At 41.9% G+C, this 234,447-nt stretch overlaps 6 protein-coding genes across 13 annotated transcripts; 3 read left to right on the forward strand and 3 right to left on the reverse strand.

Moving 5' to 3' along the window:
* The first annotated feature begins 15,053 nt into the window (after nt 1–15,053).
* On the forward strand, nt 15,054–22,790 carry GNPNAT1 (glucosamine-phosphate N-acetyltransferase 1). Of its 2 annotated transcripts, none has more exons than XM_081944495.1 (6): nt 15,054–15,277; nt 19,224–19,400; nt 19,979–20,041; nt 20,565–20,692; nt 20,774–20,835; nt 21,202–22,790. In XM_081944495.1, exons 2-6 carry the CDS (start codon nt 19,229–19,231, stop codon nt 21,347–21,349), a joined length of 573 nt encoding a protein of 190 aa, XP_081800621.1. In that variant the 5' UTR covers nt 15,054–15,277; nt 19,224–19,228; the 3' UTR covers nt 21,350–22,790. The 2 variants fall into 2 exon arrangements, with proteins under 2 accessions (XP_081800621.1, XP_081800620.1); XM_081944494.1 differs by lacking the exon at nt 15,054–15,277 and adding an exon at nt 15,382–15,732.
* A 1,474-nt stretch (nt 22,791–24,264) lies between these two features.
* On the reverse strand, nt 24,265–41,803 carry STYX (serine/threonine/tyrosine interacting protein). Of its 3 annotated transcripts, none has more exons than XM_081944474.1 (11): nt 41,580–41,803; nt 37,000–37,032; nt 34,810–34,863; nt 34,132–34,229; nt 31,945–32,005; nt 30,110–30,146; nt 28,497–28,536; nt 28,364–28,414; nt 27,727–27,799; nt 26,831–26,915; nt 24,265–24,665 (listed from the first exon to the last, which is right to left on the reverse strand). In XM_081944474.1, the coding sequence occupies exons 2-11, from the start codon at nt 37,015–37,017 to the stop codon at nt 24,598–24,600; spliced, it is 585 nt and encodes a 194-aa protein (XP_081800600.1). In that variant the 5' UTR covers nt 37,018–37,032; nt 41,580–41,803; the 3' UTR covers nt 24,265–24,597. The 3 variants fall into 3 exon arrangements, with proteins under 3 accessions (XP_081800600.1, XP_081800598.1, XP_081800599.1); XM_081944472.1 differs by lacking the exon at nt 41,580–41,803 and adding an exon at nt 41,179–41,567; XM_081944473.1 differs by lacking the exon at nt 41,580–41,803 and adding an exon at nt 41,179–41,567 and having other exon boundaries at nt 37,000–37,096.
* A 5,330-nt stretch (nt 41,804–47,133) lies between these two features.
* PSMC6 (proteasome 26S subunit, ATPase 6) lies at nt 47,134–62,157 on the reverse strand. Its single transcript, XM_081968903.1, has 14 exons — nt 61,992–62,157; nt 57,207–57,286; nt 56,490–56,529; nt 56,227–56,279; nt 54,935–55,002; nt 54,471–54,585; nt 53,610–53,697; nt 52,269–52,330; nt 52,062–52,185; nt 50,316–50,377; nt 49,530–49,650; nt 49,355–49,435; nt 48,687–48,758; nt 47,134–47,859 (listed from the first exon to the last, which is right to left on the reverse strand). The coding sequence occupies exons 1-14, from the start codon at nt 62,074–62,076 to the stop codon at nt 47,741–47,743; spliced, it is 1,170 nt and encodes a 389-aa protein (XP_081825029.1). The 5' UTR covers nt 62,077–62,157; the 3' UTR covers nt 47,134–47,740.
* A 14,705-nt stretch (nt 62,158–76,862) lies between these two features.
* Nucleotides 76,863–110,505, forward strand: ERO1A (endoplasmic reticulum oxidoreductase 1 alpha). The gene is made up of 16 exons (XM_081936340.1): nt 76,863–77,101; nt 82,073–82,192; nt 85,035–85,118; nt 87,855–87,893; nt 88,344–88,426; nt 90,190–90,263; nt 92,653–92,773; nt 94,882–94,928; nt 95,397–95,414; nt 96,381–96,407; nt 96,539–96,631; nt 102,023–102,269; nt 104,702–104,771; nt 104,967–105,053; nt 106,665–106,798; nt 106,959–110,505. The coding sequence occupies exons 1-16, from the start codon at nt 76,982–76,984 to the stop codon at nt 107,017–107,019; spliced, it is 1,425 nt and encodes a 474-aa protein (XP_081792466.1). The 5' UTR covers nt 76,863–76,981; the 3' UTR covers nt 107,020–110,505.
* A 7,454-nt stretch (nt 110,506–117,959) lies between these two features.
* On the reverse strand, nt 117,960–144,690 carry GPR137C (G protein-coupled receptor 137C). 2 transcript variants are annotated; one of them, XM_081939869.1, is made up of 7 exons: nt 144,088–144,690; nt 135,819–135,862; nt 134,992–135,220; nt 127,311–127,460; nt 126,085–126,210; nt 123,256–123,365; nt 117,960–121,988 (listed from the first exon to the last, which is right to left on the reverse strand). In XM_081939869.1, exons 1-7 carry the CDS (start codon nt 144,448–144,450, stop codon nt 121,817–121,819), a joined length of 1,194 nt encoding a protein of 397 aa, XP_081795995.1. In that variant the 5' UTR covers nt 144,451–144,690; the 3' UTR covers nt 117,960–121,816. The 2 variants fall into 2 exon arrangements, with proteins under 2 accessions (XP_081795995.1, XP_081795996.1); XM_081939870.1 differs by lacking the exon at nt 127,311–127,460.
* Nucleotides 144,691–145,060: 370 nt separating this feature from the next.
* Nucleotides 145,061–211,165, forward strand: TXNDC16 (thioredoxin domain containing 16). Of its 4 annotated transcripts, none has more exons than XM_081935739.1 (21): nt 145,061–145,896; nt 151,476–151,694; nt 153,614–153,696; nt 155,152–155,225; nt 158,641–158,715; nt 163,413–163,534; nt 165,599–165,686; nt 166,307–166,463; nt 170,988–171,154; nt 172,657–172,717; nt 173,879–174,038; nt 176,176–176,322; nt 179,262–179,321; nt 182,339–182,507; nt 183,408–183,532; nt 186,820–186,904; nt 188,497–188,635; nt 189,753–189,913; nt 191,231–191,424; nt 194,880–195,170; nt 210,263–211,165. In XM_081935739.1, exons 2-20 carry the CDS (start codon nt 151,514–151,516, stop codon nt 195,167–195,169), a joined length of 2,538 nt encoding a protein of 845 aa, XP_081791865.1. In that variant the 5' UTR covers nt 145,061–145,896; nt 151,476–151,513; the 3' UTR covers nt 195,170; nt 210,263–211,165. The 4 variants fall into 4 exon arrangements, with proteins under 4 accessions (XP_081791865.1, XP_081791866.1, XP_081791867.1 ...); XM_081935740.1 differs by lacking the exon at nt 210,263–211,165 and adding an exon at nt 210,095–210,236; XM_081935741.1 differs by lacking the exon at nt 210,263–211,165 and adding an exon at nt 148,407–148,499 and having other exon boundaries at nt 194,880–201,773.
* Nucleotides 211,166–234,447: the final 23,282 nt, after the last annotated feature.

Genomic DNA, 234,447 nt, shown 5'->3' on the forward strand with positions numbered 1-234,447 from the left:
CAAAAGTCCCAACAGCGGTTTGTGATCTGTGATCAGTTCAAAATCACGTCCATAGAGGTATTCGTGGAAACGCTTTACTCCCGCGACGGCAGCCAGCGCTTCCCTGTCCATTTGGCTGTAATTCCTTTCGGCCGATGAAAGAGTCCTGGAGTAGAACGCGATGGGTGCTTCTTTTCCGTCGGGCATCCTGTGGCTGAGGGCTGCTCCAACTCCGAAAGGTGATGCGTCGCAGGTCAATACCAGCGGTAGGGTCTGGCTGTATTGAACAAGCAGTGAGTCAGTGGTGAGCAGGCGCTTTACCCCGGCGAAAGCTGCAGCTTCTGATCGTCCCCATTTCCATGGTGCGTTCCTCTGGAGTAGACGGTGTAGTGGCTCAGCAACGGTCGCTTTCTGCCTCAGAAAAACGCTGTAGAAGTTAAGTAATCCGAGGAAAGCCTGCAACTCGGTCTGATTTCGTGGTGTGGGGGCGTCCTGGATCGCCTTAATTTTCTTTGAAGTGGGGTGTATTCCCTGACCATCGATTCTATAACCCAGGAATTCTACGCTAGGCACGTTAATTTGGCATTTTTCTTTTTTAAGGCGGAGACCCTTTTCTCTGATTCTGGCCAAAACAGATCTGACTCTTTTGTTTAATTGCTCCTCGTTTGCAGCTGACACCAAGATGTCGTCAAAATAGGGGACGACTCCTGGTATCCCTTGCAACAGTCGTTCCATGACGCTCTGGAACAGTCCTGGGGCAATGCTTACGCCAAATTGTAGCCGGTTGCATTTGAATGCTCCTCTATGCGTCACTATAGTTTGGGCCTCCGCTGTGGCGCTATCAACTGGCAGTTGCTGGTAAGCTTGTGCCATGTCTAACTTTGCAAATACCTTTCCTGGTCCCAACGAGTGCAATAAGTGCTGTACTACTGGCACAGGATATGCGCTCTGTTGTAGCGCGACATTAATTGTACACTTATAGTCCGCGCAGATGCGGACTGATCCGTCTGGCTTGACTGGGGTCACGATGGGCGTTTCCCAGCGCGCGTGATCTACCGGCTCAAGGATTCCTTGCTCCACTAACTTATCTATCTCTTTGTCTATTTTAGGGCGGAGTGCAAAAGGCACTCGTCTTGGTTTAAGTCGGATTGGCGCCACTTTAGGGTCTAAATTGAATGATATTGGTTTACCCACATACTTACCAAGACCGGGGCTGAACACATCCTCGAATTCCTTAAAAATCTGTTCAGCGCTGCTGTTTCTTATGGCGTTGATCCCGGTGACTTCTAACCCCAGGGCTTCAAACCAATCAAGCCCCAGAAGGTTCTGCAATGGCGCGCTGGCGATGGTCACGGGCAGCTGGGCTTCGATGTCCTTGAAACGGATGTGGAATGTGCCTTGGCCCACGATGGGGACTTGGTTCCCCTGGTAGTCTCGTAGCAGGACGTCTGGGGCGTGTAGTTGGCTCTTTCTGAGGCTAGGGATAGCCTGTTTCATGGATGCCCATGAAATGATCGTCAGGGTTGATCCTGTGTCAACTTCTAGCTCGCAGGGTGAGCCCTCCAAGAGGACTGTGACTCTCAGCCTTTTTGGTCGCTTAGGGCGGACCTGATGTATTGTGGTGAGATACGTTCGCAACTCCTCTCTCTGGGTCAACTCTATCTCACCGTCAACATCCTGAAAATACTCTCGTTGAGCGTCTTGATAGAACGCTCTTTCAGCTCTTTGTGTGTATTCTCTCTGGGGATACGCTCGCTCACTTTCTTGTGAGTAATCTCTCTGGGAATACGCTCGTTCAGCTCTTTGGAAATTTTCTCTCTGGGTAAACACTTGTGGATTTCTCTCTGGGCGCCCTTTTTGGTTTCGCCAAGCCCCTGGGTTGGGCTTCTGTTGGCGGTACATGGGTGGCTGCCGTGAGGCAGGGACTCCGCTCCGGCACACTCGTGCGATGTGCCCAAGTTTGTTGCAGTGCGAACAAACAACGTTCCTGAACCTGCAAGTAGACCTGGGGTGATTCCCTCCGCAGCTTGCGCAGGGCGGCAAACGGGATCCGGGTCTCCCCCCAGGCCTCAAGTGACTGCTCTGCATCAGGTGACTGTCCTCGAACTCGGGATTCTCGTAGTCGGGGCTTGTGTCCTCATAGTGAACTCTGGTTTGTCTCGGTGCTGGCTGGTATGCGCTGGCCCCTCGTTGTATGGTCACCGCTGATTTCTCCGCTGATTCTGACGCTCTTGCTTCGTTTAACGCTGCCTGTAGGGTTAAATTCGGGTTTGCCAACATCTTCTTTTGCAACGAAATGTCTCTTACCCCACAGATGAGCCGCTCTAAGATGTGCTCTTCCAAATCTCTGTATTCGCAGTGAGCTGCTGCTTTTCGTAGGGCTGCAACATATTGATTGATTGATTCTCCCGCCTTCTGAGTCCTCATGTTGAATTCCTTGCGGCAGACATGGCGGGAAGGTTTTGGCGCGTAATGAGTTTGCAGAGTTTGTTGCAACGTCGTCCACGATACTGCCTGTATTGGAGTAGGCGCAGTGAGGTCTCTGGCCGTATTGAAGACTTCCTTTCCGCAGTAGCCGAGGAAGATGTTTTTCTTCCTCGCATCGGTGATCCCCGTGTATTCGTTTGCTTCGAGGAAACACTCGAAACGAATCATGAAAGCTTCCCATTCGTCGTTTTCTGGGTCGAAAGGAGCGGGGGGAGCATGCATCGCCATCTTCTCAGTTTGAATTTGCGGCGCTGCGGTGATCTGAGATGGCTGTCGGAATTGCTGCCGAATTCCTGGGCTGGATCAAATCCGGAGATTCTGGAGTAGCGCTCTTCGTCCTATCTGTCTCTCAATCCCACCTTCGTCGCCAATGTTAGATCTGGACAACGAGAGACAGACTGCGGACACGAAGTGACTTAACAGCTCTTTATTAGTAATAGTAGTGATCCAGCTTGTTCGGTAGTCGGAGGGTTCCCCTTTTATAGGGATTGGGTACGCCCCTCGACCAATCAGAGGGATACCTGTTTCCCGCTGTAGGAGCGGACCAGAGGGAAGACTTTCCCCGATATATGTTAATATCTAACAATAATTTACAAGAATTGCACCAGAAATAATGTCAACATTGCCATTCCTGTCCAGAGATAGCGTATCTTGGAATGTGAGATGTTGATAATAAATGGAGGTGGGACTGTTGTTTACATATGTATGCTTCCTATATGAATATCCCCTAGGATTAGAAGTGGAAAAATTCTGGCCAAGTAAGATCCTTTGATAGAACCACTTGGGGGTTGGGGAAGAAGATTTGTGATTGGCTCACGAGGAAACCGAGAATGGACAAGAGAGGATGAGATTTTGCTGGCCTTTGTTTTCTTGAAAGCAGACATCTGGATTCCGGAGCATGAAAAACTCAGAAAAAAACATCTGCTGACAAAGCTCAAGACTGATATAGACAGAAGATACTCAATGTTTTTATGACTGTATTCCTTCAGTCTATGCTGGCCAAAAAGTATGCCAGTATTGTAGGAAGTTAAAACCCACCCCTCTCCTAGAAAACTGAAATATCCTGGGAAATATTGAAAAGGCAGATTATTATATTTCCCTGGATCAGAATTGGAGAAACATGTTTTTAGGCAGAAAACAGACTCACTCTTAGTAACCCCCACCTTTGTCAATGGGCCATTAAAAAAGCCTGGATCAGTCTGTTCTACATAACAAAGATCTCCCCACTTCAGCTCCAGGGTGATAGGATTAAGGCATGATAGTATTAGCCCTTTACCCATCTCACCACAGGGCACCTGGAAGAAGCAATGCTCAACCCAACATGGACTCACAACCTACAGAGTTGCCCCTCCATGGCCCTATGGGAGTCTGACAACCAATCAGAATACAAGCTCAAGATCAAAGGTCAGAGAGGGCATAAAACCAGGAACTTTCAGCATCTCACTCTCTTTTCTTCTTTACCCAACATCTGGAAGCATGTGATCCCTTTTTTCTGTTCAGGAGCTCAAGCCATGCGGTCCTGTTCATCATTAAACCATCTTTCCAAGCAGCCTCCATGTTTCCAGTGTCTTTTTCCCCACTTGGAACTGAACCTAGAAGGATATTTCTTCCAACAGGATAAACTGTGTTCCCCACTTCTTTCTACCATAGTCGTAAGACTGGGTGTCATATCGAGCATATATGATAATTACTTTTTCTTGAAGTAAGCTAGCTTACCACTTTAATTGTATCCACGCCACATAGAGTCTTTCTTTACTAATGATAAAGGCAAGGATCATCAAATCTGGAACATTTTGTCCTGCATGCCACAAGCACAGCCAAATCCCAATGGTTCTCCAAAAATGTTTATAATGTTCTATGTGAGGCAGGATCTGTAATCTGGAGATTCTCTTGCAAGCTTTGTTGCTACTATCTTGGAGATACAAGCAGTGCACTGGCACAGTCAGCCTATTTAGTTATTCCTGACGCAGCGTGCTATTTTAAATGGGTCTACTTAAAAGAAAATCCCGCTATGTTAACTTCATTTAGTGTTGTTAAGAAGTTTAGATGGAGTCTCAGAGAGTTGCTTTTTAGGCTGGTGCATTTATTGACAATTGGGCTAAAGTGAGCATCCTGTATTTTTCTTGTCAGAAGCAATCTATGAAACATCCCTAGATATATGAGGACTCCCAACTTTCAGAACTCCCAAATTTTGGAAGCAATAGTCCCAGCACTCTTGGAGGACTCCAGATCAGGGAAGAATGCTGGAGAATGTCAGATGGCCGTTATCACTATAATATGAACTGCACCAACTCATTTCGTTGCATAAATACAATTATAAAGCTTTTCTAATTTAACTAGAGAAACACTGGAATAGACAAGATAAACACATCAAATTGGGATGAAAGACATTTCACTTATGAATTTTGGTCCCTAAATGCTTTTAAACAGGAAGTTCGTTCAACCTCCTAAGCTTTAACACAATTTATTTTATTTTGTTATAATGCATTATATGAATCCAGCTACTTGCAACACATTGACAAACCACAATGAAGCAAGACTGCAGTGAGTAATAAGGAGTTATAAAATTATCCCAGTGAGCTGTTTTTGAGGTCTTGCATTCATGTTTCATTCTGGGTATCTGTTTACAATGGAATAATTGAACAGTTGTTACTTATTGTGTGGAATTGGGAAATTTCTAATTGGGAATGTAAAAATTTCCCCAGCATTCAAAACCACGGTGTAGTTGTTTTTTGGGAATGCAAAATTCTTTCTCCATTTAAACATTTAATCTTTGTACTGCATGAAGTTAGCATCCACCCCCTCCCTTTCCTAGAAAAATGAAATATTTTAGGAAACATTAAAAAGGCAGATCATTATATTTCCCTGGATGAGAAAAGTAGAAACATGTTTTTAAAGACAAAGCAGCTCCCTGCAGTTTCCTCCCCCTCCCACCTTTGTCAATGGGCCATTAAGGCCTGAGCCAGTCTAGTCTACATAACAGGTAGGATTAACCCTCTACCCATCTCACCACATGGCACTTGGGAAGATTACATCAGTCAGCAAGGCAAACAAGCTTGGGTCTCAGGACAGCCTACAAAGTTAGCTAAGACACACACCCCGGGCCCTGGGAGTCTGACAACCAGTCAGAATACACCTCTTACACAGGGACAGGAACAGGAAGTGGGGCCCAGGAGAGGGTATAAAACTCAGGGACTCTCAGCATCTCAGCCCTTTTTCTTCTTCACTCAACATCTTGAAGCATGTGATCCCTCTTTTCTAAGGTGACCAACTTTTTTACAATGAAAAGGAGGACAAAACACTTTCTATTGTCCAAAATGCTAAGGTGACCAACTTTTTTACAATGAAAAGGAGGACAAAACACGTTCTATTGTCCAAAATTCACCCAGGAGCCCCAAGGCATGTGATCCTGTCCACCATTAAACCATCTTTCCAAACAGCCTCCATAGTTCCCGTGTCTTTTCCCCCACTTGGAACCGCACCCACAAGGACATTTTTTTCCAACAGTACTTTGGAATGTTTCTGCTTGGGTCACTATCATAGGCACTTCATATCCTGGATATATCCTGGATGGTGGGAGAACGGGTACTTAAGGGTTTTTTACCACAGAGGAACAGTGCAGTCTTCCAGGGATGATCCTCTGAATGCAGTAATTAGCTGGCTCCCAGCATTCAGAATCATAAACTGCAGTGGTCGGTCAATGATATTTGTTGTCCCAGAATTAAAGGTAGACAACATGTCAATCAAATATGCTTTCTTTCTAGATTACCTTTTCCTTCCTCTCCCCACTGCTTTTCCTGTTGAACTAAGACTCATCCACAGTGAGAAGTTAGGTATGCTTCACGAAACTGCCACAGAAATGTGCCCATCTTCTACCAAAATTCTTGCCTGAACATTAAACCCTTAACAATTCATGTAGAATTAGAACAGACAATTTCCCTTTAGCTTCTTCAAGTGATGCAAGATATTAAAAAAAAGTTTTTGCCGTTCAATTATACTTAATATCCAAGGAATGATAAATGTAGCAATAGATGCCTGGTGCATAAAGACAGTGTAGATTAAGCTTATCTCAAATTCCTCCCTTATGGAATCTCATGGTATTTCCTGTTCCCCCCCGCACCCCTTTGCTTCCCCAATCCCACTCTAGTAGGATCAGAAAGTTTATTTGTTCCTAAGGGAATCTTGTCTTGGGAAAAATTCAGGAAGTCAAATTCCATTTTGAATTACGGTATTTACAGAGCATGTTGGCTGATTTCACACAGCCCTTTACATCACAACCAAAGAAACCATATGATTTACCGTAGTGTCTAAAATCAATCCCAGGTTTAGCATGATATTTGAACTTTTATTTAACATTTGCAATATAATTGTGTAAAAAGTAAGGACGCAATGCTCATCATTCTTCCTATAGAAATAACTAAGCTGTTTCAGTTATGGTTTTTCTAACTTGGACCAAACCTATGTTTTCCAACTACAGGAATGTCCAGGTATGTCAATCGATTTCCAGAATTCTCAATGAGGGCCATGTTGGCTATGGAATTCTGGGATTTAAAGTCCACACAGTTGGAAATTGCCAAGTTTGGGGAACAGTGTACTAGGTAAGAACAGTGTACTAGGTAATTAAGAGAAAGAAGGACTAGGGGAGACATGATAGCAGTTTTCCAATATCTCAGGGGTTGCCACAAAGAAGAGGGAGTCAAACTATTCTCCAAGGCACCTGAGGGCAGAACAAGAAGCAATGGGTGGAAACTAATCAAGGAGAGAAGGAACTTAGAACTGAGGAGAAACTTCCTGACCGTTAGAACAAATAATCAGTGGAACAGCTTGCCTCCTGAAGTTGTGAATGCCCCAACACTGGAAGTCTTTAAGAAGATGTTGGATAGCCATTTGTCTGAAATGGTATAGGGTTTCCTGCCTAGGCAGGAGGTTGGACTAGAAGACCTCAAAGGTCCCTTCCAACTCTACTATTGTATTGTATTGTATCGTTAAGGAACTTTAGAAATGTATGTTTCTGTGACTCCACCCTACATTTCTTTGGATATGTCCTTTCACAAAGCCCCTATTACAAAAATTCTATCCTTAAGAAAAATTTAGCAGGGATGAGTTAGGGCTGGAGATCTTCCTATTAAGACATTCATTGAAATAGGAGGTATGTTTTAAAATGTCAGCTATTCCAGAAGATAGGCAAATTTTTCATCTAAAACAAACCAACCAGCACATTTGATTTCTGTGGATAATTTTCAAAGACACTTACAAATATTTCCCACCGGAGGGAATATATTTGAGAATTAAAACATGAAACAAAGATGTACGGTAGGCTTTCTTACCCTAACTTTTGAAATTACAAATTCTATTAATCCCCACAATGTGGTGGTCATACTTCATGAGGCGGATGGAAATTTTAACTCCAAAAATCTGTGAGACATTAAGTTGTGGGAAAATGTCACACAGAATCTGCAGTCCAGAAATCAGTATCCATAGCAAAAGATAAATATATTGTATGGGTGTTACTTTTTCCCTCTTACGAAATTGGGCGAGTTTCATAAAAATCTGATGTCACAAAATAGATTTCAGTCCATGGGATCCTCCTAGGATTTCTTTTAAGTTTGAATTGAATGTCCTGAAATCTAGTTTGCTCTAATGATTATGCTCTAATTTCTCTTTCAGTAATATTCTGAGCTCCATAATAATACACTCACTTCCCCCAAGGTTGCAACTGTCTTTATTTCTTCAACTAACTCTTCTCTATTGGTTAGACTTGAATCCGGCAAATCCTCTTGTTTGTTCTTCAGCTTTCTAGAAAATGAAACGATCAGCAAGATCAATGAGATATTTTGGAAACCCTGCCATCTTCACTTTTCCTAACAACATCTGAATCTCTCATTATCACTAGGTTTCACTATAGAACACAAATGTTCTATAATATGGTCCATGAGACCTTCTGTCTGGTTTGATAAATCTATAGCAACCTCACCAGAGGTGGGTTCCGGCAGCCACTATTGCTGGTTCATTTATGGGTGCACAGCGTGCGCATGCGCAGTACAATAAAAATTATTCTGCGCATGCACAGAACTGAAAAACAAGATGGCGGCACCTATGGTGCCGCCTGGAGAACAAGTTCAGGGATGTGGCAAGCCTGGGTTGTTGCCAGTTCCAACAACCCAAGCTGCCAAACCATTACTAGTTCGACCGAACTGGGTCCAAACCAGTAGGAACCCACCACTGAACCTCACCTTACCAATACTCACAATATTTTCCCCTTTCTTTCTTATATTCTTATCCAAACAATCTCAACTGCACCCTCATGTTCAAATTAATCAAGAATAGAAAATAGAATAGAAATAGAAATAGAATAGGAATAAGAATAGAACCGAACCTGATGGAAATCCCAGAACTTCTGGAGGCAAGCTATTCCACATATTAACTGTTCTCATTGTCGGGAAATTAAGGCCACTCTTGTTTCACTGGCCTCTGGTGTGTTTCCCTTTAGAATGTCTTGTATCCTTCAATCTTTGGATTCTACTAATGAGTTTCATCCTTTACAGGATCCTGTTTGATAATTTATGGAGGCTGGGAATGATAGGAAATGTAGTCCATTATAACTGGAAAGTATCAAGCAAAGAAGGCTAGTTTACTGTTGCCATAGAGTTTACAAATAATATTTGAACTCTGAAAGACAAAGAGCAGGGATCTTTTGGGTGTGCCTAGTCCAAAAATGAATATTTGGGTTACGTTGATGGATTGTCTAGCTCAAAAGATGAATCATTTTGGATGTTTCCATAGTAATAGGTGATTCATGAGAATGAAGAAATAGTACAAGATGAAAGACGCAGAAAGGATGTAAGGAAGAAATCCATCATGGAACTTCTAAGCTGTTGTGTACATTTATTCATGCCTCTGTATGCCAGCTAAGATAAGGAACTGTAACTCACAGGTAGGTTATATGCTTGTCCCAGGTTTCAGATTAAAATAATAAAAAGGTAAAGATGCTATAGTACTCAGCTTCAGCTTGATTTATTCATTTTATTTATTTGAAGATTTTATATGGACACCCATCTCAGATGTAACTCTGGGCTGTAATAAGTTAACATATCAGCAATCATGAAGGTAAATAACAATAATGATCAGTAGTATACATGACAATGGTTTTGAGGTCTGAATACAAAAACCCATAAATGTTATGAGACTGCAACTCTGCAATTGTTTTGGCAACCTTACAGAAGTGATTTGCTATTGCTTTCCTTTCAGTCTCTGGATTTCCAACCTGGGATTCCTAGATTGTCCCCATCTAAATATTAAGCAATGATGCCTTTGCTTAATAATCCAATAAAATAACAAGACATTTATAAGCTAAGGAGATTAGGATAAGAAAATCCTGTTGATGATTGTTAGATATTAACATATATCGTAGCAAGTCTCCTCTCTGGTCCGCTGCTACAGCGGGAAACAGGTATCGTTCTGATTGGTCGAGAGGCGTACCCGATTCCTATAAAAGGGGAACCCTCCAGCCACAGAGCAAGCTGGATCACTACTACTACTAATAAAGAGCTGTTAAGTCACTTCGTGTCCGCAGTCTGTCCTCTCGTTGCCCAGATCTAACATTGGCGACGAGGATGGGATTGAGAGACAGATAGGACGAAGAACGCTACTTCAGAATCTCCGGATTTGATCCAGCCCAGGAATTCGGCAGAAATTCCGGCAGCCATCTCAGGACACCGCAGCACGGCAAATTCAAACGAAAGAAGATGGCGATGCACACTCCCCCCGCTCCATTCGACCCAGCGAACGACGAATGGGAGGCATTCATGATTCGTTTCGAGTGTTTTCTCGAAGCGAACGATTACACGGGGATAACCGACGCCCGAAAGAAAAACATCTTCCTCGGCTACTGTGGAAAAGAAGTCTTCAACACGGCCAGAGACCTCACCGCGCCTACTCCGATACAAGCGGTATCATGGACGGCGTTGCAACAGACTCTACAGACTCATTACGCGCCGAAACCTTCCCGCCACGTTTGCCGTCAGGAAATCAACACGCGGAACCAGAAGGCGGGAGAATCAATCAACCAATATGTTGCAGCCCTACGAAAAGCAGCAACTCATTGCGAGTTCAGGGATCTGGACGAGCATATCCTGGCACAATTTGTTTGTGGGTTAAGAGACATTTCGTTACAAAAAAAGCTGTTGGCAAACCCAAATTTAACCCTACAGATAGCACTAAACGAAGCAAGGGCATCCGAGTCAGCGGAGAGATCATCGGTAACCATACAACACGGTTTCAACGTAAGCCAGCCAGCACCCAGGCACACCAGAGTCCACTACGAGGACACCAACCCCGACTACGAGGATCCCGAGTTCGATGACAGTCACCTGATGCGGAGCAGTCACATGAGGCCTGGGGGGAGACCCGGATTCCGTTTGCCGCCCTGCGCAAGCTGCGGAGGGAATCACCCCCGGTCTACCTGCAGGTTCAGGAACGTTGTTTGTTCACACTGCAACAAACTTGGGCACATCGCACGAGTGTGCCGGAGCGAAGTCCCTGCCTCACGGCAGCCACCTACGTACCGCCAACAGAAGCCCAACCCAGGGGCTTGGCGAAATCAAAAAGGGCGCCCAGAGAGAAATCCACAAGTGTTTACCCAGAGAGAAAATCCCCAAAGAGCTGAGCGAGCGTATTCCCAGAGAGATTATACACAAAGAGCTGAGACAGCGTTCTATCAAGACGCTCAATGAGAGTATTTTCAGGATACAGATGCTGAGATAGAGTTGACCCAGAGAGAGGAATTGCGAACGTATCTCACCACAATTCGTCAGGTCCGCACCAAGCGGCCTAAAAAGCTGAAAGTCACAGTCCTCTTGGAGGGCTCACCTTGCGAGCTGGAAGTTGACACAGGATCGTCCCTGACGATCATTTCATGGGCATCCATGAAACAGGCTATCCCTAGCCTCAAAAAGAGCCAACTACGCACTCCAGACATCCTGCTACGAGACTACCAGGGGAACCGAGTCCCCATCGTGGGCCAAGGCACATTCCAGATCCGCTTCAAGGACATCATAGCCCAGCTGCCCGTGACCATCGCCAGCGCGCCATTACAGAACCTTCTAGGACTAGATTGGTTTGAAGCCTTGGGGCTAGAAGTCACCGGGATCAACACCGTGGAGAACAGCAGCGCTGAGCAGATTTTTAAGGAGTTCGAGGATGTGTTCAGCCCCGGTCTTGGTAAGTATGTGGGTAAACCAATCTCATTCAATTTAGACCCCAAAGTGGCGCCAATCCGACTTAAACCAAGACGAGTGCCTTTTGCACTCTGCCCAAAAATAGATAAGGAGATAGATAAGTTAGTGGAGCAAGGAATCCTTGAGTCGGTGGATCACACGCGCTGGGAAACTCCCATTGTGACCCCAGTCAAGCCAGACGGGTCAGTCCGCATCTGCGCGGACTATAAATGCACAATTAACGTCGCGCTACAACAAAGCGCATATCCTGTGCCAGTAGTACAACACTTATTGCACTCGTTGGGGCCAGGAAAGATATTCGCTAAATTAGACATGGCACAAGCTTACCAGCAGTTGCCCGTAGATAGCGCCACAGCGGAGGCCCAAACTATAGTGACGCATAGAGGGGCATTCAAATGCAACCGGCTACAATTCGGTGTGAGCATTGCTCCAGGTCTGTTCCAGAGCGTCATGGAACGGCTTTTGCAAGGGATACCGGGAGTCGTCCCCTATTTCAACGACATCTTGGTGTCCGCTGCAAATGAGGAGCAATTATTAAAAAGAGTCAGAACTGTTTTGGCCAGAATCAGAGAAAAGGGTCTCCGCCTCAAAAAGGAAAAATGCCAAATTAACGTGCCTAGCGTAGAATTCCTGGGTTATAGAATCGATGGTCAGGGAATACACCCCACTTCAAAGAAAATTAAGGCGATCCAGGACGCCCCCACACCGCGAAATCAGACCGAGTTGCAGGCCTTCCTCGGACTACTTAACTTCTACAGCGTTTTCCTGAGACAGAAGGCGACCGTTGCTGAACCATTACATCGACTACTCCAGAGAAACGCAACATGGAGATGGGGACGATCCGAAGCAGCAGCTTTCAACGCAGTAAAGCGCCTACTCACAACCGACTCGCTACTAGTTCAATACAGCCAGACGCTTCCACTGGTATTGACCTGCGATGCATCCCCATTCGGTGTCGGCGCAGTCCTCAGCCACAGAATGCCAAACGGCAACGAAGCACCCATTGCCTTCTACTCCAGGACTCTTTCATCGGCCGAGAGGAACTACAGCCAGATGGACAGGGAAGCATTAGCCGCTGTCACTGGAGTTAAACGTTTTCATGAATACCTCTATGGGCGCGACTTCGAACTGATTACGGATCACAAACCGCTGTTGGGACTCTTGGCGGGAAACCGCCCCACACCAGTCTCCCTTTCTCCACACATGACCAGGTGGACTGTTTTCCTGGCTGCATATTCATACAAGCTGATACATCGACCGGGCTCCACTCTAGGACACGCAGACGCACTCAGCCGTTGCCCACTACCGGACCTTTTGCCAGACCCCACTCCCAAAGTACCGGTGCTGCTCATTGACTGTTTGGACTCAGGACCGGTTTCTTCCTGCGACGTTGCAAGGTTCTCTTCTAAAGACAATATAATAAAGCAAGTTCAAACTTGGGTTTGGAGGGGGTGGCCGAAGGGAAACGTGGGCCCGGAATTCAAAATGTTTTGGTCAAAACGGGATGAACTCTCAGTGTTACAAGGTTGTTTATTGTGGGGGGATCGAGTTGTTATTCCTTATGCATTACGTAGAAATGTATTAGATGCATTACATGTTGGTCATCCGGGGATTGTTAGGATGAAGGCGTTAGCAAGAAGTTACGTTTGGTGGCCAAACATGGACAAAGAGATAGAGGAATGGGTGGCCACTTGCGATCCATGCCAAGAATCGAGACCAGCACCCCCGGAAGCGCCCGCCACAGAATGGGAAAAGCCCAAAGCACCCTGGTCGAGAATACACATCGACTTCACAGGGCCAGTTCAGGATCAGACTTTCCTTATAGTTGTGGATGCATACTCCAAATGACTAGAAGTAGTCCTAATGACTTCAACCACGGCAGAGGCAGTCATTAAGGTTCTACGGCGACTTTTCCCCACTCATGGCCTGCCCGACCTCCTGGTCTCCGATAACGGGCCCCAGTTCACGGCCATGCAATTTGAAACGTACTTAGCAGGTCAGGGAATTTGGCATGCCCTCGTCGCGCCATTCCATCCGGCATCAAACGGACAGGCGGAGAGAATGGTGCGATCCGCAAAAGAGGCCCTCGCTAGGATGGGTCCAGGTGATTGGCAAACACGCATTGACCATTACCTATTAATCCAACACATTACCCCCAGCGCAACGACGGGTAGGAGCCCCGCTGAGCTACTCATGGGACGCCGTCTATGGTCTCACCTGGACCGTCTTCACCCAAATTACTCTGCCACAGCACCCCCAGACTCCACAAGCAAAATTCGGAGTTTTAGCATAGGGGATTCAGTATACGCCCACAACTATGCAGGGGGGACATTGTGGATGCCGGCAACGGTCATTGGCATCACGGGTCCACGATCGTATCTGCTAGAACTGGAAGACGGGCGGAACTGGAAAAGGCACATCGATCAACTACGAGGTCGCCTGGCGCACTCAGACCTACGAACCGAGAACGAGAGCTACCTGCCAATGCAAAGTCAGCCACTCGAGAGCCCCAACACAGAGAACTACGACACCTGCGAGCCCAGGACAGAACAAGAGGTCGAGCGTGAAACGGAACAACCCCCAAGCAACGAAAGCGAGCAGACCCCCGAACGCCAAAGCAACGAAAGCCTGCAAACTCCCGAACACGAAACAGAGAAAGCAACCGATCCTGCAACTACTTCTGACCAACCCGAATTGCGACGCTCCACCCGAGTAAGGCAAACACCAATGTACCTTAAGGACTATATAACTAACCGCAATGTTCCGTCTAAGAGGGGAGGGGTGTTAGATATTAACATATATCGTAGCAAGTCTCCTCTCTGGTCCGCTGCTACAGCGGGAAACAGGTATCGTTCTGATTGGTCGAGAGGCGTACCCGATTCCTATAAAAGGGGAACCCTCCAGCCACAGAGCAAGCTGGATCACTACTACTACTAATAAAGAGCTGTTAAGTCACTTCGTGTCCGCAGTCTGTCCTCTCGTTGCCCAGATCTAACAATGATGTTATCTACTCTTGTAACGAAACGTTCAGAAACTAAACTGAAACAAGCTTGGAGATCAAACCACTGCCAAAATAATGGGTGTTACATATTTCAGTACATCTGAATGTCACCAAGTTGGGGAGAGTTCTGTTCAGTTGCGCACATCCTATGAATCTAGTACGAGCTGTGCGGATGCACAACTATCATACCATGCCAAATCTGAGGTGCAAATATCCGGGTAATCGCTACAAATAGAAGGCAAAGGCATACAACGAACTCTGGCTCTTTGCTGCCATCTAGTGGTCATTGAGATTTTTCATCACCGACCAGGCCCACAGCTCCCAGAATCCTTTGCCTGCGTGAACCACGACAAGGCGGAACAGGAATTATGGGAGTTGAAGTCCAATAACCTTACAGGCTTAACTTCGGCGTAAATCAGCCCAAACCATTTTATAGTGGTATAATTTAAAACGGCTAAGAAAAACCTTGTTAAGGAAACTGCAGGCACTCTCCGAGACTCGGAAACGACTGAATTGGGGGGGAGGGGCGAATGCTACACCCGCCGAAAGTGTCTGCATCATCTGTGGCGAAGCGGTATGTATTTCCAGAGACCACTTTATATGAAGGGAAAATAAACGCCAACCCCCTCCCCCCCAAATAGTGATCAGGACGATGTGTGCCTGTTTAAAAAAAAACTCTATAAAAGGGAGAAAAGAAACCGCCGGGGAAACAACATGCCAAGCCAAAAAAAAGACAACCAAACCCAATGCCACGCATGCGCGCCCCCGAGTGGACGGGCATATAGCACTTTCCCACCTCGCGAGGGTACGAAGTGAGGCGCTGCTACGATGGTGTTTTGTGATTGGCCGCTTTTACCACCCTGAAAGGAGAAGCCTCGCCCCGCCCTCCCGGAGTTGCCACGTCGGTTGAGTTGCGCCTGCGCGCTGAGAGGTTAGTGAGCCGGAGCTTGCCTGGAAGCCGGTATCGTTGGGGGAGCGGGAGAGTGCGCGCGACGGAGGAGAAGCGCGAGCGAGAGAGTCCGTTAGGGGGTGAGTGACTGACGTGCGCGCGCGGTGGTTCGGTAGTGGGGGAGGGATATGGGGGGGGGGGAAGAGGGAGCTCTCGCGGGCGACGCTCCTAGCCCCGTTATCTGCTTTCCCAACGGAAGGTGCGCTCGCCAGTTAACAAGAACGCCTCTGACCATGTGCAGAGCGCCTTCCCTTCCTCGGGTCTGACCTTGTCCTCACTAGCGCCTCGTATCGTTCCTCCTGATTGTGTGAGGGGGGAAAGTTTCCACTGAGCGGCCACGCAAACGCCGCAGTTCGACTTTCTCTGGGATTCCTGCGGGGTCGGAGCCGAGCTTCGGTGAGGAGGAGTCCTAAGAGGGTCTCTAGCCTTTCGGGTGGCCTTTGGTGGACCCGAGAGGTCGATCCAGGTTGCTTGAGATGCTCGATAACACCGCCATCCCCTTTTTCGGCATCCTGGAAGAGCCTGGCACGTTATTTAAATTTATTCTCATATTAAATATTTAAATTATCCTCAAAAGCTATAATGGCAAGGGTCGCTTGCTGCTTTCTCTCTCTCTTGAGAGAGGTTTAAGGATCGAAGGGCATTCGGGCTTTTAAATGTTCACCTTCTGGTCTTTCAGTAATGCTAGTGTGTACAGATGGGTTACATAATGCGAGCCCAGGAAAAGCAGTTTTCTCTGTCGTTTATAATTAGTTTGTACATAAATAGTTCATTCTCAAAGTAATTGACAAATAATAATGCAGAATTGTGGCCGTCTATTTCCTTGTTTGCTTTCTCCACCTTTTCCATTGCTTGTGCATATCAGATGCACAGAATACTTGTAGCTCAGGATTGAACTGTGGCTCTTAGTGCTCTCTGAGCTTGGCTGTTTGCTTTCATACTAACATTCATACCATCAGTGCTAGTAGGGAGGGGAGTTTATTCTTTTTTATATATTAGTGGCTTGTCCTGCTAGTATTGGGGGGAGTGGTCTTAATGGTTCCTTAGCTGGAACCCAGCTCAGAGAGCATCAAGGACCGTTCCGTGTGCTGTAATAAAGGTGTTACAAGATTATTCTTTTATCTTGTGCTGGAAAAATGTCCAGAGTCGCTTCTCAGAATGAAATAGGTGGCATATAAATTTGATAAATATCCTCAACATTTTTTTTCAGAATAGAGATTTTTTTAAAAAAAATCATATAATTTTTTTTTAAATCCTGCCATGACACATCATAAGCCACTTTTAAAAGAGTACTTGGTTTCAAAAGTTGCATGGAAATGCAGTAATTAAACACAGGCCAAGAAATAGCTTTTGTGGTCTTTCAATCCTTGTCTTTGCATGTGGCATTCTGTAATTAAGAGAAGCTGTTCATTCATGGACCATATTGACTTGCTTGTAGTCTTCTGGGACTTCATTTGTGTTTGTTCTCCATTCTGTAGTTGGTTAGATGCCTCTCCCAACCTCTTCTGCCTTGTTGTACATAAGATGCGTAATTAAAGAGTTGCTAAGAATAAACATAAATTAGTTTGTTAATTCAAGTTCAGTTTGAAAGGTTGTCTGAATGTCAAGCCTTTGTGCTTTATCTGTGGTGATCAAATGACTGATGGTCATCTTACCTACTTCATCCATCCTCTGAATGGAGATGGCACTGCGCTGAGATATTGCATGCCATGGGGCTACATTGGGATTTTATTTTATTAATTTCTTTTCTCTCATGAACCTTTTTTGAATTCAGTCTTTCTTCCTTTGGTATCTCCTACCATAAAATGTTGTCCTACACTGTTTACAGAGGTGGGTAGTCCTGATTTCTCTTATGTAATATCTTTTCAACATCCTGTTTCATTGGAATGAAGATATAGTCTTGGGTAGAAGTAATTCCAAGTTGGTTCAAATAGATTTATTCCAAAACGGGGGAGGAATAAAACTAAATTCTGCCACTCTTTTAATGCCTTCAAGTCATTATTGACTCTTGCTAAGTGCAACTTTCCTGGCAAAATTTTTGAAAGTGGTTTGCCCTTGCCTTCTTACTGGAGCTGAATGAGTGACTGGTCCAACGTCATCGAGTTGGCTTTCTGCCTAATAAAGGACTAGAAATGTACGTACATACATACATACATACATACATACATACATACATGTTGTATTTGTGCTGATAAATAAAGGGAGATTAGTATAGATCCATTTCGAGCTATACTAGTCCCCCTTTATTTATTTATCAGCACAAATACAACACAAATCTAAAAAGGCAACATTAAAAATAAAAATATGGTTTTCTGCCTGGATGGTTTTCTATGATGAGCCGAAGGACAGAAGGAGGGAGTAGTATGTATGTATGTATGTATGTATGTATGTATGTATGTATGTATGCATGTATGCATGCATGCCAGGGGCATACCAGGGGTTGTAACACAAATACATACCTATTTCCCTGGCTCAACTGATAAGGAGGAGAGCCTGTGGCTTAGTGGCTAAGACTCCTGCCTAAGATATAATACAGCCCAGGTTCAAATCCCAGTAAGGGTATGGCTAGCTGATGAGAGCTAATTAGCTCGAAATAGATCTATACTAGTCTCCCTTTATTTATTTATCAGTACAAATACAACATGTATGTATGTATGTATGTATGTATGTATGTATGTATGTATGTATATGCTGGTTTTGTTGTATTCGGGTCTTCTCCCGTGTAGGATTGAGATTGTCTTTGCAACGTTTCAGCGAGATCGCACTCGCCATCTTCAGGCTGTGGTCTTAAAATGTGACCGGAGCTGCCGTTGCAAAGACAATCTCAATCCTACACGGAAGAAGACCCGTGTGTGTGTGTGTGTGTGTGTGTGTGTGTGTGTGTGTGTGTGTATATATATATATATATATATATATATATATATATATATATATATATATATATATATATATATATATATATATATATAATGTATCTTCGTTATAAAATATACAATTTTGCTTCAGAAGGAAAAATACACACATGGGTATGTATGTGTGTGTGTATATGTGTACATAGGTGTATGTGTATATATGCAATGCTTGAAATGTTTAAATCTGAGATCCTGTTATATTTTAGTTCAACAAATATATCTAATGACAAGTAAATATTGCATTAATATTTACTTTCTGTTGCATCATAGCCATTCTTGTCCAGCTATTGGGTGGAATGCATCAGTTTAATATTTTAATTTGAACTAAAGGCAAAATGATCTAGCTAGTCTAAGGGAAGTCCCAAGTCTATTTTTTTCTCTGCACATACTAATTCAAATGATCCTGTATGTATTCTAGTACAAATATCATGTTTCTTAGCCAGAAACTGGATGCTAATTTGAAAAGATTTTGCACAAGGTAAAGTGATCAGTGGAGATATACTGAAGATGAATCGAAAAGTATTTGTGAATTATTGTGAATTGCAATGTGTTAAAAATGAATTAAATTATAGGAATCCCTATCATAGGATTTTTACAATATTGGCAAATGTGTGAATTAAGGTGTAATTCACTTTCTATGGTTCTTGCTTCCATTTCAGTTGCCATGATGCCTGCTGCAATAAAAAAACTCGAGAGTACACCAATGTATGATCCTCACCTTCTTAAAGAACTTGATTGGACCCAAAATACTGTGACATTTTCTCCTGATATTTCTCCTGAGGATCCAGGAGAGGGTTTAGTTCTAAGACCTCTTTGCAGTGCTGACATCAACAGAGGTATTTACTTACTTTGTTTTATGGTTGAATTACATAGGAACAATTGTGTGAAATTACAAGTTTATTGACATAAACCTTAGAATTACTAGATTCTATGAGCAGAGTAAAGGGAATAAGCTTCAAAGCACTTGTTCTTTTAATTTAGAGAAAATTCAGAAACAATTCAGATGATAATGACTTTCCAGTGGAGAACAGTAACCTTTTGCATCTGAGAATATGCAGCATTAAAAAAAAAACCTTTTTATGACCCTGTGGCCCCTATTAAAAGATATAACAGAGCTGAATATTTTGATTTTCTTACAAATGCTTTCCTAATTCCTTTTACAATATGTTGACATAATTCTTAAAACAATTGAGCATGAAGTGTAGTGGGTACAGGCACTGCTGCTGCAGAACTTCAATGCATTTGAAGATTAGTTGCTGTTTGGAAGATTTTGGAATGAAGCATTTAAGTGTATTCTCTGCATCTTTAAATATTTTTGGGGGAATTTATATTATTTGCTGAGTTTTATTTTCATTCTATACTCTATTATGGCTTTGTCTTACGACATCCTAAAATATGAAAACATTTTTTTAAGGCTTTTTAAAAGTTCTAAGTCAACTGACTGAAATTGGAACTGTTAACGCCCAGCAATTCCTTGGTGAGTATCTCTTTATTTTTTTGCTATTTGGAAAAATGGAAAAGGAAAGTCAGATTCAGTGACAGAAATATTGTAGTGATTAACTCCTTAAGATACCCCTTTTAAAAGTTTGGGAAAATAGTTTATCACTCAAGGCTTCATGTATTTTGATTGTGGTTTGGAAGAGGATCAAACACCTATTTTGCCCAGAACCCACCCCTAAAAAAATGGCCATTTTTTATTCTCTCTGTTGCAGGCGGATTGTGGGAGTGAGGGATCAATTGGCTCTAGGCTCCATAGCTCTGGCTTAGATAGCAACTGAAGTAATTAGTTTGTGGGCAGTTTGCCAGTTTGACCATGCTGTCAATGCACATGCTTGCCTTTCCCATAGAATCCTCTCACAATCCTATTCATCTGCTTGTCCCAGTTCAGGTGCAGTGCATCCTGAGCTAGCAAACATGACAGAGCTGCAAGAAAGCCTGATACTGAGGAACTGTTGAATCCATTACCAATAGTATTCGTATTCCTGCCTACATTTCCACAGAAAATTTCGAACACATGCGGAGTTCTGGGGACTACTATGTTACAGTTGTGGAAGATACTAAGCTAGGAGCGATTGTAGCTACTGCAACCTTAGTCATAGAACATAAGTTCACTCACTCATGCGCAAAGGTATGTACACTGAAGAAAAAGTACGCATTCTGGATACATTTTGGAACTTGACCTTTTTAAATGGTATTAACTTATTTTCAGAGGGGCAGAATAGAAGATGTTGTTGTAAGTGGAGATTGCAGAGGAAAACAGCTTGGGAAACTGTAAGTCATTCATAATTGTGATCACTTATAATTAGGAACTTATAAAGGATGTCTAGATGCTTCTTAAATGGGGACAAAATTCTGTGAGCAAACACATTCTACATGCCAAACTTCTGGTATTCACCAGGCATATAGGTAGCATTTTGCAGGTAATTCAAAACTAGTTTCATTCTAGCCAGCTGCGTCCCTTTGGGAAAGCAAGTGTCCCATCATCTAAAGTTTGCCCAGCAATGTCATTGTAGCTATTGTTTTATAGTAATAGTAGTAAGTGTAAATAGACATGCCCCCTTACTAGATGCAATCTCAAATAGTTGTCCTCACATCCTGCAAAATTAATCTTATTTCTTTTTATTGTCTCTTTTAAAGATTGATGTCAACTCTTACATTGCTAAGCAAGAGACTAAATTGCTACAAAATTACTCTTGAGTGTCTGCCGAAAAATGTAGCTTTTTATACAAAGTTTGGATACTCCGTATCTGAAGAAAACTATATGTATCAAAGGTTCTTCAATTAAAGAATTTCCTGCTGTCATCTCTTTTAATCAACTATTGGTGGAGGAGCTTGTACTACTGACTTCTCTTTTTGGAAAGCAAATTCCCTGCAAATAAATAATGACTAGATATGAGACTACTATGCTGCAGACTTTGATTTTAGGTTCCCTTGTTACCAAGGTAACCTATTATAAGAAGTTTCCTATTCAACCAGTACATTGTTTTTGATAGCTAGGACATGAGCCATCTTTGCAAGGTAAGGATGGTTTGTAGCCCAAAGTACATTTTAATTTGATGGGTTTTGTTTCCTTACCTTCCGTTTTTCTGTAATGTGCTGCTTTTTGTTGGCAGCTAAACAGTGACTAGTATGCTGGAAATGTTTTTGTAATTTTTTGTCCCAAGGAAAAAACTTGCAAGTTTTATCTTTTATGTTGACCTTTAATGCACTTCAAAATGGATAATCCCTAGTATAGTTGTGTAGCTTGGTTTTATTGGTTCTATTGCACTCACAATGGAGATAAGTTATTACAAGTGGCATTCTATACTTGGGCTGATACATTGAAATACCTCATCTTTGCCTTTCCCAACTTGGTGCCCTTTAGATATGTTCAACCAAAGGTTTTACCATCCCTAGTAAGTACTGTTTCCCAAAACATTGGCTGTTTTGAACCATTTCACAAATTGAAGCAAAACTTGGATATGCAACATTTATCAATTTTTAAATATATGCTTTCTGTAAAATATATAGTTTCACAGAGATATTTTGTGCTTAAAATCTTATTTGCGTTAAGTATAATTACTGTCTGTTAACGTACTCAGTAGATCCTACAAAAACTTTTCATTATGCTTTCATTTTAGTTTTAGAAGAAATAATTTAGCACTTGTTTCATTATACAGATACCATGTTGGCTCACCCACCCTCTAAAAGTAATCAGAGCTATGTCTAAAGTGGGCTTTGTTTCTGCAGAAGAGTTTTAAAAGACAGTTTCTGAAATACAAGGTATCCATATGCCCCTAAAACTCTTCTAAAATGCAAAATTCTAGCTGAACAATGAGAACTTCTAAAGGAATGCAGATAGGCCAGAAGAATACTTTTAGCACCCCTACATATTATTGGATGGTAACAAGAACAACTTCCCATTTCCCTGTAATTTTGAAGGAAATAACTATAATGGGCATTATAAATGAGGTTATGTGGTAAAGTCTTATATGATTAGCTTCAAAAATTGAATCATAGAGAGCTATGGAAAATAGGGATAGTTATTCCATTTCATATTTTAAGGTACTCTTAATTCTAAAGGTATTTGAGTATTATTTATTCAATATTTTACAAACAAATATTGCAAAACTTAAATAAATAGGGTTTGTGATTATTTTGATGTATTGGTTTTCTTCTTGGTGCCAGATATTTTATATCTTATGATTTGGGAAATGTTATTAAAGTGATCTGTTTTAAACGAATAACATTGGATAGAGAATATTATATTACTTCTCAAACTAGAAGGAGCATTCTCTCTGAAGAATCATAAATTGAACTGTACACCTAAACTTGAGTTCATTGTCTTGCTGCAGAATCATTGTCATGAAAATTGCTGATTCAGTTTCACATATGAAAGGAGCAAAGGGTACATTTGGGTGTGTGTGTATGTGTATGTATTTCCACCTGCCAAGAATATCAATTTATTTGGGGCAATCTACAAGATCTAGTACATTTTACAGCTTTTCCATGCTTTTCTAAATTCTGCTGTTATTGGATGAATAAGCACATATTCCATAAATATGACTATTCTTTCACCATCCCCATCCTAAGCAGAACAATCTATTTCAAATTCTGATTAAAATAAAATGCTTCTGAAACTTGGGTATGTTATCCCAAACTGGGTAAAGTTGGCTTTTCTTTGGGTAACAACACATGAACCCATCACAAGGACATTTAAATTGGCCTCTAGATTATTACATGTACTAAAATATATATGAAAGTCTCCTAAAGTATTCTTATGAAGATGAAAATTGAAAATGCCAATGGTAATTTGTTGAAATGATATGTCATCATTGTCCTTGTTTTTATAATACAGGTAGTTCACAAGTTACCTTTCTTTCAATGCCGTTTGAAGTTACAGTAGCACTGAAGGAAAGGGCTTACATCCAATCAGTCCTTGAAGACTTTGATAAGTGATTTTGGGTAATGAAAGAAAATGGGAAGCATTCTTTTAAGGGTTTTTTCCCCTGCAAATTTCTGCAACTCATTTGCTAAACAGACAGAAAAGGGAAAGCAATACTAGCCTTTTTAAATCTTCAAACAGCACATCTAAAGATTTCAGTTTGGGCTGAATAGATATACTGTAGATATATGCTCCATTGATTTCCTTAAAGGTTGTATGGAATCAAAGTGTAAATTAACAGACATTGGATGTTTTTTTCTAAAAGCCCACTGCTTTCAATTGTATCTAAAAATATTGTTGATTACTTGATTCAGATCTTTGCAGTTTGGCATTCATCTAGCGAATTTTGAAGGATATTTCACTAGCAGCAAGAATAATGACTGAGATATTATTAGGGATGAAAAACAGAACAAACTACTGAAAACAAGATATATGTAACTGATTATGTCTAGCTTGAAGGGTCAATGATCATATATCGATATTTGCCTGCTTGAATATTTTGTCGATTCCTACTTGCCTTTGTCTTGAAGCCAAGTGTAAACAAAAATATAATATTTTCTTCATTTGAAAGAAAATATTCATTTTCTATTTTAATTTATCATTGATGATCCCTACTATGTTTTTATTTCAAGATACTCACAGCAGTTTAATCTATTTTCTTCTGCCTGAAGCCTAAATTTGAAAAATGGAAAATACAATCCGTGGTTAATTTAAGTATTTTTTCTTTTCTTATAAATTACATAAAATGATATAAATAATAATCTCCCAACACATAGTTTGCTTAAGTAATAATTTTATCAATACAAATAAATTTCAAGTATGAAAAGTGCATTATTGCAATAATACCTCTTTGCAAGTCCAAAACTTTGGGGTAAGGGTAAAACTATAAAGTGTAAAAAAAAAAAAAACAATAAAACAATCAGTGCCTTCTAGTCAGTCAAGGAATCTAATACCTTAAAAACGTTGCCTTGTATGCTACTGAAGGAACAGGTTTGCATAAGGAAGTTAGAATCATCTTCCGTTTATAAATTCATATCTGGTTGTTCATCTTGCCAAGATTATAAGCTGCTATAAAACTCCCAATAATCAAGTCCAGGTATCTTCAGCTGTCAACCATTCTGAGCTGCTGCTTGTACGCTGCTTTCTTCCTCCTCTTCATGTGTTCGTTTCAGACTTCCTATGAAGCAGGCAGTAAAATTCAAGAGATTAGGCAGTAAGAAAGATGTTTTCTAGGGAAAAAATAGTTTGATAAGAATCAGACATTTTAAGTATTTTATTTTATCTGGCACATTAAAAATTCCTTCAGAATTTGTTAAAATGGGAAACAATTTTATATAAAAATATCCATGTTGAGCATACATATTAGTTGAAATAGTTTAAAAGCAGATATTCTCATTGCTGTGCAAAACTCATTTTACATTTCACACACATCTCCTTGAAAGTCATTTCTCTCCCCCCCACCCCCCCACTTCTCAGAACCTCAATCAGAAAGTCTCTCTTTATTGGTTACCTTAATTCATAGCATAACCACTTTTTACATTTTCCTTTTGCTTTTTTAAACATATTTATTTTGTTTTAAATATGTCTGTGGCAGCAGTTATAACTAGAATTCACCTCGATCCAGGAAACACTAAAACTGGCAGATAATATGCCCAACTTGGCTGTGGCTTCCATTTTTCCTTTGAAGCAAGCAGCTTTATGCAAAAACCTCCAACTTGCAGGCCAGCTTTCTTTGGGAAAATGCAAACCTATTTAGAGTTGATCTGTTGACTGAATTTACTTCAAAGTCTGCTGCCATGTGTTTTAATAGAATTAAGTCTAAGCTTTTTTCTTCTTATCCAACATATAGCAGTCTCTAGGCATTTGATCACTATCTGGCCCTAAAGATAAGACTGAAGATAAGGTTCATTTATTTCATTTTCATTTAGCAGACTTTTTACCCCACCTTTATTACTTTATAAATAACTCAAGGCAGCAAACATAATACTCCTTCCTCCTCCTTTTCACAACCCTGTGAAATGGGTTGGGATGAGACACAGTAACTGACCCAAAATCACCCAACTAGCTTTCATGCCTAAACGGACTAGACCTCAGTGTTTCCTGGTTTCTAGGCAAACATCTTAACCACTACACCAAATTGACTCTATATAATGAAGGATCATCAGCATACCTAAGATAGTTCACCTTATGCCAGCATATGACCTTTCCTAGCTGGCTTGTGTAAATGTTAAATAGCCACAACAGAGCCCTTCAGGGTCTCAATGAAGCTACAAAGAGCTTAGTTTCTCCCCATTCATCATCAGTTATTGGAAATGACCACTCAGAAAGACAGCATTCTCCCACTCCCAACCCAAAATACCATGGGAAATTGGTATTAAAGGACACTGAAAAGTCCAGCATAATCAGAGGAGTCAGTCATCCCAATCCAAGAGCGAATATAGTTTCAGTCCAACAGTCAGTTCCAAACGGCACAGATAAACTTCCAAGTGCTTCAATGACCAGCTAAAAAGATGCAAATGATCAGCTGTCTGCAAGGAGTATAAATCCTTCCATTCCCCACTATGCTGTCCTTCAGAGCTGAAGAAGCTTCTTGGGCTGAGAAGAAAGATGTCTTCAAAGAAAAAACAAAGTCCAGTTGCCTCCTGAAAAAAAGCACCTTTGGGACAACCCTGACCTGGATGACTGAGAATCTCTACAGACTCAGTTCCAAAATCAGGGTAAAAAAGGTCCAGATAAACTAATTCATCTAATAGTGACTGTAATCCAACCACTCTCCCTAGAAAGGAAATGTTTTATTTTATTATATTATATACTGCCCATCTCAATATCTAAAGTGACTCTTGGTGGCTTACAATGCAATATGTGAGATGTTGACAGTTACAGTTGAGAGTCAGCTAGATTAAGAATTGTTTTATTGAGGAGGGAACACACTGCTGTCCTGATCAAGGAAGGAGGCACCACCCTCTTCCCTCAAAAACAGCAACTTGGCTGCTTCCAGCAACTAGATAGGATAGGAATCTAATTCACAGATGGTAGAGATAACAGCAGTAGATGACTTAGTCTACTTCTACTGATCCAGCTTGTTTTCCCAATAGGATTAATTACTTTGAACAATGTTGTTAGGTGGCTATCTGCAGATGCAGCAACAGTAGAAAAGCAAGCTTGCTTCAGAGCTCTTACTATTATGGTATAAACTCAATGACAAACCCTTTCGATGTTTAATCATTGTCACATCACCTTTGTTTCTAGAAGGTAATTCCCTCATAGATTAACAGTGAATATCCTAAGAACATACAGCCTACATGAAAAAGCTATAACTATACACCTGTATTAAGATCTCACCTGTAGTAACTGAGAGTGATCGCTCCAGCTGCCTAGGTGACATCATCTGGATAGTTAACTTTGCTAGATAGATGGCTTCATATTCCTAAAACAAGAAGACTTGAAGAATTATACAACACTTGCAGGAATCTGTGTCAAGACCTTAAGACAAAAAGCAACCACTGGAAAAACCAACAAGAGCATATAAATATTATGATTCAGGGAACATGAAATATTTCAGGAAACTGAGAAATAGATTTGGATGAGAGAAGGGAGATAAGCAATTTATTTCCACTTGATTAAATTAAATCTAGACTTGGGGGGGGGGGAATCACTGTAGCTTCTTCTCTGGAGGAAGACTTGACTCTCTGTATCTCTTTACCGGAATATTTCAATGAAAGGAGAACAAGTAGCCAAGTAGAAGCTGATTGCACATACATAGATAGCACACAGCTCAAGCAATCACCAATATGCTATCTGAACCTGAATCAGTATTTGAACATGGGATGTAAAAGAATGAAAGCTGTGGTTTAAAGAAAACCTGCAGCCATTGAAGATGACAGTTCATTGATGGTTACTCCAAAATTTTAACTATCTCTGCCATATATTTTAGAAATTCTATTAATGATCATAAAATTCCTTTTAATATTTAAGTAATATACAGTTTACATGTTTGGCTTATCCGCTCACATTTTCAAACATTTAAATTTCACATTCAAAAAACCATAATTTCAATGTCCAGGTTAATATATTTGAATAAAAATAACCCACTACACTGGAAAATATAACCAACATCCAAAAAAGATGAATACCTTTCTTTCAAATCTGAACATAAATACATTTTAGACAATTAAGATATTACTACCTACAGAATTAGTAATAAAATCTACATTATCAACCGGAACAAATATTTTTACCTGAAGTTGATGAACAAATCCAGCATTGGGATTAATACAAAACCTTCTTTCTTGCACATATGTAAATGCATCCCTAGAAAAAAGAAATTATACATTCATGCCCATTTCATTTGGTTTCTAATTTACTTAAATAGTTTCCTTTATTTTTATTTGTTGTTTATTTGCTGTTTATTATTATCTCCACTTTTGGATCTTAGAATATATTAGAATCTCTGTGCTAGTGTTCGCCAAGCCTACATTTGCAAAAAGGAATATGTTCAACATGTATCAGACTTTCATACTTAACTTCCCAAAATATTCTTTATATTGAAATTGCATACCAAATTCTTAATACATATAATATAATGACATATCTTGGGCAAATTTACTCCTGCTTTCAAATGTCCCATGACAGATATAAATAAATAGCATTTTGTTTTATGCTATATCTGATATGGGACATTTCAAAGCAATATTGGTGGTATAACGTATTAAACAAACATGGTTTAAACAAAGTTCACAAAAGTTGAATTTTAAAAAGAGGATTAATTTCTGTGAAAAATCCAAAAAATTGCTTTGAAGATAATTAAAAACATCTTAATTATTTTACAAATCCCCTATCCTGAAATTCAACAGGCTATTTAGTAAATGTTCTTACCTGTACTTCACACCAAATGTTTCCATAATATATGCAATAACTAAGGCAGCACTGAAAACAGACAAATAAACAAGGTAAGATATGTTGGACATGCCTTATCAATGTTTTTTTTTTAAATGTGAATTTTTGTTACCTTCTAGAAATCCCCGCGTTCCCATGCACAAGAACTTTTCCTGAGAATGAAGAAAGTTACTTTACACTGGCTATATAGCATTTCCTCCTCTTGTATTATATTATTTACATTACAGTACACAGTGCACTTATCTGCAAGATTAACAAGAGTATTTATTAAGGTTAAACATAATATCAAAGAATTCTTGGAAATTGCAACCCCCATACCTCAGTAAGATTAGCATGGCAAGTGGGAAATATGCTTGGCCCATCTGTGAAATAGTAGCAACGTGTTTACTTATCCCGTTTGTGACAAAATGAACACTTGCTTCCAGCTGCCAATTGCCCTGGAGCTGCAAGTAGAAGGGAAGCATAAACACAGCCTCTGCTTGGATACAGAAAGCTAACACTGGAGGTTTTTAACCAGAAACTGGACAGCCACTTGTCTAAAATGGTATAGAATCTCCTGCTTGAGCTGGGGTTTAGACTAGAAACCTCCAAGGTCCCTTCCAACTGTTGCTCTACATTCGATTGTGTGAACATACATATACATAATAGTATGAGCTATCTTGTAGATCAGCTGATAAATAAAGCACTATAGAAATTAAATCAGGGATTTATAAAAGTTTTCAGAGACAGAATCTGTTCATTAAAAAAGACACCAGCTCTTGATCTGCAAAATTGCAGCCATAATTTGTTTTCATGGGAAAACAAGATCAGTTCATTTCACTATGTTTTGAAAAATTGCTATCCCAGCTGCATTCCAATGGCTTCACCCTTAATCTCCCATGGAACCCCATCACATTCTTATAGGATTCCATGGACACAGCTTGAAAAACCCTGATCTAAATCACAAATCAAGATCGACTAAATGCATAAGTTAAGAAACTTTATTATCTTTGATTGGTAACTGAAGGCTACAGGATTGTGTCATGTAGTCATCTGTTCAAATTAGCCTCTAAGGCAAAGATTGGCAAATATTAAATCACTGGGAAAAACAACTTAGCCTTTCTAGAGAACTGAAGGAGAGCATCCAGTGACACTACTGAAAAGGGCACGGCTGTCAATTTTACTGTGGGAAGGGCAGGTTAAAAATGGAAATAAGAACACTAGGTCATATTCCTATCCTTACAGAAACATGCCTTCTTTGAAAGACTCTAATATTGTGCCATCTAACAATGTCAAAATAGAAGTTGGAGACATCTGCTACCCAAGAAAACATCCATGCACAAACATAAAGGGCAGGGGGAGGAGGGAACAAGCTGTGTTACCACAAAGCATGCATTGTGTCATTAAAATTCAACAATACCATGGGGCTACAAATGGGCAGGGTGCATATATGGGTGGGGAAGGCCCTGTACAGTTCATGCACTGCCCATCTTTGCTTTAAGGCATCATGACAGTAAAAGTTAATGCACCCTTATATAATGGCAAGAACCAATTTGTTCCCAAAAGTTTTTTTTAAAAAAATATTCTAGGTATCAAAGTTATCAAAGTTGTAAAAAGAGAAAAACATAACATAAGCTGGCCATTCTATGACAAAGTATTCTCTCATATACCTTGTATCTCTATATATTTAATATGAAAAGAAGCTACAATCTGTCAATTTTCAGGCAAACAATTTAAGATACATACCTCCAGTTTGTAAACTCTCATCAATAAACTCCTTAGTCTAAAGGGGAAAAAAATACCATTCTTTTTCCATTTTATTAAACTTGCTTACAGATAGAATCACTCAGTTTTATTATATCACATTGAAGTAACTTCTGCACAAAAAGTTAATATTCACAAAATGTAATGTAATTATTTACAAAAATAATGTAAAGTTAGCAATTGCCTATCTTCTTTATATTTTATTTAAGATGATTCTTGACGGTATAATACACAAAATAAATGCTTTATCAAAATGCATTAAATGATTACTTTCAATAATAATCCAACTCACCTATAGTACATAGATTAAGTTGTCATAAAAACTCAGTTTTTTTTTAAAAAAAACCACAAATGTTACTACAGAATGCAATAAAGTCTGTAGGGAACTCAAATTACCTCCATTCTCTAAAAATTGTTGGAAATGCAATAACAGATGAGATCAACAACATACTTTACATAGATGTGCTTAAATTGAAAAAAAAAAGCACATTTAATTATAGGGGCTTGAGGAGGGAAATAAAATGAATACAACTTCACTGTGGCAATGCATGCAGCATGTATAAAAGGAGCAGTTTGCATTGCATCATACTGATAAAATTACTGGATCATGCAAACACCTGTTTTTTTATTTTAAATGCAATGCTACAGAGAGTTAAAAGAAGATGCATCTTACAGATATCAGCATAGAATCCAATAAAATCTGTGGGCACTTCCAAGCTCCTCCAAATGGAATTTAGATTTATGATTGTGATAGTTTTTCTTATATGTACCAATTTTATCATTAACTCAGTTATGCACGTTACAGACTACAAAGAATGGAAAAATAGCATTGCTATAATTGGACTTAAAGTTGACCATCATCTTTAATTTTGTTTGCTTTTTAAAGCATTTTATTGTTGCTTGTTAAGAGTACTGCTAATTGTTTGCTTTTATTATAATATGGTGTTACAATGCAGGACAGTATTCTGCAATTTCTATGGCCTCTGCATTTTCCTCTACTACTGGATCATGCCAGGAGCAAAATTCAGAGGAAAACTGCTCAATAACATTGCTATGATTCCCTACCAATTTTAAGAACTTAAGGGAAAACAGGTGGATTAATTTTTTAGTATGCTTAATGCATATTAAAATCCCCTACTCCATTTTAAAAAATTCTGATTTGCTTACTCCAGAACAATATAATTACTGGGGAGATCAATATAAAAATAAGTGCATAATGAACATCAATTGTATCAGGGAACCCAAAATCTGGACATTTCTAAATCACATGCTTCACAGTAAAATAACCGCTGAGAATGATATCAATTACAGAATGCATGTGATTGAAAAAAACTCAAATTCCACTATATTTTCACAATGTAAGTGTGAATAATTTTACTTTAATCTTTTTGCTATTCAACAAAATAAACCAACAAAAATGTAAAAGGAGAGAATTGAAACCACAGAACAAAATGTTCACATTTGGATAAAACAGCCACGTATAGCTAGCTATATTTGATGTTTCATTTATTGATCTGAAAAGGTTCTATATGAAGGAATGATATTGAAAAGATAACATTTTCTTCATTTGCCCTGTAATATAAATTGCAGAATGGAAAACAAAGTTCATGTTTACCAAGAAAGTCACAATATGTCATGCTTATCAATGCATTACAGTATTTCATGTAATATGGTTAGTCATTGCAACTCTAATCAAAGATAGTTTATTTACCTGAATCATTTCAATTACAGATACTTGGTCACTCCTTTAGCATTACCCCTTCAGATCTAAAATGTATGCTTATGAAATAATTTAACTCATGATGATGGACACTTACCATTGGGAAAAACCTTATAATATTTTCAATGGGATTATCAGCAATATCCAAGACCAAATACCTACAATTAAAATAAGTGTGTTAAGTAAATAGTCAGGACCATTCATTTTCTAGAGTGTTAAACAGCCATAAAACATTAAATCAAGGAGCTCATTGAGAAAGTGGGAGTAGGTTTACTCCCTACTCCCAGTTTAATCTCTCAAAGATTAAACTTTTTACACTGCCACTGCATATTCTGATGATCTCTCCTCTGCTAAATAGTCTAAATATTCTAGACATAGACTTCTATAGAGCAAAGTAAAATTAAATGAGAATTTCAGAAATCATGAGGAATGCAATGAGGATTAATATTTTTCGATTCTACATTGCTTCAAAACAGCTCTCAAGTTCTATTCCTACCACCTCCAAATAGTCTTTGGTAGAATTTTGGCTGAAATATTGAGGAATTAGTGTCAGCCAATAGATAACATGGAAGTAGAAAGATAAAATATAGGAAGTCTTCAACCTATGACCACAATTGAGCCAAAATTTTCTGTTGCCAAGAGACAGTGGTTAAGTGATTTTTGCCATTTTACAACCTATCTTGCCACAGTTGTTAAGTGAATCAGTGCAGTTGTTAAATTAGTAACACGGTTGTTAAATGAATCTGGCTTCCCCCATTTACTTTGCTTGTCAGAAGATTACAAAGTGATCACATGACCCTGTTGTAAATATTAGTCAGTTGGCAAGCATCTGAAATTTGATTATGTCACCATGAAGATGCTGTAGCAGTCATGTGAAAAACGGTCACTTTTTCCAGTGTTGTGGTAACTTTGAATGGTCACTAAAGAAACTGACATAAGTCGAGGACTACCTATAGTCTGCATTGTTATAAATCAGGTATTTATGTTTGACTCATTGTAGTGTAGCACATTTGATCCAGCTAACGGTTTATAATTGTTCAAAGTCTCTAACACAGGGGTATCAAATTGAAGGCCCGGGGGCCATATCTGGCCTGCAGAGTGCATAGATCTAGCCAGCGGAGCTGACCTGGAAACAGAGAAGGACTGAAAATGGGAGCCCATTTTCACTGGCAGAGTGCTCGAATCACCAAAGGCGCCCCCAAGACGTGTGATGTCAAGCTGGCCGCACACACCCCAGCCCCCCCTCCTGAGGTCAAACACAACCCTGATGTGGTCCTCAATGAAATGGCGTTTGACACCCGTGCTCTAGCAGAAGAAAACATTGTTAGCAATGTTGGCGTTTCCAGCTTCACGTTTGCAAAAAACACAGAAGGCATTACGGAATGTTCTTTATGAAGTAAAAGAATTACCATTAATTCTATCATCTGTAATGAAAAGTATTTATATATTACTGAATGAGATTTCTTATTAAACCACTGTAGCTAATATTTGAATTAAGCAACTGAACAGTAACTGAAACCCAACTGATTTAGGAAGTTAGCAAAATTCTGTGTATCAAGTTCTAAAGAAAGAATAGATGCCTCACGTTCCTTATAAAGCTACATCAAAATTTATTCCAATGACTGCATCTAAAGCCCTAGAGCAGGGGTCCCTAACCCATGGCCCATGGACTAGGCTGCGGCATGCCAGAAACCAGGTCATGCAAACGAGCGAAGCCCCATCCATGGGATGAAGGCAGCACGTGGAACCATGTCCTCTGGTTTGCAGAAAAACTTTTCTCCACAGAATCGGTCCCTGGTGCCCAAAGGTTGGGGGCTACTGCCCTAGAGATATAAAATAATACTATAAATAGGACTGACCTACTCACTTCATATGAAACATTTGAACATTTGGAATAAAGACTAATAAGTCACCTGGATACCTTTTTGGAATTATGAGAACTAAAAATGTTTACTGTAAAAAAATATCAAATTTTTGACAAATTTGATAGAACATGAAGTACATTACTACAACATATACAACATTTCAAGATTTTATCTAATTTTTCCTCTGCATCATTCTCATCTTAGGTAAGGAAGAAAATAGATAATCTTACACATCTCTTTCCAAGACTTTTATCTATTAACACATGTTACTGTATTGGAAAAAGATGTATCATTACTGTGAAGTATAAATACACTTAGAGTGTAGAAATGATATAGCATATACGATCCTAAAAAGTACATATTGTACGACGTTTCATGATCACTGTTTTCAAAGCAGAATTTATTTAAGATTTTCTTACCTAAATAACTGCTGGAAGTTTGGTTTAATAAAGTTTGCTTCAATGTTTTGTCTTATGCATATTACATGAGTGATCCCATGTTTTTGAAGTGTAGGTAGCTACAAAACAAAATTATGAACAAGTGAAAAATTCAATGTATGCCTGATACCAAGCCAGAAGGAAAATTTAAAACAATAAAACTGCATTTTAGTAGCTAATAGTTAAGTAATTAATAGTTATATATGAGATGGCCAATAAACAATTTTAATAAATACATAATAAAAATATTACACTAAAATAGCAATATAGAATATGTCTCTTTCCTCTCCCCCATCCCCAAATATATCTGAATTAAACAGTGCATCTGCAGGAAGTATAAATATCTCTAAAGTCAATCAATCCTGCAACAATGTTTTTATTTTTGTTGAACTGTTTCCTATACCCCTTTCCCCAGGCAGAAATCAGAGATACTCAGCAAAAAATCAAAATGCTACAACAATATTTAAACGGTATATTGAACAGCATGGTAAATATATCTTCTAACAATTAAGGTGCATTGCATATTGATACAAAATCAAAAATGTTTTCTTAAAAAGAGAGGTTTTCAATGCATGACAGAAATCCACAATGAAGTGGGGGAAAGCATCTAGATAATTTACACATAAACTACTCAGCGTAAAAAGGTTATAGGCAATCTACCTTGCTTTTCATAGCTGAAGAGTATGGGCCTAAGAATAAGCCAGGTAAAATTTCCTAAAAAAAGAGATAAAGAACGAATAGTGGGTAAGTGGATTGGTGGAGTAAAACAAACACACATACAAAATTTACAAGGTGCAACATTAATGTGTAATAAGAATTATATTATTGCAATATCAAGATTAGTCTTGAGAAAAACACAAGCCAATAGGTGATTTATAAAGGCCAGGTTTATTTTCTTGTAAATCAGCACAGAGCTAAACGAAAATATTTCACAGCCTAACTACATGTTATATCACAAGAGAAACTTCTTGATCTCCGTGGCCAAAGACCACGCCAGAATTCAAATAACAACCTCATGTTTGGTCAAGCTTAATGAACTCAGGCAGAGTATAATAATTGTTTTATAAATTTTATGAATTTGCTCTTTTTGCTGGGAAGTTACTTGGTACATTTTTCTTGGAAAAAGAAAAAGAAAGGAACATGAATAAGTATGATTGCAACCCTGACTAAAATGCCAAGAACTGTTTGCTTTTGTGCTAGAATATCTTGTGCTTCTTTTCCTCCTCAAACTCATTCTGGAGTAATCCTGTAATCCATAGAAGAAATTCAAAACCTTAAAAAATTTGAAGGGAGAAAAATATACACATCCAGACTGTCCCTATATATATATATATAACTGGATTTTTCAGTCTCAATTTTCATTACATATTTAACCCAAGTCCAATTTTCACTTTTATTTTTCCTGTTCATGTCAATATCACCTTATTTTCCTCTGAACTTGGTAATTTATAACTTCTATTACACTGTTGTGTACCATTTCTCAAAACACTTTTTCTGGTGATGCTCCTGTTGACAAGGAAAATTCAATAGGCCAAACTTTTCTTCCTGGCATCTTTAAGTAAGAAAATGAGTTTCTGCCTGCTATGCAACAGTTAAAGGCAAAACAACCTAGACAACCCATATTCTGTGTTCTTTAATTTAATGCTTATGTCTCCTTAAGTGCCCACTAGGTCCTTTAGCTATTTTTAAGCTACAAAATATTAACAGTGAAACTTTCATGCTAAGAATGGAGTGTAGTCTAGAAAAATGTATTTCATTTCAAAAAAGTTAATAGAGAACCCTGAGCTTTAGCCAGAATTGTGCCCAACTAACCAGAAAAAAAGAACATTTATATTTAGTGCAGCATTTGAACTTGGCAGTTTGAAGATGAATGGATCTCAACTCGCTGTATTTCCCAGATAGCTATGCTGGCTTGAAAATTCTGGTGACTGAAATCTACACTTCTTCAAGTTGCTAAGGTTAAAAAAATACCAATTTAGAGAGTGGGCACAAAGCATCCGCAAAGGACTACAGATTTTCTGAGAGGCTAGGAATGAAATGAAGATTAAATGGATATTTTGCCTATGATGGGAAATGGAGAATGTGTATATCTATTAGACTTCAGCCTTTATCTCTGCTTTTCATTTAGTTTCTGGTAGCAGTTAAGTATCTTACTCAACTTGCCTTTTGTGAAATGGCAATAAAAAAGAAAGGGTTCAAAAAAATAGACTTAAGGTTTTAATTAAAACCTCACCTGTTGACTTGATTAGAATTCCTGAACAAGTTTTTTTTTATTATGATAACTTCACATCTGTTCTGTTTTGAGAAATTTTTGCAAATAGTTGTGGTAACTATTTTGAGACAATTCATTCTTAATAACAAGGCTTGAGTACCTAGCTATATTCCAGTCCTCTGAATTCAGAGAATAGAGTGACAGAAATGTGTACAGAATATATAATGCTCAGGACTGGCAGAAGTAGTGATTATTGGAATAGCCTAGATTAGCAACTATCTGTAGAGCTCAGAAGAAAGGGCCAGATTAGGGACTCTGTAGCTCTTTCAAATGGGTATATTTCAAAAGGATAATAATATATTGTCATCCTTTGCCACCCTGAACTTCTTGGTTACAAATCTATGGTAATAAGCTATGTTTTAGGACAATTTCCCAGACATTTTATAGGCACCATCCTTCCTTAGTGTTGCTGGGCTTTCCCCCACCCCTTTATTTATGGTTTGCAATATGTAACAAACATGAAATGAATTTTCCACATCAATTTCTTCATTGCCTAATGTTAGATGTCAGCATACATGTTCATGAAGTTGCTAAAGCCCTGCAGCAGCCCAAATGCCTGGTAAATAAAACTTTCATACCTGCATCTCTCTTCTCATTGGATATGTCCAATCCTAAGTGGAAGAAATAAAACACATTTTCTCATTTGAATATAAGACCAGTCAAAATAGTGAGGTTCTGGAAAAAAATGCAAGATGAAAATGACAGGTTAAACAAGCTAGCAAAGCTATAGGTTTGATCTTATAATTTTTCATTACTAAAGTTTTCCTGGAAAATATTTTATACATTTATGAGGACTGTAATGGCGTAAAAATTCCTAATCTCACCCAAAGTGAGATTTCTCATTTGTACATGAAGCAAAATACAACCTGGACACTGAATCCCAGCTAAACTTCAACATTATATACCATTACCAAAAGAAAAAAAAAACCCTGTTGAAATATTAGTGGTTCAGAACTGCTATGGGAAGAAAAGAAATGTGTAAATAACCCTTGAAAATGTTTTAAAGAGGAAATGCAATGTTAAGAATGTTAAGACTATGTGTTGCTAATTGAAAGATTTCCAGAAATCTAATTTCCTAAATATAATCAGTCACATCTCCCACTATCTACCTAATCACTTTCTCTACAAGTCAAGGCCTTGAGTGAAATATTACTAGTAACGGGGCTAATGCACATTTTGTGCTAAACCATCATTATTATGCATCACTTTATCATAACTGACTAAAATCATATTAACAAATTAAATAAACCTTACTTTATAAGTCTCAGCATCAACATGTAACACAATAAGCTACAAATAAGCCACACATATTTTAGAGCAATGTTTAAATCCAGTTATGCCTCTCTAGCTTAAATAATCCATTTCTTAAGTTAGCAAATAAAGAATGTTAAAAGAAAACAAACAAAATGTTGTGACATATAGGAACTTTTCCCTTATTTTGAATTGGTTCACTTTGTATATCAATTTGCTGCCCATATACATGCTCAGTGAAGGCCAATATAGAGATTCTACACCAGAACAGCATTTAAGCATTACGCTAAATTAAATACTACAAAACAGGTAGCAATTGAAAAAGAGCACTGATTCCCCCCAAACTGCAAATGTCTGGCCAATATACAAATATTTGTGCTAATCAAAAGCCTACATTACTCTATAATAGTTTATCTGATATTACTTTTAGTGAACAAAACTGCATAGAAATTTAATAAGTAAATAAATCTTAAGATTCTCTGTCATTACAGTGGAGAGCAGTATTGCAATATAAATATTTTGAAATGCTTAATATAAGAGCGAACAGCAAATTATATGTTTTAGTAATAAAAACAGAGATGAAAATGTAAAGCATAGTCTTGCGGAGCATTTATTTGAGACACAAGTAGAAGGCATTTAAATATACAGCCAAGCTGATGAAATACAGTTATTAAAAAGCAACAGCAGAAAAAGCAGACTACCATGTCCACTATAACCATTACTTTGCAAGACCTGGCTGGAATATGAATTATGAACAAAATGACATATGTCCTTCTTCCTAGAGTGAGAAATTCAGACAAAGAAATAGATAATATTCTCCTACAGACTATCACAAAGAGAATCACATTAATCAGAAAGCAATAGACTAAAGCCTTAATTTGGATCCTCAATATGACTTAATTCTTGCAAAAAAACCAACTAATTTATCATAAAATATCATCCTGAGAATTGGTTTGAGATGCACACTCTAAGCTGCCCAAGTCTTAATGGATACTAGTTGCCTCTAAAACAGATCCCCACAATTCCATAGAAACTAACATCTATTTGAAAACCCTAATGCAAAATGTTTCAAATTTGAAATGGTTTAAACTCTAAACTTAAAAGGCCATTTTCAGTTTGCCACAATGCTAACCATTCTGCAAATACAGGATTTTGAGCTTGAAACAGAAATATTAAACTTCATCCAGAGTATTTTAAATATATGAAATTCAGCTGTAGCATGGCGTTGAAAGAAGCTAGAGTAGAAATTAATTTTATAGTATCACTGATTAAAAAATAGAAACAGAAACCTGCTTTTAATAACAAATATGGTGTTCTTGTGAGAACACAATAACCATCTGAAATTGGCTAAAATGTTAAGCCTCAATTTAAAGGCTAGCAGTTTAACAGAGGAACTACATTAGATCTAAGGCAATGCCTTAATTTCAGGCAAGACTTTGCTCTAAATAATGGACAAAGTCCACAGTGAAAAATCCAATCTGTGTTGCCTCTTCTCAAAAGTTACTACTCACTAAAATAGTAAGATTAAATATAGGTCTTATATAGGTTTCACTGCATGTGTGTGTTGCAAAGTCCTATTTCCTATTGCAAATATACATTAGACTTTCATCTAATATGCAGAAAATGCTAATTATGGATTTACATTAGATATATTGCATGAACTGCCAATATTAGAATAATGGTAAATTAGTACCCTCTACTGTTCCAAAATCCCTTGCTGACTTAGTTCATAAATACCGTATCTAGTCCAATATCTGGAGTGAATAGTCTATGGAGCTATCAGATGAACAGTCATACCAAGGTACAGAAAATTGGTTACATTAAAAAAAAATCCCATGCACATTCTATCTTCTAACCAATTGCCATTTAGGCCCAAATCTTGCAGAACCATATTTATCATATATTTTTTAGCAGTCTCCATCAAAAGGTAGAGAGAAAAAGCAGTCAGTCAGGCCTATTTCTACCAATTTAACTGAGTTCAACTGCTTGCTTGTTAAATTTGACTTAATTGAAAATTATGCCTCTTGGCTATTATAACATTTACCCAAAATCCACAGTTGGACAATATCATAATTAGGGCCAATCTAAATAGCAGAAAAGAGCATGCAAGCTCTGAGTTCTTCACCATTAAATGGCATGGAAAACAATTCTGGCTGGTCCCAATAAAGGAATTAACAATCTACATTTGGATTCCACCACCCCTTCCTGTGGACCAATGCAGGTTTTTACACTATAATTTTGATCAGCGGATTGCAATATTCTATGCTATATTTTTTAAATGTAAATTTATAAAGATTTAGTTCCCACAGTTCTGGTAATTAAAGAAAGTTTGTGTAATCACCTATGCCACTATAATGGTTTTTTTAAAAAAAATTGTACAATTGTTTTTTAAAAATTTGTACAACTGTTACAAAATTATGCATTTCAAAACAATCTGGAAAGAAATGAATAGTCGTACCAATCTTATCTGCAAGACCAAAACATCTTATATGCTATTCCAGTTCCTTGAGTATGAAAGTTAAGCAGTTAACAATATTTAAAGTGATTAGAAAGTTCACAGCTTCTTCAAGATTAGTCAGACTACTGTGCTACCCCCTGCTGTGATAGCATTCAATATAGAGATAGATATAAAGGGAAGCATAGAAATGCGAGCAGGAGCAATGTAACATACTCAAGCATGTCAAAAGGATGGGCAACCTTTGAGTGACTATGGTAGCAGACACGCTTCACAATGCAATTCTGGCATGTTTCCTATCTCAAAAGTGGCAAGGAACTGTAGTATCAATTTTCAACTAATTAATTAAAATAAGATTTGGGGGCACAACTGGATCATTTTATATTGTCAGAAGATGTTAAAAGGAATGGGGGGGGGGATACCTGCATAACGATAACCCCTTCCAAACTGCTTTAAGCAAATTCCGTAATAATAGGGGTTTTCTCATAGAACAACTCTAGATGGTAGTAGCGCTGTGTGCCTGCATGCCATTAAATGGGTGTGCGGGTTCCTGGAAGATACTACATGGCACCAATGTGATTCTCATCTACGCCGAAAGGTTAAACTAAGAGACTTCACCTCTTTAGTCTATGGTCTGTCGCGTTGAGAAACATGCTGAAGGGGGGGGGGGGGAGGATCAAACCATGCAGGGATAACAGACGCGTCCTGTTGACCGAGGCTCCCTTCCTGTCACTCCTCCTCTTACAGGCAACAGGATATTTAAAAGGCAGGAGGACGGGCTCTCCAAACAAACCCTGTGACCCGCGAGGGAATGTTTAAGGCAGCCGAGCAAATACAAGGCGATTCTGCTTCTCGCCACCTGCCTAGCAAGTGAAACACCTGTGCGCGTTGGGGCTTTGAAATAGAGCTGCGGGCGGGCGCGGAAGAGCGCGCGAACGAAAGCGCCTTCCCCAGTTTTCAGCCGGGGAGGGGATTCGAGAGGTTTTAGCCCAACGGGCGACAAGGGCTGCGCTCCAAGGTGCCGCCTTCTGGGCGAATGGCTCTCGCTCACCTCGGAGTCCTCTTTGGGCTGCGGCAGCGCGGGGAAAACCGGCTTGGCGAGCTCCATGGCCGAGATGGGCCGGGTAGGGCGAGGCTTCTTTCCTTCCTTCCCCTGTGCCTCTTTTCTTTCCCCTCTTCGGTCAGTCAGCGGGGCAGAGGGAGAAGGAGGTCGGTGGGCCTCGACGCTCGAGCGGCGGTGGCCAAGGGGCTGGCAGGGAACCGAGGAAGATGATGACGAGGAGGAGGAGGCGGAGGCGGCGGGGGCTCGCGCCCAGCCGCCATGCTGTTCGCAGGCTACCCCTCCCCCTCAAAGGCTGGCAGGCGGTCGGTCGGTCACTCCTGGCTCCGCTCGCGGACGCCGTCGCACGCGCGCTCCGCTCGACGCCTTTCTCTCCCCCCCCCCTCCTTTACCCTCGCGCTGCCCTCCTGGGCTTTCTCCAACCGTCACTTGCTGCCCAGGCCAGTCGGGATGGGTGGGGAAGCCGAGGGGCGTGACATTGGAACGAGCCGTGGGTGTGGTGTTGACGAGGGAGGAGCCGCCCCTGCTCGGGTCACAGGCGGGAGGGGGCGTGGCCGAGCGCCAAGGTCCCGAAGGGGTGTGTGACTGGAGTTTTGAGAGGAAGGGGCGTGTCGGAGAACTGAGAGGACGCGCTTGTCCTCCTTTTGCCCATGGTGACGCGCATGCGTGATGGAAGGAGAGCAGCTGTCGCTGCCTCGGGCATGGATGCGGGCCGGCTCCCTTGCTCTCGCGCGACAGCAGCCCGCTCCTGAAGGGGGTTTTCTTCCAAACCCGATTCTTTCCAAAAAGGGTCCTTTTTATAACTCATTTAATGTGCCTTTACTCAACCTGCCTTGCCAACACGGCCATAGGATGGTTTTAATCACCTTTATTCTGCCTATGTGAGAAGCCGTCGATGTTCCAGTTTATAATAAAAGATTTGCATAATTTCATTGTGCATCTTCTTTAGCCACATAAATAACTGGGACAGTTCCCGTATCCGACGATGCAACTCCAAATTTTAGTTCTAAAATCTTATTATTTTGCTTTGGACAGATGAACATAGAACTCCATCTCTATGTCGGGTATCGCCCGCTTTAATTCTGCTGTTCTGTGAAATCAGCTGCATTAGTTTATGTAGTTTTTCAAACCACTCAATGTATGTCAAAAATGGTATTAAAAACCAACAAAGGCAACTTGAGAGAAACAATGAACAACTCTGATTCATAAGAATGCAAAGTTCAGAGCTCTGTATTTACTCTAACAAAGAAGACTTATAGAGGTTTCCCCCCCCCCCCCAGACAATAACTTGCTGCAATAAAAGAATACAGGATTAAACTGATTTTTGGATTAATCCAGCAGGTATCTTTAAACGTTCACCCTGTTTATTCCTAGAGGAAGTAGAATTACTTCCACATTCCTTGTGCAAGTAATGAATTCTAAACAAAACAATACTCATATTAGGATTCCCTACCTGCCCTGACATTTTTAATTTAGTGTATGCATATATTGCCCCCCTCTTCTCATATCCTGTTCTGCTGCTTAATTGTGGCTGGGGTGTATGTAAAGGGTATTTCTGGGGGGGATGAGTGAAGCATGTTGAAGTGTGTACCAAGAAATTTCTAGGAGGGTCAGATGCGATCATCATCCCATCAAATATATATTAAATAGTTCAATAGTTCCTGACCGACTCAAAATTGACAGCCTTCCTACAATGTAGAATAGAGAACTATAAAGGCTAAACATGAAAGCAGATACAGAAAGCTGTATAATTACTTTATAGTTATGTGTGTTTTGTTTTTTCTTGTGTTTTGCTTTCTGTTTTTAAAGATTAAAATGTTCAATAAAAACTATTTTAAAAAAAGACAGCCTTCTAGCCTTCCAAGATCAGTAAAATGAGGACCCAAATTTTGTGGGCAATATTCTGACTCTTTAAATCACTTAGAAAGGGCTATAAAGCACTGTGGTGGTACATAAGCCTAAATGCTATTGCTATTGTGCTGCAGTGATATAGGAAGATGCAAAACATACGATCACTTTCAATTCATATGTGTGGGAAAAGGCTATGGTAAACCATGTCTGTATTTTTATGAAGAAAACCATGTTGATAAGAGAATATAAATATCCATGTTTATACTCCAACCACTGATGCATAGTCTGCTGATATATGAAATCAACAGAATGTGTGAACTAGTTATGCTGCTTGTGACTGGAACACTGAGGTTGGAAACATGAAAGATAATGTAATCTGACTATATGGCTTAGGAAACTGAAATGAAGACTGATTTATCAATTTCTGCCACTACAATTATACTTAAAGCTCAGACTGTCTTCAAACAACCAAAACATCTTTGTACGCAGACATTAGTAGAATGAATGCATAGAAATTAAATTCACTAGGCATTCATTGATGTTGATTGTGGTAATCTGGCAAGGAAAATTGCAAATCATGATTACACAACCATGGGATTCTGCAACTGTCAAGTGAAATGGTTGCCAAGTGCCCAGATCATGTTTATGTGGTCACGGGGGTGTTGGGACATCTGGAGCTTTGACTGATTGTAACCACTGTTGTATTTTCAAGTCACTGAATTAATGGAGAACTATGTGTACTCTCTCTATAAAAGATTCAAGTATTTCCTTCCTCCAAACTGCTCTTGAACTTTTGGGCAAAGCTGCTGGGGAATACGAAGCAGACCTTCCAAATCGCCTTGGAAAGCAGCTTATAGACACAGCCATCAGTTCTGGGTTTGACCAACCAAAGATCAGACATAATATAAAGACCATAAGTTTATAAATATCTTCTTTGGCACAAATCAAATGGAATTCCCCCTCCTTTACTCAGACAAAAGCAGACACATGGTGTCAGTTTTGAAATTCTACAAAATGTGGTTTTCAGTAGCTTTGCAGTAACATAATAGGGAAGCGGGAACTATATATAGTACTGAATTTTCTCTCCAGATTTACTTGCCTGCATCTATATATAAGGCCCACAGCAACTTGCCATAGAAGAACATTCACATTAAAATCATTGGAACAGTGGATATATGTGTTAAAAGCATGTTTTAATTAACATATTTGAATTAAATTTCTTTGCTTGCATGTGAGATATGGTTTCCATTTCTATTAAGTGTTCAGTGTACTGTAATCCAAGACCCTGCTCATACTGCCAACAAATGAATATACAAGAACCACTTCCATATCAGTTCACTTCTCCTTTGAAGGCTCAGAGATACACTATATTGCCAAAAGCATTCGCTCACAACTGAGTCTGATTATGTGGATGGGTGAGCGAATACTTTTGGCAATATAGTGTGACTGGCTTCTTACAGAAATTGACTAATACAGTGAATACTGTAGCCATTTTAATGTAAGGACAATTAAGATGAATCTTCAACTATATATTATCAAACAAAGGGATTCTTTCTCTTAAACAGAGCTTGCATTCAATTTGTTGGAAAAGATGGAAATTGATCTATGAAACAGGAAATTCACAATCCAGATCTTGTGCCAAGACTGTCTGTATTAACATTCTGAAAACAATTAATTCTGTAATGACTTCAGTATCCACCAAGTCAGAATATGTAGGCTGCTGTATTGGAAAGGGTTATTGTCTAACTTCAGCCCAAATTCCCCTTTCCAGCAGAGTTAATGCTGTACTCTTAGCTGATGTGTAAAGATTTCTTGGCATGGTTCCAACTTTGTGAAATTAAGCAGGACCACTATCTCAGATACTTAGGTAGGGAGATGTTGAGCAAAAGGACAGCATGTCCTCTTGTTCTCCATTTTGACAAGCTTAGCTTAAAATCAATATTGCCTGGCTTGTGAATTTTCACTAGAGTAGTCAATCTTTTGTGTAGCGTCCTCTTCTAAATTGTCTGCTGTTTTATTCCTTTGTCCATTGACAAACTCAATGGCCTATATTTATATGTCAGTTTACTTCCAGATTCCAGCAATCAGCCCTTCAAATACAGGCCCTTCAAATCCATGATCACATGATTCATCATACTTTTCTGGAGTAAAATTTAAAAAGCACTTCATTATCAAGCCTACATTACTGCTAGCACTAAAGGTTCATTGGAAAACTATTGTGATTGGAAAACTAGTTTTCTGAAACTGGAAAATATAATTTTGAATACATATTCATATAGTTGAGGACTACCGGTACCTATAAGGTCAAAGTAGTAGGAATGTCCAGAATAACAGCATTTTGCAGTTATTTGGATAATTTTTAAAAAATGGTTACAGAAATGCTTCCTAGCCATCTTCTTATTTTGCCATATGTTCATACAATTTGCTAGGCCAAAGATACCTACCACGTATTGCAATATAACAGGCAGTATGAACTCAGCTATTATAGTTTATAAACTATGGTTTATTATTCAGTATGTGGTATGAATCTGGCTAATTGCAGTTTATTCAATAGACACAACCTATGATGTAGCACAAATATCAAGCTCTTCTTTCAGCCTTCACATCTGTTCAAAACCTCATGAAGATACCAAATTAGGAAAAGAAAGCCAATGTATATATTTATTATGGATTTGCTCTTAGGCAATAGGTCCTCAAGTATGATCTTTGAAATCACAGACTCAACTATTTCATAATAATTCATAGCATGTCAAGATTAGATGTATGGCTCGTCGCATATATTAACAATGGGTAGGACTTATATAATACCTTAAGACACAGTGTGGTTTCTTCCTGTCTTATTATGTCATGTGAGCCGTTCCATTAAGTTTCAGGTGAAAATGCTAGGAAAGATCAGGTGGCAGTATTTTGTGGGTATATCTTATTATCTGAAATATTCCCTTCTTATCTGAACTATAGATTCCCCTGACTTTGGAAATGAGAATAGATGTTTGCAGAATAGTTCAGAAGAAGAATACATGGACATTCTGTTTGTATCTCATCAAAGACTAGCCACCTACTCCTAAATGGAAAGATAGCTAGAAAGTACGCATTAAATAAGGAGGGCTCTATCCAGAAGTGGTAGTCAGTCAGTTCTGACAGGTTCTGGAGAACTGGTAGCAGAAATTTTGAGTAGTTTGGAGAATCGGCAAATAGGTTGGCCCCACCCCCTGCTGCCTCCCAGCCAATCTTCTTTTGTTGCCCTGAAGAGAGAACGGAGCTGGAATTAAGGTTAGTGGGGTGGGGAAGGAATGGGGTTTTTGCACTAACTTTCCCCCAAGAGTGGGGAGGGAATGGGAATTTTGCAGTATCCTTCCTTGGCCATGCCCACCAAGCCATACCATGCCCAAGCCACGCCCACAGAACCGGTAGTAAAAAAATCTAAATCCCACCACTGGCTATCTTAATTTACTTACTGACAAAAAGAGGGCTAAAGTATATACATGTTCTGTAACCTAACCTCTTACAATAAACCTGGGTGTAACTCTGGGAGAATCCAACTTTTTTATTGCTTGCGGCCATTTTTATATTCAGTGCAATATACCTGGTTCTAGTTTCTTAAATGCTTTAAACCAATTTTGTAGATGTGTTCATTTATGTTTTGAATGATTATGAAATAGCTCTTGTATGTTTGCTGAGAGAGATTTGCTTTGGGAATAAGTAATGATAACGGGGAAGGCAGAATACAGAAGCTCTAATTAAATATTTTGCTTTGCTTCTTTGGTCTAGACAGCAATCAGGGTACAAGAGTAACCATAGTAGGCTATTCTGTATTTCCATTTATTTGTTATTATAAGAAGCCAAATTTAGGAGAGGCAGTTCTGCCATGAATCCAAAATTAAACTTTTTTTTTGGGGGGGGGCTTTCATTATTTTGAGCATTCTCAAAGCTGATTTTTTTGGGGTGGTGGTGATACAATGCAGTTGTGAAGCTAAGAGATCCTGATATGTGCTGGGAATGTGTCCTAGGCCTACGTCACCAGTTCTTAACTTCATCTTAGACTGGCTCTTAAAGAAAACTAGAAGTCAACTAGGATATTTAAACAGAAGAACACGCTATGTTTTTAAAATTTATTCATCCCAATGTGTGAAAGATTTAAGCTGGCATATATCAAAAATAAATTGAGAAAAAGTATAACTTCTTCTAATTTTTAAATGCTTTTAGCTTCTCGATTAAAAACACTGTTCTATGAAAAGCAGGGTTGCTTAGGATTTAGACAAGATACCAAAAACTTATCATGGTCCAACATCAGATGATGTTCCTTCTAATTTATAGGATGCTGAGGAACCAATTAACAAACTTGATTTAAACAAGGTGTATTTTACTGTTTCAAAGAGAAAATAATAAATGATATAAAACAAGCATGCCACCTTCAAATCTGCCAGATGAAATCAATATAGTACATTTGATAAAGTCATTATCTGAAAGCAGATTTTATATTCTGCACATATGTGGGGTTGAAAAGCCATCTTGTTTTCAGAGGGCCACAAAACTTGCTGCAGCCAACTCCTACCTAATATTAACCAATGGCTAACTGCCATCATTAATACACAGACTCGAAATAATAACACAATCAAGGAATAGTCTGTTTCTCATTTTACCTAGGAAGCCCCCACATTTCCCATGCAGCAGTCACTGTCAGCCATTAACCATGTAGCAGCACTTAGACTGGTTTGTAATCCAATTTAGATTCCAGCTTCTTGGAATCAGCAACTTTCCTAACTGCCTTCATGAAGTCTTCCTGAACTACAAAGTCATGATCAGCACGAATAGCAAACATGCCTGCAAAAAGACAGTGTGGAAAAACATATATTTATTGGAAACAGCAGGGACTCAAACCAGACTCTGCACAGTAGGTAAGATTTCTTTTGTGAACCACAGGAGATGGAGATACAATAACTGCATAGAACTGCTCCTCATTCCGGGCTACTACATTACAGTGCCAAATTTTACAACCTTTTATGCGGCCGTCTTAAATGAACCTGTGCAGCTGTTAAGCAAACACAGCAGTTGTTAAGTATCTTATTGTCCGCAAAGGGTGTTTTTTTGAAATCAGAAATTAGAAGTAAATGCTAGTTCCTGACAAAATTATCAGATATTATGATCATGTGACCGCAGGATGCTGCAAATGGCCGTAAATGTGGGCTGGTGGTTGTGCACCCAAACTGTGATCCCACGACTGCAGGGGTGGCGGTAACCATTGGCTCTTCAGACCTGGGAGGTCTGCCAGAACTTTGAATGGTCACTAAGCAATTGATCATAAGTTGAGTACTACTGTAAAGTTTATTTTAAATTATTACACATCTTTGATTTAGCTCACACACCAGGTTTGGCATGGCAAGTTGAGGACTTCATTCCACAAGTGCTGGGACTAAACCCACCTTGAGAGAGGCTTTCAAGAGTTTGAAAGAGTTCAACCTGCAGTTTTAAATATCTACTTTTAGCCCTTAAACCACTGAAGCCAAAGAAATACAAAAAAATCTCACCCACCAGGTGTGCATGCACTGGCAGCCACACAAGAGAGAATCGGATGCCACAAGTAGTCCCTGGACACTTTTATGTGCCCTATGTTAAACTAAGAACTAAGGAAAATAGAAAGAATTCATTACCTGCTTCAGTACAGACATTTCTTAGGTCAGCACCATTAAATCCATCGGAAAGCTTCACAATTGCTTCATAGTCTAATAGTAAGAGTCAAATTGCTAGGTTAATCAGAACTGTGACCCAAAAATACTAAAGAATCTCTGGATCTTTTCACTATCAAGCTTCAGTGGAGTGAGCAAGCAAATCAAGGCTTCTGATGCTGACTGGAGTACTGCAGTTTTAGAGCTATACAATAAACTGGGAACGCTATCTTGAACAAGTTGAAGATTCTTCAAACCTCCCCTTGCAAGATCATATTTACAATAGGGTGTTTTGAAGTGTACTAGACAATTTCCAAAAGTAAGATGAATACAATTCTGGAAGCAGGGGCAACCCATGGAGCATTTCTAAATTGCTAAGCCTCACCCCAAGTAGGGCCTACTTTATAGATTATGCTGTTCTAAACCTCCAGGCAGAAAAGGAAATTATATAAATAAATAAATAAATAAATAAATACAGTACATAAATTTCACAATAAAATAAAGGATTATATTTGAAAAAACTATTGCATGACTGACAATTTCTGCCCCAAACAATCTAAAAATGTACAATGAATTGCATTAAATATTTATGTACTGAACAGGAACGGTATAAAACAATGTCTTAAGAAGCAAACGTGGTCTTGGGAACTTACCTATTTCTCCATGTTTAGTTATAGGCCCAGCATGGATTTTCAGGATGTCTAACCTAGCTTGTTCATTTGGCAAATCAATATCTAGGTGAAAAGAGTGGTTTTTTTTCCAATTACCAATTTTGCTTGCATACCAAACAAAGCCAAAGGCTTATGCTGGTATACTGAGTCTACTCACGAATCTTCCTGTCCAATCTTCCAGGTCGCAGCAATGCTGGATCTAGAGTATCTGGTCTGTTTGTAGCCATTATCATTTTGACTCTGTGTAAAGTATCAAATCCATCCATCTGATTCAATAACTGAAAAATATTGCAAGGAAGCATAGGCTTTAGTGAATGTTGGCATTTTTCCACCAAGAAGTTGATTCCAACAAAATAATTAAGAAAAATGTATTGACAGTTGTTGTTTTGAACAGCATTTGTCACATTTGAGAAACACAGGACTTGGGATACCAAGACACAACCTTGGAATCCACAAGAATTTAAATTCTCGGTTAGAAAGAATTGACTGTACACCGCCCCGAGTCCTCTCCGGGAGAGGGGGCGGTCTATAAGTGTGAATAATAAATAAATAAATATAAATAAATAAAGAAAGAGCATTTATGAAAGTTGTAATTTTTGCAAAAATAAAAATGTGAGCTTGTTCCTCTGGCCAGAGGAGTTGTCAATAGGAACTTTATATAAAGGCCATTTAATTTAGGAAGGTTTGATTTACCAAGTGAAAGAAAAGTTTCTCTGTTGTAAGATACAAAGCTCGGATACATAGTAATTTTTAAAAGTTACTTAATCATATCTCCATTTATATAACTGGACAATATAAAGCCACCATTTTATTCAAAATAAAAAATAACAGTACACCCACTACAGTATAAAAAAATTCAAACCAATCTCAATATTTCACTTTTGGGTTGACTACCTAAAACTAATGTTTGAAAGATACCAGACTTAACATATATATGTTTTACCTCCATTAAAGTTCTTTGGATCTCTCTGTCAGCTGAAGTTCCCTCAGAAAAACGGCGACCACCTCAAGAAACGAGCATGGAAGAGTAGTTAGTATCTCACCAAGCAGAACTTTCGACAAAGGTTTTAATTAGAATATAGCCAAATATAAAATAATATCCAGTATTTCCAAAAATGTCTGATGATAGCTGACTTACATAGGCATTAAGATTTAAAAGGTATTTGCCCAAAGAATAAACCAGTTTTAATTGCAGCTCCCTTCCCTCCTTTGCCATGAAAGCTTGATGGGACCTTTGTCTCAGCCCAACCCACCTCACAGAGTTGTTGTCTCAAATAGAGGAGAAGGGAGAATTAGATATGTTGGCTGTCTTGAGCTATTTATAAAAATAATAAATGCAGGTTAAAAATAAAATAAATAGTATCATGGAATTTTTGCTGAAGAAAGAAGCTCAATGCTATGAGGAGAAATAATCGAAATTTATTGGGTGCCAGTTTTCCAAGACAGAGAGAGAGAGAGAGAGGGATAGGCACGGAGCAACAATAGAAAGATTGTTATACACTTTGTGGATCAGAGGTGGGAAATCCAAAGGATTTGATTCATAGGCAGTTTTTTTGAGGAAGTGAGGCAGGTGTTAGACAGGGGTGCAAAGGCTGTTCTATTGTAAAACTAAAATCACACCTCTGTGACAAATGGAATTTTGAGACAGCCGGGCGCCCATTTGTGGTTATGACAGGCTCCATCATTAGATGAGCCTTTGTGGGGATGGGTGAGAGCTTTCTTCCCATATGCAAATAAGGGCAGCAGGAACAGCAAAGAGAAAGTGCTTGCAACAGGAGATAGAGGGGGGGGGGGCGGGAACGGGGAGGACAGAAAGAAAAGACAAAGAAAAAAGTGGCGGGAGAGTTTGGAGAAGTGTTTGCAGCTTTACTGTTTTTCCATCACAATGGATTCCAATCAGTTATGTTGCAGAATGGATGCTGATAGCATACTGTAGTACCATATTGGACTTTAAGGGTCACAGATCTTTGGTATAGTGCAGTGATAGTTAACCTTTTTGTCATTGCGTGCCGAAACCGTGTGCACGCGTGCAACAGCGCATACCATTCATAATGCAATGTGGACGTGACACCCATGTCCCATCCCCTGCACATGCATGTGCGCCCCAACACGTAGGTGCGTGTGACACCCCCCCCCCCCCCCGGTATCCCATTTTGGGCCTAGCAGGCCTCCCTGAAGCCTCCTGGGACCAAAAACAAGGCACCGGGGGGGGGAATCGCTGCACCAACCCGCCTCCCGTTTTGTGCCTAGCAGGCCTCCCTGAAGCCTCCTGGGACCAAAAATGGAGCGCAGGGGTGCACTGCATCCCCACACTCCCCCCCGTGCGTGGCTCCCACTCCCGCACATGCACGCATGTCTCCCATATGTGCCCCGCCCCCAGGCATGCACAGAGACCCAAAAATCAGCTGGCCGATGGGAGATGTGTGTGCATGCGTGGTGGAGCTGAGCTGGGGTGACGGCTCACATCCCCACAGAGAGGGCTCCGCACGCCACCTGTGGCACACATGCCATAGGTTCGCTATCACTCATATAGTGAGATGAGTAGTTACATTGTTGACATTTTTCACTTTCAACTCCTGCTAAGTTCACTTTCCTGTTCCAGTTTTGAAATTGCAGGAACACAGCAGTTCTTTGAGCAGCTAATTAAAAAAAAAACAGTCCTCAGATTTTAAGAAGCCTGCATCCTTACCAATAGCATCAATTTCATCCATGAAGATGATACAGGGCTGATGATCCCTGGCATAGTTGAACATTTCTCTGATCAGCCGAGCGCTTTCCCCAATGTATTTGTCTACAATGGAACTAGACACAACCTGTGAAAAAATTATCAATGTGTGATGCTTGAAAGTCAAACAAATCTGGGCTAAGGATTCAGGAAAAAAAACCATTATTTTACCTTTAGGAAATTGCAGTCTAGCTGACTGGCAACAGCTCTAGCCAGGAGAGTCTTCCCTGTTCCTAAAGTGACAATATACCAAAGATGATTCAAGAAGTAAAGAATCAACACGACAGACATATAGTTGAAGTTACATGGTGAAGCACTACTGTGCACAGACCTTCAAAGGCCTGCCTTCATCCTTTGGTGGCATGTTGGGGTTGAACTCGTAAAGTGGATAAAACCATTTTAATTACCCATAATTAATCTGATTATTCAACCGATTTGTTTTTAACAATTTTCCCCTTTAACTCAATTAAAATTTACAAGCCAGCAATTTCTGCTAGGGATGGCACTCTTACTGAAATGAAATATGGGCCTGGGACAAGAAAATCCACCAATCTACCAATCATGATACAACCACACAATCAATCATTCCACTTACTGAAACAAAGCCAGGACTCCACACACACACACACACACACCAAGATTTATAGAAAGACAGCAGCTCCAATCACACTTTAAGCCCAAACCCAGCCTGAACATGGCGAATGAGACCTCGCTGAAACGTTGCCAAGACAATCTCAATCTTACAGGGGAAAAGACCCGAATACAACAAGACCAGCATACCTACCCATGAAAATCTACGAAAATCTTGATAAGATTTGGAAAACCTGGAGTGCCCTTTAACCAAAAAGTGCATTTCTAACTGCCTTTCTCATGAGACAGGAGTATGATATTAAATCTCATAAAAGAAATTACAAAAGAAAACCATTCTTCCAAAAAGGATTTTAAAAGCTCTAAATAAAATACACAAATGTATAGGACTGGAACAATCCTAAGTACCCAAATATCCAAAATAAAATCCTTCCAACAAAAAGCTTCAGTATTCAATCAGCTCTACTTCAATCTTTTTTTCCTTCTGGCCTCTGCCCTAAGTCTATTTTATTTTTTTACTCCTAATTCAGAATAAAAGGGATAAGGCCATATGCTCGAAATAAGCAGACCATGGGGCTTCCAGATAGAATAATACCCCTCACAGTTTGCATTTGGTACATTCTGAACCAAATCGGATTATATATTTCTTTGTGAAATTGCCTACAATATGTAGAGGGAGGGGGATGATAGTTCAGCATTTATGCCGAAGACTCTGAAGACACATTAACTTAATTCTGTCTTTATCGTCGAGGATCTTCTCAGAATTTGTAATCTTACACTTGGACTTGACAGCATAGAAAACATCTATTTGCGCATGAAGTAAGAATGTGCAATTGAGCTGGTCTGAAAATAAATACCCCACATGATCTACCTCTTTGCTTAGGCATAGGAGATAGCCATACAAACTTATTAAAGTGAACCTACCTGGTGGGCCATACAGCAAGCAGCCTTTGGGAGGTATAATCCCCACACGTTGGAATAATTCTGGATTTGTCAGGGGTAACTCTATAACCTGCAAAGATGAAAATCTGTTTTGTGCTCCCGATTCAATGTGGCACCAGAAGTCACAAACTTTGTGTCATTTATACAATCAGTCTTCTAAAACTCTCAAAACAGTCTGTAGTCTTCTACACTTAGATAGATTTCTTTGAAACAAACTCACTGCATTGTGAAGTTTGTTAAAACTTCTAACATTTAAACCTAAGCAGTTCTACTTATGTATTTTTCTGATGTTCTGCAATGGGTATCTAATTGACACCGCAGCGTCAAAAATATTTTCCTCTTACAAAGATGTGGAGACTCTAGAAAGAGTGCAGAGAAGGGCAACAAAGATGATTAGGGAACAGGAGGCTAAAACATATGAAGAGTGGTTTCAGGAATTGGCTATGTCTAGTTTAATGAAAAGAAACATGATAGCAGTGTTCCAGGGGCTGCCACAAAGAAGAGAGTCAAGCTATTCTCCAAAGCACTTGAGGGTAGGACAAGAAGCAATGGGTGGAAACTAATCAAGGAGAGAAGCAACTTAGAACTAAGCAGAAATTTCCTGACAGTTAGAACAATTAATCAGTGGAACAACTTGCCTCCAGAAGTTGTGAATACTCCAATACTGGAAGTTTTTAAGAAGATATTAGATAACCATTTGTCTGAAGTGGTGTAGGGTTTCCTGCCTAAGCAGGGACTTGTACTAGAAGACCTTCAAGGTCCCTTCCAACTCTGTTATTCTAGAAGATATGGATAGCTTAGCCATAACTAATATACAAGCTGGTATAAGAAAGGGACATGTACCTCTCTTAGTTCCCTGATTTGTTCTGACAATCCACCAATCTCAGAATAAGATACATCTCCAGGATCTTCATGAGACATGTTGTAAACAAGTGGATCAACCTCTCTTGGCAAATATCTAAATAAGTGAAGCAATTCCAGTTAGCAATTCCAGAAGCAATTCCAATTCCAATCAGATGATTCTGCACCAGTGGATTTTTTTTTTAATTTCCAAATAATATTTTCCCCACCCAATTAAGACAAATAAGTTACTAAGTTCTATAATGGTCTCCCAGAAGGTTTGTTAAGAAGCCACATAAAACGTAAGTGTAAGTGCTACTTGCACAAAAAGGAAGAATCCTAAGCAAAGCCTTTGGCTCATATTTCCTCCACCCCCTTACTTCCTGTATAATGAAGAAAGGGATGTTGCTTTCCATCCTTTTGATTTCTCTCACCTCCAATCTAAATATATGAAGGCAAGATTTTACCTCATAATTGTTAAGGTGGTCATATCCAACGCAACTCTTGTCCCAGGTTTTAATTTGCTTTTATCAAGCTGGAGGCAAAAAAGGCAATTATTAAATTTGCAGCAGCATTATGCCAAAGATATGTTCAACCAGGAAATATTCACTTTGTATTACTATACTGTTTTGGGGGGCAGGAGGGAGGACCCAAAAATATATTCAAAGGAGTATGTATGATAATGAATAAAAGCACAACAAAGCCCATTCAAATAATAGCAAACAACAATCAAAGTTGAAAATGTGCTGCTCATACAAGGTCGATGACTCTTTTTCCACAGCAGGTGGATGTATTGTAGGCTGGACAATTTTCACACATCCATCCTATGCCTGCAAAAATAAATTAGGCATTGGGAGTTGCTTAAGTAGGACACCAAGCCACAACTTAGTGGCTACAACTTTAAATTCTATTTTGAGAAACCAACTCATAAATAAAGATCTAAGTAGTCCTCAGTTTACAACCCTATTTATAAAACCGGCAACTCTACCACTAAGCAAAGCAGTCGCTAAATGCGACCACACTTGTGTTTTTCAACTGGAAAGAGACAGGACTAGTCAGTTTCACACTTTTGGCTTTTGTTTGCCTTCTAACCACTCCTCCACTCCTTGGAATGCTGGAGCCCATGCTTATTATCTTGTACATGTTGAAAGCAATGTAATCATGCTAGCAGTCCAAAGTTGGGAGCCATGGGTGTGATACACAAACATCTTACTCTCTTGAAATCCCTCTCAACAATCTGTCTGTGATGTAGGGGAGAAGGGTCAGGCAAAGGAGAAATTGACTATAGAAATCATTTGCTTGCTTTCTCCTCCCTCACCCTCCCAAGAAAGTGGAGAAAAGTATTTTCAAGAAAGTGTTTACTTTTTCAAAAGCAATGCGATCACGCCAGCTATGGGAAAAGGTCAGAGAAAGGAGAGTCATACAGAAATTTATTTATTTTTCTCCACCACCACCCCCGCCTCCCAATAGAGCAGAGATTGGAGAGAGGGAGATTTCAAGAGAGTACTATTTGCAAAAACATGCCTATGGCCCCCAGCTCTAGATTGCCAGCACGATTGCATTGTTTTCAATGTATAGAAGAGTAAAACTGCTAGGGGGAAAAGAAAAAACATAGCTCAAGCACAGGACTAATTGTAATGATGATCATGGGACTGAGGACACTATGAAGATCAAATGGGTTGTAAAGTCATTTTGTGAGCACTATTGCAACATCAGTCACTGAACAAATGTTCAGTAAGCAACTACTACTCGTACTCACCTGACGACGACAGCCAACTACATATCTTGGTCCATTTGTTGCTTTGACGATGACTAGGGATAGCAAAGAAAAGCAGGTGAGTGCATATTATTCAACCATGATTTGAATAATAAAAATAATAAAGCCAAATAAAAACTAAAACCCCCAATCAGAAATTTTAAAATAACAGTTACGTGCCGTTATAATTATGCTACTCATGCTTTGAATCCAAGTTATTTTAATTTTGACAGAAAAGTAATAAAATGGTATGACCGTGTACTTACATTTCTCTTCTGTTAATTGTTTAAGAACCTCACCAACAATCTGTTTTTAAAGGAAATGGAAAAATGTACTGTTACTATAATCTCTCTGTCTGCCTGTTTGAATTTCTGAAATGCGTAAGATCACTTGACCTTGATATAAAGTCAGGATGCCATTGGTGACCATCATACACAATTAGGACTACTATTCAAAGGGAATGAGATGGCTGCCTCAAGCAGCAGCTCTCAAGTCTTGTGAAAAGGCAACAAAGTTTCAGTTGGAACAGGATATCATTCCTTGCTGGATTTAAGGAAGTAACATTTCTGGAGAATGTATGAGTACTTCAGATCTTCAACGAACAGCTAAGGAATCCTCCCCGAATCCGGGGGGGACGGGGACGACGACGACCCATTTAAAGCACACAATGTTGACATTTGTTCCTTGACAAAGAGCCAATCACAATTCTCAGAAAATCTGCTTTCTTACAGCGGTCCCCAACCTTTGCGCCTTGGCAGCCCTGCTTGGGGGAAGGGGGAACTGGGCCGTGCCAGTGGTGACCCAGTGCACATCTGTGTGCATCTCAACTTGCGCAAGCTGAGCTGCGCACTCAGGCATACCGCTCGCACAGCCCAGTTTCGAATAGGCCGTGGGCCGGTAATGGGCCGCAGCCCAGGGGTTTAGGGACCCCTGCATTAAACAACAGTTTATTCACTGAACATTGTGACTGCATGATCACTCACCTGTCCAACACTTTGTAGAGCTTTGAGGTCATTTTCTGATTTCTCGTACTGCTTGGTAAGTTCCTTCAGTTGTTCCCTTACTAAGATAGAAGAACACAGCTTTCAGGTAAAATTCATACAATGAGTGCTAATAGTTGATACTGTCTGTTTTTCCATTTCAATCCTTAGAGGGGGGGAAATTAAGATGCAAAACTTTATTGTGGACCATTGTATAGTACATTAAAAGTGTCTTCCCTATGTTTCTTCCTATTATATTTTCCTCAAATTCATTTGTTTTAAACCCATTTTAAAGGAATTATTTAACTCATACTTGGAGATACTTAAGGAGGGGAGAATTAGGAACGAAGGAATAACATTCTTTTTATTTACTGTGCAAATTCATTTTTGTGTCAATAAATTACATTCTGCTCATGTCTTTAGCAGGAGGTTGCTGCATAGGCATTGGGAGTTCAGCAGCATACAAACTGTGACAATCAATAAATTAAATTTAAAAGTTTAACATTTTCTAGACAACTGAGGAAGAGACAAAGGAATTGGCTCTCCCGTGTTTGACTCTAATAAATGTATATGAGTTTGTTGAAGAGGTAAAACTGTAGGAAATACAGGAGGCAGTAGCTATGGAATCTTAAATTCATACTGCAGAATAAACATTGAGGGTATAGTCATATAAAGATGCTAGATTTCAGGAATCCCATTAGAAATAGAAATTAATAAATAGAATATTATTAGAAAATAATTTAATTTCAACAAGCTTTGAAAGATACTACTAGGTGAGAGCCCATGGGAAACTTTCCTCTGATCCAAGGGAGCACAAGAGTTAAGAATTTCTCAAAAATAAAATACTGAATGTGTAATTGGACACAACTTCAATGAGAAGGAAAAAAATGGGAAGCAGCTTTGGAAACTGCTTGGAAAGATCCACTAGCCAAAGAACCACTGTTGGAAATGGAAGATCACCAGGGGGGGGGGGGGGTTAGATTCACAAGAGAAGTTGAAAGCAACAAAAAGGGCTGTTTTTTTATAGCACTGATAAAAGAGAAAATAGTAAAAACAAACAACAAAAAGAAAGCGGAACTCAACTTCTACTTCATTTTCTCTTCATAAAAACCTAAGGAGAATAACTGACTGAAGACAAGAGTAACCCCAAGGTCGGTTAAGGGATGTTTAGGGAACACCTGCATGCCATAATTGAATGTCTCAAAAGCCAGTTGTTTCCAAAAATCTTGAAGTTCACAGAAGTTCCTTTCTGTGATCTTTGAGAAATCATGGAGGATGGACAGAGGGCCCCAAGAGTTAGAAAAAGGCACTGTCCCATCTTTTTAAAGCTTTTTTTAGCCTAGCTTCAGTGTCTGAATACTATAAGGGTCTGGATGGGGAAAAACAGGCTGAAACTCACCTTTTAGAGCAGTGGTTCTCAACTGTGGGTCGGGACCCCTTTGGGGGTCGAACAACCCTTTCACAGGGGTCGCCTAAGATATTTTCGATGTCTTAGGAACCGAGACACCAATTTTATGGTTGGGAGTCACCACAACACGTGGAACTGTATTAAAGGGTCGCAGCATTGGGAAGGTTGAGAACCACTGCTTTAGAGCATATTTCCTGTGAGGAGAACCAATGTGGTGTGATAAGAGGAGACATGGAGATCAGGCTTCTCTGCCAGAGCTTTTTCTGGTGGAATATTGTCCCATCAGAAATCCTCATTCCTATAGCACTCAGGAAATTTAAAATATGAATATGTTTGGTGAGTGAGTAAAAAATGGGATTTGATTGAGTTGAGATGATTCTGGCTGCTTTCATGTTTTTATGATTAAACTGAATTTGTATTAGCATTTATTATTTGTTTGTATGTAAGTATATATGTGGGGAGGCACAGCGGCTCATCGGTTAAGACGCTGGGCTTGTCAGCTGAAAAGCTGACAGCCCAGATTCGAAACCAGAGCGTTACTCAAGTGGTTAGGCTTCCATCCTTGCCCCAGCTCTTGTCCAACTATATCAGTTTGGAAGCACGCAAATGCAAGTAGATAAATAGGTACCACTTCGGTGGGAAGGTAACAGTAGTTGTGATGTCATGTCTTTGGACAGCACTGAACTGAGTGGCCTTGAAACGGAAATGAGCACTGCTCCCCAGAGTCGGCAATAACGAAAGGAGTAAAACCTACAGGGACTCCTTTTATTTTTAACATAGTTGTTTTTAAAAATTGTATACACACACGCACACAATTTTACATTTTAAAACGATTATGTATTGTTTTGTATTCTTTGTTATAAATCTTTTTATAGTTAAGTGACTGAAGTGGCATAAAAGCATTTGTAATAATAGAAAAAAATATGACAATCTGGGCAAAACTCTGGAACAAATTATTAAGCATTTGCCTTGTGACCATTTAGAAAAAAAAATCTCTTGATTGACAGAAACCAAGCATAGAGTTATCGAGAATAAATCACGCCAAGTCAACATTATGGGTTTTCTTTTTGATACAGCAGGTAGCTGTAGTTGACCACAGGGAAGCAGTGGACATAGTATATTCAATTTCCAAAATAGTTCAACAAAGTCCCTCATGAAATTCTAGCAAAGATGACAAAGAGAGAGCAGAACCTACCATTTGATCACTATAGGCTGGTTCAATAACGATAGACAAAAAGAGTACATGAATGGCTCCATGTCAAAATAAAAGAAAGTATTCAGTGATATAGGTCCTGTACAGTGCAACATAGTTAAAAATGATTTGGATGAAGATTAGGAAATCATCACATTTTCTAACAACACAAATATAGGGAGACAGCAAACACCTCAAATGACAATATCAAGATTCAGGAAGAACTTCACAAACAAGAATAATGGACAGTAGCCAGCAAGATGTAAATGTAAAATTCTACATCAAAAAAAGAAAACTCAAAGCATGAATATAGAATGGGAGGACCACAGTGCACATGTGAAAGGGATCTTGGTTTCTTGGTGGATTACACGCCCGGACACGAGCCAACAGCAATATACAGCTGCAAAGAAAGCAAATGTAATATTTGGCGGTATCAATAAAAGTACAGTACATTGTCAAGATCAAGAATATCATTTGCTCTTTTTTAGAATATTGTATCCAATTCTGAGCACTGCACTTTAGGAATGGAAAGAGTGTATTCAGAAGACAATAACCAAGATGAATAAGGAACTGAAAAGAAAAACATATAAGGAATAATGATATTAGGCACATTTAGCCTGAGAAAGAGAAGACTAAAGAGAGAATTGATAGCTATATTCAAATATCTGAAGGACTACAGTATCACATAAAAAGACAGAATTATTCAGTTGTTCCAGAAAACAGAGATAGGATAATTGGATGATAATACTTGATTCCTGTACTGGACAAAGGGGAACAAAGTGATCTCCAAGGTATCTTCTAATTCTTACATTCTATAATTGTGAATGATTTTATATCTTGCAGCTCACCTGACCATCTCATTTTTTTCAAATTTTGACACATCTCAACTTTTTCCTACATAAAATATGCACGAGGGTCTGGGTTGCTGGAGGTTGGTGGAGGCCTACTGGAACCTGCTGCAAGACACCTCCTCTCAGTCTGTTTTCTTCTGCACAGCAAGCCCACACACATTTCCATATGCTTAATATATATATTTTTAGATACTTGGTATAGGTTTTAAAATTTTTATTTGGCTTTTTTATTTTGATGGGGTTTCTATTTTTCATTCCATTTAGTTTCTTTTAACTCATTAACTCTGTTTAGTATTTCACTGCTTAGTTACCTTTTGTAATGTATGTTATTTATTTTTGTAATCTTTGTTAGCATTTTTCAAAGCAGTTGTCTCAATCTATTGCATATTACATGAAAATCTGAAGGAAATGTGTGCAGAATATGGAAGTCTAAGGAATAAGGTAATTTGTTTTTGTTCCACACATAAATCTGTTATCCCTCTTCTACCCTCTTTTTATCTTTGTCATTTTTCAGATGTTTCTTTAAGATTAATGAAACAAAACTAGACCTTTATTTTTGTTTGTTTGATTTATTATTTTTAAATAAACCTGTTACAGCTGGGTTCATATATTACATATCATATATTACAAACTCAGGGTTCAATAATGGTTTGTTGAATAAACCACAATTCTTTGGATTCACAAATCTATTAAACTATGAACCATAATTTTCAAGCTATTAGGACTACAGAACTTACTATACTAAAACCCAACCGATATTTCTCATCCATATGAATTTTGTGCTGAAATAGGATTCGTTCTCAGCCATGGAAGCTCACAAAACCTGTCAGTCCATCAAGTTGTCATCTTAACCCACTTCACAGGACTGTTGCTACTGGGAGAAAAATGGAAGAAAGAACGCTACATATTCTAATGTGGGCATCGGAAGGAGTGATGTGGCAGGATATAAATGCCATAATTAAAATGAAATTATTTATTTTATCAAGTGTAGAACAGCCCATCTCACTCACAGAGCGATTCCAAAGTGCCCTCCCAATCATTCATGTCTGTCTGTCTGTCTGTATCTTTCTATATAATGAGGGTCAATTGCACTGACCGTAGTGTGCAAATCTCCCTAAGGAAACATGCACAGGATCTGAGTGGAGGGGGAAAAACTGAATATTATATGGAAAAATAAAGACTTTTCGCTCCAAGGCGTCTTCCCCACCCTGTTTGATAGGAGATCATTATTATCATTATAAAGAAATCTGGTTCTTTGGGGATCCCGAGAGTGGGGTGAAATCAGGGAAAAGCACAGAGACCGGGCTTCCTTCTCCGTCAACCGAGCAGCCACTCACGCTCTTTGAGGCGCCCATCGATCTCCTTGTGCTCCAGCAATTTCTTGCGGTAGTCTTGCAGCGCCTTGTCTCGCGGCTCCGCCATGATGATGAGACGAAAGCCGAGCTATGCCGGTGGTAATGCGCAAAGGACGCCGGGAATGACGGCCCAAACCGGGTGAGCTGCTTCCTCCTTAGGATTTCCTCTTTCCGGAATTGCTGGAATTGCTTGCTTCGGCCAGAGCGCCCCCTGCTGACCTGGAGGGGAAACGCTTAGAAAAAAGAAAAGGGAAAACGACACGTATGCACCTTGAGCGTGATAAACAGAATTAGCCAATGTTCATGTAATGAGATCCCGATAAATCATTTAAGACTATTCACTATTATTGGGGGGGGGGGTGTAGGAAACTGATATAGATTAATGGATGTAGGCCATATGTATAAATAATTATCCATTCGGTATTCCTGGCCTGGGCTACCAACCTGCCTTCCATTGAGGGCCTGTATACTGCTCGAGTCAAAAAGAGGGCTGTAAAAATATCTACAGACCCCTCACATCCTGGACATGAATTGGGGGGGAGCGCAGGGGGGGGGGTCGTGTGTGGGCGTGCCACATCCCATAATGCAATGCGCGACCCCCCCAGTGTGCATATGTGCATTATAGGTGCGAACCCCCCCCCATTTTTTGCATGCTTTTTTGCCCTCCCCAGGCTCCAGAAGCTTTATAGGAGCATGGGGAGGGCGAAAACAGCCTCCCCCGCCCTGCCGGAAGCCCTCCAGAGACTTCAGGGACCTTCAGGAGGCTGAAGCCTGACCTTCCCTGAAGTCTCCGGAGCAGTCAAAACGACCCTCCAAGCAAATCGGAAGTCCAGTTTGCTTGGAGGGTCGTTTTAAGTGCTCCAAAGGCTTCAGGGACCTTCAGGAGGCTTCCCTGAAGACTCCGGAGCAGTCAAAACGACCCTCCGAGCAAACCGGAAGTCCATTCCTGAACTTCCGGTTTGCACATAGGGCTGTTTTTTTGCACTCCGGAGGCTTCAGGGAAGCTCATGAAGCCTCTGGAGGGCCTACGGGGGGGAGGCGGGGGAGGCTCTTTTTGCTCTTCCCATGCTCCTAAAAAGCCTCTGGAGCCTGGGGAGGGCGAAAAATGGCTTTAAAAAAGGGTGAACGTGCCTCGCGTGCCCTGACAAATGGCTCCGTGTGCCACCTGTGGCACACGTGCCATAGGTTCGCCATCCCGGCTAGAGGGCATTGCACACCAGAACAACTACACACACAAGACAGTTTTCCCCCAAAGCCATCACTCTGCTAAACAACTAATTCCCACAACACTGTCAAACTAAGGCTGCATTACTCTCATCTTTCCTATTGCCTATCTCCTTTTCTACTTATGACTATAACTTTGTTGCTTGTATCTTAACGATTTATATTGTTTTATTTAGTTTCCTTATATGATTTATGTTGATGGTTTATCCTATGTTTATCACTAGGTGTTGTATCTTATGATTTATGATGAATGTATTTTCATGATGACTATGATCATGATTTAACACTTATAGCTTTTTTGTGCACTGAGAGCTTATACATCTAAGACAAATTTCTTGTGTGTCCAATCATTCTTGATCAATAAAGAATTCTATTCTATTTTTGCAAATTCAGAGGTTTATACACCATGGTAGTATTGATAGAGAATGCATGGCTTTATTATCAATCTCATTTTTTTAAAAAAACTTTGAATATTGTTTATGTTTATTGTCCCATTACTTTCCAAATTATGGGCATATAAAACAAAACAATATAGACAACTGCAACAAGGCAAAAGTAACTTTGTGCCTTGTTCCTTTGTAGCAAAAACAATATGTAAATTGAATTCTGCCCCCAAAGGAACCATTATGGCACTTGTCCCCACTTGCATTTTGAGTGCCATATCCAACATAAAGCTGAAACCATCCGTTTTTTAAAAATAAAATATGCATAGTTACTCAAGATGCAAAACAAATCATCAAACTGAGTGTTGAATTAATTGTAACTTTATAGAATAACATTGATTGTTGATTAATCATGTATGTGTGTGTTAACTCTTCGCCCTCTGTTTCCATTCTGGTTTTCGGATGTAGTAATGTATCCATTGCTACTGCATTTGAGCCCATCTACCTTGTTGCTATTTATTCTTGTCTTTTCTTTCATTGCAGTTTTTCCATCATAGTACACTCTTCAAGACAACTAGCTAGAATTAAAGTTCCCAAAATATGATTTTATGAGCCTGATTATATATGCCTCTAGCGAGAACTCAGGATTGATTGATTCTGTGAATTGTCAGTCATGGTCTATTGATCTGGTCTTCATAAAATCCAGGAGTGGTTTTGTTAGATATTAACATATATCGTAGTAAGTCTCCTCTCTGGTCCGCTGCTACCGCGGGAAACAGGTATCGCTCTGATTGGTCGAGAGGCGTACCCGATTCCTATAAAAGGGGAACCTTCTGGCCACAGAGCAAGCTGGATCACTATTACTACAAATAAAGAGCTGTTAAGTCACTTCGTGTCCGCAGTCTGTTCTCTCGTTGCCCAGATCTAACATTGGCGACGAAGGTGGGATCGAGAGACAGATAGGACGAAGAACGCTACTTCAGAATCTCCGGATTTGATACAGCCTAGGAATTCGGCAGAAATTCCGGCAGCCATCTCAGGACACCGCAGCGCGGCAAATTCAAACTAGAGAAGATGGCGATGCACACTCCCCCCGCTCCGTTCGACCCAGCGAACGACGAATGGGAGGCATTCATGATTCGTTTCGATTGCTTTCTCGAAGCAAACGAATACACGGGGATAACCGACGCCCGAAAGAAAAACATCTTCCTCGGCTACTGTGGAAAAGAGGTCTTCAACACGGCCAGAGACCTAACCGCGCCTACTCCGATACAAGCGGTATCATGGACGGCGTTGCAACAGGCGCTGCAGACTCATTACGTGCCAAAACCTTCCCGCCATGTTTGCCGCCAGGAATTCAACACGCGGAACCAGAAGGCGGGAGAATCAATCAACCAATATGTTGCAGCCCTGTGTAAAGCAGCAACTCACTGCGAGTTCAGGGATCTGGACGAGCATATCCTGGCACAATTTGTTTGTGGGTTAAGAGACATTTCACTACAAAAGAAGCTGTTGGCAAACCCAAATTTAACCCTACAGATAGCACTCAACGAAGCAAGGGCATCAGAGTCAGCGGAGAAATCATCGGTGACCATACAATGCGGGTTCAGCGCAAGCCAGCCAGCACCCAGGCACACCAGAGTTCATTACGAGGACACCAACCCCGACTACGAGGATCCCGAGTTCGAGGACAGTCACCTGATGCGGAGCAGTCACATGAGGCCTGGGGGGAGACCCGGACTCCGTTTGCCGCCCTGCGCAAGCTGCGGAGGGAATCACCCCCGGTCTACCTGTAGGTTCAGGAACGTTGTTTGTTCGCACTGCAACAAACTTGGGCACATCGCACGAGTGTGCCGGAGCGAAGTCCCTGCCTCACGGCAGCCACCAATGTACCGCCAACAGAAGCCCAACCCAGGGGCTTGGCGAAGTCAAAAAGGGCGCCCAGAGAGAAATCCACAAGTGTTTACCCAGAGAGAAAATCCCCAAAGAGCTGAGCGAGCGTATTCCCAGAGAGATTACACACAAAGAGCTGAGAGAGCGTTCTATCAAGACGCTCAACGAGAGTATTTTCAGGATACAGATGCTGAGATAGAGTTGACCCAGAGAGAGGAATTGCGAACGTATCTCACCACAATAAGTCAGGTCCGCACCAAGCGGCCAAAAAAGCTGAAAGTCACAGTCCTCTTGGAGGGCTCACCTTGCGAGCTGGAAGTTGACACAGGATCGTCCCTGACGATCATTTCATGGGCATCCATGAAACAGGCTATCCCTAGCCTCAAAAAGAGCCAACTACGCGTTCCAGACATCCTGCTTCGAGACTACCAGGGGAACCGAGTCCCCATCGTGGGCCAAGGCACGTTCCAGATCCGTTTCAAGGACATCGTAGCCCAGCTGCCCGTGACCATCGCCAGCGCACCGTTACAGAACCTTCTAGGACTAGATTGGTTTGAAGCCTTGGGGCTAGAAGTCACCGGAATCAACACCGTGGAGAACAGCAGCGCTGAGCAGATCTTTAAGGAGTTCAAGGATGTGTTCAGCCCCGGTCTTGGTAAGTATGTGGGTAAACCAATCTCATTCAATTTAGACCCCAAAGTTGCTCCAATCCGACTTAAACCGAGACGAGTGCCTTTTGCACTCCGCCCAAAAATAGACAAAGAGATAGATAAGCTAGTGGAGCAAGGAATCCTTGAGCCGGTGGATCACGCGCGCTGGGAAACTCCCATCGTGACCCCAGTCAAGCCAGACGGGTCAGTCCGCATCTGCGTGGACTATAAATGCACAATTAATGTCGCGCTACAACAAAGCGCATATCCTGTGCCAGTAGTACAGCACTTATTGCACTCGTTGGGGCCAGGAAAGATATTTGCTAAATTAGAATGGCACAAGCTTACCAGCAGCTGCCCGTGGATAGCGCCACAGCGGAGGCCCAAACTATAGTGACGCATAGAGGGGCATTCAAATGCAACCGGCTACAATTCGGTGTGAGCATTGCTCCAGGTTTGTTCCAGAGCATCATGGAACGACTTTTGCAAGGGATACCGGGAGTCGTCCCCTATTTCGACGGCATCTTGGTGTCCGCTGCAAACGAGGAGCAATTAAATAAAAGAGTCAGAACTGTTTTGGCCAGAATCAGAGAGAAGGGTCTCCGCCTAAAAAGAGAAAAATGCCAAATAAACGTGCCTAGCGTAGAATTCCTGGGATATAGAATCGATGGTCAGGGAATACACCCCACTTCAAAGAAAATTAAGGCAATCCAGGACGCCCCCACACCACGTAATCAGACCGAGCTGCAGGCCTTCCTCGGACTCACTGCTAGTCCAATACAGCCAGACGCTCCCGCTGGTATTGACCTGCGACGCATCACCATTTGGAGTTGGCGCAGTCCTCAGCCACAGGATGCCAAACGGAAACGAAGCACCCATCGCATTCTACTCCAGGACTCTTTCATCGGCCGAGAGGAATTACAGCCAGATGGACAGGGAAGCGTTAGCTGCTGTAGCTGGAGTAAAACGTTTCCACGAATACCTCTACGGCCGCGATTTTGAACTGATTACAGATCACAAGCCGCTGTTGGGACTTTTGGCGGGAAACCGCCCCACTCCAGTCTCCCTTTCTCCACGCATGACCAGGTGGACTGTTTTCCTGGCCGCGTACTCATACAAGCTGATACATCGACCGGGCTCCACTCTAGGACACGCAGACGCACTCAGCCGTTGCCCACTACCGGACCTTTTGCCAGACCCCACTCCCGAAGTACCGGTGTTGCTCATTGACTGTTTGGACTCAGGACCGGTTTCTTCCTGCGACGTTGCAAGGTTCTCCTCTAAAGACAATATAATAAAGCAAGTTCAAACTTGGGTTTGGAGGGGGTGGCCGAAGGGAAACGTGGGCCCGGAATTCAAAGTGTTTTGGTCGAAACGGGACGAACTCTCAGTGTTACAGGGTTGTTTATTGTGGGGGGATCGAGTCGTTATTCCTTATGCTTTACGTAGGAATGTGTTAGATGCGTTACATGTTGGGCATCCGGGGATCGTTAGGATGAAGGCTTTAGCGAGAAGTTACGTTTGGTGGCCAAACATGGACAAAGAGATAGAGGAGTGGGTGGCCACTTGCGATCCATGCCAAGAATCGAGACCAGCACCCCCGGAAGCGCCCGCCACCGAATGGGAAAAGCCGAAAGCACCCTGGTCGAGAATACACATCGACTTCGCAGGGCCAGTTCAAGGTCAGACTTTCCTTATAGTTGTGGATGCATACTCCAAATGGCTAGAAGTAGTCCTAATGACTTCAACCACGGCAGAGGCAGTCATTAAGGTTCTACGGCGACTTTTCGCCACTCATGGCCTGCCCGACCTCCTGGTATCCGATAACGGGCCCCAATTCACGGCCATGCAATTCGAAACGTATTTAGCAGGTCAGGGAATTCGGCATGCCCTCGTCGCGCCATTCCATCCGGCATCAAATGGACAGGCGGAGAGAATGGTGCGATCCGCAAAAGAGGCCCTCGCTAGGATGGGTCCAGGTGATTGGCAAACACGCATTGACCATTACCTCCTCATTCAGCACATTACCCCCAGCGCAACGACGGGTAGGAGCCCCGCTGAAATGCTCATGGGCCGCCGTCTACAGTCTCACCTGGACCGTCTTCACCCCAATTACTCTGCCACAACACCCCCAGACTCCACAAGCAAAATTCGGAGTTTTAGCATAGGGGATTCGGTATACGCCCACAACTATGCAGGGGGAACATTGTGGATGCCGGCAAAGGTCATTGGCATCACGGGTCCACGATCGTATCTGTTAGAACTGGAAGATGGGCGGAACTGGAAAAGACACATCGATCAACTTCGGGGTCGCCTGGCGCACTCAGACCTACGAGCCGAGAACGAGAGCTACCTACCAATGCAAAGTCAGCCACTCGAGAGCCCCAACACAGAGAACTACGACACCTGCGAGCCCAGGACAGAACAAGAGGTCGAGCGCGAAACGGAACAACCCCCAAGCAACGTAAGCGAGCAGACCCCTGAACGCCCAAGCAACGAAAGCCTGCAGACCCCAGAACGCGAAGAAAAGAAAGCAACTGATCCTGCAACTACTTCTGACCAACCCGAACTGCGACGCTCCTCCCGAGTAAGGCAAACGCCAACATACCTTAAGGACTACATAACTAACCGCAATGTTCCGTCTAAGAGGGGAGGGGTGTTAGATATTAACATATATCGTAGTAAGTCTCCTCTCTGGTCCGCTGCTACCGCGGGAAGCAGGTATCGCTCTGATTGGTCGAGAGGCGTACCCGATTCCTATAAAAGGGGAACCTTCTGGCCACAGAGCAAGCTGGATCACTATTACTACAAATAAAGAGCTGTTAAGTCACTTTGTGTCCGCAGTCTGTTCTCTCGTTGCCCAGATCTAACAGGTTTATTTTGATTTCATACCTGCATAGTATGAAGTAATGCCTTTGCCATTGTGACTAAAATAATCATTTCCCCTCCACATCTTCCTACATTGCTGCACCAATGATGGGTTGCCAGTTTTTTATTACTGATTCGGGCGCGCTTGTGCGTGCACATGAACAACACTTCTGCACAAGCGCAGAAGCATTTGGGTAGGTGGGTGGGCGGAGCTTCCCGCCACCGCTACTACTGGGTCGACCAATCCAGGCCGAACCGGGAGTAACCCACCTCTCTGCTGCACCCTAATATAGGTGATTGCTTGTTTTAGCTGGGATAGTCTTCATGCCTTGTGTGATCCTGCTGGAATTATATACTGTTAGTATGCACTTAGTAAAGGAAACGGTGGCTCAGGGACTAAGACGCTGAGCTTGTTGATCAGAAAGGTTGGCAATTCAGCGGTTCAAATCCCTAGTGCCATGTAACGGAGTGAGCTCCTGTTACTTGTCCCAGCTTCTGCCAACCTAGCAGTTTGAAAGCATGTAAAAATGAAAATAGAAAATTAGGGACCACCTTTGGTGAGAAGATAACAGCACTCCATGCGCCTTCAGCATTTAGTCATGCCGGCCACATGACCATGGAGACGTCTTCGGACAGTGCTGGCTCTTCGGCTTTGAAACGGAGATGAGCACCGCCCCCTAGAGTCGGGAACGACTAGCACATATGTGCGAAGGGGACCTTTACCTTTACCTTAGTATTCACACCTGGTGTTCTTCACTCATCCCGCCCTGGAACAGCACCACAAGCTATCCAGAGTTGACATGGATGGCATATAAATTTAACAAAGGAAGAAAGAAATAAAATGATGAGGCAGCATAGTAGGACTTGAGAGGGCCAAAATAACATACATGTCAAAGTGGTCTTCATCAGCTTTCATATACTGAACATTCCAATTACTTCTCCCAATTACTTCTCCTCCCAAGAAGGACGTTATCCACAGTGACAGAAAGTGCCTTTTTCATCAACAAGGTTAAACAGACCCCAGATCCTTCCATCCAAGGATTCTGCACCCTTTCAAAAGCAACTTAATTCTTGGTGGTCTTTGAGCTTGGTTGTTTTCTTGCGGACTTTTCATTTCCCAAACTAAGTAACATCATTTCAACCTTGAGCTACAAATATTCTCCTTTATTGACAATTCAGTCCTGCCAGTTAACATAATTCTGCAGCTAGCCCAATCTACTCCCAGCTCAAACTTGCTATAAACTAAACCCCGCCCTCAATTTAATAGGTGAAAATGTGTAGAGTTTTTGGACAGCCCATTTCACCATTGGAGGGAATTATTACTTTTCTCTTACTCATCCTTGTCATTTCTGAGCTTCAGCTGATTTGACAGCTCTTCTAAACAAGCAAGGCATTAGAGCAGTGATGGCTAACCTTTTCTGGGCCAAGTACCTAAAGCGACCGAACCCCCCAAATGCAATACGCATATGGCCCCTGCACATGTGCCCCACACCCACACATGCCCCCCCATATGTGCCCTGTCCCCCATGCATGCGTGTGGGCCCCTCTCACATGCCCTGCTCCCCGTGCATGGACGGCAGAGACCCAAAGACTGGCTGGCTGGTAGGAGGCATTTGCACATGCGCAGTGCAGCTAAACTGGGCCGATGGCTCGCGTGCTTGCAGAGAGGACTCTGCATGCCACCTCTGGCATGTGTGCCATAAGCTCACCATCACGGCATTAGAAGCTGCTTAGCACATTTCTGTCTGATTTTGAAAAAGCTAAGTTGCATGGGACCACTTATTTGAATGGGAGCCACCAAGAAATCCCACTCTAGTATTAAAAACAAACAAAATGGCAACTGCAATTTATTGCTATAACACTTCCAGAACAACTACATGAATTAAGTTATTAATTTATTAAGTCATTAGGAACTGAGCTCAGTTTGAGTTCACCTCCTAATGACTTACCTTTCCCTTACCTTGTTCTTCTACAGGCTTCTCTTGTTGAGAAAGTGGAAGGAAAGTACTGATTGGCTTATGGTATTCTGAGTGTCATCTGAGGTCAGCAGAAATCAAGACAATTTAGCAAGTCTACTTTCCGTTTTAAAGGGCTGGGGAAGAAGGGTCTAGAAAGAACGTTACGTGGAAGTGCCCCAAATGCTAACGCTACTAATAAATTGTAACAATAGATTTTCCTCTTCCATCTAAAATAAATGGCAACGTCAATGCAACTCGGGCATTAGTTCAAAGTAGATACTTGGAAATCTAGTTTAAAATTGACATTCAGAAATCAAGTTTAAAATTGATATTAAGGCTGTGCCAGGGGTGGGTTCCGGCATGCGAGAAGCAAAAAACAAGATGGCAGAGCCTATGACGGTTCAGGGGATGGCAGGCTTGGGTCGCTGCCGGTTCCGGTGACCCAAGCCGCCAAACCACTACCGGTTCGGCCGAACCGGGCCAAATCGGTAGGAACCCACCACTGGGCTGTGCCCCGTTTCAACCAAATATGCAGAGTAAGTGTTGGATAAAATAGGTGGAACTGATTTTAAAAAAAAACCTCTGCTGTTGTCTTACATGCCACTGATTCTTCTTTACAGGAAATTTGAATGCAATATGAAAGTATACACATTTGGGTAGAGGCTAAATACTTGTTCAGTGGCTAATACAGCAATATTTTTGTCAATCTCCAAGTATTTCTGAAACCACTATTACATTCCAAACACAGATGATTCAAGAGTCACAGGAAGCTTCATAGGGGTGTGTCTCTAATCATTCAGCTTGGGAGCTTGATGGGGATGTTACACAGAGCAGTAGATATTGGTCTGTGTACACCCCTGCAATCTTTTGGGTATGACCCAATAGCACTGTTATTAAAATGTTTACAGCCAGTCATTCTGCTTTCTCCCTAGCATGTGTGTAAGGCAGCTGACATCATAAACATGATTAAACTAATAACATAATGGAGGACAAGATAAATAAAATAACAAAAATCAAACAAGCCAGAGGGACAACTCATGAAGACTGTTAACTTGATGGAATAAAAAAAAAAATTTCAAAGGATATTTAAATGAATAAAAAAACCAACCGCATTTGAGATTCCACAATGCTTATGCTCCCACAACACATCGAATCATTGACTAGCTAAGCCAATTTTACAATAACATGCTCTGCAAACTATGCTAGTTTGGAGTTCAGTTTTATCACAGAAAGCCAGAAAATTGGGTGGAGTATAATAGAATTACAATACATTAATAATGAGTGTATCATGCACTCATTACAATAATTAAGGTATTATATTGTGGGCCAGTCAGGTCCATCTATCAAAGCATAGGCAGATGTGCAAAACACTCCCCATTTCACCCCCATCATTTCAGCATCTAGGATTTTACATAATTAGTCCTGAAACAAGAAAAAAACACCCTGGGCCAAAAACAATTGAACACCTGTCCTCAGTTCAACATCCCTTGAACCAAGAGCAACTAAGGGAAACTAATCAAGGAGAGAAGCAACCTAGAACTAAGGAGAAATTTCCTGACAGTTAGAACAATTAATCAGTGGAACGAATTGCCTCCAGATGTTGTGGGTGCTTCAACACTGGAAGTCTTTAAGAAGAGATTGGACAACCATTTATCTGAAATGGTATAGGGTTTTCTGCCTGATCAGGTGGTTGGACTAGAAGATCTTTAAGGTCCCTTCCAACTCTGTTAATCAGTTATTCTGTTAAGAGTATTTTCATCTGATTTCAAGTCGTAAAGAACTGGCATGCTGTCCGTATGTTAGAATAAAACATTTATAATTCAGAGTATTCATATTTTGAATGCCATGGAATTATGTCCTCTTAATAAGTAATATAATTATATGGAAAGAAATTAAGATAAGAATATGTCAGAATATCTTAGCTATGTATTAACTTATATGTGAACTTTATATAATCATATACAACCATGCTAACCAATAGATCATCCATCAGTTTGTTAATGTACTGTCACTATTGTCATTATGCAATGCAAACCATTATGCAGCGTTATAGCGTGGTGATAATGCATTCTTTTATACTGTATACTGCATTATAGGTAGATGGGCGGATGGATGTTGCATGAAAATGAATTAGAAAATGAATTAGAATTAAAGCAAACCATAAAGGGGGTTTGCTCAGGAAGATGTCAGGTTACATAATCCACTGACAACCACTAGAGCAAAAATCTCAAAGAAAAAACACAACAAGATATGGTTTTTCAATGAAATGTACTTCCAAAAATAACAAACGGTTTCCATGTGAAGTTACATCACACATTAAAACTAAAAGTGTGGAGATTTGAGATAAATAAAAGCAAATACTATGGACCAGACACATGGTTAAACAAGAGAATGCATGATCCGATGCGCAACATGACCATCTCTAGAGGGTCTTAAGCGGGGAGTAGATAAGTAATATCAATGCTGAGTGAGGTTAGAATTTGGCATTTTGCTAAACTGCAGCAATGCAGCTTCTCTTACCATGTTGTCTATCCCTACTTTATTCTGTATGGATTATTTGATATTTTTGCTTTATATATTTTTGTTCTTTTTTTGCATTTCTGTACATTTGCTATTAATTTCTCCCTTCTCAGGGAGGAAGCATATTGGAGGTGGGTTGGGATGGAATTACTACTGTCAAAACAAACAATATTTTTTTTAAAAAATTCCCCCAGAATTGGATAAAACTCATTAGAAGCCAGCCTTAAATGTCTTATTTCCTTCGCTTGACGGCAGAAGACAAATTCTGCTTATAGCTATAGGCTGATCATTTCTGTCTTTCTTTCTTTTTTTAAAAAAAGGCCCAATCTAATTATTATTATTTTTGTGCCTTTGAGTCAGTGTTGACACTTGTGACTGCCTGGACCAGTTTTCTTGGCAAGATTTCAGAAGTCATTTGCCTGTTTCCTAGGATAAGAAAATACAAACTAGCCCAAGGTCACGCAGCTGGCTCTGTGCTAAGGCAGGCTGGCTGTTTATGCCTGGTGCCACCAAACTGGCCCTTAAGTGAATGTGCAAATATGAAGAACATCTATAATTTTGACATATTTGCTTTCTTCCTGTCCTTCAGAATTAATTGGCTCAATAAAACTTACAATCTCCCCTTGATCTTTTCGATACAGCTTGATTCTCAAACCTCAATAATGTTCCCTCACTCAAGTTTATTGATATCTTTTTCCAAATCCAACAGATAACACCAGCAAGATGCAAGCCAAAATCAGACTGAATTAGAACCAAACTGGAGAGCCATTTCTCTTTCCCACTGAGGTGCTGTCCTCTTGAATTGTTTATACCATTCTCTGTAAGTTTTAATGTTTATAGTTCTCTATAACTTTATTTGTTTTCTTCAAGATTAGTCAGTTTTCCAAACATTTTATATTATTATCAATCCCCCCCCCCCCCCAATATTGATGCAAACACATCTAAACTTTCAGTTATCTTCTACATGCCAGTGACGGAATTTTGAATTTGCTGCAGTCAAAAATGACTTATATGGTGTTGAGGTATTTCTTCTATTTTTTGCTCCCGGAACATTTATGGAGATGAGTGTTATGGAGCAGTTTCTTACGTTACCACCTAAAACAATGCTGATTCACAAATTGCAATATTGTACTTCGGGGTGCGGCTAACAATCAAGTGTGCATCCACCTGATGGTATTTCTTGGTTATGCACATTTTCCCATCTATTAACACCACAGTTTGCTTTAGGGAACCAAGTCATACATTACACTGTTCTCCTGTTGATCAGATACATCCAGATGCATCAGCATGATGCCCCACCCATACTACATACAGTAACAGCTGACACACACTCATAGTGTTTACCCAGCATGTACACCTAGGCATCACAACAAATATGGAGTGTTTGCTGTTCAGATTCTAGACATCATAACTTAGATCACAGGCCAAACTGCATGTACCTTAAATAGGGGGAATCTATCCTTAAATATATCCCAGGGAACTGATTCTGGATTTATCTGATAGCTTGACTTTCAACAAAAAGAAAACAAAATTCCTGCATTGGCAACTTTATTAAAATCTTAACAGCACTTTTCAGACACTGCACAAATCAAACAATAATCTTGGCATGTCAGCCCTGGAGCAATCTCTATTTCCCCATCTGATCTCTCCCATAGAAGTGTTCCAAGAAACAGTGTGAAGGCGTTATGGTCTAGCGCAGTGTTTCTCAACCTTGGCAACTTGAAGATGTCTGGACTGGGAGTTGAAGTCTGGACATCTTCAAGTTGCCAAGGTTGAGAAGCACTGGTCTAGCGGCTAATGTACCAGGCTAGAAATCAGGACATTGTGAGTTTTAGTCCCACTTTAGGTATGAATGGTGGCTGGGTGACTTTTGGCCAGTCAATCTCCCTCAGCCCAATTCACTTCTCAGGGTGGTTGTTGTGGGGGTAACAGGAAGAAGATGACATATTAGATATGTTCACTGCTTTGTGTTATTTAGAAAAATAATAAAGGCAGGATAAATGTCTATGGAGATTCTCAGTCATCCAGGTCATGGTGCTTTTTCAAGAGGCAACTGGACTTTCTGGTTTTTCTTTGAAGACATTTCACTTCTCATCCAAGAAGCTTCTTCAGCTCTGAGAATCTCCTGCCTTTGGGACAACAGGCATGATAAAAAAAATCAAAATCATAAATAAGAATAAATGATCCGAAAGTCTTAAAAGCTCAGGATTTTCCGTGGGTAGCTCTCCTATGTCTTCTGCAAAATAACTCACCTAGCACCCACCTTGATGTAATTTCTGTGCAGGGCCATAGCTAACCTAAGAATTTGAGGCAAGGGTGGGCCGGAGATATTTAAAAAGTGTATAAAAGAGCACCTGCAACTTCTGTTGCAGAAGCTGTTTCTATTAAGGTGGAGAATATATTGCGATTATTAGAATCTACTTGTAATCTTCCCTTTAATTATTTGTCATTGCTGCTTCCTCGTATAAATTACTTCTTGTCCGCTGTTCACTATTTTAGTGCTTGTTTCCAGTGAAAATCTTATTTTATGTTATTTTGCAACCTGATTAAGATTTGGGAGGGTTGAGGTTACTAAACTGGAAAAATCTGGGAAGTTCTCCTTTTATAAAAGGAAATAAATCCAGGCAGGCAGGCAGGCGGGCGGGCGGGCGGGCGGGCGGGCGGGCAGGCAGGCAGGCAGGCAGGCAGGCAGGCAGGCAGGCAGGCACCTTAATCAGGAACCAAAAAGATCTGAGGTGTGTATCAAAGGTGTTTTTTCTTCAAAGGGGAATTAAAGGGAAAAAAAGTTGCCTTCTGAAGCACCTTCGAGACAACTATGACTTGGGTGACTGAGAATCTCTGCACACTTCTAAGGTGTGTGTCTGCCCTGCGGACAAGACCGTCCCAACCCCGTCTGCCAGTCCCCGCGTGAAAAAAGAAACGAAGGCGGAGTAGGAAGAGATGCCACCCAGGTCAAAGTCTTTTCTTCATGCCGATTTGCACGTCCAGACCGATCCCCAGAGAGCGACTGGTGTGGTGAGCTCAGTACCTCGAGGAGGTACTGATGAGATGGCTCAGTGCCTGACTAGGTGGCTCAGTGGCTAAGATGCTGAGCTGGGTGGATCAGAAAGACCGGCAGTTCGGCGGTTTGAATCCCTAGTATAGGTCTCCTGTGTGAGCTGTGTTGGACTAGATGCCCTCCAAGGTCCCTTCAACTCTGTTACTGGAAGGAAGGAAGGTTGGGGCTGATGGACGCAGGACAGGGAGGTTCCCCCAGCACGGCGAGGTTAAGCAAGGGACGGGGCTCTCCCCAACGGGCCCCTCCCAGCGCAGGATGGGCAAAGCCGCGACGCCTCTGGTTGTGTGCGGGCCGCGCCGCACGTCCCCTAGATGTGAAAGATGACGCTCCGGCAGGAGGAAGGCGGGAGGCGTGTCTGACCGGCGGAGCTGAAGAATCTCCAGCCCAGGCTCGCTTCAGTTGCGGCAGCAGAGGCGACATGTCGCGGGTGGTGCCTTCTCGTCGCCTGTGCCGGGCGCTGCTGATCCTCTTCCTCGCCTCGCTATCCAGAGGCGCTTCCCCCGAAGCCCCGTCGGCGGAGCAGCGCTGCTTTTGTCAGGTGAGCCGGGCCGGCAGGTAAACGGGTGCCTCCTCCGCCCATCCCTTAGGGCTCACTCAGCCCGGGGGCAGATCCGGGATATATGTGCTGCGGGAGGGGAGCCACTCTTCCCCGCGTGGCTCCCGGCTTTGCTGGGGGAGCCTCTCTACAAGCAGGGGTCTCCAACCTGGGCAACTTGAAGCCTGGAGGACTTCAACTCCCAGAATTCCCCAGCCAGCAAAGCTTGAAGCCTGGAGCAAATCTGGCTGGGGAATTCTGGGAGTTGAAGTCCTCCAGGCTTCAAGTTGCCCAGGTTGGAGATCCCTGCTTTACACCGGTTCGGATCCAGGCTCTGGGCTCCGGGAGTTGTCGGAATGGGGGGCGCGCATCCTTCTTTGAGCCCCCCCCCCCGCTCTGAAAAGAGAAGGGCTCCTCCCTGGAGATTTGGTGGGAGAGTTACGGTACTGTAAATGCCAGGACGGGCGGCCGGCTGGCTTTTCGGAGCTCTAACCCTCGCTAGGTAGCCCCAAGGCTCAGGCTTGCTCTGTAATTCAAACCGGAATCGTAAAAGTCGAAGGGCCATTAGCGCTACGGGAGCCCGGATCCTGCTGCCTTTCTGGAGGAACTCGTTCCCACGGGCTATCTGGTTCGGTGAGGAGAAATTATGGCCTTTGGTAAGACTCGGAGGGTTGGAAGAAAGACGCTTTCTGATGTTCAAAGGGGTTATTTATACGGCCATCCTAGCGTGTTGCAGCATCTTTATTGTACCCACGATGATGTATTAAATTATGATTGGCAGTTTCTTGATGTTAGCTGAGGCTACATTCTTTAAAAAGTTTTATGGATTTCAGCTTGGCTCTCTTCTGTGTTAAATAAATGGTTGAAAGGAAGTTGGATAGAGGGGCATCCTTTCCCAGGCTGGTACCTTCCAGATGTGTTGGAAGCTGTTGGGAGTTTTGCAGTTTGAATTGGGCTTAATTACAGGGACTCAGATGCTCGGTTTGTTCCTTAAGATCTGTGGCTATCTTGGTAATTTGCCTTAAAAAAAACTTTTGAGAAATTCATAATAATGAATGGGAGGCTACTGTATTGTAAAGCAAGCAAGCACCAACTTCAAACGCTCTTATGTAGTATTTCTAACTATACCCTTAGGCTACACAAAGAGTGATAGCTGTGTTTTGTTTCCTGTCTGATCTATGGGGATTTTGTGATTGGTCACATCCACTGTGGTAGCCATTTGATATGGAATCAACATGTTTTTGAAATTCACTAGTCTAAAATGTTGATAACCCCTGGCTTAACATATATAGCCATTGTAAATTATAAACCACATAAACCATAACAGGGAACTCTGAACCTAGCAAGGTGTAATTTAGTGAATTATTTGAACCAGGCCTGAGAATTTCAATCCCAAAATAGTGAGTCTGAAACTTTATATACTTGCATAGCAGTAGACCTCATCTGATTTATTATAACTTCTGAGTAGACATGGAGAGTAAAACAACAAAAAATTGTTTCTAGTGATACGGCCCCTGGTGGTGTGGACCAATCTCTCATCTGAAACTAACATGTCAAACCTAAACCAAGGCTTGATAAAGACAAGAGCTCTTTGAAAGAGTTTTTGATATTGATTAGAAGATGCTGTCTGTGAGTGGGATGGGTGATTGTTTTTAATGTGTTGGTTTATTTCGATGATTTATTCCAATGGACAGTTTCACTTAACATAAGTTTAGTGTGGATGATTCATTGCACTGTATTATGTTGTGTAATTGGAGGAGTCATTATACAATATGACAGTATACAAGAATACGTTTTTGAACTGCTACCAACCTGAAAGGGTCCTTTAACTTTCACAATGGTTTTCTTAATCTACAAAATGAGGGTGGTGATTATATAGCCCAAGTTGTATTAAATTTGATACATTGTAAAACCTATTTCCTCTAAATTTAGTACATTGAGGATGCAGCCTTCATGTCTTTGGCAATAATAATAATAATAATAATAATAATAATAATAATAATAATAATAATAATAATAATAATACTTGAGCTGTTGAGCTACCAACTAGCCCCAAAGGCTGTGAATCTCACCAAAGATTAACATAATAATAATAATAACAACAACAACAACAACAACAACTGTGGAAAAAGAAATCAAGTGTTGCCCCAATTGTAATTGGAGCCCATGGAGCAATACCTAAAGGGCTACTTCGCTATTTGGAAATTCTAAATTTATGGGACTTGAACATTCTGACTCTACAAAAAAACCACCCTACTTGGAACAGCTTATATCCTCCAATGTTACCTTAACAGTTCCTAGGGCCTTGGTTAGGACTCGAGCTGTTGAGCTATCAACCAGCCCCAAAGGCTGTAAATCTTACCAAAGATTAACCAAATAATAATAATATCATCCAAGTTTTCTTGTGGCTTCTCAGAAACTCATTACTGTTGTCTCTGGGGGTGGGTTGTGCTAAGTATTCTGCAACTACTTAAAGATGGTCTATTTTTATTTTTTATTGTTAATTATCATGTCTATGATAAGAATAAGCACCAGTAGAAAAAAAAAGTTTGTAGCTCAGGGTTGAGCTGTGGGGTCCTTGGTGATCTCTGAGCTGGGTTTTCTTGCAGATGTTTCATTACCAAACGAGGTAACATCATCCGCTTGTTAAAAATCATCCCCACATAGCTGCTCTCATCTGCTAGCACTGATGATGTTACCTAGTTTGGTAATGAAATGGCTGTAGGAAAACCACCGAGCTCAGAGAGCACCAAGGAACCCAGTAAGAATAAGTAACCTGATGATCTCCAGCTATTTAGAAATTACAATGCCATTAATTCTAACCTTCATTGCTCATGTCAAGGGATGGAATCCAAAGAGATTTTGCTGATTTGTGCGCTGCTTCAGATTTAGGCCTCATTTTTATTAATAGGGATGCATGTATTTGAGGGATGTGGTGGCTCAGTGGCTAAGACACTGAGCTTGTCGATCAGAAAGGTTGGCAGTTCGGTGGTTTGAATCCCTAGTGCTGTATAACAGAGTGAGCTCCTGTTACTTGTTCCAGCTTCTGCCAACCTAGCAGTTCGAAAGCATGCAAAAATTCAAGTAGAAAAATAGGAACCACCTTTGGTGGGAAGGTAACAGCGTTCCGTGAACCTTTGGCATTTAGTCATGCTTGCCACATGACCACGGAGACTTCTTCGGACAGCGTTGGCTCTTCGGCTTTGAAACGGAGATGAGCACCGCTTCCTAGAATTGGGAACGACTAGCACATAATTGTGAGAGGAACCTTTACCTTTACTTATGTGTTTGAGGTGATACACATGATTGAGATCTGAATTAACTTTTTTTAAAAAAGATATGCTCCAATGAACTTCATCACTTTTTCCAAGATCCCTATTTACAGTATTTTCTTTCATATACTTGCAGTAGGCTAAGCTGTAATGTAGCCTTGTTCATGGTTTATTATCTTATAAAAAGTTAGCCAATTATGATATGTTCAGTAAGTAACCTGTGGTTAAGAAAATTATAGTTTGTTATGTTGTACAGAGATAGCCGAACTTGTTCAAGGCCTCATTGCATACATCTCCAAACTGAGGTATGTTGAGTTGGAGTATCAGGCCACATGGAGAGCATTGTTCCAGAAAGGATGCTTTAAAGACATAACTAGCAGAAACTTGTTCCAGAATCACTGTGGATTAAGATTGCAGGGTTTTCTCTAATCCTAACCTGCTTCAATTATCTTTCCTGAAATCGGCATTGCAAGAACAGCATAGTCTCATTTTGCAATACCCTTCATTTGCCTATGTTGGTATATTGATTGCTTCAGACAAAATATAATATAAATGAATTTTAAGAGGTACCTGTTTGTTTCAAAAGAAGTGATAAGGCACATTCATTCTTAAATTAATAGACATCCCTAATGACTGAAAAGGAGCTCAGTCAAATTCTTACTGTCTGAGTTTTATATTCAGTGCTTTCATCTATAGGTATATTGCCCCCTATTCTTTATCAAGGAAAGAGTTTATTGCTAGAAGAATAATTTTTTCTAGTGTGGTTTGAGCATCTTTTAAGCTAAAGGCTGTATCCCATTTTGTAGGATTGAATTCTAGAATATATACACAATATATAATGATTGTGCTTAAGGTGTATTTCTATCTGGCCTTTATGAAGTCCTTAATGGCTGGTTCCATTGATGATGTTAGTTTTTTTAGTAGAAAGCATACATTGATAAACATACAATGATTAAAAATAATTGTATGCATTTGCAAAGCTTGCCAGTCAAACCAACTCTCTCTGGATCATACAAGGAAGTGAGACATTGCTACCAACTGTAGGATTTTGTCAACAAATTGTGTTAGCACTTCAGTGTAAAGCTTTTAAATGTGACTAATAACTTGTAGTAGGTAGAAGTCAAACGGGTAGCTTGTAGGAATCTCTCTCTCTCTCTCTCTCTGCAACTTCCTTGTAAGGCCATGTGCTATAAATCTCCCTTCCCCGGAAATTACTCTTTTCTAAGCTGCTTGTCAAAGTTTTGTCTCGCATTTGGCTTCTGAAGCAAACAATCACACAACTAAAACGACAACTGAATCACTGAGTAACTTGAATATATTTGTTTTAAATAATAGGTTACTGAATGGATCTCTTCTTCCTCCCCTAAAGCATAGATGAGGATGATTAAATTAATTTAAGCAAGTGCTGTATAGTTGATTCAGTAAGAATGCTAGCTTATTTAAAACAAAAAAGTTAGGATTCATAAACCAGAAACAAGTCCTAATAGTACTATGGGGCAAAGCCATAACTACTGGTTTGAGTTACACTAAATTAAGCAAAATAACCTTTCCCCTCAAAAAGGAAGTGCAAAAATGTGAGGCAATAGGAGAAGGTGGAGTGAATGCCTCGTCTCCCCTTCTAGTTTCAAGAATATTTGGATGCATTGATACAGGAATTATTTTGGTCTTTTAAAAATATCTAATCCTCTTTTTTTCTCATTAGGTCACTGGTCATTTAGACGACTGCACTTGTGATGTCGAGACTATTGATACCTTCAACAATTATAACCTTTTCCCCCAGTTGCAAGAACTTCTGCAAAGTGATTATTTCAGATATTACAAGGTAGCTGTTTACTTTTCTTATGCATATATGCCCATATTCATTGTGACATTCCCTTTTTGGGAAAAGCAATGTCCTACATAGTGGATTAAGAAACACTAGGCCAAAGAAATTAAAAACAAATAGTAAGAAAAAAAGAGTAAAAATTTATGCTTATAATAGCAATAGCACTTAGACTTATATACCGCTTTACAATGCTTTACTGTAAACCCTCTAAGCAGTTTACAGTGTCAGCATATTGCTTCCAACAATCTAGGTCCTCCTTTTACCTTACTTGGAAGGATGGAAGGCTGAGGTAACCTTGAGTCTGGTGGGATTTGAACTGCCAAACTGCAGGCAGACAGCAGTCAGCAGAGGTAGCCGGCAGTACTGCATTCTAACCACTGCACCACTGTGGCTCTTATTACTTGCTATAACCATCTTACTACTTCCATGCCCACTTACTAAGCTACCTCCTTTAAACTTATCATCTCTCTTGTTCGAGGATTTCACCAGCTCTATCCAACCAAAACCTTCTAAAACTTTCTGGCTGAGAAAGTCTGATAAATTGAAGTCCATATATCTTAAAATTGCCATGTTTGAAAAACACTGTTGTAAATGGTGAACCTGCCTCACTTATTTTGTACTGATCACTTCTGTATTTTACCCACAGTCATTCTGTGCTTATTTATTTTTGACCTTATCAAGGAAATCACAAATCTTCTCTTCTTACCTGCCCAGAGTTGAACTAATTTCTAAGCTATCCACATATTTTCATGCTCATTTTACTTGTACTACATACAGCTGTTAACACATATGCCAACTAATTTACAACTTCTCATTCAGACAAAACAGTCTGTAATTCAGGCTTATTTTTATTTTCATGATATGTTTTTTCTAAGTCCAAAAATGTACAAAATATTTCTCCAGATAAAACAATTGCATCTGTTACATTTTTAATGTTCTCAGAGTAGTTTAGAATTCATTTTATCATCTTTTTCCTTGGAGATGAACACAACATTTATAGCATTCATTTAGGCTACACTCTTTCAGGTAAGACTCTTACCCCAAAATAAGCCTCTGAATTACTCTTTCCAACATTCTCTCACTATCATTTCATTCCAAATCATTTCATCATTTTGATTTGTAAAAATAGTTTTTCATTCCACTGCTATAATTCCACAAACATCCGTCATATCCCAAATCTCTTACACTTCACATTGCTACAAGAGGCTGCCATGTTCTATTTCCCCTTTCATTCATTTAGATTACAGTCATTTAACTTCTGATTATTTTTCATACTCTTCAGAACCAACTATAAAATAGTCCTGCATTTTCTATTTTTTTTAAAAAAAGTGCTTATTTTTTGCAAATGCTTATTGCACATATGTAGGTATGTTTACTTTTTTAAAGAAACAAATCTGAGACAAAGGTCTCAGTATTACTTTTCAAATTCTTAAAAAAATATATGCATAAAGAAGAAGAAAAGTTGTTTATGTGGTATATACAATACAATACAATACAATAGCAGAGTTGGAAGGGACCTTGGAGGTCTTCTAGTCCAACCCCCTGCCTAGGTAGGAAACCCTATACCGCTTCAGACACATGGCTATCCAACATCTTCTTAAAGACTTCCAGTGTTGGGGCATTCACAACTTCTGGAGGCAAGCTGTTCCACTGATTAATTGTTTTAACTGTCAGGAAGTTTCTCCTTTAGTTCTAAGTTGCTTCTCTCCTTGATTAGTTTCCACCCATTGCTTCTTGTTCTACCCTCAGGTGCCTTGGAGAATAGTTTGAATCCCTCTTCTTTGTGGCAACCCCTGAGATATTGGAATACTGCTATCATACAGTTTGGTGAAAAGTAATGGTTTAAGGCGCCAGCTTAAAAACCAGAAAACCAATAAGTGACCAGTTTTAATTGTAATTCTAGTGCTGCCTTAGTCATGAAAACCAGCTGGGTGACTTTGGGACAGTCTCTCTCTCTCAAAGCCCAACTCTCCTCTCAGGGTTGTTGTTATGGGGAAAATAGGAGGAGGAAGAAGTTATTAGATATGCTAGCCACCTTGAGTTATTCATCAAAATAATAGAGGCCAGAAGGCAATAATTAAAAATACGCTTTAATGGGTAGCCAAAAATATATTGCATTAAATTTCAACAGCTACTACTACACAATTCAGCCCATTTTTCACTTTCATGACTTAGCCTTGGTTAAAATATGTAGTGTTTTGATTTATTTAGACTCACAGAAGATGGTATAGAACAGGGTGTCAAACTCAATTTCATTGAGGGCTGCATCAGGGTTGTGTTTGACCTGGGGGGGGGCAGATGGGTGTGGCCAGCTCGACGTCACTCCTGCAGCTCTCTGCCAGCGAAAACAGAGTTGGGGAGGGGGGACATGCACAGCTCCCCCAGGCTCCATTTTTGGCCACAACAGCCTCCTACAGCCCTCTCCTAGCAAAAATGGAGCCGGGGAGACTGTGTGCACCCCCTGAGTTCCATTTTCACCCACAACGGCCTCCTACAGCACTCTGCCAGCAAAAATGGAGCTGGGGAGGCCGTGTGTAGCCCTCCTGGGCTCTGTTTTCGCTAGCAGAAGGCTGCAGGAGGCTGTCAGAGCCAAAAATTGAGTCTGGGAGGACTATATATGGCCCTCGCAAGCTCTGTTTTTCCTGGCAGAGGGACTGCGGGCTGGTGCTTCATTGTTCCCAGGGCGGCCCTGTAGGCCAGATCTAAGCATCTCGTGGGCCTTGAGTTTGACACCCATGGTATAGATGAGAGCATTAGAAGTGAGTGACCAGACTTTTATTTCATTCTTGGTTTGTGAATAATTTAAACACAGTGTTCATTCTTTTCTCCTCTTTTCCAGGTTAACCTGAAGAAGCCTTGTCCTTTCTGGAGTGATGGCAGTCAGTGTGGAATTAGACACTGTGCTGTTAATCCATGCCCATCTGTAAGTGCCAGGAAACAAAACAAAGCCCTTTTCTATTTTCCCAATCCAGATATATTTTAATACATTTTATTTAGTCTGCTGTATGGAAAATACAAAAGCCAAATCTTGGCAATATCCCAGCGTGCATCTTGGTTTTACAGGTGGTCCTCGACTAACGACCACAATTGAACCCAAACTTTTTGTTAATATGTGAGACATTTATTAAATGAGTTTTACCCCATTTTACGACCCTGCTTTCCACACTTGTTAAGTGAACAACTGAGTTACGTTTGTACTAATCTGGCTTCCCCATTGACTTGGCTTGTCAAAAGGTTACAAAAGGTGATCACATGACCCCGGGCCATTGCAACCGTCATAAATATGAGTCAGTTGCCAAGCATCTGGATTTTTTTTTTTTATAACAAAGTTTTATTGGTTTTTTAATATTTTACAAAGGAAAAAGGTAGGGGATAGGTTACAAATTTTGGCAACTGCAGTGTGCTCCATACTCATAGTATACATTTGCACATAGTTCATTATTAGGTAGTAACATAATAACATATAGTCGGCATGTAAGTTCAGTTAATAATTTCGATCAGTTTATGTCAGGTGTATTTTCTTACTCATTTTTGTGATCTGAGCTTTCTCGATGTTGCCCCATCTCCCCCCGCCGACAGAGCTCCGGCCCCTCCCGTGTCCTGTGTATCTGGTGGAGGATCATCAGGTTTTTCTAGGAGTAGTTTGTTTTTTTCCATAAAGGCCTGGGCCTCTATGGGTGTATTAATTCTAACTCTTGTCTCCTCCCAGAATATTAGCATACCTTCAGGCATCAACCATCTAAACCACACCCCCTTCTGGTATAATTTATTCGCTAATTGCAAATAGCTTTTTCTTTTTTCTCTTATTTTCTTGGGGATCTGTTTCAGAATGGTTATCTCCTTATCTTTGTATGTCAGGGCTTGCCCCCTTTGTGTGCTCAGAATCTCATCTCTTGTGCTTTTTCCTTAGAAAAAAAAGCCAAGCACCTGGATTTTGATCACATGACCACGGGGATTCTGCAATAGTCATAAGTTTGAAAAACGGTCCTAAGTCACTTTTTCAGTGCCATTGTAACTTTGAACAGCCACTAAATGAACTGTTTTAAGTTGAGGACTACCTGTATTTTGTTCTGAAAAAATACGATAGGAAATCTGTTTCTTCCATCGGTTCTTTTACAAGAACTGTCTGGTTTCTGTTTATTTTGTTGATAATCTGACTCCCTGTACATGCTCAGGGAACACATTTAGACCAGGGGTCTAAAACTCGATTTCATTGAGGGATGCATGAGAGTTGCGTTTGACCTTGGGGGGCTGGAGTCGGGGTGGCCAGGGTGGGTGTGCCCAGCTTGACATCACTCATGCCAGGGGTGCCTATGGTGGCCCAAATGCTCTGCCAACAAAAACAGGCTCCCGAGCTCCGTTTTCAGCTGCAATGGCTTCCTGCAACCCTCTGCCAGCAAAAATGGAGCTCGGGAGGGCCGCACACAGCCCTCCTGAGCTGCGTTTTCACTGGCAGAAGCACTGCGTGCCAGTCCTTCCCTGTTTCCAGGACGTTCCCGTGGGGCAGATATAACCACCCTGAGGGTCGGATCCTGCCCCGGGCCGTGAGTTTGACACCCCTGACATAAGCTCTCCTTGCCTGTTCATCGAGCTCTGCCAGCCGTCCTTCTCCAGACGAGGGTCATCAGATGTTTCTTTAGAATTTCATCCGAGGGAAATATGATTCCAGCAATGGAGAGAAGTCTAGCTTTTGTAGCCCCTTGTTCCATCTGCAATCCCTTTAACACATTGAAAGTGGGTGCCCGTATATAAATATCATATGTTCAATCAACATGGAGTTCACAATATATCGAAAGTACTGTATGATACACTGTTTGTAGCAGCTTTTTCAACCTGGAACTTGCTAGATTGTCAAAAGTGAATTGATAGTTTATGGAAAATAAAAATATTGTATGATTAAAACCAGGAAGCTGAAGGACCACTATGCCCTCGTGTCTCTTTAAGATCTTTTGGTGGATCTATTTTCTTGCCCACCTTCTGGTTTGAAGGAAATTGAAGATCTCTCAAAACAATATTGGTGTCTTGTTCTGGAATGTCTTTTCCAATTCCTGTATTTTGTACTTTTTTAGATCAATGATAAGAATTAGTTTTACTGGGTTACTTTTTTAAATATCCTTTTTTTAAAAAAATAATAATGATGGCCCGTTTTTGTTTTTTTATGGGTTTATTATCACATTTCTGATGTTTCTAATTTAGTTCCCCTTTTGATATTATTCTGCTATGATAGATTATTGGATGATCTTTGTGATGTTTTCTCTGTTGGTTAATTTCTGGTTTGGAAATAATGTCAGTTGAAGGAGAATTAAATATGTCTTACTTATTTTGTGATAGCAGTAATAAAAATTAAAAGATTAAAAAAAGGATGGTCCTTCTTTAAAAAAAAAACACTAGTTTTTATATAGAGTGTTCCAATCCATGAGCTTGCCGATTCTGGATTGTAAACATGATAGCTTATCTAAGAAAGCATAGTTAAAACAAATCATGGGTTTGTGTGATCCTTGAAATCAGATATGACAATCCTTGGTTTATACTTCCTGTTCAAATTGCTTCTCCAGCAAAAAATTCGTAGTGAACCCAAAAGTTAAAACACTGTTGTGTTACATTGGCCTGTGAAATAAATAAATGCATCAAACATAACCTCAGTATCTCTTGTTTTCAGGAAGCGGTTCCTTGTGGAATTAGATCAGAGACTAATAAGGTAAGTAACAAACAGGTCCAGTCAGAACTCACTGGATCCAGGATAACGGTCCTGTCCTCTATGTGTATTTGAAGAGAGAAACATTGGTGGTTTTTTTTCTTAAAGTAATGATATCTTTATTTATGAGTTGTTGTGATAACCATCAACCGACTTGGCTAGGCCTGTGATTCCAACTTCAAATAGGTATTGTGCATTTAAAATCCCAAGAAAAATACACCCCTGAAAAGCTCTTAGGTTTGTCTGGTAACTTAGATGAATGGTTTAGCTAGAATAGAGACAAAAAAGAGGATTTTTAAAAATCGATCACAAGGAAAGAGGGTGAGGGATCCTGAGTGACCCATGGCCCATGTGGCGGACAGGCAAGAGTTGATCTGAGGATTGCTGCTTGCTAACTCACAGCAGTGAATCCATTTGAATCAGTTGCACATCTCCTGTCATCTTGTTTTACAGTATTCAGAAGCAGCTGCTGTCACTCCCTTGGCTGAAAGCTGTGGAAAAGCAGAAAACCTTGGAGCTGTTGACAAATCTTTGAGGTATAATTTGTTTTTCTGGATAAACATGGTGGTGGGGTGTTTGCTGATCGCATGCATTTTCTTCTTCCCCTAGCCTAGAACTTAGTTTACTTATTTGATTTTTATCCCATCTTTATGAATAACTCAAGGCAGTGAACATACCTGATACCTTTTCCTCCCCTTATTTTCCCTGCAACAACAACTCTGTGAGATGACTTGGGCCAAGAGAGTGGCTGGCCCAAAGTCACCCAGCTGGCTTTCATAGAGTAGAGTAGAGTAGAGTAGAGTAGAGTAGAGTAGAGTAGAGTAGAATAGAATAGAATAATAGAATAGAATAGAATAGAATAGAATAGAATAGAATAGAATAGAATAGAAGAATAGAATAGAATAGAATAGAATAGAATAGAATAGAATAGAATAGAATAGAACAGAACAGAACAGAACAGAACAGAACAGAACAGAACAGAATAGAATAGAATTCTTTATTGGCCAAGTGGATTGGACACATAAGGAATTTGTCTTTGGTGCATTTGCTCTCAGTGCACATAAAGAAAAATAAAATATATTCGTCAAGAATCATAAGATACAACACTTAGTGATAGTCATAGGATACTAATAAGCAATCAAATCATACTAGGAAACAATAAAAACAATACAAGTTGTAAAGATACAAGCAACATGGATATAACCATAAGTGGGAAGAGGTGAGAAGAATAATAGTAATGCAGTCTTAGTAGATAATTTGACAGTGTTGTAGGAATTAATTGTTTAGCAGATTGATGGCATTTGGTGGGAAACTGTACTTGTGTCTTGTTGTTCTGATGTGCAGTGCTCTAAGGTTGTTTTGAGGATAGGAGTTGAAACAATTCATGTCCAAGATGTGAGGGGTCTGTAGATTTTTTCGCAGCCCTCTTTTTGACTCATGCAGTATACAGGTCCTCGATCGAAGGCAGGTTGGTAACAATTGTTTTTTCTGCAGTTCTAATTGTTGAAGTCTGTGTCCGTCTCGTTTGGTTGCAGAGCCAAACCAGACAGTTATGATGGTGCAATGACAGAGTCAATAATTCCTCTGTAGAACTGAATCAGCAGCTCTTTGGGCAGTTTGAGCTTCCTGAGTTGGTGCAGAAAGAACATTCCTTGTTGTGCTTTTTTGATGATGGTTTTGATGTTAGGTGTCCATTTTTTTAAAAAAGGAAAATTTTTCTAGTTTGGCAACATCTGTTGCTATTATTTTAGTCAGTTGCAATAGCACTTAGACTTATAGCAATAGCATTTAGACTTACATACCACTTCATAGTACTTTACAGCCCTCTCTAAGTGGTTTACAGAGTCAGCCTATTGCCCCCAACAATCCGGGTCCTCATTTTAACGACTTCAGAAGATGGAAGGCTGAATCAGATATAGGTGGCTTAGGCAGCACAATGTGTTTAGCCATAGTTTCTTTAATTAAAGTACATTGTATGAACTATTAAGCTGTGTTTGCATATCACATTAAGTTATAAAATGAGGTTTACAAACCACAGTTGTTGGGTTCATATTAACATAAATCAAAACCATAACTTTATTATGTTTTGTGCAAGTAGTGTTTCAGTTATATGTTTAGCCCATGTTGAAGTGCTAAATTCAGGGTGCCTTCCAGCCCTCTTAACTGTTGCCTACCAATGTTTTCGGGCATGCTGATATTACGTGTGACACTTTCACACCTCCCATAGTAATTTTACCCAGGTTCCTGTATTTATGTAGAACCATTTCCATGCATAAACATTTTCTCACTTATTTTGCAGTGAGGAAACTGCACGGGCTATGATTCAATGGACTCAGCATGACGATTCTTCAGAAAACTTTTGTGAAGCTGATGGTACTGTTGGTGTCTCCATTGCCTGTGTTTCTATTATGGTTTCTCAGGTGGTTGCAAGGAGAACAATAACAGAATCTTGGAGATCTTCTAGTCCAGCGATGGCGAACCTTTTTTGGCTTGCGTGCCATAAGTGGGGGGAGCGCAGGGGGGTCATGTGTGGGCATGCCGCACCCATAATGCAATGCGTGAGCCCCCCAGTGTGCATGCGTGCATTACAGGTGCTCCCCCCCATTTTTACATGCTTTTTTCGCTCTCCCCAGGCTCCAGAGGCTTTATAGGAGACTGGGGAGGGCGAAAACAGCCTCCCCTGCCCCTCCAGATGCCCTCAGGAGGCGTCAGGGAAGCTTCCGGACGGTCCCTGAAGCCTTCGGAGTGCTCAAAACGATCCTCTGAGCAAACAGGAAGTGACTTCCAGTTTGCTCAGAGGCTCGTTTTGAGCGCTCCAAAGGCGTCAGGGAAGCTTATGAAGCCTCCGGAGGGCCTCCGGGGGGGGGAGGCTCTTTTCGCCCTCCCCAGGCTCCTATAAAGCCTCTGGAACCTGGGGAGGGCGAAAAATGGCTTTAAAAAAAGGGTAAACCTCACGTGCCCTGACAAATGGCTCCGTGTGCCACTTGTGGCATGGTGCCATAGGTTCGCCATCACTGTTCTGGTCCAACTTTCTGCTCAAGCAGAGAAATGCTATACCACTGGTTGCCCAATCTTTTCTTAAAAATCCATAGTGCCCGCAACATCTGAAGGATTTAAAGAAAGCTTGCATATGTATTTGAGATATACAGACACATGTCTGTTATCTTGACGGTCACCGTCTTACTCTTATGTAAAATTTAAATTCCTCTAAACTACCTGAAGTGGGAGGAGAAGATAAAGGAACATAATAGAAAGCTATGGTCCAAATCAGAGGTCCCCAACCTTTACGGCTTGGTGGCCCAGTGTGTGGGGGAGAGGGTAACTGGCTTGCTGCTTGTGCAAGTCCAACTGTGCATGCGTGGGCTGACTAATTCATGTGGCCTGGTTCCAAACCGACCGCAACCCGGTAGTAGGCTATGGCTTGGAGCTTGGGGACTCCTGGTCCAAATTATAATGCTTGACATTTATTTCGTTATATGATGAAAACAGAAAATATCCCTGGGCATTGTTCAGATGTTTGGGGAATAGCTGTATGTATTCACAAGGGGACATCTTTGGAGAGCATTCAATGGCATCAAAATGCCAGGTATGACCAGGTGATGAAGGCCATTCTTTTTTACATGTGTAGGTTGGGTGCATTGCATATCAGAAAGGGACAGAGTTGCCTAGTCATGCCCATCATTTTGATATCGCAAGTCTGCCCTGTTTATATAAAAACGACACAAGGAATTTTTAACACCGAGTTCATTGCCAAAAGAGATAATGGGGAAAATGTTGGGAGCAGCTGCAATTCTCAAATCTGAAATGGTACCCGCTTCTGGACCAGCACCATACAGCCTCATGGCAGATCAGCTGCTTCTTCCCAAAGGGATCTTCAAAACAAATGGCCTGAATCATGATGTGGGGGAGGGGGAGACAGGGGTAGGACACGCGTGGTGGGAAGCCCAGATGGGTGGGAAGTGGGTAGCTCAGGTTTGGGGGGGGGCTGGGAGGCCACACGTGGGCTGGGGAGGTGCTGCAGTGTGGTCCTGGTCCTGTGGTGGTTCTCTCCCCCATATCCTGAGACACTCTGTGCTCTGCTTAATGCCTGCAAAGATTGTGGTTGTTAAGCAAGATGATCATGTGGCTGCCTTGCTTAACAACCACTATAACACATGACTGTAATGGACATGCTCCATTGCGTTCATAAGTCAGGGACTACCTGTAGCACTTCCAATGTTGGTAGAATGAAATGATTCCAAACTATCATGGAAACCTTTGCTAGTTTTGTCAGATTCTTGCTTGATTAAATGAGGAGGAGTGTGCCTTGCACAGCATGAATCCACAACAGTGGTGGGTTTCTAATTTTTTTACTACTGGTTCGCTCGTACTGGCGTGTGCACTCATGTGTACGCGTACCACTTCTGTGCATGCGCAGAAGCATCCAGGTGGGTGGGCGGAGCCTCTCACCACCGCTACTATCAGTTTGCCCAATCCGGGCCGAACCAGGAGCAACCCACCTCTAGTCCACAACAGAGAAAGTTGTGGGTTTTTTTCCTCATCTGTTTCATGTTGGAAAAAAATGGAACACTCTGAGGTAAAAACTACAAAAGCAATTGGCAAGATGCATCCTCAGATACATTCTTATTCTCTTTATCTCTCTTTTTAATGCAGTTACAATACAATACAATACAATAGCAGAGTTGGAAGGGACCTTAGAGGTCTTCTAGTCCAACCCCCTGCCTAGTCAGGAAACCCTATACTGTTTCTTTTTCCTTTCCAGATATCCATTCTCCTGAAGCAGAGTATGTAGATTTGCTTCTGAATCCAGAACGTTACACTGGCTACAAAGGTCCTGAAGCCTGGAAGATTTGGAACAGTATTTATGAAGAAAACTGTTTTAAGTATGTTTATTTGGCCAGGCTTTAAAATTTTAAGATTTTTTCCCCCAAAAGATCCTCATCTATTTTTCTCCTGGCTAAATTTCCTAATGATTTCTAAGATAGTAATGTTTATTTATATTTTTAACATCTTTACATCCTGCTTTTCAATCTACCATATTTTTCAGAGTATATGATGCACCGGAGTATAAGACGCACTGGAGTATAAGACGCACCAAGGTTTTGAAGAGGCAAATTTTTAAAAAAAGTTTTTGCACTTTGCAGACCTCCCCAAAAAGGACATGCATAGCCTTTAGGAGCTTTCAGAGTGCTCCTGAGGGCTGGGAAGGGCAAAAAACGGCCCATTTTTGCTCATTTCTGCCCTTTCCAGTCTCCAGGAGCACTCTGCAAGCCTCCTAAAGGCTATGCACGCCCATTTTTGCAAAGGGGGCGGGGTTTCAGGAGGCAAACGTGTTTAAGATGCACCCAGATTTTCAGCCTCTTTTTTGAGGGAAAAAGGTTGTCTTATACTCCGAAAAATACGGTAGTTGCTGAAGTAATTTCAAAAACAGCAAAATAATAGCATTCTTTCACTCTCAGTCCATGGAAAAGATGTTTGTAAATGTCTTTAAAAGATGAAAAAGTAACAGCATTTTAAATACGCACAGAGACTGACTGGCATGCTGTGCTAACTCAGTTAAGAATGGCTTATTAAAAAAAATCTGGAGTTGGCTGGCATCACACAACCAGATCCATGCCCTGCAAACACAGTGAATGTATTTTCCCAACTTGCTGAGCTAAAACATGCCATTTAATAAAAGAACAGGGCTATGTTGTGGCTTATCTTGGGCATCTCAGCTATGCACAGACATGTCCTCAGTACAAATCTCAGCTCTGCCACAAATTCCTATGGTGTCCTTTGACAAAGTGCTTTTTTCAGCCTTTGTTTCCTGTACCACTAGTACAGACAGGGTATTACATCACAGTTATACTTTCACTACCGGTATACCTATTAAATAAAGAGAGCATGTTAGAGAAATCGTGGCTGTATGACTTGAATAATATAAAGAAGCAGCCTGTGTTCCCACAACTTCTTGGAGTTATTAATTGGAAAGACTTGGCACAGAGTCTCTGAGATTCACGGACAGATCTTCACACTCCTGAAACGAATGAATGAATTATTTTGTGCAAAAGCCCAATCCCTTTTTATTTCCTATGGGAGGAGCCATTCTCCATCTGCTTGTGGCTTTACTCCTGTCTACTCTGATTTCTGAGCTGTTCTTTTTTTCTGGCAGCTCTGCACATGCGCACACTGGGAACAGGTTCCAGCTGTTCCTCTGCCTCACTGCTGTCTAACTCCGAAGGTAGCTCAGAACTGCCAGATGGCCTTGGCACCATCTCTGCCTCCGATGCAGAGCCCTCGTCTGAGCCTTCCCAGCCTCCAGGACTGGCCCATGTTCCTCCCCAACCTCCTCACTGTCCGACTCTGCTACCAGCTCCGTTGCAGGCCTCAGTACTCTAAGACAAGAACTAAAACTCAAATTTCCCCAGTCCTAATTCAGTGTTTTAATCACCAGACCAAACTGGTTAACATCTGCATGTCACTAATTAGATATTGAAAGAATTATAGCAATGTGAAAATCTTTATTATAGAGTCTTCCCAAGTTTAAGAGAGTTGATTAAAGTTTTCCCCATCCAGAAACTCTGTTACATTATAGCTTCCACCATCCCCTGCAATCCCAATTGCATGGAATTACTAGTCCAATATATTTAGAAGGTGCCAGGTTAGGATAAATAAAGAAAGATAAATCAATGCATCCTTGAAAGAAGTCTGAAAGTTTGCCTTTCCCATGTAAACTTTTCCATTCAGCAATTAAGATGATATCTTCAAATAATTTTTTTCATCCTTTTGAAATTAGTAACTATGGTAAGTTCAAATGCTTCTCTCTAAATATTGGTCTAGTTCACTCCCTTTAGCCTTTGGACCTAAGTTAAAAGCGATTTTATTTGCTAGAAATTGCAATGAAAATAATTCAGTTCTATGGTGGTCAATTGCTTTTAGTTATACATTTAACCAATATTATTTGTTCATGGTTTTAACTATAAATAATTAAAATACGTTTATCTTATAGGCCTCGCTCAGTAAAAAGGCCTTTAAATCCATTGGCTTCTGGCAGAGGTAAGCTTATCTTTCCATTATTTTAAAGAGAAAGTTGATATTGTTAGTGGACAGAGTTGACATGTGTTTTCAAGTATTAGGGTTATTGATAAAATAAGAGGGGCAAAATTCAAATTGGATTAACATTTTTCAGTGTGTATTAATGTCACATTTCATGCTGCTACACTATTAAAAAAATCTCTAAACATGGGAGGGCAATCAAAAGAGAAAATGGCAAATAAGAATGGAATGGAGTCAAAAATAGGAAGAAAGCAAATAGAAGTCTTTGGAGTACAACTCCCATAATCCTTTACTATTGGCTTTACTGTCTGAGGTTGATGGGAAAGGAAACTCAGAGCTTTCAGAGGCAAATATTTTCTATTTTATCAAAGTGCTCATGCCCACTGAAGTAGTCTAAAAATAACTTAAGACATTTCATCTGATTGAAATGTAATCTCTTCCTTTTCTATTTTTAATTTGCTTTTACAGGAGTAAGAGAAAATGAAGGTGAGTGCATTCCCATCAATAACCAAGAGGATAGATATATTGATGGATGTTAGTTATTTGGTCCTGGGGGGGGGGGATGTCGGTATTTAGCAAAATGCACACTGACTGCCATTTCTTCTTCCCTTCTTTACACTTCATACTCACTCTTCCAAAATTAGCTGTCCTCCAAATGTGTGAGGACTTGGCTATGTCAGCTGGAAGGTGCCAGGTTCATAAACACTATGCTGGATGAGGACCGAGTTGAATTCATCCTTCTTAACAGTCCTTTATTCTGCTGTTGGAGAAATATGTTGCCAACGTGTACCAATGTATTAGCTCAGGGGTGTCAAACTCAAGGCCCGTGGGCTGGATTTGGCCCATGGGCTGCTTAAATCTGGCCCACGGGAGCAGCCTGGAAATAGCAAAGGACTGGTCCATGGTGTCTCTGGCAGCCAAAAGGGGCCATTGGGAGGCTGCATGCACCACCACCCCCGTGCCCCATTTTGGCCAACAGTGCTGCAGGAGGCCGTCCAGGCCAAAAAGAGGGCACGGGGAGGATGCGCATGGCCCCCCTGTGCCTTATTTTGGCCGCCAGGGTGCTGCAGGAGGCAGCTATACTGTCACACACACACACACACAATCACACACACACACACACACACACACACACGGCTGGCCTTCGGAGACCTACAATGCTGATTCGTCCCTCGAAGATATTCAGTTTGACACCCCTGTATTAGCTGATATGGCTGGAGCTAAGAAGTGGAAGGATTAAGACCATTTTACTAATGTGTGCAGCAGGAGGAGATGGGTGTACCTACTTCAGGGTTATGACATGCAGTGTTGAGATGGGACCCTGCTTTTGGAAAAATTCTTCATATACTCTAGTAATCAACTTCGGCATTAGATGCAACAAATGAAGCTATCATAGATACATTTCTGTTGTGAGAAATCCTTTGTGATGGCTCTCTCTCTCTCTCTTTCCAGGGAATATGTTTTACAGCTGGTTGCAAGGTAACTGATTTTTTTTAAACCACTTTAACTAACGCACTCTGGATTGCATTGCAGATGCAATGTTGATTACACTGCAGAATTAAATTTCTACCCTTCCAATTGCCATACTTTTCTCTCAATGTTTCTTACAGATCTCTGTGTGGAGAAGAGAGCTTTCTACAAGCTTATTTCTGGCCTTCACGCAAGCATCAACATTCATCTCAGTGCCAGATACCTTTTGCAAGGTTAGTGGTCTCCTTTTCTCCTTAATGCTCTAGACGGGGGAAAGGGGAAGATCACGTGGCCATTTCTCCTGCTGCATTGCCACAGTGGCAGTCGTGAACTCTTGAGACCACACTTCACTTCCTTTGACAACCAAAATATCCCTTTGTGATTCCTTGCAAAACCTTGTATCCTAATAAAGCTGTGTAAAAGACTCAAATATAGAAAGAAAGTGAAAAGATCGCAACGTACATGCTTGGGCAGCCCATCACTGAAATGCACTTGTCTCTTCTACCTGCTTCATTTGGAGGAATTCTGTGGATGATGTTGGATATAACTTTGCATGTATGAGAAAAGCAACATCCATCAAATATGGAACCCTAACCCTCAATTTATTTAGGATTCTGAAGCACAGCACAAGTAGTCCTCAACTTACAACAGCTCATCTAGTGACCGTTCACTGTCACTGAAAAAAGTGTGACTTATGAGCGTTTTTCACAGTTACGACTTTTGCAACATCCCCATGATCATGTGATCAAAATTCAAATGCTTGGCAATTGTTTCATATTTATGACGATTGCAGTGTCCCGGGGTCATGCCCTTCTGCATCCTTCTGACAAGCAAAGTCAGTGAGGAAGCCAGATTCACTTAACAACAGGATTAGTAGCTTAACAACTGCAGTGATTCGCTTAACGATTGTGGCAAGAAAGATCATAAAAGGGGGCAACATTCGCTTAACAAAGGTCTCACTTAACAACAGAAATTTTGGGCTCACTTGTGCTCATAGGTCAAGGATGACCTGTACTGCTACATGGCATATGGCCAAATTACTTGTGGGTTTGCCTCTCCTGGAAGTATCTGTTCCTTGTATTACCATATTTTTCGGACTATAAAAGGAGTATAAGACACACCATGATTTTGAAGAGGTAAATTTAAATGAAAAAGTTTTTGCACTCTGCAGGCCTCCCAGATCCTCTGCATGCAGAGCTTTGGGAGGCTTGTAGAGTGCTCCTGGGGGCTGCGGGGGCAAAAACGGGCCATTTTTGCTCGTTTTTGCCCCCCCTTAGCCCCCAGGAGCACTTTGCAAGCCTCCCAAACCTTCTGCACGTCAATTTTTGCAAAGGGAGCAGGGTTGCTGGAGGCCAAAGATGCTATATTCAGTGTACAAGACGCACCCAGATTTTCACTCTCTTTTTTGGGGGGGAAAGGTCCGTCTTATACTCCGATAAATATGGTAGGTTAAATATGGTGGGTGCACTCTAAGCCCCCCCCCCTTGAATGTTGCCAATTGTACCTTGGAGGAGCATCTTCTTAGTGGCTGCCCAGTCCTTTGGAATAGCCTCCCATCTGAGATCTTAGGACTGTTTGCTTAACGATCGTTTGAAGTTTATGCCAGTATTGGGAAAAATCATCACCTGTATTTGCACTTATGACCATTGCAAACCATCGCACCACCCCTGCGATCACATGATCACAATTTGGATGCTTGGCCACCCGCTCACATTTACAATGGGTTGTAAGTGTCCTGCAGTCCCATGATTGTGAATTGCAATTGTTTTTTTTTTTTTTTGCATGATTCCAATATATAAAATGGCAAAAAAATCCCATTGGGAAAACTGGATTAACTTACCATATTTTTCGGAGTTTAAGATGCACCTTTTCCACCCAAAAGAGAGGGTGAAAATCTGGGTGCGTCTTATACACTGAATACAGCATTTGTGGCCCACTGAAACCCCACCTCCTTTGCAAAAAATGGACATGCAGAGGGTTTGGGAAGCATGCAAAGGGCTCCTGGGGGCTGGGGAGGGCCGTTTTTGCTCTTTTTTGCCTCCCCAGCCCCCAGGAGCACTATACAAACCTCCCAAAGCTCTGCATGCCTCCCCCATCTTTTGCACAAAATGAGTTGTGCAGAGGGTTTGGGAATCCTGCAAAGTGCAAAAAACATTTTTTTTAAAAAAATTACCTCTTCAAAACCATGGTGTGTCTTATACTCCGGTTCTTATAGTCCGAAAAATACGGTAATTTCACTGAGTCACTTTATAACTATTGTACAAGTGGTTGTAAAATTGGATCTAATCATATGGCGACTTGACTTAAAACCTTAACGGTTTGTGATGGAAATTCCTTATGATGGAAATTCCGGTCCCAATTGTGGTCACAAGTCAAGGAGTACCTGTAATGCAATATATTAACACAGTGAACCTGAGACTGGAATAGTTATACCATCTGAACTGTCATTAAAAGAATCTAAATTTTTTAAAAAAGTATGAACTGAATTTGAACCTTTAGCAGAAAGCACAACTGATTTATCAGGAAACTGTGGGGCCTCCCTTTCAGGCATATAGGATGTTACTTAATAACTATCAGTTTGGTTAGTTTTAATCTTGATTTCTTTCACTGGTTGTGCAAACCCAAACGATTTGTTAGGTTTATGATTTAGTATTATGTGAAGTCAGAACATGTGTTCATTCGGTAACCAGATTAAGTGTGTTATGTGCATTGAACATAACACATTTGGTTAAACCGTTTTGATTGTGTGTGTATAGAAAGACTCTAGTGCTGTGATGGCGAACCTATGGCACGTGTGCCACAGGTGGCATGCGGAGCCATTTGTCAGGGCACGCGAGGCGATGCCCTGTCAGCTGGCCAGCACCCATGCGCTTGCTGGCCAGCTGACCGGCCTTCTCTTGAGGCCATTTATCGCCCCCCCCCAGAGGCTTCCCTGAAGCCTCCAAAGAGTGAAAAACCGGCCCTACGGGCAAACCGGAAGTTTGGGAACTGACTTCTGGTTTGCTCATAGGTCCGGGTTTTTTGCCCTCTGGAGCCTTCAGGGAAGCCTCCTGAAGGCCCCTGAAGGCTCTGGAGGTCAAAAATCGGCCCTAAGGGGAAACAGGAAGTACGGGAATGGTGACTTCCGGTTTGTCTGTAGGGCTGATTTTCGACCTCCAGAATCTTCAGGGGGCTTCCCTGAAGGCTCCGGAGGTTGAAAATCGGCCTTACGGACAAACCAGAAGTCACCATCCCCGAACTTCCGGTTTCCCCTTAGGGCCGATTTTTGTCCTCCGGAGGCTTCAGGGAAGCTCCTGAGGCTTCTGGAAGGCATCTCGGGGGGGGGGGAGAGGCTGTTTTCGCCCTCCCCAGGCTCCTAGAAAGCCTCTGGAGCCTGGGGAAGGCAAAAAAACTGCTGCAAAAGTGGTGTATGTGTGTGTGTCACTGATCGCGCGTATGCACGCGTACTTGGGAATGCGCACACATAGCATTATGGATGTGGCACGCCAGTGCACGACCCCCCTGTGCTTCCCCCACTTTTGGCACAGCAGCCAAAAAAAGTTTGCCATCACTGCTCTAGTATCTGAGGCAGGGAAGTGAAGTTTATGGCAGAAGATCTTTGGCTTCAGGGCCAGAAAGAAAACGAGGTTTGTCCGGTTTTATTATGACTGTTCACAAATTTTTTTCATCCTCAATATTGATTTAATCAAATGACTGAGCAAAACAGAAAATAGAAAACAGAAGTTTTACAAGAAGTTCTGAGGCAATATAATGCAGGATGAAAGAGCCAAACCACACATAAAATAGGAAGTATGAGATCACTGAATGAGAGAACGCCTTGAATTGTGTTTCACCTTTCAGCAGGATCAAAATTTAATTGCGTCAGCCATACTGGCAAAAAAGCTTCTTTAATATTTTATTTATGTGTTGTTTTCCCTGATCTGGATGGTTTGCTTTTTCATATGCTATCAAGAGGTCCCTAGCTGAGTAGCTGAGTCTTCTGTTTACCCTTATCAGTGAATTTAAGGCACGTGGGAACAAATAAAAGTGTGTCTTTGAAGATACAGCGGGGGGGGGGGACACCCTCCCTGCAGTGACTGAAAGATGGCAAATATATGAACCAGAAATAGGTTTGATTGATTTGATTTATAAGATTGCTCAAATCCAAACCAAAGATATCCAGAAGGAGAAAGATCATTCATTCTAAAAACAATATAACACACAAGGTTGGATTAGATTAGGTTTTTTTTTTTAAATCCTGCCTCTATTGTTTTTATAAATAACTCAATGCAGCAAACCTATCTAATTCTCCTTCCTCCTCCTAATTTCCCCTAACAACAACCCTGTGAGGGGAGTTGGGCTGAGAGAGAGGGACTGGCCCAAATTCACCCAGCTGGCTTTCATGCCTAAAATAGGACTAGAACTCACAACCCCCTGGTTCCTAACCTGGTGCCTCCTTACTTGGAGGAGCAACCTGTTTTTACGGGACCTTCTAAATATAGAAGTTGGCAATGCTTTAAATCTCATCCATTTGATGGGACTTACAAAATGTGCTTTGTCTGTATGTTCCTACCTTCTGAAATAATATTCCCTAAGATCTGCTTGAGAGGTAAGTGGCCATACAAAGAAAGAATGAAAGAGTCAATCAGTCAGCATATTAATCAATACCATTAGGTTTTTTTTTACAATATGATTGAAGTTGTCCATCTACATATATATTGTAGATAAAAGAAGGATTGTGAGATGAATGGGTACTTCTTAAATGTTAAAAAACATTTTGGCCACAGAATGGTGTTCTGATGTGATGATGTCACTTAGCAAGTGCAACCTCTTCCTCCTATAGCTGTGATGGCGAACCTATGGCACATCTGCCACAGGTAGCATGTGGAGCTATTTGTTAGGGCACATGAGGTGTTGCCCTGTCAGCTCCAGCGCGCATGTGTGTGCTGGCCAGCTGACTTTGGCCTTCTTTTAAGGCTGTTTTTTGCCCTCGGGAGGCTTCCCTGAAGTTCAGGAACAGACTTCCAGTTTGCCCGTAGGGGCATTTTTTGCACCCCAGAGGCTTCAGGGAAGCCTTCTGAAGGCTCCAGAGGGTGAAAAATGGCTCTACTGCCAAACCGGAAGTCTGTTCTTGAAATTCCAGTTTGCCCGTAGGGCCATTTTTCACGCTGTGGAGGCTTCAGGAAAGCCTTGGGGGGGGGAGGTTGTTTTCACCCTGCCCAGGCTCCTAGAAAGCCTCTGGAGCCTGGGGAGGATGAAAAACGGGTCCATCATGTTCCGAAAGTGGGGGGGGGGGGGGTTGCACGCACATGCACAAAGGGGGGGGGGTCGCACACATATCATTATGGGTGTGGGCATGCCCACACATGACTCCCCTCCGCTCCCCTTGCTTTTGGCACGAGATGGGAAAAAGGTTACCCATCACTGTCCTATAGCTTTGATTTGTTCTACAAGTCAGAATAATAATAATAAATACAACCGTCATGATATATCTATTTTGACCCTTCTACCCTTGGCTGAATTTTAGCATCCAGTCTAGGGGGTCTACAGGTTGTATGCTTAGGATGAGATGTTTGAGGCTTGCCATGAATGGTTCTTCAGTCATACCTTCAATATTACTTTAGTCCTTTCTTTTCTTTTGAAAGACACATGGGCAGAGAAGAGATGGGGGCACAATGTTACAGAGTTCCAGCTGCGCTTTGATGAGATCTTGACACAAGGCGAAGGTCCCAGGAGGCTGAAGAACCTGTATTTCATCTATCTAATTGAGTTACGGGCTCTCTCAAAAATCTTGCCCTTTTTTGAGCGCCCTGATTTCCAGCTTTTCACAGGGGACGAGGATCAAGATGTAAAAACCAAGAACCGCCTCCTGGAAGTTCTTCATTTAATTAAGTAAGTGCAATCCATTTCAATGTGCTTCTTTGGTCACCCCAAGTTTGGGGTGCTGTTTGTAATCATTCTTGCTTGTCAGTGGTTATTTTCAATGGATTGTTATGGTTATGGTTAGGGTCAGAGTTGGATGCTGGGTGGGCATAAATTGAATACATAAATAAAATAAAATAAACAAAGTCCTTGGGTTGATGGGATGATTGTGCTGCAAAGAGTAGGTTCTTAATTCACTTTACTGGTATAAAGTAACCAGTTCAAACAAAATTGTAAGGTAGTTCAGTGATTTATTTTAAGGTATTATTGGAAGTCACTAAAAAGCATTATAAATAATTTCTGAATGTTTGAACAATATTGGGAAAATGCTAAATGATATTATAAATCTATTCATCTTTTGAGTGTATATTTAAAGCATTTGAAAATCACAGCCTTTTCTTCATCCTAACCACTGGTTGATGAAAAGATTTTATTAATTTCTCATCTTCATTATTTTGATAAATAACACAAGGCAACTAACATACCTAATACTCCTTCCTCCTCCTATTTCTCCCACAACAACAACCCTGTGAGGAGAGTTGGATCGAGTGACAGGGATTAGCCAACGGTTACCCAGCTGGCCTTCATTCCTAAAGTGGGACTAGAACTCACAGTCTCCTGGCAATTGACCCAAAGTCATCAACTTGGTTTTCATATCTATAGTGGAACTAGAACTCAGAGTTTTCTGGCTTGTAGCCTAATGCCTTAATCTTTACACCAAATATGAAGAACCAAGAGCCCATTTATTTGTTAATATGCATAATGATACATTCATTGCACACTGTGTAATAGAGCCAAACAAATAACATTCCAGATGGATTCTGTAATTGAATTGGGCATAGAAATCAGGCATTCCAAAATGCAACCCACTCAGGAAAGGTTTCCTTGCTCAAAACGAAATGGGGCGCTTCTTATTATACAATACAATACAATAGCAGAGTTGGAAGGGACCTTGGAGGTCTTCTAGTCCAACCCCCTGCCTAGGCAGGAAACCCTATACCGTTTCAGACAAATGGCTATCCAACATCTTCTTAAAGACTTCCAGTGTTGGGACATTCACAACTTCTGGAGGCAAGCTGTTCCACTGATTAATTGTTCTAACTGTCAGGAAATTTCTGCTTAGTTCTAAGTTGCTTCTCTCCTTGATTAGTTTCCACCCATTGCTTCTTGTCCTACCCTCAGGTGCTTTGGAGAATAGCTTGACTCCCTCTTCTTTGTGGCAGCCCCTGGAGCACTGCTATCATGTCTCCCCTAGTCCTTTTCATTAAACTAGACATAGCCAATTCCTGAAACCATTCTTCATACGTTTTAGCCTCCTGTTCCCTAATCATCTTTGTTGCCCTTCTCTGCACTCTTTCTAGAGTCTCAACATCTTTGTAAGAGGAAAATATTTTTGACACTGCGATGTCAACTAGATACCCATTGCAGAACATCAGAAAAATACATAAGTAGAACTGCTTAGGTTTAAATGTTAGAAGTTTTAACCAAACTTCACAATGCAGTGAGTTTGTTTCAAAGAAATCTATCAAGTGTAGAAGACTACAGACTGCTTTGAGAGTTTTAGAAGGCTGATTCAATGTAGGAAACCTCTGTTTCATTTGGCTGTTGTGCACTATAGGTAGTTCTAGATTTATGACTGCAATTAAACCCGTAATTAAACCATCATTAAACCTGGAATCATTTAATGACCATTAAGTCATACTTGTTAAGTGAGTCAGCCCAATTTTATTACCTTTTTGAAGTAGTAATTAACAAATGCAGTGGTCATTAATCAAACCCATTGTTTGCAATCGATGTTTTTTTGCTAACCAGAAGTTGGTAACACTCTTTGCTAGCATTTAATTGTCTGGATTTTTGTTGCCATGATTTAGCAGTCCTAATATCAGTAAAATATCTCAATTTTGGGTGGGTGATAGTAACTTTTTAAAATAGATATTGTTTTATCCTCTAAGTAAACATTGCTTTTATGCTATTTCTAATCCTACTTAAACTTATCTGCATTCTAACTGCAATTAAGGGCTAAAAGATAAACATGCTGGTCTCTCTTGATTAGTGCCTCAATGGCGTTTGGGGAGCATAAATCAAAGGTGTATTTAATTTATGGTTGTCATCTCTAGTACAATTGCTGAAGGCAATCAGCTTTCAACAAGGTTCACTGTAATGAATTGCAAACTTTGTGAAATACAAGGTGTAGCCCTGAAGGCAAATGACAATAGTACAATAGTACACGGATCTCAAAATGTCACTAGAATCTTAAGATTCTAGTAGTTACAGCAGAAACCAACACAAAAAAATCTTAAAAGAACTACTGAAATTAATAACTGCTGATGAATGGAATTCTTTTTCATTCTCTTCTGCAATGACAGACCTTCATTATTAATAGTGTTTGTCTTCTGCCTCAGATCTTTTCCTTTGCACTTCGATGAAAATTCACTTTTTGCTGGAAACCAAAAAGAAGCTGCCAAGTTAAAGGTAAAATTAAGCCACTTTCCCGGGGGAAAATACTTTTTGTAAGCTCAAACACAACCCTGATGTGGTCCTCCATGAAATTGAGTTTGACATCCCTGAGCTCAGTTATCAAATGGGAGAAATGCTGCAGATTCAAATCAAAGATAATGAGTGAATTTTTAAATCATTAATTCATTAGTTCCTTTTATTCTTTCTCAGGAGGAATTTCGGTTCCATTTTAAGAACATTTCAAGGATCATGGATTGTGTAGAGTGCCTAAAATGTCGCCTTTGGGGGAAACTGCAAGTAAGTTACTCCCTTCCCCTACCCCCCTTTTCCTGTTTCTTCAGCTTCTTTGCATTGGTGGCCTTTGTTCAGGAGTGGGTTCCAGCTTCTGTTACTACTGGTTCGCTCAGGGGTGCACTTGAGGCACGCTATGCGCACTTGCACAGTAGTAAAAAAAATCACTTCTGCATGCAGAAGCAAAAAACAAGATGCTGCCAATAGAACCAATATGGAAGCGTGTCCGGTCGAGTTACTACCTTCTCAGCCGAACTGGTTTGAACCGGTAGGAACCCACTTCTGCCTTTGTTTTCTGTTGCTGTCTTCTCGATTCTGGCTTTGTACTAGAGGTGGATTTCTGCCGGTTTGCCCGTAGTAGCGGCGGCGAAGGTTCCATCCACTCACCCGGATTCTTCTGCACATGTGCACAAGCGAACCAGAAGTAAAATAAATTGAAACCCACCATTGCTTTGTATGCATTTGTGGTTGATCTTATGCATCCAGAATTAGTCATTTGTCTTTCTTCAACTTTCCTGCTCTCAGCCATTGTCAAGTATTATATTATTATACTTTTATTCCCCTCCCCTTTTTATATATAGTTCAACGTGGTGAACATGCTTAGTTCTCCTGCCTCCTATTTTCTCCTCATCAACCCTATGAAGTGGGTTGGCTTTAGCAATCGCAATAGCACCTAGACTTATATACCGCTTCACTGTTCTTTACAGCCTTCTCTAAGCGGTTTCAGAGTCAGCATATTGGCCCCAACAATCTGGGTCCTCATTTTGCCAATCTCGGAAGGATGGGAGGCTGAGTCAACTTTGAGATGATGAGAATCGAACTTCTGAAATGCTGGCAGTTGGCGGTCAGCAGAATTAGCACATTCTAACCAATGCGCCACCACAGCTCTTAGAGAGAATGACTGGTCACCCAGATGGATTTCATGAATTCACATTTTCCTGGTTTTTGGCCAGCACCTTCAGTACTACATAACATTGGCTCTCTTTAAATCTTTTCCCTTCTCCACTCTGCACCAATTAGAGTCTCATTAGGGTAATGACGATGATGGTTTTTTAAAGGAACTGTAGCTAATACAAATACTGAATTACCAAGATATATTACTAGTCAATACCATCACAGCAAAAATATTCTTATTTTTTTGATGCACAATTTAAAATTCGTCTTCTAAGGTCAAGTTTGACATTCAGCACATATGTTTGTATGTTTGTTGCAGTTGAAGACCAGTACAAAATAAAACTCAATAGTAGAAAAAACATGTTACTTATAAAAAAGAAGAAATTATAAAATTGATTGGACCTTCCAATTGGTGCACTTTGTGTATCAATACACAAAGCAGATATAGCAGAATGTAACTATATTTAGGGCATCTGTCTATGTCTGTGTGTCTGTGTAATTTTAAAATAAGGAAGTTCTATTTCCTTCTTTACTTTTACATTAAAATTGTTTAGCTAATGTAACATTTGCATGTTTGATCAGATAGGATGTTTGGAGGACCACCCATTTATTTAATACTTTATTTAAATTGCCCAGTTTTTACTTTTAAAAAAAGCTGATAGTGATCACAATTTCACTTCCTGGTGTGATCTTTAGTTGAGATCTTGTTCCCACTGTGTACAGACTCAGGGCTTGGGAACAGCGCTGAAGATCCTATTTTCTGAAAAACTGATAGAAAACATACCAGAAAAAGGTCCTTCACATGGATTTCATCTAACGAGACAGGAGATTGTGTCCCTCTTCAATGCTTTTGGACGGTGAGTTTTGACACTTTCTATTTGAAAGATGAAATCAGTACAACGTATTCTCCAATTATGTTTCTCCTCCTTTCCACAGTCTCTTCCAGATTAGCTAAATAGGGATGCCATGCTACACTTACATCCAAATAATAATATTTTTTTTCATTGTCTGATGCAGGATTTCAACAAGCGTTAAAGAATTAGAAAACTTCAAGGAGCTCTTACGCCCTCTTCAGTGAATTCACCCTGATGGAGACCAACTTCCTTGTTTTATGCAGATTGGTCTCAGAGTTTATTCCTGATGGTGTCATGCCAGTATGATCCTATTCTTGGCAAGAAGGGCTAAGTCAACATGATTGTAAAAAAAATGGTCACATTCTCTAGCTTACAAGTTTATATTTGGCTCTGGGGTAGCTGAAATATTCATGAAAGACTCTTCTTCCAGAGCAGGATATATATCAGATATTGGCCTTATGCATTCTGATTTTTTAACACACACACACACACACACCATGAGGGTGGGAGAATTGTATCCTTCCTAATAATTGCTGAACTATGACTCCTGGCAGCCTTTATCGGCATGACCATTAGTGAGAGATGCCAGGAGTTGTATTTCACCCAATATGTGAAGGACTTCAGGTTCCTTACCCCTTGTTTACAAGGTTTCTTCCAGCCTGAAGGATCTTTTCTGCTACTAATGAAAAGGCGCAGTGCAGCTATTCTATATATTTTTCTATTTGTGGAAGGAAAAGGCTAGTTAAAAAAAAAAACACCATGGTTACAAATGAGACTTGATGACATCACCTGGGTTCCCTGCAAAGCAACTGCATGATAAAATGCCTCATTTAGACACACGATTAGAATCTTTTCATCTTACATAACAGTGTCTCTTAACAACAATTACTCTCTGCTTCAGTGTCCTTAAATAATCTTGTGTAAAATGCCTGAATCAATCTAGTCTCACATATTTGAGTGGAATCCCAATCCACTTGGGGTAGGTCCACTTGCCTGTTCAATATAGGAGCTGAAATGAAGGCATTGCCAGCAAGATGGCTCCCTCCTCTCATATGGTTTGCGTGTCATCTTTTGAAGCTGATTGGAGGTGGAACTCCAGACTTAATATTTCCAGTCAGCTCCCGTTTATCATTGAGTTGTATGAGATGGGTCTATGACAATTTGCTGTAGCCAGCTTTCCTCAGTCAACTTGTCATGGCCAACCTGCTATGGCCAACTTGTCATAGGCAACTGACCACGGGACAACTCGGCCACAGTGAACTCACTGCAGGGCTACTCGCTGCAGGACAGGAGTTACACTAATATCAAAGAAATAGTGTATCATTACATCACATCATGTAATGCTGCCGTGACGATGTGAGTTTGACACACCAAGTTGGCTGTGGTGATTTGTCCCATGGTGAATCCCATTATGAGATGCCCTCTTTATTCTTCAAAAATAAAAGCCAAGCTCTGAGTCCAAAGCAACTGGTCTCTAACCAAACTCTCTCCAGAGATTCCATTATATATCTCTTCATTCCCAGCTGAAATAGCCATTAGCTGTATTGACTGGGAATGATGGAATTGAGACTACGTTGCTGGATTTTGGTACAATAATTATTCATCATCTAGTGCCTACTAGATAGTTCAGAGAATGCCGCAGAAGAACTTCAAGAACTGTTTGAAACAGATCTGTCTTTTCCTGGGACTGCCTGGTTATCTCTGCAGCTCCTGAGTGATTGCACAAAAATGCAGGTTTGGTTTAAGGAGTTGCAGAAAAATGATTCAGGAGTCCTTCCCCTTCTTCCCTCAAATTCAGAAGCACCTTTGCAACCCTTTTAGTAGTGGTGGATTCCGGCTTCTTCTACTGCCGGTTTTGCTCAGGGACGTGCTTTGGTCATGCGTGCACTTGATGTGCGCTACGCATGCATGCACAGTAGGTAAAAAATGCCTCTGCGCATGCGCAGAAGAAAAAACAAGATGGCGCTGCCTACGGTGCCGCTAATAGAACCAGTTTGGGGGTGTGGCTGGCTGAGTTGCTACCTACTCGGCCGAAACGGTAGGAACCCACCTCTGCCTATTAGGATCCTTTTTCCCCCCTCACTCTCTTTAGTCGTCCATTCCATGGAGTATGCTTACTCCACACAATCTTTTGTTGATTAAAGGAAAGATTAGAATGTTATACTGGTCATAAAACAAGATACTTAAAACAAATCTTTAACAGTGGAAGATATAACACAAGGTTTTGAATTTTATAGCTGTTGTGTTCCATTTTACAGAGTTGTAGATTATGAACTTTTTGCAAGTTTTAATAATAATAATAATAGTATCCAGAGCAAACCAAGGAAGATGCCAGGGTTGAAGAAAATAATTTTATATCTGTATTATGATCCCATCTCATCTTGCTTCTTAGTGGGCTTGATGCAATTTTGACACTAGATTGCAACATTTTACATCCTGGTGTGAGAAGTTTCACTTTCCCTTCTTCCGAAAAGTTTCATGAAAAGAACAGTCCACATTTGCCATATTTGTTGCTTTGGGCCAGACTTACCCAACTTGAGGATGGTATTCCCCAGAATTCTTAGCAACAAGTAGCTGCAAGTATTGTATTGCTTGGGGAATTCCGGGAATTGAATCCATGGGCATTTCCCCTCCCACATTGGGAAATTTTTTTCCTGTTCCAAGATAAATATTTGCATAACATTGGGGGGGGGGGGCTGTAATAAAACCCTAGGGAATTTCTTCCATTGAGCTAGATAGATTTGTAACTTATGTTTATAATAGCCTAAAGGACGGGCTTGTTTTTTTAAAATTTCCTGGAAAATAAGAGCTACTCAGGGAGCTACAGTTAGAAGATCCCACACTTGGGCTTTCCAATTCCCTACTATTGCACAAAAGAGGGTCCTTCAGCAGAAACTGAATGCTTCAGATCAAGCAAGTCTTGTATTTCGGTAATCCTACCATTAGCTTTGAAACCTCTACAGGACATATGCTATTGTAAATTGGCCTAAGGCAGGGGTGTCAAACTCGATTTCATTGAGAGCCACATCAGGGTTGTGTTTGACCACAGAGGACTGGGGTGGGTGTGGCCAGGGTGGGCATGGCCAGCTCAACGTCACTCCTGTCGGGGGGCACTTGAGTTGATCTGAGCGCTCTGCCAGCGAAAATGGGCTCACAAACTGGTTTTTGCTGCCAAGGCCTCCTGCTACCCCCTGCCAGTGAAAACTGTGTTCGGGAGGGCTGCGTGTGACCCTCCCAAGCTCTGTTTTCATTGGCAGAGGGTAGCAGGAGGCCGTGGCAGACGAAAACGAAGCTCGGGAGCCTGTTTCTGCTGGCAGAAGCACCGCAGGTCAGTCCTTTGCTGTTTCTGGCCTGTTTCCACAGGCCAGATCTAAGTACCCCGCGGGCCAGTTCCGGCTCCCAGGCCTTGAGTTTGACACCACTGGCCTAAGGGGAAGGGCAACCTTAATTTAGGCCTACCCTTGAGATCACAAGCTGGTGAGATGGGAACTGGGCATTTCAAGCTTAAAGTAAAAAAATAAAAATAAGTCTTTTTGGCCTTCACTACTGAATGTAATACTTTGGAGCTGCCTCTATATGTTTAATTTCTTCATATTTGTTTAGTAAAATGATGCTTCTTTGATTGCTGTCCTATTTTCAAGGAAAGCACAGAAATAATTTTGTCCTGTACTTGAATTGCTCTTTACTGTGAAGATTAAAGTAAGACTTCCAAACCACCCCCGTTTCCTTCTTTTTAATTAAATCACCATAGCGATGACTTCTAAGAGCATAATGCAAACTTTGCTAACTAGCCTCGAGGTTTGGGAGCTGAGGTGGACAGTACTGGAACTTACATGGAAGTACAAAACTTGGATATGACAGCTGAGTACACATGTTATTTACTTCTCTTTCTTTTGATGTTTCCAAAATGAGGCCAAGAAGCTTTGGGGAATTTGTAGGAATTGTTGTTGAAGGTGTTAACAATTTCACTGTGGTGTTGGCATTCTTTAAAGGACTAGTAGTACAGTATACTATTGCAACAAATAATTAATGTCGAACAAAGAGAAAATACTTTTTTGGGGGCATATATGTTTTATTTGCAGTTTGCCTTTAACAACATTTTTTTGTGGACTGGGTAATGACTGGGTAAACATATTTTTCACACAGTGCTCCCAATACTAATACAGTTACATATACAGAATTTTTGTCTTCCAACTTCTAACCTTAATGTGCTCATTATAATATATTCTTTTGTATTATATTTTTTGCATCCTGTTCATCGTAATACCTTTAGATCTACCTAGTCCTAGTCTTCCACCTCCTAATCTTAATATATTTATGTTTATAATAATTTCTATTATATATTTATATATGTGCTACTGTTTTCCCAATTTAAACTTACCACTTATTATTATTATTTATTATTTATTTATTATTCATATTTATAGACCGCCCCCTCTCCCGAAAGGGACTCGGGGCGGTGTACAGTCACTAAAATGCGTTATAAAATACATACATAAAACAGTTAAATAATTAAATACGTAGGTGGAGGAGGTTGCAAGACTGTATATAGAATAATAAATATAGTACATTAAAAGCTTATTAAAACCCCAAACCCAATTAAAATATCCCCGGGAGGTAAAACTAAGAAAGTGCCAGGCCAGCTGATTGAAATAGGTGAGTCTTTAACTTTTGCCGGAAGGAACGGAGGTCGGTGGTAGTTCGAATGTCTGGGGGGAGGTCATTCCAGAGGGTTGGGCCCATCACAGAGAAGGATCTACTCCTAGGTGTCGCCCGCTGGCATTGCCTAGCAGACGGCACCAGGAGGAGCCCCTCTCTGTGTGAGCGGATAGGTCGCAGGGACGTGTGTGGTAGGATGCGATCCTGCAGATACCTAGGTCCTATGCCATGGAGCGCTTTAAAGATGGTAATCAATACCTTGAAATGCACCCGAAAGGCCACAGGTAGCCAGTGCAGCTCGCGCAGGAGAGGTGTTACGTGGGAGTAACGAGTACTTCCCATAATAACCCGCGCGGCTGCGTTCTGAACTAGCTGCAGTCTCCGGATGCGTCCCAAGGGAAGCCCCATGTAGAGGGCATTGCAGTAGTCCAGGCGAGACGTCACCAGCGCATGAGTGACCGTGCGCAGGGCACTCCGGTCCAGTAGGGGGCGCAATTGGCGCACCAGGCGAATCTGGTGGAACGCCCCCCTTGCCACGGCTGCCACATGGTCCTCCATTGACAGCCGGGCATCGAGGAGGATGCCCAAATTGCGCGCCCGCTCCACAGGGGACAGCTGTTCGCCCCCTATGGCCAGCGATGGGGTCAGCTGGCTGAACCGAGGCGCCGGTACCCACAGCCACTCGGTCTTGGAGGGGTTGAGTTTGAGTCTGTTGTCCCCCATCCAGACCCCGACGGCTTCCAAACACCGGGACATCACTTCGACAGCCTTGTTGGGGTGGTTTGGGGTTGAAATATACAGCTGAGTATCATCAGCGTAGAGGTGGTACTCAACCCCAAAACCACGGATGATCTCGCCCAGCGGCTTCACATATGCATTGAACAGGAGAGGCGAGAGGACCGACCCCTGTGGCACCCCACAAGTGAGTGGCCTCAGGGACGACCTCTGCCCCCCTGTCAACACACATTGCTTCCGGTCGGAGAGGTAGGAGCCGAACCACCGCAAAATGATGCCGCCGACTCCCATCCCCTCCAACCGGTGCAATAGGATACCATGGTCGATGGTATCAAAAGCCGCCGAGAGATCTAATAGGACCAGGATAGAGGAACAACCCCTATCTCTGGCCCTCCAGAGATCATCAACCAACGCGACCAAAGCTGTCTCAGTGCTGTGCCCGGGTCGGAAGCCGGACTGGCGTGGGTCTAGATAGTCGGATTCGTCTAGGTGTCGTGGAAATTGCTGCGCCACCACATTCTCAACAACCTTCGCCACGAAGGGGAGGTTGGAGACTGGACGATAATTAGCTAGCTCCATTGGGTCGAGCGAAGGTCTCTTGAGCAAGGGTCTCACCACCGCCTCTTTCAAGGCGGTAGGTAAGTATCCCTCACCCAATGAGGCGTTCACCAGGCCCAGGAGCCAGCCTCGTGTCACCTCCCAGGCTGCCAGTACCAGCCAGGAGGGGCACGGGTCCGTTAAACATGTAGTAGGTCGCAGCCGTCCACGCAACCTGTCCAAATCCTCGGGGGCAACAGAGTCAAACTCCTCCCAGAATGGTCTCTCAAGACTCGCTGTTGGCAGCTCGTCTGGTCCACTGACGGAGGCCCACCCGCTCCGGATCTGATCGATTTTGTCCTGAAGATATTCTCCAAACTCCTCTGCTCTACCCTGTAAGGGTGTCTCCCGCGCCCCCTGCAACAAAAGGGAGCGGGTCACCCTAAACAGGGCGGCAGGGCGGTTATCCGCGGACGCAATAAGAGCAGCACAATGTCTACGTTTGGCCGCTCTTATTGCCACAAGGTAAGTCCGCAAATAGGCTCTTACCTGTGTTCGGTCAGATTCGGAGCGTGAGGACCTCCACCTGCTCTCTAGACGTCTCCTGTGGCACTTCATCACCCTAAGCTCCTCAGTAAACCAAGGAGCCCGGGTGGGTCGATGCCGCAGGAGAGGTCGCAAAGGCGCCACCCGGTCCAAGGCCCCAGTCGTCACCCTATTCCAGGCGGTCACCAGGTCCTCGGAGCGGGAGCGGGACAAGGCTACAGGAAGTGGCCCAAGCTCTGTCTGGAATCTATCAGATTCCATCAGGTGCCTGGGGCGGTACCAGTTTATAGAGTCTGGTTCCACCTCCTCGCGGTGGGGGATAGCGCCAGGGAAGTCCAGCCGGAGGGATGAGTGGTCTGACCATGACAGGGGCGTGATGACTAAATCCCCTATTCCCAGATCACTCGTCCACTGTTCAGATACAAAAATGAGGTCCAGTGTGTGGCCCCCTTCGTGAGTGGGGCCCTGCACTAATTGGGTCAGGTCCATGGCCGTCATGGAAGCCATGAACTCCCGAGCCACCTCGGAAGCCGCTCCCGTTGACGGCAAGTTGAAGTCCCCCATGACCAAAAGTCTGGGAGTCTCAACTGCCGTCGCTGAGATTAGCTCGAGGAGCTCGGGCAGGGCTGCTGATGCATAGCGAGGAGCCAAGTATACAATCAGCAAGCCCCACTGCCTCCCTGGGCCCCAGTTCACACCAAGGGACTCACACCCGGGTATCTGAGGGACAGTGAACTCCCTCGGCTCTAAACATTCCCGCATAACCACCGCCACCCCTCCACCCTTACCCAGGGCCCGAGGCTGATGGAATGCACGGAAACCCGGTGGGCACATTTCCACGAGGGGTAAACCACCCTCGTGGCCCAACCAGGTCTCCGTTATCCCTGCAAGGTCTAGCTCCCCCTCTGAGATCAACTCATTAATGAGGGGGGCCTTGTTGATGACAGACCTTGCGTTGCAAAGCATCAGCCGCAGGCCCTGGCTCTGTAGGACCTGTCCACCTAGACTGCAGGGGTTGGTACAAGCGACCGGGCGTAACCAACAGCCGCGGTCTCCCAACCGACCTTGGGATCTTATCCTGTCCTCGCATCCCCTCCTCCCCGCGACCGTTGTAATAGGACAACCCTCTGCTTTAGTGACCTTTATATTCCCCCCCTCCACCGCATCCCCGTCCTTCCTGGACTCACCTGTCTGTCCGGCTCTGGCCCTCCTCCCGGTCTGATTAACCCTCCCCCCCACCCTGGGACCCCCTAAAAAAGATAAAAAACATTTTACTAAAAATCCCCTTAGCTTCCGGTTCCTGCACCTCTCGGGGTCCACGAACCCGTCCTCGAGGCGGGCCCTTGAAAGAGCCAAGGGCCAAGCCTGCGAGAGAGGGGCCTCCCGCAGGCGGAGCAAGTCTAACCTCGAATACGTTATTAAAAGTCCCAATAGGGTAAGGTACTGATAAAACGAAGTTGATAGGTCATAGCCGGCAGGGCTAGGGTCTCAATGAAGGACCAGAGTCTTAAAGTCTAGATGGTAAATAATAGTAAGTAATGTCTGGATGGTAACTTCAGAGGAAGATGGTAAGTAATAGGTGGTAAATAGATGGTAAATAATGTCTAGATGGTAACTAGATGGTAACTTCAGAGGGAGGGGGGGAAATGGGAGGTAGTCAAGTGTCGCAAATGGTGGGGAGAGGCAAAGATGGTAAATGGGAGAAAGATGGTTCAAATGGCCCCAGGTGAATAAAAATTCCTTAATGGGTGGGGGGGGCCTTCTTGTCCTGATTGTTTTAGGCTGGGCAGCTGCTCAGACCTGTCCATGGCTCCAAGTGCCTGCTCAAGCTGCTCAAGCCTGTCCATATCCCCAAGCCATGATCTCCAGTGGCCTCCAGGCTCAAGCCATGATCTCCAGTGGCCTCCAGGCTCCAAATCATCCCCAGCCATAATTCCAGAGCCTCACCGATGTCTTTGGTGCCTCTCCGGTGCTCTCCGGCACTCCGTTGCTCTTTCCTTGTTCCTCCCTGTGCCCCCGATGCTGGTAATAACCCTCCGGTGCCTCCGGTAACTCTCTGGGGGCTCTCCGGGGTTCCTTCCCTTTGTTCCTTTCTCTTTTTACTTTTCGGCTTTTCGGCTTTTTTAAATTTGCCGGCGTCAGCGCTGCCCGCGCAGCCGCACTGCGCCGTCGCCATGTTCACAGGCTTCTTCCCAGCCGATTGCCGCTTACGATCTTCAACTCCTTCCTGCTCTCCGATCTTCACCGACCACCCTGGAAGGCCAAAACTGGCCCAAAACAAGCCAGGGTGGTCGGGCTATCAACTCTCAGCCCCCTCTGATGTCATAGGGCCGGTTGCAGTCCTTACCCGGTCGGGCGCTCCATAGTTCAACTCCGGAGCTCAGGAGGAGACCGCCATCGTTGGAAGCTCCTCCTCCCAGAACTTATTTCTTTTGGTTTTCAATATAATTACTATATTGCAAAATATTATATCTCTATCCATCATCTCTCAGCCTTTTTAGAATTTCATCATTTATTGATTTTTGGTGATTCTTTTATGTTTTTTTCTTGAAATCCTATATGTCTCTAACATTGTTCCCTCTGCATTGCCCTTTATCTCCTTCTGCTCCACCTTTTGAATATCCATCCATAACTCTTTCATTATTTTTGAAAGATCTTCTCCCCACCTCCTCTATTCTATTGTAAGATCTTAAGGGATTATCTATTGAATTTTTAGTATTTATTATTACTGTCTTTTCAGTGTTTTTATTTGCCTTTAATTTATTTTTATCTTTTTGTAGTTTATTTTGCTTTGGCCCCTCTACCACTCCTTCTAATTTCTCAACTGTCTTCTGTGTATTATATTCATCTTTTCCCACCATTTGTTGAGAGCCTTCTACTTTCATGTCTTTATCTTTAAATATTCTCATCAACTTCTTACAATTCTTTGTCACCATTTCTAACATTTCTTCATAAAACTTTGTCTCCTGCTGGGTCATTTTGTAATAAGTTAATATACCTCCAATATTCCAGTATCCCAATATGTAAAAACTCTAGAAAGAAGCAATTGTTAATAAAATTTGGTCAATCCCAAAGTTATTACTCCAAGTCCCCTAAATTTATAATCCTTAGATGCTATACATTTATGATTTTCAGTCTTTGTAATTTCCAATTTACACCTTCCCAAGTGTCCAAATTTTAAAGTCTTATTTATCTTTTCTTCTTTTTCTCCCCCCCTTCTGTCACTTTTTTTCTTCTGCTTCGTAAAATTATCTGTCATGTAATGTTGATAACCTAAATTCAATTTAGCCCATCGGGTTTCTTCAAATCTGCTTTTCAGTGTACAGTTCTAATAAAGTTTATGTTTAATTTAATTTGCCTTATGAGATAGAATTTACAAAAGCAATATATTCCAATAATCACTTTTCACTATGTTGTTCGGCTTTTCCAAGCTTTCTATGTTTTAAATCAACCTTTTTATTTTACTTCTAGATCTTTAATCTTCATCTTTAGTTTTTAATCTTTCTCCATAAATCCAATTGCCACTTTTTAAACATTTGGTGATCATTTTTTGGAACTTTTAACTTAAATTTGTAAGGTAACTGTTGGAAATTTTATCACCCAGTTTCACTGCTCTGTCCACACACCACTCCAGCACAAGGTCTTAGTGTCCCAGTGTCTCAGCTTGTGACTGACCAAGAATGGCCGTTGTCCCTGCTGCTGTTCAAGAGAGCTTTCTTCAGATCAACAAGGAGATTGTGATTTCCTCGCAATTGACGAAGCACCTCTCCTTTCTTCACTCCCCCAGGGCAGCTTAACCCCATAGGGTCTCCCAGCAAGCAGTTGCCAACCCAGCAGAGATCTGCTATTTTCTAGCCGTTTTCGCTGCAACGTCAACCGGAAGTCCCAACAAAGAAAAATTTTAATAGGTGATGTTCCTACAACATGCTTCCAAGTGCAGTTTATTACATCTTGAGCACATGTTGAGGGTAGCCTAACACACTTTTTTTTTGTAAGCTGTATCTGTTAGAACAGCCAGAATGTCCCCTTCAAGCATGTAAATTCTGATTTGTTACAGCTATTTGGAAAGTCACAAATTAAAATAGAAGCTCTTCCAAAGAATATTTGTGGAAGTGCAATTTCACATACTTCAGAATTGTGATCTAGGAATATACAGTATGGATGGGGGGGGGGGTGTTTAACAACTTTCCCTAACCTATCTCCTTGTTTGGTTGAAGATATAAAGACACGTTTTAAAATAGTAGTGATTGACATCCTATTTTACTGGAGAACATCTAAAAGCCTCTTTCGGTTTCTGTTCTTTTAGGAGGTATGTACAAGTTGTTCAAACCGTTGGAGTTATAAGGATGCAGCCTTTGCCACACTTGTAGCCTATTTGAAAGTCTGTAGGCATTTGTACTTATCCATCCAGTCTCAATTGTCAGTACCTTTCCTTCCATCCCACCCCCACCCCACCACGATGACTGATGAGACTTCTTGGATGAGAAGTGAAATGTTTTCTTCTTCTTCCTCAAGGAAAAAAAACACAGTCCAGTTGCCTTTTGAAAAAGCTTCTTTGAGAGACCTTATCCAAGTTCTTTTTTCCCCCCCAAAGCTTATTTTTCTGGCAGCAGACCAGAAAAGTAATATTCTGGCAATTGGAAGATGTCAAAAATAACCGAAGAAGTAAAATGCAGTCTTTTCACAAGATAAAAACAAGCCTCTTTATTTTAAAATGTAACATTACAATTCAAGAGAAGGAAATGAACGTGGTAGAGCCAGGGTTGCCTCTTTTAGCCTCTCCAATGATGGGAGAGAAAAAGGCAAATAGTGCCAAACAAAACATACCTAAAATACCCCATTCTTGATAAAGGCTTAGTTTCTTGATTATATATAAAAAGTAGTAACCGATATAAATAAAACACAAGACTGGCCCTCTTCAATGCAGCCAGAATTTCAAGAGCCATGTGAATAAAATGGACTCAAATGCTTTAATAAAGAAACTCAGCTTATGACTGGAAGGAACAGCCATCTTCATTCAATGCAATTCAGTGCAAAGACAGTGTGTGTGTCCCTTGGCCTTAATGCAATAGCTTTCCCTCCCAAGAAACAAACTTAAAGTGCTCCAAGTGCATTATAAAACTGATAAAGGAGAAAGTCAAGGTATTGGGGGCAGAGAAAGGAGTAGCTCAACTAGTCTTTGGTTGCTTGTTGAAAAAAAGGGCAGACAATTCAAGTCTTGGCTAAATTTTTGCTACAAGTCAAGGACCAGTTAAGCAGGGAGGGAAGGAGAGAGGTCTTAAGAGCAGAGCCTTATAGTAATATGCTCAAGGAATGTTTGAAATAACTCAAGTTTCATGTGTCAATACTGAAAAAATTACCTCTCTTCTTCCTACCCCAAATTTTGAACATTGTGCAGCAAATAGTTCTCCCAGCACTTAAAATGCTGACTGCTGTGCACATGTGATTAATTCCTGAAGCTATACCTAGTACATCCAGGGAAGTCAACTCAGTGGGTTCAGCTTAACTCACGAGGAACAAAAAGGGCCCTGCAGCTGTTAACTGCAGAACATACAATCTACTTACATTGCAGCTGAAGTGAAACAGCTGTGAAACAGTTTGAGATTTGAACAACGAAGCACCTCAAATTCCTCCCAACAGTTTTGCAGCCATCTCTTAAGAGTTTATGCCAGTCTTCTCCCAAACGTATGGAGACTCTCAACTCCTAGATTTCCTCGATTATGACCCCTGGCAGCTGCAGTGCCAATCTACTTACACCTAGTGGAGATGGATGTTTTACACATACCAGCACTCTTCTTGCCGTAGTTCAGTTTCTCTTGTCTTGGTCACTTTAAGGTGTGTGGACTTCAACCCCCAGAAGTCCCTAGCCAGCCATGGGAGGGATTTCTGGGAGTTGAAGCCCACACCTCTTAAAGCGGTCAAGGTTGAGAAACACTCTTCTTCTTTGATAATCAGTCTTTGCTCCAGATGGATAGTGCTCCTAATCATAATCCCACATCAGGAAATCCATCTAATTATGCAGAGAGGATCTCCACATCATCTTGAGTTTATGTGCCTTGTAGTGAGGAAGATGGAAGAACTGACAGCCTTCCCAGTGCAGCCATCTTTACACAGACTTAGTATTGATTAGAAAGCAGCTATGGGAATTCAAGTACTTCAAAAGTATCCCACAGCTACTCTTTGGCCAAGGAGTGAGTTGTAATACATGTTAGCAGTAACAGAGGGAGAAATGATTAGAAACAAAAACCATTTCGTTTGGAATCATTCACCTCCAGTTGATAACTTCAATTCAGTTTTAAAATCCTCATTGAAGCAAAATGCTAAACATACTGTACAGTCCAAGAAATTATTTTCCAGACTTTTTTTAATATCTTCAAGTCAGTCTTGACTCCCATACACTGCCTGTACAAGACCCTGCATTTTGGCAAGGTTTTCAGAAATGGATTGCCACTGTCTCCTCCTTATGTGTGAGAGGAAGGTACTGGCCCAAAGTCACCCAGCTGGTTTTATGCCTAAAATGGGATTAGAATTGTCTCCTAGTTTCTAACCAGATGCATTGCCACTATACCAAATTGGCTCACTCTTACACTTAAGGATGGTTAAGCAATAGCTCCTTGTAATCTTTGTGGGCTATATCACTGGAGATGCTAGGGTTGTTAATTCACTTCTTGAAGGCAATAGGTTCATTTGTCCCCATTAGGGTAGTGTTTTAAGTTTCTTTTCAACTAGTAGCGTGCGGGATCCAATGGTTCTATTCAATATAGGCACATGTACTCTTTTCACAAGGGAATAAAATGCATTTGGTCCCACCATATAGAGATTCATCAAAAACGTGTTCAGGAAACTTGGAAGTTACCAAGAGTTCCACCAGGCTAAGATTCATACAATACTTTTAGGGAAAGGTCCTTTCAATTCTAAGACTTTGGGATTTCTTTTGCTCTAACCAGTTGTAAGGAAAAGGTTAATCCCAAAGCTTCAAGACAACACAGTTATCAGAAGCCATTTGTGAAATTATGGCCGTTAACACTAGCAGAAGAGATACAGTAGTTCTAATTCCAGTTAAAAATGGATGTACTTCAGTTTTCCACATTCTTCCAAGTTTCTCCATCCTTAAATCTTCCAGATGCATTAGGGGCTGTGTCTCCGTAATTCCCAAGCAGCAAGAAGATCCTGGAAGTTGATGCTACGCATCTAAAGGTCATCAAGTTGAGAACAGCAAATCTAAAAAAATACCTCTATAAGCCTCTGCTGCCTGGAGTATAAATAGGAATCGCACACTTCTGAGTGGGGGCAGATATAATTAACACTTTCTATTAGACTGGCTCTAACTGCAAATCTTTCAGGAGATGCATCCATGGCTACAGTTGCCCTTATCTTCCCCTGCTTGCCTCATCTCTTGCTGATCTCATTGCCTACTACTGTTTCCTCGGTAGGTGGAAGAAAATAAAAAGACTTTGCTTCACATTCCAAACAGTAGTTTTCTCAGTACCAGATGATGATGCTCTTGGGTGGTGGTTAAGCAATCCAGGAGCAATTTACATCTCTGTGGTTGCAAAGAAATCAGTCTTGCTTTCATTCCATTGTGGAACATCAAAGCAGTTGCCAGACAAAGCAGTGAAGGACATCTGTGCCAGTTGGCTATGCATCATCCCGAACAAGCCCACAACTCTCATAGGTCCATCCTAACTGTGACCCACTCTGAATCTGCTTTTCCAGTATAAAATAAATTACTGTTATTTAAAATGAAGTTATTACTGTAATGCTAGAAATAGGCCAAAACAACACAAGGACGCCGCAGGGAATATAACAACACATGCAACAATGGGACTTGCTCTAGCAATCTCAGTAATGATTGATGGCCAAACGTAACCACGAGCTACGTTAGCCTTGTGAGACTGGCACTTGTGCCATACTTGTAAAAATGCTCTCCAATAATTTAAAAGCAAAAGAGGTTCTTCATCCCACCCCACTTTCAAAAGTTTTCCATTGTTAAATATGTAGAGTTGTTTGTCACCATAGGAAGACAGAACAAGTTTCCCAATCAGAGATGTGCAATTTAAAAGTGTTGTCTGGAGCAGACATTTCATGCCATTGGAGAAGAAAGTTTGGGAGGAAAGAGAACTATCCCTTGGAAATGGTTGTTTAAAAGTGCAAATATCCATCTGGACAACAGTCATGGTCTGCTGGCCAATAAAATAGAATGCTTTCAGAATATGCTCTCCTTTGGCTTCTGTTATTTCCAGTACCACATAGCAACAATTTGTCTCTCCAGTCCAAAGTGCAGAGCTATGAGCCAATATTGTTCCATTCCCATATTAGAAGATCATTGGAAAATACTATATGCATTAGGGGGAACCTGGAGGTCACTGGGAATTCCTCCAGGCCTGAGATTCACCACACCTTCAGGGCAATGTCCTTTCAATCCTAGGATTTTAGGATTTCTCTTGCTCTAACCAGGTTGCAGTTATCAATTGTAAGGAAAAGACTGGTCCTAAAGGGTTCTTCACACCTCACAGGAACCCTTCCCCCAAAGCTACTCTATGATTAATTTGGTGGCTTTGGATGTGAACCGTGATGACTTCTGGATTCCAAGCTTTCATGGCTGAAGAGCAGCGGAGCAACATCCATTGGGGGTGCAACCAAAGGTGGAATCATGATGCAGCTGTCGCTCCCTGTCAGAGAGCCATACCACCCAGAATTCTGAGGAGTAGCCAAGCTGAAAAATACAAAATGGAAATTTGGGAGAGTAAGACATAGAAAGATCATATTAGTAAACAGCAGCATCAGAAATCAGGATTACACAACCTTCCCCCAACCTAAGCATCCTCCAAATGTAGACTTCACTTCTCCAAATTCCCACAAACAGCATGGATATTGGGGAAGATGTTTGAACATTACAATTCATGGCTATCTGCCAATTGTAGTTGGTGGGGGGAGGAGCTACAATTAAAGAACATATTTTTTCAGCAAAGGTGCCTAATTGTGGAATGCTTTGTACTGTATATGTGTGTGTGTGTGTGTGTGTGTAGAGCTTTCTGACTTCTCCTTTGTGAATGGCCAGACGGTGATTACTCCCAGGTTTGAAGTTACAAAGCTTTCATGTGTTGCTTTTGAGTTTCCAGATGTCTCATCTGGTTGATCCCCAGAAGAAATGAGATGTTGATTGGGCAGAGCCTTTCTCATGTTTATTCATTGTTTTTAATTTTTATTATCCCAGAATGGATATTTTTTTATTATCTATGCAGAACATACAGAATCTTTATGCAGATATTACAATAGGGCTTAGGCCAAGAACATTGGCAGGGTAAACACCTAAAATATCATGATATCCAAAAACGAGCAATTAAACCTGGGGTTCAAACTTTTCAGTGGTCTTCTGCCTGTAAAATAAATAACTATTGCTTCTGTCCCAAATCTGCACACAGTGATAGTACTGGCTTATATTAGAGAATAACTGCAGATATGCAGATCACTAGAACTCTTGCTTTGCATTCAACTAAATTTTTAACTGATTATGTAATCCTAGCAGCACAAAATCGCACCCCATCATACTGCTGAAATGAGGAATTATGGCTGGGAGTGAAACAAGTTGTTCGGCTCCAATGGTCAAACTGCATTTCAGAATCTTACATCCCAAGTGCTTTACATGAGTTGTGGTGGCGCACTGGTTAGAATGCAGCATTGCAGGCTAATTCTGCCGGCTGCCAGCAGTTCAATTCTCATCGACTTAAGGTTGACTCAGCCTTCCATTCTTCTGAGGTCAGTAAAATGAGGACCCAGATTGTTGGAGGCAATATGCTGACTCTGTAACCTGCTTAGAGAAGGCCGTAAAGCACTGCGGAAGGGGTATGTAAGTGTTATTGCTGTGGCTACATCAGGTTCCAACTAATGAATCTTCAGCTGAAATAGATGTTCCACAATCATCAAATTTGCCAGACTTTACTCTAAACTGTATTTCCCACCTCTTAGTAAAATCAAGTTACCTTCCTCCACCAAGCCTTGGGAGGTCATCATCACTGTCATATCTTCTTGGATTGTCAAAGAAATAGGCTCGTGAACTGTAACTGTGGCTGTTGATCATTCCAGCAGGTGCCTTTCAGGTTAAGAGGGATATTGGGGGGTGGAGGGAGGGAAGTTAAGAACAAAAGAAAACATTTGCCTTAGAGATCTGGAAGGAAAAATATGCCAGTTCTTTGCTTTTCCAAAATCAAGACATGCAGATATATACTATGTAATGTGATGTAATTTTTACTGCTCCTCTATAGTAGTTACAGAGTCTTCATAATAGGTGAGGGGAGGCAAAGTGAAAGGAAGCTGTTGAAAACAACTACTAGCGCATGAAACAATCTTGCGCAAGCCAATTAAGCAAAATACGACACATGACGGCAGCACATGCTACTGCTAAGTAACGAACAAAATTCAATTACAGTCTTCAGATCAAGTAACTGAAATAGTTGCCATTCCCTTTTGCAGACTGCGTTCTCCAGGGGCCTGCAAAAGCTACAGTGGAATTATACATTTTAAAATGTGAGAGAGCGGGGAAGTTATTAAATAAACAGCAATCATCTAAAATAATGCAATTCAAATCAACTAAAATTTTACTATATCTTAACATAGTTTTTTCCCCCTGATCCTGTTCATTTTTGAAATATGCCCTCCAACTTGCCATTCAAAAGTTTTAAAACAAAAGCTGTTATATAACAGCATTTTTCAATCTCAGCAACTTTTAAGACGTAGAATTTCAACTCTCAGAATTCCCCACCCAGCCTACATCTTGAGGAACATTTTTATACAGAGAGAAGAGTCTGTGAACCCTCAGAAGTACTCAGAATGCTGTAGTACTGTGACCAGCAATAAGCCCAATTTATGATGAGAATTTCTGAAACAGCAACATACAAAACACTATGGTTTCTGTTGTCCTTATTGAATGTACTGAGCCAACGTTTACTGACTATTGGGAAAAGTGTGTGAATTTGAGATACAGTAATCGGTGGTACTTCCTTAACCGTAATGACCTCAACCAAATATTTTTCTTGCTTGATCAGTCCCATACACAACTTTAAAATTATTTGGCCCAGATCTTTTTTGCAGAACTAATTCAAAGCAATGATTGAAGTTTTGACTTGAGCATTGGCTGTAAAGCTTCTGCTTTGGCTATTCTGTTGCAGACTCACTTTTGTGTTCAGAATTACTGCCTTGGCTGAATAACTCACATTTTCTTAGGAATAGATCTCTTGGCATTCTCCTACAAAATTTGTGTTTGTGAATCTGCCTTCAAATCATCCCCGACTCTTGAGGGCTCCATAAACAAATTCATGCCGTTTTCTTGGCAATTTTTTTTCCAGTAATAGTTTGATAGTACCTTCTTTCTAGTGGGGAGGAAGTGTGGGAGAGGGGGAGAGAGCGAGAGAGAAAGAGAGAGAGAGCAGTCACCCAGCTGGCTTCATGCCTAAGGCAGAATTAGAATTCCCAGCTCCACTTTCTAATTGGGTGGCTTTAACTACTATACCAAATCAGCTATGTAGAATTTGCTGGTAAATATAATTTGCTGCTAGATCTAAATGATTGCAATCTGCTTGGGTCCTGATGCTGCAAAGGAGTCTCAAACATGATACCTTCATCATTACGCTTCTACTTCACAATTGGGATAAGGGTCTTTTGCTAGCATGCTGCTGGCTTATTATTTTCTCCAGAAAAAAAAAAGTTTAATAAATATGGGTTGGGTAGCAATGTGTTTTCTTGACAGTCATCACTTCCTCCTTGGTATTTTTCTATTCATAGCATCCTTGCTTAGGGTGAACTCATGAACTGCAATAAGAGATAATGTAGGAACAGTCTCCAAATCCTTTGTCATTTCACTGGGACGCTTTGCAATCTCCCAGAGTATTATACTCTAAGAACCTGGGATGATATTCATTCACTGATTAGTTTGGAAAGAATAATAATGGAGTTGTGTTTTCTCTACTGTACACTATCTGTCTGACCATGGACTGATGAAGGTCAAAGTCTGTATCAATTGTTTTGTAGAACTTTCAATCATCACAAATATCAACAGTCCTTTTTCAAAGGTTCACAGAACTCTTTTGATCACAGCATGATTCATTTCCACCGATCTCTTATGAAAGCAGAATCTGATGGTAGCTGACAATGTATGTTTTTTTAAAAAAAGGAGGTAACCCTTCAAGTTTACATCTGATTGAAACCTCTGACTCAGCCTATCCCCTTATCAATTGCTGATTGTTTTAGGGCTTCATATAGTTTCCCAACAAAGGCAGGAAAAGTTGGATTAAAAAAAGGCATGACACAGTACATTGTTTTGGGTGTTATTTATCAAAGTGCTTTTTATTAATAGACCTACATGAAGCTCAGATCTCACAGATAACAAGTGAGATTAAAGGTAATCCTAAAGGGTTCACAAATTTTCTCTCAGCACTCTGTGGGATGCAATAGTCCCAATTCTTTTTTGTTTTGTTTTAATGATAGAGTACAAGGTTCCTTATGTGATATTTTTTCTTCCAATATCACATCATAATCCCGCTGTTCGTAACATACCAACTCTGTGACAAATCACCCCTATGAAGCCAGAAAGATGGCACAGTCCCCATTCCCGCCAAGGAGCAAAATCCTTGTACAGAGTTTGATACAAAGTGGTTTTCTATTCAAGCTTCAACTTGGGATGTCCTCTTTTGTCCCCAAAGAAACATTTTCATCGTGTTCTAAAAGCCTTTGCATGCTTTCCCTCCACAGTGTTCAGCATTCGTTTATTTTGAAGAAATAATTGAAAAAGAGTAACAGTTGATCCCAATCCATACCAAATTTTGGGCCAATCTTTGTGCTCGGAAGAAGAGTACCACAAATATGGTTGGCACGAACTCCCAGAGGAAAAGCACCACACCAAAGACTACGTATTCCTCACCGTTAACTTCTTTTCCTTGAAGCTGTAGGAACAGGACACGGACACACATTCAGAGGAAAATAACAAAAGTGCTTTGATGAGCTCTCTATGGAACAGCACTCAAAGATTGCAGATGGAACAACACAGCCTACCTCCCACCACGAACTATTTTTTTTAAAACAAAAGCTGCATACAACCACTACATATCCATATATATGTGTGCGTGTGTGTGTGTAAAATATATTAAAAAACAAATGAAAGTGGCAAGCCTTATAAATTCTCATATTCTGAACAGAATACTATAACTTACAGACAAGTCAAGTATTTTAGTTTCCCGTTGAGTTTCATGGTTGGTTCAAAGGACTGGATCTAATCTTAACTCCCAAGACACGTATTATTAAATTGGCTCCATTTTTTCCTCATTACAGGATCTTTCAATTGAGCCCCTTCCTTCCATTCTAGGAATAGCTTCACAATCCACAACAAAGGGTAGCTATCTCTTGGAATCCAGAGAAACCAAGAAAGAATGCTTGGGGATCTTTCATATCCTCTTGTTAGCCATAACATGGTTGGTTGGTTTTTGGACTGGTACAATATGTGAATCCAAGCCACTATGGTTTATAAACCATAATTCATGCCTTAGTATTGTGGAAAATCAAATGCTATGGCTTAGTCTCATATGTGAAACATGTCACAGAATAATAGCAGCAGTACTGGACTGCAACTGATGTTGGTTAATCAAATCATCATCAAAAAGCTCCAAAGCAGGATATTTTCAGTTCCCAATAACTGATACACAAATGCAAATTGTCTTTTATCATATACATGTACTCATATGTACATGTGTGGACAGATGGATTGACACGTGCATATCACATACTGTATCAATTTTGACCTGTAGCCTTTGACAGCCTAATCCTTTTGGATGAATTAGCCAGTTCTGGATAAGGCAGCTTCATTAGCTCATCTCAAGTTGCTTTCCAACATATACAGATCTCATTGTTGCTCTTCTCAACTGCCTCCCACCATGGTGCCTCCTTCCAATTACTATTCATTGGAGACACCGTGAAGGAAACAGGGGGGCAATATTAGTGTTCCAACTTAGATGTGATCTTTCTATAGAAGTGTGAAAAGCTTGATTACCTTATCTGAAAGATTATCCCAACCATAGTTGAATGGACTAGGTGCATGGTCTGGAGTGATCACTACCGCCACCAAATTATAAAAAGCTCTTGAAGAGTGTAAGAGGATGACAACAGAACCCACAAGGAGAGCTTGGCAGAGAGATGTGCCCTAGTTAAAAAATAATACATAAAGAGGTATTAAATACAGTAAGTTAACAAAGAGATATTTAAGAGACTCTATTAAGTGAACACCATCTAAAGAAAGCCTTGAGTATTTTTAAAAAGTAAAGTAAATCCTGAATGATAAATCTGACCCAATACAGCTATGTGGAACTAGATGTGATATAAAAGTTACCTCTTCCTTCATTAGCTTTAAGAACCCAAACACATAGTTGTTAGTAAAAGGAAGGACAGACCCTGAAACCTATTAGCTCAATTGATGAGTAATCCAATACAAAAGAAACCATTATAACTATCCTGAATAAGGAACAAAGAATAGGAGGAATACCACATGTACTAGATGATCTTCTTGTCCTATCTTTTAACACTTCAAAGAGAAATATAACGGTTAAGGTGTAAGACCATATTCAACTATGGAGCTCACTCGGAAATTTGGGCAGTCACCACCAAGAAAATGCGAGACAAAATAAGTAAAAAGCCCATGTGTACCACCTGAAGCTTCTAGAGCCGTGATGGCGAACATATGGCACACGTGCCTGAAGTGGCAAGCGGAACCATGTCGCTTGTCACACAGGACACCACCCGTTCCTTTTTCGGGTTTCTGCCGCATGCGTGCATGATGATCAGCTGGCCTTTGTGTGTTTGACAGTGCTGGAAACTGAAAGAGCTGGTCCTCCGTTTTCCAGCATGAGCATGAGCGCTGGCCAGCTGATTGTCATGCACGCATGCACACCAGAAACCAGAAGACTAGTTTGCTGGTGCTCATGAATGCGCTGGAAACCAGAAGTTCATTTTCCGCCACGCACATGCCCCCTGGGCAGCACCTCTTCCAGGTTTTGGCTCAGATGAGCGCGCCTGTGCACTTTTTGGCACTCAAGTGCTGAAAAGGTTAATCATCACTGTTCTAGAGGATAACTAATGCATAATAGTAATAAATTACATCCATGTTTAATGGATGTTATTTTTCTAATTCTAACATCTCTTTCTTCTTCTAATGTTCTTTCCTTAAACGTTTTGAGCATTGTCACTCATTGGTCGTCATGACACAATTGAGATGTTTCCAGTCTTCCACCAAACTCTTCTCTTCTGTAAGGCCCTGATTTAACTGGGATCCTCCTTTCCAACTAAGCTTTTTAAAATAGGGAAACAAACTATTCTCCAAGGCACCTGAGGGTAGAACAAGAAGCAGTGGGTGGAAACTAATCAAGGAGAGAAGCAACTTAGAACTGAGGAGAAACTTCCTGACAGTTAGAACAATTGAATCAGTAGAACAGCTTGCCTCCAGAAGTTGTGAATGCCCCAACACTGGAAGTCTTTAAGAAGATGTTGGATAGCCATCTGTCTGAAACGGTATAGGGTTTCCTGCCTAGGCAGGAGGTTGGACTAGAAGACCTCCAAGGTCCCTTCCAACTCTGTTATTGTATTGTATTGTAAATATATATTTTGTCATTTTTTGTTAATAAACATAAAAAAAAACTCAATATCTATGTGAACAATTCATTTTGAATAACAAAAAAAACCCACAATAAACAATAGTCATAAGATGCATATCATTAATAATAGTCACATACTATTATTGGCATTAGCTTATCCATACTAGAAAACTTTTCCTATATAATTATTCAGCCTCTTAATCTTTTTAGTTTCTAATCTATTTCTGTTAGTTACCCATTGGTAAAACAAATCACATGTTAAGAAATATTCTGTTTCTTCCTTTTAATGTTAATCTATCCATTTCTGCACATTCTAATATTTTTTTTATAACACTTCCATCTGAAGGGAATCTCTTCATTTTTCCACTGTTGTGCCAAAACAATTCTTGCTGCTGTTAACACATGTAGGATTACGTAGATATGTATTCCCTTTATTATACAGTTCTGGTAAAATACCCAACAGGAATAATTCTGGTCTAAAGTCAATATGCTGCTTTATGATTTTTTTCTAACCATGTATGTATTTTGCCTTTTGGGCATGTCCACCAGATATAATACGAACCCGGTATCTGATTACATTTCCAACATTTGGGAGACATGTTTTCAAACATCTCTGCCAGTCTTGCTGGTGGTATATAAAACCTTTTATATATATTTTCCTTATATGCAGTTGACATTGTTAATTTATAATTTATATCCCATAGTTTCTGCCATTTGTCTAACTCTACAGTATATCAAAAGTTTTTGGCCCATTACTATTATTATCATTTCTTTCACTTGTTCTTCCTCCATTTTGACACTCAATTAATAGCTGTATGTTTTTTTAAATTAGTTTTTCATCTGTCCCTAATAGTATCTGTTGTTTCTTTACAAAAAACATAAATGTTTACATCTTTCTCATACCTTGATTGTATTTGCATGTGTGGCCACCATGCTAAATCAATCCCTTGATTCAGTAGTGGGTCCCTACTGGTTCGGCCGAACCGGTAGTAGTTTGGCGGCCTGGGTCGCTGAAACTGACAGTGACCCAGGCCTGCTACGCCTGCCACGTCCCTGAAGTGAGCGTGCGGGCGCAAAATTGCACTTGCACCAAACCGGCAGCAATGCCAGCAGCAACCCATCCCTAACTTTATTACTCAGCTCTTGCTTAAAGTTTTCCTTTTTCATTCAAGATAACTTATAATTTTTTCCAAATTAACCACATTCAGATGTATCAGTGCTTCCATTGTGGACAGCCAGACTGGTATTTTCATATAATGTGTTCCTCTGATTTTTCCCATTACTAACAGTAAAGCATTTCTAACATAGTGTCTTTGGAAATATCCATGTATTTTATTTTTCACATAGAACAAAAATGTGTGCCACCCCAATTGCAAATCATGTCCTTCCAAAATTAATAATCTTTTATGCCTCAGGTTTATCCATTCTTTCACCCATGTAAGTGCAGAAGTCTGGTGGTATAGCTCACAATCAGGCAACCGAACCCCACCCCCACCTTATTTTTAGAGTCTTGTAGCATTTTTATTCTTGCTCCCCCTCCCCCCGCCAGATGTATTTTAATATCATTTTATTTAGCTCCTCAAAGTATTTTTTCCCCCAACTTTATCAGAATTGTTTGAAACAAAAATAATAATCTTGGTAGGATGTTCATTTTTATTGTAGCTATTCTTCCTAACACCGATAGATGCACATTTTTCCATTTCTCCAAGTTTCTGTCTGCGTTTCATGCTTATTTATCTGTATAGCATCTGCCAACAATTCTGTCATTATATCAGGAAGGTCTTCCTCCTTTTCCTCTTCAATATTTTGGACTCTCAGGAAGAAAGCGGCCTTTTTCATTTCCAATGATATCAGAGTTTTCTTTAGCTCCTTATTTTCCTGTGTTAGTCTTTGGTTTATCTACTTTTTTCTCTGCCTCTTCTGATTTCTTTCGGTCTAAGAGTCACACTGATTCAGAAATCCCTGTACATTTTGCTCTTCTTATCACCTCTTGCAGTACTTAGAATGTACTTCCTTTAAAGTAAAGGAAGAGGTCTCCTGCTCAGTCTTACATATGCTTGCTAGACCATGCCATATTTTCAACAACCATTTCACTGATTTTGTATCAGTGACATGCTTCTTCTACAATCAGAACTCAAGTCTGAAAGCAAATTACATAGCTATGATGCTATGTAACAGGCAAATTATTTTGCAGATGGGAGCATATCAGATACAGAAGTTTTTGATCAAAACACCCGACTAAAAAGAAAAGATTAGCTCTTGTTGTACTATTAGGCACCAGGATTCATGTTCACAGCCCCGTTTGGCCATTATCCTCTCCCTTGGCACACGTTCCTCCAGACCATTTCTTAACTACAAAATGGGAATCACTGCAATGAGATGAAAATAAGGCTATAAAATCATTCTGTTCATTAAAGAATAAAGTGGACTAATATCACTGAAAAAATTGCAATAATTCCCTACTGTGGAAATGGGTGCTTAGAACAGACACATTGAAAAATCTATGTCTTTACAGGAGATGTGGCAAAATGTAAATATATGGATTACCATTCTTCCTTTTCCTCCAAAGAAAAAATGTAAAGCTAGCTACATTTTCAATACAGTTGCAATGAAGCTCCAGAAACTAACTAGCATATTCTCGATGGGAATGTATTTCCTCTGCAACAGCATCTTGAAATTTAGGAGTGCTACCTAACCTTTCTGGATTTTCAGATGGCAACGGTGACAAAGAATGCATTTGCATTCACCATATCCAGCATGCCAGCTGTAGGTATTTCCAAGATGTTTGGACTTGGAACTGGATACATCTCAATTTGACTAATGCAACGAATTCTACTTAGGGTCACTGTTCATGAGCATCCGCAGGTTTGCAGTAATGCAAAACTAAATTGTTAATTGATGCAAAACTGGATTGTTAATTGATGCGTGATACCAGAAGCATATCATTTTCATTCTGAAGATTTGATTATCAGTTTTCTGCAGAACTAGTTTAAAGGTTTTACATGGCTGTAACTGCCAATCTCAGTATGAATATTTCTGGGCATTAAGGTCAATAGGAGAGGCCTTTACTTTTTTGAAACTATTTGCCAGGGACACAGGAGAGGATATTCATCTACACTGTTCAATAGTTAGAAGGCACTTCCTCGAGAGAGGTAGGACTCTCTCCTGAGTCAACTTCATGTTTGATTCCAGCTGCAGGGATTCCTTTTCTAACACAGGGCTGGTAATACTGTATGATATTCTACTATCACTGATCCAATCTGGAACTATCCTCTTAACTAGAATAAACTGCTATTGCTCATTAGACTTCAGCAGAAGACTGAATAATTCCAGACACCAATCATTGGTTTACCGAGAACCAGGTTCTTAATCCAAGATGTTGAGATTCTAGAAAGAGTGCAGAGAAGAGCAACAAAGATGATAAGGGGACTGGAGGCTAAAACAAAAAGAACAGTTGCAGGAATTGGGTATGTCTAGTTTAATGAAAAGAAGGACTAGGGGAGACATGATAGCAGTGTTCCAGTGGTGGGTTCCGGATCCTGTCTCAACCGGTACACTGCGATGGGGCTGGACATCCACCTTGGGCACCACCCTACGATGCTCCAGCTGCCCGGTGAGGTTGCGCAGGGGCGTGTGCGCAATTGGCCCGTTTCCCTCAAAAAGAGGTAAGGAATGCGGGCGGGTGGTTGGGCCCACCAAAACATGGTTCTGGTACGGTGGCCACTGCTCCCAGCTGCCACCAGTATGCCTGTACTGGGCCATACTGCCCGGAACCCACCACTGCAGTATTCCAATATCTCAGGGGTTGCCACAAAGAAGAGGGAGTCAAGCTATTCTCCAAGGCACCTGAGGACAGAACAAGAAGCAATGGGTGGAAACTAATCAAGGAGAGAAGCAACTTAGAACTGAGGAGAAATTTCCTGACAGTTAGAACGGTTAATCAGTGGAACAGCTTGCCTCCAGAAATTGTGAATGTCCCAACACTGGAAGTCTTTAAGAAGATGTTGGATAACCATGAAGTGGAATAGGCTTTCCTGCCTAAGCAGGGGTTTGAACTAAAAGACCTCCAAGGTCCTTTCCATCTTTATTATTCTGTTCTATTCCATAATATGAAGATGCTAAGAATCAGGACAATGCTTGTTTTCAAAACACTTTCCTGCTTAGCAGCCTTAATTCATACTTCGCTGATGGCTTCTGATTGTAAAAAGACTTGCATCAGCATTGTTTGCCACTTTGTATTTATGCAAATGAAATAGTTATTTCCAAACAAGCAGAATTTGCAGTTGTTATGTGGATTGCCTGCATGTTATAGTGAAATAGATATCTGACAATTCAAAGGAGCTTTTTCAGAGGGAACTGGGCTTTCTTGTTTTTTCTTTGAAGACATTTTGCTTCTCATCCAAGAAGCTTCTTCAGCTCTGATAGGATAGTGGGGAATGGAAGGATCTTGTCAGAGCTGAAGAAGCTTCTTGGATGAGAAGTGAAATGCCTTCGAAGAAAAAAACAAGAAAGTCCGTTTGCCTCCTGAAAAAGCACCTTTGGGACACCCATGTAAAGCCAGGTTTCTCAATCTTTGTCACTTTAAGATAGGTGGACAGCAATTCCCAGAATTCCCAAGCCAGCATGGCTGGCTGGAGAATTCTGGGACTTGAAGTCCACCCATCTTAAAGTGACCACGGTAGAGAAACACTGGTGTGAAGAGACAATAGGAAGCAAGGAGCAAGAATGTTGCACCAACAATAGTTAAAAGATATTGAAGGCAAAACTAAGTAACTGCAGAAAAGTAAGTATAACAGTTTTGTAACTAATGTATATTTTCCCAGAAAGCTCCATTTTGCTTCCCACTAGAGCAGTAATGGCGAACCTAAGGCACGTGTGCCGGAAGTGGTTCACAGAGCCATCTCTCCAGGCATGCCAGCCGTTGCCTGTTGCTCTTCCGGGATCCTTGTCTTCGCACAAGTGGGAGCACCGGAAACCGGAAAAACAGTTCCCTGGCACGCATGCACACGCTGGGAAGCTGAGCTTCTGGGTTGCAGTGTGCACATGCATGCCGGCCAGTTGCTCTCCGCGGGTGCATGCACACAAGAAACTGGAGGACCAGGTGATCAGTGCCCATGCGCACACCGCAAACCGGAAGCCCAGCTTCCGGTTTCCGGATGCACATATGCACTGGGAAACTGATCTTCCGGTTTCGGGTGCTTCCCCGCGTGCGTGCATGCACTCCCATTTTGGCACTCAGTGCTGAAAAGGTTCACCAACACTGCACTAGACTATCTTTTTCGCTTTTCATCACTAAGTGAGCACAGGGTAGCTTAAGTCTCTCCCTTACACTTCATTGGAATAGTCTCTCCCATTCCCCAGGGTCACAAACATCAAGATGGATGCTTCAACCATGCAATAAAAGCCCTGCATGGACACGCAAACAGAAACACAGCCCTTCATTAAGACTTCTTTCATCATTCCTTTGAGTTGGCTTTGGCTTTGCTCCTAAGCCAATTGTGCATTAGGAGTGAGCATTCTTCAAAAACTATTCCACACTTTAAAAAAAAGCCTATTAACTTTAAAGTATATTAATCCCTTGCCACTTTCTAGGAACTTCCTTACCTAATCATTAAACAAAAAGCTGCCCCAAGGCATAAAGCAAGCAGAGAATTTCTTTCAGAGGTTTTTAAAAGCAATAGGGAAAAACAGTAATTTGAGCTTCCATTGAAAGCAGCAGATATTATAGTTTAACCCAGCTGTTACTAATCTTTTAGGCTACTAGGATTTTTAAAAGAATTTTAAAAAAAGTAGGCCAACTCTCCAATCCATCTTGAAAATGGAATGCAACATCTTTGTACATGTCCCCTGAAAACAATTTTATTCCGTGTCTGAAATACAGATCATCTCCATACACCAGGGGTGTCCAAACTTGAGAACTTTAAGACTTGTGGACTTCAACTCCCAGAATTCCCCAGCCAGCCATGCTGGCTGGGGAATTCTGGGAATTGAAGTCCACAAGTCTTAAAGTTCCCAAGTTTGGACACCCCTGCCATACATAAAACCTGACAGGTTGTAATAGAGAAGGATGTGTTGCTTTTTCCTTACCTTGGACTCGAGGTAAACATTGGCTGAAGACACTTTGGAAAGTTTGCACATGCAGCAAGCTAACAAGATGGCCGAAAGAATGAAGAGACTGTCATTGATTAAGGCCCGGGCAAAAACCGTCCACCTTAGCTGATCCTCTGGAACATTATCTTGTGCCAATAATGCACATGTCAGGTTCACAAAGATGAAGAGGAGGCTTATAAATACAGATCCCATGTACAAGAAAGTCCTGGAAAGAAAAGAAAAAGGACAGTTGGTGTCCAGCACAGCTTTCTTTCTGATCCATTCTCCTAATCTTTGCTTTCTTCTCTTGGATTAATGATCATAGCTGAATAATGCTGCCTTTATACAAACAATGAACATGTTCGAGATACATTTATATATAGTGTAAGACACATCTCTTCCCATTCCAACATGTATCCCCATCAATCTGCAGGTGGACACCATCTGCTTAATCTGTTCCATAGCCCAGTCCTACTATTAGAAGTAAACCCACAGCGTATTTGCTCTGAAAGCCGTGTTCTTTGTCAAAGTGATATAATCAGATTTTTAAAAAAATCCTATTTTATACAAGCAACTTTTTGAGCTATTGTAGAATGTTATAAAGCAGTTAGGATTACTAGGTTCCATGGAAAAGTTACGCTTTGCTATTCATTAATTTGAACCATCAAACCTTCAACATTTGGCTTGGTGCAAGAATGCAAATTAAAAGACAGATGGCGATGCAGCTTCCGCTCCAGCACACTGGGCTCTTCAATTCACTAAAGACAACTTGAAAATATGTTGATTAATCGGCCACAATATCTACAGATTAAGGTGAAACTTACTTGTATTTGTTGAACTCAGCTGCACACTTGACTTTGAAAATAACCTAAAAAAAGAAAGAAAATGCTTTATTTAAGAAATTTGTGTGTGTGTGTGTGTGCAGGTTCAAGAATCACAGTGGACCAAAAACATTCTAATAATATGCAAGCACAAATACATAATTTTTCTATTGCAAGCATAAAAAGGAGTGTGAATGGAAAAGATGCCATGGTTTGCAGCCAATTAGCTATTAGTGGGAATTCAGAACTCAGAGCTCTCCCTAATGTTTGACCTCATTATGGTTCATTTATTTATCTATCCAGAACATCCACGTACTATATCTAAATGATGTTTCTATGGCAGTTTTCAAAAATGTCAAAATGCATAAATAAATGGAATATTTATTTATTCAGCTTAGAAGGCTGTCCAATTCTCAGCAGAATATAATATGAAAAGCATATTAAGAACAAATAGCCAGAAATGATAATGGTAGAGAAGAACCAAAATATCTCTGCAAAGACAAGAGTACTCTAAGGGACCCCATCATTCAAATCACATAGGATAATTTTTAAAGATTTTTTTTTAAATAAGGCACAATGTAAAATATTGACATGCGTGCATACATCCATTTATACATTATCTGTAAACAGTACAATCGTATCAAGTTCAGTGACCTACACAGAATCAAGTAGAGTTAGCTCTAAGTACACATGAATAGGTTTGAGTAATAATGCTGTTCTATTCCTATCTATACTGTCATAAACTCCAATATAAAAACACAGCCTAAAACATGGAGAATATACATGATTCTTTACTTGTTCCTACAATTTAAGGCTGTATCTACAAGCCAGCCCTGGGGAAGTGGGATTCCATTCAGTGAACCATCTCCAAATCTAGATGTTACAACTGACAGTGATATATACTTGCAATTAACAGGAATAAAAAACAAAAAAATCTCACTCCTTTTATATTAGAATCTTTTAGAATAGAATGAGCTGGAAGGGACTTTTGAGGTCTTCTAGTCCAGCCCCCTGCTTAAGCAGGAGAACCTATGCCCTTTTAGTACTATCTGGACTCTTCTTAAAAACATTCAGTGATGGAGCACCCAAGATTTCTGAAGGCAAGCTATTCCACTGGTTAATTGTTCTCACTATTAGAAAGTTTCTCCTTAATTTCAGGTTGCTTCTCTCTTTGATTAGTTTCCAACCATGTTTCTTGTCCTGCCCTCTGGTGCTTTGGGGAATAATTTGACCCCCTCTTCTTTGTGTAATATAAATATTACCAATTTATTAAACGTTCACAGAAAAAAAATGCTGACCAATTCATAATGAGCAGTTTCTGGTTTCTAAATTAAGATACAATACAATACAATAGCAGAGTTGGAAGGGACCTTGGAGGTCTTCTAGTCCAACCCCCTGCCTAGGCAGGAAACCCTATACCGTTTCAGACAAATCGTTATCCAACATCTTCTTAAAGACTTCCAGTGTTGGGGCATTCACAACTTCTGGAGGCAAGATCTTAAAATATTTTTTCCTCTATGACTTTATTTCAAGCATTGATTTCCATTATACGCAACCTTTCAAAGGGATCAACAGATGAAACAATATAAAGGATCCCAATTAAAACTACTGTAGATCAACAAGTACAAATGTATTGCTTGTATGCATCTAGCAGGTCTGCTCCATTAAGTCCTCTGGAGCACTACATTGTTGAAAGCCATGATTTCAATGTGAACATTTGGGGTGAAAAATTGTAACTGAAATAGAATGGCTAGCTTTTATTCTATTACTCTCCATGTTGAGATTCTCAGAAGTCAAGACAATTTGAGAGAATTCCAGTTCTGCATTGGTATTTTTTCATACAGATAGTCTTTGATTCACGACGCGTCACTTAGATATGACAGACCTGAAAAAGGGAACTTACAACCTGGATCTGAAGTTCCAATACACATTCCCCCCCCCTCACATGATCACACTTCAGGCACTTGGCAACATGAATGCATTTATGTTCATTTGCAGCATCTCAGAGTTATGTGACCATGTTTTATGATGGTTTTGCTGAAAACAAGCCGTTCTGGTTTTGGGCAACACCATGCTATAGTGAATAGTGGGTTTGCTTAACCATCACCACAAAAAAGGTTGTAAAATTGGATCAGTCATGTGATTGACCCATTTTATGACCATTATGACTTATAACTGTAATAGCTAGGCTGTGTTACTGTTGTAACTTGGGGACTATCTGCAACATTTTCTTAACTACCTGCATTATAGCTTTGATGCAATGCTTCCCATATTGTGGAACTATTTCCAGAACAATCCTTGGGTAGAAGATAAATATCATGGTTTTCTACTGTAAAACAGATGATGATCATCCCATGTCCTAATATATTGCTTGGCTCCATTCTATAAAATGCAGAAGGGATTTGGCACAACTATCTCTGACCTCTGATTCCAGGTTTTAGCCTTGGGAGCCATATCAGGAAATATGCTGGGCCAAGATCTGGCAAAAGAAGGAAAACAGGATGACCTCTAACCCCGATAGCTAAGGTACTTTGGTGGGAAAAAATGGTTTAAAATCAGAGTGCACAAATACACATTTTTATTTGGATACAGCTATCTATTTAATTGAACAATGTAAAAAGCCCTTACCAGATTGTGGTAAAAATGGTCTTTTGGAGTAGATAGGAAGGAAGACAATACAAACTTTTATTTAATTGTGGTAAACACAGTTGAGTAGAATGTATATACTGATAGAGTGATTATATGCTATCATGTTGGAAGCAACTTAGTGATCATATAGATTATCTCCATAATGATCTGTCCCTAAACCTGTTATTTTAGATCTTCCAATGGTGCACACATTGCCACTTTAACTGGCTCCTTCTATCTTGCTGCTGGTTGTCCTTTAGATATACTTTTAAGAGGAAACATATAGAACTTAAACACATGCATACTTGCAAGAGGAAACTATGAACTTCCCAACTTTTAACCGTTAACTCCCTTAAGTTTTCAATTACTGGAAAAGGAACTCATCAGAATCTAGTTACTGGTGGGCTCACATATCCTTTTCTCCATTAGCCATAGTTTGTTAAATAAAAGAGAAGCAAATCTCTTTACCTGATAAAGATGTAACTCCCACAACACCCAGATAATAGCGGGGCTTCAATATTATATGATTATATCTCCCCAAGTTGACAGACTTGGAATCCCTTTTTATTACCCCACACTTTACTAGAGAGATGGCATTTAATGACCTATTGTACAGAAGATTCAATTTTTTTTAAAAAAAGGTTCTGAAGATATTGTAAATACTGCTTTCTTGCTGTTGGGTTTACATTAAGCTTACTTCAAGTTAAACATCTGTAAGAATTAGGTCCATTCTGGCTCTTTGTCAGACAGAGCAACAATCTGTAAATGTGTGGGCTCAGAGGAGGCAAGAAGGTGGCAGAGAAAGCAGATCTGCAAGCAGAATTTTAGTCTGCAAGGAAATGCCACCTGGCTGACTTCAGTCTATCAATGTGAAGGCTTCTTTCTTATCTTTGTTTTCCTGTTGGCAGGTCCTACGTTCCATGAAAAGTTGGTAGTAGCACTCAAGCCGATTCTCTGATTGACATTCCGAATTCAAGGACCATTGCAGGTTCAAAAAATGTCAAGTCTTATTTGGGAAGTTCTCAATTCATTCCACCCTCCACAGGATGAGAGCAAGCTATTAAAACAGCCCCTACTTGATAATCTTGTCCACGTATAAGGTTCTACATCGTATTTCTAACCTAATGAAGGCTCTCCACTTCAGATGGATCCCTCAAGATGTGACTAATGTGTTTCCTCAAAAATACGACCTACTCAGAAAGTAAGCCCTAGCTTGATTTTTACACATACACACAATATAAGCCCCAATTAAGATCCTGGCCACTCCAGTGTGCAGAGGTAAAACTTAAGCTAAGTGGGGATGGAGCTGCCCTACTACTTACCTTCGGACAGTTGCAGCCAGGCCTCGTACACCTCGGCCTATTTCTTTTGCTGCAGCCAGCAAGGCTTTCCTGAAGGCCTCTGTAGCCAATAACAGAGCTCTGGATGTATCACGAAAGCCTTGATGGCTGCAGAAGAAATGGGTTGAGGTGTGTGAGTCTTGGCTGCAACTGTCCGAACCCGAAGAAGTTCCTGAAGGCCTCTGAGAGCAAAAGGAAGGCCAGGGGTGATGCACGCAAGTGAGGTGAGTCAGTGGATGAAATCCACCTAGAAAATAAGACCTGGTGCCTTTTTTTGGTTGCAAGGCAGGGTCTTATTTTTGGAGAAACAGAGGTACTGAGCTGAGCACATGGGTGGGAACTGACATCTACCCCATCTATCTACTGTTCTTAATTGCAAAAAGAGATATACTGAGTGACTGAAAACCTGCACCGAATCCTCACATGTACCAGAGTGTAGCTTGTATACAAATGAATTAAATGTAAGCAGGCAAAATTAACTTTCTAGGCCAAGCAGAAGGACCGCAAACACCGAAACATTTTTGGTCAATATTTTTTCCTAAGAAAAAGAAATCTTAGCTTTGATCATTTGTACAAAAGAAAGGACCAATGCTGTCTCTATTATCAGGAAGGCATTCATCTTGTGGGTAATCCAGAGAGCCATTTCCAGTTCTAACTGGGAGAACAAAATATTGATTTGTGGGGGGTCCACATTTCTCTGGGTTTGTTGAACTCAGTTCCAGCAATACCTTCATTGGCCAGGCACTGTCATCTTTAAGGTTGCAGGCTAGAAAATGTTCCACTTCAGGTATTTTCACATAGGAGTAGTAGCACATTAGGTAGTTTCAAAGTTGTATGAGGCCTGATTGCCCATGTTCCCAATATTCCCATAAAAATAATTTTTCCTACACATCAGAAAATTTAGTTTCTTTGAATACTCTATTCAAACCTTATCTAATAAGCTAATTTTGCCCCCTACACACTCAAGTAACGTAGCCCATATACTTATACAGACACTAGATACTGAATAAAGTATTTCGAATCATATTTCTCTACACAGGATTGTTTTTGTTTAATTCAAAATATTTCAAAAACTCACATCTCTGCTTAAATATATAGAAAATTTCCCTCCTCTTTGCCCCATTTATATCAGGACTCTCCCTTACTCTGTTACAGGGTCTGCGCATTGTCATTGGGGCTGTCTGGCTAAAGAAAGTAAATGAAAACAAGACGTCATAGCTTAACATGATGTGTGAACCCAACCTTTTCTAAAACACTCCTTTCCTTTGTATTTAAAAACATTTCCTGCCATACACACATAAGAGCTCATATACAGTATTTTATATCTCAGAGAAGTATAATACGTAGCACATGTATTTTAGAAAAGGTGGCAGGAGAGATGATTTCTGAACTCAGCAAAGCTTTCTGCACCACTCTCTCTTCCCATCTGTGATATTCTATTTAAATATGTATATTTAGTTCAAGTGGTGACTTTTATTTAATTCTCCAGCAAAGGCACTGCCTTTTCTACCTGAGACATTTTTGAGCTTGGCATCTCTAATCTGTAAAATTAATATTTTTAAAGTCCTGCATCTTCATGCCCAGTTCCCAACTACACTTTATTTGCACGAAAGAAACTTACCAGAGATAAAGTTGTTCATTTTGTGTACATTTAATCTGGATGGAATGGCAGTATTGCTTGAATTGGGGGCCAAATGTAAATGGTTCAGAGGGCACTGAAATAAGCTGTCTCGATTCTGTTGAACTTGATTTGTGGCCAACCAGGTTGGCTGCGGATTAATCTCACCCAATCTTCCATATCCTGCAAATTGCAATGTTATTGGCTATGTGCTATTAGGTATTTCCCTTAATAATTCAATAATTCTAGTAATAATTCAAGAGTGAATTTACTTTTATAGGCAAAATATATGCTCAAGGAGATGGGTATAAAGTCCACAATGGCAAATTTTGCTCAAGGACTTGATCTTAGTCCCTACTCTTCTGGATTACAGATCTTTCAAATCGGAATCATTTTCTTCAGCATTGGCAAAATTAAGAATGTTTATTTATTCAACTTAGATGCTGCCTATCTCGTCTGGAGGCGACGTCATTCATTTATCCTAAATTATTGCTCAGCCTCTGTTCCACTGATTTAGTCAGCTCCCATTCTACCCAGAATTCTTGGGATTCATGTTACATTGGGATTTATCAAACATTTATCGTGGATTGTTACTATCTCTTCATAATACCTGCTCACACTCTTAAACCTTAACAAGATGGATACAGTTCCTAGTTGAAGTGCAGTCATTCCCCAGCCTTCTCCAATTTGGTCTCCAGCACAACAGATGAATCACAAATCCCATCAAGTTCCCCTATTTCTTAATAGGAAACAAATTTAGGTTTCCATTTTTTTTTCTAAAAGAAAATGACACAAATTACCTCCCTTGAAGGAAAGAGGAACAAACTGTGTTGCATTATTGGTTTTCTTTAAGCAATCAACCAACACCAGAGATCTGACTCCATATTACAGCTGGTTATACTACTCACATATTTTGTCTGTTCATTGCAATGGGTTATTTTAAAAATGGGCCAATACAGTAGAAGTGCTGCAGATTTCAGAAGCTATTTGCCTCATTGCGTTCCTTTCACACAGTTAATCACCTTAAGAGTTAGGGTAGGTGGCCCGTTTCCCTTTTTGTGACTTTTGGAACTGTCGTTTATCACGCTCACTGAATACTGACTGCAGAGTTCACAGTTTTCCCGTGTTTGTTAGTGCAAAACAGCACCAAGCCTTGAAATGCCCAGTTTAAAAACAACCACCTTCTCCATTCCAATTCCACCCACGTGTGAGATGTCAGCCAGTTTGAGCTCCCTGTCCTCCCAAAAATGTTAAGGCTTGCTCACAAAACAAACATTTTCATTTTCATGGCAAGAACAGCAGCTCTCTTGTGCTCATCATGTGAACAGCCCTGAGTTTCTCAGAGAATGAAGTCATTGTCGAGACCGCCTCCTAAGTGACAATACAGTTTTGCAGTGGGAGGGAAAGGATGGTCTGCAGGTTTGTCCGAGAAGTAACCATTTCCCCATAATAACGGGAGGAAGTGGAACATAAAGATGATACATGCCGTTGGTAGAAAAAGTTTGCTTAGATTGCTCACCAGGCATGCATAATTGAAACCAAACAAGCTGTAATTTCAGGTACTTTGCTTGAAAGTAAACCATCCATCTTATAAGGGAAGATGCAGCTAAGAGAATAGATGGTATTATGGCACAGGCACTATTATCTTTTCCAAGTGTCAAAAAATTCTTTGTTGTTTAGGCATAAGATTGCAATGTAGGACCCTAAAAGGCCATCCAAACCTTGCTGCAGCTGTAAGGATTTGGCCATTGGCTTTATTTCAATAGATGAGGAGTTCACAGGAAGCTAAAAAGCAAAGATGACACTAAGGATTTGAAAACAGCTGATCAGCAAGCCTCGAGGAGTGGGTGGGGGGAAGGCTTGGAAATGAACCCAGTAGCCACACAAAGATCATATCAACATTTTAGATGTGACCCGGTCAGATTAAAAAACAAAATTAAGCCCAAACTACCATATACTGCAAGATGCTGTCTTCTGCAGCAAAAAAAAAAAAAAAGGAAAAAGAGGGGTTAGGGAGAAAGAGCCAAGTCTCCCCCCAGAAAAAATAGTATTTTAAGAAAGGCAGCAACAATAGGAGGTGGAGAAGAAAGCCCAAAGCAATGACGTAATGGCTGTCAGCCGTCCCTATCCCAGCTGAGCAACCGAGGCTGTTGCTTATTCGCTTCACTCTTAAAGAAATAGCAATCTACGCTTTCCAAAGAAGTCGCCGCATTAAAACTGTGCTGCATCCAGAACCAAGGGGGATTTTAAAAATTATTATTATTTTGGAGTGCACTTTAAAGGGCAACATTTGTCACACCGCAAGCCTCCCGGTCCAGCTCTACTGTATGCCACCCCCGGGGAGGGCGCTTTTTTTTTTTTGCATCGGAGCGCCGTTTGGCTCGCCTGGTTAACGCGCTCGACCAGGGGCTCCCCGAAGCTTGTTTGTTCGTTGAGAGACAGTAGTAGGCGGAGGGAGGGCAAGTAAACCACCGAAAGGCGCTTTTTTTTTTTTTTTTTTGCAGATGCACCAGAATGTGGTAAACATGAGACAAACGGCGGAGAAAAAAGCAACACGCAGGAGGGAGGGGAGGCGTGCCCGGCTGGCCGCCTCTCCTTGTGCCCCCCCTTCTCTTCTTTACGGGCAACCCCCGTTGCAAATAGTTCAGGGCCGGCGCCGGCCAAGCTGAGCTGACCACTTACTTACCTCGGCGAAGTAGAGGTTGAGGAGGCAATTGGTGGCGAAGAGCAGGCAGACCGGGAAGCAAAAGAGCAACCAGTGTGGGAAAGGCTGGAGCCGGAGCTCCACGGCTCGGGTGGACGTCTGCAGGTAGAAAGAGAAGAGGACGGTGCGCAACGCTGCCCAGAGCAGGCAAAGGAAGAGGCACACGGTGCGGTAGCTCAGCCGCTTCTCCCGGTAGTAGAAGAGCAGCCAAAGCTGCAGGTAAGTGAAGAGGAAGAGGCCGGCGTAGAGGAGCGTGTACAGGACGCTCAGCCCCAACTCCAGAGCGGGGAAGGGGGGAGCAAGAGGGTCGGACCCGACGAGCCCCATCGCTCCCGGCCCTACCATAACCGGAGGGGGGGGAGAGAGAAGGCGGAGCGAGTGTGCAAAAAATAAAACAAAATGAGATTAAAGTGCAATTTCAGGGCCGCGAGGAGGAGAGGGAGGGGGAGGGGGGTTGCCGTCCCGCTTCGCTCTTTGCAGGACGAATCAGAGAGCCATGCAAGTCGCCCGGAGAGTGGGGGGAAACAGCCCCGCCGCCCTCCCTTTGTCCTCTGCCCGCCCGCCCGCCTCTCTCTCTCTCTCTCTCTCTCTCTCTCTCTCTCTCTCTCTCTCTCTCTCTCTCTCTCTCTCTCTCTCTCTGCAGCGCCGGCTCCCTTTTGCCGAACCAACTCTTGCTCCCGGAGAAACAATCAGCTGAAAGCCCAGAGGATTTGAGGCGTTCGCTCCGGGCCACGCGCCGCTTCCCATTGGCCAGCGCATGGCTCCGCCCGCTGGGCGTCCAACCGCCGAGCCCGTTGGCTGCGCCTCCGAGTCATTCAGCAGAGAAGGCTCCGCCTCTTTCTCGCTCCCTCTTCCCTCCCCCCCACCCGCTTTCTCCCCCCCCCCCCACTTTTTTTTGTTGCTCCGCCGGATTTTCTAATCAGTGGGTGTTTTGTTTTATGGGTGTTGTGCCCGCCCGTGCGGCGCGCTGCCTCCCCCCCCCCGTAAAAAATCCGTTTCGCTTCTTTTAATGCCTTTCGCTTTCGCTTCTCTTTGCATTTGGCTGCTGGCGGGATCGGTGGTGCGGGAGGCCTACGCCTGAGTCAATGCTCGCCGGAGACGATTTTGTAATAATACTTAACCGTTTTCCTAACTGCGTTCCCCGCTTCTCCTTGGATGGGTGGCCTGCAGCGTGGTTGCTTGAGGCGCTTTGCAAATGCGATCGCTTCCCCCCCCCCTCCTTCGGTTCCTTCGTCTCTGTCCAGCGGAGCGGGATTATTGCGAACCGACCGCCAGTTCTCACCCGGTGCCTCGTCTCCGAAATGCATTGGTCTGACCGATGCTTCTCTCCCTGCTTTCTTAGACGGCTGTGATTTTCTTTAATTGCATCTTTGCCATGAAACTAGTGCAGCTCAGATTGGGAAAGAATGGAAGTTGAGTAACTAACATATATTTCCCACCAAACCCCTTTTGCTGTTGCTTGATAATGTTCCAAAAAGTGGTTTCCGACTCATAAAACATCAGTATTTAAGAAAATGTAGTCTTCTTCTAAAGTTACGGAATCCCTGGAGCGCTCCTGTATCACACACTTCAGAAAGTTGCAACCGTCTAGAAGAAAGTCGATGGGAATCTGAAGTCTAGGTTGACAAGACACATCCCTAATCTGGATCCTGGGACAGCGGAAAGGGAGCTCTCAAAAAAAACAACAACAAGGGCATCGGGGGAGTTTGGCGGTGGGGGAATTCCCCAGGAACATTGAGTGGTGGCAGAGAGCTTGGACTGCGCTCCAGACACACAAGAGTGAAATGTCAGGTGAGTTACTTCTTTTGATGGCTGTTTTGTTGTGATAGTTCTGATTAGTAGTATCTACTGATATGCAGTTCAGTGGTTCAAATCCCTAGTGCCGCATAGTTACTTGTCCCAGCTTCTGCCAACCTAGCAGTTCGAAAGCGCGTAAAAAATGCAAGTAGAAAAATAGGAACCACCTTTGGTGGGAAGGTAACAGTGTTCCGTGTGCCTTTGGCATTTAGTCATGCCGGCCATATGACCACAGAGACGTCTTTGGACATCGCTGGCTCTTCGGCTTTGAAATGGAGATGAGCACCGCCCCCTAGAGTCAGGAACGACTAGCACGCATATGCAGGGAAACCTTTACCTTACTATATACATACATATACAAACATACATACATACATACCGTGTTTCCCTGAAAATAAGACAGGGTCTTATTTTCTTTTGCCCCATGAAATATGGCCTTGGGCTTATTATAGGGGAGGGCTTATTGTTTTCTGGGACAGGTGAGAAGCGAAGCGCGCCTTTTACCTTTCCAGCTCCATCGCGTTCCTTGCCATTGTGTTCAGGGAAGCCACTGGTAAAAAAAAAACCCTTCTCGCGAGTTCAATCAAACTTCTTGAAGTCGCGAAAAGGGTTTTTTTAAACCAGGGGCTTCCCTGGACACAATGGCAACGAACGCGATGGGCCTAGAAAGGTAAGAGGCGTGCCTCGTGGCCCAATACCGCCCACTTTGCCCCAATGGTTCCCTTCCCCGCCGTCCCTTTAGCGAGGGGTGGCAGGTGGGGGGGTGGGAGAAGCGAGGCGCGCCTCTTACCTTTCCAGGTCTGTTGCGTTCCTCGCCCTTTCGTCCAGTGAATCCCCTTGTAAAAAAAAACCTCATGAGTTCAACTCGCGAGGTTTTTTTTTTACAAGGGGCTTCAATGGACGAAAGGGCAAGGACCGCAGCGGAGCTGTCAGTCTCTGGTAGGACGGGCTTCTCCCACCCCACCCCCACCTGCAACCCCTAGCTAAAGGGACGGCGGGGAAGGGAACCAGGCAGGCTGCCTTTACCATTGGGGCAAGGTGGGGGGTATTGGGCCGCGAGGCGCGCCTCTTACCTTTCCAGCTCCGTTGAATTCTTCGCCCTTTCATCCAGTGAAGACCCTTGTAAAAAAAAAACTAGCGAGTTGAACTCAAGAGGTTTTTTTACAAGGGGATTCACTGGACAAAAGGGCGAGGAACACGACGGAGCTGGAAAGGTAAAAAGCAGGCCTCGCTTCTCACCTGCCCCAGAAAATAATAAGCCCTCTCCTATAAGAAGGCCAAGGCCATATTTTGTGGGACAAAAGAAAATAAGACCCTTATTCGTGGGGCAAAAGAAAACAGACCGGCATCTATTTATGATAGTTGCAACATTCTGGAGTCATGCGATCGCCATTGGCGACTTTCCCACCGGCTTCCAACAAGCAAAGTCAATGGGGAAGCTGTCAGGGAAGGTTCCAAATTGGGATCTTGTGATACCTTGCAAAATGACTGTGGCAAAAAAAAGGTTGTAAAATTGGATGCAATCATAGGATGCCTCACTTATCATGCTGCTTAACAATGCATTTTCTTACCCTCAATTGTGGTTGTAAGTCGAGGATTACTTGTAACATTGATCAAAGATAAAGGTAAAAATAAGCATGTGTGCTAGGAGATAAGTGATGTGATGTTTGGGGGAGTGAATATAAATTAGATGTTTTTTCTAACTGTCAGGGTGACAAAATTCCTCAAAGATTGTGGACATCTAAGAGTTTTGAGATTGAATGTCTTAAGTAGTTTTAGGGACTACTTCAAGAGCATGTCAAGGGCTTTTCACAAAATGATTGCCTCTCCATTACACACACACACACACACACACACACACACCTTAGCTCCCCGGATGCATGCTAACGCCATCCAATTTACTGTATTTTTTGGAATATAAGACACATCTTTTTCCCTCTTAAAATAGGGTGAAAATTTGGCTGCGTCTTATACACCGAATGTAGCCCTGCTCACCCACTGACCCACACCGTTTGGCCTCTGCCTCCCAGCAATTTACCTCCTTGTAGCAAACGGGAAAATGGGGCTTGCGGAGGTGGCAATAGGCTATGGCCATGGTGGCGAACCTAGAAAGCCTCTGGAGCCTGGGGAGGGCGAAAAAACTGCGCCAAAAGTGAGGTGTGTGTGTGTGTCACACGCATAGCATTATGGGTGTGACACGCCCGCATACCACCCCTCCCTGTGCTCCCCCCACTTTTGGCACAGGAGCCAAAAAAGGTTAGCCATCACTGGGCTATGGCAATCCCTGCAGCCTGAAACAGCTGTGCTGAAACTGAAATTGAAAGTGAAACTTGCTGTTTGCTGCAAGGAGGCAAAAAGGCAGAGGCAGATTTTTTTCCCCTTCTAATCAGGCTGAATTGAAACAGGCTGTTTGCTGCAAGGAGGTAAGTCAATAACTATAAATGCCTATAGAATGTTCAAATTATTAGACTTATTTTTTAAAGACTGATTTATTGTTGTTCTAGACAACTTAACAAAATGAAGAAACTTTTAAAATAAATGCTTGATCTGAAGAGGCCCAGTGCTATTGTATCTTCTTTTAAATAGCAGAAAATAATGTATACTTCCAGAAAGCCACATCAATTTTCACAGCATCTGTACAAGTATAGTCTGAAATGTAACACCATAGTGTATATCATAGTGTATGTGTACTGCTTGCTGTTTGCTGCAAGGAGGCAAATTGTTGGGAGGCAGAGGCAGATTTCCCCCCCTTGTTTTCCTTCCCAAAAGCTAGCACTGTCTTATACTTCAGAGGGCCTTATACTCTGAAAAATACAATCTTTTTCCCCTCCAAACAGTTGGTCCAACATCATAGCTCAGGGCTACAAAAATCTGCCATGCTTTGTGTGTTTTCCCACTTATTTACAATAAGAAATGAAAGGAAACATGTCTGTTAGTTTCTTTTATAGCAGCTGGCTTTTCACAGAAAATTAAGGTTTTCTCATACCTATTAATTTGATGCTGAAAGCATCCAAAATGAATATCTGCAATGATGCAATGAATTCTGCAATGGTGAAGATGCCTCCTGTGTCAATGAGTTCTCCTTGCATTAGCCCAAAGGGAATAACAGAATAACAGAGTTAGAAGGAACCTTGGAGGTCTTCTAGTTCAACCCCCTGCCCATTTTAGCCACATTTGTTCCTGAGCTAAGGGAGCAAGCGTAGGTGTGCATGCAAATATCCTGAAGTCTATGCAATGATACTGTGTTACTGCCAGTATTACAAATCATCGGTCTTGAACTGTGCCCTATCTGGTTCGGAAGGAAATGGGTGGATGATATGGTGCATGGCCCCAGAGGCTTTGTAAAAGGATATTTACAGCATGAGAAGTTGCATTTGAAAGGGACCATGGTGTAATGGTTAGAGTTGTTAGTTGCAAAGTCGTGTCCGATCCATTGCGACATCATGGACAATGTTCCTCCAGGCCTTCCTGTCCTCTACCATCCCCCAGAGTCCACTTATGCTCGGGCTGACTGCTTTAGTGACTCCACCCAGCCACCTCATTCTCTGTCGTCCCCTTCTTCTTTTGCCCCCAATCTTTCCCAGCATTAGGCTCTTCTCCAGTGAGTCCTTCCTTCTCATTAGGTGGCCAAAGTATTTGAGTTTCATGGTTAGATTAGGGATCCCCAAACCCTTTAGTTTGTCAACCCCTTTGTGAAATTTCAGATTGTTCAAATATTTATAATTGGAAATAATTTAATACAGGTAGTCCTCAATTAAATGAGGTGATTGCAGCAATGTTCAGAGAGACTCTACTTACAAAGGAGCATGGGTGGGCATGGAGTGTTAACAAGTATACCACATGATTAAAGAAGAAAAAAAGGGCATTGGACGGATATTTGAAGGACAGTGAAAAAGATGTACTGAAGGCTTACTAAATAAAGCAGAGAAAAGAGATATGGCAAGGGAAGGTATTACATGGCCAGCCACACACACAAACACACATTAGACAAAGCACATAAGAACAATATCTGGCAAAGGCTAAGAGGAGAGAAGTTTGAAAAAAGACACTGGGGGCTAATTCTAGCTGCACAAGACCAAATCTTAAGAATAAATGCATACAAAGCCAGAATTGAGAAGACAGCAACAGAAAACAAATTCCACCATTGTAAAGAAGCTGAAGAAACAGTGGAGGACCTAGTTAGCTGCTGCATAAAAGTTGTAAAGACTGACTATATACAACAGCATGACAAAGTAACAATGGTGCACTGGAATATCTGTAAGAAATACCATTTGCCTGCAAGTAAGAACTGGTTAGACCATAAAATAGACAAAGTAATAGAAAATGAAGAAGCTGAAGTGCTCTGGGATTTTAAAATTCAAGCTGACAAGCACCTGTCACATAACATCCAGATATAACAATTGTTGATAAGGAAGACAAAAAAATCTGGATAATGGATGTTATCTGGAGACAGCAGGATAGAGGAAAACTAGAGAAAATCACAAAATACAAAGATCTGCAAATAGAAGTTGAACAACAGTAGCAAAAGAATGCAACAATAGTACAAACATTAATAGGCGCCCTGGATGCAATTCTGGAGCACCACTTGAACATTGAGCATTGAGCCATGGTGGTGTAGTGGTTAGAATGCAGTACTGCAGGCCTAACTCACTGCTCACTCCAGGAGTTCAATCCTGATGAGCGAAAGATTGACTCAGCCTTCCATCCTTCCGAGGTCAGTAAAATGAGGGACCAGATTGTTGGGGGAAATAGGCTGACTCTGTAAGCTGCTTAGACAGGACTGTAAAGCACTACGAAGCAGTATATAAGTCTTTTTTGCTATTGCTATTAACACATTTACCATCAGTCAATTGCAAAAGGCAGTGTTATTTGGAAAGGTTATATCTTGTAAAGACACCTTCAACAGCATCAAACAACACATTTGCCTATCCCAAATCCTGAGATGGACTTGCTAGGTCAGGTGTGTCAAACTCAGGTTCTCACGGCAGCATCGTGTGACGTATCTGGAGTTTTCCCCCCTATGCTAAACCGGGTGGGGGTGTAGCCAGCATGTGATGAATCCGGCCTGCAGGCTGGGAGTGTGACAGCCCTGAAAGGTGAATAAAAATGCCAAATCCAATCTAAATATCTGGCTGACTACGTAATCATCCACATTTTTTTTCTTTTTATGACCCTGTAACCTCTTGATTTGGGGTAGAGTTGGGGCAACTGAATGGAGCTGACCATTTACTGACCGTGAGCATTTACTGGCCAGATGCCCTTCCTGACACCTATATGGAGTTTGCAGCAGATATTTTCTCTTTGCACCCTGATAGAAACATCTCTTGTTGCCTAGGATTAACTCTCAGCCTTCGGAGTGGGAGGCGAGCATTTTCACCTCTAAGCCATGGCTCCACTCATTGCAACCAACCACAATAATACAAACAATAATGGATAATTCTATCCACTCTTAGGGGTCAAAATTGACCACCTTGGAAGGGAACCCTGGATTAAAATGTTGAACTTACATTTTATCTGTACATAGCAACTTTGTATTTTATTTATTTTTCCTTTTCACCCAATATATCTTTAAGGTTGAATTCTCCTGAGACAACTTTGAGCAGCTGGAGACATGTCATCACCACAAATGACTCAACGGACTGACTTCTTTTTCCTGCTCATATGGGTTTCTTGCATCTCAGTGACAAGCAGTGTCAAAAACGTGATTCCAGAGTTAACTCCCCAGGAATATTTCAGCAGCTTGCAAGCATCGAAAGTATCTAAAGCATCTTTGGTTTATTTTCAGAAGGATGGTGAGTATTTTCATCAGATTCCTTGAGAAAATTGGTTAGGAAAGAAAGAAAACTTATATGACTGGGTTTAGGAACCAAGTTGTAGCATGCATAAAATATATGTTCTGATTATTCCCTCCTAATGACAATGAGCTTTTCATTCTACAGCGTTTGTCCCTTCTGCTCATTCATGGAAATGTCTTTAGTCAGACATGACTCGTAGCGGAAACCCCAATTCAAATAATCTTTCAAAAAGTCAGGTGGGGTGGGTGGTAAGGAAGATACCCATGCTGATCAGATTCTCTCAGGCATTTGTTCCTTCCACCTGTCTAATTTGATGAAGAATTCTGCAGAAAGTGAAAGGTTATATATGACGTTGTGACATTTTGGTTGGCGTAATGATTTCTTACCTAGCTATGGTTCAGAATTTTTTTTTTCATGCCCCCAGAAATGGTTTTGTTGTAATTTATTTTTATGACCGCCCCGAGTCCCTTCTGGGAGAGGGGGCGGTCTAGAAGCACAAATAAATAAATAAATAAATAAATGACCGCGTTTTGTTTTATTTATTTTTATGACCCTTTCTATACTGGAATAGGCTGTGTCCTGTCCTTAGGAAGGTGACTTTGCCTGGCTGTTTAAACCCTGATTTGATTTAATGTCTGAGGAAGAGTGGTCACAACAAAGCCATCAATATTTATGGTCACCTTCTGGAGCTTTTGATATTGACATTGGCATTGATACATTTATCTCAGGGGTGTCCAAACTTGGGAACTTTAAGACTTGTGGACTTCAATTCCCAGAATTCCCCAGCCAGCCATGCTTGGACACCCCTGATTTATCTCACTTGTTTTACATGTAGGTTAACTTTGAACTCGGCTTAATTTTCTTGTTATGGCTTGCTTAATTTCCCCCTTGGGCACATCAGCTTTTAATCTTCAGTATGCCATTTAGTAGTAGGTATAGGCCTCAGCCTCAAGAGAGCTTCCTCACCGTAAACTTTCCTCACCGTGTGAGAGGAATTTCTGCAAGATTTCATTGGAAGGAATCCCACAATTTACATGCCATTCCAGGGAAGGCCGTGTCTTTCCGCCAGCCCTTCAGGCTAGACCAATCTAAAAACCAATGCCATATAAGTCAGTACAGGTCATCTTTGACTTACAACAGTTTGTTTAGTGACATTTGAAGTTACGTTGCCTGAAAAAGCGACTTATGCCCATAAGCGTAAGCATGAGCATCTCCATGTCACATGACCAAAATTTGGATTCATATTTATGATGGTTGCCATGTCCTGAGGTTACATGTTACCCTTTTGTGGTATTTGTGTAACAAATGCCTCACTTAGCAACAGAAATATTGGGCCCAATTGTGGGATTCCTTCCAATGAAATCTTGCAGAACTTCCTCTCACACGGTATCCCAATATCAAGGGCTACCAATATTGCTATTAACATACAAGTTTAGCACTGAAATCATATAAATCTGAATGCCTCCTTCCTTCCTCCTCTTTATCTTCATATGAATTAGGGAGGGGTTTGTTTGAAACATTTGCTTAAATTATTATCTTAGCCTAGACCCAAACCCTTCTTATCTGATCATTGCCTTGGTAGTAGCTCTTCCTTCTGTCCTTCAAGGCCATTTCCTGTGCCCTTCAAGCTTTCCTATTTCTGTCATGGGGACAGAACAGAGATAAAAGGGGGGAGGGGGGAAAGCAGGTTAATAAAAATGACTTTAAATTGGGACAAAGATTTCACAAAAGATTTCACTATAGAGACAGTGATGTGTTTATTCCTTTTGTTAAATTCAATATATGCTTGGTACGCCCCCCCCCATTTCTGTAAAAAAAATGAAATGAAAATGAAACAATGTTTTAGAAATATTAAAAATATCTCTGCGATTGTCATTATGATGCCAGTGAAGGTCTTGATTTTTTTTTAATTCCAGTTTCACCATCTAGTGAGGTGTTCTTGGAGCAGCTAGAGAATTCCAAAGAAGCTCTCCAAGATTATGGGATTTTTATCTTGAAGGTATAATTGTTTTCTGCTATATAATTCTTAGGGAAGCATGACCTTTTTGGAATTTCAAGACAATCCATCCGAATTCTACCACAATGTACAGTAAATGATAAATTGCTCATCGGCTTTTGACTGCAGAGAAAAATAGTTCATTGTTTTCAACAAAACATAATCCTACTGTGTGAAATTATTCTCCATCTATCTAGTGTAATCTGCTTGACTGCTAAGTCCCGAGGTAACCCTTTTTTCCATTAACGTTTTCTTTTTGTGCGGCCCAACTCAATAGAAAATTGGAAAAGAAATTAAGTAAAGCAATTGAGACTCTATGCCTCTGTCTGTCAGCATGGTAAATCTCTGAATACTGAACAGAAAGGAACCACATTTGAAGTGCAGGGAGAAAGAATGTGGTAAAAAAAATGGCCAGGATCAGTCTGTGGGGCTATGAGAAAGGACATTCTTCCAGCTGTGGGAAGGGCTCAAAACATTGGCAACTGCTCTGTTCCAGTCATGAGATCCAGAGCAAAATCATATGTAGCCTGTCCTGTGCCTCCCAGTATATACATATGCATGAATTTAGGGCCACTCTGGAAGGGGTTGGAAAGAATTTCAGAAGTCCTGCTCTGTATGCTTTCCTTAGCGTGTAAATTAGCATTTCTAGGACTTAGTTCTATCACTGAACTGCTGTCTTCTAGCACAATATGAAGAGAGGGAACGTAGAAGGAGAACATCAGAGACCTGGGAATAACAAAAGAAGAGAGGTTTTTTTTCTGATTTAATATGGATCCATGTCCATGACAATTCATTAAAACCATGGTCTTATATAACATGTCTTTATTTATAATAATAGGCGTTACTATTTGACAATTGAGTTCTCTCCCAGAGCAAAAAACAGCTTTGGAAGTTAGGATTTTTAACAGGTTTGTGATGCAGAGACATAAAAAACGCAATTCTGTATGCCTCAGTCTTAATCCTGATGTTTCCCCAAAGCCATTTTCAAAAAATAAGCAAATTCAGACACCTAAAATTTGTATTTGATGCAACATTCAGTTTGTCTTAATTTGTTGATGTGGAAGATGAGAGGAAGGTTTTTGTATAAGTGTTTCCAAATGAATTAAAGCCTCTGCAGGTGATTTGAGCTAATCTGGAAAGCTAAGCAGGTTTGGGCTTGATTTAATTCTAGATGAGAGCAATCGATTCACTGCTGTATAATTGAGCTGGTTGAAGATTTCATAACAATTTCACTTATACATCGCTTCATAGTGCCTTTCAGACTTCTCTAAGCAGTTTACAGAATTAGCAACAATCTGGTTCCCCATTTTACTGATGGAAGGTTGAGTCAACCTTTGGGCCTGTCAGGATTGAGCTCCTGACAGTGAGTTAGCCTGCAATACTGCATTCCAACCACTGTGCCACCATGGCTCTTGCAATAATACCCCAATAAAGATTTTAGTTTTTTTCCCCCCATAGATTAACTGCCAAAGAGGAGAAGCATCCAGCTACTGCAGAGGAGATAACTCCTTGGGAAAAGTATATCTATTCAGGTAAACAGTTCATCTCATTGCGAATAAATTAATTACAGTGATTGAGCTTGCACGAATGTTCTTGGGGTTACAACAGGCATTGGACCAGAATTTCTGTCGCTTTGCAATGCAGTTGTAAAGTGAGATGTCACATGATGCCATCATTTAGTGATAACTATCCTGGCAATCCTCATTGCTGTGCTAATCCCAGGACAGTGCAGGTGTTAATCAAGGATCTTGCGTGACCACAATGTTAGTAAAGATGAGAGTCCCAGGCAAGTGGGACAGCAAGGGAGAATTATGGGTGGGCAGTGGGTGTAGAGCAGGGGTCTCCAACCAGGGCAACTTTAAGCCTTGGCGGACTTCAACTCCCAGAATTCCATGAGCCAGCTTTGCTGGCTGGAAAATTCTGGGAGTTGAAGTCCACCAGGTTTAAAGTTGCCATGGTTGGAGACCTCTGCTGTAGAGCATTGGCAAGTACTGCAGTGGCGTTATGGTGTTCAGGTAGATGAAGAGGCAGTGTGAGAGATTGACAAACTTATGACGGCTTCCTCACTGATTTTGTTTGTGGGAAGCCAGCAGGGGAGATCTCAAATACTGTTCACGTAACCGCAGGACACTAGAACTGTCTTACATGTGAGCTGATTGCCAAGTGTCTGAATCACAATCTGAATCACAATCGTGTGCCTGTGGGGATGTTGCAATGGCCAAAGGTTTATTGTAAGTCTCCCTCATCCAGCAACATTGTTAGCTTGAATGGTTGCTGAAAGAGTGGTCATAACCTGACTATCTCTATAGCTCGACATTGAGATCAGAGTGAGATCTGTGCTCTCTCTCAGTCTGTGTCCTTCCCCAGCTTCTTTTTTCCTGGCCATTCCAGCCAAAGAGTTTCGACAAAACAGCATTTGGAGGGTAGCTGAGTATATTGGTTTGTTTAGGAAAACTTATGTGGGCCTGTGGCACTGCTGAGGTTAACCTATTAATCACAGTGAAGCAAAAGAGAGAAGGCTGAGTTTCGTCTGCCCTGAAACAAAATGGATAAATTCTTTATCCATGCTTTGAACTGAAAATGCATTCTTTTTTTGCTGAAATACCCTATTTCCGGGATGGTGAACCTATGGCACGTGTGCCACAGGTGGCACGCGGAGCTATTTGTCAGGGCACACGAGGCGTTGCCCTGTCAGCTGGCCAGCATGCGCATGCACGCACTGGCCAGCTGATTTCAGCCTTTTTTTGAGGCCAGTTTTTGCCCTCCCCAGACTCCAGAGGCTTTATAGTTGCCTGGGGTCTGTGTGAAAACAGCCTCCCCTGCCCCCCCGGAGGCCCTTGGGAGGTTTCAGGAGCTTCCCTGAAGCCTCCGGAGTGCAGAAAACTGGCCTTACGGGCAAACTGGAAGTTCAGTAAATGGAACTTCTGGTTTGCTCGTAGGGTCCTTTTTCGTCCTCTGGAGCCTTCGGGGAAGCCTCCTGAAGGCTTACACCTTATGTAAGATTATGGCTTACAGCTCATGAAAACCCCAAATCCACAATATCAGAAAATTAGAATATTGTGAAAAGGTGCAATATTCTAGGCTCAAAGTGTCCCACTCTAATCAGCTAATTAAGCCATAACACCTGCAAAGGGTTCCTGAGCCTTTAAATGGTCTCTCAGTCTGGTTCAGTAGGAATCACAATCATGGGAAAGACTGCTGACCTGACAGTTGTGCAGAAAACTATCATTGACACCCTCCATAAGGAGGGAAAGCCTCAAAAGGTAATTGCAAAAGAAATTGGATGTTCCCAATGTGTTGTATCAAAGCACATTAATAGAAAGTTATGTGGAAGGGAAAAGTGTGGAAGAAAAAGGTGCACAAGCAGCAGGGATGAAGGCAGCCTGGAGAGGATTGTCAGGAAAAGGCCATTCAAAAGTGTTGTGGACTTTCACAAGGAGTGGACTGAGGCTGGAGTCAGTGCATCAAGAGCCACCACACACAGATGGATCCTGGACATTGGCTTCAAATGTCGTATTCCTCTTGTCAAGCTGCTCCTGAACAAACAATGTCAGAAGCGTCTTACCTGGGCTAAAGAAAAGCAGACCTGGTCTGTTGCTCAGTGGTCCAAAGTCCTTTTCTGATGAGAGCAACTTTTGCATCTCATTTGGAAACCAAGGACTCAGAGTATGGAAGAAGAATGGAGAGGCACACACTGCAAGATGCTTGAAGTCCAGTGTGGTTTCCACAGTCTGTGTTGATTTGGGGAGCCATGTCATCTGCTGGTGTTGGTCCACTGAGCTTCATTAAGTCCAGGGTCAATGCAGCCATCTACCAGGAGATTTTGGAACACTTCATGCTTCCTTCTGCAGACAAGCTTTATGGGGATGCTGACTTCATTTTCCAGCAGGACTTGGCACCTGCCCACACTGCCAAAAGCACCAAAACCTTGTTCAATGACCATGGGATTACTGTGCTGGATTGGCCAGCAAGTTCACCTGAACTGAACCCCATAGAGAATCTATGGGGCATTGCCAACAGAAAGATGAGAGACATGAGACCGAACAATGCAGAAGAGCTGAAGGCCGCTATTGAAGCATCCTGGTCTTCCATAACACCTCAGCAGTGCCACAGGCTGATAGCTTCCATGCCACGCCGCATTGACGCAGCAATTGCTGCAAAAGGGGCCCAAACCAAGTACTGAGTACATATGTATGCTTATACTTTTCAGAGATCTGATATTGTTCTATGTACAATCCTTGTTTTATTGATTGCATGTAATATACTAATTTTCTGAGATGGTGGATTTGGTGTTTTCATGACAAATCACAGCTTGAACTATCTTGCTTTGCATGTAATGAGTCTATTTGTTTCACCTTTTAAGTTGCATTACTGAAATAAATGAACTTTTGCACGATATTCTAATTTTTCGAGTTTCACCTGTAGGTAGTATCATATCCTTCCTCCTCTGTTGAGAGAGGGCTGTTCAGTCTCAACATAGATGGTCTCTTTGACCTCTCTTTCAAACCAGGGGTTCTCTCTGTCCAGAATGTGAACTTCTAGAAAAGCACCTTTGGGACAGCCATAACCTGGATGATTGAGAATCTCCATAGGCATTCAGCCTTCAGACATGTGAATCTATAGCAGGTCAGATCAACTTTTCTCAACCATTTGAGAAAAGGGCTGGTTCTGAGGGTTCTTGAAAGATCAGGGGTCACATCTTCGTCTGGACAGCTTTGATACAATTGCTCCAGGCAACAGAAACACACGTTGAGATGGCACTGAGTAGCTTTGCTTCTATTTTGCATGTTACTGGGCATATTGAAGACTCAACTGTCACCCCTCGGTGGAAACTAAAGAAGTCTGACTCCCACCATCCCAAAGATGCAGCATGTGACAGAGTAGACAGTGTTTACTGTCCTTGCAGAAGCTCCCAGCTGGCTTTTAAGCGTTTATCTTGTTTTCCAGGGACCGTGTGCTGGTTCGTGAACTTGCCATAGATGCCTTGTTCAGCTTGGATGCCATTGTGGCCAATGTACTTTTGTAAGTTCTCTGTCCTTTATTTACTCAATATACACCCTGTCTGCAAATAACAATAGTTGGGGCTGCCAGAAGAACAAGAATATCTCCCTCAACAACCTGAAATAGTAAAAGGAGAAAGAGAAGAGGAGGAGGAGAAGGAGAAGACATCCTTCCTTTATTCAAGGCAGCAAACAAAGCTAAATACAAATACAATTTTAAAAATAATTAAAACTTTTAGTGATGGGGGATTTTAACCTGCCGTCGATGGGAGAAGCGTATGAGGGGGTTCGGGAGTTCATGGCTTCCACGACAGCCATGGACCTGACCCAATTAATTCAGGGCCCTAGTCACGAGGGAGGCCACACGCTGGACCTTGTCTTTGTCTCTGGCCAGTGGACGAGTGATCTGGGAATAGGGGATTCAACTATTATTCCCCTGTCATGGTCAGATCACTCACTTCTCCGACTTGACTTCCCTGGTGCTACCCCCCGCTGCGGGGAGGCGGAACCGGAAGGTATTAGATGGTTCCGCCCCAAGCGCCTGATGGAACCAGATAAGTTCCAGACGGAGCTTGGGCCACCTCCTGTAGACCTGACCCGCCCCCGGGTGGAGGACCTGGTAGACGCATGGAATAGTGCGACTGCCGGGGCCCTAGACCGAGTGGCGCCTTTGCGGCCTCTCCTGCGGCGACGAACCACCCTGGCCCCTTGGTTCACCGAGGAGCTAAGGGTGATGAAACGCCACAAGAGACGCCTAGAGAGTCGTTGGAGATCCTCCCGTTCCGAATTTGACCGAGCACAGGCACGAGCCTATTTGAGGACGTACCTTGTGGCATTAAGAGCGGCCAAACGTCAACATTGTGCCGCTCTTATTGCGTCCGCAGATAACCGCCCTGCCGCCCTGTTTCGGGTGACACGCTCCCTCTTGTTTGAGAGGCCGCGGGAAGCCCCTTTACAGGGCAGAGCAGAGGAGTTTGGGAAATATCTACAGGACAAAGTCGCTCAAATCCGGATGGGATGGGCCCCTTTCAGTGGTCCAGTGGAGGCGCCCGAGGCGAGTCTTGAGGGACCATTCTGGGAGGAGTTTGACTCAGTTGCCATCGAGGATTTGGACAGGTTGTGTGGACGTCTGCGACCTACCACATGTTTATTGGACCCGTGTCCCTCCTGGCTTGTACTGGCATCCTGGGAGGTTACACGCGACTGGCTCCTGGGCCTAGTGAACGCTTTGTTGAGCGAGGGGTTTCTGCCGGCCGCCTTGAAAGAGGCGGTTGTGAGGCCCCTGCTCAAGAAGCCTTCCCTGGACCCAACGGAGCTAGTCAATTATCATCCAGTCTCCAACCTACCCTTTTTGGCGAAGGTTGTAGAGAGCGTGGTGGCACAACAGTTTCCACGTCACCTGGAGGAGAATGATTATCTAGACCCGCGCCAGTCCGGCTTCCGACCCGGGCACAGCACGGAGACGGCCTTGGTCGCGTTGGTTGATGATCTCTGGAGGGCCAGAGATAGGGGTTGTTCCTCTATCCTGGTCCTATTAGATCTCTCGGCGGCGTTCGATACCATCGACCATGGTATCCTGTTGCACTGGCTAGAGGGGCTGGGAGTCAGGGGCACCGTTGTACGGTGGTTTGGCTCCTACCTCTCTGGCCGGACGCAACGTGTGTTGGCAGGGGAGCAGAGATCGACCCTGAGCCCCCTCACATGTGGGGTGCCACAGGGATCGGTGCTCTCGCCTCTCCTGTTCAACACATACATGAAACCGCTGGGTGAGATCATCCGTGGTTTTGGGGTGGGATATCATCTGTATGCTGATGATACTCAGCTATACATTTCCACCCCGAACCACCCCAACGAGGCCGTTGAAATGATGTCCCGGTGTTTGGAGGCCGTACGGGTCTGGATGGATGGCAACCGACTAAAACTCAACCCCTCCAAGACGGAGTGGCTGTGCCTTCCGGCCCCCCAGTTCAACCAGTTGCTTCCATCTCTGGCCATTGGGGGCGAGCAACTGGCCCCGGTGGAACGGGTGCGCAATTTGGGCGTCCTCCTGGATGCCCGGCTGTCCATGGATGGCCATGTAACAGCCGTGGCTAGGGGGGCGTTCCATCAGGTTCGCCTGATGCGCCAATTGCGCCCCTTATTGGACCGGGATGCCCTACGCACAGTCACCCATGCGCTGGTGACGTCTCGCCTGGACTACTGCAATGCTCTCTACATGGGGCTTCCCTTGAGATGCACTCGGAGACTGCAGTTGGTCCAGAATGCGGCCGCGCGGGTGATTATGGGGAGGACTAGATACTCCCCTGTAACACCTCTCCTGCGCGAGCTGCACTGGCTTCCTGTAGTCTACCGAGTGCGTTTCAAGGTTTTGATTACGATCTTTAAAGCGCTTCATGGCACAGGACCTAGTTACATGCGGGATCGCATCCTGCCCCATACATCCCTACGACCAATCCGCTCACACAGAGAGGGACTTCTTCGGGTGCCGTCCACTAAACAGTGTCGGGGGGCGACACCCAGGAGCAGAGCCTTCTCTGTGATGGGCCCAGCCCTGTGGAATGACCTCCCCCATGACATCAGGATTACTTCCGATCTCCGCTCCTTCCGTGTACAGCTGAAGACCCACCTCTTTCAATTATCTGGCCTGGCTCAACCGTAATTTTTTCTTATTCCTCCTGACAGTCCTTTTGAATTTTAAATTGTGGTATTATTAATGGGGTATTTTAATGGCTGATTTTTAACATTCATGTGATGTAATTTGTTACCTCCTCCGTGCATGTATGTCTTTGTATATGTGTGTATTTGGATGTTTATGTGTTTGCACATATGTTTTATGTTTTATATGTTTTATTGTACACCGCCCCGAGTCCTGTGTGGAGAGGGAGCGGCTAATAAATTCAAATTTATTAATTTATTATTATTATTAACAGTTAAAATGTTCTTGTTTGGGGTATTTCCTGATGTTACAGGAAATTTTTCCTAATGAGCTGCTTTTCATTTTTTGTGGAAAGCAGATAGTTGGTTTCAGCTGGTTCCTGAGACATGACCAGAGAGAGCTCTAGAAGAGAGCAGGATTTTAGGAATGATACAGAAAAATGACAGAGCAAGGAGTCTTTGGCAGGAGCTTGCCATGAAGATGTCAGGCCTGCAGCCATCTTTTCTTTTCGATCTTTCTATTATTCTACTAGGCATTGTACGGCATTAGATGGGATGTAGCCATAACAAAACTCTTTCTAGAAAGCCAAGGTCATCCTTTGTCTCTGCACCTCTGCACCTGACTGGAACTGGATGGGTGGAAGCTGCCAGCATGGCAGTGGAAGATTCGACCATGTGATGGACTGGTGGGTGTGGGGGCAAGATCTTGAACTTTAACTGGGTGGCTTTCAGATTCGAGTTTTCCCAGATGTGCCAACATGGCTCTCTTAATAAATTGGAACTTTGAGGAATCCTTTGCCTCGGACCCTGATTTAATTTTGGATGCTATTTGGAACCTTGACAGAAGATCTGACCTCGTGGTTCTTAAGGGGCTGGATTTATTTCATTGAAATGTTTACAGTCTGTCAGGCCGAAAACCAAGAATGGCATATGACAATCTTAAGTTCCAAGCTGAGTTCTATAGCGTTCTTTATTACCCTTTCTTTGGGTGCCACCTTGTGTTGATGTATGAGCCAAATTCCTGCCCAGTAATCACAATGGCCTGGGTTCAGGACCCACTGGAGTGTTGGGTTGTACCCAAGTGGTGTGATTCAACTGGTCTAACAACCGGTTTGCTGAGCGTGCACTTTGCACATGCGTGCTCGCTTTGCTCCTGCATGCACAGTGGGTTTAAACAAATCTAAACAACTTACCTTGTACTGCAGCCCCGGTGAGTAAAACAGCTGAGACGCAGCAATCCGCTCTGCCGCGCCTATCAGCTGGGCTAAAAAAAGGAAATATATGTCAGTATAGCGCAGGGACAGGCAGATGGGCCACTTGAAGGTCAGAGTGAACCGTTCATTCTCAGCTGATCTTCAGAGCCACCAGCATGCCCGAAATGATCCTAACCAGTAGAATCCCACCCCTGGTTGTACCACTATTTTTTTAACATTCCATGTAAAAATGAGTCAATAGGGACTGGAATGCTGCCTTACTAACAAAGTGAAGAGAGCAAGTGAAGTGGTTAAGACACCAACATTGGGAGACCAAGAATTTTAGTCCATTCACCATGAAGATAGCTGGATGACCTTGGGCCAAACCTTCCCTCTCAGCTCTAGGAAGAAGGCAATGGCAAACCGCTTCTGAAATCTCAAGAAAACTGCAAGGACTTTTCCAAGTAGTATCTGGGAGTCCATACTAACTTGAAGGCACCAAAGCAAACAAACTCAAAGTAGATCTCACTAGTCCTGAATGAATTCACACATCCTTATGGTCTAGCAAGGTGAATCTGAAGCTGCAGTTCATTATTTTCGTGGGTTTCTCAGAATAAAAAGCCATAAATTCTGATTTGTAGATAAACAACTTGGTTTCTTTTAATACCAAGTTCCCTAATTAATTTAGCTGTTTTTAGAAGGAACCAGCTGGAAAGCAATCAAGCAGGAAGTACATGCATGTTTGTTAAATTACAGTAATATAATGGGCATTGTGTTATAGGCCTCTTTTAAACCCTTCTACTTAAGGGTTTTAAGTGGTGGTTTTATTGCTGAGGGTCTTCACATGTTGGTTATCCTGTTTTCTTGCCAGCGCTCTCCTCTTCAATGAAGTGAAATATATTTCAACACTGATGGACCTTCAGCGTTTAGAAGATTCTCTGAAGGGTCAGTCCGATCTTGCTTTCGCATATGTGCAAGCAGTTGGGACAGCAGGTAATCCTACAGCTCTCGTATCCATTCCCAAAGCTTTCTATCATTCTTGGGCTGCTGCTTTTGTGATATGTTTTGCTTTGAACTAACATGCCACTATACTGCTAAATGTTTTCTATTTTTAGTGCTGTCTTAATAGTTTTCCTCTTGTATTTTGAACTGTGTAATCAATATCTATATATCTATACCTATCTGTATCTATCTATCTATCTATCTATCTATCTATCTATCTATCTATCTATCATCTACCTACCTACCTACCTACCTACCTACCTACCTACCTACCTACCTACCTACCTAAATGCGTGTGTGTGTGTGTACAGTATGTGTATGTTCCAGCATAACTCTGGAACGCCTCAAGCAATTTCAACCAAACTTGGTACACAGATGACTTACTCTCTGGAAAAAAATACTGTGTGGGTAAGACATCCCTAACACCCCTTGGGGTGGGTGTTAAGATACAGCCTGTTGTGCCTTAAAATGGCTTCTACTATATTGCTGTAAAATGGCTTCTACTGTATAGCACAATGGAGTTGCCATGGTAAAGGCTTCACATTACTCCACAAGGGGGCTCCCTCTGGTAAAGGGAAAAATCCAACATTAGAAATTACAATTGGTCCGGATATTTTCCCCTTATAAATAAATATCAGGGCAACGCCGGGTTATCAGCTAGTATGTAGATAAATGAAAGGTAAACGATACACATTATGTCTGTTCGTACATGCCATGAAAATGAATAGCTTTTGACATGGGTAGATTTTGCCTGGAGTTTGCAAAGCCAGGATTAAGTTGGTTTAGGACAGGAGTGACTGTGTAAAGTTTTCCACACAAAGGAGTAGGCTTGGCCTTTGGAGTGGTGCACTGAAGATCTGTAATGGTATGTGGGAATGATCTTGGGTGACAGAAGGAAGAGCCACAGACTGAACAACAGGTGTGTAAAAGATATTTTAGCCCAGAGAAGGAGGAGGGATGGTGTGGGAAGCATTTCAGAAGAAATCCTGCCTAGAGAGTAAAAGGAAAGGAGGGGAGAAATGCCTTTGGACCTGCAAGATTCTGTTAATGGAGCTTTACAATAAAAAATAGAGGGGTTTCATTTCTGGAGTACAGGTAGTCCTCGCTTTACAATAGTTCATTTAGAGCAGGGGTGTCCAAACTTGGGAACTTTAAGACTTTTGGACTTCAACTCCCAGAATTCCCCAGCCAGCATGGCTGGCTGGGGAATTCTGGGAGTTGAAGTCCACAAGTCTTAAAGTTCCCAAGTTTGGACACCCCTGATTTAGAGACTGTTTGAAGTTATAACAGAACTGAAAAAAGTGACTTATGACCATTTTTCACACTTGAGACTGTTGTAGCATCTCCATGGTCATGTGATCAAAATACAGACGCTTGGCAACTGACTCATACTTATGACGGTTGCAGTGTCCCAGGATCATGTGACCACCTCTGGACACCTTCTGACAAGCAAAGTCAATGGGAAGCCAGATTCACTTAACAATCTTGTTACTAACTTGACAACTGTAGTGATTTACTTAATAAATATGGCAAGAGAGGTCGTAAAATGGGGCAAAACTCAATTAACAAATGTCTTACTTAGCAACCAAAGGTTTGGGCTCAATTATGGTCTTGAATCGAGGACTTCCTCAGAGTTCTAAAAAACACCCTCCAAAGTTCATTTTACATTTGAATAAAATTAAATGCAAAACAATCAACCAACGGAACAACTTGCCTTCAGAAGTTGTGGGAGCTTCATCCCTTGAGACTTTCAAGAAGAGATTGGACTGCCATTTGTCAGAAATGGTGTAGGGTCTCCTGCTTCGGCAAGGGGTTGGACTAGATGACCTACAAGATCCCTTCCAACTCTGTTAATCTGTAAATTGCAGTTACTGTTGTATCCCTTATGCTCAATATTGTTTTTTCTAAGTTTAAAAAATCACTAAGCAGTGGCTGTTTTTGAAAAGGCTTAGACATCCAAAGGCTGTACATTTCTGGCTGAAAGGGAAAGGAGAGACAGAAAGACAAGACTTAGTCATCTAGAGGAATTGATGAATGAATATTTTCTCTGTCTAGAGCACCGAGTCTTCATGGAGGCTGCGTTTGTTTATGGCTCAGTGAAGTTTGCCTTAACTACTGAAGTGGCAGTTCTGAAGAGCATTCGGTATGCATTTCTCTAAGAGTATAAGAGCCCAACTGCATCATCAAACCAAAGTCTTCAGGCTAGCATTAAATGTCACACCCGCTGACCGACGAAGATGATAGCTTCATCCTCTTAAGATGCAATGATTTCTGCTTTGGTTACTGCCATGGCTGGATTTAGAGTACCAACTAAGTAAAGGCAGCGATGCTAAGAAGGGAGTGATAGGAAATAACTGGGCTCCATTTTTGTGGATCTGTTAAAAATGCAGGTGTCAATTAAGGCAGCAGGTCCCCAATCCCCAATCCATGGACTGGCACCCGTCTGTGGCATGCCAGAAACTGCTCAAACAAGTGAAGCCCCATCCGTGGGATGCAGGCACTACATGAAACCACGCCCCTTCCTGTCCGCAAAAAACCCTCTCTCCACAGAACCGGTCCCTGGTGCTCAAAAGGGGGCGCTGAATTAAGGAGTTGAGGCTTTGATACAGGTAGCTATGTGGACCAGGTGTCAAAAATGACCTTTCATGTATGATAGAAGCCTTATTTCTTGCTTGCATTCCATTCTGTACATAGTGCAGGCAGGAGTTGAGATGTGTCAAACAAAGCCAGCTCATTTTGGGGTTTGTGTTTTTCTACTTCCAGCAGTGAAGAGCCAGAGGTGCCGTCTTCAAAACTCTTCTTTTGCCATTGTAAAGTGGCCATGGATCCTGAACAGCCATGCCGCAGGACTCTGATGGAAGAGCCATTGACTACGTTAAGCATCCACAAGTTCCTGAAGCTGATGGGGGAACCTCTGGTGGTAGGTGAACGGCCATGACTCCTTTCTGACATTCCTCTTGTGTTCTGAATTCCCTTCAAAGTATATCAGGGCAGAGTTGCATCAGGTGGGGCTAGTGGAATCACGGCAAATGTTGAAGGAACTGAGGAAAATCCTATTAGCTTTTTTTTTTAAAAAAGAAAAAGGAAATTGAAAGTACGTGCAACACAGTAAGGAAGTCCTCAACTTACAACTGGCCACTTAGTGACCATTTGAAGTTACAATCCGATTATGACAGATACCTTCCCCAGCCCTGTTCTGACCCAGCTCCCCAAATACGACAAACCCTCTGAAGTGAACTCAAAGATTTCTTTAATTAGGCCTGCCGGCAGCCCCATTTCTCACTGCAGGCTAACAGGTCCAGCCGGCTGGAAGATGAATAGTTGTCTGCCACATTTATTCATCTCTGCCCCCCTGCCTTTTATCCCCAGAGGGTGGGGCTTCACTAGCAGCGGTGGCTCTTCCTTCCCAGGGATCAGCCCACGGATTTCCAACTGCTCTCCTCTCCTCTGCCTTCTGCGCATCCATACATCAGACATTGGGCCCAGCTGTTCGTCTTCTTCCTCATCAGCCACTTCCAGACCTGGGGGCTGTTGACTCTCCATCTGAGGGCTGACGGATGGCCCAGACTCCTCCTCTGCCTCTCTCTCTTTGTCAGCTCCACTCCCTCTTCCCCTTCGGAGCTCTCAGGTTGCCTTGATGCTGACCCTGTCTCCTCCTCCTCTGATTCGGCTGCTGGAGAGGCCGGTGGCTGACAGGCCACAATGCTCCCTGTGGTTAAGTGACAGCACTTTGGGCACTCAGTAATATGCCCACATTTTTGGACATTTGCAGCGTTTCGTGGTTGCGGGACTGCATTTTATGACGGTTTTGCCAAAAACTGGAAGTTACTTCCAGTTTTTAGCAAAGGTGCACCAGAGCGAACCATGGCTTTGCTTAACAACTGCTGTGCTCATTTTATGACTGTCGTGTTTGCTTAATGACCACTGAGCACAAGGTAATAAAATGGTGTCGGCCACTTGACTGATGTGCTTTACAATCATGACGATATATGATCATAACGGGCAGGGCTCCATTATGGTCCTATGTCAAGGACTTCACTGTAGTTGTTTTTAGCCCACATTGCAGGTATAGAAGTAAATACATATATGCTGTTGCCTACATCGTTCCTAGTGTTTTGAAGCTGAGGAAAGCAAAACAAAGCACCGGTTGTCATTGGGACAATTATTCTGTGGTTATACATAGAAAAGGAGCTTTGTTGAGTTTTATCACTGAGCAGAATCAACTGATGTTTTACGCTATCTGTGCATGTAATGTTATTATCCGACCTCTCATAGCAAGGCATGATCAAGGAAGCAAGACAGACAGGCTTCTAAAATGTCATCATTTGTGGTAGAAAGCAGAATTAGGCCATGGAAAGAAAAATCCACCTGGTTCAGTTTCAAGCTGGGAGAAGAAGCAGCTGGAAATAACATGGAGGCTGTTTGGGAAGTTGGTTTATTGAACAGAACCACAAAGACAGTGTGCAGCTCTGGGTCAGCTGAACGAAGAGTTGACTGAGTGGATGGATCTTTATAGGTTTCTGGTGACATTGAAGTTTTAACTGTTCTGGGAGGTGGTGCAATGAAGAGGCTGGGCAATTCCTATTGTGGCTAATGGCTTTCGTCCTGTGTTGGATCTTGGGTGAGGAGCTGCTTTTAATCCTATCACTCTGATTTTGTAGCTATCAAACTTTGCTGCAAGCAGTTTCGAAATATCCTGTCTTGAATGGATTTCTGCCTGCAGGGTTTGCTTTGCTTATGGATAGAGCTATCTAGATACTCGTTTTCTTCTTTCAATAAACTCTATATCTCTTTTAAGTGCTGGCATCTGCTGTGGGCTATTAAGAAAGACTTTGGGCCTGCTTTCTGTCTTTAAGAGCATGTTTCTCCATTTCTCCTTTAGGGAAATAGAATATTCTGCCCTTTTAATATTTCCCAAAATATTTCATTCTTGTAGAAGGGGGGGAGGCTCCCACAATGCAAACTGCAATAGGAACCTCTAATCTCGTGATGGTGAACACGCGGAGCCATCTCTGAGGGCACGCGAGGCATTGCCCTGTCAGCTCCAGCGCACATGTGCCCGCTGGCCATCTGATTTTCAGCCTTGATTTTCGGCTGTTTTTCGCCCTACGGAAGCTCCAGGGAAGCCACCTGAAGCCTCCAGAAGGTGAAAAGCCACACAACACGCAAACCTGAAGTCCGTTCCTGAACTTCCGGTTTGCGCGTTTGGCTGTTTTTCGCCCTCCAGTGGCTTCAGGGAGGCCGCCTGAAGCCTCCAGAGGGCGAAAAACAGCCCCATGGGCAACCCAGAAGTCCATTCCCAAACTTCCGGTTTGCATGTTGGGCCATTTTTCACCCTCCCCAGGCTTCTAGAAAGCCTCTGCAGCCTGGGGAGAGTGAAAAACGGACCTACTGGACCCACCAGAAGTCGGAAAATGAGCTGTTTCTGGCCTCCAGAGGGCCTCTGGGGAGGCGGGGGAGGCCATTTTTGCTTTCCCCAGGCTCCAAGAAAGGGGGTGGTGGTGCCACATGCACATGGGTCACAGGGCAGGGGGGGCATTAAATTATGGGGGTGGGCACGTGAGTGTGTGCGATAGCGCGTGCTTTTGGCACTTGAGATGAAAAAGTTTCGCCATCGCTGCTCTAGTCCCTTGTTTCAATTTCAGTCTTTCCCTAAGTAATAGCAAATTGGATTGAGATAAACTACTAATTTACCCCATTCCGTCTTTGAATTGTTAATGGCTGGCATTCTTCCTAATTCTTTCTCAACCTCCTCACAATCTTTCCCAATTACTGATAAATAATATTTTAATTGTTTATAATTAGCTGATCTTCTAAGTGAATGAACATAATCCCTTCCCAATGACAAAAGGTACAATGAAAGTATAAGTAAGAAGAAGAAATAAAAGCTTATCATCATCTGAAATAATACTCATGATGCTTTAAAGTATAATTATTCATTCCCTAAATTGACATTATTATGGCTAATACATCCCGGATAATTGAGAAAGTGAAAAAATACCTAAAAGAAATCAGTAAGTGCTTCATTGATTATAAAAAGACTTCCAATTGTGTCGATTGCATCAAGCTATCGAATGTGCTTGCAAAAATAGGAATCCCAGAATATCTCACTGTCCACCTGCAAAACTTATATACAGGTTAGGAAGCCATGGTATGGACAGAACATGGCAAGCTAGATTGGTTCTAGGTGGGCAAAGGAATGAGACAAGGCTGTATACTCTCCCTTTATTTATTCAATAGATAAATAGGTAGGTAGGTAGATAAGATATGATAAAATAGATTAGAAAGATTAGATCAGGGGTTGGCAACCTTAAACACTCAAAGAGCCACAAAGGTCCTAAATGGAACCCCCCCCGTTCAATTCTGGAGCCGACCGGAAGTCCAGTTCACCACCATAGAGTCTCCTCCTAGTGTGGTGTCCCTTTTCCTCTGCTGACTGGAAGTCTGGTTCCCCCATCATAGAGTCTCCTCCTAGCATGGCACCCTTTTTCCTCTACCTGTCCTAACCGAAAGCCCTATCAATTGTGGAGCCGACCAGCAACAGGGAGCCGCAGCAGAGGGATGAAAGAGCCACATGCGGCTCCAGAACCGCAGGTTGCTGACCCCTGGATTAGATAGGTAGGTAGGTAGGTAGGTAGGTAGGTAGGTAGGTAGATACATAGATAGATAGATAGATACATACATAGATACATAGATACATAGATATACACACACACTTCATTTAGTGACCACTCAAAGTTGCAACAAAACTGAAAAAAGTGACTTATGACTATTTTTCACAGTTATGACCATTGCAGCATCCCTGTGGTTATATGATCAAAATTTGGGTGTTTGGCAACTGGTTCTTATTTATGATGGTTGCAATGTCCCGGGGTCATGTGGTCACCTCTGGAGACCTTCTGACAAGCAAAGTCAATGGGAAATCAGATTCACTTAACAACCATGTTGGATGCTATTTGGAACTCTGACATCCAGCCTATATGCTAAAATTTCTACCTTTTTCTTTAAATAGTGGAATAAAATCATATTTTTGCCACATCAATGAGTAGCAGACCAAGGTCCAAAATAATACAGTATCTTTTATTTATTTATTTATTTATTTATTTATTTATTTATTTATTTATTTATTTATTTATTTATTTATTTATTTATTTATTTATTTATTTATTTATTTATTTATTTATTATTTAATGAATTGAATTGAATTGAATTGAATTGATATCACCACCTATTCACACATGGTGACTCAAGGCAGCTGGCAGAACTTTTCAGGAAAAAAAGTCTTGGCAAGGGAAGATACTTATTAGAAACTATCCACATAAAAAGCACTGCTATTGTGGTGGAGTTTGTCCTGCCCATTTATTTTTCTTCTGTGTCACATCTATTTGATGGTCCCCCTGCAGTACCACTCAGCTGATCTTTTATGCTGGCGTTTCTTCTCCAGGTGAAGGTTGCAGAAGATCCCGAAAAGATTTCAACTACTCATCTCCAGCTTGGCCTACCTCTGATTTTCATTCTGAGCCAGGAAGAGACCTTGGAAGCGGACAAGAGGATTGCTGAATCTGTAGCCTGGCAGTTGCTGGGGAAAGCAGGAGTTCTCCTTTTGTCAAGGTCCTTTGGAATTAAAAAGTGGGGAGGCAGAAGAGAGGGGAGAACTTATCTCACCATTGTTCTTATCTCACTGTAATTCTTGAGGTTGAAAATTTCCAAAGATTCACAGCAAGGGTCAGGGGCATCTGCACGGGGCCCCAAAAATCATGGAGGCATATCTATGGAGATTTTCAGTCATCCATGCCATGGTTATCCCAAAGCATTCTCAAAAAGCAACTGGACTTTGTTTTACCTCAAAGACGTTTTGCTTCTCATCTAAAATGCATGGAAAGAAGCTTCTTCCAAAATGGAAGAAGTTTCTTCTAAAATGGAAGCAGCTCTTGGATGAGAAGTGAAACATCATTAAGGAAAAACAAAGTCCAGTTGCCTTTTGAAAATGTACCTTTGGGACAACCATGACCTGGATGATTGAGGATCTCCATAGACTTGCGTCCATGATGGACTCAGGCAAATGCTACTGCATAGTTGAAGCACCAATTAAATTGAAGCTCCAGTTAAAGCTGCTCATTAAAAGGGGGAGGCTGTTTATGTGCATCCCACACACATGTAATAAGAATTTGAGCTTTGATTGTGACTGCCCATCTTGATAGTTTCGACCACCAACTTTTCCAACCTCCAAAGATATCCCTTGGAAGATTTAGAACAGGGTCTAAGGTTGAAGTCTATCCTTTTGCTTTGGACAATGTTTCTCAACCTTAGCAACTTTTAAGTTGTGTGAACTTCAACTCTCAGAATCTACACATCTTAAAGTTGCCAAGGCTAAAAAAAGGCTTAAGAAATTAACTGGGTGCCTGAATCTTAATTGCATCCCTAGCCAAACGGATGTCTGCAAGAAATGTTTGATTGCAGTTCTCATTCCTAGCAAATAGGGTTGATTTGACTGAAACAGGCTATAGGTGAGACAGGGAGATGGACTGGAAGACTTGCTAAGTCCCTTTCACCTCTATGCTTCTATGTCTAATTAGGACAAAAAGAAGTTGCATTTCATGAATTTTAATAAACTGGTTAATACTTTGGCTGCATTTGTAGATCACTTTCTCCCTTATATCTATAAACATGGATAATAGCAACAGCACTTAGATTTTTATATCACTTTACAGTGCTTTTTACAGCCCTGTCTAAGAGTCAGCCTATTGCCCCCAACAATATGGGTCCTCATTTTAACCCACCTCGGAAGGATGGAAGGCTGAGTCAACCTTGAGCCTGATGGGATTCAAACTGCCAAATTGCAGGCAGCTGGTGATCAGCAGAAGTATCCTGCAGTACTGCATTCTAACCACTGCCACTGTGGCTCAGCACATGGGGCAAAAGATGTTTCATTTAATCTCTCTGAGATGCTAATTGTTTTTCATGGAGCATTTGTTTTTATACAAAGAAGTTTTGAATAATTTGAACCCAAACCTGTGGTCTGAATACAATATTTCTCACTTATCTCTCTGAAACTGTTACAAAAATCTAATTCTCTACTGTAATTCATAACTTAAATTCTTATATCTTCAAAGGAATTCTGTTGGTCTGGATGTTTCTTCCCGATATAATGTGGCTATCAAGACAGTTGAGGAGGTAAGTGGTCATAGCCGTTATTTCGGACTGACTTTTTAATTTATTGTGCAATCCTAGGCTTGTCTGCGGGAAAGGAAATGCTCCTGATTACTTCCAGAATTATGCACATACAATTTGCTGTTTTAGCTGTTCTGTGCTATAGAGTGTATAACAGTAATGCATTTTTTATTGGCGATGATAACCTTGGAATATTTCCAGACAGCTCTTAACAATGTCAGTCAAAATGCATCTGAGAGATAGAGATTTGATCCGAAGATCAATATTCAATAATAGAAACCCCATTTGTTTATAAGGACTATAATAATTCCCATGCCTTACTTCAGCACCCTTCTGAGTTTGTGGTGTGTTGAACAATTGAGTTACCAGTTGAAACCTGGACTGTCCCATACAGAATGCACAGGTACAGTATAGGTGGTACCGTGCTCAATAGTAGTAACTGTGAAAGGGATCTTGGAGTTCTAGTGGACAACCATTTAAATATGAGCCAGCAGTGTGCAGCAGCTGCCAAAAAAGCCAACACAGTTCTAGGCTGCATCAACAGAGGGATAGAATCAAGATCACGTGAAGTGTTAATACCACTTTATAATGCCTTGGTAAGGCCACACTTGGAATACTGCATTCAGTTCTGATCGCCACGATGTAAAAAAGATGTGGAGACTCTAGAAAGAGTGCAGAGAAGAGCAACAAAGATGATTAGGGGACTGGAGACTAAAACATATGAAGAACGGTTGCAGGAACTAGGTATGTCTAGCTTAAGAGAAAGAAGGACTAGGGGAGACATGATAGCAGTGTTCCAATATCTCAGGGGTTGCCACAAAGAAGAGGGAGTCAAACTATTCTTCAAAGCACCTGAGGGTAGGACAAGAAGCAATGGGTGGAAACTAATCAAGGACAGAAGCAACTTAGAACTGAGGAGAAATTTCCTGACAGTTAGAACAATTAATCAGTGGAACAGCTTGCCTCCAGAAGTTGTGAATGCCCCAACACTGGAAGTCTTTAAGAAGATGTTGGATAGCCATTTGTCTGGAACGGTGTAGGGTTTCCTGCCTAGGCAGGGGGTTGGACTAGAAGACCTCCAAGGTCCCTTCCAACTCTGCTATTGTATTGTATTGTATTGTATCCTATTTTGGGCCACATTTTTGGATATTTGCATTTCTGCAGGATACGCCTGTTAAATACCTCACATTGAAAGATGCAGATGAAATCGTAGCATTGGTGAGAAATGGCGAGCAGAGCAAAGCTAGTCTGGATAATAAGGCAGAAGAGGTTTATGAAGAGGAGGAGGAAGAGGAGGGAGTGGAGAATGAGAACAATGAACAAGGTAATTAAGATTCCTCAGAAATGTCTTTGACCTGTTAAGTTTTCACAAATTTGTTTCTTTGCTTTCCAATTGAAAGAATGATTAAAAAAACATTCTTCTCACTAGCTAGTCTGATATACATTTCATTGAGGGGTCTTTGGTGTTCTCTGATAAGGTTGCTTTCTTGCAGATGTTTCATTACCCAAACTAGGTATATCATCTGCATGTTAAAGATCATCTGATGTCATCTGCTAGCACTGATGATGTTACCTAGTTTGGGTATTGAAGCATCTGCAAGAAAACAGCCGAGCTCAGAGAGCACCAGGGACCCCTCATTTCAACCCTGAGCTACAAATACTCTCCTTCATTGGCAACACATATCATTGCCATCCTTCTATAGCTTGATAGTTGAACTAACATACTCCAAATGCTGGTTTTGACCAAAAAAAAGTCTTTCCTGCTAGCCTGCATGGATTCCATATTCACCAGAGATAAGCAAATTATTTGCACAATTGTTGGTTTCTACATATTATTGTATATTGGCCCAGCTAGAGGGCAGCATATAACCAATCTTGGCTGGTTGCTAAAAGCTAACCGAGGCTGATACTGGCATCAGAGGCCACCAGCACTGGCAGTGCCCTTGCTGGAAAGCAATTTCCAAATCATTTATTCCCCAGAATTCCCTTGAATTCTTCATAGGGCTTGGAGATGAAAATAGACATGGTAAGTGACTGCTGGCTAGTTCTTTGTTAATAAACAACTGCCTTTGTTGCATTGGCAGTGCAAAAACATGTTGTTGGTTTTTTTTTACTCTGGGTTCATAGTATCCTGCAGGGAAGGAGGATGTTAGGGAGCAAATTCAGCAGATTGCCTTCTAGAAAATGGACATTTTATGACAGGGCCATTTTGTGTCTACAAAGCATTTCCCCAGACAGTAGTTTTGAGCATACAGCCTACATGCTTACTTATCCCAAAAGATTGTGGAGGCTCTTTTGTCCCTCTTAAGTAGCCCAACTGGATTCTCAAAACTTTAGCAAGAGGGAAGGCAATCATCTCATGATCTCTTAACTTCTGATATTCCTCCTTTTTAATAATTCTTGACTATTCTTTGAGCCACGTCCTTTCTTTTACTATAGTCTTAAAGAGGCTTTCGTACTGGGCAGTCTTTTGTCTCTGATTTTGCTGACGAAAGTCCAGTGGCCTCTTTTCAGCTTGGCTGACCAAAAGTTAAAGGTCAGAGATTGGCATTGCTCTACTTTTCAGGATTCAGAGGAATCCTATTGCTGTTCCCCAAAGTTGCCATTCTTTTTCTTTCTGTGACCCCCTTTCTTTTTTTGGAAGATCTCTTTGAATAATCAAGTGGCGACAAAAGCAGGGACAAGGAGCAGTCTTGCCCATTTGTGTTGCCTTTTCCTGCTAGGCCCAAATCATAGAGTTGAACTACTGTTCCCTAGGAGGAGGGCTAGTGTCAGAGTTTGGCAGCTTGACTAGTATTATGTGATAAACCCAGGAGCAATAACACAGCACACACAGCCTTAAGACAATTAACAGTGGTTTATCTACAAATATATACAGGCAAACACATGCAGGAGATAAAATCCCTTACCATTCACTACAGACACAAGGAGAGAACTGAATACACGCAGAGAGAGAGAAAATCCCTCTAATTGCCACCTATATATAAACTCCTCTTAAAACAGTAAATGACTTGTGTGGACCCCACCAGAGTCTTAAAGAGACAATACCATAGCTGCAATAAATCAACCTCATTGCATCAGCCACATTGCATTAGCTTACTGATTACAGCTTACAACTTTACATCAGCTGGCAGCTATTAAATCCTCAGTACCTTGACATAAGGGATGCTGGGAGTTAAATTCAACAATATCCAGGCAACCCCAACCTCAAGAAGGAAGAGGCAATGGTGGTTATGGTGAAGAACAAGAGGCAGGGCTGTTTGGGAGGAAGTAGATTATGAATTTCGTACTAAGAAACCTACAAAACCTGAAGCAAGTGACGGCTGCCCAGAAGACAAGTTTCATTTTTCATTTCCTGCACCATTTTTCCCCCCTCGGGGTGCATTCAGACCAATGATAATATAAGCACCGTTTCTCCACTCCGTCCCTCTTGTAAATTAGAATGTGCATCTGGTTTGCAGAAATTCAGGACGATGAGGTGGTGGAATCAGCTGTCAGAGATCGGAAGCGTGAACTCCCCCTGGAACACATCCATACCCTGACAGAAGAATCCTTCCTCTCAATTCTGGCAGAGACCAACCACACAGCAGTGCTCTTCTACGCCAGCTGTAAGTCATACGTTGCAAGGTGTTGTGCAGTGTGGTTTTGATGCCTTCTGTTGGCTGTAGTGCTCTTTAGAATTTAAGCTTTTTTAAAGTGTTTAGGTTGCTTGCTTTTCCATTGCAAGTTTGTGGGGCTGTTGTGGCATTATCGGAGCACATTGATATACAACGCCCATGATTCATGCTCTTGTGAGATGGGCGGTCATACAAATAAGGTAGGTGAAGCTGTTTGTGATGGATGTGATGTGTTCCAGGAGAACCAGTGGAGGAGAGTTTCGGCAATACTTTTTCAGGAACGAGGCAGTAAATCTTACAAGAGAAACACCCAGATCAAGATACTGTACAGTCCTCAGCTGGTGGGAGAAATGCATGGTAGCCACACCCTAGAATCTCCCAGGCTATACCTAGTAGGTTAGAAAGTTATAGCTTTAGTTTAGCAAGATTCTGTCTGCCAGGTATGAGCAAATACAGGATTGGACCCTACTGGTTTCATTGGGTCAACTTTGGGCTTGGGCATGACACAGTTCTTCATAATTGTGCTGGAAACCTCTGGTAGAAAGCCCAAATTAGAGCAGGATTTCACTTCCAAAAGAGGAGAATCAGTATAGAGTGAGTGTTAAGATATTGGATTACAATTGGGGAAACCCAGTTTCGCATCTACCTTCGGATAGGGGAGTTTGCCAGGTGACCCTGCATCAATCACTATCTTTGAACCCATCTACCATGAAGACTTGCTGTTGGAAAACTTGGAAGTGCTATGAATGCTCAGTGTTCAGCTCTTGGATGAAGATGGGATATAAACCTGTCAAATAAATAATAATAATAAATATTTGAAAGCGTTTAAATGAAGAACAGTAATCTGCAGAATATAAATTGGTTATGAAACCTTTTATGTTCATTGGCGGTTATCTCCAAAAGACTATGTCCTGTGGTACAATAAGAGGAAAGGCTTTATAGAAACATATGTGGATAATTTCAGGGAAACAGGATGCTGAGTTTATTGGAACTTTATTAGGATCCAGCAGGGTCTTTGTTTACATGAGGCTGATCCTGCCTTTCAGTCCAAAAGAATCCCAGAAGTGTTATAAAATAGATAAAATACAAGTGTATTGGCCCTATCTCCTGGCATTGCTCTTGGGTTACATATCCTTCCATCCATCCTGCCTCATTCCACCAAAATACGTTTTTATGAGCTCTTTGCTGCAGTTCCAGTCTTATGAGTACTGGCAATTGGGCAATCTTCTAGTTGAGTTGCATGTTCTGTTCTGATTAGTTGGGCTCCTGACTCTCTCAGGACAAAACAGCAGAAGCCAAAGACAAGCCTGTTCATTGATTGAAAATGTACCCTGTTTTACTATTAAAGAGAACTAATTTTAAAAAGGAAAAAAACAACATAACATAACATTAAAATTAATTAAGAAATAAAAATTGGACAAAAATATATTCTCTGAAAATGGACAAGGCAAGAAACAAATGCATATCCTGAGAGAATTAATTTCGTAGCTTGGTTTAACCATCAGGAATAGGTCCTCTTTGATATACCAAAGTGGAGAATGGAGGAGAACCACCAAAAAATGGTGCCCCCCCCACTCCAAAACTTTATAGCCACTCCAGAAGGATAATGTGATTGATGGTATAAGTCAGCCCTCTGAGGTAAAGCAGAATAAGAAATCAAAGCTATGCATGCTAAAAGAACGTTTATAAAATGTTATAGTACCAATAGCACTTAGATTTATATACCACTTCACGGTGCTTTATAGCCCTCTTTACAGAGTCAGCATATTGCCCCCGACAGTTTGGGTCCTCATTTTACCGACCTTAGCAGTCAACTGAGTTGCCAAGGCTGAGTCAATTTTGAGCCTGGTGAGAGTCGAACTGCCAAATTGCAGGCATCCGGCAGTCAGCAAAAATAGCCTGCAGTACTGCACTCTAACCACTGCGCCCATGAGGCTTACAGTAACAAGAGTCTTGCAAGTCTGAATGTCCTTCACCTTTCTCCCCTTTTAGCTTTGTGAGATATACTGTACTATATTGTATCATTCATTCATTCATTCATTCATTCATTCATTCATTCATTCATTCATTCATTCATTCATTCATTCCCCACCTTTATTATAATCATAAATAACTCACAGCCACCAACATACCTGCTACTCCTCCCTCTTCCTATTTTCCCCACAGCAAGAAGAACCCTATGAGATCAGTTGGACTGAGAGAGAATGGCCCAAAGTCATCCAGCTGGCTTTCATACATAAGCCAGTACTAGAACTCACTGTCACCTGGCGTTTCATCCCTCAGAGTTCTTTAGGAGAACCAAGGTGCAACTTGAGATCTGTGCACATGGAGAAGCCAGATAAAAGTTATCAATCCATAGTCTCACCTATCTGCCCATTCCAGCCAGTGGCTAAGACCTTAGTTGAATTGCCTATCAGATCTTCAGGGAAAATCCCAGACCTCTTAATGGAACCTAACTGGGTCCATCAGTCTAGGTGTTTGGGTTTTAGAGCTATATAATTTGTCCATTAGCTATTTAAGGCTTTGGGGATTAAGAGGTAACGGTAAATGTTCCCCTTGCATATATGTGCTAGTCGTTCCCGACTCTAGGGGGCGGTGCTCATCTCCGTTTCAAAGCGAAGAGCCAGCACTGTCCCAAGATGTCTCTGTGGTCATGTGGCCGACATAACTAAACGCCGACGGTGCATGGAACGCTGTTACTTTCCCACCAAAGGTGGTCCCTATTTTTCTACTTGCATTTTTATGTGCTTTTAAACTGCTAGGTTGGCAGAATCTGGGACAAGTAACGGGAGCTCACTGAATACTTTGTCTTGTATAAAACATGTTGTCAAAGGTTTCTTTTAGTATTCCTTCATGTCTTGAGTTTTGACAGACTCCACATGCTCTGGTATCTGAAAAATACTGGGTTACTTTTCCTGTCCTCATTACAGGGGAAGCTGTCTCTCTGGTGGTAATGCAGTCTTTCCTTGAAGTTGCTGCTCAGTTGAAAGGTATGGCTCAGTCAATATGGTTGCTGTGGGCTGTTTTCTTTACATTTCATTTAATCCAAGGTCTTTGTTTCAAATGACTGATTCAGTGTAAAGTTACTCTTAATAATGGCAAAGCTGATGATGCCTAGTGGCAGAAAGGGAAAAGCAGATAGAGCTATAGAATCCCAAAGAAATATTTGTCCAACTTTTGCTTGAAAGCCTCCCATAAAGAAAAACACGTCACATTTCTGCCTTTCCCAGTTTGATGTCATTCCAATGCTTTGAGAGAATACCATCATGTCAGGGTTCCAAATAGCATCTAAAAATAAATCATAGTCCAAGGCAGAGTATTGCTCAAAGTTCCAATTTATTAAGAGAGTCATGTTGGCACATCTGGGAAAACCCGAATCTGAAAGCTTCCTGGTTTTCCCCACCCAGTTGAAAGATCACGATCTTGCAAGATCACAAGTCCATCACATGGTCCAATCTTCCACTGCCATGCTGGCAGTTCCACCCATCCAATTCCGGTCAGGTGCAGAGGTGCAGAGACCTTGGTTTTCTAGAAAGAATTTTGTTATGGCTACATAGCATCTAACTCTGTACAATCCCCCCCTCCCATTTTCCCACAATAGAAAAGGCATAGTAGAATAATAGAAATAGTGTGGCAGGCCAAAGACCCAAAAGGAAAGATGGCTGCAGGCTTGACACATCACTTGCTAACGTAGAATGTAAAGGTCTGGAAAAAATGGGGGAAAATAATGAAGGTGGCACTTTTTTAAACAAACAGAAATATTATGAAATATTTCCAGTTGTATTTATTCCTATTTTTTGTATATTTTATACATAACATGTTTACAAATAGTCTGTTTACAAATAGGTTGGCTGGGAATTCTGACAGTCACAATCAAAGACATCTTCAGTCTTATCAAAGATGGTTTAGTCTTCAGGAACGACTTCCTTTTGGATTTGTTAAACAATAGTGGGTCATTTTCTGAATGAGTGTGTTTATATTATTTACTTCTCAGAATTCCACTGTCTACTTTTTACATTCCCGGCAGACTTTGACGTCACTAGATGGAATTATAATGCACAGCTGAGAGTATGTCCTACATACTACTCTTTGACAATAGGCAGAGAAGCAGCAAGTAAACCAGCTGCATACGGATACCCTGCCAACTCATTCGCTTAAAAAGCTGGACACAATAAACAGATGTGTGATCTGTTGCACTCAGCTGACCAATTTTACTTTTGAATGCAGCTGCAGCAGGAAAGGAGGGTTGGTAGGAGGCTTGGTCTCTTTTAAGGTATCCAGGAATCTAAAAGAGAAGAAATAGTAAAGCACCCACTTACAAATACAGAATGACCAATGTTTAGGTGACATTTTTGCTTAGGACAGTGGTTTTCAACCTGTGGGTCGGGACCCCTTTGGGGGTCAAACGATTCTTTCATAGGGGTCGCCTAAGGCCATTGGAAAACACATATTTTCGATGGTCTTAGGAACCGAGACACCAATTTTATGGTTGGGGGTCACCACAACATGAGGAACTGTATTAAAGGGTCACGGCATTGGGAAGGTTGAGAACCACTGGTTTAGGAAGATAATCTGAACTACAACTTTATCTACTAGGATGGTTGCTAAAGTATCTGGCAAATGCCAAGGGGCACTTCTACAAATGCATCAAAATCTAATGTACTTTAATTTAAGCCACTTAAGAGATTGATCTGCCTTGTTTTAAATGTAAAGGCATATGTCTCCCCATGTGTCTTTATGTTTATTCCAGTATTTTACATGGATTTATAATGACTCCTTTTTCCTGGCATTAAATACTTTTGGCCAGGCTGGAAAAACAGCCATGCTACTGCTGAGTGATTTATAATAATGTAAATCAACTTTCCAGTAGGCTTGACTATTGATTCGAAGAGTGGCATTTTTAAAAAGATTGTAGTTTTAAATTTACTCAGTGGCTAGTCCTAGAATCTGTTATTAATTCTTGGGCTAAGCCTTAGAACAAATCAATACTTAAAACAATAAAGAATTGCCTTTGGCAGAATATACTTCCTAAATTCCTATGCAGTTGCAGTTATTTCTTTTCTACCAAAGGCTGGCAGTCTTTGTTTCCCAGCCGCCATTACTTGATTTCAAATGATTGTCCAGCATGCCAAATCAGTCAGTCGGTCGGTCAGTCAGTCTCTTTTGAAGTCACCAAGAAATTTCTGTAATCGTTTCCCAAAATCCATGAGGCCTTGTGAAAGAATGGCAGAAAAATACCTCATGATCTCATGCAAGCATAGCAAAATCTCATGGTAACATAAAACATAGAATAATAAGAGTTGAAAAGGACCTCAGAGGTCTACTAGTCCAACCCCCTGCTTGAGCAGGAGGCCCTATATCTGTGATGGCAAACCTATGGCACATGTGCCCAAAGTGGCACACGAAGTCATGTCACCTGGCATGCACGGCCTTGCCTGTTTGCCTTCTGGGGCAAATGCGCATGTGATGATCAGCTGTCCTTCACCAGCGCAGCAGTGCCGAAAACTGGTGTGCACATGCGCACCAGCCATCTGATTGTCGGGTGTGTATGCTCACCAGAACCCAGACATTCAGAGTAAACTAAAGTATTTTACAATATGTAATAATACGTAACAATATGTAGAATTTGGTACCAGTAGTCATGGCAGTGAACCAAAATACTACTGACTGTATGATCTTCCAGGTTTAATTGTAGCACATGTGAAACAGTTATTAAAGAGTAACAGCAGGAAAGAGCCGCTGTCTTCATACCTTTCTCATGGATGGTCTTTGATCTGATTCAGCAAAATTCCTGTGATATTCCAACCAACATGTTTATTTTTGATGTATCAGAAAATCAGCTGAAGAATCAGTGAATCAAAACGAGAGCAATTCTCCATAGAACAAAAGTAGTTGATGGAGTAGGTTCTAAGATTTTTTTAAAAAAAAGTTTAATGAATTTTACACAAAGAGCCAGAAACATTTGTATCACTGTCCTTTTGTTGTTTCTTCCAAACATTTTCTCTAGGGACTCCTGAGATTTCACTTGCAAGGGTAAACTGCTGGGATTGGCCACACCTTTGCTTGCGGGAAAATGTCACCCTATTTCCTATCATGAAGATGTATACAAAAGAGGGGGCAGGACTGGCTTACTCTGGGATGTGGGAGACCAAAGAGATGATGAAGTTCATTGAATTGTAAGTATTATGTTGCTGGTTAAGAGCCACTTTTAGGGCAAATGTTCTAGATTCTGGTGTCCTCTGGATGTCTTTGGACTTAAACTCTCATTATCTCCAGATTATATAAGGAAAATCATGGAATAGACCAAACATGGGAAGAAATTGAAAGGACGTGGATCAGTGGTGGGTTGCCAATGTTTTTATTACCGTTTCGTGCTAGTTAGCGTGCCGCTTCCGCGCATGCGCAGAAGCATCTGGGTGGATGGGAGGAGCCTCCCGCCCCCACTACAACCGGTTCAGCCAAACCAGAAGCAACCCACTACTGATGTGGATAACCCTTGAAGGAAGAACTGGCTAGGAAGTAGTTGAGAAATGTGAGATTCAAACTGTTGCATTTTGGGGGGTGGTTGGTTCTTTCTTACATTTGTATCTCACACTTTTTCCCAAGACTTCAATGTGGACCCCTAAATTGCACCCACATAATAACAGTCCTGTGAGGAAGTAGATGTAGCAGTAATGTAGGCTCAATGCCACCGAGAGAGCTTTATGTTTAAGTGGAAAGTCAAACCTGAATTTCCTTGACCCAAACTTCGCACCTTAAATACTGCGTTATGTGGGCTTTCAGTACGAAGAATTCAGAAAGCCTGAATCTGAGGTAGCTTTGCCTCTGCATTTCACAGCTGAAGCTGAAGCAAACATAAAGTTTACATGTGCCATTCAGATTAGATAAAAGAACAAGATGTGCAGTCATACATTTCTCCATGACACTCTGAAATTGTTTTGGAAAATTGCTGAAGATGTGGGAGATGCTGCAAATGGAGTTGTCCTGCACCTAGGAAACAATTCTGTGAAAGCAAAATAAAATAAAACTGTCCCTTGTAAATCGCCCTGAAGTCTGGTTTCAATTTACATCTTTAGAAGCAGAAATTCTTCCCCAGTGAGATTGACGACGCCTGAAGAAATAGAAGAATATTTAAGTGACAAAACCTCATCACATTGCCCGGTTTCTGTACTGGGAATATTTGACTCAAGCATGAGTGAAGGTAAATCCATTGCTTTGTTATTTCAAACATTATTGCAAAACACAATGTAACTGAAAGTAATAATATTTTGTAATGCCTTGTGATCGTAGAATAAAATTTATGTTGGGATCTTTCACAACAACCCACTAGACAGGGCACTGGCTGTATTACACAAGATTATTGCTTCACTTTGGGAGCCAAATTCAGGGGCGGGGAATGATTTTTTTTCTCCCTTATAACACTAGAATTTGGATTGCCCAGGGAGATAAGAGGGCAGAGAATCAAAATGAATTAAATAGGTATGTAAACACTGCAGATAATTTTATTTGTTAGAAGCAAGCACTACATTTCTCTTTTTATCTCTCCTCTCTTTCACATAGACAAACACAAAATGCAGAAGTTATTTGGGATATATTGGAAAAATCCAGAAAGGATTGGGGGGGCAGATATCAGATGTTCTTTGCCCTGGAAAACCTGAAATTGCTTATGCTCCACTTTTTATTTTCTTGGGTTTTTTTTCCTGTTACTTCTCAGTATACAGGTTGACAACAGGTAGTCCTTGGGTTGCGAGAAGTGGGACAGGAAATTCTATCATTAAGCAATGCAGTTGGAAAGTGATGTCATGTGACTAGGCTGCTCAGCAACAGAAGCTTTGGCAGTCCCAATTGCAGCTGGTAAATGAAGACCATCGTAAATGACATGTGAAGATTTCATATGATCGCAACCTCTGACTTCTTACTGACTTTCCCATTGATTTTGCTTAGGGAAAGCCAGCAGGGAATGTCAGAATTCATGATCCTATGACTTTGGGGATATCACAATACCTGGAATTCTGAGGTTCTGTCCCCTCATTATAACTTTCAATTGTTTGTTGTAACCTGAGGACTACCTCTAAGGCATTCCTTCAACTTCTCCAACCTGATTCCATAAGAAGCATTGAAACGGCCGCTCCCAAAATTTGGAAGTATTTGGGTCCAGAAAATGGTTAATTTAGATTGAATTTAATTAAACTAAGATAAACTTAAATTATTATTCCCAAAGTATTTTATACTTTTCCCCTTCTGTCACATTAAAATTACAATTTAGAAGTAATTTTGGAAGGTTCCTTTCAACCACATCCCAGAACTGCATTATATGTTTTAATATCCCTGCTTTTTCAAATTTCACGTTTGCTGAGGCCAATAGGGGGCAGCAGCATATCTGTACTTGGCTCCAGATTCTGTTGCCTGTTGAATTGATGGCTGGGCGAAACACTGACTTTTTTATGGAGATAAACAAATCAGCTTCTGCAGGAAATTGAGTTGAGATTGTCAGATAATTACCAACAATTTGTTTTCATCGCTTTTGATAATGAACTTCAAAATTGTACTATATTTTTTATGTTATTAAGGGTGGCGCAAAGAAAGAAGAGAGAAAATTGATAAATAACTATTTCAGTTGTTCAAGACTCAGAGATTAACAGATAAACAGAGATAAACAGAAAGATCTAGAGTGTGTCAAAAAGCCCAAAGCCAAATGTTAAACTGATGGACTGATTGATTTAATACAAAGGGCTATTTTCCGAGCATAAGGCACTGTTATTACATGTCAAGCCAGTCCCTTCATTTAGCATAGGAAAATCTATCATGACTAGCATTTTTACAGTCCACAATCTGGCAGAAGGACCTTTATTACCAATTGTTTGCTTGATCCATTTTATTGACGAAATCTGGCTCTTGCTCCAAACTGCTCTTTGCAATCAGACTCTCATTCAGACAGTTGATCAGGGCTCATGGGGTCAGAGAGACCTGCCTTGCAAGCATCCCATCTCCTGTCAAAGTGATTCCAGAGGCAGCTGAGGGGGAGTAGCGTCTCCTTTGCTTCCTATTGTCTGTCCCCCATCTTAGGTAACCTCAGATGCAATGTTGGCCTGAGGTAAACGGTTGTCCAAGCAAAATGGTGCTTTTCCAATAGAAGCATGAGTGTTCCACAGCTACTGCCTACCCTTCAATCTTTCTTACATTTCTGAGGAGCATTTTGGAGCAATTGTTCTATAAGGTTTTGTTCACCTTTTAAGAAGAATGAATAGACACTGAATAATTAGGATAGGATAATTTTGGAAATTATATTCAGCCATTTGTCTGAAATGGTTTAGGGCAGGGGTGTCAAACTCGCGTCGTCACATGACCTATTGCGACTTTTCCCCCCTTTGCTAAACTGGGCATGTGCGTGGCTAGCGCATGACGCATCTGGCTTGCAGGCCGTGAATTTGACAACCCTGGTTTAGGGTCTCCTGCTTGAGCAGGAGTTTGGACTAAACACCTCCAAAGTCCCTTCCAGCTCTATTCTAATCCTTTTCTTTTATAGGAAAAGCCAAGAGCAATTGAATTTACTCATTGGTGTTTTCCAGAGATTTTGTAGCCCTGTATATTTTCCATTGTAAAGAGTTAAGAAGCTGTTAAAATCCAATCATATCCAATCATAATATGAAAACCAGATTCTCTAGAAGGGATTCCGGCACTGGCTGCTGATGCTGTCCATCTTTCAAGAGGGCCAATCTTTTGAGCCCTGAGGACTGCCTTATTGGTTAGATAATGACCAATCCTAGGGTAAAAGCTCAGTGGTAAGCCTACAAGTGCATCAGCAAGTAATGCAATTTGTACAATGAAAATTTCACACGGTACTCTTGTTAGTACAATTTTTGCACATTGGTGATTAAGTTTATATAAAGGAACTTCTGATAATATAAATCAATCTTGGAGTTACATTTTTCTTAAATGTTATTGAAGAAATTTCATTTTCCATATTTGTTTCAGTGGACTGTTTTTGTTCAGGTTTTCATATATTGACTATAAACAGTTTTTCATCTATTCGGTTTATTTATTTATTTAGTGTATGGCATGTGTTAGCCAGGGATGGCTGCCTCTGTGAAAGGAATTTTTTCGGGCGGTGTTATCTTACCCATGGGATGCCAGAATGCCAGTAGGCAATCGGGGGAGGCACCTTTCCTGTCCCTACGCGATTTATTCGCTCATGGGAATCAAACCGCCGAGCTGCCGACCTCAGTGGAGCACAAGCTCAGCGTCTTACCATGTGAGCCACCGCGGCCCCCTATGTATTGGGTATATAAATTGAGTAAACAAATAAGTAAAGTATTTATAAAATAGCCTTGGAATTCTTTGCAGTTGAAAGCAATACTGTATGATATACACTTGGTTCATTTACTGCTTATGTCTGTGCATGTCTGATTGAAGTTGATAAAATTTAGCCAGGGGCTAGAAAAGAAATTTGGTCATTATGTTACATTTAAGGCTGCTTTGTTTTGTCAGCAAGAGAGGCTTTTATTGAAGCGGGAAGAATCCTAAATGGATATGTCACAACAGGAATCTACTATGAAGAGGATGCTACAGTTCTGTATGTTGCTTTTTTCCTTGCTTAAATCAGATAACGAACCAATTGACTGATTGTTGTATTTAAGGACTGGGGGAGATCTAGACAGAATTCTTCCTTTTCTTTGCTGATGGGGATCTGTTTCTAATTGTCAGCATCTTTCTAAAGCAGAGTTCCTTCACCTGAGGTCCATAAAACCCTTGGAGATCCATAGATAGTTTTAAAGGGTTCATGAACTTGGATGGGAAAAATGTTTTCATTAACCTCAAGCTGAAATTTTATCTTTTCATTCATTAATCTACATAGGCAAGAAAGTAATGTATGGCCTCTAAATTCTACAAATGTTTAATTCTTGTCATCTAAAATGATGGTTAATTTTTTGTTATTGATTGAATAGATTAACGAGAAAGCACACATAGTACATAAATATTTTCTTAACTGTATTTGAGAATAATTAAATTTTCTTTGTAAGTTATAGGTACTTTATATACTACTATATATACTTAGGTTTTGCAAGTAAATTCATTTTAATGCGCATTGGTTGCAATAGATTCTCAAATGGATCTCTGGCATAAAAAGATTAGGAAGCCCTTTTCTAAAGAGGGACTTGAGTAACCGAATGCGGTTCACAAAGCTGTTGATGAATGGGACAGGAGATTTGTGTGTGATTGTAAGAAATGCTGTTTTTCCAGGGCTGCTCCAGCTTCTCCCTCAGGAAAAATGCTGTGCATTTGCTAAGATGACACTTTCAGGACTGTATATCATCAAGGAAATCTAGTATAAGATAGTCCTTATGTCAGAGTTTGTTGCAGAAAAATCAAATCCAGAAAGCACACATAGATAACTGATTCAACTGGATTCATTAACTTCTTTATATACATAATAACAGATGAATAAATGTACAATACCAATAGTAGATTCTTTCAACGTGGTAGAAGTTACAAGCAGAACACAAGCAGGAGAGAACAGTTTCATTTCATAGTTCAGAGCAGACAGAGAAGTTTCAGTTTCGATTCTCAGCACAGACTCAGATCTGTTTAAGCTCCCATTGGATGACTTAGTTGCTATGCCTATTCATTGGCTGATCTTGTTACCATGTCTCTCCCAGGCATGAATATTCTAACACCTCGACCACAACTGAGCTCAAAATTTATGTTGCTAAATGAGACCTCTGTTAAATGAATTTTGCCCCATTTTACAGCCTTTCTTGCCAGAGTTGTTAAAGTGAATCACTGCCGTTGTTAAATTAGTAACACCGTTGTTAAGTGAATCTGGCTTCCCCATTGACTTTACTGGTCAGAAGGTCACAAAAGATGACCACAACTGTCAGAAATACGAGTCATTTGCTGAACATCTGGATTTTGATCACTTGACCACGGGCATGCTGCAATGATCATGTGTGAAAAACGGTCACATCAAACAGTCACTAAATGAACCGTTGTAAGTGAAGGACTACCTGTATTGTATTCATATGCATATGCATACAGTTTTAATTCGATGATCAGTTCAGTGTAACTAAGGCTCCCCTAATGATTTCGCTAAAATTCCTCAATCAGATAATGAAAAAGCAATTTTGGTAGATCTTTGAAATATATATTTGTGTTTTTCTTTCTCAGCGCTCATAAATATAATGTACCTCTTCCAGCGCTTCTGTTTGCTAAGCTGTCAACTCAGCAAAGGAATGCCTTCCCGCTCTCACAGTATAACACACAAGACATTGTTAAAGTAATCCGTCATGCATTGTTGGAGACATTTGTAAGCATAATTTCTACTTCTGATTTTTTATTTATTTAGAGACAGTCTCTAATAAGAAGTTCAGCACATCTGGGTGTCTTGATTCTAGCAAGAAAATTAAGTGTCAGGCCTGGAAGCCATCTTTGCATTGGGCCTTCAGGCTTGCCACATTTAATGCTGTGGGGAAAATGGGAGGGGGGATTATATGGCGTATAGGAGATCTATAGTCTAAATAACATTCCTTTCTCAGAGAGTCAAGGATATCTTGCCCCTGCACCTGGAGTGAGGTGACTGGGAGGCATTTCCAATTGGAACGGTGCCTGATTGGACCAAGGCCACACTTGGAATACTGCATTCAGTTCTGGTCGCCACGATGTAAAAAAGATGTGGAGACTCTAGAAAGAGTGCAGAGAAGAGCAACAAAGATGATTAGGGGACTGGAGACTAAAACATATGAAGAACGGTTGCAGGAACTGGGTATGTTAATAGAAAGAAGGACTAGGGGAGACATGATAGCAATGTTCCAATATCTCAGGGGTTGCCACAAAGAAGAGGGAGTCATACTATTCTCCAAGGCACCTGAGGGTAGAACAAGAAGCAATGGGTGGAAACTAATCAAGGAGAGAAGCAACTTAGAACGGAGGAGAAATTTCCTGACAGAACAATTAATCAGTGGAACAGCTTGCCTTCAGAAGTTGTGAATGCCCCAACACTGGAAGTCTTTAAGAAGATGTTGGATAGCTATTTGTCTGAAACGGTATAGGGTTTCCTGCCTAGGCAGGGGGTTGGACTAGAAGACATCCAAGGTCCCTTCCAACTCTACTATTGTATTGTATGTGATGGACATGTGGATGCTGGGCAGGGACTTGGACTTTCATTTGGGTGGGGAAAACCTGCTTTCAGATTCGGATTTTCCCAAATGTGCCAATAGGACATCTCTAATAAAATGGAACTTTGAGGAACTTCAAGCCTCGAAGTCTTCTATCGTTGTGGGTGTTACTTGGAACCCTGACATTAAGCCCAATTGGTTAAAGAGTCTCCTGGGCACACAGTTACTAGAACTGAAGGCGGCCTCTTTGAATGTTTAACGGCTGGAGCATTTTTCCATTTATTACATTTGAGCTTTTCTTTGTTGCAGCCAGAAATCACCGTGGAAAACCTGCCTGATTACTTCCAGATGAAGAAACCTTTGCTCATTTTGTTCAGTGACGGGATTCCTGGCGAAAGGGAAGTAGAGGAAATGAAGCATGTGGCTGTTGGCGAGGACCACAAAACCTTTATTGCTTGCTGGCTAAACCTGTAAGCTTGCAGAACACCCAGTTTGGGGATAGAGTTTACAATATGTGGACCTTCCCCGTTGGTTTGAATGTATTGGAGGCGAATAATGCAACATGAATTTTGTGCTAGGAAACCTGAGGAGGCATTGTAAACCTTGTAAGTTCAAACGGTCTCTGAATGAGTGGTTGTTCATTGAGGACCACCTGTGGTTAGCATATCCTTTAGGTTAAGATTTAGCTCTGTGATTTAAGAAAGTTCTTTAGATATCCTAAATCATATTTCCCAACCTTGGCTGCTTTGAGATGTGTGGCCTTCAATTCCCATAATTCCCCAGTTCTCAACGCTGGGATTTGAAGTCCATACATGTTAAAGTTTCCAAAGTTGGGAAACGCTGCTGTAAACATGACTTACCATATTTTTCGGAGTATAAGACACACCTTTTTCCCTCAAAAAAGAGGGTGAAAATATGGGTGCGTCTTATATACTGAATATTGTACAGTGTACAATATTTTTGGCCTCCTGAAACCCCGCCCCTTCACCAAAATGGGCGTGCATAGCCTTTAGGAGGCTTTCAGAGTGCTCTTGGGGGGCAAGGGAGGGCAGAATTGAATGAAAAACAGGCTCTTTTTGCTCAATCCCTCCCCCAGTCCCCAGGAGCACTCTATAAGCCTCCTAAAGGCTATGCATGCCCTTTTTGTGAAAAGAAACGCAAAAACAGGCCATTTTTTGCTTGTTTTGGCCCTTGCCGGAGCACTCTACAAGCCACCTAAAGGCTATTCATGCCCTTTTTTGGACAAAAAATGGGTCCGTTTTCGCAAAAAGCAGGCAGTTTTTAGGAGGTCTGCAGAGTGCAAAAACTCGTCTTTAAAATTTGCCTCTTCAAAATCTTGGTGCATCCTATACTCCAGTGAGTCTTATACTCTGAAAAATATGGTAAATAGGAAAGATGACATTATATGGTCATAATAACAAAGGACCCCAAAACAAAATTAACAGCCAAAATAAAGATATTAGATTTAAAACCGTGAAGCTCCTAGGCTAAATAAGTTCATATAAAAGACTTGAGTGAACAGAAATATATTTACTTAGCACCAACAAGAATTCAGGGGTGATACCAGGAAAGTCTGTTGTGCAGCCAAAATAGCATTGCTAAAAACCAGAGATAAAAAAGTAAGTTCTGACTAAATCTATTGGCAAGTGAGCCTAATGGAGCCACCTCCTAACCGTATCTTGCCTCTTCTGATATGCTTGCATTCAGAAGAATGATAACTTATCTGTAATCATTTCTTTTAGCTTTGATTGATTTTTATGTGTGTGTGTTTGCTCTTCTTAACCCAGGAAGAACACACCTGTAGGCAGAAGTATTCTGAAAGCTTATTTTGGAAACTCTGTTGTCCCTGTGCCTCTCCTCCTCTGGATCAGCCTTCATTCTGGAGGCCATGTCTTTGTTTTTCCATCAGACCAGTCAATTTCTGAAACAAATATTCTTGCTTGGATTGAAAAACTAAAGACCAAACAAGAAGCACCGAGAGGTAAGTAATCAGGGACAATTGATCAAACCTGTTTTCGTTTTTTGTTCAGTTTGTTTTCACTGTTTCAGGTTAAAAAAAAATTTGAACTTGTAAAGCTCAGTTATGGTGCTAAGCCATTTAAGGCTTTATAGGCTAAAACCAGCATTGGCCAGACTGATGCATTCTGAACCAAATGCAGCTTCCAGATGATTTTGAAGGGCAGCCCCAAGTAAATAACATTGCAATATACCCTAAACACAAAGTGATCGTGAGAAGTACAATGAATGAAACCATGTCATATGCATTGATTCTTGCTTTGATTTCAAGTGGCTGAAAAAACCTACAGAGCCCTTAAGTCCCCTTGCCCATCCTTTTTTTAGAAATTGTAGATACATAACAGGATGCCAGTTGACCACAATGCTTTTAGAACAACTAAAATTGAAAGCAAGTTAACCACAAACTCTTGTTAGCAGAAATGCTTGCATCTGGGTGGGAAGAAAATGATGTGTACAGATAAGAGCAGGAAGGGCTTATGAAAGGAGACAAAGGTTAGCTACAGATAGAGAAAATGGTGTGAAGGATCCAATTACAGGGAGAAACAGCCAAGTGGAGATGACATCACACCGTAAGAAGTTCTGGGCTTTGTAAAGAAAAGGAACACACTTCAAAGGATGAGGAAGTCATATTGTTTCCTGGTAGTGGGTTGGAGTCTTTGGTTCTCAAGAAGAAATTTAATCCATGGATAATGAGAGCTAAACAAATATCCTCCCGGAAAAATCTTCTCTAAGAATTTTCCCTTATTACTGCTTCCTTCCCCTTCCCTTCCTCATTCTCCCCTTTTTTGTCTTGTAATTAATTTCAAAGATGTTCTTATTTTCATTATCCTCACCATAAGAATCTGTTCATCCCTGAATGAACAGCTTCATTTTCATTTGAGGCATCTTCTGTTTTTAAACGTGGAATGAAGTTAGAATATTTTAACGTCGTCAGGGGTTAGAAAATTGACTGCTCTAAGAAAAAAGCGAAAAAGCCAGCAGTTGGGTTCAAGTTGGAAAGGTAAACCTTGCTTAACAGTCACTTCATAGGATACCCTAGATCAGGGGTCTCTAACCTTGGCAACTTTAAGACTTGTGGACTTCAACTCGCAGCTTTGCTGGCTGAGGAATTCTGGGAAGTCCACAAGTTGCCAAGGTTGAAGACCTCTGCCCTAAGAATTACCTTCTTAAGGAATTAAGTTGTTCTTGCAAGTAATTTGACCCATGATTTGGCATGACTGATATTTCTGAAATTTTTAATATCAACTAATTGTTCTTTAGTTTTGGATCTAAGTTAGTTTCCCAATATGAACATAGATTTTCACAGAAAAATCCAACTTCTCACTGGGTGGAAGATATAATCAGCTTATAGAAATGATGGGCAATTGGAGGGGAGGACAGAGGTATTACTCAATTATTAATTTTACACGCCATCCATCCTGTCAGCAACTTGGAGGCATACCTTTTGGATCAGTGGTGAAATTCAAAATTTTTTACTACCGGTTCGGTGGGCTTGGTGGGCGTGGCAGGGGAAGGATACTGCAAAATCTCTATTCCCAACCCACTCCAGCGGAAGGATACTTCAAAATCTCCATTCCCACCCCACTCTGGGGCCAGCCAGAGGTGGTATTTGCCAGTTCTCCGAACTACTCAAAATTTATGCTACGGGTTCTCCAGAACCTGCTGAATTTCACCCCTGTTTTGGATGGCAATCTCCATGTTATGGATATAGATCATACCCCCTGATGTTCAGAAGGGCTTTTAAATTTCAAACATTTTAAATTTCCAACATTAATTTTATCTCTAATTGCCTGTTGACTCTCTCTCTCCTGGCAATATAATAAATAAAGCACACTTTTGCAACTTATAGCATGCTTCTGTAATACCGATGACAAAAACATCATTGCAAATAGATATAATAATAATTTGATAAATTATTATATGCTACCCAATTCCCAATGACTCTGGGTGGCTTACAATTGTTAAAAGATTTTTTTAAAAAGTGATACAGCAAACACAAAACACTACAAGCCAAAGAAACAACAATGGCAAGGAAAATAAGCCCAGAGTGGGACAGAAGGTGGGGTTGAGGGATATCAGTAATTCTCTCCAAAGCCATGGGCAGAGAGCCAGATCTTTAAGGTCCTTTGAAATGTCAGCAGGGTGGAAGCCATTTAGATCTCTGGGGAAACTCATCTCTGGGGGAACGAAAGGTTGGTGATTCCACCGAGAAGGCACACATCTAGGATCCCAATAGAACTTGGAGTGCACCAACCCTGCCAGATGAAACTATTGGACAGATATTACGGAAAACAGGTGGTCTATCAAGGAACTAGGGCAGTGGTGAAATTCAATTTTTTTTACTACCGGTTCTGTGGCCGTGGCTTAGTGGACATGGCAGAGGAAGGATACTGCAAAATCTCCATTCCCACTCCAGGAGAAGGATACCGCAAAAACCTCATTCCCTCCCCACTCCAGGGGGAAGGATATTGCAAAATCTCCATTCCCACACAAGGTGGTATTCAGCAGGTTCTGACCAGTTCTGGAGAACCAGTAGCAGAAATTTTGAGTAGTTCAGAGAACCAGTAAATACCACCTCTGACTGGCCCCTCCCCCATCTATTCTCTGCCTCCCGAGTCCCAGCTGATCTGGAGGAAATGGGGATTTGCAGTATCCATCCCCTGGAGTGGGGAGGGAATGCAGATTTTATAGTATCCTTCCCCTGCCACACCCACCAAGCCACGCCCACAGAAGCGGTAGTAAAAACTTTTGAATCCCACCACTGATGCCCACCCCACTCTGGGGCCAGCCAGAGGTGGTATTTGTCGGTTCTCTGAACTACTCAAAATTTCCACTACCAGTTGTCCAGAACCTGCTGAATTTCATCCCTGAACTAGGCCCTGTAGAGCTTTATTGGTAGCGATCAGCATCTTGAATCATACCCAAAAGCAAACTGGTTACCAGTGCAGCTTGTGAAGCAAAAGAGTTACATGGGTATACTGAGACATGCCCATCACTGCCTGGGTTGCTTCATTCTGGACCAGCTGAAGCTTCTGGGTGATCTTCACATATTTCATCATTTGGACATTATAATGACTATTAAGGTAAACACCTGTGCTAGTTACTAGGCGGCTGCTATGCAGTCTCAGAGCGTTCATATATGGCTTGCAGACTTCCTCAAAGCAAATTCAGTTTTTTGAAAACTGAATTCTGATACAGAGAAGTGCAGAACTCTTCATATTGTTTAGATTGACCCATCAGTTATAATTGGAGGTTAATCTTTAACAACCTAGATTATGAAATGTGAATTTCAGAAATGTTAGCTGCCTAGGGAATTGTGGAAATCAAAGTCCATGAATCTGCGGTATGCCCAAGTTGGGGAAATCTGCATAAGGGAATCTGATACTTGGCTGATTTGTGCTTTTCTTTTCCTCTTCTTAGCTACCTTGTCTGAGAAAGAGTGGAAGCCACGCCTTCCTGCCTACAACTTCCTGAGTATGATGGAGCCCACACTGCCTGAATTTACTATTTATACTCAAGAAAGTATAAGTATCCGTCAGGAGGAGATCCTAGGAGAAACAAAGGCAGAAGCCGCAGTGACAAAGAAGCCCACAAAAGACTCCACCATGGAGGAACTGAAGCCAAAGAAGCCAACTGGAAGGGCCTTACGAAGGACAGCTCCACATCTGGGAGCAAAGGAGAAGCAGGCTAAGCACCATTCAGAGTTATAAAGTAATGTCAGATATCTGGATAGTTTTAGAAGTAGAGGATGGGACAATGCAGAGGCCTAGAGACGGTGGTTAACATTTCATAAAAAAATTATTGACGACAGATGTGTGATGGCACAGTGGTTAGAATGCAGTATTGTTGGCTAACTCTGCTGTCAGGCAGGAGTTCGATCCTGACTGGCTCGAGGTAGACTTACATTCTTCTGAGGTCAGTAAAATGATCCTGATTGTTGCAGGCAATGTGCTGACTCTGTAAACCGCTCAGAGTGCTGTAAAGCACTATGGAGTGGTATATAAGTCTAAGCGCTACTGCAGTTGCTAAAGTTGGTGAGATACGTATAGGTGTAATAGGTCAATTTTCATATAGGAGGGCCTCCTAATGCTTGTATGATTCTAAAACAACCAAAATGCATTGTCCAAACTTTTTTTAGCATGTATTCTGCTGTATGCATTTTCTTTGGAAAGGAAAAGTGTTGAATTGAAGATGTTGAAGAAAAGACAAGAAGGGGTAACAAATAGAGAAAGATATCATCTGAATTTTACTTACGTGAGGCAGGGCGATTGCACATGGATGCACATGCCCACACATCTGGAAGCAGTTTTTTTTTTAATCCCAAGAGTTTAGGGCTAATCTGGACATGAAGATGAGAAATATGTTATTACAGAACCTCTGGTGTTTCTTTGAAAAGGGTCAATACGTACAGGAAGGCAACTTCCATTGCAAGCACCCAAAATGTGACAAACAAAGCTGCGTCAGAACACTGTTTGGGAGAGTGGAATCCCATTGTAACACCACGGAGGCCAGAACAATAGAATGAGCGTTGGTCCTTACCTGAACGCTGATTTTCAGCGATGAAAGGTGGGAGGGGCTACAACAGGGTTTGTTACAGCCTGATTGGTCCAAAGACTGAGGGATTTTTCTTTAAGTATCCTCCTTTCCCTCTTGGCCCCCAGTTCCCGAGGTCGAATGGAAAAGCTGACAGCAATATGTAAGGAACATCCACAGATAGGAAAAAACAGCAAACATGCAAAAAAACAGTTAACGATTCAAAGACCCTCCCCGATGCCCGGACCCCTTAGCTCGGGCGGGAAAGTAGCCCCTCCCACCTTTCGTCACTGAAAATCAGCGTTCAGGTAAGGACCAACGCTCATTTTCCAGTGACTCAGGTGGGAGGGGCTACAACAGGGACATACCTAAGCTACGTCCCTGGGAGGGTAGAAGGCTTGCGTCTGTTGTGATGGTGATGCAGTCCGGCTCCCAGAACCCCGCTCCTCGATTCAGGGACGGGGACAACCACCACCTCAGGGACCATCGGAGGTCTGGGGGAATCCGGATGGGACGTGGAGAGTTGCTTAACTTCCTCCTCTGGAACGGGATGAGGGTCCACTGGAGTGTTCTGGAGTGCAACCTCGCCCATGGTACAATGCCTATGCACGAGACCATCTTGCCCAATAACCGTGCTAAGGTGAGGATGGAAGCGGACCGACTTGAGTAGATGCTTTTTGTGAGGCTCTGGAGACTTTTGAAGCGTTCTGGGGAGAGATGAACCAGGCCCGCTCTCGAATCTATCACCGTGCCGAGATGCAGAATTGTCATGGAAGGTGTGAGATGGCTTTTGGGAAAATTGATGGAGAATCCCAGGGACTGCAGCATCTGGATGGTGGTCTGCAGGTCCCGAACTGCTTGCGCCTGTGACTGTGCCAGAACTAATACGTCGTCGAGGTAGCAATGGAGTCTCACCGGCCTCGACCGCAGGTGAGCCGCCATTGCCGCCAGGACCTTGGTGAAGGTTCGAGGGGCAGAGGCTAGGCCGAAGGGGAGAGCCCTGTACTGAAAATGTTTTCCCTCGTAGGAGAAACGGAGGAATTTGCGATGTGAAGGCCGAATTGGTATGTGTAAGTAGGCTTCTGTTAGATCTATGGACGACATGAAGTCGCCCCGCCTGATACATAGGAGGATTGACTTTAGGGATGACATCTTGAAGCGTCTGTAGACGAGGTATGAGTTGAGACGCTTCAAGTCTAGGATCGCCCTCCATCCCCCGGAACTCTTCGGGACGACAAAGAGGTTGGAGTAGACGCCCTGACCCCACTCCTCTGGGGGACCGGTTCGACCGCCCGAATTTCCAGCAGGTGTTGGACAGCGAGGATCATCAGGCGGCATCTTTCCGGGTCCCTGGAGGGAGGGAAGGTTCGGAAGAGTGTCGGGGGATGGGAGATGAACTCCAGCCGGAGTCCTTCCCTGATTGTCGCTCTGACCTAGGTATCGGATGTTATCTGATCCCATTGGTCCGCAAAGTAGGCCAGGCGGCCCCCAATGGGGAGACTTGGATGTGAGTCATTTCCCCCTGCGGAAGGGATGCCCCCCCCCCACGAAAGGGCTGCTTGGACTGATCTTGAAATCTATTCCTGTCTTGGTAATAGGATCGCTGGCCTTGCCTGTCATACCTGTACGGAGTGTACCTTTGTTGCCTGGAATCCTGCTCTGGAGGCCTATAGGAGAAAGATCTACGATAGGAAGAAGAGCGGTTATCGGATTTTTTGTTATTAGTTGGAAGGACCTTTTTTTAATCCTTGTTTTCCACAAGGATGGGATCCAAGGAGGCCCCGAAAAGATTGGGTCCGGAAAAGGGGGCCGCTATCAGGACCCACTTGGACTTATTGTCCATTTGCCAATTCCGAAACCACAAGAGTCTCCGGGCTGACACAGAAGTAGAAAGGGCTCTGGATGCAAACTTTATGGAGTCAAGGGTGGCGTCTGCTGAGAATTGAGTAGCCGAGATAATTTTGGTGAGGTCTTGGTGAAGACGCTCATCTTGAATTGGGATACGGTCCTGCAACTGCCTAAGCCACATTACCATTGTGCGGTTAAAGTCGGACGCCGCCGACGCCGCCTTAATGGCCCAGGCAGAAGCTGTGAATTTTTTTCGGAGGATTAACTCTGATCGTTTGTTTTCCGGCTTCAATTTGTCAGCCACATCACCCGAGACCACTGAGGAGGCGTTGGCAAGAATGGCAACCGGGGCATCCACGGTGGGAAGCTGAAGTGCCTGGGAAAAAGCTTTTTCCATATTATAGTACCGCTTGTCATTGGCGCCCAGATTGGGCAAGGAAGAAGGCCTAGCCCACTGGTTCTGGACCACCTCCAAAAAAAGTGGAGGGGCAGGAACCTCCTCTTTATCCGCATTAGGATTAATGAACATAGCTAAATTAGGGTCCCTGTGTTGGAAAACTGGAGGGGCCCCTGTTCCAATTTGGGTGGTTTTCTTGGCCTTACGTAGCATAGGCTTGAAGGCCGGAGGAGGAAACAGACCAGGAAACCCCGGTGCATCAGGAGAGGCAGACTCCTCATCTTCTGAGAACCCCAGGTCTAGAGGAGTGGGCTCCCCCAGGACCGAACCTTCGCTGACCACTGAAGGAGAAGGGTGCCTGAGACTATCATGGTGCCTGGCAGCAGGGGGGGAATATCCCCTAGGAGCCTGAGGGAGGGAGGATCTAGACTGAGGATTGTCTCTTTGTGCTAGGCCCAAAGAAATGCCCTTGTGGATCGCAGCTGAGATCAATCTTTTAATGTTGGAAGGTAAATTTTCTAAATCCTCAAGGTCCCCTTCAGAGGGATCAGGAGGGGGCCCACGACGAGCTAATTGAGCCGGTGGCAGGTAATCTCTGGAGCCCCCCTCCCCAGGATCCTCCCCTCCCATCCTATAACCTCTGGGTGAAATGGACGGGGAGGGAGAGGTCACTTCTCTTCTGGGTCTGACTGGAGAGACAGAGGGCGAAGAGGGACTAAAACCCCTGGCAGGGGATTCAGAGGCCTGAGATCTGGCATCATGGGGGGATCCGGAATGGACAGGAGAGCCAGGCCTTGAGACTTGAGCACGCTTCTCTGCCCTGGCCATCTGTTTCTCAATAGCTCTTTGTCTTCTGGACTCGTCTCTGGTTGCTGCCCGGGAGGGCCGTTGGTCAGCCATAGGCTTGGAGGCCGCTGTTCTAGGCCTTAGCCTGCCCTGGGCCTCCTCCATCCCTTCTGTCTGGGCCTGAGCCTCTGGAGGAGGCCATGGGGGTGGAGGCCATGGGGGAACTCACGTGTCCTTTAATGTGTCGAAGTGAAGAATGCCTGCAGCGCAGTAACTTCGGTTCGGTCTTATGCCTGTGAGTAGGCCTCTGCTGCCCACGAGGTCGCACCAAAATGGCCACCGCACCTCGTGGGTGCTGACAAAATGGCTGCCACACCTCAGATCTCCGATTTCTTCTCGCCCGCTCTTAAATGGCTCTGAGGGGTTAGCCTCACAACGAGCCCAGCGAGGCTTGAAATTGCCGCCCTTTTCCTCTCGACGCTTCTCTTCGTAAGGCTGGGCCGGCAGGCAAGATCGCTGGCAGGCGATTCGGCTTCCGCGTTGGAGGCGGGCGGCAGCGATCGGCTTTTAAGATAAACGGCACCGCGCGGCAGCGATCAGCTTTTCAGATAAGCGGCGCTGCATGTAGCCAATGCAGGGCTTTGCCGCTGGAATTAGCCGCCCCGAGACGAAGCTGCAAGCTGCTGCCAGCTGGAGGAGTCTCTGCTGGTTGGAAACGCGCTTGCTAGAGTTAATGCCCTAGGGCGCTCCAGAGAGTGTGGGGAAGCCTCCCCACGCCTTCTATAGGACTAAGTCCTTAGAATTTATAAGAATTTTAATTTTCCAATTGTACTGATTCAATTTAGAAAGCCAATTAACCGAATAATAATAAGCTAATTAATAGAAATACCTCAACATGAGCCAAAGCTATTGCTTGGACCAAAGACTGAGGGAACTGGGAGCCAAGAGCGGAAGGAGGATACTTAAAGAAAAATCCCTCAGTCTTTGGACCAATCAGGCTGTAACAAACCCTGTTGTAGCCCCTCCCACCTGAGTCACTGGAAAACAAAAACACTTACACAAAGTTTTTTGAGAGAAATGGACACCCACAAAACTTCCATCTGAAGATGTCTGCATACAAACAATACAAACACCCAAAGCAATACAACAACCACAACAAAAACAACAACGACCAGACGAATCACGATTCCCTACGTACAAAACATTTCAGAAATGACAGCAAGATTACTACATCAACATGATCTTGCAGTAGCCCACAAACCCACCTCAACTATCAGATGGACCCTGTCAAAAGCAAAAGGGCAGATAGAAGCAAACCAAAGATCAAGCATCACATATCAAATCCAGTGCAGCAACTGTGAAAAGAACTATGCTGGCCAAACAGGAAGAAAACTATCAACCAGACTGTCTGAACACTTCCTGGCTAGCAAAAGACATGATTCCCCATCCCTCATGTCCATCCACGAAGATTCAGAAGGACACACGTTTTATCTAACCAGGACCACAGTTGTAACTCATGCAAAATCAAGGAGAAAAAGAATTCCTTGAAGCCTAGTTCTCCACCAATAAGTAAATAAACAGACATATTGACATCGATCTATTCTACCAATCGCTGAGAATGAACAAACTCCATCAACCGTGATTCCGAAGACAGCATTTCAAATGAACAAACAGGCACCACTATGCAACAACAACAACAACAACAACAACAAAATCACAACAACTCATCAGCTCACAAAAAATCGGACCACGTCTCAGTAACAACAACCAGCCATTCAAACAGACTGAAACCAGACCATGACTCAACAGTATCTGAATAAACAACACTAGTTTACATCACACAGATGGTACATAAATCCAAAGACCATGCTTCAGTAACAACAGCCAGCCAATCAAACAGTCCAAAGTCAGACCATGACTCAGAAGTAGCTGAAGAAACAGCATCCACACTAATTTGCATCAGATAAAAAGGTATTTAAAGACCAGTGCTCTGACAGACGAACACAACTCAAAACACACTGACGATGTCTTCTCGAATGGTGACAAACCATTTGCAACCAAATTGCCAACCTCAGAGCTCAAACCAACAGCCCAGCTACCAACCTGAGCTACTTATATTCAAATACATTTCCGGATCAATGGCAGTTTCTCCCATTCTGGCTCTCTTGAAAATAAGGCCATGTACGTTCCAAATCTACAGAATGATCGACTGGCTCTTAAGAAGCTGGGGGCAATAAAGCCCAGTCTTCAAGATTGGTACAAGATTGTTAAGCTATCAGTATTATATGTGCTTGGACCTTACCAGTTTAATACAAAGCTGTGAAAAACTGGAATGATCAGAACCAAACAACAGAAGAATCTTAATTTAGGTTATGAGTCTGGAGTAGTGCTTCTCAACCTTGGCAAGATTAAGATGTGTGGGCTTCAACTCCCAGAGTTCCCCAGCCAATGAGAAGTCCACACATCTTGTTAGGGTTAAGGTTGAGAAACACTGATCTGGAGTCCCAAAGATGCCTTTTCCAAAAGGCAACTGGTATTTTCCTTGAAAATGTTTCGTTTCTTACCAAAGAAGCTTCTCCAGTTCTGATCTGGAGTGTTGAAGGAGGGGAAGGAGGAGGAGCCTGGAGATGACAAGAGTCATGTAGCCTGACCCCAAAATCCTGCTGTACTTCCCTGATTGGTGGATGATTTTCCCATTGACTAACTTGATTTTCCCATTTGACTAATGCAAAAGAGGAAGGGCAGCAAAGCCAGAGGAATCAACCAAGTCTCTCATGTGCATAATCTGGAGAGCTCCATTTAGCAGTGAGTTAGAACAGAGCCAAGAGAAGTAGGATAGGAATTGCTTCTTGCTAAAGTAGCCTGTGGGATTTTGTTTTTGTTTTTTTGCAGTGCATCTAATCCCATAAGCCTTCCTGACCCCTTTCTCCAGTTCTCCATGAAGTGCTGAGGAAATGCTGGAATAGATCCACCAGGATTTTTCTTATTCCATAGATGTGCTCAGCTTGATGTTTCTTCTACTATCCAGCTGCTTGAGTTTACAGCTGTGGCTACCAAGCTAACAGTGTTATTAATGGATTGATTTGGGCCCAGTGTCCTCTACTGAGATTGAAGACTGTGTTGGCTCACCAGAAACCATCTGGATGAAAGCGGTGATGTCAGGAAAATGAGCAGGATGCAGTTTCTGGGAAATTGGTCGTCTTTGACCAGGCCTCTGTTGTCTCCCCTTTGGGACAGCAGGAGGAGAAGTAAACCTTAAAGCAGTGTTTCTCAACCTTGGCGACTTTTAAGTCCTGTGGACTTCAACTCCCAGAATTCCCCAGCCAGCACAGCTGGCTGGGAGTTGAAGTCCACAGGACTTAAAGTCGCCAAGGTTGAGAAACACTGCCTTAAAGGGCCATGGGTCTCTTTATAGCTGAATATATATGGTGGCTTCCCTGAGGGAAGAGGAGTTTTTGGCTATCTTAAATAAAAGCTGAGGAAACAATAGCTTGAAACTCAAAAATATAAGAAATGCTTATAATAAACTAATTCAATATACCAGTACAGGCAGTCCTCGATTTACAACACTTCATTTAGTGACCATTCAGAGTTACAACAGCACTGAAAAATCTGACTTATGACTGTTTTTCACATGACCGTTGGAGCATCCTCATGGTCATGTGATCCAAATTCAGACCCTCGGCAACCGACTCATGTTTATGACGATTGCAGTGTCTCGGGGTCACATGATCACCTTTTGCGACCTTCTGACAAGCAAAGTCAATGGGGAAGCCAGATTCACTTAACCAGTTGCGTTACTAACTTAATAACTGCAGTGATTCACTTAACAATGGTGGCAAGAAAGGTCATAAAATGGGGCAAAACTCACTTAATGGCTGTCACTTAGCAACCCAGAAAGTTTGGGCTGAATTGTGGTCATAAGATGAGGACTACCTGAATTTCTCAATCTCAGCAGGTTTAAGATCTAACTTCAACTGCCAGAACATCCCAGCTGGCATGCATTAGACTTCTCTAGCTGAACTAGTACATTGCCAACTTGACTGAGTTTCATATTCTGCTAATCTGTAATTCATTTTTAGACCTTGGTTTAGTGAATTGCACAAATACAGTTTTTAGTAAATCATGGTTTATGGTTTAGTATGTGAATGCAAGTAGTTGTTCATCAATATCTGACACAGAACAGGCCTTAGATCTACTAGCTGTGCTCCTGGTGGTAGCCCTCCCCACCTTGCCAGGTGGGGGGGGGGAATCCCTCAGGGGCGAACTTCCAGGGAAAATCCCTTCCCCTGATGATGCGATGGGAGCCCGGTCTGCCATTCTCAGCAATTACACCGAAGTGAAATATTGGGGAAATAGAGGGCAAACCTGCATGGGACCCAGCGATCCTGGCTGCTCAAAAGGTGATATGCAATGACCGCGAAAGACGCACCAAAGACAGTCAATTGAGATTGCCTGTGGAGATTAGCCAGCGAGATCGAAACCACGCTGCTGCTCTTTTCAGAAGCAGGCTCGCAATGAGGCTCTTGGCACTTTAAAATGGCCAACTCTGCTCAGGAGCCTGATTGGCGCCGAGAAACAGTGGCCCGCAAATCCAATCCAGTTGGCAATGCAGCCTTGCAGAGTCATGCTCCACAACGCGGTGGCATGCATAATCTCACAAGAACTCATTTCTGGCAGGTGGCAAGTGGGGTGTGCGAGAAGCGAGATGTGCGTCTTACCTTTCAAACTCCATCGCGTTCCTTGCCATTGTGTCCAGGGAAACACTTTGTAAAAAAAAACCTTGCAAGTTCAATCAAACTTCTTGAACTCGTGAGAAGGTTTTTTTACAACGTGTTTCCCTGGACACAATGGCAACGGAGCTGAAAAGGTAAGACAAGCGTCTTGTGCTGGGGCGCAATTTGGGGCCTAGCAGGTGGGGTGGGGGATGGGGCAGAGCGCAAGACGCATGTCTTATTGGACACTGGCAGCTCCGTCACGTCTCTTGGCCGGTCTGTGCAGGGAAATGCCTTGCACGGCAAAGAAAAAACTTCTCGTGAGTTCAAGAAGTTGTTAATTGCTCGCACATGCGATAAGTTTTTCTTTACCATGCAAGGTGTGTCCCTGCACAGACTGGCAAGAGATGCGACGGAGCTACCAGTGTCCAGTAAGACGTGCATCTTGTGCTGGGGCGCAATTTGGAAGGGTCCCAAATGGGGCGGGGCAGGCCACAAGATGCATGGGAAGCCCTGCCATGCCTGGTGAGGGGGGGGAGAAGAGACGGCAAGAGGAGCCACATCTCTCTCTACACCCCACCTGCCACCCCCTCCATAAAAGATGCCAGAAATGAGTCTTTGTGAGACTCAAAACGAGAGAGAGAATGGGGAGAGAGAAAGGAAAGGAAAGATAGAAAGAAAGAAAGAAAGAAAGAAAGAAAGAAAGAAAGAAAGAAAGAAAGGGACAGAGAAAAAAGGAAGGGTGAGGAAAAAGAGAAACAGAAATGAGAGGAAGGGAGGGAAAGAGAGACACATTTGCCACACCCAGAATCGCAAACCCTGAACCCACACAGGGAAGCCACAATACTCATGTATGGTACAACAATCAATTTATTCAAATTCAACAATATTTTCAAACTCAACAATTTATTCCAATATGGTAGTCATGCCATCTTCTACAACATCATCAAAGCTACCCACATCCTGAATTCCATTCTGTGTTTCTTGTGAGTCCAATTTGTTCAACACCATTGGTCCCAATCGCTCATGCTTAGCAATAGCGGTCTCCTTAAAGGAGTACCTCCTGTCCATGTAGCCTGCTCTTATTGCACTTGCAACACAGTTGTCCCTCAATTTGTCCAACACATTCTTAACCCAATTCACAAGTTCTGGCAGGCCAGGTTTCACAAAATTTCCTCGTTGGTTTCTTATCATTCAATGTTCAGTGTATTGATTTATTTGGATGTGGAAATGTTCCTTAAAAGGCTTATTAGTACCGATATACAGTGTCTGCAGTTAGCCAGTCATTTCTGCAGGAATTATTATTTGATTGATCCTGTGTTGAGCAACTAATTTTTTCATATCCTTGGCACATTGAGTGCTGGCTGAATCCCATACCACCATGCCTCTTTGACTACGTCTTATAACAAGTGGGAGCATTAGCTCCACCCACTTTCTGATGGCTGCTTGGGTACACCAGGCCTTTTCGTTTCAAGGATGTAAATCCCTGAAACCCTTTCGATTTTGTTCTTTTTTCCCTTGTTCATCAATAGCTGTGTGTCTTTGGTTCCATCCGTTCGAATAGCCAATATGCACGTCACACCTGCGCTTTCATATCATGTGGGGGGGGGAATATAAATTGATGTTGCACCCCTCTGGTCAATGGTGGTTTGAGACCCTTGGCCCATAAAGACTGCTTTTTCATCCATAGCAATAATGTTCGATAGCTGGTAGTTGGCAAAGTCAATCCCATCAATGACTGACTTGAATGCAAGTGCCCGTTTGACAAGTTCATCCTCTTCCAGCTTGAACAGCGAGGTGGATCTCTTCAGAGACAGTTCATGTCACTGAAGGAAGCTATCCAGCCAGTGTTTAGAGTCTTTGAATTGTTCCTGGGAAATTTGTAATTGTGGTGCCATTTTAAGAGCAAATGCTTGAATATCAGCCCTGTGTACAACCAAAGCTGTAGCTCTCCTGTCAGCGATCCATTCAGAGATGCTGTGTCTTCAAGTTCTGGAAATATTGGTTGCTGACACTTGCACTTCTTGCCATTTCCCTTCTGCACCTGTTCACTGAGGTTATCATACTCTACTCTCCATTTTCGGACCATACGGAGATCCAACATCATCTCTTTGCAGAAAGCTGCCAGATTTTTGCCCTGAGAATCCTCCATGATTCCTTTCTTGAATTCCACAGAGTGCCTTTTTCTTTTTGAACTCGTCTGGGGGTCAAAATAAAAGTCATTTTAGATCATTAAATCTAGTACTCCAAAATCCTGGGGGTGTGGTGGTTGGGATTTGACATTGTGGTTTTGCTGTGTGTGGGTTCAGGGTTTGCAGTTGTGATTTCCCTGTGTGTGGTATAGGTCTCTCCTTTCCTTCCTCTCATTTCTGTTTCTCTTTTTCCTCTCTCTCTCTCTCTCTCTCTCTCTCTCTCTCTCTCTCTCTCTCTCTCTCTCTCTCTTTCTTTCTTTCTTTCTTTCTTTCTTTCTTCCCCCCCCCCCTCTCTCTCTCTTTCCTTTCTCTTTCCCCATTCTCCCTCTCATTTCTGTTTCTCTCTCTTTTTCCTCTCACTCTCCCTTCCTTCCTTCCTCTCTTTCTTTCCTTTCTCTCGCCCCATTCTCCCCTCTTGTCTGGGGGTCAAAATAAAAGTCATTTTAGATCATTAAATCCAGTAATCCAAAACCCTATGGGTGTGATGGTTGGGATTTGGCATTGTAGTTTTCCTGTGTAGGGGAAATGGATTTTTCTTTCCCTCCCTCCCTCTCATTTCTGTTTCTTTCTTTCCTTTCTCCCCATTCTCTCTCTCACTTTTGCCCTAGGTGGTGGTAGGTACCGGTAAGGAGTGGGGCATGAATCCCTGTCGCAGTGCTCTTTTTGCATCAGGCGCTCTTTTTGCATGGCCATAAGCGTTACCAGCAAGGAGTGGGGTGCAAGACACAGTGGGTGCTCTTTTTACGTGGCCATCACCATTACTGTCAAGAAGTGGGGCGTTGGCAGGTGGGTACTCTTTGTGCTGCAAGTGCTCTTTTTGCCATGGGAAGTCTTTTTGCGCTGCCATCAGCTTTACTGGCAAGGAGTGGAGCGCGAGGCATGGCGGGCACTCTTTTTGCGGCAGATGCTCTTTTTGCGCAGCCATCTGTTACCGGCAAGGAGTGGGGCAAGAGGCACTTCTTGACACAGCCTTTCTTTTTGCGGAGGGTGCTCTTTCTTCTGCAGCCTGTCTTTTTGACGCGGCCACTCTTTTTCCCCAGCCATCAGCGTTACCATTAGGTACAGTAATGGCATATGGGGTGCGTGAGGCATGTTCTCCCCCCTCCGGCCTCACCTCCTTACCTTGTGTTGTTTGTGTGGAAAGCAACTAGAGGAAATGGCAGGGACTGGCTGCGGATGCCCTTAAGTAGGATTGCGGGGCTAATTTTCAATTAGCTTTATTTTAGTGCATGCGCTGAAAAGCCCAATTGGGCTTAGTATCAGGACATGTCTTATTTTTGGGGAAACACGGTAGTTATTCTGATGCGCAGAGCCTTATAGTGTCATTTTGAGGGTAGAAGTTGAAACTGTTTATGTCCAGGATGCGAAGGTCTGTAGATACTTTCACAGCCCTCTTTCTGGCTTGTGCAGTATGCAGGTTCTCAAAGTTGAAGTCTGTGTTTGACTTGATTGGTTGCAGTGCCAAACCAAACAGTTATAGAGGTGCAGATGACAGACTCAATAATTCCTCTGTAGAACTGTGTCAGCAGTTGGGGAGCCTGAGTTTTCTGAGTTGGCACAGGAAGAACATCCTTTGTTGTGCTTTTTTATGATTTATTTGATGTTAGGTATCCATTTTAAGTCTTGAGATATAACAGAACCTAGAAACTTGAAAGTATCTTCTGTTGCTACTGTCTTGTCTAGTATTGTGAGTGGTGGTAGTGTAGGAGGGCTTCTCCTAAAATCTGCTATCATTACTACATTTATTTAATATACTTTACTTATAAAATAATAAAGACAGGATAAAAGTCAAATAAATAGACTGTACATTAATCCAAAATTTGGTTGACTAAGTCTGTGATTTATTTTGGACTGTTGTGTGAACATAGGCACAGTCCCTACCCAGGTTTCAAGCAAAAACAGTTCAGAGAAGAGCAACAAAGATGATTAGAGGACTGGAGGCTAAAACATATGAAGAACGGTTGCAGGAACTGGGTCTGTCTAGTTTAATGAAAAGAAGGACTAGGAGAGACATGATAGCAGTGTTCCAATATCTCAGAGGTTGCCACAAAGAAGAGGGAGTCAAACTATTCTCCAGGACACCTGAGTGTAGAACAAGAAGCAATGGGTGGAAACTAATCAAGGAGAGAAGCAATCTAGAACTGAGGAGAAACTTCCTGACAGTTAGAACAATTAATCAGTGGAACAACTTGCCTCCAGAAATTGTGAATGCCCCAACACTGGAAGTCTTTAAGAAGATGTTGGATAGCCATCTGTCTGAAATGGTATAGGGTTTCCTGCCTAGGCAGGGGGTTGAACTAGAAGACCTCCAAGGTCCCTTCCAACCAGAGGTGGGTTCTGGATCCTGTTGCAACCAGTACGGTTGCAATGGGGTCCGGCGTCCTCCACATGCACGCACGCACGCACATCGCAAGCATGCGTCTTAACATCCAGCGACACCTCTGTGAGCCTCCGTGAGCCTCTGTGACGCTCCAGCTGCGCGGCGGAGCATCACACAGGCATTGTAGGTGCTGTGCGCAGAAGCGCCAAAGGGTTTAAAGACAGGTAAGGAGCGCGGGTGGGTGGGTGGGTCCTCCGGAGCACCGTACCGGAACGGTACCTGGTGCTCCGGGCAGGCTTCAGCACGCCTGTACCAGAGCGTACTCCCTGCAACCCACCACTGCTTCCAACTCTTAACTCTAACTCCTATTCTATTCAAAATATTTTCCAATGTGCCTTGAAATTATGACAACCCTTCAATTGAACCCTGTCGGAATGCAAAGCATGTGGCATACTGCTGAGTTACAGGAACTTGCATTTCTGGTAGTAAATTATAATGAAGACCAATATTACCAAGTATGCCTTGGAGAAAAGAACGTAGTCCCTGCCAGTCAGAAAAGTTCTACGTACATTGTGGTTTCATATGTCAAGGGCCTCTTATGATGTTTGTATTGTTTGTCTGTTACATCATTGCTCTGCCTTATAAAAGTGATTCATCTGGAAAAAAGGAGGCCAATACACATTCAGGCCAATACTGTTTTTGATGGTTTTAATGGAGCTGTGTCATCCAGCCCGGCTGAAGGCCTGACACATAAAATATAAAATATGAGTACTTTTTATGTTTGGAAAGATGAATCTTAAAAGCATTTACAAGCTTTTGGGGAACAGTAGAAAATATATGGACATGTCGTGCATCTTCTTAACTGATTGACTGAGGTTTTAATCCTTAAAATTTAAGAGCCCAGAACAATTGATCATAAACTTTAAATTCATTTCCCAACTTGATAGCTCCCCTATGTGTTGGATTTCAAATCCCCTAATCCCTAGCCAGCAAAGTGAGAAAACAGCTTTTAATAGACATCTGTGCTTATTTTAATTCATGTTATGAACTACTAGACTCAATAGTTTACATTCTAAAAAGTTATTCACAAGAGAAAAGTTTCCTATCCTTCATCTCCCTGCTTTCTAAGCAAACTCAGGGGTGAGATACTTCTGAATAACATAGGATGCGATGGAACTACAGGAGGAAGGAATGAAAAATATATTGTATTTTTAGAGTATAAAATCCTCCAGATTATGAGACACACCTAGCATTTTTGGGGAGGAAAACAAAAAAATATCTGCCTCTGCCTCCCAGCATCCATCTGGTATTCATGTGGCACATTTGCCACGCCCTGTTCGGTGTGGCCCATTTGGCAGCAGCACAGCCTCTTCGCCACTGCCGTCGCGGTCCATTTTAGAACAGCTGATTGGCACTGCACCAACCCCCCTTTAACTTTAACTTTTATTTGATTTCTAAACCGCGCCCTCTCTCAGAAGGGACTCCACCACCCCGCCGCAATATTCACTGTATAAGATGCACTGAAATTGTCACCCATTTTTAGCGGGGGAGGGGAGTGCATCTCATACTCCGAAAAATACGATACCTCCAATGAATGTCTTTGAGTTAAAAGAAATGTACAGCAAGGGGTATAATGTGTTTTTGGGAGGCCGGGCACTACTAATCCATGGAATGCATTAAAAGAGATATCCAATCAGTTGACAGATTTTAAAACGCTATTGAGAGTTGGATCTCATTATATTTAAATGGGAGACCACCCAAAAATGTCAGAGCTAAAGACTACCCAGGGAGTTAAAAAAAATCTTAAAAGAAGGAAATGGCAACCATTTTCTTTGTGTTGCCAGGAAAACTACATGGTTGTGATCATGAGATCATTGGAAGCTGAACCTGACTCAGAAGACTTCAACATGTGTTCCAAATTTGAACTGTATTGGTGAAATATGTTGTTTATATTAATTTTTTAATATTAAAAATGTGTTTAAATTCTGTTTTCTTCTTTTTGCAAATTACAGAATGGATGGGTTACAAACCTTAACAGGTTCTTCTAGACCAGGGGTGTCAAAATTCACGTCGTCACATCGTCGTCACATGACACATTGCCAGAGTTTGTTGCATAAATTCAAATCCAGAAGCACACACAGATAACTGATGCAGCAGGATTCATTAACTTCTTTATATACATAAGAATAGATGAATAAATGTACAATACCAACAGGTCGCTCCTCCAAGTAAACACAAGGCAGGTGAGTTACAGGCAAACACAAGCAGTTAGTTTCATTTCAGCAGACAAGCCCAGACAGACTGCTTAAGTTTCTGTTTCAATTCTCTGCACAGACTCAGATCTGTTTAAGCTCCCATTGGCTGACTTAGTTGCCATGTCTATTCATTGGCTGACCTTGTTACCATGTCTCTCCCAGTCATGAATATTTTAGCATGTATTGGGACTTTTCCCCCCTTCGCTAAACAGGGCGTGGGTGTGACCAGCGCGTGACACATCCAGCCCATGGGCCAGGAGTTTGACAACCCTGCTCTACACTAAGAGTCCCTGATACAGATCCTATGTATAGTATAGCCTTTATTGTCATTGTACATCATGTATACAACAAAATTGGTTGGGTATGGGTACAATATGTCCACAGATATCCTGTTTTGGACCTGCCCATGTATTTCTACCCTGTTTAAAATTAAATTTTTAAATCAAGTGTTTTAACACCATGCCCTGAAGCAAACCACTGACTTTTCAAATCACATTTCCCTGAATGCCATTGATGTCAGCCTCTGTTTCGCTATTTGCTTTCGGCTGCCATTGAAACGGGGAGGGGGGCCCCTGGTATTTGGGAGGGTAAGTTTAAGTACAGGAGAGATTGTAAAAAGGGAGCTTTGGTCTCACCGTCTATTATGCATGCTGGAGATTAGTGCCTGGTGTCGGTCAAGGCCAACCGTCCTGCATACCAACCTGATGATGCTCCTTGAAGATGGAACTCACATGACACCTAAGGGATTTGCAGATTGGACCCTGGGATGAGGGTTATCGGGGAGGCGGTTTGGTCACATGTATGATTTCACACACTTTTGCCTCAGATCTTGCTTTGCTTAGCTGCTATCTTTTTATAACCAGCAAAAGTACTCTTAATTCTGCAAAATGGAGTTAAGTGGTTTCTTTCTTGGTTGCTGAGGGAGGCTGGCTTCACAATTGGACTCTTCATTGGCCTTGAGATATTCTCAATAAAAATGGTGGCTGAAGTGTAGGACTTCAGTGGATAATATAGCAGCAGCATTAAGACTTATAAAGTGCTTCACGGTGCTTTACAGCCCTCTCTAAGCGGTTTAAAGAGTCAGCATGTTGCCCCCAACTATCTGGGTCCTCATTTTACCCACTTTGGAAGGATGGAAGGCTGAGTCAACCTTGAGCCTAGTGAGATTTGAACTGCTGGCAGTCAGCAGAGTTAGCCTGCAATACTGCATTTTAACCACTATGCCACCATGACTCTTATGCCTGCTTGTTTCCCCCAAAAGACAAAGATAAGGTAGAGGGTGATATTTCCCTGAAGATGGCACAGCAGCCTCATCAGTTTGTCTTCTAACAGATGGCTGTTGTGTCACAATAAAGCTTTTATTGTAAAAGAAGCAGCCTAAGAGGCCCTCTGCTGGTGGTGAGGAAAGGACCGGCCAGTTCTTCAAGGAGTTACCAAAGTGACATTGACATTGCTGGATACTGATTCAGAAATTATTCTGAAAGGATCCCCAGAGCAATGGGTTGTGCAATGACTGGAACAGATGCCTGTGCAGAGCTAGTGCTGCCACCACCTCACAATTAATCACAAGAAGAAAGGGTGTGAGAGATTCTTGGAACATAGGAGATTTAAGTTAGATGACAGGCACAGGAAGCACTTCTTTACGTAAGCATCTAGTTAAACATAGGAATTAGAAGATGAGCTTTTTCTTCAGTGGCTTCTGCTCTGTGGAACATCCTCCTTTCAGAGATTAAGGTAAAGGTTCCCCTCGCACATATGTGCTACTCGTTCCCGACTCTAGGGGGCGGTGCTCATCTCCGTTTCAAAGGTGAAGAGCCAGCACTGTCCGAAGATGTCTCCATGGTCATGTGGCTGGCATGACAAAATGCCAAAGGCGCACGGAACACTGTTACCTTCCCACCAAAGGTGGTCCCTATTTTTCTACATGCTTTTGAACTACTAAGTTGGCAGAAGCTGTAGTACAATGAGATCCTAAATCAGTAGATTATCATGGAAATAAAATACCTTGCAAGGAAAACATGCTTGACTGATCCTGATGTAAAATTGAACAAAGCACCAAAGGTGGGTAGATCAAACCTCCAGAAGTTGTGAATGCCCCAACACTGGAAGTCTTTAAGAAGATGTTGGATAGCCATTTGTCTGAAACGTTATAGGGTTTCCTGCCTAGGCAGGGGGTTGGACTAGAAGACCTCCAAGGTCCCTTCCAACTCTACTATTGTATTGTATTGCATTGCATTGCATTGCATTGCATTGCATTGTATTGTATTGTATTGTATTGTATAAACCATGCAATGAGATGGATGGAGGGTGTAGTTAATGGAAATCCTCTTAGTGTGGTTTAATGTAAATCTCAGACATATTTAAAAAGAACAATCATTGTGTCAGGAATATGAACCATTTAGCAACTCTGGAAATATGAGTAAGAAGAAACTCAAAGCTCTGAAGTTTGGGAAATTAGCAAGATACTTAACAGATTTTGGATGGAAGCAGAGATTATTCATGTGTATCTTGCATAGGATTCTTCCTATACAACATAGCTATTAAACTGAAGAAGATCTTCAGGTATTGAGCCTTATTTATGCCAATAAGTCACAGGGAAAAAACCTTTCTGAAATCTTTTACTGCTGGTGCTGGGAAACAGTCATGTAGTAATTAGAAAATGTATTTGACAAAAGCCTGGGGAATCTCCAAATCTTATATATAGCTGGAGGTGGTTGACAGGGTAAGAAGAAGATCTCATCCCTATGCCATCTGTTGCTGTGGTTCTAGTTTTTATATAGCTTTTTTTTCGCCAAGAGGGGTGGAATATGTTTAATTAATAAGTAAAAGGCAGTTGCACGATGATTGAGCAGGGACTCAGCAAAAATGAGGATCTTAAGTACCAATTAGGTATTTTAGTTCTGTTTTAGTTATTCAATTTCTATAGCTGCCCAACTCAACTACCCATATTTTTCGGAGTATAAGAAGCACTGGAGCATAAGACGCACCAAGATATTGAAGAGGCAAATTAGAAAAAAAAAGTTTTTGCACTCTGCAAACTTTCCCAAAACGGCCTGTTTTTCAAAAAACGGGCATGCATAGCCTTTAGGAGGCTTGTAGAGTGCTCCTGGGGCCTGCCCCCCCCCCAAAATCAAGCAAAAAACGGCCTGTTTTTTGTCAAAAAGGCATGCATAGCCTTTAGGAGGCTTAAAGGAGCTGGGGGAAGGGCAAAAATGAGCAAAAAATGGCCCATTTTTCACTCATTCCTGCCCTTTCAGTCCCCAGGAGCACTCTGGAAGCCTCCTAAAGGCTCTGCATGGACATTTTTGTAAAGATTGGGTAATGGATAGGCACACACAATCTTAATGGCAACCACAGCTCTTTATTAAGTACAACAAGTGAGAACAATCCAGCGAAGGTTGAGTCTGACAGCAGCCCTTTTATAGAAGCTGTTCTGACCCCCCTCCCTCCGGTAATGAATGCCGACACAGGCTTAGCTGGATGCCACACTTTATTGACAGTACTATAATCTTGTTGGCTGAAAGCCCAAACACGACTCACAGATAAGAACCTTGGCAGCAACCCAGACTCTGACAGATACAGACAACAGCTTCTCCAGCTTGTTACAAACGGAAACACAAAACAGATCATACCAGAAGTACTGCAGATTACTTTGAATGGTTGTGTCCTGCAAGAAGTCTCCTCCCCAAAATCTCTCTTTATATAAGCTCTTGGAAGTGGCCACACCACAACCACCTGAGCTTCATTATCTTGTAGGAGCTTGTCTCCGGAGCAGCTGTTGCCTTCGTTTCTCCGCCCTTCTCTGCCGGGCATCAGGGACAAACTCCCTCAAATCCTCCCCACTGTTCCATGCCTCAGACACCTCCTGGTGGCCAACCAGCCTCTCTGGTCCCTGCTCTGCATCTGAAACCTGCCCAGGGTCCTCCACCTCCTCCATAGCCGATTCAGAGAGTTCGTCGCTATCTGCTGGGTCACAACAGGGAGCTATCAGACCCTTCGACCAATAGGATTAAACCTCTGTTCCTGCTGGAACAGAGGACCTTTGTGGAAACCACTGTAGTTAGAACAAGTATCTAACGGTGGGGTTTCAGAAGGCCAAAAGTGCTGTATTCAGTGTATAAGATGCACCCAGATTTTCACCCTCTTTGGAGGGAAAAAGGTGCGTCTTATAGTCCGAAAAATACGGTAAGTAACCTGGGTGGCTTACCATTCTAAAATTATAAAACAACTAAACAATTTTAAAAACACATTAAAACAATCAAGACACCCACAAAATAAATAAACAAAGCATTATTTCAGAAGCAACATCAATTATTTTAATTATGCCAGGAGCAGTAGATATGAACTATTCTGAGCATTTCAAGGGCCAGATAGGACTGAATCAAGAAATCTTAATAGAGGTGTAGATGGCTGCTAAACCAGCTCAGCATTCAAACAGTCCTACAGAAAGGAAAATCCTATGTGCTCTTTGTCTCGTTATCAATGCAATTTCTATTAGTACAGCAGATGAACTCTAGATGCACGAACTGCCGAAAAAGACAAACAAAAAATGGGATGCGCTGCCAAGGTGGAAGAATGCCACAAATGGGTCATTTGGTAGCTATCTGTTATGCTTAACGGATGAGAGTAGTTGCAAAACATGTTGATGCCAATGAGCATTTCACTGCAAAACCAAGTACATGTTTGGATGATCTGTCAAATTCTGGGAAGCATTTGTAAACTAATGGCTCTAAAAGTCTTCTAAAATTAATTCAGGAGTTGATATAATGATTAATTCAGAATTTGTCCTCGGGAGCTTTTGGGGCATGTCCCATCCTCAACAGATTACCCCTAGTAGGCCATAGCACTAAAATGCACTACCACATACCCTAGTAGGCCTTAGTAATAATATGTACATGATCAGATTACTTTAAAACCACTAACCAGTACAGAGAATAGAAATAGAAAAGTATATGCTGCTACATGGTCAGAAAAATGTTCTTTTGAACCAAGACAGCATCTGTTCCATTGTGAACTCTGCCTGAAAGAACTGTGGAGATTCTCAATCGGGTGAAATCCACCCAGTTCAGCCGAACCAGTAAGGACGATTGTCCTTGATTCTGCGAACTGGTACTAAAAAAAAAAAAGCTTCCAAGGATCGCGCAGCTCACAGCTGAGCCACGTGATCGTCGGAAGCTATTTTTTAAAGCATTTTTTCTCTGCCGGTTCGCCCGAACCAAACGTGCCATAAGGTTCGCCATCCCAGACATAAGGCAACAGAAGAAGCTGTTTCATCCACACTACCAAAATGGTGTCAGTCATACTGGTCCCCATAGTAAGAGCAGAAGTGATAAGGATGGGCTAATGGGGGAGGGAATGAAACCAGTCATTGCAGCAAAAATTACCGTGGCATCATTTGCCAATGCGCAGACCAGATTTCAACGGAGTGATGAAAAAAGATACACCCTCCAGAATATAAATCATACTCTTCCTTGTGTGCGTTTTGTACTTTTCTTTTTGCTGCTGCTTACTGGATTTTGGCAAATACAGTCAGATCTCAAATGACCCAGATTGTTGGGGGGCAATATGCTGACTCTATAAACTGCTTAGAGAGGGTTGTAAAGAGACGCCTAGAGAGCAGATGGAGATCCTCCCGTGCCGAATCTGACCGAACACAGGTAAGAGCCCATTTACGGACCTACCTTGTGGCACTAAGGGTGGCTAAACGTCGATATTTTGCCACCCTTATTGCGTCTGCAGAAAACCGCCCTGCCACCCTGTTTCGGGTGACCCGCTCCCTCCTATCACAGAGGTCGCGGGAAGCCCCTTTACAGGGGAGGGCAGAGGAATTTGGGGAATATCTGCAGGACAAAATTGCTCAGATCCGGAGCGAATGGGTCCCCTTCAGTGATCGTGAGGAGACACCGGAGGCGAGTCTTGAGGTACCTATCTGGGAGGAGTTTGACTCTGTTGCCGCCGAGGATATGGACAGGCTACGGGGGCGACTGCGGGCCACCACATGTTTATTGGACCGGTGCCCCTCCTGGCTTGTACTGGCAACCTGGGAGGTTACACGTGACTGGCTCCTGGGTCTGGTGAACGCCTCGCTGGAGGAGGGGTTCCTGCCAGCCGCCTTGAAAGAGGCGGTGGTGAGGCCCCTACTTAAGAGGCCTTCCCTAGACCCAGTTGAGTTAGCCAATTATCGTCCTGTCTCCAACCTTCCCTTCTTAGCGAAGGTTGTCGAGAGTGTGGTGGCGCAGCAGTTCCCTCGACACCTGGAGGAAATTACTTATCTAGACCCACGCCAGTCCGGTTTCCGACCGGGTCACAGCACAGAGACGGCTTTGGTCGCGTTGGTGGATGATCTCTGGAGGGCGAAAGATGGGGGCTGTTCCTCCATCTTAGTCCTGTTAGACCTCTCAGCGGCTTTCGATACAATCGACCATGGTATCCTGTTGCGTCGTCTGGAGGGGATGGGGGTGAGTGGCACCGTTTTGCGGTGGTTCTCCTCCTTCCTCTCCGGTCGGACGCAATGTGTGTTGGCGGGAGAGCAGAGATCGACCCTGAGGCCGCTCACGTGTGGAGTGCCACAGGGGTCGGTCCTCTCCCCTCTCCTGTTCAACACATACATGAAACCGCTGGGCGAGATCATTCGAGGATTCGGGGTTGAGTGCCATCTGTATGCAGATGACACTCAGTTATACATTTCTACCCCGAACCACCCCAACGAAGCCGTCGAGGTGATGTCCCGGTGTCTGGAAGCCGTGCGGGTCTGGATGGGCGACAACAGACTCAAACTCAACCCTTCCAAGACGGAGTGGCTGTGGCTACCGGTGCCCCGTTTTAGCCAATGTGTTCCATCTCTGGCCATTGGGGGGGAACAACTGCCCCCGGTGGATAGGGTACGCAATTTGGGCGTCCTCCTAGATTCCCGGCTGTCGCTAGATGATCATGTGATGGCCGTGGCTAGGGGGGCGTTCCATCAGGTTCTCCTGATGCGCCAATTGCGTCCCTTACTGGAGCGGGACGCCCTTTGCACAGTCACTCATGCCCTAGTGACTTCTCGCCTTGATTACTGTAACGCTCTCTACATGGGGCTCCCCTTGAGATGCACCCGAAGGCTCCAGCTGGTCCAGAATGCAGCCGCGCGGGTTATTATGGGGAGTACTAAGTACTCCCATGTAACACCTTTCCTGCGCGAGCTGCACTGGCTACCTGTGGCCTTTCGGGTGCGTTTCAAGGTGTTGATCGTCATCTTCAAAGCGCTCCATGGCTCGGGACCTAGTTATTTGCGGGATCGCATTCTACCCCATACATCCCTGCGACCAATCCGCTCTCACAGAGAGAGCCTCCTCCGGGTACCATCTGCTAAACAGTGCGGGCGGGCGGTGCCTAGGAGTAGGGCCTTCTCTGTGATGGGCCCAACCCTCTGGAACGACCTCCCCCCCGATATTAGAACCACCTCTGATCTCCGCTCCTTCCGCAAGAAACTCAAGACCCACCTGTTTCGAGTAGCTGGTCTGGCCTAATTACAATTATAATCGTAACTGTATTTAACATCTATTCAAACCTTCCTGGATGGCTTTTTAAATTTTATATTGGGGTTTTAACGGGTTTTAAAATTGTTCTTAATATTTAAATTGGTTTTGGGATTTTATATACAGACAGTGTGTGTGAGTTGTTTTTGTTCTATGTCTTATGTTATTTTTTGTTGTTTTGATTATGAATGGTCTGTACACCGCCCTGAGTCCCTACGGGGAGAGGGGGCGGTCTATAAATTAAATAAACTATAAACTATAAACTATAAAGCACTGTGAAGTGGTATATAAGTCTAAGTGCTATTGCTATTTATGTAGCTTAACAGAATAACAGAAAAAGAGCTAAAAGTGACCTTGGGGGGGGTGTCTTCTAGTCCAGCCCACTGGTCAAGCTGGAGACCCTAAGCCATTTCAGACATATCTGAGTTTCTCAGATGCACATGAGTTTTTATGCCTTCCCATCACTGTCTACCTCCTTGTTTGATTGGTTGTTTTGGGGTTTATGCCTGGGATTAAGCCCTAAAGATTGGTCATCTCTCCCTCACCCGGTTTTATTTTAAACCCTTCGGATAAGCTGAGCCAGTTGTTTTCTAAATACATTCTTCCCAGTTCTTGTGAGGTGGAGCCTGTCCCTTGCCATAAGCTGTTCTTGTAGGTAATGCAGACTGTGGTCTTGAATGATGGTTGTGTACAAGCCTAGATGAGGCTTAACCTTCTCCTGATTTGAACCCAGGGCACCATTGTGCTGAGAGTGGGGAGATGGGGGTGGGGAGATCAGGCTTCTCCTTACTTCTGGGTTGAGATTAGGGTGGAAATCAGGCTTCTGGGTTGTTGGTGCTCTCTGAGCTTGGTTGTTTTCTTGTGGATGTTTTATTACCAAACTAGGTAACATCATCAGTGCTAGTTTGGTAATGAAACTAGTCTACAAGAAATACAAGCTCAGGGAACACCAATAACCCCTCAATTCAACCCTGAGCTACAAATGTTCTCCTTTTTATCAATTACATGTTTTACAATGTTTAAGGCAATTGATGAAGAATGAAGATGAACCATAATGACTCTTGCTGTGTCAGAGATTTGGATGGTGTTCCTTCCAGTACTTGGTTGCAAAGAAACATGAATGCAGGGTTATTGTTTCTGACTCTGGGATTCAATGATCTTTTTGGCTGATGTGGGAATAAAAGGCTGAACTAAACAGATTTGACTCAATAGGTCTCTTTTCACATTCTAATGAGCCAGTTGTGACTTTTAAGAAGTATAGGTAGCACACAGAAGAACAAATACATTTTGTGAACTCTTTTTGGGAGGTCATTTCTGTAAATCGTATGTTTCCTGTTTTTCTGTTTGTTCCATTTTTGCCTATAATGCCTGCTCCATGATTTGTTGACAGGCAGGTTGTTACACAGGGCAGCATAAATTTCCATAATGTGTTGCATTAAACTTTTCATCACTTATGACAGGGGAATGTCTAACTGATGGGAGGAAATGGAAAAACCAGAGAATGAAATTTACTTTGGTAAATGGTAAGAAATGGCTAACATAAATACATATGGCCAACCTCATTTCTTGCAGGAATTTTGTTGATCCTACATAATCTTTAACTGGCGTAGCAGACTCCATTTTTCTTCCTGATGGAAGAGCCACAGCAGTTGAAAATACACAAAGCTATTCCCAAGCGGGGAGATGTTCAGCCAAAACATACTGAAACATTTGAATATAGAGGCAGAAGCCACGGTAGACATCTCAATACAATGTTCTCATAGTAATGAGTCTCCTTTCAGTCAAAATGAAACTTTTCTATAGTTCCACAACCTACTTACTGAGTTTTTAATCTATGTCATCACCCAAGCCTGAAGAAATCTATAACTCCTTAATTGTGAGCAAGAGGCATACTTCCAGATAAGCCCCCAAGCTAAGCATAAAGTTATATGCAACACATTTCAATTCAGGAAAATAGGTTCAGGTACCCATTCGGCCCATTTTATATATATTCACTGCATTCACTGTTAAAAAATATAATACTGCACATAAAAGCCAACACAGTTCTAGGTTACATAAAGAGAGGGATAGAAATAGAATCAAGATCATGTGAAGTGTTAATACCACTTTATAATGCCTTGGTAAGGCCACACTTGGAATACTGCATTCAGTTTTGGTCGCCACAATGTAGAAAATATGTGGAGACACTAGAAAGAGTGCAGAGAAGAGCAACTAAGATGATTAGGGGACTGGAGACTAAAATATATGAGGAACGGTTGCAGGAACTGGGTATGTCTAGTTTAATGCAAAGAAAGACTAGGGGATACATGATAGCAGTATTCCAATATCTCAGAGGTTGCCACAAAGAAGAGGGAGTCAAACTATTCTCCAAGGCATCTGAGGGCAGGACAAGAAGCAATGGGTGGAAACTGATCAAGGAGAGAAGTAACTTAGAACTGAGGAGAAATTTCCTGACAGTTAGAACGGTTAATCAGTGGAACAGCTTGCCTTCAGAAGTTGTGAATGCCCCAACACTGGAAGTCTTTAAGAAGATGTTGGATAGCCATTTGTCTGAAACGGTAGAGGGTTTCCTGCCTAGGCAGGGGGTTGGATTAGAAGATCTCCAAGGTCCCTTCCAAATCTGCTATTGTATTGTATAGTACATGGGATCCATGTTATCCACACATGTGTCTATCTCATCCTTTTCTAATTTGTTCCTTGAAGATTTGTTGAGACCATAACTTAGAATCTTCAGCCTCCAGAACATACTCGGAGGACACAGGTAAAGAGAGAATATTTTATACAAGAGGGAACAAAGTGGAAAATGCAGCCCAGATCCATGTGTAATCTATGAACTCTCTTGTTCAGAAAGTGTCCAATTTGGGCACACGAAATTGAGTACAATTTATTTGAGAAGAAGCACAAACTATAGGAGAAAGGCAGGCAGAGCTGGGGTGGTGGAGTTAAGTACATCATTAGTTTAGAACCCATTGCATTCCCACAAATGCTCCAAGTTCAATCTCTCCTGAATTCCATTGATCCTTATCTGATGCCAATTTAATGTTCACCTTATTTGATCAGTTTCTTGTGGATAAATCTTGAATAAATCAATGCTGCAACCTTACAAATGGTACTGATTTTTTTCCTCCTGACACAATCCTTGTAACACATGTCCTAAAATAGGCTTCATGTAGCTTAACCTCCAACTCCTTGCTTTCAAAATGGGGGGGAGGATTAGAAAATCCCAGCCACAACTACGTACATGAAAGAGTCATGTTGCTTTTCTTCATTGCTCCCCCTTTGCACCTTCAACCACTCCTGACACTAACCTGGCTTTTCAACTAATCTTGCGAACAGCAAGTCAATTCCTAGATGAAATAAAGATGACAGATTTGGGTATCTTCTCTCCATCTGAGACAGATCATTTTTAAGTTTATTTAAATCCTAGTCATTCAACATTCCACTCAACATTCATGGAGATAATTTCATTAGCAGGAAAATGGCCCTGGAGCTCGCATGCTGGAGTAATTGCTTAAACCACATGGACAGGGCTGTCTGCAGGCGTAGTAAAAATCAAGAGGGTAGCTGCGACATTGCAATCAGAAATCTGCCTCTTTTTCATGTGAATTGTAAACCTTTGATCGCACTGTTGTAGTCACCCTTCCTATTTTTTTTTACTACAACCTGAAGATAGCCTGCATGCTGTTAACAGTTGTCTAGTTTTCTGCAGCTTAGGGAGCTTAGGAAGAGGGAGCTGAGGGGTCAAGAGATGGTGCTCAGTCTACTCTAGACAAAGGGCCAAGCTCATTGCCTCTAGATTTGAATCTGAAGATTCAATGACCACTGAAGTGATTGAGTCTAACTCTATACTCAGTGCAGGAATCGAGACTGAAGGATTCTTGACAGATGTCTTCCTAGCCTCTACTTAAACAGTCCATTGTTTAAGAATTTGAACAATGTGGTGTATTTTGGATACAGAGGGAGGCAGCAAAGCTTGGAAAGTTTGGCTGGCAGGAAGAAAGTTAAAATGCTTAGCTATTCCCAAAGTATATCTATAGTTATGCAATTAATTAATTCTGGCAAGAGTCCGTCTACGGATGAGTGAAGAACAATAAAGGAAACTACTCAGAAGTAACTGTATGTGTCATTCCTGGTTCTTGGGGCCTGACATAAGTGCACCACTTCTCTGAAGAATTGCTTCCATAGTCAAGCTGTTTTCGTTTTAAGGATGTTATTTTATCCTTAACTTAAAAATTCTGATCAAATCTTCCTAAGCATTAGCAACTCTTCACTCTTAGGAGTACTTGGCTTTCAGCAGCAGATGATCAGAAATAGAGACATTTTATTATTTGCTTATTGGAAACCATAAATTTGTATTTTGAAAGAATAATCAGTTCTCAAGCTGTGCCAACAAAAGGCTCCCTTAGTTTCCCATTGGTGCCATATTTAAAACATTATTTACAACCAAGTGGGGAGATAAATAGGAGACACTACTTTTTCTTATATTCTCCTGAAATACCACCAATGTTAAAAACATATGGCACCTTAAAATTTATTTGATGATCAACTTGCAAAATTATACATTCTTGGAAAAGATATATCACCTGGAAGCCAACTCTAAGAATGCATCAGAATAAATTTCCTGCATCTTAATTTTTTGTAAAGAAATTACTAATAGATATAACCTTGATGATAATCATCAATCCATTACTGGAAAAATCAAATTTATGATAATTTGCCAGGAACATCTGTGTACCCATTTGAAAAAAATAAATGACAAATACGGCTTCTACCAATCTTTTGTGGTAGAACAGGAAAAGAAAGAGGAACCACAAGAAATATTAGCACTCTACTTTTATTGATGTAGACATTAATAACAGAATCTTGAAGAGCTGACAGAGTTTTTCATTTCCCCTTTTTCTTCCCTTTTATACCCACAATAATCAAGAAAGGTCAACAAGTTTCTTTCTCATCCTCTCCCTCTGTTTTTCTGCTATGCCACTGTTTTTGTAATAGCTAACATGTTTCCCCAAAAATAAGATAGGGTCTTATTTTCTTTTGACCCCCGAAATAAGTGCTTGGCCTTATTTTCGGAGAGGTCTTATTACTTTTGAGGTGCAGGAGGTGGTGAGCGTGGTCACCCCATGGCTGTTGCTGTGTTGCAATATTTTCGGGGAGGGCTTATTTTTGGGGTAGGGCTTATTTTAGCACATGCTCTGAAAAGCCCGATTGGACTTATTATTCGGGGAAGTCTTATTTTTGGGGAAACAGGGTACTGTAAAGCATAGTTTTTCTTCAAAGCCATAGCCTAACTCCTCTACATCTTCTATAAGAAACAGTCATAATACTTCGAACATGGAGATTCCAGAAGATAGGAGTGACACATCAGATCAGGAATGTCAAACTCAAGGCCCACAGGCCGGATCTGACCCATGGGTTGCTTAGATCTGGCCATCAAGGCCACCCTGGAAACAGTGAAAGTCTAGCCCATGGTGCCTCTGCCAGAGAAAACCCGCAGCCATCCCAGGCTCCATTTTCAGCTGCGACGGCCTCTTGCAGCTGTCTGTCAGTGAAAACGAAGTTCAGGGAGCTCTGTTTTCACTGGCAGAGGGCTGCAGGAGGCCATCATGGCCGAAAACGGACACCCAAGATCCCATTTTCACTGACAGAGCGCTCAGGCCATCACAAATGCCCCTGACACAAGTAATGTCATGCTAGCCACGCCCCCCAGCACCTGGAAATCAAACACAACCCTTATGCCGCCCTCAATGAAAATGAATTTGACACCCCTGCATCAGACTATATCTTATGGAACTGCTTTTTCAGCAAAATAATTAAAGGGACAGGTAGTCTTAGACCCATGATGGCGAACCTATGGCACGCGTGCCACAGGTGGCATGTAGAGCCATTTGTCAGGGCACACAAGGCATTGCCCTGTCAGCTGGCTAGCTGACTTCGGCCTTCTTTTGAGGCCGTTTTTCGCCTTCGGGAGCATGAAAGACTGGCCCTACGGGCAAACCAGAAGTTCAGGAACTGACCTTTGGTTTGTCCGTAGGACTGTTTTTCGCCCCCCGGAGCCTTCAGGAGGCTTCCCTAAAGGCTCTGCAGCATGAAAAACGACACTACGGCCAAACCATTCCCAATCCTCCGGGTTTCCCATAAGTCCGTTTTTTGCCTTCCGGAGCCTTCAGGGAAGCTCCTGAGGCCTCCGGAGGGCATCCATGGGTGGGCATGTGGGTGACTGTTTTTGCCCTCCTCAGGCTTCTAGAAAGCCTCTAGAGCCTGGGGAGTGTGAAAAAATCGCGGCAAAAGCAGGCAGGGTGTTTGCTGGTTGCATGCGCATGCGCACGGGCAGGAGAGGTCACACGCATAGCATTATGGGTGTGGCACACCAGCGCACGACCCCCCTGTGCTCCCCCCACTTTTGGCACGGGAGCCAAAAAAGGTTCGCCATCACTGTCCTAGACTTACTACAGTTCATTTAATGAATGTTCAAACTTACAATGGGAATGAAAAAAGTGACATGACAGTTTTTCACACTTACAATCACTGCAGCATCCCCACGGTCACATGATCAAAATTCAGAATCTGGACAACTGACTCATATTTATGATGGTTACAGTGTCCTGGGGTTATGTGGTCAGCCTCTGCAACCTTCTGATAAGCAAATCAAGGGAAGCCAGGTTCACTTAACCACGTTATTAACTTAACATTGCAGTGATGCACAACTGTGTCCAGAAAGGTCATAAATGGGGCAAAAACCATTTAACAAATGTCCCACTTAGCAACATAATGTATTGACTCAATTGAGATCGTAAATCATGGAGTACCTCTATAGGAATGCTCATCCTTTATCTAACTTGCATACACTTAGATGTGAAACTTTGCAGTCTTTTACTCTGTTCTTGTGGGTTTCAGGTATTCAAAGAAGGAATCAAGACTAATTTCTAATGTAGCACCAGAAGAAAACTCTTGTTACTGTATGCAGAAATGAAGTCAGGTTTCCCTAACTTTTGTGCTATTGGACAAAAGTTAGGGAAATGTCACTGGACATTGGCTCCTGTAATCTTAAATTACAGGGCCATGGAAATCCAACATCTTCACAAGACACAACATTATTTATAGCTGATTTGGGATAATTTAAAAAAAACCACTATGAAAATGTAAATTATAAATGTTGAAAATAAAATACATTTCAGGCATTGCTTCCTCTGAAAATGCTTTCATGTTCCAGAGAGGAGATAAGCTTCCAATTTTTTTAACTGACCTAATTGAACTTTCAGTGCGAAAACTCAATGGAACGATCCATTTTCATTCTTTTGTTTAAAGATCACATGAATAATGCTGATATACACAATAGACACTAATTTCAGGCAGCACATGGCTGCAACTTTCCCAAGAATGTATCCCTTAGCAAGAACCCGTTTGCGGGTTTAATATTTTAACTCAAATATGGGTTATGTAAACTGGCAGAGGGAGGAGGCAGGGTTTGTGTATAAAAGCTCTGAGAAGCAGTGAGGTTTTTGCAGCAGAACAGCTGCAGTTCCGCAAAACTTCCGCCTCCATAAGTTGTGAATGCTCCAACACTGGAAGTTTTAAAGAAGATGTTGGATAACCATTTGTCTGAAGTGGTGTAGGGTTTCCTGCCTAAGCAGGGGGTTGGACTAGAAGACCTCCAAGGTCCCTTCCACCTCTGTTATTCTATTCTAAAAATGAAAGAAAGTTATGCTATTCTTTGCAAACTGTTGAACTGTTCTATATATGTGTGGCAGAAGGACAGACAGACAGACGGAAGGAAGGAAGGAACAAAGGGGGAGGATTTGATCACTATTTTGTCTTGTTATCTTGCCACAAAAGAGGTAGCCTGAATGTAGGATGCAGTCCTCCTGTGTACTCACTTGTGTTGTGATCACATATTTTGTTCAACTTTCCCCAGGCCAATCTTCTTGTTCAGGACAGCTGGTCATGATGGTATTTCTGGTCCAGCATTAGATTATAGAAGGCTTAATCGGCTACCTTGGGCCAGCAGCTCTTAGGAGAGAGATGGCTTTCATTTCTATTCATCAACTTCCAGAGTCCAGAGATGGCACATGACCAATGAGAAGAAAAGTCATTTCCTCCTTATTGCATTAGTTTGCCCAAGCCCTCTGCAGCCTCTCATTAGCAGAACCTATTAATGGAATTAGGGCCAACCAGCTGTAAAAGGAAGTGAGGTTATGAGATAACAGTAAATAATACTTGGCAGAACTGACCTGGATACCTAGTGGGGACTTTGGAGGAATAAAGGGGATATTTGGTAAGGGTGTTATTGTAGCAAGTAGATCAATGTTTTTTAACCTTGACCCCTTTAAGATGTGTGAACTTCTTTTCTCAGAATTGCTGGCTGGGGAATTCTAGAAATCTACCATCTTAAAGAAGGGAAGCTTGAGAAGTAGTCATAACCTCTAATAGAGAACCTTTGACCCATCTGGCTCATAATTAAAAACTTAGGAAAGATTCACAACCCCACATTTCCTGGAGCTTTATTTGGAAAAGAAATGAGCAATTTGTCTGTTCTGAATGTAATCATTTAACAGAACAAAGGTGTTCATTATTAGGGAAAATGGGGCTAGGGTGATGTTGGATCTAGGTTTTGTGGGATCTTAGGTCACAATGTTCCCCTCCCAGTTTACTTGTCTTTTCCCCTTGAACGAGTCCATCCAGCTTCTGGTTATAACGAAGGCAGAGTTTTCCTCTGCATTTAAGCTTGCAAAGATTTATACAATTGGCTACTGTGAGAAGCAAAATGGAAGTGGGAAGCAACATTTTGGTATGATCTAGGAAAGTTTTTCTATTCTGATGTTTAAGCAGCAATAATTGATTTTTGATTATGTGCCATCAAATTGTTTTTATGTCTAACAATTTTTATTTAATTATTTTGGATTGCAAACAAGATGGCCAACATCCGATGACAGATATGGCACAAGAAGAAAAACAAGTATTTCTCCACAATGATCAGTCCCTGACCTGGTCTTTCAGATCTTTCAATTGTGCATCCATTGTCATTATCATTAGGTCCATCCATCTTACTGCTTACTCTTTCTTTTCACCTTTCCCAGCATTAGATCCTTTTCTGGAGAGCTAGGTCTTCACATAATGTATCCGAAGTAAGTTAATGAGAGCCTGGTAATTTGTGTCTTGAGTGAGAACTCTGAGTTGATTGGTTCAATGATTCCTTTTTTTGTTTGTCCATGATATCCTTAGGAGTCTACTCCAACACCAAATTTCAAAAGTATCAGTATTCTTCCTATCCTGCTTCTTCAAAATACAGGCCTTTATTTAACAACCACTTGTTCAGCGACCATTCAAACTTACAAGAGCACTGAGCAAATGATATGGGTCCCTGTTGCTCAGAGGTGGTATTCAGCAGGTTCTGACCAGTTCTGGAGAACCATTAGCAGAAATTTTGAGTAGTTTGGAGAACTTGTAAATACCACCTCTGACAGTTCCTGCCCCTGTCTATTCTCTGCCTCCTGAATCCCAGCTGATTGGAAGGAAATGGGGATTTTGCAGTAACCTTTCCTTGGAGGGAATGGAGGGAATGGAAATTTTACAGTATCCTTCCCCTGCCATGCCTACCAAGCCACGCCCACCAAGCTATGTCATGCCCACCAAGCCATGCCCACAGAATCGGTAGTAAAGTTTTGAATCCCACCACTGCTGCAGCTGGGTTCCTGCTGCCATGTGATTGTGAACTGAGCACTTGGTGCCCGACTTAGGTTTATGACATTGCAGCGAGCAATGGATGATTTTCAATGTTTCCTGCCAGCTTCCCAAAAGCCAATGGGGAAGTCAGCAGGAAGTCAAAAGTTGCAGTTATGTGAAGTCCTTGTGGTCCTCACTTAACAATGGCAACTGGGACTACCAGAACTGTCATCGTTAAGCAGTGCAGTCATGTGACTTCATGCTTAGAAATAATAGCCGATGCTAATATTTGTGACCACATGGCATAGCAATGGCAATTCCAGTTCCAATTGTTGCTGTAAATAAGAACTACCTATAGTAATAATTAAAAATGAAGGTTAGTATCCTTCAGTTCAGTATCTGGTGCTTCCATGAATACTTTTTATTTGCCATATGGAAGTAGTTTGCTATCACCTATAGAAGGGTTTTTGGTTTTTTTTTACTTTTCATGCTAGATAAGTGATGGCTAACCTTTTTTGGCTCCTGTACCAAAAGCAGGGGAAGCACAGGGGACTTGTGCAGGGGCTTGTCACACCCATAATGTTATGTGCATGACCCTCCCCCTGCATGCATGCGCAAGCAACCAGCAACCCCCCTGCTTTTGGCATGGGTTTTTCGCTCTCCCCAGGCTCCAGAGGCTTTCTAGGACCCCGAGGAGAGTGAAACCTCCCCCAGCTCCTGCGGAAGCCCTCCGGAGGTTTCAGAAGCTTCCCTGAAGCCCCCGGAGGGCGAAAAACAGACCTATGAGGAACTCGGAAGTTTAGGAATGGTGACTTCCGGTTTGTCTGTCGGGCCGATTTTTGACCTCCAGAGCCTTCAGGAAAGCCTCATGAAGGCTCTGGAGGGCAGAGGGTGAAAGGCTCCGGAGGACTAAAAATGGCCTCAAAAGAAGGCTGAAGTCCTGGAGATGACAGGGTAATGCCTCGCGTGCCCTAACAAATGGCTCTGTGTGCCACCTGTGGCACACATGCCATAGGTTTGCCATCACGGTGCTAGGCTATAGTCTTAGTATTTCCTAGAACCTCCCATCCAACCATTAACCAGAACGAAGCAGGTACATTCAGTGAAAAAACAACCCATATTCTTATTAGCATTTATCAGTCACTTATGCAGTGATTTGGGGCAGCATAAGGGGCATGTGCCCAAGGATTCTCTGCAATTCTAATTTTTAATTAATCCTTTCAAAATTAAAAATTTCCTGAAATTTATTTCAAAAAATATTGGAGGCACATTTTAGATTTTACAGTGGGAATAGAATTTTGACAAGGAAAAGTACCTGTGATGGAATAAGAAAAAAAGAAAGATTGTAGGGATTGTGACTCAGAAAGTGTAAACACAGGGTTAATTTTATTCAGTACTTCTATGTGCAGCTCCACTTTCTTATTGAAATAAGAGAATAAGAGAGCCAGTTTGGCGTGACGGTTAAGGTACTAGAATAGATTATGGGCTCTAGTTCTGTCCTAGGAACAAAGCCAGCCGAATAACCTTCCACCAGCGATTCTCTCTCAGCCCCTGGCCATGGCAAACTATTTCCAAAACCTTGCCAAGAAAACTGCAGGGATTAGTCCAGGCAGAAACCAGGAATCAACACCATCTAAAGGATATAAAAACTAAACTATCATATCTGGGCTATGAATACTTTATTTTCCACTGGATGATAGCAATGCAACACAAACATCTCTTTGTTGTCATCTTCATGAGCCTATTCCACTTGTAGTCCAGATAGGATAGCTCTGAAGGCAAGCTGTTCTCTTCTTAAAGATCTTCAGTGCTATTCTTAGTTTATTTCCAACCTTCATTTAACCACTGTTCAATTATTTAAGATCCAGATTAAAAGTAGGATTTGCTGTTACCGCAAAGGTGCATAAAATCTAGGGTGGAGCAATTAATATAGGCAACCTTTTTTCTGGAATTGCCACAGAGATGTTTCATCAAAAGTTGGGATCAAACCAGTTCTCTTTGTTCTCCCACTCATTTAAAAATACTTTCTCTTTCTTCTTTCTTTCTTTCTTTCTTTCTTTTTTCTTTCCTTCCTTCCTTCCTTCCTTCCTTCCTTCCTTCCTTTTCTCTCTTCTTTCTTTCATCTCTTCTTTCTTCATTCTATTTGCTATATTAATTTGTACATCACAATTCAAAGGCTCTCTGTCACTTTCATTAATAAAAACAATACAAATAAATCCACGGCTAAGAATATAATAAAAATAAGTACCTGGAAGAATCCTTACAGCCATTACAGGCACTCACCAATCTACGGCAACATCAGCCTGCAAAAGCTCAGCATAGTAACTCTATCTTGGCAGCCTGATCATTAAACTATCATCATCTAATCTCAGGCCAAGATTACTCCTTAGGATAGAATTGTAACTGAGAAGCCTCATCCATGTGCCCCGCTCTGCCTCCACACAACACTGGATCACAATTCTTATGCAATGAACAATCCCACCTGAGAGGGGCTCTTTGTGGGGACATTCTGAAATTATTATTGCATTCCTGACCTATTAAGCTCTTTGTCAGCAGCTATGTTTCTTTTTAAAAAAAAAAGGTTTATCATTTTTCCAAACCATTTCTCTTTCTTTTGCCTTGTCCCACCCTATACTGCTCTAATGCATCACCAGAAAAGCTTTACAAAAGTTGTGCAGCGTGGATAAAATCAGGAAGGAAAATTAATATAGAATAGAAATAAAGGATAATATTTGTAGTTCAGGATTGAAATGAGGGGTCCTTGGTGCTCTTTGAGCATGCTTGTTTTCTTGCAAACACAAGCAAGCAAGCTCAGAGAGCACCAAGGACCCCTCAATATAGAATAGAATAGGATGGGATAGGGTAGGGTAGGGTAGGGTAGGATAGGATAGGGTAGGGTAGGGTAGGGTAGGGTAGGGTAGGGTAGGGTAGAGTAAGGCAGGATGGGATGGGATAGGATAGAATAGAATAGAGCAGGAGTAGGAGTAGGAGTAGAATAGGAATAGGAATAGGAATAGGAATAGGAATAGGAATAGAATAGAATACTTTTATTGAAGTGTGATTAAACGCACAAGGAATTTGTCTCCAGTACAGAAGCTCTCATGTACATGCAAAGCAACAGAATCTCATCATCATTATCCCAATAAGGAGGTAGTAAAGAAGATAATAAGAAGGATAATAATAATAATACTACAGCGACACAACATGGGTAAATACATGGAGACATTAGACGGTCCTGTGAGAATTAGGTATTCTGCGGATTTCCAAATGCACATTCTAACAGCTTTCCTTAATGGCGCCAGTCAATTTTGTTATGTCATTTGGTGCCATGGGAAGTACCCAAGAATTCCTAAAACTAAAATCAGGGAAGCCAAAGGCCATAAATCACTAAATTTATTTTTAGAGGAAGAGTTGGGCAAAGCTTGAGCACTGCGAAGGTACAAAAGTGAAATGGGGCAAATCAGAAATGGGGTTGGGTACACCCAACAGCTCTTCCTAGGTTCAGCACCCTGGTTTGTACATTCTTCTCACCTCATGTTGAGAAAGAAGGAGGAGGGTAACAGCAGCAAATGGGAGAAACGGCAAAGAGGGAATGTATTAGCACTCTCACCAGGAGGACAAAACTGTTCTGCATTGAACTGCTGCAAAATCAGGATAATGTTGATGATCTGTGCAATCTCATTTATGACTGCAAACTTTTTTGCCACCACTGCGAGTGGTGGGTGGTCTTTCGGTAATGAACATGGAAATAGTCCATGTTCTTGCTTGACCACAGACATCGCTGAGTGGCTTTGGGCCAGTTGCTCCCTCTCAGCCTAATCTTCGTCAAACGGTTATTGTTGTGGGAAATAAAACTGCCTCCCAGAGAAAAGACAGTCTAGGAATATCATAAAGCAATAAAAAGAAGAGGCTCAGACAACATCACAACATTTGCTATCCTAATAGCCCAATGCTGCTAAGATATAACAGGAATGGGTTAGAGCTAATTAGTGGAAAGGGGAAATGACCCCCAGGCCTTTCTCATGTGGTACACTCTTCCTGACTGCCTACCCCACTTCCCTCAAATGATGCAGTATATTTCACATTTTAGAGCCACGGGCTAAAATGCCATGGCCTCTTGAATGGAAATAGTTTGTATTAAATAAACAAGAAGCAATATGTGAGGGTTTCTTGGTAACCAGAGGCCCAGACCGTGAAATTAATGTGAGCCTCAGGGATTTTTCTTTTTTCTTTTTCCACTGATGGGAGAAAAGATTGTGTATCAGACATCAAGTCTTGTGATTATTTTATTAAGCCACAAGAGGGGAAGGAAATTGAAAGGAAAAAAGAGAGAGAAAATCAAATGCTTTAAAATATTTTAGTCACAAAGTATCCATTAGAATGTCATTTTAAAAATGAAACACAATCTCGATAGAACCAGCTATGTGGTTTTTGAGATGGAATTTCAGAATTAGAAGCAACAGCTCATCACCTTTACTGATTTTGCTGATGGACGAATCAGACAAGCCAAAAATGACTTTAATATACAGGTAGTCACATATGAGTGTAGATTGCATTTCCTATAATCTGGGTCTTGAATGTTCCAGAAAAGCACTGGCTGGCATAGAATGGTTGTGATATCATCCAATTATTTTGCAGTCTAGCTTTCTTATTCGTCCTCAGTGGAAAGTCCATGAAAAACCTATTACAGAAAACCAGTTTAATTGAAATTATTAGGTGCCTGCATTTGGGTTTACAACTACAGGTATGTCATTTTTTTTTATTTTCAGTGTTCGTACATTATTTAAATATCATGTTGTGATCCTGCTTTTCTTCCAAAAGCTCAAGGATCATGGCAGATGGTCATCTCTGGAAGTCCGATGAAATAGATTAGGGAGACGGGGTGGTAAGAGGAGAGAGTCCAAGATCATTCAGGGGCTACTGGGTCCAATGTTCCCTCTAATTTTTTTTCGATGTGAGCAGAAAAGTATAGTGTTTGAGCGGCACATTTTCATGCCTGAGCACCCAAATTTTTTTCACAGATGTCACCTAAGACAACAACGAAATCAGTATGATTTGAAACTCAAAGTTATGTTTCTTCAAGGTACCCGCTTAATTCAAAGTGTTATATAATATCAGTATCACTTAACAACGCTCCTGCTTAGCAACCAAAATGTTGGCTCAGAAACTCTGGCATTTGAAGCACGCAACTCTTAAAGCTGTCAAGTTACAAGACCCTTGCACCCCTAACCATTTAGGGAAAAAAACCCCCAGGGGTCTTCAAACCTGACAGCTTTAAGATTTGTGGACTTCAACTCCCAGAATTTCTCCTCCAGTCCTGTTGGCTCAGGAACTCTGGCATTTGAAGCATGGAAGTCTTAAAGCTGTCAAGTTACAAGACCCTTCCACCCCTAGAAAAAAAATGCAGAGCTCTTCAAACCTGACAGCTTTAACACTTGTGGACTTCAACTCCCAGAATTCCTCCTCCAGTCATGTTGCAGCGACGTCATCTGCGTGGATCTGCTCCATCTCTGCTTTCTTCATTGTGGGCAGGGCTGCTGCTGAAGTTGCCGACGAGTTGCCAGCAGAATAACTGCTGCTACCTCCTCCTCCTCCAACAGCACCACCAGATTTGCTCCTGAGCTCAGCGCTGGGTAACCCGTGCCCGCTCCTCCTCCTCCGTGCTTTTGAAGAACCATGAGGCTTTTTTCCCCCCTGCTCCCTCCCCGCCTTCCTACTGTCTCCCGCAGCCTCATGGCTCTTCAAAAGCACGGCGGAGGAGGAGGAGGGGGCAGGCAGGGGTAACCCAGCGCTGAGCTCAGGTGCTCCGAGCAGAGGGGAGGCGCCGCTGCCACGCGCGGAGATGCCGGCTGGAGCTTTGCCGGCTTCATCTCAGCCGCAGCGCCGGGCGGCAAATCCAGCAGTGCTGCCTGTTAGAGGAGGAGGAGGAGGTGGTGGCAGCAGTTCTTCCGGTGGCGGTGGGGGCTTTGGGGCTTCACAACTGGCCTCAGTCGCCCCGTGCTCCTCAAAGCAAGTCTGGGGAAGTCCTTTGCAGGCGGCCCGTTCTAGCTGCCTGCAAAGGACCTCCCCAGCTTCCAAAGCCTGTGGCAATAGAAATCACTGCGCGGCAGTTGAAAACTGCTGCGCGGTGTTTTCTTGCCACCTGCGCAGCCGCGCACCTTAGAGGGAACGTAGAAGTCTGGGTCACCTGATGAATAATTTGGCAATACTCGGAATTATAGTCAAGCGATACCAGTTTTTCTATTTTGCTCTGTACAGTTTTCTGGTTAGGTCTCCTGTTTCTCGTCTTTGGTCCTAATTGCACCATCTTTCCCCATGCTTGGGATTCTTTCCTTGTTATATTTGTCTTATTTCTCCAACTCCTTCATCTAAATGAAGCTTTTAAAGATCTTCTTCTGGATAGCTTTTTGTTGAATAAACATCGAGGGCTAAACTATGCAATATGGGAGGATATCTGTAAGTGGATCTTCAGGCTTTGACCATTACCGTATTTTTTAAAAAAAAACAGATGTGAGGCTGAAATATTATCAAGCAGTGCTGAATAGAAGGCATTTAACCTTCTCACTCTGCTAAATTGCTCATCCAAACTCTGAATTGTCTCCCTATCTGAGAAAGCATCCTGATAATATAAAGAACGGGCACTTAAGGTTGCAATCTAGACTTCACAACCAGTTTCTTGATTTGTGTAACTACTGAAACCTGCACCTCTAGATATTTCTGCAGCTCAAATGTAATAGATCCAATCATAAGTCAAATATTTCA

The sequence above is a fragment of the Natrix helvetica genome (genome assembly GCF_964273705.1).
Source record: "Natrix helvetica genome assembly, chromosome: 1".
Classification (NCBI taxonomy): domain Eukaryota; kingdom Metazoa; phylum Chordata; class Lepidosauria; order Squamata; family Natricidae; genus Natrix; species Natrix helvetica.

What these genes read in the sequence shown, in the direction of transcription:
- GNPNAT1 (XM_081944495.1), top strand. Translation starts at nt 19,229, where the DNA reads ATGATGCCTGCTGCAATAAAAAAACTCGAGAGTACACCAATGTATGAT. An exon ending in CAGTGCTGACATCAACAGAG is followed by an intron (nt 19,401 to 19,978) that starts GTATTTACTTAC and finishes CATTTTTTTAAG; the next exon opens with GCTTTTTAAAAGTTCTAAGT. An exon ending in GGAAAACAGCTTGGGAAACT is followed by an intron (nt 20,836 to 21,201) that starts GTAAGTCATTCA and finishes TCTCTTTTAAAG; the next exon opens with ATTGATGTCAACTCTTACAT.
- STYX (XM_081944472.1), bottom strand. Translation starts at nt 41,235, where the DNA reads ATGGAGCTCGCCAAGCCGGTTTTCCCCGCGCTGCCGCAGCCCAAAGAG. An exon ending in CAATGAGAAGAGAGATGCAG is followed by an intron (nt 34,864 to 36,999) that starts GTATGAAAGTTT and finishes CTCTTTTTTTAG; the next exon opens with GAAATTTTACCTGGCTTATT. An exon ending in ATCACTCTCAGTTACTACAG is followed by an intron (nt 24,666 to 26,830) that starts GTGAGATCTTAA and finishes CCTGCTTCATAG; the next exon opens with GAAGTCTGAAACGAACACAT.
- PSMC6 (XM_081968903.1), bottom strand. Translation starts at nt 62,076, where the DNA reads ATGGCGGAGCCGCGAGACAAGGCGCTGCAAGACTACCGCAAGAAATTG. An exon ending in ACCACCTTAACAATTATGAG is followed by an intron (nt 54,586 to 54,934) that starts GTAAAATCTTGC and finishes TCACTTATTTAG; the next exon opens with ATATTTGCCAAGAGAGGTTG. An exon ending in TAGACTGCAATTTCCTAAAG is followed by an intron (nt 52,186 to 52,268) that starts GTAAAATAATGG and finishes ATTTTTTCACAG; the next exon opens with GTTGTGTCTAGTTCCATTGT.
- ERO1A (XM_081936340.1), top strand. Translation starts at nt 76,982, where the DNA reads ATGTCGCGGGTGGTGCCTTCTCGTCGCCTGTGCCGGGCGCTGCTGATC. An exon ending in TATGAAGAAAACTGTTTTAA is followed by an intron (nt 92,774 to 94,881) that starts GTATGTTTATTT and finishes TTTATCTTATAG; the next exon opens with GCCTCGCTCAGTAAAAAGGC. An exon ending in GAAGTTCTTCATTTAATTAA is followed by an intron (nt 102,270 to 104,701) that starts GTAAGTGCAATC and finishes CTTCTGCCTCAG; the next exon opens with ATCTTTTCCTTTGCACTTCG.
- GPR137C (XM_081939869.1), bottom strand. Translation starts at nt 144,450, where the DNA reads ATGGTAGGGCCGGGAGCGATGGGGCTCGTCGGGTCCGACCCTCTTGCT. An exon ending in ATGTTTACCTCGAGTCCAAG is followed by an intron (nt 127,461 to 134,991) that starts GTAAGGAAAAAG and finishes TTTTTTAACTAG; the next exon opens with GGCACATCTCTCTGCCAAGC. An exon ending in GGGATAATCTTTCAGATAAG is followed by an intron (nt 126,211 to 127,310) that starts GTAATCAAGCTT and finishes CTGTTCCTACAG; the next exon opens with CTTCAAGGAAAAGAAGTTAA.
- TXNDC16 (XM_081935739.1), top strand. Translation starts at nt 151,514, where the DNA reads ATGTCATCACCACAAATGACTCAACGGACTGACTTCTTTTTCCTGCTC. An exon ending in GCAGTTCTGAAGAGCATTCG is followed by an intron (nt 165,687 to 166,306) that starts GTATGCATTTCT and finishes TTCTACTTCCAG; the next exon opens with CAGTGAAGAGCCAGAGGTGC. An exon ending in GAAGAGGATGCTACAGTTCT is followed by an intron (nt 186,905 to 188,496) that starts GTATGTTGCTTT and finishes TTTCTTTCTCAG; the next exon opens with CGCTCATAAATATAATGTAC.